General features: G+C 36.5%; 20 protein-coding genes, 1 long non-coding RNA gene, 2 other non-coding genes and 4 pseudogenes across 28 annotated transcripts; 18 read left to right on the top strand and 9 right to left on the bottom strand.

Annotated features, from left to right (window-relative positions):
• The first annotated feature begins 12338 nt into the window (after positions 1-12338).
• Positions 12339-16479, top strand: LOC146140443 (uncharacterized). The gene is made up of 2 exons (XM_083392217.1): positions 12339-12477; positions 15307-16479. Exon 2 carries the CDS (start codon positions 15322-15324, stop codon positions 16342-16344), a length of 1023 nt encoding a protein of 340 aa, XP_083248343.1. The 5' UTR covers positions 12339-12477; positions 15307-15321; the 3' UTR covers positions 16345-16479.
• A 1335-nt stretch (positions 16480-17814) lies between these two features.
• LOC146140442 (uncharacterized) lies at positions 17815-26216 on the top strand. Its single transcript, XM_083392030.1, has 8 exons — positions 17815-18903; positions 19773-19959; positions 21505-21615; positions 21981-22065; positions 22166-22331; positions 23513-23717; positions 25052-25194; positions 25446-26216. The coding sequence occupies exons 1-8, from the start codon at positions 18467-18469 to the stop codon at positions 25573-25575; spliced, it is 1464 nt and encodes a 487-aa protein (XP_083248156.1). The 5' UTR covers positions 17815-18466; the 3' UTR covers positions 25576-26216.
• A 5779-nt stretch (positions 26217-31995) lies between these two features.
• Positions 31996-40376, top strand: LOC146140441 (uncharacterized). Its single transcript, XM_083392035.1, has 8 exons — positions 31996-33215; positions 33927-34110; positions 34288-34407; positions 34604-34688; positions 38537-38702; positions 38857-39049; positions 39293-39435; positions 39672-40376. Exons 1-8 carry the CDS (start codon positions 32116-32118, stop codon positions 39805-39807), a joined length of 2127 nt encoding a protein of 708 aa, XP_083248161.1. The 5' UTR covers positions 31996-32115; the 3' UTR covers positions 39808-40376.
• Positions 40377-45238: 4862 nt separating this feature from the next.
• LOC146140440 (uncharacterized) lies at positions 45239-47007 on the top strand. Its single transcript, XM_083392100.1, has 5 exons — positions 45239-45354; positions 45547-45890; positions 46211-46403; positions 46524-46666; positions 46780-47007. The coding sequence occupies exons 2-5, from the start codon at positions 45802-45804 to the stop codon at positions 46916-46918; spliced, it is 564 nt and encodes a 187-aa protein (XP_083248226.1). The 5' UTR covers positions 45239-45354; positions 45547-45801; the 3' UTR covers positions 46919-47007.
• Positions 47008-53094: 6087 nt separating this feature from the next.
• On the top strand, positions 53095-61186 carry LOC146140439 (uncharacterized). Its single transcript, XM_083391355.1, has 8 exons — positions 53095-53721; positions 54106-54307; positions 56355-56462; positions 57078-57156; positions 58120-58285; positions 59219-59420; positions 59826-59968; positions 60140-61186. Exons 1-8 carry the CDS (start codon positions 53243-53245, stop codon positions 60264-60266), a joined length of 1506 nt encoding a protein of 501 aa, XP_083247481.1. The 5' UTR covers positions 53095-53242; the 3' UTR covers positions 60267-61186.
• Positions 56654-62691, bottom strand: LOC146140438 (haloacid dehalogenase-like hydrolase domain-containing protein 2). Of its 2 annotated transcripts, XM_083391357.1 has the most exons (4): positions 62249-62691; positions 61948-62085; positions 61042-61229; positions 56654-56676 (listed from the first exon to the last, which is right to left on the bottom strand). In XM_083391357.1, the coding sequence occupies exons 1-4, from the start codon at positions 62689-62691 to the stop codon at positions 56654-56656; spliced, it is 792 nt and encodes a 263-aa protein (XP_083247483.1). The 2 variants fall into 2 exon arrangements, with proteins under 2 accessions (XP_083247483.1, XP_083247482.1); XM_083391356.1 differs by lacking the exon at positions 56654-56676 and having other exon boundaries at positions 60646-61229.
• A 4279-nt stretch (positions 62692-66970) lies between these two features.
• On the top strand, positions 66971-70960 carry LOC146140437 (uncharacterized). 2 transcript variants are annotated; one of them, XM_083392270.1, is made up of 8 exons: positions 67446-67578; positions 67831-67979; positions 68045-68134; positions 69078-69162; positions 69246-69411; positions 69927-70128; positions 70356-70498; positions 70774-70960. In XM_083392270.1, exons 2-8 carry the CDS (start codon positions 67926-67928, stop codon positions 70889-70891), a joined length of 858 nt encoding a protein of 285 aa, XP_083248396.1. In that variant the 5' UTR covers positions 67446-67578; positions 67831-67925; the 3' UTR covers positions 70892-70960. The 2 variants fall into 2 exon arrangements, with proteins under 2 accessions (XP_083248395.1, XP_083248396.1); XM_083392269.1 differs by having other exon boundaries at positions 66971-67578; positions 67831-68134.
• A 2018-nt stretch (positions 70961-72978) lies between these two features.
• Positions 72979-81150, top strand: LOC146140436 (RNA polymerase II-associated factor 1 homolog). Its single transcript, XM_083391452.1, has 12 exons — positions 72979-73126; positions 74223-74339; positions 75288-75396; positions 75915-75994; positions 76058-76159; positions 76770-76944; positions 77271-77374; positions 77697-77825; positions 77914-78027; positions 78720-78954; positions 79082-79190; positions 80485-81150. The coding sequence occupies exons 1-12, from the start codon at positions 73074-73076 to the stop codon at positions 80724-80726; spliced, it is 1569 nt and encodes a 522-aa protein (XP_083247578.1). The 5' UTR covers positions 72979-73073; the 3' UTR covers positions 80727-81150.
• Positions 81151-81980: 830 nt separating this feature from the next.
• On the bottom strand, positions 81981-95719 carry LOC146140435 (Na(+)/citrate cotransporter-like). Its single transcript, XM_083391584.1, has 17 exons — positions 95223-95719; positions 95030-95158; positions 94816-94952; positions 92237-92360; positions 91929-91998; positions 89345-89480; positions 88462-88489; positions 87347-87406; positions 87020-87183; positions 86702-86821; positions 86317-86424; positions 85711-85821; positions 85196-85293; positions 84911-85029; positions 84484-84645; positions 84226-84363; positions 81981-83877 (listed from the first exon to the last, which is right to left on the bottom strand). The coding sequence occupies exons 1-17, from the start codon at positions 95328-95330 to the stop codon at positions 83692-83694; spliced, it is 1998 nt and encodes a 665-aa protein (XP_083247710.1). The 5' UTR covers positions 95331-95719; the 3' UTR covers positions 81981-83691.
• Positions 95720-97875: 2156 nt separating this feature from the next.
• On the bottom strand, positions 97876-106677 carry LOC146140434 (ATP-dependent RNA helicase DDX1-like). Its single transcript, XM_083391583.1, has 13 exons — positions 106272-106677; positions 105981-106142; positions 105633-105825; positions 105193-105434; positions 104629-104874; positions 104435-104539; positions 104139-104255; positions 103079-103253; positions 100800-101014; positions 100138-100320; positions 99611-99693; positions 98940-99045; positions 97876-98700 (listed from the first exon to the last, which is right to left on the bottom strand). Exons 1-13 carry the CDS (start codon positions 106503-106505, stop codon positions 98533-98535), a joined length of 2229 nt encoding a protein of 742 aa, XP_083247709.1. The 5' UTR covers positions 106506-106677; the 3' UTR covers positions 97876-98532.
• Positions 106678-111724: 5047 nt separating this feature from the next.
• On the top strand, positions 111725-118138 carry LOC146140433 (uncharacterized). Of its 2 annotated transcripts, none has more exons than XM_083391112.1 (11): positions 111725-111983; positions 112273-112474; positions 113325-113406; positions 114069-114208; positions 115150-115200; positions 115279-115328; positions 115635-115864; positions 116145-116320; positions 116837-116945; positions 117184-117285; positions 117695-118138. In XM_083391112.1, the coding sequence occupies exons 1-11, from the start codon at positions 111765-111767 to the stop codon at positions 117861-117863; spliced, it is 1530 nt and encodes a 509-aa protein (XP_083247238.1). In that variant the 5' UTR covers positions 111725-111764; the 3' UTR covers positions 117864-118138. The 2 variants fall into 2 exon arrangements, with proteins under 2 accessions (XP_083247238.1, XP_083247237.1); XM_083391111.1 differs by having other exon boundaries at positions 115279-115337.
• A 163-nt stretch (positions 118139-118301) lies between these two features.
• LOC146140432 (uncharacterized) lies at positions 118302-129105 on the bottom strand (annotated as a pseudogene). The gene is made up of 11 exons (XR_014501278.1): positions 129019-129105; positions 128788-128957; positions 127925-128041; positions 127753-127820; positions 126109-126186; positions 125864-125992; positions 125380-125583; positions 124045-124206; positions 122939-123033; positions 120898-121052; positions 118302-120032 (listed from the first exon to the last, which is right to left on the bottom strand). The product of XR_014501278.1 is annotated as an uncharacterized LOC146140432 (transcript).
• Positions 129106-142371: 13266 nt separating this feature from the next.
• On the top strand, positions 142372-150956 carry LOC146140429 (zinc finger protein-like 1). 2 transcript variants are annotated; one of them, XM_083391420.1, is made up of 7 exons: positions 142372-142545; positions 143238-143349; positions 146322-146515; positions 147072-147308; positions 147724-147971; positions 149944-150210; positions 150255-150956. In XM_083391420.1, exons 1-6 carry the CDS (start codon positions 142444-142446, stop codon positions 150203-150205), a joined length of 1155 nt encoding a protein of 384 aa, XP_083247546.1. In that variant the 5' UTR covers positions 142372-142443; the 3' UTR covers positions 150206-150210; positions 150255-150956. The 2 variants fall into 2 exon arrangements, with proteins under 2 accessions (XP_083247546.1, XP_083247545.1); XM_083391419.1 differs by having other exon boundaries at positions 149944-150956.
• Trnaa-ggc (transfer RNA alanine (anticodon GGC)) lies at positions 145605-145679 on the top strand. Its single transcript has one exon. It is a non-coding gene; the product is annotated as a tRNA-Ala (tRNA).
• Trnaq-uug (transfer RNA glutamine (anticodon UUG)) lies at positions 145959-146032 on the top strand. The gene has a single exon. It is a non-coding gene; the product is annotated as a tRNA-Gln (tRNA).
• A 2754-nt stretch (positions 150957-153710) lies between the features above and the next one.
• LOC146140428 (uncharacterized) lies at positions 153711-160215 on the bottom strand. Its single transcript, XM_083391487.1, has 12 exons — positions 160104-160215; positions 159815-159904; positions 159243-159596; positions 159063-159152; positions 158838-158992; positions 158439-158682; positions 155955-156068; positions 155778-155867; positions 155389-155522; positions 154787-154979; positions 153976-154157; positions 153711-153815 (listed from the first exon to the last, which is right to left on the bottom strand). The coding sequence occupies exons 1-12, from the start codon at positions 160213-160215 to the stop codon at positions 153711-153713; spliced, it is 1863 nt and encodes a 620-aa protein (XP_083247613.1).
• A 5509-nt stretch (positions 160216-165724) lies between these two features.
• LOC146140427 (uncharacterized) lies at positions 165725-171009 on the top strand. The gene is made up of 11 exons (XM_083392628.1): positions 165725-165802; positions 165955-166073; positions 166394-166491; positions 166725-166857; positions 166938-167031; positions 167378-167511; positions 168326-169197; positions 169337-169531; positions 169729-169787; positions 169999-170165; positions 170523-171009. The coding sequence occupies exons 1-11, from the start codon at positions 165796-165798 to the stop codon at positions 170688-170690; spliced, it is 2046 nt and encodes a 681-aa protein (XP_083248754.1). The 5' UTR covers positions 165725-165795; the 3' UTR covers positions 170691-171009.
• A 541-nt stretch (positions 171010-171550) lies between these two features.
• On the bottom strand, positions 171551-176416 carry LOC146140426 (uncharacterized). Its single transcript, XM_083392627.1, has 6 exons — positions 176138-176416; positions 174855-174943; positions 174402-174662; positions 173814-173947; positions 172299-172421; positions 171551-171687 (listed from the first exon to the last, which is right to left on the bottom strand). The coding sequence occupies exons 1-6, from the start codon at positions 176414-176416 to the stop codon at positions 171551-171553; spliced, it is 1023 nt and encodes a 340-aa protein (XP_083248753.1).
• A 9260-nt stretch (positions 176417-185676) lies between these two features.
• On the top strand, positions 185677-186103 carry LOC146140425 (uncharacterized). Its single transcript, XR_014501376.1, has 3 exons — positions 185677-185717; positions 185786-185844; positions 185908-186103. It is a non-coding gene; the product is annotated as an uncharacterized LOC146140425 (long non-coding RNA).
• Positions 186104-186176: 73 nt separating this feature from the next.
• On the top strand, positions 186177-190697 carry LOC146140424 (uncharacterized). The gene is made up of 3 exons (XM_083392625.1): positions 186177-188893; positions 188988-189414; positions 189471-190697. The coding sequence occupies exons 1-3, from the start codon at positions 186177-186179 to the stop codon at positions 190695-190697; spliced, it is 4371 nt and encodes a 1456-aa protein (XP_083248751.1).
• Positions 190698-190701: 4 nt separating this feature from the next.
• LOC146140423 (uncharacterized) lies at positions 190702-192013 on the top strand (annotated as a pseudogene).
• A 16108-nt stretch (positions 192014-208121) lies between these two features.
• Positions 208122-208972, top strand: LOC146140422 (oxidized purine nucleoside triphosphate hydrolase-like). The gene has a single exon (XM_083391239.1). It carries the CDS (start codon positions 208277-208279, stop codon positions 208808-208810), a length of 534 nt encoding a protein of 177 aa, XP_083247365.1. The 5' UTR covers positions 208122-208276; the 3' UTR covers positions 208811-208972.
• On the bottom strand, positions 208515-220616 carry LOC146140421 (uncharacterized). The gene is made up of 9 exons (XM_083391238.1): positions 220383-220616; positions 217873-218103; positions 216778-217010; positions 216422-216496; positions 216100-216280; positions 213541-213632; positions 212199-212301; positions 210555-210697; positions 208515-209421 (listed from the first exon to the last, which is right to left on the bottom strand). Exons 1-9 carry the CDS (start codon positions 220435-220437, stop codon positions 209209-209211), a joined length of 1326 nt encoding a protein of 441 aa, XP_083247364.1. The 5' UTR covers positions 220438-220616; the 3' UTR covers positions 208515-209208.
• A 14914-nt stretch (positions 220617-235530) lies between these two features.
• Positions 235531-236275, bottom strand: LOC146140420 (uncharacterized; annotated as a pseudogene).
• A 157-nt stretch (positions 236276-236432) lies between these two features.
• On the bottom strand, positions 236433-240203 carry LOC146140419 (uncharacterized; annotated as a pseudogene).
• A 9155-nt stretch (positions 240204-249358) lies between these two features.
• On the top strand, positions 249359-254687 carry LOC146140418 (NXPE family member 4-like). The gene is made up of 3 exons (XM_083391865.1): positions 249359-249849; positions 252150-252410; positions 252897-254687. The coding sequence occupies exons 1-3, from the start codon at positions 249389-249391 to the stop codon at positions 253870-253872; spliced, it is 1698 nt and encodes a 565-aa protein (XP_083247991.1). The 5' UTR covers positions 249359-249388; the 3' UTR covers positions 253873-254687.
• A 3719-nt stretch (positions 254688-258406) lies between these two features.
• LOC146140417 (aminopeptidase Ey-like) lies at positions 258407-282323 on the top strand. The gene is made up of 23 exons (XM_083392624.1): positions 258407-258485; positions 258876-259009; positions 262532-262707; positions 263048-263278; positions 263557-263713; positions 263932-264063; positions 265408-265534; positions 265763-265917; positions 266420-266533; positions 266894-267007; positions 267133-267198; positions 267276-267341; positions 267677-267870; positions 268241-268329; positions 269744-269868; positions 270657-270712; positions 277931-278078; positions 278361-278449; positions 278986-279093; positions 279377-279502; positions 280716-280901; positions 281123-281192; positions 282081-282323. The coding sequence occupies exons 1-23, from the start codon at positions 258407-258409 to the stop codon at positions 282321-282323; spliced, it is 2985 nt and encodes a 994-aa protein (XP_083248750.1).
• The last annotated feature ends 3228 nt before the right edge of the window (positions 282324-285551 follow it).

Here is a 285551-nt window from a genome sequence, read left to right as displayed (position 1 = left end):
ATGATGAAAGGGAGTAAAGACAGCAGACCAAAAGATTAACAAACACTCATTGAATTAAATACAAAACTAATTTGCTTCTGTTTTACTGACAATAAAGCCATACACAGCAGGATCCACAAACGCCTAAGAAGACGCATTGAGGCTGTATATTTTGTGAGCTTTGCCTAAATTCACAGGTGTTTAGGCTTAAAAATGTATCCGAACCATTCTCTCTTATCTTACAATAGCCGCACAGCCTTTCTCTCCGCTTGAAATGATGGTGGATAGAAGTTAACGATATCTATACTTAGGTAGGCTTGTAGGGTTTATACTTAACAACCTTCGGATAAATTCTTTAGAAAGGACGCCTCAACGAACAGTCAACAACAGTGGCCTAAACTTTGTTGACTTGCGGCACGATAAAAAACTCAAAATATATTCGCTGCACGCTTTATACAAACCAAAATTTTATAACTTGGCAGTTACCAGAAATATATGGAAACGCAATACGCAAATGTTGCTAGTGGACAGTGTGTATTCTAGTCTTATACACATGTAAGTTTATTCTTTGCATGTTTCTAATACAAATCAAATAGGCTACCGTAACAATAAAATGTTACGCTGTACACTTGAGAATCTCTTGAGGCAAACGAGTGTGCTTCGGCATACAGTTTGAGAAACACTGGTACAATGCATACACCACATATTAAAGTCTATCAAAAATATATACCCTTTTAGAGCCAATATTGGTTTTAAAGTTCAAGCTAACAATCGCCGGCTTTTCTCAAGTTGCCAAAGACGATTGCTTGCAATGTTAATCGCAACATACCTTGCCTTAGTTCACTCGTGACCTACTTTCACGGTCTGCTTTGGAATAGCACTGAAACTACAAAACAAGACTACAGAGAATTTAAGTCAAAGACTTAGGCAAGTGTATCAAATTTCACAGATTACAGTCAACAGCGAGCAGAACAGTGACGCATTCTGTCGCGGACCAAATACACTGAAAACTTTAGTTCTTGCAAAAGGTGAATACGACTTTCTGCTTTATTCCCCTCGTTAGTCTGTTGTATTCATCTATTCGCGATAATTAGTTTTATGTTTATGACAAGGGGTGTAACTTTCCATTTACATGTTACATTTTATTTAAACCAAATTACCAATATTAAGTAAACTGGGAACATAAAAGAGCTAGACTTAAAACCAGCAAAATCAAGGTAAACGTGAAAGTTAGATTTCTTTCCCAACAGACAAAAGTTACACTCGCATGACAGATTAAATCACCTACACAAATATCTGTGCCACTTCGTTTCGATTCCTGGCACTAAAATCCAACAAATCGATGCATAATTGAACACCATGACTTAGACATCGATTCACCACATTGTAAACGCAACCGCATCGCAAATGGAATTGTTGTCCAGATTTTCTACTGTTATTACGCCTGCGCCACTACTATACTGAATGCATTCATTCGTAACGCCGGGCTACGCAGCAGAAAATCGCCAGTTGACATTCCACCTCGCAAACTGACTCGTGTAGTTATATGCATATCATGAGGAAGTTCCGGGCCAAATGTGTGATATTACTCATTTGTCAGCTGACGTACAACAAAGCATTCCAGTCGCTTTATTTACCAGACTAAATTCATTGAATCATGAAGAGTAATTGGTATAGCCACTTTTGTTTTATCAGAAGAATTGTCTTACAGGCAACCTTATAAAGTTTTTTTTATTAAAACGACACACCCGTTTACAATGCAGAAAATAGTAAACAAGTGTGAAAATCAATAAACAATTGTTGATTTAAGCAACCTGCCTTTCTTCCAAACTATATAAGCCTACGCTTTTTTTATTTTTGGAATGCATAAAAATATTTTTTTGGTTCAAATTGTACCAATCAATTGTTGTCGTTTATAAACGCCTTGTTGATGGCGGATAGAAGGATATTTTTAGCGACACACAATATTTAATGTAGAAGACTTATTTGAAGAGTCAGATTTAATGGTACCGGTATGGTGAAGAATGTTCAGGTTTGTAGGCTACAATCTGTTTTAGCGTGATCAAGTTACGTTTCCATCAACTGTTAACAAAATACCTTTCAAGGTATAAATAATTGCGCTGGATCGAAAATTACGGCTGAAATTCTTATCGATTGCCATCGGGTATCGGCTCCGATCCGATATTATGGAACACCCCTAGATGCAACAACGAATGACTGTATTCGAACTATGTAAAGGATTTTGCAAAATAAAATAACGAAGAATTATACGCCCTAAGACAGTGATTCTCAACCTTTTATGGCTTACGGTACCACTCAAAAATAATAAATAGATAGGCGGCACCCCGAATGGAATTTATTTTACTGAAATGGGACTTGAACAACACAATCAACTTAAAACATGTAGGAAAATGACATTTGATATAACGGTCTCTAAACGTACACAAATAGTTGTATCAAGAAGCTTACCAATTGAGCAAAAATCAGATTCTTAAAAATTCTCAAATACCTATCGACACCCTTGAGCACTAGAAATGGCACACCAGGGCGCTGCGGTACCCCGTTTGACAACCACTGCCCCCTCTCCCTTGCGAGAAATGCCATCTGACACCAATAACAGATTGTTTTAAATAAAAACATTAAATATTATTTTTTGTTGATGAAAAAAAAACCCAAAGACAATTGTATTTACATATTCTTAGTAATCGTTATATTATATTTATAGTTTGACTTTTTTATATTTCGCATTGCTTTTAAATATTCGATTTTAGTTGTAATAATACATATATACAATATTTTTGGTCAATTTAATCAAAATGTTATTCTTATATGTTTTTCACTTTGGGTGGTAACACAACGTGCACCTTGCTTTGACACACCGATTTGACAAGGTTTGATGCTGATTGTACAAAAGCGTCATGTTAATGCTATTTTATTGTCTGTGAAATTTATCCTAGTCTAAAAATATGTTTATATCACAGTTTTATATGCAAATAAAGTCTATACAAAACTCTTTAGCTCAGTGTTTCTCAACCTTTCTTAGCGGCGACCCAAAAACTAAAGCGAAAAAGAATAAACAAAGTACAACAGCGAAGCTTTGGCGACCCGATATACTGTTAACTGAACTTTATGTAGGCAATCAAAACATTAGAAATTAGCAGTAATCAGTGCGAATACAGTTAATATAAGCATTGTCTTCGTATTGCTTTCGCAATATTGTCCAATTTTAGATATATCTTTCTTAGAACTAGTTTAATAATTCTACCATATATACCGGTAGCCTAACTATACTGTAGTCTGGGACCCAACCAAGTTAAACGGCGACTCAATGTTAAGAAACACTGCTTTAGCCATAAAAACACACTAATTTTTAACCTCCCGTCGAGCTGCCACGCATTAGGCTGCATAAGTTGGTTTAAATGCAGTAAAACAACTGTACGTCACAATCACATCTGTCTGAAAGCTAAGGTAAAACCTGTTTAATTAGCTTGTATATCGAAATCGTTTTTTTTGACGCTCTATGATAGCACAGCTAACGCTTTTAATGTACGGCTAAAATAAAAATAAAATAACGCCCAATAAAAATGACGAATATTTGCTAAACCTTGATCTTGCTGTGCCAGTGAAACGTGGCTATCAATCTATAATATGAAAAGACCTAACTAAACAAATGAAATTATTTAGGAAAATTATATATATATACATTATTCGGCAATGTTGTTATTTTAAAACAACAACAAGACAATATAGAAAAGTAAAACCAACAGTGCAAAGAGTGTACAATTCCGCCAACAACAATCCATCCTAAAATCTGATTGTACGAAAGGCTTGACCGCTAGCACTGCCCACAAGCGAAAACCAGGCCAGACAAGCGTTGACTTTTCTGATTAGCGTTGCCCGCACAAAGGCGCGCAGGTTCTTTTCTGATAAGGGATTGTAAATGACAATTAAACAACCCCAGAAGATAACATAACAATTAATGCTGAAGAAAATAAAACTAAATAAGAAAATAAAGGCGTAGACAACAAACATTTGATGATATATTTTCTATGTTTTTGTACCATGCGCTTTAAAATACTAATATTTATTTTTTTGAATAATTGGAACTTTCATAATTTGCACCCTTATTCGTTAACGAGTTTTAAATTTAATTTGTTTTTGTTTCGTAAATATAGCTTGTAAGCAACTGAAGAATTCAGTACTCATTTATCACCTTGTTAATTAGCGTTGCTGAAGCTATAAAGGTTAAATTACTGAAGATATCAAGGTTAAATTCTATCTGAGATTTCAGAGAGATCGGACGTTTCTATGTTAGCCAATAAGCACAGCTACCGTGCGTTAAAAATCGTTTTTTTTTTGCTATAGTTCTACGCGCTATTTGGTATACAATATACACGTGGCCACATGTACTGAATACTTACTGCATTTTTTTTATGAAAAACCCGTTTATGTCATAACGATGATTTTCAATAACTACTAAAGAAAGAAAGGTAAGAGTTTAGAACGTTAAAAATAAATGACCTTACACACCACGTAATTTGCTTAACCGGCTATCATGAACTGTACCTTTTTATACAGAGGTTAACACAATACGGTAGCATCTATTTCAGGGGTTCCCAACCTTTTTTGCAGCAAACTATGGTTGGATTATACTCAAGGCAACACGTAAAAAATCAATCGTTCCCCAAGGGGTGCGGGTTCCCCCAGTTATGAACTCCTGATCTATTTAAATCTTGGTAAGCCATAATACTAGCACCAATTAATCATCATGATTCAACGGTAAAGAAATATCATAGAAAATAAACTGGCATATTTTGCCAATGTTGTTAAAGCAAGAGATTGGTCGCATTTTTATTAACTCTAATCCTTGACACGGCGACACGATCAGAGGAGAGACTGCAGTGGTTTCGAGGCTTCCGAACTCGCGGTAAATGTGGCTTGTTACAACAGTTTAGCGTTGACGCTGGGCTGTTGTAGCATTAGAGCGCAATACCTTTCCACTAAACATTTAAACACTGCATTTCAATAATAACAAAGTGTGACAAGTTTTTAATTGTGTAATAGACAAATCCAGTCCAAGAAAACACTAAATGAACAAAAAGCTTGCTTTGCCACTAAGTCGTGCTCACCGGCCACTATGGTGAGCGTTTGATCTTTCTTAAACAGGTTCCCTGATTTTGCTAATAGGGCCCAAAATACATCAATGTACAAAAAACAACTTGAAGTCACCCACAAGTTATATAAGTGAAACAGAACAAGCTTTGTGACAATTTTTGTCATGTTTTTATCAGTTTACTTTTACCTTTGTCTTTGCTTTAAGTGTTTTACTCTTCTCTTATTTGCTTGTTTAATTACATAATCTTGTCAAAAAAAATGTTGTTTTTGAAGATTTTCACGGGAACTACCTCAACATTCATCGGGTTTTAAAGTGACGTCACTGTACATCACAAACCACTATATAAATCCACTGCTTAGGCAACGTAAAAGCGTAAATGCGTTTTTTACAAAATTGTTTTCGACTTCGCAAAAACTAACAAGATACCTGTTTCTACAGCTACAGTATTCAGGCAGTTTATAGGCAGCGAGCATAAAGTCTATAAACACGTCCACCAGCAGCACCCAACACGTAACAAGCGACCGTCATATATCCTCTTGCATGCACGATTTGACAGGAAATGCAGTATACGCCCACTCGTGTATAACGTAGTTACTTGGACAATAACACTCGCCAAAGTTAGCGATACTTTTTGAACGCCTCGTTTTCGACAACCTTTACGAAAGTTATTTTAGAAACTTATTCTGGAGAATCAGGGTTGGTGCTAAAAAAGATTGTTAGAAATTGATTAAAAAACTCATAGATCAAAGGTTTTAGAGCTTTAAATTATTGAAACATATTACTGAAATACATTATTCTGTGAAGTCGTACATCTAGGTACATAAAGATACCCGCTGTACTGAGTTGATCTCATAGCCCTTCTCGCGATTGTTTTTTTAAGCACATCAGGTTCATTACTTGTTTTGCGAACAACGCAAAATCACAAAACGTATTAAATATACCTGTAATTTGAAACAGGCCGTTGTTCTTCATACTACGATTGTATTTTAAGGAAGTGGAAGATTAGCGTGAAACCCATTTGACTTTATTTAGATTAAAATTGGATAACTTTCATTTCGAGGGTGTGGAAAGGAATATTTTTTACGCAGATCTAAACAATTTTATATTTAAATATTTAACATTATCAAACAATGGTTTAAAATACATCACAACTTTTCCTTATAAGTTAAAATGGTAAAGCTGTCATGTATGAAAGGTGATAAACGGGATAGATTAATACAAAGCCTACTGAGAAAATTTAAGATAACAGTGGCATAGCCATTCGGCTCATTTAAAAATCTTTTTCGTCTTCATCACAGCCCTCCCAGACTAACTTGTTTGCGAGTTCAACCATCTCATAAAACCACACAAAAAGGGCTTTTTTTTTGCAAACTTTCTTAACTAGCATTTTTCCACTAGGATGAAATGTTTTTGTAACCGAAATTTAAATAGCATTCCGAAACAGGGGTTGAAGGTTTGTCATATTGTATGTAAAACACATAAACACGGATACTTAAAACCAAACAAACCTAATTCGTTTAGGGACTACAGGCGACATAGAAGAATCGAACATCGTCCACTCTAATGCTTTTATCACCAAATGTCGCGGTTGCCAAAAGAAGCACTTGACGTGAGGATGCTGTAGAGCTATTATATCACCACGTTGCGCGATATTCTATTTCCCCAAAGACACGTTTTAGACATCTCGTTTATTGCTTGAACGGTTTTGAGTGGCGAGCTGAAATGGCCCATTCCGCGACACGTGCCTTTTTGATAACAAAAATACAAATAGCAAATATAGGCAGGCTACAGTAATTTTAGACAAGCATTTTATCTGCATACAGTAGTTATATGATGCATCGAACGTCACTTGCCTTTCTGACTTCTATCCGTAAACATTTTTGTGAAGAACAAGTCATTTAAGCGTTTTACTTGCGTCTCCGAATAAGCAACGGACTCATTTACCGGTCTGTATTTTAGCCCAGTCAGATCCAGAGTATCAACATTTAATTAAGGATTTTCTGTAAGTGTTACGTAAGAATTGTTTAAAAGTGAAACTATTTCAATATCTTATATTTCGCATCATAAACCTGAAAACTTATCAGTCCTGAAATATTTAGTAATAGTAGGGCTAAACTGTTTAACTGCACCAACATTTTAGGAGATATTGCAAATTAATTAATTGCATGGTACGCTTATTGGGATATGACGGTTTGTCACCTAACTAACTAATTTTGAAATAATTATTTTTTTGGTTGTTCTGCGCGTCACTTCCTAAATATATCGCAGATTTTGCTTTCAAAATTGACAGTCTCAATTCGTCTATTTCACGAGGGTTGGCGTGCCAAAAATGCTACGATAGACAAGCCTTTTTGGATGAGTTGTTCATTTTAACTTTTACGATAGCCAACTGAAAATACGCTTAATGACATAAGAAGGCATCACATAAACTTCCTCAACATACTTTAAATACAACAATAAAACATCTATGATTATTGCGAAACATATCTTAATTAACAATAATAAAACGTCTTATACATCCAGGACAAATGTAAAGGCCTTACTTCGGGGATATTCTCGATAATATTCAAACCTGTTTTAACCTACTTTGGATTAAGGTCGAGCTGATCGGGCTGCAGCCCCAGGCCCACCCAAAATATAGGCCCACTGCGATCTTTGTAAAAAAAAAACAGTGTACAATTTAGGATATGATGGACTAGTGTGAGACCATTTGAGTGTTGTTTTAATTCCATCGCGTTTATTTTCAGCAAACCAGATTGCCGTCTTTTGCTGTCAGTCAATGTGCGTCACTTGACAGCAATGCAAAGACAATGCCCAAACATTGAAACCTTTCTAAGAAAAAGGTTGCCAACTTCTGGTCAGCGCTGCCGCTGTGTAGAATTATGAACTCCCTACAAATGCAAGTTCTGACAAATTATCTAGTTTATACTGTTTGCACAAATTTACAAGGTCTTTACAAAATGGACAATGCATCGTGGGTAATACATATTAAATTTTATTTTAAGCATGATAAATGTAAAATATAATTTTCTGCGTTTCGTGCGTTTTTTTTGCTAATCGTTTTATGTACCCAATCGGTGAAGTGTTCTTTTGTAAGGTAAAGGTGTTTGCCGCCTGTAATCAAACTAATACGAATTATTTTGCGCGAAAAGACTTACGGCTGCATAATTGCATACCGCAGATCGTTCGATAACGCAAGCTTTTTAGGACGTAACTTGTGTCTTATAGCTGAATTGTTTCAATGTTTTTTTTAATAGCAAATTAATAGGCCTCACATTATAGCATAGCCCTATATCTGCCAAAACCTCAATCTGACCCTATATCCAAACCGTTAACTAAACCATTGTCTAGTCTTTATCATTCCAGTTCGGTTAAAAAATAATGTATGGCAGTGTTTCTTCAACAGATGAATGGTTCACCATAGGGTGAATAAATTTTTTGCAGGGGTGAACCAACCAAAAGGTGTAAATAAGGGTGAACCGTCAGAAATGGATGTTAGTTCTGCAGTAAATCGACTACTGAACTGTTGTTTTTTGGTGTGTTTTTTGCTTTTTGTAATAGTGAAGTTGGTTTGCACTGAGTTTATAAGTACAAAAATTTGGTGACTGTTTTGTGCCTTTGTAGCTTTATGTTTTTGGATTTGAAAAATCGTAGATTTGCAATGGTAAAACTTAGCTTGAGTTGATCTAAACAAAAATCGAAACAACCTAAGTAATTTGTGCTGTTATATATAGACGAGATAGTTTTATGATATCATGAGACAAGGGTGAATGAAATCTGGAGATAGATGTTAGGGGTGAACAAGAGTGAAAAGGTTTAAGAAGCATTGGTGTATGGTACCTCATCATACCTTTGGCTAAATTTTTACCACTGTGCGTAGCTTTTCAAGTAAGAAATTTAATTTTGTGATTTCGTTATTATGTAAAATATCAAACTAAATTCATCAATATAGTTAAAGCGGGATATTTATATTGCTTGGCTGACGCAGGTTTTATATTGAAATTTTGGGCTCACTTACTGCTGACAAGATATCATTGGTGTCCTTAAAAAAAACCTGTTGTTGTTTGGGATTTAAGTGTAAGCATTATAGGACGGAACACCGAAAAACATTTAACTGTAATGGACATAACCTTAACAGTGTCAATTTTTATGATGAAGCTTATATTTATAATATAAGAAAATAAAACTAATTTTGCTGAAGCTTTCTTTTTTACCAAACGCAACTAAGCTCTCAAGGCAGTTCAATTTAATCGTATCATTTGTATTACACTTCATATTAATTAATCAATATGAAGTACTCTTATGGTGTTAAACGAAAGCTATAATCCGACGTTTCGCACAAAACCGAAGGATTATTATCACTATTAAGCGTTAAGTGTCTGTTGGTAAACCAACACTCTGATGTAAAGAGTTTCCTTTTCTTAAATTTATTAGGATTTTGTTGTTGTAGTTTTACTGAGGTAACTATATGTACATTTTAAAGTGCGTTAAACATTTTCGAATGAAAATTTTCTAATATTTTCCGAAAATATTTTTTTTTTCGATTAAACTAAACCGTTCACCTATAGAAATATGAAATGATTACTTTTATGTCCAGGAAAGGTTTAGGAAATAGTAAATGGCTTTAATCATTCTTACATGCTTATCAAGTTTACAACTTAAAATCATTTTTTTTAATATTGCCTAAAATTAACCCAATTCTGCAAAGAAACTATTCCATTATATATGAGTAATCCTATTTAGGCAGTTTGACCTAAAGCCTTCAGAAACATTCACTCTAAAAGAAATAAATGTCCATTATAGTGTCACCTTGCGCGACATTTGATTTTTTTAAATGTCTTCGAGCGACTCACTTATTGCGCAAACCCCTTAGGGTTCGGTGTGCAAAAAATGCCAAGCGATTCAATGCTCTTTGGGTACGTTGCTAATTGCAGTTTTCACTTTGAAATTTAAAATACGCTAAGCAAACACTGGAAAAGGTTATAAATATCTAATGATGTGAGATTAAGTCATAGCGACACAACGTAAAGGCAACGAAGTTAGTTTATAAATAATAATTTGCATCAAGAGCTAATTTAGGGTGTGAACCTTATTTAAACTCATTTGAAAACAATTATTAATTTATAAGTTGTACGAATTACCTACGTTATATTCGACCGGCTATAATTTTAATACCACGCGAGTCAAATTGTATTGTTAATAATAACAAAGGTTGCCACAGCTTTAGCCTGGTCCAGTTGTGGTGAGATTAGAAAGAGTATTTTAGGTCCTCAAATTAAGTAACATCCTTTGATATATTTTATTGCAGGCTTCGATTGCTTGGATCCAATATTGTATTTTAGAGAAAATTTAACTTGTATTTTAGAACGCTTGATGTATGTGGACTCGAGTTAAGTTACGCATTGATGTACCAGTTTAACTGGGCACAGCCGCGTTATTTATATGTTTGAAAATAAAAAAAATAGTGGTGTTGTTTTTGGTAAAAAAGTGGTATTTTTTGTCACACAAACGGCTGATTTTTGGATGCATGCAAAATAATTACACGAGTAATGGAAAACCCGGTATATGTAGCCATTATGGGCGTATTTTAATCACGGACCAACCGCTGTGTAGTATAACGGCAAATTTAAATGGCGTAATCCTACTGTGCAAAAATAAACCTCAATAATCGATCTTGGTTAAGGCTTCCGATCACTACAAATCACATCAAATCCTAGATATGCAATTTGAAAGATCCCCTGATTGCGTTAAAAATAAGGTTACTTCTTCAGTGCACTTTAGAATGACCCGGGGTCATACGTCAAATTATCCTGATGGATTTTGTTTAACTGAGTCGTATTTAGTGACGTATAGAAATCAAGCACTTTTTCGCAGGAAGAAGTTTTCTGTCCACAGGCAGACAATGATCGAACTGCGAAAAAGTGCGACCATGACATGTCCAAAATTACACTTCAGTAATCAGTATCTAAGTGCATCAAGGACGTGCGGCCTTTGCCTTTTAGTTTTGTCAGCGCCTTCTGTCACCGTTGAATGATTAGTCAATGCAGCCAGGCGCGATGCAATTAACCTCCGCGCAATGCCCGGAAATTCTTTGCTGACTGTGACATCACAAGGGACCTACTGAAATGCGTAATCGCTTAGCGTAAGACGTATTTGCAAACGTGAGTGGCGACAGAACTACGATCAACTGTTTGTTGAAAAAACGCCTATACAAATTGCGCGTTTCTATGTTGTCGTAAATTGTGCGCGAATATTATGAATACCACGGGAACCCTATTTGATTACAGGATACTTTAGTTGCCTACCTAGAATGGAACAATTTGCTAGATGTTATTTTAATTGAAAAGTTGACAGAACGATTGCGAATCAGATCAACAGCCTGGTCGTTTAATTGTGGAAAAGATGAAAATAACTTTATTTGGGTGGTAAAGTTACAATCAGTGGTTACTTAAAAATACCTTCCGCAGGAGAAACGAGTTTTCAGTGGGCTACGCGAAAAGAATGCAAAAAGGCATTTTTGAGGTCAAATCAAACAAATCAATTGCGTAAAGGCTTCGTAGTATAAAAACGGACTGTGAAAATATCGATTTCTTCTGCAATACCGCGTAACGTGACTTTTGCAATATTTATTTGCCTCGAAATCGATATTTACATTGGCATGGTAAAACCGGTTATGGTTGACGCACCAAAGTCAACGTGATAGGTATTGCTAGAGAACAAGTCAATAATTAGCTCTGTTGGATTGTTAGGAATTGTCACGTTAGCGTGTTTAACTTAACACGAATTTGTTCAGTACTATTTAAAAAAAGTACGCGTATACATTTTCGACAAAATTATATATTGTTTTTGCACTGGTTTTACTCCAGGAAAAACGAACTTTTTAATAGCGTGGGTCACGAACAAGACCTATATCCATAAAAGGGACTTTGTGACTCGCGGGCCAAAGGTTCGCCAACCCTGCTATACACGAGTCGAATAACCGTACTTTCTTGCTGCAATTATATTTGTTTTGCTATCTATTTTGTTCGTGTTTTACGCACAGCAGTTAACTTATCTTAGGAGGAAAATCTGCAGCTCAGATACCGTTGCATATTGTCGTTGTTTTATATCATTACTTGGCAAATTTCCAAAACCTGACATTTTATTGCCATCAAAAAATAAGTTTAGTTACGTTAAGTTGTTAACCCTACTATTTTTGATGCATTTCAAGGAAAAATTACTGTGTTTAACCGTAAATGTTGACTAAAATTTCTCTATAAATTTGTTTATCGGATGCCGAGCACCGCCCTAGTTTCGTACGAGTAACGGTACTGCCATCAAGTATCGGCTCCGATACGATAATATTGGACATTCCTAATTGGGCGCTAAGCTCCAAGACCCAGGTGATAGGTTGGATAAGAGTTTTACTTAGTCTTTGGTTTTTCATTAAGAAATTCACATTAAATAGTATGTGGTTTGTATTGTTGTACGTTATGTCACATGGAATTTCAGCTTGTTGGGAAATGACACCACTCTAATCTGGTATTTTTATTGAACTATGAGACTATCAAGCGTCCTGGCCATAAAATTGGATAAACCTATATTTATATTAGCTTTCATGAGTTCTGATATATATAAAAAAAAAGAAGTAAAATATAATAATATTTTGTCAGTTACATGGCTGGTTTGACGACATACACCGAAAAAGACAACAACAGAAAATAGAAACGGTTGGTGGTTACGCAAAAAAATTAAAAATAATATTTAAGAACAAGGAAACAGAAAGTTAAGAAGGTTCGCAGCCCTATAGCCTATCATGCTTTGCCTTCGACCCTCGTTAAACAAACGTGTATCGTAAACCAGCCGTATATTGCTCGTAAAACCGGCAGGTGTCAATTCTTGTCAAAACAATTATAAAGATGACGTTACCGTGAGGCCAATTACGCCGCTTTATGATTAGCGTCACTTCCTTTTTACAACCTGAAAAAACCTATTTAATCAGCAATCGCAAACGTGTTTTTGTTAAAAGAAAGAAGATAATTTTTTTTACTATAAAGCCAGCATACAAAGCTTACGCCGTTTGGTTACAAAAATAGTTTAGAAAACTCTCAAGAGAGTTAAAACTACCATGTTATGCAAACTGTGTTTAATAAAAAAACGTAAAAGGTAAACATTTAGCAACTTTAAGTACGATGGAATAAGAGATTATTTGCTCAAACCCGCAACACAAAGGCGGTGTTAAAAATGTTGACTGTAATGCCGTTGCAAAATTTTTTGCACCCCTAATCCAAGCTCTATATAAAATAAAAAGCTTTATATAGAATTTATATAAATTCTTTAGCATATCATTTACTGCTGCAAGCTTTGTCGTAATACCTAAACAGCTCTTACTTTTGTACTCGGTATAACTTCCTATAATTGACAGTTTAAAGTCTTAATCCATGTAGAACTCTTTTTGGAACAAGTATAGCTTATAGCAGGCCTATAGTGTGAATGCACCACAATTTACTAGAAATTTCAGGAACTTATCTTTCGCAAAATGTTAGTGGATGTGTTGTAATAAAAATTATTTGCTTTCCAATGTCAGTAAATTATATCAAAGTCTGTCAAAAGGAAGGAAGACGAATATTAATACGTCAAATGATTCAAAATACATATGGTTAAGAAAATATGGTTGTTAGATAAATATAATAACTTTGGCCCCTCGAATGATCATTCAATATGTTTTTACCTAGTTACGCCTAAGCAAGTAAACGTCGGGGATTTGCAAACCATTGTTGACATATATCAGGCACACAGCCGTGAAGCCTCAACTGATAGATGTTACCAATACTGGTCTCATGGGAGATTCGCGAGGCGCTTTGAAAAGCTTCGCCTTTATGAATAGGTTACTGGTCATTTAAAGCACAAGGCGGGTTGCTTTCGTCGGGTAGAAAATTAGGTCGTTAACGAATTCACTGTGCTAAATAAAGAAACAATTTAAAATCTAGATCGCGCCTAATGAACTCGTTTGCACCGTATTTGGTCACACCTTCTGTGACGTTTCCAAACCCCAAATAATGCTATTGCGTAAGGCCAAAGCATCGCAATATATTCAGTCATACGACAAAGAGCTGTCACTAGCAATATAACAGCCTCTGACTAATTTAAACGTACGCACATTTATCACTTACCTACCGCAATCATCTCATGAAATTTTAAATTAAACCAAACCGTTTGCTTCAAAAACGTTCATGCTCGAAATGTTTTAGCATTATAAAATGTGTTCGGTCCATGCAAGTAGTTTGCGAGATGACAGTATAATATATCAATTACTGAAGAGTCGATCAAAACGCAGATAATTTTGAAGTTACCTAAACCTGTAGCAGGGTACTTTAGGTAGTCTTATAACTTATAGGTATAGTTTCAGATATTTTAAAACTTAGTTAGAGATTAACAAATGATAAAACAGCATTAGGAGAAATCTTTTCTTGTATTTTTTAACTTAAAGTCTTATTTAATAATTGTAAACTGTGCTTGTTAAACATGAGGAAGTTTACATCAAGACTTAAATTACCAAAATTAGTTGGCATAACTTTTACTGTTTTATTATGAGTGTATGACCATTGACCAAGCAAGTAACGGAATTTGTAGTCATTATTTCTTGCTTTCGGTAGAATTGTGCTTTTGAACACCTTATATGTTATAGAACATACTGTATTATACAGACTGTTGGTACGATTATGCGCACCAATTTTCTCTTCATTAAATCAATTTAAGATTATACGCCACTTGTGAAAATATGATAATATTGGTCGGTTAAGATTTAAAGTAAAGCAAATTAGTTGTATGATACAATAAAGGAGATTTAATAGCGAATGCTTTGGAAAAAAATAAATAGTTCTTCTTTGCCTGTATGGATGCGTTTAAGCTGGAAGCATACCAAACGGCCGAAATAAATCTGATGTAATCTGACACTGAATGGTGTGCCGTCGTTGCGATCTCACTTTATAGTTGATCGTTTCTTATGACCTCACTGGAGTGAACTAAAGCCAATTTATGGCAATCATAGGGAACAGAGGGGATTTCGAACTTCGACCGTTTTGGCGTGGATGCTTGTTTCACGCTTGTTGTTTAACCTTAAGTAAAGCAAAACGCTAAAAATGATTGAGTGCTTGTGCATGCCTGGTTTTGTAATTCCTGGCATTACAGTGTTTTTTGCAACTGACACTCTGCATTTATTATAATTACAGGTAAAATAGATACCCATGAACAGCTCTAAAAGCGATTGTTTATATTTGGGCTTGAACAATGGAACAATCCCGAAGGAGTACGCGGATGCCAAGTATTTCGGTGTTGCCCTTACGACGGCGTCGCTGTACATGACGATCTCCCTCCTGGCGTACGAGTTTCGACGGAAGAGCCGAAAAAGAGCCATTGTGAACCACCTTGTAACAGTCGCTGTCGTGGCGCAACTTTTGTACAGCTTGCGAATTGTCAGCGATTTGTTCAACTGGATTCCAATCCCTGACGCGTGCGAGTTGTACAGGTGGGCGGGTACGATTTTGTACCCACTTGGCATCAGCATTGTGTACACCATACTGTGGGCGCGGCAACGGAAGTTTTATGCCGACCCTTTACTGGGACGATCGGTAAATAAATGCGTGCGATGGCTGAGCTCAGCTGTGATAATAGCGATCTATATCACAGCGGCAGGGGCACCATTTGGAGTAATGCGATCCTACTGCTACTACAAGACCGACGAAGGCTGCTTAATAGTTTGGAACAACGAAATGATAGAGCCATTGGTTCCGTTTGTGGTCGCCTCGTCAACCATCTGCTTTGTGTGCCAATTGGTCTTGTTCGGCCTCATCACTCAGCCTCTGCTTTCGCTGGAGCGCCAGATGACGTCCAGCTGTCGTTGCGTACATTTCGACCTGCACACCGACATCCACAACATGATCAAGCGACTCGCGTTCTGCACCAGCGCATGCGTGCTGACGTCAATGTTGATGCACGTCATCGTGTTTTTGGACGCTCTGGGGCTGATCCATGTTTACTGGATGAATTTCATGGCATTCGATTTGCTCTTTAGTAACCTGGCAGTGATTTACACGTTTGCAGACTGGCGCCAGAGAGTGTGGCCCTTCGCAAAGACGCCGGAAGATCACGATGGGATGGTGGCGGGTGTAGAATCGCCAGAAGTGCGAAGATCGGTGGTCGCATTTGGAAGTCAAATTGAATCTCTTAGCACTCGTAAAGGTGATCAACGAAAGACGTTAAATACTTGAACTTCAGCAATATCACCTATTGTCACATATTAGCAAATGTGCTAAGGTTTCGTAAACGTGCATAGGCGCAAATGCAGTTGACGATTTTCCAATGCTTATGGCCAAACTATACATAACATTGCTTATGGCCAAACTATACATAACATTGCTTATGGCCAAACTATACATAACATTGATTAGGCAAAGAAAACTGCCTTAATCGGGAACACACAGGACCTATAAAGCACCAATATCTGAAGCGGAATTACCTATAATACATTATAGGATTATGAGCAACAACACAATAAAATCAAATAAGCAATAAAAATCTACGACGCAATAATTCCTCAACTCGTCCAAATAAGACCTAATTAGTGATTAAATAATGAGTGGGGTTTATGGTTAAGTAAAAGGTTGATCAAAAGAGTTCTGGCAATTGAAGTCCTATTATAATAGTTTTATGTCTTATTTCGAATTATGTTTAAGTTGATGCCCCGCCCCTCACAATCACATGCATGTTAGATTGTTGGTACAATTTGTTTGGTTGCGCTCTCTTCAAATATTTTATATAATTAGATGTAACCAGGAGGAAGTATATACATTGTCCTCTTTTGGGCTGTTTTTTAATTCTGAAGTTGTAATAAAGTTATACTTTTTGTTTTAAATGTGTTGGTCGTAATTTAAAGCTTTAAAGTTTAAATCATCTATTGGGTGTTGTTCGCGTTTTTCTTGCTCGTAAATATGCCACTGTAATCGTTATTGACTAAACGTACAACCTCTTCAAAATCATATTTTTGTTTATTACAAAGCTGTTGAGTAACAAATGTACAACTGTTACCTAATCTGGAAGGCAGAAATTATTTTTATTGGAAAGATGAGTTCTAGAAAGGTATTTGGGGAAGTTTTTACACAAGAGACTGATCAATTTGTTTGTATTTTTTAAACAGTCACTTTGACGTAAGTGACTAACAACTAGTTACTTTGACGTAAGAGGTGAGCCAAATCAACACACTATAGGTAAAATTATTATCGAATTCACGGGGAGCAGTTGCTTTGCAAAACAAAACACGTTACATAGTAGCAGACCAACTCTGTTGAAGAAAATATAGCATAACAACTATAGTATTATTGTTTAAGGTTGTGGGTATTATGGAAGATAACCTCTTGTAAATGTTGACTCGCTGTTGCTGATCACAAAAAAGATGTGTGTCAAGTAAAGGTAAGCAACGTGTTTTTTTAATACCCACAACCTTAAACCTGGTATATCGAGTAACAAATCTAAATTCACCATTGCATATGTTGTTCTAATATTTCTCGGCAATCTAGTATAAGCAAGTCGGTTATAAAGACAGAAAATGTGACAAGTGTGATATGATGTTGTTTTATTTGAACTATAGCAAATGAACGCCCCCGGCGACAAACGTCTGATTACTCCACGTTCTCGACGCTCTTCTGGGCGAAAGTAATAACGACACAGCTCAGTAAGCCGGTTTGTCGACTATAAACGGTGCCACTTTCGGAATTCAATTCTAGTTAGCCTTAGAGACAGATTTGTATTAGCTTACAGTGGAAATAAAAAAAAAAACAATAGATTAATAAACTACGATAACAAAGAATATTTATACTATTCAAAATAGTTAGAAAACTTCCTAAGTTTGACAACAGCTAGACTCAATATAAGTTTTGAGAATTAGTTGGTGCTGATGCAATATATAATTTTAATATCGAGCAGACTGCAGCGTCCGACGTTATTATTTATGAATGAAAATGTGATATAGATTATTATTATTATAATACTATTAAGATTTATAACCCAACATGGCCTTTATAATATTACAAAAGTAATGTGTAACTTAATAAATATAAATCGTTTTACGTTTTGCGGCAAATTTAATTTATTGGTTTTATATTGAACATCGAGTTATGCGATATTATTAATCCTAACCTTTAACAATAGCCAAAACCTATAAGTGAGTTAAAAACAGGAACACGTCCAAGTGTATTACTTTTCTTTTTTGTTTCTTTCGCTATTGCACTTGTAGAGAGGTTGGTATTAAACCACACGTTGTAAACGTGTTTCTGATACAACCTGGTATGCCGCTGGCCAAGCCTTAAAGGTAGCGACTGTGAAGTGTCCAGAGGCATGTTCACCAGCAAGATGCGCATTACTTTAAATCGCCTTCTGTATGTCGCATCAGCGATAGTACTTTTCCTTATAGTTTCAATTGTGCGAAGGGGGCACGTCGTACATGAAACGGTTATTTACAAGTTCGAAGAAATCCCAGAAGTCCATTCAGAAAATCAACTTGAGCTGCCAAAAAAAATTCAAGTTCTCCAAACCTTTGCAAGTACAACAGTAAACGAAGCGATTGTGGCGCCCACATGCCCTATTAAGGTCCGAAAGACCTATTTAAAGAACGTTCGTCCGCTAATAAACTTAAATCGAGATAGGTTTATGCTACCGGTTTTGATAAACGGACCAAATAATCAGTTGGTTGGTTTTCGAAAGTCGATCTACATTGCTATTTACCTCAACAGGACTATCGTTGTACCCCGGTTCTTCACGCATGGTGCGCAATCGTAAGTTGATTCCCAAATTGTAGTACAAAATTAAAAAGCGTTGTGCCCGTAGGCTACTTTATTATGAATGTCGTGTCGGCAAATATTTCAATTTTTTAGTAAAAAACACTACAAAACAAGTCTGTATACCTCTCACGCCATGTATACTGCTTTTGATGCTCATTCTTAGTTTTACTTTTAATTTCTACCAACCTGTTAATGTGTTTGGATGAATTGTTTTGTTTTTTGTTTTTTTCGAGACACTGAAATTTATTTCTCTTATAAATGACTAGCCTTGATTAAGACGGGAAGGCTAAAGAATATTTGTCTGTTTACCGAACTTTATATTTGTCTACCCTGAAATGTCTACCCTGTATAAAAAAGGTTCCAAACTCTTTTGACTTCGCGATCCAATTTTTACATTCCAACATTGGAATTACAAAAATACCAGCATATATTTTTTGCATCTTATTCAAAGCATGGTCCAAGCTAGAAAAAATGAATGCTATAAAATATAATATAATCTGTTCGCGCCTAAAGTGTCACAAAGAAATGAGGCAACATTTTGAAGACAGCGAATTCGTTCGCGGTTTAAGTTTTATACTAAAGCTGTTGCAGACTGTGGCAAAACTGGTCTTTAATGCTGCAACGCGACTACTCGATTGCTTTATAGAGGGAACGTCAAACATACGGAGAAGTTGATTTTACTGACGAGTATTTAGCTTCCTGCGAATTTTTTTTGTTTCGTTTGGTTTTCTTTTCGTGAAAAGTATGTTGGCCGGGAATCACTATAGTATGATGCTGGACATAATTCTTGGTTTTCTAATTTCCCTTATAACTTTATAAAAAATATTGTACATCATCGTAAAAAAGCTCTCATTTTATTCTAGAAACACGGTGGATTCATGGCACCGTGTTGACCTGACGTCGCTCCAAAAGCTGATCCCAATTGTGACGCTTGATCAGTTCCGAGAACGTTGTAATGAGAATGTCGAGGTCGTTCTCCGACTGGAAGAAATAACACTTGCGAAATATCGAAGGATGCAACTTCAGACTGGAATGAACATCGTCACAAATGTAATTTAGTAAATCGTTCACATAATTATGGTATTTGTTTAGGAAATCGAAGAAATTCAAAAGTTCCGATTTAGATCCGATTTGCAGTAACTATCCTAAACCGTTTTGTGAAGTTTCGTTTTGAGGCCTACCTTAAAGCCAAATTTGTTTTATAGTCTATGAACGTATAGGGCGATTGTCAGGGATTGTCAAACTGTGTGCCTCGACACACTATAGCAGGGCTACTCAACTATTATTAACAAAGGTCCAATCACAAAAATTTAAAATCTGCTTAGGTCTGTTATAACTCTTATGAAATAATTTACAGTCATACAAAATGTAATACGGCATAAGTCCTTCGCTTCAACTGAGAATTCTGTCGTGCCGTTAATATAGAAAGGGGTTTTCAATGAACAGCAGCAATTGTTTGCCAAGAAAAAAATAATCAAATCGCTTTGCTAAATAAATAATGAGACAGATAAGGTCCGGATTCGACATTGAAAAGGTCCGCATTCGGACCGCGGTCCGCCAATTGAGTAGCCCTGCACTATAGCATGGGCGCCCGCACGGGGGGGAAAGGGGGGGGGGGGCACTTGCCCCCCCCTGGAATTTCAACATGCGATTATTACAATTATTTATAAGTGTAATATGTATATGAAGGTTAAAAATATTATACTTTATCCATTGCCCCCAGGGGCGTATCCAGGGGGGCGGGAGTTCTTACCCTCTTTTTGTAAGTTATATTATCGTTTTTTGTTCGTTTTTGTCATGTTTTAAAAAATTGTTCGAAGCGGCGTGCTTTTAAAGTAATTGGGTCACGCGTCTTAATCTAATGCAAAACCAAAATCGAGTGCAAAACGCCGTTTTTCGTCGACCGTAAACGCTGGAAAGTTGTTCTTTTTCGTTATTTATTTAGGTTGACTGATTAGCAAGTGTGTATTCTACAATTTGTTTTTTTTTTGCCTGAAGTTACCGTGTTTTGCAGCTGGCGCCTGACAGGATTGTTGACGACGCACGTGGTCGCTTTTGCTGGACGTATTTGGCTGTTTCTGATTATTTTTTTTATCACGTCTTGCAATCACCATTCTATGACGTTATACTGTCACTGTTTTATGACGTCATTATTCATTAAGTCAGACGAAAAATAGGGGAATTCCCTAAGTTGAAAATTCAGGACCCCCTTTTCGATTTTCCCCTGATTGCCCCCAACTGGAAAATTTTTTGCGGGCGCCCCTGCTTCCTAGTATAACTTTTTTCGTTAATTTAGAAAATCACCTATAAGGCCTATGTAGAAACACACATGCAAGCAAGCATGGAAAACCTAAATGCACACTATCATTTTGGAGAGGCATTTGCCTATTATTGAATGTCTTTTCACTTAAAGGAAATTTCTTAAGTTATCAAATTGTTGTTTTGTAAAAAGAGTGACGCAAATATTTTGTTAATTTTTTGCTGTGTCGCAAGCTAAAAAAGTTTGAGAATCCTAGTATTGAGTAATCAAACAGTAGTGTAACTACAAATCAAATGTAATATAATCCAAAAAAGCTGTTCCTTTTTTAATCATAGAAATCTGTACCACTCATTGAGCTTCCAAAAGAACTAAAACCTATTGTTGGCAAGCCCTTTATAGAAATCGAAAAATCGAAAGCGGCAATCAAGCAGCTGTACGACCATGCGGTATGTTGTTCGGATATGATTTTGTAAAAAATATATAACAATAGACTGTTGCTAATGATGTCATGAACTAAAGGTTACCGAGTAACTGCCGATGAACAAGTTTGGGTTCTACCCGCAGTACGCCATAGATTGCATGGTTGCAAGTAACTCAACAATATAAGTGACATTGACTGGCTTTTTCGACGTAACGTCTATTTTGGAATATTATTTATTGAACGCCTAAGGCCTATACAAACATAATAGCAAAACTTGTCTGGGACATATTTATACAAAAATAGAACCAACTTGTATAAAACACATAAATTACTTTAGTAACTAACATCGTTTTGTTACTATTTATTACGTAATTTATTTGGTATTTAAAGGCGCGGTGCGCTGTTCATCCGTTTCATTTCTCCCATCTAAAAGTTCGAGAAATTCGACCGAAAGATTCGAGACCGCAACATATTGGTGAGTATACTGAGTAAATTACAAATTTTAGGCAAGTCTTATTTTAAATGCTACAGAAAGGAGTAGCGTAAAGTTTTTTATTGTAATTATCTTACTTTAGATCTTCGAGCTACCAACGATGAAGACCTTTACAGTGAGGTGGTTCGATTCACGCCCGTACCGAAGCACATTGTAACTTTGGCTACCACTTTTATCGATGAGGTCATGAAACGTCGACCCTTCATAAGTGTACATTGGCGATACGACAAGGATGATTGGATGTCACGGCAAGATTAATTACGATTCTTTGGTTAACGTTTTAACGCCATTTTTTTTTTAAATGTTTGCGACTTGCACAAGTAATGTTTTTTAATCGTCACTTTCTACGCACAAACCATAAAAGTAACTTAAAATTCGATTAATGTTGGCTTGGCTATATGAAAGCTTAACTTTCTTCCTAATCAATAATTTTATTATTGTTATTATGACTTCACATTAATAGATATTATTCCAATCATTTAATAGAAAATGAGTATAGTTTACATTTACAAGAATAGACCAAGGTAAATCATGCTGGGATAAAGCACGGAGTCGAACCCTTAAACTTTTCCGGTTCAGGTTCAAAGATTTTTTCGGAATTCGATTCAGTTCCGGTTTCGATTCGAACAAATTTAAAAGTTACAATTTAGCTGTGGTTGACCCATTATATTTTTAAAACCGGTTAATAAAGTTCCGGTTCGGATAAAATATGAGATGCGTTACATCTAAATATGTGATTCAATAAATGTAGAGAATAATTATTAAATTGTAACTTGTCTGTAACCTAAGTTTCGTGACATTAAAGAAACAAGAAGTTCATCATTCAAATACTAAAAATCAACGTTTTGCAAATTCATTTTTTCTTAAAATTTCGAACATGACATAACTTCTGTATATTTAAAATTAGAGGTCATGCGGAAGTATACCGCTTTCTTCACAAGTTTGGGTTCGCTTAAGGTTAAAATTCATTTAAAATATTCGGTTCCGTTCCGGTTCAGCTAATTAAAATCTTACAAAAAACGGTCCAGGTTCGATTAAAACTGGCCCAAAACCGGTTCATAAAGTTCCGGTTCGACTTCCTGGGTTAAAGTTGATGGGTAAGGATAAGGATAAGGTTAGGACTGAGGTCAGGGTTTAGAACTTGTTCCAGCCATTTATTCTTATGGACATAAGTCTTATTCCGATTGATACCCTATTTCGACCATTAGGTTGTCGGCCTATCTGGGTCTTGTTCCAAATTTTATGTTTTATTCCGACAATGGCCTTGTTTAAATTTCGTTGTTTTTATTTTTTCATACTTTTGGGTCTTTTAACGGCCAAAAATCCCAAATCAATGTTGAAGTACACCCATAAAAGAGTCAAATTACGCCTTAGGCGGTAATAACCCACAGGTTTACAACCGCCGTACTAATCAAATCTGCTTGCACAGGTGTTCTCGACCAGGAGCGAGCGTTAAAAAAGAGTTTATGGATATGTGCAAAACCATCGACACTTTTCAAGCAAAAGACATAGCGGCGGCAGTGCACGAGAAAATACGGAGCAGCGCTCAGGCAATTAGTGACGTGTACATTGCCTCACCTCCAATGGAAGCAAAGTTGATTTTGGAAGTTGGTGCAATTCTTAAAGAACAGTATGTAAGTATTTCGTTATACATGTGTTGGTGACTACTTTAGGTATTAACTTCGTAAAATATTTTGTTGCTATAAACCAAGGGTATTCAAATTTGTTCTCCAATTTACACCCTCGTAGGATTAAAAGATAAAATCTGCCCTTATGTTTTAACATGTTAATTTTGTAAAATTGGTTTAAAAGCAAAGACAGGTTTTGGCCACTTGTAAAAATGTGAAATAATACTGCAGCGAAGCACTTAAATCGTGTATAAAATCAGTTATTGAAATCCGATGACTTTGTGGTTGCTTTGCAACAGTAAAAAGATTAACATGATTTATTTAGTGCTTTTTGGGAAATATGAAACAGGAGACGTGGCGTTTTTTGCACAATGTGCGCAAAAATGTGAACACGAAATGTGCCTTCATTTTAAAATGCCTTAAAAATGTGCGCCATTTTTACAGAAGGTGCGCAAATTTTATACTTTAAAAAAGTGCGCACTTTTTTCAAAATGTTAATTCAGACATTCTGGAAAAGTGTGCACATTTATCAAGGCATTTGCCACGTACCCTGTTGCCAACGGAAAGTAAATTAACCTCTTTGGAATAAATTTTTACTTTAAATAATAACTAGTTTTTATTTTCGAGAGAATGGAAAGAGTTGAAAAGAGTCAGTGTTGGAGGAATTAGAGTTATATTTAGAGTGGGAGTTTGGAGGAAGGTCGGGAGTCAGGGTGGGTGAAAGAGTTTGAGGAATAGTTAAAGGAAGAGTTGGAGGAGGATTAGAGGCATAGTTGGAGGTAGATTCAAAGAATAAGTCAAAGAAAGAGAGCCCGACGCAGAGTCCAGAAAGAATTAAGAAAACGTTCGAGGAGGAGTTGGAAGAATATTTAAAAAATAATTCAAAGGAAGAACTTAATGGAAAAGTCGAGAAAAATCGTTGGAGGCGGGAAGAGTTAGAGAAGAAGATTTAGCGACCAAAAATAAGACGAGAACAATTGATGGAGAATAAGAGAAAAACAGTAAAATATGCATTAAATTATGCCCGCATTACCTATCTCAAAATGTATTAAATAAGATTCTAAAAGAATAAAATAAAAAATAAGATTCTGAAAAAATTGCGCACATTTTTTGCACATTTTTGCGAACATTGTGCGAAAAACGTTCGCATGCCCGTCTCCCGGCTGGGAGCCCTGTGTTGATCAATTGCACCAAAGGGTAATTTGGTTTTGTAGCCTACGACTCCTATAAATGTGAACGCAACTTAAATTGAAAACCACTAATTATAAAACAATTTGTAAAAACGAAACAGGAGCCAATTATATTCTCGAGACGTAGTTATGGTAATTTACTTTTTATAGAGTGTAACCCTTTTCACTGCCGATGACGTCATAACGTTCTGGAAGAGTCGCTACAAGTCATGTGGTTGGATATGGAAGGATGTTGGTGAATTTGTATCATCCGCAGAGATGGCCATATGCACAAGAGGTCTAATATTTTTAAGGTAGGTAAATTGTTCGACTACAGTGTGAACCAAAGTTTTGTTAATGGCAGGAAACAGAAAGTATTTGTTTTGTTAAGTAGTGCAAACCTCTGCAGTAACCCCAATATCTTTCCGATATATTCCCTGTAAAGCTTTTTGTGTCTTGTAATAAAAAATAACGCCACTTTTTTAATCACACTGGAATCCTGTAAAACATCAACTGAAATATATAACAGTAATTTGTTTACACCGAAGTATGTTTTACATTCTAGATCTGGTGCTTCGAGTTGGTCAAACAACGTGATTCTGGAGCGCACCGAACAAATAGTTCCTCCTAAATATACTTTGTTGGATGAAGCAATTTTTGATTTAGTCCAAGCTCAAGTGTCAGCAAGAAGTTGATAAATGTATTTTTCTTAATATTAAGGTCACTGCAATTAATCTAGACACGGTCCGAATTATAAATTTATTTGGAAATATTTAAATTTTGAAAGAACAACTTTGAAAAGTTTGTCAAAAATATTTGTCAGTTTTTCAAAGTTTGGATTTTATGGAAAATTGGAAGATTTTAAATGATCTATGTTGGTAGGTTAAAGGAGAATATTGGTATGACATTTAAGAGAAACGTAGGATGTACAACCAAAAAAGGTTATTGTTCTCGGGATATACGAGTGTATGGTAACGAGTTGTAAAATAAATTGTGTCTGTCTCCACAATAATTGTTATTTATCTTTCTTGCTGTAGTGGCACGCAATATTCGTTTTGTTAATCCCTGCCAAATACTTCAACATGTTTTAACATTATTGTTTCCCCTCACGTACAGTTTATAGTTTATGTAAAATGTCTGGACCACTTCCTTCTCTGCCAGCGACACTAACTTTGAGAACAACTAGTTTAACAAAAAAGCTGCTCGATTCAGAATACTTTAATTGTTGGTAAATACGAAACCCTCTCACCATTGGCAGTCGACGTCTGATTTAGTAAAAACACATTTGCAGGGATTGAGAAGCACATAAAGGAATTTCGCTTTTGTATTATCGCCACTGCTTGAATAAAAAAACATTCAAATAAAAAAACAACAATATAAATACAGTATTTGTATTAGTTTAACGTGCTAAAAAGTCGTTTTGAAACGACGCAAGTCCCAGCCAGGTTATTTGCAAGTTAATTGGATTCAAATTCAAATCATTCTAAAGAAATAGCAAGTCAAGTCCGAGTTATTACTTGCGATCAGGGCTGCGGAGTCGGTTAAAAATAACCCAAGTCCGAATCCCTAATCCGACTCTACAGCCCTGCTTGTGGTACGCATTTCTTTTCAAATTCTCTCTCTAACGCAGAGATGATCAATCTTATAGCAGAATGGGCCGCCAAACCCATTAAATCAAAGAGGTGACGTCATAGGTTACGTTATATACTGACGTCATAAAACATATTAACTTATAAAGACCCGCACTTCCAGAGTGATCTCGTGCGCAAATATGAAAGTCAATCTCAGCCTTATCGCGCGAAAAATTGAGTTTACATGCCGTATCATGCAAGGGTACGACCAGTTTTTTTTTAAGGTTTGGTTTGGGTGACCGCTAAGTAGTTTTAAGAGACCGCAAGTGTTTCATTTAAATACCAAAAAATAGCCATATTTGCTTAAACGAATTATTTATTACGCTACTGGCAGTGCACAATCACAAAACAAATTTTTCAGGTTCTATCTCATGCAACAAAACAGATTCGCAATCCCGTTCCCATCCGCCAGCTTCCATTTCTTTGTTGTTTGCATATTCCAACGCCTTCAATGCTCGCACTGTCACTGTTCGTCGGTCCTTTGTTTTTTGCCACTTCTCAGCTATCTTTTGTGTATCCTCGTCAGTGACGAGCTGCTCCGGACCGTTCATCGAAATGTTGATTAGAGCATTCAGGGTGATATTTAGTAGCCTATTTCGTTGCTTGGTTTTAACACGACATAGAGTCGAAAATCCTCACTCTGGCCAGGCGGTTGCTAGAGGAATTGACAATGCAATGCAGCAAAGTCGATGCAGCAGTGGAAACATTTGCTGGAATACGTTGTCTCGAGCAATTTTGCTGCAGACATCACCGGGATCTTGGCAGAACTCAAATTCTGGCATTGTCATTCTACCTTTCAACGTTTGATAGTCATTTAGTACTTTCAAGGTTTGTTCAGCAAGAACAATGTCAAATCTTCTGATAAGCAGCGAGAGATCATCATTCCCATAAAGCTGGCGCTGAGGGGTATCAAGAGGAATCTCAATAGCATAAAAGATTCGAAAAGCAGAGAGTACCTCAGGCTCAGGGAAACGTTCTTCGAGATTACAGAGCAGTGCCTCACATGTAGTATGTTTCTGTGGTCAATCGCAGCAGTTTAAAATCATCTTCAAGAAGTGTATTTTGAGATCTTGTTAAAATTTTTGAAATCTTCTCCCAGTCAAGTTTTAGGCTGTTTAAAACCTGATCTGAATTGGCAATGCTCTTAATCTCTTTTTTGCATATTGAAAGAGCCGACTGCATGTGAGAAAAGTGAAAACTACCCTTTTGAAACAGCAATGATAACTTGTTGAGATGGACTAAAGCAGCATTCAGCAAGTAAAGGGAGAAAAGAAAGCGTTTGGAGCAAATTAAATGAAGAATACCAACTGCTGTGCAATCTTTCTTCTCAGTAGCAAAATATTGGAGCGTAGCGTGTACAGCAGGTAGTTCTGCTTTTATTGCGATTACAGCCTGACCATGAGATAGCCAGCTAGTACGGCAGGCTTTAACTAGTTTTCGCGCAGACGAATCAACATCAACAGTTTGCATTTCTTGTAGTTTTGCGGTCTTGAGCGGCGAAATTGAAAAGTACTTCGACGTCTGGAATAAGCCACTTTACCGTGTCCGTACATGCCAAGGCTAAGCGATGCGCATGGCAATGCACTGTGTAGGTAATCGGATTTTGTGCAGTGAATTTCTGTGAGAGGAAATTTCGGCGGCCTATCATTGCAGCAGCTCCATCGCGTGCAATAGCGACATGTTTACCCAAATCAAGACTGTAGTCAGCAGCGACCTCTTTCCAGAGTCGGAATAGGTTGGCAGCAATTGCCCAGAGAGCGTCTATCCGACGGATATTCAAAAATTCAGTTGCCTGGCGTCCCTTTTTATTGACGTACTGAACAAATGTAATATATTGCTGCAAAGTAGCAATATCGGTTGTCTCATCGACCATGGTAGCCCAGCATAGGCTTTGCTTGACATCAGCAACGATGCGATCAATCAGATGGTCGGAGATGAGCAAAATAAACTCCGTCACTGCTGTTGAACTGGTATGTCGCAGGTCACGAAGCCGGTCATTGTGACCAATGCGGTCAACCAGTGTTTGCAAGGAAGCAACTTTTCGATTCACTACTTCCTCTTTCAGTACCCAGTAAATTAGGTGTACTCTCTCAGCCACTGTTGTTATTTAATACACGATCTTGATACTTTGTGTGAAATAGCGAGACACGTTGGTTCTGTTCCAGTTTAACTGCTTGCTGGTGTTGCTCCGAGCTCAGATGCATATCCAGACGAGAGGGGCGCTGAGGTCTGGCGGGTACGCAGGTGTAAACTTCAGCAAACTTGCCTCGGCCAGTGATAGCTACTGGATGCTTAGAGCAAAGCAAACATATTATGCCTCCGTCAGCATGGAGGGTGAACACGTTCATTCGTAGAGCATCATCAAAACCTTTCAGTTTAATCCACGATTGAAATATTTTGTTGGATGGTGCAGCTGAAACAGTCGTCGACGATGCAACAGGAAAGTCGACTGCTCTTGAACATTTTCAGCAGAATTGCGGTCATTCAGTAAAACACAATCAGAACTTGTGGTGCTGTTGGCAGATGCGGTTTCGGGGGTTAGAGCAGCAGTTCGTGTTTTCGGTTTACCAGAAAAGAACTGCTTTATACTTCGATTGTTGGGTTTATCAGAGGATAAGCGTTTACGCTGCGACATTTTCACCTGAAATAACTCACAAAAACTTAAAAGTTTTAAGTTAAAAAATAGAAAGAGTATTTAAGAAATAGCCTATTCTAAATTTTATCGCAAAAACAATCTTTCTATCTCAAAAATGCTCAAGATAGCGACTGTCACGTCTTCCTTTTCTTTTACTAGGAAAGAGATCGCTGATCAATTAACGACTGAATAGTTCTACTTCTGAGATCGCTAATCAAAATCTTCAGAGAACTGGCAAAAAGGGCGATGTAATCTACAATAGCACTTGCAAATAACGCATTAAAACTTGATAGCAACTGTCAGCACTTCAACGTATTTCTTAATTTCTGTCCTTCCTCTCTTTTACACTCAAAATATGCCGCCTTATACAATGCCAAAAATATTCTCCCACCTACGAGAAGCTTCGGTTAAGTTACGTCACAAACAATTGTTAAAACTAAACTTCAGGTTGAGTAAATACGTTTATGACATCATAAGCTTCATAATATTCAGTTTAAGTCAGAGAAGAGTCTAGAAGGAATAGAACTAACTCGAATCTAGGTTTCGCAAGAAAAGCAATTATTACGTTATTTCTGATTTCAAAGGTTACTTTAGGACAAACATTAATCTCTAAAGATGCGGTACAAACCTAAGCATTTAAACTACATACAATCAACGCAACATAAAATGAATTATTCGACAAGGCACAGCTTAAATGATTGTGACAGCGACAAAACAGCCTGCCCAACACGGCCGCCAAACACGTTTGCTGCATAATCAAACAAAGTGTGCTTGTTGGCTTCTGCTTGTTATGTTTCCACACGTAAAAACTGATCATTATGCGCCATAAATCAGAAATAAACATTGACGAGTATCGAAGGTGCACTTCTTTTGTGAATAACTCTCTGATTCAGCTGTTAGCTGTACCTCCACTCCACTTATTCTTTTTTCCGGACGTGAACTATTGATCGTAGGCTGTATTCGTATTATCGACAAGACATAGCGAGAAACAACCATTACTTTTCTACTGTAGTTGCAAGTCCAAATTTTAGGGAAACCGCTGGAGAAATTTGAAAAAAAAACACCTTAAAAAAACACTGGGTACGACAACTTTGAGCTCATATATTTTCTTAACACGGTCTGCAAAAAATACACATTTTGCCTAACATTGATGGGCACAACCAATCGATGCCTGTAAACGCGACATTAGACAAAAGTATGGTATCAAAAAAAATTGAGATTAGGTGTACATCAAATTCTGCACGAGTGCGCGTCCTACACGTTTTGGTGACAGTCGAAACAATTGTTTCAAATAAAGGCTTCTGAAAGAGGTAATTAGTGGTGGGCCGCTCGTAAACATCAGACGGGTTAAAATAAAAATAAAATACAACAAGTTTGCTTTCCCTGGTGGCATTGAAATTGCCACGCAGTACATTTTAAAAATAATAAAAAATCAAACATGTTTAAAAAACTTTATTCGTTATAGGTGGTGAAAGTAAGCCGGGATATTCTGGAACGGCCTTTGCGGTAAAACAATACTGCCGGAACAAACCAAGAAAAAATTATGTTGCCGAAAGGGTATGATAGTGAAAGTTTATTTGTTTTTCAAGAAGCCACAACCCCAAATTAGATTTTTCTACATTAATTGCAAATATCGTTGACGTTTATTTTCTTCAAGCGAACTTCGGTTTGTCTTTTCAAGTTTTTAGCCTCAAAAACTAATAATTTGAACGTCCGTGCGTATCATGCTAAAATGATAGTTTTGTAAATGTACTTTTTTGAACGTTTTTTTTTGAAATTTTTTTAAGGTCTCGTCTATATGCAGTTAAATCAACGTAGTGCGAAATGCAACGAAAGTAACAGAAAGTTTAAGATATAGTCAGCTTTAGAGGGTATTTGTCTCAGTTTAAGTAGTGATTCGCTATTTTCAGTAAACTAGACATTTAGTAGGTCCACGTGTCTTGAGGTGTTTTATGACGACACGTTGTGGCATACAAAAAGTAAAAAAAGTAAAAAATATATTGCGTTTTTTGAAAAAAACGAGATATTCGTTTTCGTTACTTATGAATACCGCGTGATATATTATATATATTTCGTTTGCGTTTCTAAAAGCTTTGTATTTATTTACAATGTCAGACTGCCCGTTGTACAGAATGTATTACAAAACACTTGGCTTCCGAGCATGGTTATTTTTTATATCGCTGGTATTTAAACACCTTACATTTTTTGTCACACCATGATAAATGTCGCCTACCGCCTGAAGCAATTTGCAATGCAGGGAAAAACATTTTGCTGATCGCATGATTAATAAGAACAGTCCAACACAGTTACAACAATTCATAGGTTATGGTCCCCAATGACAAACCTGTTATCCACCGCTGGTTGAAAAGTAGATCAGTAATATCGGAGCAGCATAATCACGATATGAGCTTGTAATATTCCTATAGGCATCTAATATAGTTCAAATCACTGGTATAATCATTAAATAAACAAATAAAGTGTATTTTACGCTTAAAACAAATCCGCATACGGATAGAAGTTTACTAAACTAAAAAGAAGTGTTTTTGTATTAAATTTGATTGCCAATACTCACACAAGGCATTGTCCATCTTAACAGTAGTCAACGCTGTTGTTTCATAATTTACTACAAAATCCTGAAAGCGTTTGTCATGGCAGTTTTATTTGCCCGACTTTACTTTGCTCCTTAGAAATTGCCTCAGGCAAGTGTAGAAAGAGTTTACATTTCAACTATGTGGCAGATTGAACAGCTAACTGCTAGTAAGTTTTAGGCCAAAGTTTTAACATTTTATTGGCTACCAAGGAGTTGAATTTACGTTTTTTTACCTTCGTTTATTTTGTTTGGTAGCTCAGGTGGAATTTAGATAACATTAAAAGTTCTATTAAACTGATGTTAGTGTATTGAAAGAAGAATAAGACGACTGGGGATTCATAAATCGCCCTAAAATGTGGCAGATCCAGGAACAACTAGAATGACATTTGCGAAGACTTTCTGGGGAAAAATTCTTCCAGTATTCTGTTTGGTCACAATCTTTACATTTTTATATTACACGAAACTTTCTCACAGCACACAAGGTGAACGACAGTGGAATATCTATGTGCCAAAACACTCGAAAGGAAATACATTGAAACCGTCTTTTAAGCAATGGAATTACTTGACTCCAAAACTCGAAGGTAGTATAACAAAACAAGTGACGCAAAAAGATGATTCGGCTATGAAACCAGAACGGATTAATAGCAAAAAAGATTCAGCGAAACACTTCGAAACGAAGAAAGTTAAGACAACAAACAACGCGTCTAATACTAAAAATAAACCGAAGCAAAAACTGTTTGATAAAGAAACGAAGTTACTTGTTCAGAAACCAACCAAGAAAAAATCAGAGTACAGTGGCAAAAAAGAATTCTTACAACCGACAACAGCAAATAAGTTACCTGTTCAGAAACCAACCAAGAAACAATCAGAGCACAGTGGCAAAAAAAAATTCATACAACCGACAACAACAACTAAGTTACCTGTTCAGAAACCAACCAAGAAACAATCAGAGCACAGTGGCAAAAAAGAATTCATACAACCGACAACAACAACTAAGTTACCTGTTCAGAAACCAACCAAGAAACAATCAGAGCACAGTGGCAAAAAAGAATTCATACAACCGACAACAGCAAATAAGTTACCTGTTCAGAAACCAACCAAGAAACAATCAGAGCACAGTGGCAAAAAAGAATTCATACAACCGACAACAACAACTAAGTTACCTGTTCAGAAACCAACCAAGAAACAATCAGAGTACAGTGACAAAAAAGAATTAACACAACCGACAACAACAAATAATTATGTAACTAACGAAAAGGCTAAATCTGGAAAATCCAATAAATGCCCAGTAAAGTGGAATACTGAACTAAATCAAAATCTCACGCCTTTGTTAAATATAGACCGTGAAAAGTTCCTCCTTCCTACTCTAATAAACGGCCCAAATAATCAACTCGTGGGGTTTAGGAAAGCGATTTATATTGCAATTGAACTTAACCGAACGATAGTTGTCCCAAGATTCTTCAAACATAGAATCGGAAGGTAAGTTTGGAACATATGCTGCAAAGCGGTGCTTGTTTTAACATTTTTGTCACGTCCTACAGGAGGACTCCGAAATCTTATATGTTATTTTAATATTTATTTATCACGCGAACTAATTAAAGTGTATATGTCGTGATTTTAATTAACAAGGAAAAAATCATTTGACAGAATTCAGATCAACCCATTTAAAATTCAGATTCGGTAAACTGAACACTCTTTTATACTACAGTGTAACTGCTGCAGAGCAATTTTTTATAGGTTGATTGCACCTATGGTTTACTTATTACAAATATTTTAAACATCTAAAATGTGATAATACATGTTTGCTTACCCTGACGAAGGCGATTTGCATAGGTTGCCGAAAAGTTTGTATAGAATTACAATTACCAGAAGAGCTATGTTTGGATTAATAGCGTATTACTATTCCTGGTGGCAACAGTTTATATATGTTTGTTTCCTGTCAGCTGTCTATCATTTAATATATAAAACATGTAACCTCGTAAAGTTATAACATTTGCCGGTATCCAAATTAAACCCTGAGATGGTAAATAGGGATAGATTTAAACGTACTGTACCATTCTGGGACAAAAACAAATAAAAAGTTAAATTTAAACCAATGGAGAAGTAACAATAAACAAAATAGCAGTAACCTTTGCTGGTTAACCCACTGATTATAATATTAAACAAAAGTATCTTAATTTGTTGTTTCAGCGACATAAGTGCTTGGCATCGGGTTGACCTCAATCAACTGGCTCACTTACTCCCTATAATCAGCATGGAGGAATACAGAAAGAAATGCGCAAACACAGCAGATGCTATCTTGCTAACAAGAATAATGTCTTATCGTGCATATAAGAGAGTTGAACAGGAAATAAAAATAACTTTAGTGGATGAAGTAAGACCAATTCAAACAGTCTACATTTAAGAATTTGTTTTGTTGAATAAGTACATCAACCTCAGGCAGTTCGGAAAATTGTTTTATGTATAATACCCTTGTCCTAACGTTTTTTTTAAACCTCGTTAAAAACGTTTTCGAATTTCTTCTGTTCATTAAAAATGTTCATCATTACAGTCGACAGGAGATCTGTTCGATAATATCATTGAATATCCGATAGACAAAACACAACACAAACAAGGGAATGGAATGCTTATATTTGATTCAGCAGCCATACTGGAAATGTACAGCACAAACGTAATTAATCTGCAAAGATATTTTATTGATATATTAACCTAAATATAAGTTTCTACCAAGTAACTAACATCGTATCGAAACGTCTTAATCAAGATGCTGTCGATCTACTCGACCTTTTTGGCTTTGAAATTTATTATCAAGTAACTAATAATTTATCACATTATAAGGGCAATTTAAATATATTCGTTTATTTCAGAAAAGATGTGCGGTCCATCCTTTTCACTTCACAAACCTACGGATACGTGCCAAAAAACCTATAGGGAGGACTCCTTCGTCAATAGGTATACAGTTTTTTTGTTTTTGCAAAGTGTAATTAATGACCTTCTTTTTATTTATCCAGTGGCATGAGCAAGACGGTCATTAGTATGATTATACTTTTCTAATAACAAACAATGTTTTACTGCAATTAAATATTCATTACAAGAAAGCATGACGTTTGAAGTTGTGACGCAATAGTTTTATCTCCTAGTGAAGTCAATGAAAAGCTTCCCATTGTTTTTATTCATGCACCTAAAAACTTGTTATAATAAGGTGCTTTTTTGCTCTGACTTAAATATTGCAATGGCGCGTATAATTCGGAAGTGTTAATTTATGCTCGCATTGATAAGGACCCTAAGAATGATTAAAAACAAATTAGCTACAAAATTAGCTATCAAAATTTGATTATTGAAAAAACTTGTGTCTTTGGTTGTTAAGGGGCATACAGTACTATAATAGACTATAGACCAGTGGTTCTTATACTTTTTGAGACACGCCCCCTTTTTACAATTTTAACCAAACTCGCGCCCCACCTTGTTTCAAAATCAAAAAACATTAAGCGTAACAGCAACTTATTTCTAGGCAAGTTCATTAATACAAAGGATGTAACTGTTTTTAACCCAGCCTAACCTAGGGTTGCCATATTTTGAAACGCGGAATTTCTGACAAATTTACCGCGGTTTCAGTGGCCAATTCCAGATCAGGGACCTTAAAAACACTCAAAAATGACGTCAAAAATCTCTAAAAATGGGGTGGAGTATGGATTTGGGGGCTTTAAGAATACATTTTAAATTATATAAAACTGGAAAATAGATTAGTAATGCTTTCTTGACATTGTTTAATATAAAAATTACAAGGCTTCTGTGTTTGTAAAGAAAAACGTACAGTATCGTATTAAGGGAAGTCCCAGATTTTAGCAATTTCAGTGCTGTAATTTTCGAGTGTCTGCGGAGCCCCTAAATCTTGTCCAATTGTTTTGTAAACTTATGAAACTGATTTTTATGTAACACATATGGGAAATCAAGCCGAAAACATAATTTTTCAAAAAAAAGTTCATTCTTAACAACCCTAATGCTGGGTAAAAGTTTTTAACTGAGCCTTATAAAACAGAACTCAACACGCAAAAACTCTTCAAAAGCGAAAACAAAATGATTAAAAAGCCTTCAACCTGGTAGTGTTTGACGTAACAATGAACAGTATTTTCAAACAATTAACAGTATTAGCACTTTCTCTTTTATTAAACCAGTGTTTCTCAACCTTTTTCACCCCAGGGCGCACTTGTAAACCTTTCAAAACTTGGCGGCGCACCTGACGAGCGAGTCGACTGCTAACTTTGTTTGGATACTTTGTTTTTTGCTGGCAGTTTTTATTACATCAGGCTCCCAATTCTATTATCTATAAAGCAGCTTGCGGAGTCGGATAAAAATAACCCGACTCCAACTCCAGAGTCAGATTCCGGCCAAATGTGTGATTTCGTCAAATTCCAAGTCCGTCTGCAACCCTACAGCATTTATTTTTCCCATTTACGTAACTAAATTAAGGTGGATTTTCAACAATCCCCTCATAGGGGTGTCATATATTTCATCCAACCACAATACATTGCTGGAAAATATCCACCATATGCTATTTCGCCTTTTTAACTTGCATTTTGGCGGCATTATGGTACTGTGCACGTCGAACTCGGGACTCCATCAGTTCGATTTCAGCAAAACAAATCGATTACGGTACGTCGAGTCCCAAATATGACTCCCGACTCCACAGCCCTGCTATAAAATACGATGTGCTCAATAAGACATGCCTAAAGAGAAAGAAAATAAATGAAATAGGCCTTTCATGTTGTAAATTATGAAATCACACGGTATGTTAGTTAAAGTTCGATGGAAACACAGAATAAGCCCCAAAAGCAACAACGTCTAACTCGGAATAAATCCAAAATGTAACGGAAAAAACCTAAATAGACAAAATAACGCCCAAAACTGTAAAAAAACAGGGTATGGGACGATTAAAGGACATATTCTTGGCATCGTCCGTTTTGGTGTCGACGTTTGGGTGCCGGTTTGGGGTTAAGTAAAAGGTAGCAAAGGCCTTATTTCGATTTTAACGCTATTACGAGTATTAGGTATTAGTCCTATTTTGGTCTTACTCCGAACTGTTTTTTATGCCGAAGTTGCTGTTGTTTTAATTGCGGTCTAATGGCGGAAGCCCCGCTAGATATGTTGCAATAGTTCCTGTTTCTTTGTTAGCGAAGAGCCAACATCAACCATTGGGACTTCGATAAGGGCTACGAATCCAGTCATATTGCTCAGTGTTTATTCACAGAAAATAGTGACTAGAGTTTATTCTAAAATTATTCGCAAATTCTACAAATAATACAGAATTTTTGTAACATTTTCCCCCCATTTTCTCGCGGCGCACCTGGCCACCTTCCACGGCGCACCGGTTGAGAAACGCTGTATTAAACATTACGAAAAATTAAACAAATTTTGGTATTAACAAATATCGTTTTTAATCGCATGCGTGCGTGCGTGCGGCACACACCATGTTTTCCTCGAATGGCCGATCAGAGCGGGTAACTTAATCACGTGATTATTGCGTTAGCCTAAAGTTTTTGTGGAATCATCTCCTCACAAAACGAAAATTCTAACCTTAAAATCAACAGGAATATTCTTCAGGACAGAAAAAACTAATGTGTGATAACTCGATGTTGTCCATTTCAATGATCACCATAAAGATTAGTCATAACTAATACAGATTTTGTCAATTTTCGCGCCCCCCTTGTAAACCTCGCGCGCCCCCCAGTTTAAGAACCACTGCTATAAACTAAAGTTTACGTGAGATTTTTAAATATCAATGGTATCAATTACGTACATTAATTAAACCAGGGGTCGGTAACCCCTGGCACGCGAGATGATTTTTCAGGGCACGCCAAATGATCCGGCAGTGTTCGTGTCACAAACTAGTGTCTTAGCTGTTGTATTTAACATTATTTTTGTGGACGTTAAACTTGTTGTTTACGACTAACTGTTTGTATTACGTCACAATTCCCTAAAGTTAGAGTGGTGTTTACTGCGTTAAAGCAGGGCATTCTACAAAAAGTAAGCACGTGTGTTTTTGTGCGACTGAGAAACCCAGCTAAAAGCGAAACTGATAGTTAAGACTTCTAGGTATTGACTGAAAATCGTCAAAGTATATTCCAAAATAGCGGGCACAATTCTGTTCGTAATAGTTCTTTTTTTTCAGCAGGTTACGATATCTTTACAGAATATAACTTATGAAGTTGGGTTTACTCTTTTTACCCGACGTGTACGTAGTACCAAATTTGGAAATTGATAAAGCCGATAACTGTAAATTGTTAAGGTGGAATAGCATATGGTGTTTGAAACAGGACTGCGGAGTCGGTTAAAAACAACCCGAGTCCGACTCTAGCCAAATGTAAGATTTTGTCGAGTCCCGAGTCCAGCTCTGACTCTACAGCCTGTATTAAACCCATTTACTCAACTCAGTTAAAGTGGATTTTCTGCAATCCACTCATATTGGTGTCATAATTGATCCACCCGCATTAAACGATTTAAAAATATTTCACATTTACTAGATTACACTTTTACAACTTACATTTTGCCGCCTTAACAGTTTTAAAATTAGATACTGCGCATGCGCACGTCGGACTCGGGACTCAGGTAGTTTTACGCGGTCTTACTCGAGTCCCGAGTCCGACTCCAACTACGCAGCCCTAGTTTGAAACGACATATGTTTGTTTCATATTTTCCATGACCCCTATGAGTGGATTGCTGAATACCCATCTTATTTTAGTAACTTAAAAAGACCAAACTGGTTTAAGACATTACCAATAAACATTTTTTTCTTTTGATAGACTTTTTTAGAATTAGCGATGTTGATCTTTATTCGGAAATTATTCGGTTCACTCCTTTTCCCAATCACATCAAGTATATGGCGAGCGAATTTTTAAAAAGAGTACTGGGGAACAGGAAATATTTAGGTGTTCATTGGAGATATAACAAAGAGGACTGGATGTTAAGGTACAATACCTTTCGGTGTCAATACACAAAAATTTAAGCTTTTGTACAGAATTTTAAACAGTAGATAGCAATCACAGCGAGATTATTTCATAGCAAGTATTTTACAAAGCTGGGATATTCTGGTGCTAACAAATTAATGATTTTCGTTATTTAGCTGCACACAAAACAGGGCGCCGCAAGCAAGAATGGAAATGTGTGCCAACATTTTGAAGATAGATGCATCTCAGATTGCTGAAGGACTCGCCAGCAAAATGACAGTTGTAGGCGTCACTGACGTTTATGTTGCGTCTCCACCATCTCAACAAAATGTTTTAAAAAAAGTCAAAAAACACCTTAAAGACAAATATGTTAGTGTTTTTTTATCTTTAGTAATATATAAAATAAATTGAAGTTTGTTACGTGCACAACAAATAAATTGTAACACTAATGCAAGCGCCGGAGTAGAAAAATGTATTATACTTGTGTTTCACATTAAACATTTCAATTTAATTTATATTTAAATGGTAATACGACTATACTTGTAACTGTATTGCAACAAATCACTGAGCGAAATAGAATTAATTTCCAATTGGGTTATTATCTTTTTGCAGAATTTTAAAATGTATTACACAAGTGACGTAATGGAGGTATGGAAAAAGAAATACGAGTCATGTGATTGGTTATGGAGTGACGTCAATGATCTTCTTTCTTCAACAGAAATGGAAATTTGTTCACGAGCTCTAGTTTTTCTGAGGTTAGCAAAATTACGCTAAACAAAATTTATATGTTAATAAAATAGCAATACAAAAAAGGTAAAAAGCTAACTCCGGTAAAATACCAATACAGAAAACTGTGAGAAAAATATAAAAGCTTCTATAGTTAGACTTATCGACCGAAAACTAAATAGTTTGCTTTCACTTCAAAATGCGGAAACGTATCTTGTACTTATTAAATTACTCATTTTTGTTTATTAAATGACGTGCTATTCAGGTCAGCCGCATCCACATGGTCGAACAACGTACACCTTGCCCGCTCCGAAAACAACACACTTGTTAAGTTGGACGGTGGAGTTTATGAAATCGTCATGAAAGCAAAAGAGAAAAATGCTAATAGCGGAGCTCATTGAAAGTGTTGTTCACAAGCGATATGTCATCGTATTCGTACACCATTGTTTGTTTTGAAAACCTTACTATTTTGAAAACCGTCGAAGACTTGAAATTTACGTCTTGCGTGGATTTCACGATAAATTGAACAAAGGTATACCAACATGCAAGGGTAGTTTTTTAATCAAGTTTTGTTTTTCTAAACAATAAATTTGAAACAATTTATTCTTTGGAATACCTTTTAAAATTACGCGCAGATTAGCACTGTATAACATAATGTTTTGTAAATAAATCACGTGGCACTGTATAAAGACAAATTGTATTGAATAATGTTTATTATATATTTTAGAGTTTTTAGATGTTTTTAATTACCTATTTGTTTCAATTTTATTATTAATTATATCATACTAAAATTAAATCTCAAAAGAGTTAAACGAACAACACTTTTAGTATTTGATGATGTTATTCTTCCGAAATAGTGGCTCAAAACCCCGTATTTTGTGTGGTACAATATTGTGCGCTCGTAATAAAACACATAAGTTTCCGTTCTTCTATGGTGCGCGTTGCATTTGCAGGAGTTTTTATCGTTCTTGTTGGCACAGTTATTACAATGAAACGTCAATTTGAAACTTGTCCCAAACTAGTGTTGCTTGCAAAAAGTCTTAGTCAGCCAACTAATTGGGTAGATTAAAATATCCGGTGTTCTATTAATACAGAGCTATTTAGACACCTGTACATAAAAGAGCTAAGTTAATTAAAACCAGTATAGGAATTAGAAAAGCATACATTTGTCGCCGTTTAGTGTCCCAGTGGTTTTAGTAAAAAAATATGAGCCATTCCACGAGAACGAAAAAAAAATCGGGATCGGTTAAAAAGGCCGTTCGAGGAATTTTTTATAATTATTTTGCGTAAGTGTTTCATGTTGTTAAATAAAAATCTTGGTGACTAGATATTTTAATTGCAATAGCATCGCTAAATATATTTGGCTTCGTTTGTCCACCGGACGATGTTCGTTTCAAGAGAGAGACGTAAATTGCGCAATAAGCAACTATCTTTAGGCAGAGTTTGCAAAATATTGCGTTAATTGCAGTTTAACAGTAAGCAATTTTTATTATCAAGGGGGATTTTTTTACGCTTGCCGCAATGTATAGCAGCGGGATTACGTATTTGCTTGGATATGACACTATCATGCAAGTTTAAACAATTCTTCTGCAACCTAAAGTTTTACGCCTGAAAGTTATTCCCGATCGATAAATGTAAATTATCACAATCTTTTTTCATCATCAGCTGTATCATTTGGCTTCAAACTTTTGTATCACGCAACTCTATTAGATGACGCTTCCACACAGCTGATATCTTTATAAGGGGATAGTTAACCCATTTCAGACACAATTAGCGGCAAACAGTCGAGAGACGATTAGCGCCTTTGCTGTTTTATAATAGGCTATACGTAAACGAAAAAAACTCATAACATGTAATGTAATTTATATTAACCGAGCGTGTAGGCTACTAGTGCAACGCTAAAGATTAAGACCCTTAGGTCTAAATGGTTCTTGTCGTGTGTGTTTAATCGCGTTACAACAGCAAACAACTTTTTTATTTTAAACTGGTTACGGATTTTTCTGACGTTAGGCGCAGCTTTTTCGTGACCATAAAAATCCAATTAGTCATCGCTTTTGCGGAGCTTAACAAAGGGGTTATAATGCGCCGCTGTAGAAAACTTTGTCTGGAATCATGTTAAATTTCCTTTACCGAAAGTATATCGCTATGCACTGCAAATTTAAGGGCGATATATGTTAAAGGCCGTTTGCGTTAATGGCTCATTATTAAACCTAACCGAGAATAACATTATATGCAACAGTAATGAAGTGCCCACAGCATAATTGGTTGTTTTACTTTGTTTAACCACGCAAAATACAGGTTTACTGGTTTTAAGTATCGTGCGTATAGCAGGTGTAATTTACATCCATACACTACATTAGTCCTTTTCAGTTAGAAAATCTATTTAAACTGGTGAACGCTGGTTATTTGATCTAGTATTTTATATATGATAAGAGGTTAGCGCCGAGTGGACTCTTTTTTGCGTGAGTCTATATGGTTTTTGCAATTTGGCTATTGCATTGTCTGTCGTCAAACCTTTTCAAACACGATTAATGCAATGTTTAACTTTTGAGCTTCGGGCGATGTTTTACGTGGTGTCTAGACAGCCTTACAACTATATGGCAATGGCCTTACATCATATTTGTCAAAATTAGCTGGATAAAAGTATATTCAGCAACAGCAAATTTTAGTGCGTCTCCAATGCGTCATGTCTCTTAAAGAAAAGTTAGCCAATTCAAAGAAATAAACTAAAGAGTACTGTTTTCAAGTTGTTTCAATGATATTTAGTCGAAAACTACTGAATTGTCAGGATGCTTATGTAGCCTAATATCTGAGGGGGGCGCAAGCCACAGAACAATTGTCAAAAGGGATAAAAAAACAGGTTAAGAACCACTGATCTAAGGCAAAACGAAACATATGCGATAGAAACCAAACGCGATAAACCAGTGTCACCAAACTTCAAACTAAATTTGGATAAAATTTGAACGACAGTTCAATTAGAGTTTTTATTAAGTATTTATTTATATTTCTCTCGTTTAACGATATAAATCTAATTAATCAAGTTCGACAGTTTTTTATATCCAGCTCGGGATAGTCAATCGTTACGGTTATCCGACCAAATATTAAAAAATGTGGTGACCATAGACTATTTGCGTCACTACACCACGCACCATTTTTTTCGCTATATTTTTCGAGAAACTTATTTGTTTTAGCATATTGTATTCCTTTGCGCTTATTTTGTGAGTTAAGGTAAGCGTCATTGATAGCCAACGGCGTTAAACGCATGGAATTGGCGGCAATTCTACAGCCTTCTGAACCACAGCTGTTTGTCTACTTTATAGGCAAAGGTTGTAATGTGTGGATTCTAGCGGAAGGTTGAAATCTAAAATAAATGTACAATAGTTAATTATGTAGGTCTATGACCCAAAGGTTGGGTTTGAACATTGATGGACAAAGGTTTGTCTTTATTCAAGTATTTAGAAATTGACAAAGTAGTCCATTAGTCAACATGTTTCAGGATATTATGATAGCTATACGGGTAAATCGATAAAAAAGCTACGCATGACAAATTTAGAAACGCTACGCATGACAAATTTGGAAAACATATGCGATCGAATTATAGGCACAATAAATGTTTAGAACTTGCATCAATTACAGTCACGCAACAAACATGATTCATTATTGGGTCAACGAAGTAAAAAAGGTAACATAAATGTAGTAAAATAAAAAATCTTTTGTAGTTTTTCATGTTTTTTATGTTATCTAATTATATTGCCAAACTGTGTTTTGTGATCGAACTGAACGTTTATTACAATAAGGAAATAGAGTGCTCCCATGTATAGTTGAAAAACGAGACAGTTCTATTTTTGAAATTCAATGAATTAAAACAAATGCTAATTATAATTATAATCTAATTTGGTATTTGATTGTGTGTTTTATTTCGAGCTTTAAACCTTTTCGGATATTACCAAAAGTGCTATCTTGTCCATCAGCAATTTTAGTCTCTATACGACAAAACAAAGAATTTGAATTAATACCTTTGGTCGGAGTGATTTGAAGGTGATTTTTATAGCCCGAAGAGCATAGCGGCTATCTCAAAACGTATAAAAATTATAGCACACCAATATTTACCATTCATATTCGTATGGCAATAGCGATATAAACTAAATTAATTTAAATGATTAAATGTAGAAATCGGTAGTTCTATAGTTATAATTAAATTTAAAAAATAAAATAAAATGTCAAATTCTAATTTCGAAGTTTCTACTCACGATTTCAGCCCTAAAGTTAAAAGTAAAAATAAGTTTCGAAACAACCATTTTGTGTCGCACCATGACAAGTCACTGAAAATTATTACACAAGTGTCCTTGTGTATTACACAAACTAAAGGTGTATAGCCTGTGAGTTTTATAAATTGAAAAACAATTTGATTATTCTCATGCGTTGCGTTAGAACGTTTCTAAATAAGCCCCATACATTTTTATAACATAGTATCTGTGGCTTCTAGCTTTTCCTATAGAGGCGTGTTTAACTTTTTGGCCCAGGTATCTCTAGACGCGAACCTTCACGTATGCTAGTAAATATTCATGTGTTAGAAAAGTTTGATAACGGCAGGTATATTGCAAACTTAGTATAGTTGTTTTCAATATTTTCCTAATATAAAAACATTATTTCAATATAAAACATTTTTTGTATCATTTGATAAGGTTCCAAGTGCAACAATCCCATATAAAATAGATAAACTCTTATTTACTTCTAGCCTCCTAAAATATTACAATGTGAGTTAAGGATTCTGACAAAAATGAGGCTTAAAACTGCCAAAATAAGAGTGTTGCCTATTTTTTATATGTTAGCAATTACCTCTGTGGTGATCTTCTTCGTTAAAAAGAAGGAAGACAAAGCAGTGTATTTCAAAAGAAAAAGCCCAAAAGCTGCAATCAAAGTTTCTATGACCCAACATGCTGGCGAAAATCGATGCCCAGTAATATGGGAGAAAACAATAAAACCAAACATTAAACCGCTGCTAAGCTTGCACAGAGGCAAGTTTTTGTTACCGGTTTTAATAAACGGCCCCAACAACCAACTTGTCGGATTCAGAAAATCAATTTTTATTGCTATAAAACTAAACCGAACAATTGCCATACCAAGGTTTTTTAAACACAAAACCGGCGAGTAAGTTATAGAATCAATTTTCAGCATATTTAGTTTGTTTGTAGACTAAAATTTGTTATTTATAGAATGAAATTATTGTTTTTTGACCATATTTTACAATGAATAGGGACCTAAAAATCGTACAAATATAAATCAAATTAATAAAAATTATTGTTATGATTTGCCACCGCGTTTTGTTAACGGAAAACTGTACAAAAAGATCACTAGGATTTTCATAACTTGATAAATTCAATAGGCTATTAAGAAAAAGCGAATTTTTTTATTTGTTACACAATTTTCCAGCAAATTTATTAAAAGTAAAAAAATACCACTTTAACTTCCTTATATTAAACAATTCTGCAGGGAAATTAATGCTTGGCATCGAGTGGATCAAAACCAATTAAGCCAATTGCTTCCTACCATTAATATTGACGAATATAGAAAAAAATGCTCTAACACAGCAGATTCTATATTTCGGACCAGAATTATGTCCAAGCGGGCTTATCAAAGGATCGAGCGTGAAACCAACATCACCCTGATAAGCAAGGTAAACAGCAAACGTGTTTTTGTATTTGGATTAATTCTATTGCGGTGAAGTTTACTTTGCACATTCATCATTTGATACACTGAAATTGCCATTACACTAATTTACGTATAATTAAAAAACGTGAGCATCAAATAGTTAAAAAACTTTACTGTCACAGATAACTCGACAGCTCAACGAAAACGTCGCTGAATATCCAATCACTTTCCCAAGATCAAATTCTGATGCAATACAACTTCGTTCGCAAGATGTAACGTCGGCTTATGACAGTAACGTAAGTATTCGAAACAAATCTGTATTCAGTGCTGTACACCAAAACGGAAATGCCAATATTTTTTACAATTTGGTGTAGCTCTAAGTTTTATTTAACTTGAATTACCCATCAATTATACTAACATACTTGTGTCCCAATAACTTTTTTAACATGTCAAAAGTAACATATACTTTGATTTTATCGAATCTACAGGGAAATTGTGCAGTTCACCCTTTTCAGTTCACCAGTTTACGTATTAGGGAAATAATGCCAAACGAAAATAAGCCAAACGCTCAAGGTGAATGTGATTAGTTAGTATACAACATTATTTAGTTCCTTTATGTATTATTATCGTTGTGTCACTTTATATAATTGCATCGTGTATTGATAGAATTACCGTCATTGAGCGATACCAAACTGTTCTCCGAAATCATTCGATACACTGGTTTTCCTAATCACATAAAATTTATGGCGAGCGAATTCCTGCAAAGGTTTCTCAACAATCATAAATACTTGAGTGTGCATTGGAGGTTTAATAAAGAGGATTGGATGAAAAGGTACGACAATTTGTCTTTTGCGTATTTTTTACATATTACAATTACATTATTTTTCCGAACCCTGAAAATATGTTCCATTATAGTTCTAATTGTGGCAGTGCTTGTCGAACATGTGAAATGTTACATATCGCACTTGTATAGCTAGCGGCTTACAAATTATATATAATTCAACCCTTAAATTGTTGTGGTCACGCTACGATTAAAATTAACAGTACACCACCGATGTCACAGTTGTTATAAAAAATGCATTTTATTAATTTATCAAATACCAAGCTGCTTAACTTTTTCGGGTTGCATGTTTTTCATTCTTCAAATTGCAGTTGCACCAACGAGAATGCCCCAAAGGTGCGTATGGAAATGTGCGACAACGTCCAGCATTTAAAGCCATCCCATATTGCTGACGGAATAGCCACAAAGATGAAAGGCGTTGAAGTGAACGACGTGTACGTTGCGTCGCCTCCCTCGCAAAAAGAACTTCTACACCAAGTCAAACAACACCTTATACTGAAACACGTAACTTAACATTTTTTTTCTCTATATTACCAATACGTATGTATATAGTCATCACACTGATGTCGTGTAGTTCCCTTGAAGTGTACATAATATTTAAAGCCACAGTTATTTTATTCGCAGAATATAAAAATGTATTACACGTGTGACTTAATGGAGTTGTGGAACGAAAGATACGAGTCATGTGATTGGTTATGGAGTGACGTTAATGATCTTCTTTCTTCAACTGAAATGGAAATTTGTTCACGTGCACTAGTCTTTCTAAGGTTGCTCCATTGTTTCATCTCGGTGTATTTTAATTACTTTATTACCGTTGTTTTAATTTCTAACTGTTAGTCCTACTTTTATTTTGCGTCTATTTTAAGATCGTTATTTTAAGATCCCCGGCATCGACATGGTCGAACAACGTCGCTCTTTCGCGTTACCATCCCGGATCTCATGTATCCTTGGATGAAGGTATTTACGAACTTGTCATGGAAGCAAAAGCTGAAAGTGAAAAACAAACAGATTCCGAATGAACAAGCAGAAAATCCCGCATTTTTTCCGTTGCCTAATATGCAGTATATCAAAATATAAATCTGGTAAATAAAATAACTGCCTGGTAAACCAACACAACTATATATCAAACGATATCTGATTATTATCTTCATTATCAAATTATGTGGAATTTCCATGAAAGATAATAATGTATGAAGTTTTATTGTTTTCTTAATTGCTATATAATCCTACCCTAGACCAAAAGACTAGTATGTTTAACTAGCTAGAACGTTTTGTAAAAGAATCGTTACTTAGTGTTAGTATATGGTATGCGCTTACAATATATTTATTGTGTTTTGTGATATATATTCTGCTACATTTATCCCAAAGTATAAAGCTCATTGCTGCCGAAAAAGTGTGTCACAAGAGAGCGCTATGTGTATAACAATGTAGTTGAAAAAATAGTTCAATCAGCTCAATCACACTAATACTAAGGCAAGCCTATTACACTTATGTTTATCCAGGTAGGACAAACTTTTATCTATGAGCATTTTATCTAGCATTTCATGGTCTCGATACTAGTTCACACTGTTTAAAGGTTAAAGCACTATAGAAACGTATCTCAATCGTTAGAACAGCTTCTGCAACATTCATACAGTATACACATTGTGTATAATGTGTGATCTTTCCAAAGGCATCGGGTGTTTTGAAAAAGCTTGTAACGCAGTAGCGATCAAGCCTGGCGTTTGACCCGTTCTATGAACGAAAATACCTCTCAGCATCAAAGTTGCAGGTAACGACATAATGATCTATATTCTATACCCTCGGTTAATGTTTAGCCCTCTAACGAAGCTTCTGCAAAGATTTGTAATTGACATTACGGTTCAAATAACATTTCCACAGGATTATTTCGCTACTTATGCAAAGAGAAATCAAAAGAATACAAGCAATGTTTCCAGAGTTATTAGAAATTTTTTCTTGTGAAAAATGTAAGTTTAAAATTACCGGACTCTGAACTCATTGGAAAACGCTCAATTCTCGGAGATATCTGTCACAATTTTTCTTTACAAATTAACTAATTTAAGGGTATTTTCGTTTCAACGCAGACTACTAAAATCTATTGTTTTTTGATATACCCAAGTTATAAAGTTTCGTTTTTATTTGGGCATGGAGAAGGGCACCCAGACCATAACGTCAAAACGTCCGCAGACACAACAAAACTGGGATTATAATTCATCAAGTTCGGGTGAACTAGATACATTCTTAATTTAGAAGAAGGCGTCTTCATGTATCTCCCATCCCACTTTTGTTACTTGCTTAACAGGTCCCGTAGTTGTTGAGTTATACTTGTAATAATCGCGGGCATGCAGAAATTGAACCTATACTCTATATTGGATGTAATTTAAGCCATTTTGAAAAATTGGTCTTATTCCGTCAAACATATTTGGTTTAATATAATGTCTTAGTCTTAATACAAAGGAATTATCAATAAATTCCTCTTTAAATATTGTTAGGCTATAGTAAAATCTGGGTAAAAAAGACCTCAACCTCGAACTGATTGTAACAAGAGTTTTTTGTTTATTGATTCATTACACAAAACGTGCCAGATACTCTCAAAAAAACAAACCTAAAAATATTGTGTTTAAGACGCATGTTAAAGTACCGTACACTGAGTGTAAGAGTGTAAGAGTGTAACAAAAATCTATTAGACCAAAACAGTAAATCGAATGGATGACACCAGTAACTAAAACACTATAATGACGTCAATTTTGTCAAAAACTTGTGAGATCAAGCCACCGAAATTTGCGGAAAACAGTTATAAAGTGTCTTGTAAAATAGTTGTTTGTTTTATCTATTTTTTGGTTGGATCTTCGTTTTGGGCACATAAGTACGAAACTTTAATTTTGCAGGACACGCTTTACCTGTCAATGCCGCCAAAAAACAAACCCTTGTATATAAACGGCTGCATTAAACAATTTTAAGCTTTCATAAAGCGATATTGTCGTGGTCATGCAACAACAATAGTGAGCAACCATTAAAATACATTGCATCTGGTTATAGGTTTAAAACCCGTTTTAAGGCACAGTATGACTGAATTTTAATATCGATACATCTGAATATGAATAGTTTAATAGAAATGATAACAGATAATCTTAGTTCTTACTCGAGTTATGGGGCCTTTGCATATCATTCCATATTGAAATACATGACGTTTATGAATGTTTGAATGAATTTTGATACCATACTCCAGAATAACTGGCGGTCGAGTCATGGCTGTTTTTGAATCGTAGACTCGTAGGTTTTACCCTATGTGATTCACTTTCTGCACGCCTAGTTTTCAAGGCCGAATATGACTAATACCGGTATATTTATAATTTAATTTATAATATTTTAAAAGTATTATTTTATTAAAGTCTAATTGCTGGCTAAGTTAGGATTACTTTGAGTAATCAGTAAAATATTCTGATCGATCGATCGATATCTTTTGTCATTCTTGAGAAACTACACAGTGAAATTTCGAGCCGCGTGCTTCCCTTTGTTACTCGCAAGGCACATGTAGTTTAGTACAACTTGCCCAAGTCGTCGCAATTTTGTTATGTGTGGCTCTTGGCCGTTAACAAAGTAAGTTTAATTAGGAAATAGACTTACTTTGTCCGTTATACGCGATATCCGTTATATAAGAGGTATTTCGCATTTTTTTCTCTAAGAAACTGAACTATTAATTCCTATATACGGTTAGCCGTTATGTACGTGTGCGTTATATGTGAGTTCTACTGTAACTATATTGTTGAATCGACTACTTTGATATGGAACAATGTAAGTTGCAGTATATTTCCCCAATCCGCTTAACTATGTAAAAATACGCGCAGTAGTATGAAATTCGTAGTTTCCCTAGATGTCCAAGGTAAAGCGAAATGACATGTACATGAAACTGCAGAAAATAAGAGCTTCCCCTAATAAAAAAATTATCAAAAAACCAAGGTACTTTTCGAACCATTAGGCCTAATATAAACTCTGACGTTAAAAAGAGGCAGAAATACGAATTCCGCCCTTAAAACTTCAAAATCCAAACCCTAAGAAAATCCACGATTTAACTAAATTGAATGTGAAAATTTAAAAGTAGTTTTGTAAGAATTCAGTATTTCTAATTCTAATCCAATATATTTGAATGCTAAAATAAATCTAATTGTTTTAGTCTGAGTGGAACCCTGTTAAAAATCCCGTAACTTATTTTTCTGTTTTCAACACTTATCAAAATTGTATTCACAACCATTACTCGATCTGAAACGATAAAATAACTGATTTAGTTGTGGTTGGATGGCGGTGGAAACAATTCGTTGAACATTGAAACAAAAGGTGGGGATCTACTAATTCTTCTTGGATCTGGATCGCATATTTCTTCGCTTACGCTTTAATCTACGCAGGCGTTTCCTCCTTCACTTTTCGCGCATCGCTTCGGTTTAGAAACGACGCAGGATTTAAGCGATTAATGTCGATACTCTTGCGACCACCGTTATGCTTATTCCATCTAAGAAAATCCCGTAACTTAAAGCCTGTTATTACGGGGAATCGGCACTAAACTCTCTTGCGGATATGCGACGAAAATACACAACGTCGCGCACAACTGGAAAAGGAAGGTGTGCAAAGCATGTTTTGCACTTTGTAGTATAGTATTTCATGCGGTCAATGCAAAGGTAGTTTTTGAATTAATTTGTGAGTTGCCGTAATGTTTACTTTTCAAAGTGAATATAAGCATTCATTGTATTTACTTCATTTTAGGTAGGCCTATATAAAATTGTGTCCTCCAAAACGACATGCATGGTATCATTAAAATACAATATATTGTTTCTTGCTTTTGTGAGTTTAGCTAACATAATGCGACCACTTTTAAGTCATACGCAAAAATGCAAGTTTTACGTCATTTGTATGATTTTTTATTTATTTTTAGCTGAACTGCAATGTGTTAAAGCTATACTGTGCTTATTACATACAGTTGTTGATATTTCCTTCGTTTAACGATGATCAAGTTAATACAGTTAGTCAAGAAAAGTATGTCCGGCCTGCGATTGTCAATCCTTACAGTTGTCTGGCCCACAATTGTTAGGCCTAACAGTATTTCGATTCTCCATAAAAAACGTTTGATGACCCCTGGTTTAGTATATTGGGTGAAACATTTACCTGTTGCGAGGTGACAATACACAATGTGCCTATCAAGCAGCAAGGCATATTAATATTCCAGGAGTCTACCACGAATAGCAATAATTATTATTCTTTATAGTAAATTACCAAGTTATATTGTAACTTAAGACGTGCCAACTATATCGTATTTTATGTATTGTGCAGTGTGCACTTAAGACGTAACATTTAAAATTGTGCCGTAAACTCGTAAAGTAACTTGAACACAACAATAATGGTTGATTTACAAGTTAAGTTTAAAACTAAAGTTATCACTAAAGTGATCTTTTTAAAACTAAGGTAAACATAGATTAAACAATTATTTTATGGCAGTATTTTTCATGTATGTTCTTAACTTATTTTTCTCTGCAGGTTTCCAGTGGGAAAAAAGTGTTGTTACAGAAAATTGGGGTTACATAGAGTTTAATTAGGTGTCGTAAAAAAGGGTCTTTGGCAGGGAGGCGAACTGTTTAACTTTTTCCGTTCAGGTTCGGTTTAGGTTCAAGGAATTTTTCGGAACCGGTTCAGTTCCGGTTTCGGTTTCGAGCATTTTAAAAGGTTCAGCTCCTGTTCGACCAAATTTATTTTCAAAACCGGTTTATAAGTTTCCGGTTCTGACACAATAGGAGAGCGTTTTACCTACAATGTGGGTCTCAATAAATGTAGAGAATTAATGAATTGTAACTCGTATTTAAAGTTAGGTGACGTATTAAAAAACCAAGCAACTCATTATTACAATATCTAAAAAATGAAAAAACAGCATTTTATTTAATCACTATTCATTTGTTTTTATGAAATTTCGAACATGGCATATAATTTGACTCTGAAAAAAAGGAGATGTGACGTCATGCTGAAATGAACCGCTTTTTTGACTAGTTCGGGATCGGATAAGATTCAGGTTCTTTCAAACTATTCGGTTCAGTTCCTGTTCGGCTCCTTAAAATCTTACAAAAATCGATTCAGGTTCGGTTACGGTTCGTAAAAATTTGTCCCATAGTCGGTTCATCAAGTTCCGGTTCGGCTCCGATTCGACTTCCTTCTGGTCTTCGGTGATGAAGTAGTTTACGTTAGACAAGGCTGGAGCTATATGCTTCGGCCATTGATTGAAACCAAAAGTATTGGTGACATCATACACATGACTGGTTCACTTCTTTTTTCATTGTTCCACGTCTTAAAGGCACAATGCATTCTTCTTCTGAACTATGGGATAAAAAGTCATTCTGATGCAAAAACCTTAAACCGTAACTTTAGTTAATTATACTGCATTTGGGGTAAATCAGGACTTTCTGACCAAATTTTTAAACAATCTTTCTAGATTTGTAAATACTTTGCCAGATTGCGTATGATTGGATTATGTTTATCTTTAGTAGGCTACACCAAGATTGCGGGTCGCGTAGGTTTTCCAAAACTGGAAAGCAAAGATTGGAACAACTGTTTTAAGATTAATTATATCAAAAGTCGTTAATGTGCAATAAATTAAATCAAGCACGCTAATAAAACCACGGGTGGTTATCTAATCTAAGACGGATATAAACATTTTTGTTTTGTTTACCATTTTACTATGTACGTCACAGTTTTGTCAAAAAACATCTGTTTTTGTTACTGAACAACAATGTCATGTCATCAATTTCGAAAGCGACCGCAAGCTTGTACTTGCCGTGACTAGTGTAGGCTTTCCATAAGGTTGCTGTTAGATCAGTTTATATACGTGATCGCCTCGGGCAGTTGAAACGTCTCAACTCTATTTGAAAGCCGGTTAAATGGATTAGATAAATATGTTAAAAACAATTTCTATACGTGGATAACAGCTTACACATCGTATAATTGACTTCGAGTCTTTGTAAAATGTGGAGCGACAAATCAGGCAGAGATCAAGCCTGTTTAGTTTAAATATCTGACGACGAAGGGCTGTTGCTTTTAGTTGTGTGTGAGTAAAACGCTTTATGCTTTAAATTCTTTTTTTAATAAATCTATAAATTAACCCTAAAGAGTCTTAAAAGCACTACTAACCACATCACAAACCTGTTTATTCAGCTTTATAGACTATAGCTTAAACGGTGTGGTATATATTATCACACGTGCCATATGTTCTCAAATAGTCTATCGCTATATGCAACGAAGACAGATTGAGAGAAGATTCAAAGTTGCTGTAACAGAGTCTTCCATAGTCGACCTATAATCCGCAGAAGATGAGCTTTAAAAAGGCAGCTTCCTCGAAATTATTCCGAAGATTTTTTTCTGGAAAAAGATTACAAAACCTAGCAAAGGTAGCCGCACTTTTTCTGGGACTGTACGTCGTTTTCATGAAAAGGAACACGAGACGCAGTGAAAGGCGAGTAGAAATCTTGGTTTCTGGCATAACGAGCGAACAGTCGAATCGTCAACCTGGCGTTGTTTCAACCATCAACAAGTCGGCGGCGGTGCCAAAATCTCGACGGCGAAATTTCACAGTATGGGCTAAAAAACAAAAGGCGTGTCCGATATCTGTTTCGAGCTTTAAAACCGGAATAAAACCTATGATAAATTTGAACAGAGACAGATTTTTACTGCCCATTCTAATCAACGGACCCAACAACCAGCTGGTTGGACTTCGGAAGTCTATCTTGATCGCAATTCGACTAAATCGGACAATCGTCATTCCGAAGTTCTTCAAGCACAGAGTGCACGAGTAAGGCGACCGAATTAGTGTCTACACACGGGATAACGTACGCCCGAAAACGTTTTTACAATGCAGTTAGATATTAGCTGTGAAGTTAAATAACTGTTTATTGTTTAGGGTCTGTTTGTTTTCCTCTAATTTAAAACATTTTAGAACCTAACGCTCCTAGAATTGGTGATGCCTTTATCAGAGAATGCAACAATCTAGCTTCGTTTCATACTATACCGGGTAGAAGCAGTTGGCATTTTTATACAATCATGAAATTTTATACCTTTTTATTTGGAGGGAATTCAACTATCAAAAAATAAATTAGGCGTAGCATCACATTTAGAAACATTTTTCGACAAGTTTGGTAAACGGCATTCATCAAGTTAGTATTATTTTTTTCAACAGTCAATCTGAAGGAGACTCGGTGTCTTCACAACACAGAATCGACTTAAACTATTTGCAACACCTTATTCCCGTTGTGACGCAACAAAAATTTCGCCAAAGCTGTAATGGTAAGTTGGACGCCGTCTTCCGCGTGAAAGAAATGACGAGAACACAGTACAGGAACATTGAGCGCGACACAGAAATGGAAATATTTCCAAACAAGGTAACTTATGGAAAAATGTACTAGCTTCGGAAAATAAATGTTCGTTAAAAAGGTTATACTGTAGGAGACAAAATAGTTCGATAGAATTTGGCAAGACACCAAAGTTTATGCTATTGTAAAGAATAATTTGTTTATCAGGCCGCCTTGCGTGCGCTGTCGGGCCTGGCACTGATAGCATTATGAGGCACCTTCGAATATTTTTTCCTGATACTAACAAGGACAAACATTTTTACTAACGTGTGTTAAAACTGATTGCGCCAAAGGTGCAAGCTGCACGTGGTCAAACTGTAAGGGCTGTATGTAAAGCAATTTCCAATCAGACTTTGATTTCGCTCGCTTGAGCTAAATAAAAATAAAATAGTTTGTTGCTAAAAAGTTGTGCCACTTCTTGATCTGAATGTTCTTCAGTTCAACATTTGCCTTGTTTTTGGACTCAAAGCGCAGGAAGGGACCAGTCCATATGTGGGTAAAAATAACAAAAAGTTATAATTTGTTTTGTAATGACAATAACAAGTTTATTTGTAATATCAATACAAACATAAATTCCGAACATTGCGTAAAATATATATATATATTTTTTTTTTCAAACGTTTCGGCAACAACATAATTTTCAGTATGAAATTGGGATTATAAAAAAACGAAAAAATTGCATTAAGAAAAGAGTTAAGAAGTAGTATTTTCATGCTTGCATAGGCCTACAAAAAAAGGCTAATAAGAAGTCAATTTTAAAATATTATAGGTTAAATGTTAAAACGCAAGCATTAAACAACGTGATATGGAGTGTGTATAAGGTATATCGCCAGTTTGTATAGCCTACATAAAAAATGTGAAACACAAATCGCACTTGTGTTGGTCGAATTTTGCTGTTTTATCTGAACTGTAAAATTTTTGCGGTACCCCTTTACGTTGTCGTTGGTATAGCACTACAGCTAAATGATAGTCGCTGAAGATGCCCGTAATATTGAAAAATGATACCATCAAACCCATTATCCTGTAACATAGGACAAAAAATCTGAAGCTCATAACCCAGGGGTCGGCAACCTTTTTCCAGTCGCGGGCCAAAACCAAACTCAGAAAGGTCCCTGCGGGCCGCACAAAGTGTATACTAAGAATTGTGTTATTAAAATGTTAGAACAAATGTAAATCAGGCGGGCCTCGAGCCTTTTTTGAACTTAAAAACGTGTATAATTATATATAAGGAGGTACTAAAGTGTTGACGCAAAGCGCATAAAAAAGCGTTTGTTTGGTTTGAAATTCGAGTTTACACGTTGTCAAAGTGTAATAAAACTACTTTGAGGGAACGCCATAACATTTCAAGTTAATCTAGCTTAGTGTGTGTAACGTTTTTAAACGAGGGGCACACGATTTATTTTTGGTGTAGCGGCATTTCTTTCAATTCTTTTAAAATTCTTGCAAGTTTTCATTACATTGCCGAAAATATACAAATATATATTTAAAAAATATTTGTGAATAAGTTTTCGTTTGTCCCTTTTTTTAAACTTAAGTAGTTAAAATGTATGTGAAATTGATTGATTTGTGTAAAATGCCTCAAAGAGGCGGCGGGCCGGATGAAGGGCTTGCCGACCCCTACTGTCACCGATTAGACCTTTTTGCATTTATTTTGCGGTCTTATCGATTTCCGAGTAGTATAAGTGATCGTAACAGTAGGCCCGTGTTTCCAACCTTTTTTCGCGTCGATCCAAATAATATGCTTAAGTATAACAGAGAAGCTTTGATGACTAAATTATTTTTTCAATGAACTTTTGGTAAGTGAACAAAACTTAAGACATCATTCTTGTTAGTGCGAATTTAATTAATATGAGACATGGCTTTATATTTCACCCACAGTTTGGTAAAATATTGGAGTCAAATGCAGTCGGCGATCCAGCAACCAAATATAATATATATATATATATATATATATATATATTAATCGATAACAAGTAGTTAGATTGTTAGAAGTGCAGTGGATGAGTCTCTATCTGCAATTCCGGCAAATCTTTGAAACTTTTGATTAAGACCTACAATGCAGTAAATATTTTTACAGAACAACATACCCGATGTAATCGAATACCCACGTCACCTATCTTTAAACCCCAAACACAACTTCGTAGAGTTCGGTCCCGAAAATATACACGAACTCTACAACAGTGAGGTGAGAAATACTTTTGCTTTGTGGTCTAAAATAGTTTTTACACTAGTATACATCTAAAGTTAAAGTGTGTCGTTTGAAGTAGCTGCTACTCACACCACATTCCATTTTTTCAGAAGGATATTTGGATGACAGATCAGTTTTAGACGTACGGAAACCAATAATGTAATTTTGAGATTAATAGATTCTAATTTTCATGAGCAAAGTTGAACACTGCAAGACAAAATATTTTTACGTTCAATGGCATCTTGCATTAACGCGAGCCATAAGTGATAGTATATCATAGGGCTGCAGTAAGATAAACGAATGCTCGTCCGAGGACACTATGCATTTTGCGTTTTGTTGTTTATCATTTTAACAAATATATGCTAATGTGTGACATTTCGGCATAAAGCCTATTAAATCAAAAATAGCATCTTCTTGTGTAATTATTTTCATTAATTTTTTTTTATGTCAGGATATGCCTGAGATTGTTCTAAAAGAGGTGATGAAATCATTATATGCTAAAAAAATTTCACTGTAATTTTAGGGCAAAGTTTTGTCCTGTTTTGGGGAAAAATTAGACTGTGGTAGCCCTAAAATTTCAGCACAATAACATTAGTGTCATTATTTTTGAAGGAAAGATGCGCGATTCATCCGTACGAATTCTCCAACTTGAAAATAGGATCAAAAACTCCGAATTCTAAATTTCCTAAAAGTATTGGTAAGTACAGATAGCTACCAATGTTTCGGTTATTACTTATAAGTAACAGTGTACATTGGTCTTATTTTGTGATATCCGCCGAATTTGCTACCTGTGAATAGTCATGACTGCGACTATTATATTTGATGGATTGGCGGCAATAACCAATAAACCAATGCGAGGGTAGACGTAGCCTATGCGAGCACATATATATGTGTAGAAGAACATAAAATAACAAGTGAAGTACGGTACGGCCAACCTTAAAAGCCGTTCTACAAAGCACAACTTGCAAAGCTAATTGGCAAACTCTTTCATTTTTGTTTGTTCGTTCATTTGTTCATACAACATATTACCCTTATAAATTGCTGAATGCCCTACATGTTTACTGGAAAATAATGTTTATTGTGAGCTCTGCGCACGCTAAGGCAGGGTCAAGTCCAAAGTTTTAACTTCACTGCGACGTGCACCAGCCACAACAACACATTGTTTTCGTATAGGTAGTGCAAATACAAGTTTTACAGAACGGTGTCATGTAAAATGAACTATGTAATTAATATGTATTCCTGTAATTCATATGTATTCCTTTGTGTGCTGTAGGCCTACACATTTTACTCGATCTTATAGTATTTTTTAGCCGAAGAGACTCCTCTAAGTTTGAAATACTTTTTGCAATGCTGTTTTATTGGGCAACATATTTCTTTCTGGGCCTCTGACAAGCAATGCGTAAATTACTGAGCTATATGCCAACAGCCAAAAGTTAGATTAATGTTTTTACAGTATGTTTGCTTGAAAATGTAAACTAGTATATTAATTTTCTTCGGTCTTCAACAATTGACAAAAAATTAAGCATTTAAATGAGTAGGCTACGATAAGTTTGTAAAATAAAATGTAACTATTTTAGCGAATCGAACAATTAAATTGACCCGTAAAATGTTTACAGGAATACAAAGGGTAGGCTTTTTGTCTTGTTGTACGCAGACCCAAAAAAGATTAACGACCTCCAGCTCTACAGCGAGGTGATTCGTTTCACAACAACGCCAAATCATATCCGCAATATGGTTGAAGAATTTGTCCGGACAGTTATCGGGGGGAGACCATACTTAAGTGTTCATTGGAGGTTCGACAAGAAAGATTGGATGAGGAGGTGGTACAAAAAGTTATGCGTTTTAAATCTAAAAATATTCCCTTTTACAGATGTTAAACATCTTAATATTTTATACAAATATATAAAACAAATAGTTAGTTGGACCACTAAAATAGAAACATACTTAGGCTCCTTTTGTTTGAAGAAATTTCTGGAGCCCCACGAAAAGATAAAAAATGGAGACTCTTCCCTGGCCGTATACAATGTACTGATCTTAGGATGATATGTTTTGTCAATGAAGGCCTAAATCGCAGAAAACAATAAAAAGTGACTATAACGCAGTCTAATTTTAAATAATGCGTAACTATAGTGGCCTTTCCAACTTTGTCATAATATGTCAACAGTAAAAGCATCCTTGTGCAACAGGGCTCGGCAGCTTACAGCTTGCGGGCCGGATCCAATAAATATCATCCGATCCGCTCTGAGCACTAGGCCGTTCCCCATATTTTGTATGAATATTTTTATTATAGCCTATACGTAAACGCCTTTTTCGCGCATTCGAACGATATATAGCCTACATGCTTGTGTTTTGAGGGAATCTTTCCAGCTAAAGCCTCAGTAGATACAGTTGAGTAAAGAAAGTTGGTTTCAACAATGGAAATTTCCTCAAATACTTTTATTACAGCTTTTCTTTGTGATTATGGATGACGACCCAAATTTTAAAATTAACAAACCCAAGATTCACTCCCTTCTTAAATGCAATAGACCCATTTTCAATTGCAAAAAAAAACAATTAGGTGTACTTGACAGTTGTTAAAACATAGAAGGCCTAAACTGCACGTTTTACCTAAAAATGTGTTAGCAAAATGTATTAAGGCCAGCCGAAACCTTTCTAAATTTAGCTTTGGCCCTCGACTATAAAAATCCCTGTTGCAGACAGATAGAACAGGGTGAAATGTTTAACACGTAAAAATGCAAAACTATATTTTCAAGATGCTTGGCCGAACAGCCCTGGGGCTCTAAAGGAAGGCTAGAAATGTGTAATGTCATACTCAAGTTAACTCCAGAAGATATCGCTCAAGCCATCGCTAGTAAAAATGGCGACAGCTGCAAATTGGGTGACATATATTTTGCGTCACCAACTAACGACGGGAATCTTACGATCGACGTAATTTCAATTCTGAAGAAAAAATACGTAAGAAATATGTTTACTTTCAGGTATATAGCTTAATTAAAAAAATGGCTCTCAAACATCAAGATAGGTTTTTTTAAAACATTTGTTACAAATCACAGCTTGCTTAGCAAAAAAAGCAAGGCTATTTTAATAGGGCAGCCTCAGTGTATCCAAAAGTATTTAACAAACCCCCCAAAAAATGTGTAGGCCTATTGATAGGTACAATAAAAAATACATATTTCCACACATCATGGCATTACAGTATCACGTAACACGTCAAACTTGTGAAAGCATTTATTAACCTGGAAACTTAAATTATAATAGGACGTTTAGTAGAAAAACAATTATACTCGAAGGTTAGTATAAAAACTGATGAAAAGAACGTGCTCGGCCTTCAGAGTTTGTATTGATTTCAATATTTTTCAGAAATTGAGAGGTTTTACCTTTCAAGACGTCGCAAATTTCTGGAATGCAACTTACGAGACTTGTGATTGGCTGTGGCGTGATGACAATGACATTCTATCTTCTACGGAGATGGAAATTTGCAGACGAGGCGCGGTATTTTTGCGGTAAATCAACTGCTAACCTACTTTGTGTACTACGTTTGTACAGTATAGCCAGCCTGGGCCAGCGCGCAAAAGGTAGCAACAAAACAGCGAATTTATTTTCCAATACAACAGGAGAAAAATTACGCCCTTCTTATTTTGTATTGTTCATTAAAACTTTCCACCTGATTTTAGGTCAGGTTCCTCTACTTGGTCGAAAAACGTGCAACTTGCAAGGATCGATGACAAGATGAAATTTATGAAGTATGATGACAAAATCCTTCGGCTTGTCAAAGAAGCGCACAAACTTCGCGTGACTTGAAGTACAACTTAGTCTCGAAGCATTCCCTTCGCTGCTTGTTTGATTGACGTAGTCAAACGATTTAATAGGGTTATCGGACGTTGTATTACAGCAATATTTTCAAACTACTGTACTGTTGCCTGATCACGAATCAACTGACACCATTCCTATTATCAAATAAGAAAAGGGTTGAATATTTTAGTAGAAAACCCGTGTTAAAAATAAACTATTGGCAAAATCCTACTACAATTTAATAATAATTGATCGGCAGCACACATGTCCCATGCATCCAACGAGTACCAATGCGATCTTCTGGGTAATGGCTCTGGTTTATCCAAACATATTTGTTTAACTCAAGTAGTATACTTCCTGACAATTGCCTTGGTACATAACATTTAAACAACGCCTGCATTACAACACATGTTCCGTATGCTGAGCGACGATAAAACACAATGAAATCTGTATTTAGTTTTTTTTTTAATTTGAACAACAAATTTTGGAGTGTAATTTTAATATTTGTGTCCTAACGTTTAACAAACAATCACCTAAGCTCATTATTTCGGAGATTAAGGAAAAACGTTTTGGTATTATTAGTTGTTAGTCTAATATTATTCCAAAACAGATGCACTGTGCACAGCATGCCACACATGTTAAAATGTTTTTTAAATCGATTGAACTTGTATGTATATACTACAAATTGGTAATGTTTAAACTTGTGTTACACTGTGTTTATAACTGTATTATTCAGATAATTTATCAATGATGCTTTAATATAAGTTTGTATGTTATTTTCCAGTCAAAATCAGATTTACTGCTTCCACAAAGTCAGTAGCCACAAAGTCTGAGTTGAGGCCTACTAGGTGTTCATCCCCACTACGGTATTTTCCAGTTTTAACCAAAATACCAAGCATTCCAGTGTTTATGGCACCGCCAACATCATCCCTTGCATCATCCCCAATCATAACACACTCAGCAGGATTAAACCTGAAATATGGCACAAAATTAATAAATCATTCAGAGTCATAACTCTAAATGTTCAAATTGGAATATAAAAACTTGAATCCTGCAGTTTTCAAATCTAATTATATTGTTTATATTAAGTATTGTGACTTCTACAATTACTTTTAAGTTATTTAACAAATTACTTTACCAATTACTTGCCTACAATCTTTACCTAATCATTATTAAGAGTCAGAAAAATGTTATCGGACCAGCAGCTAATGTGTAATGCGAGATGCAGAAATGATAAACAGTACTGCGTTGGACAAAATACACATTATTGCTAGTATTAATTTTGTATTCTTTGAAGCATGACAGTAAAAAAGTAAAATTAAAACACAACAATGTTATATAAAAAAGACAGAATTTCATTGTGTTGTATGGCACTCATTTTTTTATAGATCGAAAAAAATTTATTTGTTTGTGATTAATTTATTTATTTTTTCACTAAACAATACGTTTTGTTAATTACCATCTTAAAGTTTAATAAGTAAATAAAAATATACTAAATTTTAGTATTCTGGATTCGGTATTCTACCTTTTAAACACACTGTTCTAGAGGAGTAGGTATTTTACTTTGAACATTTGTAGTCATAACTAGTGAAAATATTTATATGACATAACATTTAAGCAACACAAAACATTTAAAATGTATAAACAAAGTATAGACCAATTAATAAGTTATATAAACCGTAATACTTACCCCCACTCCTTAATAGCTTCAAGAAAAAACTCTTTTTCAGGCTTTCCAACTACTATTGCTCTTCTATCGGTTGCATATTCAAGTGCAGCAACAAAAGCCCCAGTACCAAGTGCTAAATCAAGAGGCCGCTTGAAATATCTGTAACAAATATATACATATGATTGTTTAAAGAAACTACACTTGCAAAGACTCATTAATTGGTACTAATGTTTTTGAAATTGTTGGTTTCCAACATTAATTTGTTACTAATGCAATAGCTGTTTAATAATATTGTTTTGCTGGTTCATTTGAATAAACTAACCTTGCTTTATTAATTGCAATCAGACTACACCCATTGAGTACAAGATTCATGGCTACATTCATGTTTTCATAATTAAAATGTTCAGGTGATAAGCCAACCACTACTCCACTTGGATCATCAGTGCATATACCATGAAAATCTTTTTTAGCATTTTCAGTTAGCATTAAATAAGGCCGAACATTTTTTCTTTGTATGAGATTCCTTGCGGCAACTAAAGAGGTGAATATTTCGTTGATTTCAATTTCAAAATCCAAAGATTTCAAACGTCTATAAAGAGAAGAAAGATCTTCTTTTGTTGTGTTCGTCACAAATTTTACTTTTAACCCACTTTCCCTTAATCTTTGTAACGCCGTTTGTGCACCATGAATTGCTTGCTTGTCTATGTGCAATGTGCCACTTAAATCAATTAAAACGGCTTTAACGTGTTGAAAAACTTTACTCATTTCAACGTCTTTTCAATGATTTCTGAATAAAGAGTGTAAAAATTATTACATTTTACTGATAAAACTTATTTTTAATAGCGGATCTATCTCTGCTTACCAAGCAAAAATTGTACAAAAACCCCCTGTTTGGAAACAGAATCACTGTTCAGTGATGCGAATAATATCAAAACTATTATTAGAGTTTATTCAACAACATATAATTTTTTTTTTCGTTCAGTAAACATTAACAAACAGATTATGATTTATGAAAAGGGTGCACAACCTGCGGCCGTTAGTTTTAACTTTTGCGGCCGTACGTTGATACAAACTTGTGTCCAGATAAGGCGGAAATTATTCAAAGTTTTTATGTAATAGGCCAGGTAGACATGAGTTATAATTGTTGGTAATTTAGATGGGTCGTGACTTTTTATTGACACGTCAGTGACACCAAATCATTTATGTCTGTTGTAGAGGACCCAGCATCTGTATTTGTTATTTACTGTGTTAGGGTCTGTTGTAGAGGTCCCACGTCTATATTGGTTATTTACTGTGTTCGTTGTGCGTGTGCTAAATGCCTGGTTAGGTCGTTCTGGTATATTTCCTTTCCCTGCATCCTGCTCGTTAACTGGCCAGTTTTAATCCTCAACGCATTCGCTTTTACTGCAACGTTAGTCGTATCCGAATTTCTAAAAATCAGTCAACGATGCAATCCTTACCTGGCAACACATGTTTTTACTACGCTGTAAGCTATATTTTTGAAAGCGAAATTATGTGAAAGTACAATAAATCTATAAGCGACCTGACAGTGTGCACTTTGAAATGCAATGACAGTTTGTTTCGTTTAGATATAGTGGAGTTAAGATAGTACGGTGGTCACGTCTCCCTGTAGAAATATACACTGTCAACAATTTTGTGTCACCCTGTCACCGATTTAGTGACACCCTGTATCGATTTACTGACACCCTGTCACTGATTTGTTGACACCCTGTAAGCAATATGGGTGTCACCCTGACGCTTGTGCCACATGTTTTTTTACCAACATGGGACGTTATATTCACAAAATATACACTGCACTTTCAACAAATACCTCCAGAATGCAGCATGTCCAACAAATAAGATCGATCTGTATTATTTCGATAAGATCAATCTGTAATATTTAAAGATTGTGCTTGGATTTAACTCGCAAGGAAATTTTCGTTCGTTAATAGGAAAGAAAAAACAGTTTTTGAGCAAAGCCTATTGTAGTCATATGCTTAGGTAAGACTAGAAGTAAGGAAAAGGATATTTCATAATAAAACTTACTTTGAATTAAAGAATATCGTGGTATTTAGGCTTGTACAATTTGTCTTGTACCGCTGCCATCTTATTTTTCGTTCAGAATTTCTAGAAGTTGCACGAAACACTTTCAAGCAGGGAGTCGAACCGTTTGACTTTTCCGCTTCAGGGTCAGTTCAAGGATTTTTTCGGAATACGGTTCAGTTCCGGTTTCGGTTCGGAGCAATTTAAAAGTTCCGGTTCGACCATCGTTATTTCAAAACCGGTTCATAAAGTTCTGGTTCGGATATAATATAAGTTGCGTTAAATCTAAAATGTGGGTCAACAAATTTAGAGAATAATTTGAATAGTAAGTCATTTAATTAAAGTTACGTGACGTATTAAAAAAACAGCAACTCATTATTGAAATATCTTAAAAATAAAAAAAATAAAAGTTTATCAATCAATATTCAAATTTGTTCATAAAATTTTAAACATGGCATAACTTGAGTCTTTAAAATACAAGTTATGATGTCATGCTGGAGCGAACCGCTTTTATTAACAGGTTCGGGTTCGGTTAAGGTTCAGTTCTTTCAAATTATGCGGTTCAGTTCCGGTTCGGATCCTTAAAATCGTACAAAAAACATTCAGGTTCGGTTACGGTTCGAAAAAAAATGACCCAAAACCGGTTCATAAAGTTCCGGTTCGGTTCCGGTTCAGTTCCGATTCGGTTCCGGTTCCGGTTCCGGTTCCGGTTCCGGTTCGGTTCCGGTTCGACTCACTGCTTTCAAGTGATAGTTACCTACGATCACCCTAACGTTTGGACGCCACCCCAAACTGTGGTTACATCAATTTAATTTGTATGATGGATGTGTTGCAAGTTCTTAACTTTGAGCAACTTGCAGCATCTCCGCCAGCCTTATTATTTCTGAAAGTGACTCTCCCCGACCAAACGTGAAATCACGTGATTTGTGCTGGTGTCGCTAGTCGCTACCACGGTTGGTGACACCAGAGGTAATTGTTCATAGCATAACTATGGCAATATTTTTTACTGCCGGTAAAAAAACGAGATATATATGTGCTGCAGCGGTTTGCGATCCATATTGTTACCGGGTTGAAACTCCGGTCGTTCAATTGAAACTCCGGTCGTTCAATTGAAACATTCTGTTGGATTGTGACGTCGTCACACCAGCATGTGTGCATTCAGCAAACTATCAACATATTGCTATACTCGTGTTTCGTAAATTGCTTAGAATTTCTTGTTTTTATTTGCGTGGCAGAACCGTATTGTTATGAAATTTAATTAACGCCATCTGGTATAAAGTATATAGGGGTTTCATTTTATACCAAAAACGAGCAATCTTACTGTTTATTGTGGAGTTCTGATCGCGTACACGGAGGTAAATTGATGTATCGTAAGTTACCTGTAAGTACTGTTTAACCGTTGTCGCAATAAAGATTCTTTCATTGTGGTCAAAACCAACATATGAAATCATTTGTGAATTTTTTTTGTATTGTTTTTTGTAATTTTGTATAACTTTCCAGAGTTATCGTTTCATTGCCAAATATATCATCCATCATTGATAAAATACTTTATCCTTTAAGGTTTCCTGCAGCAATTTATGTTTCAGCAAGACTTCTAACAGCCTTTAACTTTTTTATTGCTTTACTCCTCCTTATTAAAGGTCATCAGTTCACCAGTTATCTTCTATTGGTTCTTCAGTGTTTTTTAAAAGGCTACATAAAAGTAATTGTCATCATTTAACAACTATGGTAAGTAACTAATCAATTGCTTATAAGTTTACTAGGGCAATTGTACTACCGCTACGGTTGGCAACTGTGCTATACTCATTTGTAATTATACCTGTAGGCTATTTAATTGTGCTGAACTGCTATACTACAAGTTTATTATCAATAAACCGACAAAGAGGTGAAATTGTTGTACTATTGGTGTACATTTTTTTCATAGAATTATAAGATATCCTTGTTTTTTGGTACATTCCGGCTTCCAAGGTTTCATTTTAGTGGGCTTATTTCCTATCCTACTACCTATGAGCCTATGTCAGCTTCCTCCTATGTCAAAAACTATTAGGTAGGTAAAGCCCCCTGTGTCTTCAGAGAGTTAACATCCAAACTGTGAAGAACGAGATAAGGTTAATAAGATGATCGTGGTTTAAAAAAACATATTTTACCTCAAAGCAAGACATACGCTTCACTCATTCAAACTCGTGCTTTAAGTGTCGCACTTTTTTCCCTTTTTTTAAAACTCGGTGACAGGGTGACACTAAATACGTAACAGAGTGTCAACAATTTGCTGACAGAGTGTCAGTAAATCGGTGTCAGTTTGTCACTAATTGGTGACAGAATGCCAACAAATGGGTTGGGGTGTCAACAATTTGCTGGCAGGGTGTCGGTAAATCGGTGTCAGGGTGTCAGTGAATCGGGCCAGGGTATCACAAATGGACAGGTGTCAGAGATTCCATGACACTGAAAGGATGTCAATAAAAAGTCAGCCGCTGTTGCATTATATTGGCTAAGAGCATTATGAGCAGGAGCGGACACCCTCCTGACCATGTCAGTCCAGAAAAACACACTGATGCTTGTTCCTTTTATACTGTTTCGCAATTTATGTGTATATCAGCCAAACTGGTATATCTGATCTCGACAACGGGATAAAAGCCGCACAAAAAAGGTTTTACGCCACAATCGCCACATGGTTGGCTCGAAGAACTGTTTTGTTAAAAAAAATTGCGCCACTGTATAACAAAGTTTTGGAACATAAGTAGTAGAGTGGACAGTGGGAATGGACAGCCCAGTTAATTTGGCAAAACCATTTTTTAGAGAATGTTACCTTTTTTTACTTAGGATATATGTGCTATAGCCTACTTACTGACTTTAGCGTGTATTATTTTGTCTAACACTCATGGTTCTAACTGCTGATAAAGATTTTACGTTTATGTGCCTGAGGCAATGCACTCGAACTAGAATTCAAACAGGTGTAGTATTAGAAGGTTTGTGACTCCGCATGTTTTTAACGTGAATGATGAAGGCGCTCTTGCCGCTCTTGTCTATAGATTTGTGAGCCTGTTAGTTGTTTTACGTATTTGAGTGTATGCCTACAAACACTTGTTTTATAGGCTTATAACAGCATAATACGTCACTTTTTTGTAACACTTTACAGACTATAGATATATTGCGTAAGACGTTGTCAAGGCACCCGTAAACCTAAAGGTATGACGAAAACCAGGTCAGCTTACAACTAATGGCAGCACTAGTAACAGGATTTCGATGCGCGCTTATTGTATTAGTTGCCTTCCTGGTTTTGCTGTGTTCATTTACGAAAAAAGACAAAAAGCCTTGGAGACCTGCAAACTTTGTGAAGTATGTCAATGTAAAGAAAAACAACTGGACAAAAAAGCCGAACACTAATCTTTCGAGCGGCACCTGTCATGAAGCATGGAAAGAATCTAGGGATTTCAACGAATTTAATTCACATAAACCGCTAATTTATTTAGACAGAACAAAGTTCATACTGCCCTACTTGCGAAATGGTCCAAACAATCAATTGATTGGTTTAAGGGATTCCATTTACTTGGCTATTAGACTGAACCGCACAATAGTAATTCCGACATTCTTCAAACACCGTTCTGACAGGTAATTTCTTACAATAGCATTGTTAAGGTGGCCATCGTACGTGTAATGCTTTATGTATACCAAGTTATCAAAAAAACTATTTCGATAACTTTACCTCGCACCACCAAATTGAAAAAATAATCACTTATCTTTGAAAAATTTGTCTTACAAGAAAAGTTTAATGATCACACAAGATCGTACCTATATAATACCTTCAATAGGCCAATCTAAATAGGCACACGAAATCAAAGGGCTCCCTGGTTTTGTTTCCAGTAACCGTCAGATGTCGAAAACTATCACGGCCGAACATCGTGTTGATCTTTCGCACATCGGAAAACTTATTCCGTTTGTTACGTATCGGAAATTTAATGAAAGCTGTCAGGGGAAAATGGACGCTATTTTTCGAACTCGAGTTATGTCAGGTAGGAAGTTGTCGTCACTGGCCACGGAAATGGGACTAAAAGTAAACGTGTCATCGGTTCTACAGTATCCCCTCAACGAAGAACCTGATAACGCAAAGAAATTTTTCACGTACGACGCGTCTGCTAAAACTATTAACAAGATGTTTGATTCTAAGGTGAGAAAACTGTGTAGTATAAGAAAGGGTGTACTTATCACTTTTAAATTGATTTTAGTTTAACATGAACAGACATGTAAAACCAGGTATGTCTGTTGTAAGTTGGTTAAAGAAGAGTAAGCCCAAATGAGGCAAATGATCATATTTTTATGAAATGATAGACCGGTAAAGTACACGCTTATCCAAATAAAAATCTTGATTCTTGTACCGGTATAGAAAAAGACATCAAGCGTTAACAGGTATAGGCAAAAACGGCTTGTTAACTCAATCGATAAAACAGTAAGCAATACGGAAAGAACGATTCGTTAGATTTGTTATTTAGTTTGTTAGAAACATTTCAAACGATTTTTGGTCGTTTATTTTCAAGCCAAATATTGCTATTTTCTTGAAGAAAGAGTAGGCCTATAGCGGCTAAAAATATAAAGCAATATATTTTTATAACGCCTCTGTAGCATCGATAAAAACGCTTAACTAACTTGCGTGTTTCAATTTAATTTATATGAATCCTACTTAGGCTACCCAAATTATGTTCAGACAACGAGTAGTACTATATGTCGCTTAAAACGAGGTGAGTGCAATATCCTGTGGGCCGAGTACAGCCCGCCATAGTTATTTGCCCCACACTGACATCATTTGGATTTTCGATAACTTTTAATGAAAAAACACCAAACAAGATAAAAATCCATACCTAATTAGGCAACCGCAGCCTGTCACGATATATTGGTGGACGTTACAACTATCGTAATAAGTGTACCGGAAATGTTATGTGCCAGACAACATCTTGGAAACATATCGCTTTCCCGTATTTCGCGTTTTTTGCCGAGTTGGGTTTAATAGTGAACCTACAAATTTTAGTGTTAGTAGGCCTATGCTTAAAGCTCCCATATTTCGCGATTTACAATGTATTTTGCCTAGGTAAATTCTATAAAGTATGCATTTTCAGGCTCGATGTGCGTTTCATCCATATCCTTTTAAGAACATGCGAATGAGGGAAAGAAAACCAACGGGAAAAGCGCCATTAGCAATAGGTATAGTATAGTGTAGTGTAAATTGCCCTATAGGCATTTTTAATCCATCAATGATAAAATTGTTTGTTTTCGTTTTATGACAGAGCTATCAAAAATGAGCGATGAAGGGTTGTACACCGAAATCATCCGATTTACTCGCCTTCCTGTCCACATAAAACATATATCGTCTGAATTTGTGAAAGAAGTGATGAAAGGTCGCCCATATTTAAGCTTACACTGGAGATTTGACAAGGACGATTGGATGCGAAGGTAAAACGAAAAAAAGTAGCTTATATGTCGTATTGTTTAGTAGCCTATCGGTAAACCACAATATTGCTGTTGAACTGCAATGTGCGCGAAACTGCACAAACATTCCGCAGTTTAGACTGCTGGCGACAAAATCGTTATAGTTAGTTGGACCCTGTAATGCTGTCGACGTGTGAACCATGGTGATCGATATGACTTTGCGTTTTCTAAAAATATTGTAGTACTGTACTGTATTACCTTTAGAAACACCAAAGAAGATAATTTAATTGACCTAATAAACAGGTAAACTTTTTAAAGCTTTAAAAGACTTTTATCTAAAAAGAGTGAAATTTATAAGTGTACCGGTAGTGCAAAAAAAAAACACTACAAAAACATTAAAGACTACCCTAGGCTATAGATAACACGCTTATATAGTTACATATAAACGTTAGTAGTTTTATGTATAGAATTTAAATTTATATTGATGTTATATTGGCAAATAATATAAATGGTTGTACTACAGAAACTGTTTGTTGTAGATGCAACATCGGGGGCAACATACCCGAGCGTAGACAACACAGTTGCGATGTAGTCAAAAACCTCTCACCTGCAAATCTTTCAGACGCGATTTCTGCCAAATTAAAGCAAGTTGATGGCAACATTCGTGACGTATACGTTGCGTCACCGCTGGTGGTAAAACCGTTTATAAGCAAAGTGAAATCTTTGTTGGCGACGAAAGCGGTAGGAAGTTTGTAACATTTTTACTATTTTTTATAGTTTTATTTATAAAATCTGCATTGACAGGTTGACGAGTGTATATATCTGATAAGCCATGAAAGCCCCTCCTTTATTAATGATTTCAAAATAAAAAAAGACGAGGAAAATGAGATATAGCATTTTAACAAAAATTGCCACATTAGACGGGTACCTTGTAAATCAAACCCTTGCGATGCTTTTCTTCTTTACAGAATGTTAGAGTGTTTACCTCGGACAATTTAATGGGGTTTTGGAGAAAACGTTACAAAACGTGCAAGTGGCTTTGGTACGATTCCTATGATATACTATCAACAATGGAAATGGAGATTTGCTCACGAGGAAATATCTTTCTTAGGTTCGTTATCACTAAATCATGTTTGAACAATGTTATACGAGAGTTTTCATCTTTGGGAAAATATTTAAAGTTTATAACAATCTGGAGCGTATGTTTTAATTTGACAAATCATCGTTAATTTGTAAGTTTTTTTCGTATAATTTAAATACGTAAATTAAGTTAGTCTGCATGCCCTTAATATTGTTCTCCGTATTTGGAATCCCCATGTTAATTGTAGGTCTTGCCCTTCGATATTAGGCCTACCCAACTAATAAACTATGATATGTTGGTTTTAGAGCGGCTTCGTCGTCGTGGTCGGGAAACGTCGACCTTATGAGAACCCAAGATGTGACAGCGTCAACTAAAAATGATGTTGAAATTTTAAAATGGATTTTCGAGTTTAGGCAAACCTAAGCCAATTTACACAAATCGTTGCTTTTCGTTTTATTGATTACGGTATATGAAATATCGGTTGAAAACCAGTGGCACATAGTTTTTCGATTTGTTTGACTGTCTTATCAAAATAACTTAGGCTAATTAGTTTTGATTGAATCATTAGATTAGACAGTTATAGTTAGACAAAAGATTGTTAAAGGCAGCAGAAACAATGCTGTATAGCAGGGGCGGATCAAAATGTGGCACATGACCATGGCCCCCCCCAGTTTTGTGTTTGTGACATGTCTAAGACATTTTATGAAATCGTTTAAGACCAAAGGGGTTATAAGTGTCTCATCCGATTTAAAGTCATTTTTTATCTAAAGTAACACTTCTCTAACCATGTTCTTAAGGCTACTCTTTCATGATGTAACATTAAGAAGTAACTTTGTGACGTCACGTTTTGACGTAAGTAACGTCACGTATGAAAAAAATTCTCCCCAAACAAAAATCATAGATCCGCGTCTGCTGTAGCATGTATATGAAGCACGCGTGTTAATTACAAATTAGTGTCTTTGCCTCATGAATTAACTTCACTTGTTCAAGGTAGATAATGCATTCACATAGAATTGTTCATATTCTGCTTCGTATTAAGCCTTAGCTCAGAAAACAAAACCACACAGTTTGGCTGGTGTTTAGCAAGCCAGCCAGAAGCCGGCAAGCAACACAACCTTTCAAGTTATTTAGCCTATTTAAAAAAATTAGGTCAATTTAATTTTTTTTCCTAAAATAATTTAGGTCGATTTAAATTATAAAAGACTGACTCAAAATGGGTGTTCATTAAATTTTTAAGGAATAACATCACAAATCTTTAGTAAAATACAACCTTAGCCTATATTGAAAGGACGTCAAACATACTGAGAATTATTTTAATCAGGTTCTAAAATATATAAAAAAAACGACGATACAAACCAGAAATCTATTTTTTTACAAAAGGTCTGATTCACTCCAATAATAGATACAATATAATAACCATGTGGATTGTGGATGTGTTGTTAAAAAAATACCTTAAAATATTTTTGTGTTAATTTTTTGGCCATTGCCCCACACAAACTGTATTTTTCCTATTTTAATTAAGTAAATTGCAAATTTTTTTTAAATTAGGTTTCCGGAATGTCTAGGCCATTTTATTTCTATAGTATGAAGTCTATGATAATATCAACAAAAATAAAATCGTTTGTAGTGCTATTCCACCTTGACAAATTAATGTTTGTGGCATCGTCGGTCTCGGGACGTCCTATATACGTACTTACTCGAGTCCCTGTTTTGACTCAAGAAAAATTATGACTCCGGCTCGTCCAAGACTCGTGTCTCTTTGATTTTCTGAAAACCTTTCAGCCAGCAAGAAGCATCTGGTGGCAACAGTAAAGTAAATAAAGTCTAGCAGCTTGAAAATCTGCATGACTTAAAACCAAAATGTACACATTGTGCGCACAATGTGCACTTGCGGTACGGGTATGTGCACTGTTTAGGATTGGGGTGACGGTTAGTGTTTGGGTGAGGATGGGCCAAGTAATATTATATTTATTTTTAAATAATATTTCTATAATAAAATTGCCTTCCAAAACCCTATAATAATCTACCCGAACCCAAACGCTAATATAATATCTACCCGAACCCAAACGCCATAATAATCTACCCGAACCCAAACGCGCGATATTCACATTTGTTGCTGCAATTCAATCGTGCACTCTGTTCACTTGATATTATTATTGTCAATCCATAGAATACTAATCAAACTACGAAACAAAAATAGTTATTGGTCGTAGCAAAGAGACTTTAACAAGGTTTAAATCTCTTTGGTCGTAGTGAGCTTAAAGAAATTGACGGTTGGGTAATAATTTTTTTAAATGAAGGCTGCATCTGTATACGACACAATTTTATCCGTATTTTATTTTCATTCGGGCAGTATGCCACGGCCCATTGTGTGTCAACACTGATGGCCGCAAAGCAAAGAGGTTATAATCTCTTTGCCGCAAAGTGATGATTCCCTGGTTTCAACATAGAAAGTTAGTATATATTTTAGTATTCTATGTTTCAATGTGTTATTGGTAAAAAATAAAAATTGTAAGATTTTTTATAACGGGCGCAGTTTTGCGTTTTATTGCTCGTTACTTGTTGGTCGTTGTGGTTTGTAGCCTCTTATGCAACCGAAGCAACCATGGCACCAACTGTGCAAAAGCCAGGGCAACAATCTGATGACAAAAAACGCAGGTATGCTGGCCCGTTAGATGTGTTAACAAATAGTGACAAAAGCAGATTTCGGCGCTGGCCTAGAATCCTGCAACATTTTCGGGCGCTCTTTTAATATCAACTTGACCCACCCTCAACCAAACGCTAACCCGCACCCTAACCCAAACAATATGTGTTGTGGTATGCGGCATTTGAAGAAATTTTTTTTTTTATTAAGTTTTACGTACAATAGTGAAAGAGCGCCCATTTTCGTCCTGAAATTTATATTTCTAGCAATTCTTGGATCCAGTGATAGGTGAACACCCGATATTTTTTCTAATGCAATTTGTGTGCACATTTTGATTTGGTATATTGGACCCTTGAACTTAGAAAAAAAGGTAAATTATGGTAGGATTTCCAACCTAAGGTGTACATGCAAAAATCATGATTGCACACCTCAAAATTTGGTGTTACACCATCCACACCCTACATAGATATCGGTGTGAAGTGCAGACTGGACTTGGGATAGAGTGCGAGTTAGCGTTTATGTTTGGGTGGATTAAGTATTATTATTATTTCTATTCTCCCATATTTATTTTTTCCTTGCATGTTCAATTTTGACAACTCAGTTTTTGTTAAGTAAAAAGGGAAGTGGCTATTTCACCGGATCCCTCTTTTACGTTTGCACTAATATGTGATTATTTATTAATTTGGTTAATGTTTCTGTTTGGGTGATGGTAGTATTATATACCATTTTCTTAATTTGCATAATTTTAATGATTTTTTCAAAAGTTGGTTTACTTTGTTAGTCGGGTAAATAGCCTCAGGAGGTTCCTATAGCCTGTTTGACTGGATTGGTCTTGTATACACTTGCACCCGTGTAGATTTGAACTACTTGTCCGTGTGAATAGCCTCTTCAAAAAAAGAAACTTGGTAATATTCTAGACCAGCTCCCATATTTTTTCTTTCTTGTTGTTGCAATTTTATTTTGTCATTTATTTTTGGTTCTATGTATTTTATATTAAAACTGTATACAGAAGAATTAAGCATTTAAGGTCATATATTTATTTACAAAGTATAAATACAGAAAAAACAACATGGTTGTACATATTGCTAATTGTTGTGTTTGGTATGTTAGATCACGAAGTACTGTAGAAAGGTCTAGTGGCTTGGTTACAAGAGTAAAGTATTGCAACACCCTTCCGGACATTCCATTTGATCCAAAGTTTATTCGATATCCGTTTGATGCAAACAGGTAAGATTAATTAATTTTATTTACAAAATAAAACCTATGTGGTCATAAGAGTCACATTTTGTGGCCTGTCTGTAAAGCTGTCCTAGAATGAATAAAGTATTTTTTTAAGTTATATACTCTATTTGTTTTTTAATTGCAACAAATTGTGGTCCATGATAATTTTAATAGTGATCACTATTCTCTTTATGCAACTTGGTAAGGTTTTAAATCAATTTTATAGCGCTTTTTCTGCTTCTAATAAATGCTCAGTTATTAGCATCCTTGAACACTGCAGATCTGCTTTCTGGCCATTCCACATAACATCTGTCATTCCTTTGACATTATGAGAATTATGGGAATTTATCTTTTTGTTTGTACGTAGCTTTAAATAAAAATAATTTGGCATTTTTAACATTTCTTACTTGAGTAAAACTCATTTGGGAACTTTTTTTAAACTTAGATAAAGGAAACATAATGTACATACTTAGGTATTATATTTATTAATCCCTACAAAATAGTGATCATGTTGATTCCAGGAGATGGAAAATTATTTTTTGTAAAAAAAAAACTTTTTATTTTTGATTTTTAGTTGCGCCCTTCTGTGAAAAGAAGTGCTAAAAATTTTATTGGAAACACAAAAAATTGCACTAAAAGTGGGTTGCTAACTAAAAAACATCAGGAAGCATTGGATAACAGCATAAAAAACTATATTCCCTTGAGTAGACTTAAGCATGATTAGCGACTTTTTTATTTATTTTTTTTATTTCCTATGTTGTACAATATAACAACAGCAAAGAAGGTGTTGCCACATGTTCAAAACTTGCTATATTTGTGACCTATCACTTGTAAATTTATGTGGCTTGCAGTACGAAGTTGATTTCCCACCCCTTTCCTGTATCCTTCAGTGCTTGATAAATTTTATATATTTATATTGTATAATTTTCATCCAATTTTTGTATACATTTTTAGATTTGTAGAGTACAAACCTACTTCACTTGAAAAACTCCACAAAACAGAACTTCACACTGACCACGATCTTGGTGTGGTAATTGACCTCATCAATCCCGACACTTATAAGGTGAAATTTGTTAACTGACTTGCATTTTAACAAAAAAACCTCGAAGTCATCTTATCATTAAATGAAAACAAAATTGTTCAAATTATTTATGCCTTTCATTTTACTCTCCTTATTATGTGGTAAGGAAAAATAAGTCAGAAAATAACCAACTAAAAAACGAATTTAAAAAAATTTCTCATGTGTGGCCTTTCTAATTGTGGTTTGCAAGATATTGTTTATTTACTGATAACGTAATTTTTCTATTCATATAACTTATGGGGTAAAGCAAAAAAACAATAATAAAAAGTGAGAAAGTTTAACCAATATTGAACAATTTTTAGCACGCAGTTGAAAAATATTTGTTCAATTTGCTTCCCTAACCAAAAGTGGCCTTTAAAGCCATTTCATTACTACCAAAATAATTGTGTAACATGTGACAGCACATTAATTTTGCATGTTATGTGATCAATGTAGTTTTTTTTTGTCAGTTTTGTTTTATTAAAAACTAATTACAAAGTATAAAAAAAAAACTTGTTTAGGTTGATCGCAAAACTTGGCTTGACCCTGCTGATGAAGCTTTATTAGAAGAAGATCTTCCTGCCCCACAAGATTCAAAAAGGTAGATCATAAAACAATGATTAGTTTCTGTGCTACCAGAATGTTCATTTCAAATGCATTTTAGGTCAAAGCAGCACAGCCTCAATGTTTCCTGGTTGAGGAGAAGCGAGTACATATCCCAGGAGTTCAACAGATATGGTGTATCTGCTGTTAATATTGAAACAAGGTTTGTAGTAGGTCCAGCACTGTGTTCCAAATTGTCTCTGGTCAACTCGTGTTGTTTACCAAATAGGTCTATTTATATACAGCACACACCTGATAATGTATATCATGTGTTGTTGATCATTAGTATTTAGTGTAATACAATTTTAAAGTAAATATAGCTTTGTTTAAAAAAATGTGAATATAATATCTTTTTATTAAGTAAATATTACATGTACCAACCAGTAAGTCTGATGAATAATTTTAAACTATTTAGTCTTGCATCGCATTATCTCCGAAACAATTATAAATATTTTAGAGAAATACATACATTGGTATTTCAATCAAACTTTTGGTATCCACCACCAAAATATAATATAGGGAGACATAACATAATATGTTGATCCATGCTTAGTTGTTTGTCATCCTTCAATTTTAAAACATGATGACTTTTGCTAGATTGTGGTATCACACCTATGACAGGTTGGTAGTACTTTGCTGTGTAAATGTGTGACTTGTGCACATCCCTTACAATGAATCTAACAGTTATTTGATTGGCTATATCAAACCCTATTTATGGCATGGACAAATTTCTTTTAATGTGTCTGTTCACTTTACTAACATGTAAAAAAAAGGATTGGTGGAGGGGTAAAAGACTTGTTCAAACAAGATGAAATGTATAAGGATCGTGATGGACAGATTACTGCCATACAAAAAACGTTCGAAGAAGCCAAGCAGGAGATCACCAAGCATTACAGCAAACCAAATGTATATCCTGTTGACATTCTGCCTATTTACCCTGATACAAAGGTATATAAAGTTGTTGTATATAACACAATTGGATTTGTTTTATTTTGTTGTTATGAATGGGGGCAGGTATTACATGTTGGGTAATGAAATAGTTATTGAACAATTTAGACCAATGTAGTTTTAGAAAAATGGGTAATTTACACTATCAACAAAAAATATTTTTTATAGTAAACTGTTCTCTTTAACAAACAATGCTTATATTCTTGCAAAGTTTGGTTTGTAAAAAAGCTAATACAGCTATAACTCTTTTTCGACATGCATAAATAAATGTTTATTTACTAGTTGCTACACTCTTACACATTACAAAATATCTCTCCAAATTTTAGATGTGGCAACATCCAAGTGCCCAAGTCATATTTGACACTGACCCGGCAATTCCTGGCAAAAGCACTCAAGAACAATTGGATGAAATGTCGCAGGCAATGATCAGGTATAAACTAATACTGTCAAATGGTTTCCTAAACAATCACACCCACAAGTTGTTCACAGGATTGTGAAAAAAAGTTGCTCAAAAAAGTACATTCAGTTTACCCCACAAAGGTTAAACTGGAACTGTTGAAGTCTAACTTTAATCTATTTCATTTCACCTTAAACTCCAAATTACTTCTAAAGGAGCCAAGCATCATCCCTTTTGAAAAACACTACCTTTGGAATGATTGACTCGTTTGAAGTCCAATTGTTATTGGTTCCAATTACCCAAACTAAATGGTGAACATACCTATTTACATAACACATATGTTGTAACTCTGCAGAGGTATGGTTGATGAGGAGGGTGACCAGTTCGTTGCTTATTTTCTTCCAACTACCGATACTAGACAAAAGAGAAAGCGTGACCAAGAGGAAGAAATGGACTATGACCCTGAATCCACTTATGACTACAGGTTTGGTCGCATTTTAACAGACGAATAGTGCGTTTTGTATATAAATCAAATAATAAATGATTAAATAACGAAAGTATTTTTGTAACAGACTAGCTAGAGAATACAACTGGAATGTTAAGAACAAGGCATCTAAAGGCTACGAGGAAAACTTTTACTTCGTTTTCCGGGAGGATGGTGTGTTCTATAATGAACTAGAAACCAGGTAAGATCAGCAATAAGCAAACCTTCTTTATGTATGTGAATGTGATATAACTTAACCCTGATTGCATCAAGCATTATTGCACTAACTTTCCGGGTAGTTTTAACCACCAGTAAAAAGTTTCCAATAAAAGTCAATATCTTACAAATGTTTGCAGATCTACCAATCTTAAGGTTTGAGGGAGTTTGTTTGCTTAAATATGTGTTCTTCCACGAACTGTACATTTTGGTCTTAAAAATAATCCTTGTTTTGTTATCATAGTGTTTTGTGTTAAAATGTTTCTTGATTGTTAAAACTGGCCAATCGATCGTAAATAAATTACGTATTAAAAAAAAAACTCTGTTGTAATAAACATTTTTGTTTTTGTATTTTATCTAAACGATATGTTGACATTAAAATATTAAAATAGTCACCTTAGAAAGAAGTGCAATATTCTGATTGCAATTAGAAAAATCAAATTACTTAAAAAACGTACGTTAAGAAGTTTTTTTGCCACTGTAAGGCTGTAACAGCCGTTTTCATGTCCGATAAATTAAATGCACATCTCAACTACAAAAACAAGCTACGCATTTGTCCGCCGTTAGAATGAGTCTGTCAAAAAAAACAGTAAACTATTAACAAAAAAGTTCTTTAGCTTGAAATGTAGACGCGGCCAATTAGTCCCCATTTTCACACAACCAGTTTATTTCGAACAGAGTGCGCTTGAGCAAGCGACGCGCACGAGGCGGCGGAGGTGTGCAGTCGGCCACCAATGCAGTGCTCGCCGTTAAGCATCGCGAGCTCAATGACCAGGAAGTCGCCGCCCAGGAGATGAGAAGGATCCAGCTGGAGCCTCTTGAGCCGGACGATGATGAAGAGGAAGGGGATAAAGAAGAAGAGGAGGGGGAGGAGGACCAGGGCGAAGATCAGGACGAAGAGAAAGGCCAGGAGGTAACATGACCGAAACAAAATCAAACAAGATTGTTCAACACATTAACTTGCGTATTTCAGTCTTTGTTGAGGACCGACCATGTGCAACTCTAGCAATATTTTAATTTGTTTATTGATTTGTGTTTAGGATACAGAGGGCGCTGATAAAAGCGAAACAGAAGAACAATCGGACGTGGAAGGTGCTGAAGCTGACGAGGAAAAAGAAGAGGCAGAAGTTGATGCGTCATCCTCTGCTGGTAGGTGGAATCTAATGATTGTTTTGCAAAAGAAAAAATCAATTTCGGCCGATTGAGTTCTCACATTTTAAGCGTTTCAGGGCTGCGGAGTTGGTTAAAACAACCAAAGTCTCAGCCCCGAGTCCGGCTCAGAAAGGAAATTGGATATTTCAGCAATTAATTCATTGGTTTGTCTTTTGTGTCATATTTTCATCCCCACATTACGTGGTTGGCATATATTCTACTACATGCTATTCCATCTTTACAATCTACATTTTTCGGCATTGTGTGTTTTGAAATTTGGTAATCCAGCATATCGGGTTCTGGACTCTGGAGTGCCAAGTTGGCCTCAAGCAAATTAAACGAACTCCGCCGAGTCGCGATTCGTCGGACTCGGGACTCGAGTAAGACCACGTAAAACTACCCGAGTCTACGGTCCGACATGCGCATGCACAGTACCATATTTTAAAACAGATATGGCCGCCAACTGGAAATTGTAAAGTTGGAATAGCATATGGGTGAATATTTTCCAACCATGTAGTGTGAGTGAATGAAGATGGCACCCCTATAAGTGGATTGCTGAATATCCACGTTATATTAGTTACGTAAATTTGCGGAATACAGGCTGTAGAGCAGGGGTTCTTAAATTGGGGTCCGTCATCTAGTTTTAGGGGGTCCATGAAGGCCTAATTGAAATATTAGTGTATATGTAAGAAGTAATCAATTTATCAAACACAACAGTTTAATTAAAAATAAAACGGCATTGCACTGAATGCATTAAACTCTGTTACCCCTTCACATTTTTGAACCGAAATCAGCAGACTTATGAAGTCTATTTGTGTTGTGACGTAAATTCATGACGTCATTTTAATTTTTTTTTGCCTATTGTGGTCCACGCGAGACCAAAAAAAATGTTAGGGGTCTGCGGTAAAAAAAGTTTAAGAATCCCTGGTATAGACTCCATTTAACTTTCACATTTTTCGGACCGAAATAACAGAGTCATGAAGTCTATTTATTTTGTGACGTTAATTTATGACGTCATTTTGGAGCATTTCTTGTCTACCGGGGTCCATGCAAAGCAAAAAAAAATTTAGGGGTACGCGGTAAAAAAAGTTTAAGAACCCCTGCTGTAAAGTCAGGGCCGGACCCGGGACTCGACGAAATTGCACATTTGACTGGAGTCGAACTCGGGTTTATTTATTTGGCCGAAGTCGGACTCGGGTTATATTTAACCGACTCCGCAGCCCTGGTATTTTTATATTGATGATTAGCAACAAAGAGATACAAGCTGTTTGAATTGTGTTGCCCTATTTAGAAAGTGAAGGCGAAACTCAGAGTGATAAGGACGAATATGCAAATGAGGAAAAGGATGTGGGCGAAGCAGCGTCCGCGGACGACTCGGAGGAAGAGACGGAGATTCAACAAGGGGATGCGTCATCAGCCGCTGAGTCCTCCGCGGAAGAGGATCAAGAGGAGAGCGACAATGAAGAGGCAGGCCATGCAGACGAGAACGAGATCTTCGGAAGCGCGAGTGATGCTTCTTCCGACTCGGATTGAATAGATGAAAGACCAGTGAAAAATTTTCATGTTGCGTCTTAGGAAATTTGTAAAAGATAGATCGCCGCCTAAACGCGAGGTCAGCCAACGGGGCTCTATGTGTCCTGTCTACGCTTCCTTGGTGCCAACACACAATGTCTCGAAAAGACGGAGTATAAGGACGGAATTAAGAGAGACTATATAGAGATTAATAATATGGCAATCGCTGACCTGTACGATGCGAAGAATCTATAATAAATGGTAGCGATGTGCAACTTTTTGTACAGTTAACTTTGTTGTACAGTACTGTATTAATTATAAAATGCGTTGTATAGGTTTCAAAAGTATTACATTTTCTTATGTAACGCAGGGAGTAAACAAATTTGCTATTGTATTCATTACGCAGAAACGGGAAAGACCAGAAGCGTGAATTAAACTGGAACACTATAAGACCTATAAAGAAACAATTCCTAAAGCAGATTGATCTATAATACCATAGCATCAAGATCAATGCGTAATAAGGCCAAATTCGCAGTAATATCCACGACAGAATATCTGAATTGTTTGAATAAAACCTAAACATGCCGGAATAAGTTCTAAGTTCATCGAAATAAAGGCCTAAATGTTCAAAATAACGCCTGACACTGCAAGGAGAGGGAATGGGACGATCGGGGACAGTCCGTCTGACATCGGCTGTTTTCGTGTTGACGTTTGGACGCCTTAATTTGAATGGCGCCGCTGTTTAGGCACCGTATTGTTTGCCCCTGTTTGGGTTTGGTGGGGGTAATGGTTGTGGTTACCAGTGTTTTTTTAAGGTGTTTTAGACTTGAAACACTTGCGGTCTCTTAAAACTACTTAGCGGTCACCAAAACCAAACCTTAAACAAAAACCCGGGTTACAGTTAAAACTATTGTTTGTGTAGAAGGTTGTATAGTCCTGATTGTGACCATTTTAGGTCTCATTCCGAGTGACTTTGGAAAACATGATTGAACTAAGTTCGGTCAACTGGTATGAGTTCAACAATAATGCGTTCTTGCTATGGGACACTGATCAATAGTTGATTACTTTTTATCTTGCTGGTTAGTTTTGGATTAAATGTGAATAGCTCAAAGTGCTCAAAGACAGAAAAAGCAATAAACCTTAGGCCGGCTACATGTCCGGTAGCTGGCAAAAGCCCGGTAGCTAAATACAACAGAACCAACGCGAAAAAAATGTTCCGAAGTTCTCACTGCGCGGTATCGTCAGATAATTTTCTAAAAAAAAACAAGAATCAACTGAAGGAACACCACAAGCTTTTATTCGGCAGTGTGTGTGTGCACTACACTCAAGTTTTCATGAGTTTGGCCAAGCGCGCGGACAAAATTATATAATTCACTTATAAATAACACAAAAAAGAAATTCAAAACGAGCATTGGCGCCTATCACAGCCCCTAAAAGCGAAAAAAATTAAATATTTACATACTAGGATCGCGACCGAAGTATTAAATGAACCTAGTATGTACGAAATGATACAACGTGGTAAAACAAGTTTAAAAAAACGCGAAGGTGAACTGAAATACGATACACTTGTGTATGCTTAAAATGAAATCACAGGGAACATACCGTCAAGTTCATTAAATTCTGCAGTTCAGAAAACGTCTCTCGTCTTATTGTTTTACTGCAGATATATAACGGTTAACCAAACGTCTCATTCGACAAACTACCTTCAAGCTAAATCGTTTACCTTTGCCTTTACGAAGTGCGTGCTATATATATTACAGTTGTGTATTGTTGTGAGCACAATAGAAAGTATAAAAAGGTAAAACGAATTGGAACCCTTTTTTCATAAAAATGCAGAATAAATACCCTTATTAAATACTATTGAGCGACTTCGTTGCATATTACATTGTCGTTTAGCGCATGTAACAAAGTTCTACATTTGTTTAGACAAAATTGTTACTTGAAGCAAATGGCACCCGTATCAACATCGTTCACAGTTAAAGCAAACGAAACACAAGTAATGTCTATCATTGGAAGTTTGGCGCAAAACACAGTCTGTAACGCTGTAAAAATAGTACAGAACGATATATTTTTTATGCCTTTTACGAGTTACACGGAACAAGTGCAAGTGATTGTACAAAAAGTTAGAACACTATTATATACGCATCTAAATACATACGTATACGTGCGACCCTTGTTTTTATGAATGTTTTCGTTTTTAGTTATAATTTCAGCGATTAACGGTGACGAAATATATAGCGACGTGTGTACACTTAAAATGTATGGCGATGTGCATCAAAGCAGTAGTGGCCCCAGTGCATTGTACCAATTTTATTAAAAAAAAACGGCTACTTGTACATCGAAGAAGTTTGATGACACCATATTTCCACCAAATTATTTACAAATTCAGCTATGACAACAGAAGTAATTTTTGTTATAAAGTATTTGATATGTGTCAACTGGGGATGGAACAGTGACGTCTTCAAGGGGCCTATAACATCCCAAAGTCGCCACATTTGATCGGCGAAAATACAAGTTGATAGTTTATGGTGATATATAACAGGTAAAGACACAACGATTTGTATGGGAAAAGCTTTGTTCGACGAAGTGTGCGCTTTCATTTGTGAAAAATGCACTTATTTTGAACAAAGAAAAAATAAGAAAAACAGTTCTGCTTCACTAAGTGTAACTTTAAAAACATATACCCACCAGATTTGTGTGGAGCAACGACTTATTTAGTTTGTTAAAAACTATAAATGGTCGTTCTAACAAGTTTGATTTTGAATATGCAGATTTACCTTATACGATAAGCCTGCAATATTTTAGGTTTTACTTTAAATAGAACTCAAATTGTAACACCGAAATGGGTACAATTGACCTGAAATATAATTTTATCGACTGTAATACAGCACTGGCTCTTTTTCAACAGACTAATCGCCCGGCGAAATGTGGCACCTGTGTGCAGAGAGTACAGAGCTGGAATTTCTTCCGCATGTCTGTGATAGTGCTAGAACGCTGTTGAATTAAGAAGAGGAGGTAGCGTTGAGTTGACAGCTTGTAGTTCGAAACAAGTGCCGTTGTGCAGCCACGTAGGACAATTGTCAAACACGTCGAAGGCGATACTGCCGAAAACGTGCACCGAAAACATTGCGATACATATTCCGACCAGGTTCATCATTGCGCCGGCTTTTACCTTTAGAAGCAAACACATAATTAAACTTCAATGATGCAACACTTTCTTGTTTAGTTTTGTTTTTCCGGCGGAACTTGTTATCATATAGGGTAGGCCTGGTATGCAAAGAGTGGTAAAATTGTCTGTTCAAGTACCTAATATGACATTTGATTTTTGATGCATAATAAAGTATACGTTTACAATGATAAGAACCTTTTATCATGATAAGCAAAAAATAGTACGACTTTTGTAAAAATACCTCTAAATATCACCAAAGACGATTTACGACGAACTAAGTCTTAAAGGAAACATACAATTTATTACTGAGTTACACAATACTTAAGGGCGACAATGTGAAAATGCACGTACCATGTCCATCATAGACAAATGTCCGTAGGAATACGCGATCGCATTAGGCGGTGTTGATACTGGAAGCATGAAGGCATAGGAAGTAATCACAGTCGAGGGTAGCATGAGGTATAACGGATTAACTCCCAGCACTTCGCCCTAAGTTCAGAAAGTTTAGGTAGTTGTAAAATTTGCTCTACGAATAATTATACTTGCCATTTTAAAATTTTAATAAACTTCTACAACAATACTGACATTCATTCCTTCAAATTTACTTACCAATTCCGCCAGAATAGGTAAAAAGACAGTCGCCGTGGCAGTATTGCTCGTGCATTGGGTGAGCGCGCATACTACCAGGCAGCAAATAAAATTGGCCAGTACTGGATTAACAGCTTTTAGTGGTGTCATTTGTAGGCCGATCCAGGCTGAAAGTCCTGATTCCTGTCAAGAAAGAAAAATGATACCGATGGGTATTACTATTTCTGGCTTAATGTTATGATTAAATCCGAAACTCCACTTAAAAATGCTTCCAAAATTAAGTGCTGTGCTGATGTTTAAATCTAAATTAAAGTAACTTTCAGCCAATATTTTAGAGGGATTAAAGGATTCCTTAGAAGTGCAAACATGATTTATTAAACTGTAGCAGTGCTACGCTTCTCTTTTATACTCTAATTGGATTAAACTATTAATGTGAAACTTCCCGAACCTTAGCACCTAGAGCCATGGCGAAGCTCCCCCCAAGTAATAGGATGACGTTCCACGCCATTTTTGTATGTACAACCTTCCACGTTAAAAGTGCTGGAACTGGACCGGTTGGAGTGTCATCTAAAATAAAAGTTGTATTCCGGGTTTACGAAATTCAAATTTCCCGAGTATTTACCTTTCTTGTTAAGAGATTAGCTTTATGGGTAAAAACGCTCTCGTCAATAACTATGCTTCATAGTTTTATGTATTTTAAAATTATGTTTTAAAAGAAAACACAAATACACACCTTCAGCTGCCTTGCAACAAAAGAAGTTCGGTCGTCGGGATGGAAAAACAAACAGAATAAATGTAATCAACATTGCAACTGATGCGTCAGTCACGTATCTATAAAAACACAATGACGTTGTGAGTCATAATAAAATGTTTGCTCAAATCAAGAGCGAAAAACACCGCGTTGTAAAAATAGATTCATTGATTTATGTGATAAAGCATAGTCATCGAACTTTGCATCGGCACTCTCAAGATGATAACGTTATACAAAACAAACATTCAATCGAGTTTAGTCACGATACTTTGTATTAGAGGCGTTGCCTAGGTAAAAAGGGGGTGTGTCGGTTACTCCCCTTTTGGATTGAATACAGGTAAAAGGTCACAAAAGCAACATTAACGTTATTTTCTGGTGTATTACGCGCCTCTCGATTCTTTAGTATTTGAATGCTCAAATAGCTTACAGCTTTTAGTGTGGTTTCACGATGCCACAATTTATTATAATATGTTACATTTATTTATGTTGTGGCTCACCCTTTTTTGAAAATTGACAGCGATCCCCAACCTGGCATAAAACCTGGATCTCTGCTTAGCCACAAAAGCGCCAAAAGAACAAACCAAAAGAGGACTGCAATCTCAGCGAAACTGCAAATTAAAAAAAAAAGGTTAATTGATACTTACTTGTAATATGTTTAAAAGTATGTTCGCGTAGTGTTCAATGTGAACACCGGCGACAGATTTACTTTTTTGAAAAGTACAAAAAACAACATTTTTTTCTCATTTTGTTGGTAGTAATATATACGTCAATACAATACTTGAAAATGTTGCTTAAGGTAAGATTATAACCTTTATATATTGAATTGCAATTTCATGGCTATATTTTTCAACAAACATAGGCACTTGACAAACACAAATACCAAAACACGTTTCGTTATGTTGCGTACGTAGAAAAACATTTTAGTGAAAAACTTTCGTTTTAAAAATGTATATTAGGTAAATACAGTAGAACAACATATAGGTTTATTTTTTACATTGGCCAAGAAAATTAACCAGCGACTTTATCTTTCCCTAGCGCATCGAGCAACTTAGGTTTAATCCATGATCCAATTAGCCGCAAACCGGTTTAAAACGTATACGAACCTCATTGGCCCGAGATCTGAGTATTGCCGTTTGATTGCTCGTTCCGCGACTAGCTCCTCTTCTGATTTTCTGCTATTTCTCGTAAAGCAAGGAAAAATTTCTTTCCATCTGCAACAATATTTGTCATACATGATATGGATATATTTGTAATATGTGGAAAAGTAATAAAACAATCTAAGATTCCAGTCAAATGTATTGTATCCAGTTGTATAACTCAACATAAAACAAGTGTACACAAAAAATGTTTTTTAACTAAACGAAATAAAATATAAAATAAAAATGTTCCTATTACAAAAATAGGGCCCCAATTATACAATTACTAAGTTATACAGGAACCAGAATGAAAACTTATTATAAACTAATGGAAGAAGTGTACATTTCATACTTGATATCTAAGAAGAGGTACTGAAGCCACAGCCACGCAATAGCCAGGTAAATCACCATTCCGGGAAAGGCAAAACAGACCCACGATCCAAAGTCGATCTCAGGGGCAGCCGGATAAGTCCTGCATACCAAACAGATGTTAAACCATATATGACCTGGGTCAACAACATGACGTTTAAGGCTTGGGTAATTAAACGGTTTATGCTTTGTGTTTTACCACATGGCGCGTATTACCCTCCTACTAACAATTTACTTTAAAACAGAAATTTAAAAACATTATAAATTAAAAAAAATCTAGAGTGCTACTAAAATTATTTACGTTTTAAACTGGCCAGCCATGATAAGGTTGGGTCCTGTTCCGGTCAACGTTGCCGTCCCACCGATATTTGCAGAATAGCACACGCATATTGTCAGGGCTTTGGCAAGTCTCTTGTTTCTGTTTTCCCTCTCAATTCGTTGATTGAATGTGTCGGGTTTAAATTCCTAAAAAGCAATTCTGTTTAGTAGTGATATGATGCTTATTTAGCGAAGAGTCATGTTGCAATGCATTTTCAAGTTCTTTTAAACACATGTAAAACTACGTTTAGAGCTTGTTTAGTTTATTTTCTAGAACACTACAACAGTTCAGTACAAAGCAACAACAAACCTCTTGTGGATTAATGAGCATTGATGTGGAGGCAACTGGGTCATCATCACCGGGTAATGCCTTCAAATTACGAAAAAAACGAATATGTAAATACCTAAGAGTAGGGATGTTCAAAGTAGAATACCAAGGTATTCTAGAATAATAGGTTTCGAATCTAGAATAACGAATCCAGAATATCGAATCCTAGTATAATTTTATTAAATTATTTAACCTCAATTTTGTTTGGGGAAGGGATTTTTTGCTAACATGTGTACATTATAATAAAAAAAATCTCCCATGTGTTAAACATTCTTAACAACTGTCATTTGAAGCAATTCTGTAAACTGTAATATGTCCACTGCCCAAGTTGTTGCCAAAACTTATATTTTTGCCAATAGTAAGTACAATGCAGCACCGAACACAGAGCTCTTTAGCAATTCGGCCCTGTTTTTAAAGCATTGTTGGGTTTTTGTGCTTCTTTTTTTGACTAAAATGATCTATTATGCAGTCAAATAATGTACTGCAAAGAATAAGTTACTATTGACATAACGAATACTTGACAATTACGCTGTGCATTACTGTATAACCTTTCTGAATATTGGCCTAAAGTTGACCTTAAGTAACCCTATAGCGCATTTGGTCGACATCCAGCACCTCTTACAACGTAATGTTACGTTTGCAACTTAACGCATTTAGGGAAATTGGGAACTCCCCACCTGAAATTACACGTTAGTCGCTCGCCCAATGATGCTTGATTGACACCTAATTATTAGACGAACGAGACGCGGTAATTGGTCGCCCGAAAAAACGCTGACACTGCACTACCAGGTTACATTTAAAGCAATCCCTCTAAATTGGTCGCCGCAGCGACAGGCCAACTTACCACACGCGTTTGTACAATTAGGCGCGACAATCCGCGTTAAAACATTAAATTATATCGGTTCCAATTACCCGAAATAAGCGGCAGAATTGGATTCGAATCTCATCTGGATTCGAATCCAAGGATTCGATATTCTACTTTGAACATCCCTACCTAAGAGTCTGTTTTTTATTATATTATTTGACATATGACTTATATGATTAAGTATATATATTATTTTATGATAACCAAAATAATTTATTTGTAGGATACTTACAAGTATATTGCGGCTTTCCTCTGTCGGGCTACAAATACAGGATTATAGTTATCAGCTATACGAAGAGTAAATAAAATTACAAAAAGTCAAAAAAAACTTTATCAATAAGTTGATGAGCTCAATATTTTTATAGCGACGAGATTGTACAATTTACTATAGAGCAGTGGTTCTCGACCCTTTTATCTTACGGACCGGTAAAATTTCAAAACAAATTTTGCGGACCGGACGACCGGTGGACCTTCAAAAATCAAAATCAACCCAAAATGCAAATATGACAAAAGTCTGCAACTTGAAAGCAAAGAAATGGAAACGTGTTATACGTGGTTCTATTAAAGTTTTTCACATACAAATCGTCCTAAAATTTAAGACTTAAACAAGCTGTAGCCTGCTAAACAGTTGGGCACAACGCTTGTAGCATTGTGACGTACGATAAAGTCCAAAGTAGACCATTAACTCTATGTTACGTCACAATGTTGCATATTGCGAAGCTGGCGAAGTTTCAAATTTGATGGACAAGCCTTCAGCATCTTGCATTTTGTAGTTCAGATTTATGATTGTAATATATTTGGCGGACCGGCACCGGTCCGCGGACCGGCGGTTGAGAATCACTGCGATAGAGTGTAATGCTTGTTTGGTGTCTTGTATGTTGATTTTGTTAAGGTAAAAAATATATATACTGTTTAATGGCAGTAGCCTATATATTATTCTAACACACCAAATGTGTCAATACAAAGCATGTTATTAATTAAAAATGGGTAAAAACAGGTTTAGGATCAAATTTCATATTCATGGTCCTTTATTTGTAATCCAAACAATTGTCAAAAAATATCACGATTTCGGTGGGCCATCATTGTTTTTTTTGCCTTTGTGTGAATTATCTCACCTAGAGCCTGCGGATCCATTGCCATTTTTCTCTCCCAGAATAGAGGTGTAGTAGCCACCATTTACACTTGCAGTTGGTGAGCGATTGAGTTTTTTATGTTCGGGAGTGGTGTGATCCACATCAGTACGATTGTTTCCTAGACACAAAATTTTCGTTTTTATTATCTATATTGAGTTATTAACGTAACGTAAATTTCGCCAAGTGGTAAATTACTTAACTTCGCACATTGTCGTAAATTGAAATGTTAAATCAAGTCAAATTAACTTTTTGGAAGTAACTTTTTGGACGGTTAGAAATAATTAAAAAAAGTATTTTAATATTGGACTTGCGTTACTTGCTTGCAACCTTGCACAAAACGTCAAACAGATATTAAAAAAAAACATAAAATAAACTTTGGTGCATAGGCGTAGCCAGGGGGGGGGGCCTGAGGGGCCATGCCCCCCCCCCAAATTTATAAATATTTTACTCTTAATAATTTGTTTTTTAGCATTTGTGAGTAGTATCACAACAATCGATCACAGGCATGCCAAACCTTCAATTGTTACGTCACAAACGATGTAGTTTATATAACGTTTGCTATACAGTGATGTAGTTTTACTACTTAGACAGTTTTTGCTCTTTCACTGTTTTTTTAGTATTGCGTTAACACTCAGTCAGTTGCTGCTCGAAATGGTTTGCTAGCATTGTTATATGTGTTCGTTACGGCAGTTAATACAATTACAAATGCTAAACAAAAAAATCCAACATTTTGGCCCTCCCCAAAATTTTCGGCTGGCTACGCCACTGCTTGGGTGACTCTTGCTCATATAGTAGGCTACAGACCGAGTATTGTGCGAATACAAAACATAAACACCGAAATATCTACATAAGACAAAGGAGATACACCCCCAAACAAAGGCCGAAACGTTTCGGATAGCATGCTATTTGACCTGCCAGACAGACGTACATTCTATAAGTAGTCCGCGCCTGGGCCAAATGTTTTGGATTCTGTTTCATAGAACAAAGCGCCACGTTGGTAAAGGCGCTTGGCATGTGGTGCTCCACCTGCATGTCACGCGTCCAGTACATGCTTTGCGCTCCACGTGCTACGCTCAAGTGTTTTTTTAACAACCAACTATTGCCACAATAAGCAACACGATTGTTTTTTATGATTCTTAACACACTTTGAGCAGAGTACCTGTACGCGGTTAGTTTGTTGCAACGCACGGCGAAGCGGTTTCATGTGAAAAAGATAGGCTTTTATTTCGTAGTTTGGTCGGAAAGGGGAATCTGGAACCTTGGGACAAAGTGGCAAGGGGGTCACATATATTGTTATTTTTTGTAAATAAACTAAACTCCAATTCAAATTTCCTGGGTTAATTTCGACGAAGACACATGATAAACAAGTTAATTTAGGTTTACTTCTTCAAGTTTTGCCGGGTTTGGGCTCTTATGAAAAAGGTCCTTACAATTCCCTTTTTTATTGCAACTATTAGAACAGTATATGAATGTTACTAGGGATATTTTCTATTCGAAAACCTACAGTTTAGCGTTGTTATAATCACTTAACTTGACTTGACTTAAGTCATTTGGACAAATGACTTGGGTTAAAATAAATTGTTTTAATTAAGCAATTATTTGTAAAATTGCGTTATTTATCCCAATATTTTTATGCACATAAAATAATTTGCTTGTAATATGTTGCTTTTATGTTATTTTTTACTTGAGTTGCTTCTAATAATCGGAGGAGTTTGCCGGATTTCATAATTTAAAGTTTTATTTTTTTGACAAGGGCTGGACTTGGAGTTGACTTGCTCTAACTATGACTTGACTTGGGCAACCGATGACTTGGACTGGAACTTGACTTGTTATTTATTCAAAAATACTTCACTTGGACTTAAGTTATTTTACGAATGACTTGACTGGGACTTAAGTCATTTCCAAATGACTTGTTTACAACACTGCAGTTTAGTAACAATAGGTAGCCTAGTTTTTATTGGTATAAATTGTTCAAATACGAAGCAAAACATTTAAGACATTGAAAAACAATTCAAATACAGAAGGATTTATCGTTATAAAATGTATGCAAGTTGTGTTAGTGTAAACCCACATCGTTGTCAAAAAACGTGCATCCTTTCGATTTAGATTGCGACTACAACCTCATGCGAATCGTGTTTACGTTATAGAAACTGCACTGCAACATTTGTCGAGAGAAACTGTGATCGTTGACTTTCGGCATACAACAATATTGATTGAGGTATATTCAAATATAGTGTGAAGTTAACATACGCCTTTGTGTGTGTGTGTGTGTTTCTGCTTACACCCCTTTGGATGGCAAAGCCTAGAGGTCGAGGAAGGGGGTAATTGGTACACATTTTATATGTAAGGGGGGAATAAAAAGGCACTTAGAACTTTAAATAGTAAACTTTTAGGAGCTATTTTTGAATCAAGGAACTTTGATAATAATGTATTTTAAACATAGCCTACAAGCGTTTCATTTTCAAAAATCGAAAACTGTTCTTAAAATACCTTTGCGATAAAAATGGCCATAGAGGCCAAGGAACTCGGGTAGTTTTTCCATTTCAGATTGATTGGTTAACCTTACCTTCATAGTCTTTTCCGGTTATGGGTTTTTCATTTATTTCCTCCAGGCTGGTTTCAGATTTTTGCGTTTTCTGTAGGTGATAACAAAACGTGCTCTAATTTTTACTCCAAACAGCTGGCCTAGTTTGGTTCTGGTAGTAGTGACTTGGTTATAGATTCAAAAAGTTCACCATAAAACTTAAAAGTGGGTAAAACAATAAATTTATGTATTTCATACGTAGGTCAGTTTTTACTGGTTATTTTATTTTAAATTTGAGAGGGAAACAAGATTTTCCATTTAATAAATATTGGCATAGCAAAATCACATACTGTGTTATCTGCCGTCAATTCCAAAAGTACAGCTTGCGCAATTGGAATCATCATAGCCGTTGTTGCCACATTACTGATCCACATGGACAAAAAGGCTGTTGTTGTCATAAAGCCAAACAGAAGCCTACAAAAATAACAAATGCTTTCATTATATGGTTTAAATCTGGACGCGTAATGCATAAATTGTGTATTGGGAATATAATACATATGGCAGGGTTTTGACCAGTGCACGGTAAGTCGGTGGACCACACTGTGCTTAAACCGAGCTAAAGGTTGTTGTAGACAAATAAGTAAAACCATTCACGTAAAAGTGGGTGTGTCGGGGGCGTTACGTGACGAGCCACCGTATAAGTACAGGAAATCGATAATGATCACGTGAACAACATCACCCGAGGGCTGCCTTTTAATGATAATCCAAGGACGACTTGTGTCTCCAAAACAGGAAGACCATAATATTTGACTAATGATTACCGGGAATTGTGTATCCGGCTAGCGTGCTTAAAATTATTTTACATAACTCCGGACATTAAACTAGTTCACTAGCTATTTCATACTGGCCTTAAGCGTACCGGTTTTACTAGTTGTACGCCTACTACAGTTGGCAGAACCGCAAATTAAGGACGTTAAAAGATCCGCCCCTTGAGTGAGCCAATGGAAGGCTTGAAGCATTCGCCGAAATAACCGGTTTACAAATATATTTTATCGGACGTTTAAGGCGATGACTAAGAGCAGCAAACAGGCTACGTGCACACTTACCCGGCCACCTTAGGACTTATCGCGAATGCACGTTTTGTCCTAGCTAAATCTTATGTTAAACTCTTATCCGTTAAAAGGCACACTAAGCCATGACGTCGCAGAATACCAACGCTATGTTGACATTCTTTACTACAGTAGACATAATCGTGAGTAAACAAAGGCGCCGGCAGCGTTTTTTCGTTCTCCAAGTGGAATATTCCCATCTGTGTTACGTCAGACTGACGCACATGTTGTAAAGCGAATAACGGAGGGAACTTATCGATCGCATAGTAGATCGCTGTAATATAAGAAACATTTCAACGGTCCGCAAACAGAGAAAAGAGAAGGTGATAAAAGGCTTTCGTAAGGGAAAGGGTGTTCAGTACAAAGAGAAAAAAATCTAGTAAGTTATATAGTAACTTTCATAGAGTACCCAATATAAAACTCAATGATATGTCACAATTTAATTTACATTTCTAACTATAGAACTCTCCACAATCAAACATTGGCGAACCGTTTGCTTTCATTCTATTTCGATATTAGCGTTGATCAAAATACCCTAATCGCCCTTCAAACGCCCTTTCGACCGTCTACATTCTCAGACGTTCTGTGTCGTTCTCGCAATAGTGCCCTGATTGGTTAAAAAATGGGGCATTACCAAGGCGGAACATGAAACACATTTTATGTCAAACGAAACACCATAACAATGGAAAGATGGCAACACCCATTATCGTTGTAGGCTGCCAAACAAATAAGACCGAAAGTCAATGACTGTGCGGATTTATCTAAAACATTTTTAGTAGTCAGCTGCCTCGCGGTCACAATTGTTGTTATACTGTGATTGGGGAACACTGATCACACCTTTCAGTTTGGTACAAGTTTAAACGAAAGTGCGTGTGTTAAAAAGCGTCGTTCGTTGGAATTAGTGGCTGGCAATTCTTATCACAGCTTTCTGGGAAATTTAACAGTTTACCGCAGATTAAAACCAATTCACCTGCTTTATCTAAATTGACACTATAAACCCAAAGCAACGTAAGGCGTAACGTATATGTATAGTTGTATACCTATTTCTAAACCTATCATATGTCACCAATGTATATCACAATAGAGGCGTTTACCCTTATCCATTCAGTGACCCATGACGGTTAGTGTGTAGGTCACTTTACGCTTGACAATACGTGTAGTGTATTTTATTTCAGAACTAATTAATATGTCTGATATATCGCAGTGAAGCTTTTTTATAGTTTCCCTACGAATTTTTTGTCGGTAACTAATAATTTCTAATGCCAATTTAGAAAGATCCTCGTCTTCTTTCAAGTTTAAATTAGCAAACATTCAAATTAATGGAAACTGGAACGGGAAATCGCATACCACCCCTAGATGCGGAAATGTGTGTGTTGCCGTGCAACATAACGTGGCGGTTGGATTTTTGTTCGACACTTATATTTCATAACTAATGTTACCAAAGGTTTTGCTAAAATGTAAATACCGTGTAGAATCAAGTACTTTTGCCCAAAATAACTAGTTGCGCTGTTGTTACACAAGAACGATATCTTTAAGATTTGCTCTGATATCACTATAATGTCAGGCTAACTACAAACGGCCAAGTTACAAGTACAAATGAGCATGACATTTATAAAAAATAAATATTTTTGAACGGTGTTTAATTCGAAACTGGGATCATTATTATTTAAGAAATAAATATAGCTTTTTCCTTAAACGCTTTTAAGAACTAGCTGTGACAAATGGTATAGCTAAAGACGCATGCCTCACAGGACATATGTTATCATTATCAACAATACAATAGTTTGGTGTGAAGGCTGATTTTTAACTGAGAAACTTACCATCTTGGCTTCGCCCCAACAAATGTCAATACTTTGAGGGCGATTCGTTTATGTAAATTCCACTGCTCCACAGCAACTGCGACCGCCAGTCCTCCCAGAAAGAGAACATTGACATCTTTAAGGTATTGTACGCTTGTCTAAGCACAAAACAAATTTAGCAAGCCAAGAAATTTGAAAGACAAAAATGATGGTGTTAAATAAAAAAACACTTTACTTCTTTGGCTTTCACTACTCCAAGAAAAGGGTAAAGTACCAGGGGCAAAAGGGCTGTGACTGCCAATGGTACAACTTCACTTATCCAATAAGTCGCCATCAACAGAATCGTGTAGGCACACGCCATTTGCTGCACATAAAAAAAACATTTTTAAATAACACATTATCCCGTTTTAATGGTTAGGTTTGCCTACCAGTTCCAAATCTTTCGGTGGAAATAGAAGAAGGGGCAGAAGAAAAATTGGAGCAAATATTAACACTAGCGTCCGTCGAAACTTTTTTAATTCGCGCCATGTCGACATACTTAACAAAGTATTAGCACTGATAAGAAAAGCTACAACCAGAAAATCAGTAAGACAGTCGTGGTTACGAAATATACGTTCAAGATATTAGCAAAGTTGTCTATTGTCTTTGACTGATTCAAGGACTAATGTAGCTTTAGGCTACTACTGAAGGCATCAAGGTGCCTGTCACAACACTTCACAGCTATTTCCAATCTGTAACTAACAGCAGCTGTCAGCTCCTAGCGTCAGACATCATCGCGTCGCCACACTAGACCTAATAAAAACAGTTGCCTGTCGCATAACAAACTGCCATTTACACCAAAACCGATTCGGTTAAACCTTGTCAAACTAACTTACATTACTAAGCGACTAATAGCTATGCACTAAAATGCTTTAAGCATCGCCACGTGAACCTAAACGCGAATGGCTGCTCGCTTTGCTGCTCATCGATTTTTTCCCCTTTCCGCTCTATCGCTACTTTTGTGAACCATATACCGTGGTCCGTAATAGTACGCAAAGCGACAAAAGGGAATTTCTCCACACCTACGAACGTGCGTTGCAGTAAGACGTGGATATTCGGCTTCGCAACGACGCTAAGTCGCTCACACAAAGCCTTTTACGTAGCTAATAAGTTGTTCACAGTTTGCCCAGAGGCACTAAAACTGGAATTTATTTTGACGCGCGAAACGTACGCCAAAGACGAGCTTTGTCGCAACGTAAAAGGCATTGAAATTGGGCAATTACTGAATTACTGTGTTTTTTGAATTACTGTGTTTTTTTTTTTTGAGAACATTCACCGACCTTGCAAAACATGGACGTATTACTTGGGACAAACGACCGATTTTTGAATACTATACCCGCGTTTGATTTGCAATTACTTTTCTACAGTTTCTTCTTAAATTCTTCAAGCACTACCGAAAAACTAGGCAATGATTTATGAAACAGAAACCCTTGGAAGTTATAAAAAGTCAACAAAAAAGTTATCAATTGAATGGGTGGGCCTCTTAGTTGCCTAGTGACCTGGCCTTTTAAATATATAACTTTACACTTGATTTTGGAATGACTCATTGGCTTTCAGCAGCAGCAGTAATTGATTGATGATGGCAGCACAAAGAAGCGATATCAGCAAACTTTTCAGTAGGGATGTTGGGTGGTGCGTTCAAAGGCCTACAACAACTTTGTAGAGCATAATCATCAATTATTAAAACACAACATGTTCGCACAATTCGTTAGCAGTTTATGGGAAGATGTTGTTCAACAATAAAAAATATATTTGGTTTGCGAAGAAAGCACTAAACAACGCTAAACTTAAACGTAAAACGAACACCAAACCCATACACAAATAAGCAGCTTTGATATTCGTTCTACGTAAATTACAACCTCCAGACATAATGCTCCGAACGTTGATTTGTAACGGACGATGACAGCTCTTTATGTAATTATAGGGACATCAAAAAGACCGAAAATGGAATAACGTGTAGGTTGGAACAAACAAAATTCGGAATAAGACGGAAATATACGACTGGTAGTTGGAATAAGACATAGACCGTCAGAATTGGACCCAAATCGCCTAAACAATATTTGAACAATCCCTTACTCATACCCCCCAAAACCACAGCCATAATTACATCACTAACTTAACCAATAATACCAACCCTAACCAAAATTCTACCACCATATACCCGTCCTTAACTCCAAACAGTGGCGCACAAACGGGTCGTTCAGGTTACTATGACCAAAAACGTCGATGCCAGAATGGCGGCGCCTAACCATCCCATACCTTCTCTGAACATAGTTTAAGGGACTTATTGTGTGTTTGCTGGATTCTAATGTTCTTTTATTTCGACTACCTTTTTTGCTGTGTCGGTCTGGTTAATCCAATCGGCAACTAACCAGCCTATTTATTTTTCGCGCAGTCACTTTTTTTTTTTTTATTTAGCAATATACAAGATGAACACAAATCGAGGTTTGCTTAGTTTAAATTTAATGGGCCCGAGTAGCCTAGTTTAGTCAAATAAATTGAAATAGAAGCTTAACAATCGTCTTTTTTCAAAAGTACATAAACAGGCCCAAAACGTGTATTTAAAAGAAAATTTATATGTAGCCCAACTCATCATCACCAATAACAAAAAATTGATATGCTTTGTTAGCTTGTATGTCAAAGGAAAGGGAAATTAATGATAGTAAATGTACGTTCAGTTTCCTATTTTCAACTTATTCGGGGCTCCACATTTTGTAGATACGTTTTACAATCGACAGAAATGATTTTCTGCGAAATTCCCGAACCATGTGAAATGTTTTGAAAGTCATTATCACGTTAGTTTTGAACAACAAGGAATGAAGAAATATTATATTTTTGGAAACCTTTTAAAACATAATTGTTATTAAGTTCGTAAATCCGGTTTAAAAACTGTTATTCATTTCTATATAACTAACGTCTCAAAAGTATTATTATTCACTGAATTTCACGCTCTTAAGCCCACAACTGGATTTGCTCATCTGTAGTGTTAATAAAACTAATCGTCAATTAGCGCACCCTATGTTTTGAAAGGTGCGCTTGCTGACATTTTAGATCGTTACAAAGACAAGATGTTTAAGCGTAGCAAAACATATTTTTACAAAAAGTTTCGATTTACATTCTGTTAACGGTAAGGAATTCGGTTAAGGATTTAGTAGTGCGAGCAAAATATTTGTATTGCAGTATTTGCTTCAAAAGCGCATTGAAACTTACGAAATCGAACACCAGCACCATACACCCAATTGCAACGTGAAAACATTTTGTATCTATAGCATTCAAAACCATCGACAGCTGATGCAAATAAAAAAAAACTACAATTCTTTTAGGATACTAATGGTAGACCTATTCAAAATAAGAAAAGTATTATAATAAGGGTAATCAGGTGACACTATATAATAACAAATTTTATTGATTCTCTACAAGCTTTCGCACAACCGTGATTCATTAGGTCAAAGTAAAATGCTGATGAAGCACGGTTGTGAGAAAGCTTGTGAAGAATCAATACAATTTTTCTTTATATAGTGCCACCTGATTACCACATTAAGATAAGACAAGTACGGCCATTTACAAAGAATTTTCTAATAAGGATTCTATGTATTGTGAAGAGTTACTCGAAACATGTTTCAAGTATTCTTAGGACCTTACACGCGATCCCAAAACTAAAAAACTATCACGTCGCTAGTAGGTCAAACAAAGAATACGTCACGTTCTGCCCCCCAAAACATTGGCCGTTTTCATTGCGAGATTTAGAAATGACGTTTGCGCAATTCGTTCTAGATCCTGGAGTTCCTGGACGGTCGGCGCTAAAATGTCCGCATGACCCTTGTAGTTACCGCCTCCTGTGGAAGACTTTTTGGACCCGTAAACAACCTGGAACAATAAACTGGTATAAAAAAATATGCAAAAGGAAAAATCTTTCGTTTTAATAAACTGCGGGGATGCCGAAAACGTACTTTTTTATTTAAAAAAAAATTAATATACTGTTTTTTATAGCTTAAGAACTGAGATGTAGATATAAATTAAAGCCCATACTAACCTGTAAAACCTTTTAAACAGTACTATTCAGTATCCATTTTAGTAAGGTTTGGTTTATTCCGCATATAACTTACCTTTCCGTCGAATTCGTTTACGGGGATCTCCATATTGCTCGCGGTTTGTTCAATTGTAATCTTCAGGTGACCTTCAATTTCGCCCAACAAGCCCTTTTCGTTGTACCTGCAGGAAAAAAGTAGAAAAATATTGTTGCAATAGCATTTACTCTCTTTGATACAATGGCATGGAATTCAACGCTAATTGTGTCGCGCAATCCTTTGAGAATACTTAGGGCGAGTAAATTTTATGAAAAATAAAAAACAGCAAAGGCTGATTGGATTGGTTTTAAAAGTCAAAGTTTATATAGTATGACATAATGGATTTCACTTTGGATTAAGATATTCTAAACAAAAAGTTTTGATGGTGACTACATGTTATGATGGCGTGTTTGTCGTCTTGAATAGGATCTAGAAACAGGATACGCGACCAGCAAAACAAAACAATCAAGCGTCGCTGCAGTGGTTTAAACGAAAGACAAGCAATCAATTTAGGATCAAATGTGACAGAGACTTCCGCCTCACTAGTAGTAACAATTAAGTCGAAATCGCAGTGGATGTGTTGTGGTGGGCTTAATACGAAGTACGGAATTTAATGTGAAGAAAGGTCGAAGTAAGTCATAAGTTGGCGCAAAACCCACGGTGCATAGCCTTTGCGTTAAGATTTAACCGCTGTAATTTTTCAACCTTACCATATGCAACATCCACCGTGATCGGTGAGGTTTGTGTTGTAGCAACCGCGTCCTCTATTGTTACAATTGCTGTGATACCAGACCTAAGCCATAAAGAGAAAAGTATTAGGTTAAAAAAATCCATATCGCTTTGCAATATTACATAGTGGCACTAAAGCTGAATTTGTAGAAAGCGGCAAATGAAAATTTACAAGTTATATTTTGTTAGTTTCATACAATTTTTAAATCAATGCCCATATTGTAAAATTGCATTGTGTTAAGTTTCAGTTTAAACTTGAAACAGCAACCTTTAAAAAGCGATTAAAATTCGTATTACAAAACTTCGTGTTGCTCTGGGTAATGCTGAAGGTTATTGAAAGGTGACATACTTTTACTCCCTTTGTTTCGCGATGTGCCTTTATGGGTGCGAGAATGAATTTTACGTGAAATTGGCAAAAAAGGTTCTAGATCATCCAGTTTTATACAGCAAATTAAACTATAACAAGTTAATAAGTAGGACCAAAGTATCAACTACTTAAATCCCACACCTTTTCCTTGTGCTTCGTGGCGACTAATGAAATGGCCAATCCCATTCTCTCAGCGCGACCAACTCGCCCGATCCGATGTACGTAGTTTTGCTTGTCGTCAGGCAATGTCACGTTTATGACAAATGGGACTCCCCTCACGTCTATTCCGCGCGCCGCTACGTCGGTGCAGATTAAATGACGAACCTGAGATGTTTTTCAATGTTGCCAGGGTTCACAAACGTTAAGATAGAAATGTTCTGAATAAGACAGTTTTTCGGCTCGACACGCCTGTCTGTTATTGAGCGATACGCACAATTATTTTCGGGTACACTAAAATAAACAAGAAAACAAAACAATTTTATCACTTCAAGTAAGTTTTTATATAGCATTTTTTCGTTGCATTTTTTTATAGCATTTTTCGTTGCATGTTTTAGATGATGGATATGTTGCATTAAAAAGAAATGGTGTTTGATTGTGAAGTGATATTACATGGCAAGGAAGAATAGCTAGAATGCATTTTCACGCACAACTTTTGTAAGCCTCTTTCAACTACTAACGGACTAGCAAAAGTGAGGCAAAGCTCATATAGTTAAATTTACTTTATTGATTTGCAATATCGTTAAACTGTAATAACAACTCCAATCCAAAATATACAGTGGAAGGCTTAATGCGACATGGCTCACCAATTTGTTCTTGAACGATTCTAGGTTACTGCGTCGCTCTGGTGGCTTGCGGTCGCTGTGAAGACACACGCACGAGAACTCGTGCCCTGGTTTATGCGGCCCACCGCCAAGCGACTTAAAGTACTGCTCCATATTGTCACAGTCGAGTTTGGTGCGACAGAACACGATGCATTGGTCCATCTTGTGGTCGCGGATCGCTTTCACGCAGTACTCGCCTTGTCCGGCAAAAAGAAACAAAGTTGATTAGTTCTCAAACCCTTTTATGTTGATTGGTTCTTAAACCGTTTTATGTTGATTGGTTCTTAAACCGTTTTAGTTATGTTTTCCCAAGCAAAGCTGGATATGTGGCGCAGCCTTTATGAAAAACATAAAAAAAAAAAAAAAAAAAACATACACACAAACCAATCGCAACAATGTTACCGGTGAGTAGGGATGTTCAAAGTAGAATCCCAAGGTATTCTAGAATAATAGGTTTCGAATCTAGAATAACGAATCCAGAATAGCGAATCCTAGTATATTTTTATTAAATTATTTAACCTCGATTTTGTTTGGGGAAGGGATTAATCTTAATCTATCCTACAGGGCCCAGAATCACAGCAATAAATCGCCCAAACAATTTGCTAACATGTGTACATTATAATAAAAAATCTCCCATATGTTAAACATTCTTAACAACTGTCATTTGAAGCCGTTCTGTAAACTGTAATATGTCAACTGTCCAGGTTGTTGCCAAAACTTATATTTATGCCAATAGTGAGTACAATGCAACACTGCACACAGAAGTCTTAAGCAATTCGGTCCTGTTTTTTTAAGCATTGTTGGGTGTTAGTGCTTCTTTTTTGACTAACATGATCTGTTATGCAGTCAAATAATGTACTGCAAAGAATACAAAGTTACTATTGACATAACAAATTCTTGACAATTACGCTGCGCATAACTGCATAACCTCTCTGAATATTGGCCTAAAGTTGACCTTAAGTAACCCCATAGCGCATTTTGTGGACGGCCAGCACATTTTGCAACGCTATGTTACTTTTGCAACTTAACGCATTTAGGGAATTTGCCAACTCCACACCAGACATTACACGTTAGTCGCTCGCCCAATAACGCTTGATTGACACTTAATTATTAGACTCACGTTATCACGAGACGCGGTAATTGATCGCCCGAAAAAACGCTGACACTGAACTACCAGGCAGACTTGGACAACTAGATAATTCTAGTTTTCTAATTCATTGAATTAAAGCAAAATGCGGCTAATTCTAATTCTAATCTATGAATTGCCTGTGTGCTCTAATTCTAGTTCTAATCTAATTCGGATTTTACCAAAAATGTTACTTTGTCCAACGGCATTTTTAGTGACTCGGTTAAAACACAGAATTTTAATTAAAACTCTTTGGTTGGAACGACTTGTATGTAATTTTTACAGTCTAAAAAGCATAAAAAGGCATCAAAATTAGCACACACATATTTACTCTTCGCATTCTTATAAGAATACTTTGCGATTAAATTAAATTGGTTGTAAATAATTAAATGTGATTCTAGTTGAAATTCTAGTTAAAATTTGTTTTTTTAGGAATTCGGTAATTCTAAATCTAATCTAATTTAAAAAAACTTGAAACAATTTAATTCTAATTCCAATCTAATTAAGAAAATCTAAAATGCTCTAATTTTAATTCTAATCTAATTTTAAAAAGCTAAAATAAATCTAGTTGTCCAAGTCTGCTACCAGGTTACATTTAAAGCAAGCACTATAAATGTGTTGCCGCAGCGACAGGCCAACTTACCACACGCGTTTGTACAATTAGGCGCGACGGTCGGCGGTAAAACATTAAATTATATCGGTTCCAATTACCCGAAATAAACGGCAGAATTGGATTCGATATTCTACTTTGAACATCCCTACCGGTGAGATTAGAATAAATAACATTTGTTAACTTTATTGATAAGTATCGATTCTTTAGCAGCAAAACATCGGTGATACAAAGGTACATAAGATTGTTTTGACTTTTTATATTCAAAGCTAGGGAGATATTCATTCTTGGTAAAAAATAAACGGGTTTATTTATAACAATCTATGCAAAAAAATACAGCCCGGCATTCAATAACAATTAACCAATCTAAATGCAAGTTTTTTGCAGATCCACTTTAAAAACAGTTTGTCATATTTCTTTACAATTGGGACGCAAACAAGCTTGTATGGAAACTACACAACGAGACAAAAGAAAGGCGGGCATAAACGACTGACAAATGTATTCCAGAATCCCCAGCTCACCTACCTTTGAGTATTTTTACAGCCTCAGACCACTTTTCGGCTGAATCGCCCCTCGTGCTGTCCTTAAGGTGGACCCCGTCCGTTTTGACGTGGTTCTTTAATCCCATCCAGCTTGGATCCTTTACTGGGTCCACGGGCACCACCACGTGGTGAACAGTTTCGGGAACTGAATCTTCGCCCTACACACAAAGCATGATAAACTGGTCACAGCAAAGACTATAAATAAGGCAATCACAGCGAAGTAGAATATCGAATAACGACTCGCAATCTGTTGAGCTTCATGGTTAGATATGTATCGTCCCGAACCTATAAAGCTAGCTCGAATCAAAGCATTAAATAACGCAGTTAAGAATTGGGTGTAATCTAAACTAATATTACAGTAAACATACTATAGGCTTAAACTGCTAATAACGTTAGAATGAGAAATGTATAACCAGCTAACGAAACTAGCTTTTATTTATTGAGAAAGATTCTTAACATTCTAAAGCCATATCCAAAACTTGTATCCTACGGGAAAATCTCTTTCTGGCGATTCAGTGGTTACCGTTGCCCTCGATCTTATCTGGAAAACCTTCAACGTTACGTGTTTGTTGTGCCGTTAACAGGAAAGCATTAACCACAAAACACGAGTAAGCTATCACCGAAGTTGTTGTGGCTATCTAACTATATAGTCGTACTCGTTTTACAAAGCTGGATTCCATCTATAGCTGTTTTTTCGTTGCGATTTCGCAGTCCGTTTATTAGCAAAGATCGATATGAGTTTTTAAGGGGTTGAACAATATTTATCAAAGCCTATTTGGACATAAATTAAGTATACTACTTTTTTAAAGTCTTCTCACTAGTGTCCTTGAAATAAAATCCCAAATATATAAACTGAATGATAATTTTAACGTTGTCAACTCTTTATTCAAACGTTTGGCTTAGTTTTAAAAGACATTCCTTTCAATTCAAACGTTTGACGTAGTTTACATGTATCTATATATAGGATAATCGAAGTTGTAAAAACATTGCTGAAGTATTACACAAAACAAATTGACACAGAAACTCAGCACAGCAAAGCTTACCTTTAAATCAACCCAAGTCGGAAAGTGCATTATTTTTTCGGCCAGCTTCTTTACGTCGAAACTGTGCAGAGTTGCCGAGCATACAATCACTTGAACCCTTTTGCCTTCTGCACTCACCTAAAAACATGTTAAAGGTTCCAGTTGGGGTGAAAAGAAAGTTTTGAAACTCATAATCCAGCGCAACGCGTTTTCAAGTTAGAATTCTGTACGTGATTTGTAATGACTATGTTTGTTAAAATAAGCCCAACAAGGCCTAGAGAATTTAACTTTGGTCAAATGAGCGAAACAGTACAAACCTGTGGTATTTTTGCGTGCATTCGCTTTATGAAATCACCGTTGCCCGCCGAAAGCAAACCGTCGCATTCGTCCAGCACCAAGAATCGAACATGGCTCATGTCGACCTGCGCAAAAACGATTGGCAAGTTGGTCATATGGAGGTATAGACGGGAAAGGCAATCAGCTGTGCTACATCTCAACATGTTTTATCTACCTTTCGTGTAGAAATGAAGTCATCCACGCGGCCGGGCGTTCCGATCAGAATGTCGACCCCACGTTCGATTTGTTTCAACTGCTCCCCTGCCGGGACACCGCCCACAATGAGAACCTCGGAAAGCTTGGGGTTTGTGATGTTCTTCTTTAGTTTCGCAATGATGTTGGCTGTCTGTTCGGCAAGCTCGCGGGAAGGCTCGATTACGATTGCGTAAGGCGCGTTATTCTCCTTTATGCTGGATGATTTCTATTCGAATTGCATATGGAGTTATTGAATTTGCTTTAATAATCTTTTGAATCCTGGAGCTATTGTTTGTTTCATAAGAAATACTAATATACTAGAATATAACATGATGTATATCTGGGGCAGTGATGCACAATGTGGCCCAGCTGGACAATAAATGGTTCACAATGTTTATTGACCAACCAATTGTTATAGTGTTTAAAAGCATGCAAAAAAATTTCCAAATTATTATTTTAATCTTGTTTAAACAAAGGGGCCTACAAATATAGGTGCCTCGTATAATACTAAATGCAGTTTTCTTTGAAAATTACAATTAGCAACCTGGTCTTGTTGTTTATTAACTCCTCCTGAGGTATTTCCTTCTACAAAGCAATTAACAGGAGCTTTGTCCAAAGCCTTGAACCCGTCAGTTGGAGGAAACTTGAAGGCTTCTGAGCCAAAGTTAACCTTTATTTCAGCATTCTTTAATACAGCAGCAGCAAACATAGGTTTCTTGCGAAGATGTGCAGGTATGTCAAAAGCATGTCCAAGCTCAACGCCATTTTTTGAAAATTTTATGATGCCTTTAAAAAACATAAATATATATTTGTGACAGTTATATATTTTGATCAGTTGTTATTGCAACAATATGGTATTTTCTGCCAATGTTTAGCTTAAAACCATTTTTAAGAAATACCTTCCAATTGCTAAAATCATTTTTTAAAGTGATAGTACTTTTTGTTAGAGTCATTTTAATGTTAATGTTATGTGGTCCTACTTACCATTATCAATGTCTAGATAACAGCCAATAACATCATGCATCGTAAATGGTTCGCCATATGTGTCAAACTGACGATTGTTAGACTTTTTTCCTGTTCCACCAAAGCCATAACCCTCACGGTCAGTGCCCAGGTTCAGATCGGCTGAAGCAGTTGACCAACCAATTCTATTCAAGCCCTCATCTTTACAATGTGCCTAAAAATATAGGGAAAATGTTAACACTACCATGGTATGTTTCAGTCTGCTTAAATTAATTATGAAAGGTGGATGTAGTTGTGTTTGTAAAAATCTATGGATGAGAAATTAATTGTTTTATACTTTTCCAATAATTTAAACAACAAAGTTCTTACTTCATAGTAATATTTTCCCTTTGTTACACCTCGAGTTGATCGACAGCCATGCCAATCTCTGAACTCACGACACTGACAAAGCAATCCATCTGCCGCAATAGCAAACGACGATCCCCTGTCAAAGGGATTCATTTGCCATTTGCATAACGCACTATTGGAAGTCTGTAGAAAACATAATATAGAAATCAAACACAGCTACAATCTTTATCAAATAAAAAATATGTTTGGTGTTGATTTCAGTTAAATGCAAAAAAAACATATTTAATAAACAAAAAATTAGTATAAACAAACCTTTGCTTGTCTTGTTTTTCCCTTCTTTAAATAAGATTCGTGTACAATTTGGATAATAGGAATGCTAAAAGCAGCTGTTTTCCCAGATCCAGTTTCTGCAGCCATTAAAACATCTCCACCTCCCAAAATCAATGGAATCGACTCTGACTGAATATCAGTAGGGAGTTGCCATCCTAACTCAGTAACCACTTGACCAATTTCTGGCATAACACCCAAATTTTCAAACGCAGTCATTTTTAAATCGGTAAAGAGAAAAGCCCGATCCTAGATCTAATTAGAAAAGACGATGTACAAGATAAACCTTAAAACAGTGAAGAGCAGCATAAAACAGACAAAAGTCAATAAAAGCACAATTTGAAAAATAAGGTTGCAATTCAGGCTTAAGAACAGTATTAAAAGCTAAAAAGAAAAATTGACAGTTGTCACATTGTTTGAGTACTTTGATGGTCAGAGGCAATGCCCTTTGCAAATTCCAAATATAATTGGGAGTCAAGAGAAATGCTATTCTTGTTATCATATAAGGTGTGCTTTTGAGAAAAATGATCAAACTGCATTAAGCCTTGGGAATCAGCAACAAATCGCATTGTCATGTCATAGTGGTTACTTGAAGTACTCAGAGATTCATTCATTAACAAAGTTTTTGATGCGACTGTTTTAGAATTTTCTTTATCAGAGCTTTTGGCATCAATGTTCAACCATTGGGTTTCATTTTTATTGGCAAGAGTTTGAATTTCCTCTATGGGTTCAGTTAAATGTTTTATCTCAGCATTTTTTTGTGAATCCAAACAGTGTGTTGTATGAGCAGCTTGAATTTTGTTTGATATCATGTCAGATGATACTGTTTGTTTTTTACTTTGTTGTTCCTTAAATTTGCACCTCGAACTAATACAGTCAGTGTCCTGATGGAGGAGTTTCGCTTGTTTTAAATTGGCATCTATATTCTTGTATTTCGGCAGTGAGTTGACTTTTTCGAACTTTTTGATAACTGAAATTGGAGCTTTTACATTTTTCGATGGTTTCACGCTTTTCTGTTTGACAAAATCAAACAGGTTAGTTTGCTTAAATGAAGTTTCAGCAGGCAATTGAAGTGTTTTAAGTGCCCCATATCTTGTGCTTGAAATCTTTGGAGGTTTGTTCATCTAAAGAAAAAATGTTTTAAAATATGCTACAGTATTGATTGTAACAATTTTTATGCAAATATAAAACCAACTGTGAATAATATAGTTTCTTTTATTTTTTATTATTTTAGAAATATCTAGTTAATGACAACCTAAATTTATAACCAGGGCTACATAGTCAGGAGTCTGACGTGGGACTTAAACGAGTCTGTTTAGTTTGCTGTTGATTTGAACTTTTACTTTGCCGTTGATTTGAAGTAGACTACCAACACCCCACACTATGAAGTAAAAAGGTGGAATAATTATCCTGATAATGTTCTTTGATGAGTTATATGACAAACATGCAAGTGGATGAATGTATATGCAACCCCCTGAGAGTAACTTGGTTATCTACCTAATACCTTATTTGGTTATTGGTTATTTGTTTATATATCAGTCTTTAAGTTGGACCAGACTTTATTTTCCAACTTATCAAGTTGTTGACCTTATTATAATTTGAAAAATTCTGTTCAATTAGCTGGATCTGACTATGGACTTGGAATAAAGGTGCAATGTTCTTTAGACTGTATTGTGTTTAGATGAGTTATATAACACTTGGGAGTGGATTGCCATAAGTCCACCCTATTTTAGATCTGCAAACAGATGGAATATAGGCTATAAAGAAAGAGCTGGACATAATTCGTTTTTCAGTAGGATCTGTGGCTTAGATTTTGTTTGGTTTTCAACTGACTCAGTAGTCCTGCTTCTAACACAGCATATCTTAATTATATATTGCGTGTTTTGTTTCGATATTTACAATGGATTCTTGCATGTACATGTTACATGTATACAGCAAACTAGACAAACTAAATTAGCTAGTTTCAACATTGTCACATCACAAATAAGCAAATGACCAGTCCAGTATATTTTATCATAGATGAATTTACATCCACATTATTTTATTTAAAAACCAACATTTTCGAGTAGGCAACTTACTATTTTCCAGTAGAGTTCGTTCAATAACTAGGCATTAAATACTACTTCTACGCTATAGCGGGTATAGTTATAACCCAAAAAGCTAAATCTTACATAACGTTATCATAACGTAACGTTGTTGTGCTTTTGGAAAATTATTTTGGTTTGAATGTTGATGTTCGACATTCAGACAGATAAGCAAAAAGCACAGTATGGCTAAATATACCTTGGAGATTGTTTTGAGGCTTTTAAAAGACGATTTTGACAACCACGGTGTTTTATTTTCCATTGTTGGCGCTGGTTGTAATATATCAGCAAATCAAATTAAAATCTCTTAACAAGTTAACCAGGGTTGCCAGACTATGAAAAGGTTTTAAGGCCAAAATAATACAAAAAAAGGCCAAATGAATATTTACCCATTTGTATTCAACATAAAGGGGTAAAATATAATAATAAGTAAATATAGTACACTGACACCAGCTACAAATTTAAATTACTGTCAATTTCTAGTTTTTGTGCAAGCTTGAAGTCAACTAGAATAACCACAATAATAAAAATTGTGCTTTTTAAATGTAGCCTATATATTAAATAGGTTAGGTTAAAATAATAGAACTAGATAACTAAACCTGCATCTACATAGTTCTAATATTTATTATTATGGTTGTTATCCTAGTTAAATTACAAAAAAAAGGAAAATAAAAAAATGCGGTGGGAATTATCTTAGTAGGCAATATCTTAGCAAGGTCCAACAGGAAAGAGTCCTTGTGTTGAACAGAGCTGAACACTTTTATAAGAACGCCAAATATGAAAGCAATCGATATTAAAATCTCATCAATGAATCAAGCTAAGTTCATCATTGTATTTAGGACTATGTGAATAGCCTATTACCACCCTTAATTAATATACTTGTTACAAACGAGATTCTTTTGTGAAAAACCAAAAAGGATTTCTCGCACTGTTGGTGTGTCCAAGAAGATGATACGGACACTGCTAGCCAACAAAAGATTATTTTGTAACAAGTCTATGATCTTTAATGTTATTTACTCATTACAAAGCATCACAATAACGGCAATTTAAAAGGTATTGCTCAGCAACTAAATTTTTAAAAGCGTATAGATTAAAAAGTGAAGACGTTGCGTTTCTGTATACCAAGTTTTGAGAGTTGACACTATAATTCTAAAATGATGTCTATAATATTCATATTTATCGATATTTTATTACTTTTAGTGGATTTAAAATTAAAAACAGCCAAATTTAAGGCCAAATCTAGAAAACGGCCAAATGAGTAATTTCTAAGGCCAACCGACTCTAAAAAAAACAAAAAAGGCCAATCTGGCAACCCTGAAGTTAACTCAGGTGTTTATGTCATGCATGAATAAACGCTAAAATTTTTCATGCGTATCACGATAGTTTATTGCAATTTGCAAATAACTATCAGCTAAGTTGGCCGTCACAAACACGTTAGAACTTAGATGTGTTACTAAAAAAAGAGTCACCCGATCCGTTAGAAATCAGTGCATTTCTAAGCAAAAAGGTCTACGACAATCAGGGCATCCAATGGCAGAAAAGTCTAGACTTTTAGACCTTGAGGTCCTGGCAATGCACTGATTTGGACCTTTAGGTAAACTCCCGGCGTAGATTAATTAAAAATATTCATTAAAAGTTCAGAAAAGATAACAAAAAGTATGAGATAGGATTAATAACACTTGACCCACCTAAACCCTAACGCTAACCCGAATCCTAACCCAAATAATGTGCGTTATTTTAATAATTCTTTAAATGCTGGGGAAAAAAGCCCAAACTCGGATGGGCATAAGATTGTTTCTCGTCAATTGCATTTAAGATTATTACGTCACAAATTGAGGTATTGGGGCCTGAAGCGTTATAATTATTAAATTATCGCACATTATTTGGGTTAGGGCGCTGGTTAGCGTTTGGGTTTGGTTGGGTCAAGTATTGTTAAACTTAATCTTCTTATGCACATTTGTTAATGCAAATTAGTGCATTGTCCAAGACCTAAAAGTCGGACTTTTTGATCCTTTGAATGCACTGATTGTCGTATACCTTTTTGCTTAGAACTGCACTGATTTCTGACGGATCGGGTGAACGCTTACAAACCAAATCTGCATAGGGCTCACAATCAGTGCATTGTCCAAGACCTCAAGGTCTAAAAGTCTAGACTTTTCTGCCTTAGGATGCGCTGATTGTCATAGACCTTTTTGCTTAGATATGCACTGATTTCTGACGGATCGGGTGAAAGAGTTGTATTCATCTTAGCTACTGTTTCATGAATTCATAATATTAAATCAATAACTCACTTTGCATTGATGTGTATTGCAGATTATATTTGACCAAACCCCTCAGTTTTGAATGACTCAAGTTAGTTTATTTATTCAGTTATACTGGAATAAAAAAAAAAAAAAATCGCAGTATGTAATAAATAAGTAACAACTGCCTATAAATCTAGTTGATAATTGATTTGTTTATGTTTTTTAAACCTTTATAGGCAATTTAGTATGGACCTGTCTGGATAGTATGCAAGATCTCAAGGGTGCACCTGGGGTGCCTTCGATTTCTAGGGTGCAGATATGTTCTGCTAAAGAAAATAGCTGGTTCTCACTTCTCTTGACATACTTTACATAATTGTTTTGCATGGTGTGCATACCTTTGAAGTATTGTACACAGTTGGAAAGTAAGGTCGAGGGGGATAAATCCCCTGTGCAGTTTCGGGCTCAGCGGCGGTCATAGCCACGTATTTCGTGTAAAATGCGGTCAGCCGCGAAAAATTGCTTAAACCCACAAAAAAAAATACATCAGATTACCAAGTTAGAAATTTGTGTTGTATATATATCTTATCCAATATAATTCATATTAAATTATAATTTTCCAGCCTTAATCTAGAACAAGGGTCAGCAACCTACGGCCCGCCGGCCTGCCAGTGAAATTCATCCGGCCCGCCGCCTCTTTGGAAAACTAGATACGAGTCCATTTCATATACTTTTTGACAATTTTAACTACATTAGTGCGCTTCGCACGAATGATCCTTATACTTCCCGTTTGTTTAGTTTTGATGCTGTCTTTTAAACTATAGGTTAACGCTTCTTTACAGTTGCGGCGTGAAAGCCTGACAGACAAGGACGGCGCGGACAAACGGAAAACGTATTCAAAAATATTGCACATATATTTTTTTACATTTTACTTTTGTCAGCAATGTAATAAAAACATGTAAGAAATTTAAAGGAAATGCCAGTATACTAAAAATTCACAGTGGATTTTGTGCGGCCCGCAAAGACCTTCTGAGGTTGTTTTTGGCCCGCGACTAGAAAAAGGTTATCGACCCCTGACCTCGAAGTTGTGATGTCAATGTTGCAGAAACTCTTTTAAAATCAATTTTTCAAGTTAAATTAATTTTATTCGACAAATGGCTGCTGAGGTGGAGGTTGTAGAAGTTGCTGCGGCCAATGCATTCCTGCCCAACCTCACTATTAGTGTAGAGAAGGATGAAGATGATCTGAAAGAAGTCAAGGATGACGAAATGGAAGAGGAGGAGTCAGAAAAGACAGAAGGCAACTTGGGAAGTGATGGCGAGTGTGGAAGCAAGTCAGAAGTTAAAGTCAAACTGGATAAGTTTCCAAGAAAAGTACATATTGTTTGTTAAAATATATTGTTTACTTAAAAGTTAAAAATTTTCAATGCAGAATTGGGAAGTCAAATAAAATTAATCAATAAACATAATTTAGGAAATTAATTTTAATATTTTTAATTCTTGGTTTTCCTTATACTATTTGATCATTGCAAATGGTTGGTGACTGGTTTACAACTATACTGCATCTTTTGTAATTGGCAAAGCTCATAAGATAGTTAATCTATTTTCTTGCTATCTCTTCTTTAGTAAATGTACCAAATAGGGTTTTTACAACTATTTTTAGAAACTGTATGAAAACAAGAAACTTGCTGGCCTAGGCCTATCCTTCGAAGAAGCTAAAAAGAAGCGAAATGAGCGAGCCAAGAGGTTTCAGTCTCCACTTGTCCAGGATAACGACCAAGAAGAAGAAGAGGACCTAACTCTTCTAACAGAACAAGCTGAGCATCTTCTGTGTGAAATTGAGGAATACAATAAAAATATGCCTGGTAAGTTAAAACTCTTAAAGTTATAGTCAGGGTTGCAATCGACATGGACCCAAAAATAAGGACAACCGAAAAATTAGATTAGCATTTAAAAACTTTTAACTTTTTTGGACATGCAAGTTTATCAAGGTTTGTTGTTTGTTTTTCCGTCTAATCCTGTTTATGTTGCTTAAAGAACGCTATTTTAAAAGTCCGACACATAACGCGGCGAAATGTGGCGATGAAAAAGTGGATCGCGATTAAAGTGTTGGTCACCGCAGCTTATAGCTTTACTTATTTAATCGAAGTGTTGACTGCAATGCACCCATTTCCCCATTACCAACCACTTTGCAATAAACGCTACCCGTGCCGCTAATCTTCTGTAGCCTACACAGCAGTAACCTTGTTCGGCTGTTTACTGCACCCATGTCGTCAGCTGCTGTATCCTGGTAGAGCACCAAAACTGCTGTACCACTGCCCTACTTATCTCACCACTTAGAAGTACCTTTTTATTTGTGATGTCATAAAATCTCGGCGCAAAAGCATAATTTTAGAATATTATTCAAACCGGTTACCACAGGAAACGATCGAAGTTCTGTAGTTGTTGAAAATAAGACAAAATAAGGACCTAAGTCGAAAATAAGGACATTTCTTATAAATAAGGACATTCAAGTTTTCTAAGACCTGGCCCTTCAAAATAAGGACAAATCTTATAAATAAGGACGGTATGGCAACCCTGGTTATAGTTATTATCTATTGCCACCTAGTTGAATGGAAATATTTTTAATTTTGTTTCCTGTTATCATGCATTACACATAATTATATATATATGTAGAATGTTATCTTACTTGAATTACTCTGGTTTGAATTGCAGATGACAAAAGTGATGAAAAAATAAGAAAAGATTGCTTGCATTTGTTCGGAGTAAACAGCATGAGTACTGATGAAATATTTACGTAAGATTTCTTCAAAGTTAATATGTTTAATATGTAACATATAAGTCTAAAAATTCAGGTACTTGTATGACACATTCATTATTGTGTCATGTTTTAAACAACATTTATTAAACATACAGTATCAGTTTGTCTAAAAAGTCCAGACTCATAAAAGTATTAACGATGCCAATACAGGGTTGCGAGTGCAAATCGCTCTGGGTGAGTTTGATTGATACCCACTAGCCCTACCGGTGAGCTTTGGCCAGAAATTTAATTTTTTCATGTAGGACAACTTTTGTTACGTTTTGTATTGTATTTAAAAATATTTTAACTGTTTTTTATCTTCATTTAAAGGTTATTACATGGGAGTCATGCGCGTCTTGTTTTTACTAAAAAAACATTTTCATAGCTGTTTGTCTCTGACTTGATAAAGTTTTGAATTGAGCCAAAAAAATAACAAATTGGCTTTTCCCGGGTATTTAGCAAAACACCAAAATAGGTCGTAACATGACATGGAGACACAAATGCAGGTTTAAATAAAACAATGGGTTGTTCAAATCAACCTTATCCTAGACATGTCAAAATTTGACAAAAAGCAGGTTTTAAAATACAGCTTTTATTTTTTTTATGTCAAACCTAAGGTTAAAAAAAATCATCCCAATAATTACCATTTACTAATGTAGGTACTTTGGTAAGATGGATCCAACACACATAGAGTGGATTAATGATGAATCATGCAATGTTGTTTGGAAAGAAGATAAACTTGCAGCACTTGCACTATTGCAAATTTCAGAACCAGTAAAACCAGTGCTGCCAACAAAGGGTATTTTTTTATTTTCTGCCTCTATGTCCAACACTGTTTTTTTGTAAATAAGATTGTGCATCCAGATATGGCAAAAGTACTTTGCCAAGCCAGGTAGCCACAAAGTCTTACAATCTTTCGTTGTCCTTGAATTGATTTCTAGATTAGAGAGTCCTTAAAAATCCCTTATGTTTTTGTCTCATTATGTTTTCAGTCTTTAAATAGTCTTTAAATTTATTTTATGTTAAATTGAAGTTATGTGTTTTTAAAGTTCAGTTTACCAGCAAAATTGTATTCATAACACTTCAGGTGATTAAACTTTGGGTTGCTGAAAAACCCTAATTGTTTTTTTCCAATGTTTATTTTCGTTTTTTCCAAACGTTTTTCATAAAAATGTTTGGCAACCCTATACAACAGTTAATAAACATGTTTGTTAAACAGCATTTTGTGTTGCAAACTTAATACCATGGCATATAAAAGTGCAAATAGTTCTATTTATTGCTCTGTAAACAAATAACTGTAAAACAAGTAACTTTAGAAAATATTCTGTGTCCATTTAAAACTGCATGACTGTACAGCTGTACTCTCGCCGGATATTGTTTCTTTCACCTAAACATAGCTTTTATATTAATTAGGTCGGTAAAATTTTCTTTTTTGGGTAAGATTCACATTTATAATCTTCGCCATAAGTTAAGAGACTGAGCCATTTGTAGTAAGTACTACTTACTTACTAAGTAGTATTGCATATAAGTGCTATAACAACACGGTGCAGTTAACCCATGTATGATAATTGTACCGCCAAAACACAATTAAAGTGATATACAGATTTGTGTATTGTGTATTTTACAAGATGTTATACCATTATGTTATACTGCAATAAATCTATGGGAATGTGACACACAGTAGTGTTTTGTTTTTTATAATTTGTTTGTTCAACATACTATTTGTTTTGTGCTATTTAGATAACGTACAAGAGAACGAAACTTCAGATTTGAATGATGATTTGGATTTAGGTAACATTTTTTTATTTGCTTTCATATCACTCTTTGAATTGTTATCCAGCAGCTAATTATGCAACTTGTACTTTAAAGACATCAATATGGACATTGAGGAGGAAGAGAAACAGGAAACCATGGATCAGGCAGAAATTGTTTGTTGCTAAATTGATTTAATATAAGTCATTTATATATTATGTAAATACCTATAGCTACTTCCTTGCATTTAACTTTAAGAATAAACCAAAAGTCCTTAATGTTTATTTTGTAAAAGTCTGCAAATAAAGAACCCTTTGTTTTAAAACCGTACTTATTACATCATTACCATAATATGTTATATACCTAATGTAATAACAATGATACCAATAAAGAATAAAAAATCTTATTTTGGATTCATTTATTTTACTTTTCCTTAAATTTTCATATCTGTCATAAGTTGAATCTCATTGCAGAAGAAAAGCACTTCACAACTGACATCTGATGATAAAGGGTGTAATCCTCTTCGCCAGTGCATAGAACCATTTATGATTGCTGAAAAGAAGCAATTTTTGCAAGTTCGATATGCTCGTATTAATGACCGAAAAGTACTTGGTGCAGCTCGAAAGAGCAAGTATTACATGAAATATGGCAACCCACATTATGGAGGCAATAAAGGTTTATTTAGTGGATCATACAGAAAACGGTAAGTTGCCTGGGAGAAAGAAGATATGGGTAAAAGTAAAAATAAGTATAATAGTTTGTTTTGGCACCAGTTGAAAACAGGGTGTCCTAATTAGACAATTTATCTGTCTGGCCCTCATTTTCTGCTACTCTGTAGAAGTTTTGGCACTTGCATTGCGTACTGCGTATAAAAATATAAAAGGTATATTTAATAACGAGCCAGGCTACTAATGTTCACCATTTATCGGGTCTGCAATATTTTTCATTTAACCGAAAGTGCATATCTTAACGTATTTGCAAAGGTACCAAATGCGCAAAGCAATGACTGAGCTAAAAGAAATGAATGTATGGACATCGTATGGCGAAGAGAATAAAAGTGGCAGCAATGACACCAAGACTATTGAGGGAAGACACCACAAAACCAAAATGCAGAAGTCCGAGATTGAAAAAGACGATGAAACGTTGATGAAATCGTCAGGTAAATGTCGTTTTAGTATAGACCGGCTGTAGTTCTATTCCCGGATTGTTTGTTTGCCCCTGTTTAGGGTTGGCGCTTGGCAATTGGTTGGATTAGAAATAGGGGTAGGGTTCGGGGAGTTAGTGATGATTTTGGTGTGGTCTTTGGGGCTAGATAAAAGGTTGTATGGGTCTATCTGGCCAAGTCTTATTGGACGGGGTTGGGACTTATTCCGATTTTTACGTTATGTAACGACTATTTGGTATTCCGACATTGACGTTGTTCGAATTTCGGTCTTGTAGAAGGATAAATCATTATGGAGTTATTTATTCTCATAATAAAAGGGTTAGGAAGACATTTTGACTTTTGCTCTATGTATAATTTTTTAATTCCGTCATACTATATGTATGTAGCAATCTTGAAGCATCGAGAAAATACACTTTTTAAAATATTTTTGTTTGGCGCTGAAGTAATTTACTAATCTGCATATTTCGAAGTAGTTGTTTCTCTGCAAAACGTGTCGTGTCTATATCGCAGCTAAAGACTTGGATGGTGCAATACCAGCATATTCGTCAGATGAGGACACAGAACGGGAATATAACTCGATGGCTGCTGACAAAATTTCCAAGGAACTAAAATCTATCAGGTGACAATTTCGCTTTCTACTTTATTATTAAATTTAAAATTGCAGTTAATTTTTGTTTGAAACCTTAATATTTTACGATTTTGATTTTACGCGTCACATTACTTGTTGTGTTACAGTTAACCTTAAAGTATCGGATCAGGCAATTCCAGAATGCGTACAACCGATAGGATATGTAGTACCAATTAAGGACAGCGGGTTCATTTAATTTAATGTTGCTACTTACGCCTTTCTTTTGCAGGTCAATGAGCCACAACAGGCCTGGCGACGTGACCGTTACCACCATGATAAGTGACGTGAGAAAACGACTGGGCAAACGAAAATACGACCGAAACAACGACAGGTGAGGCAAGGAAAACAAAATAGAGGTTGTGGACTGTGCAATGTAAGATCGTTTTTTAGACTCTACAAGTAGGCCTCTAACAAATAGTTTGGAATGGCAAATCCCAATAAAAGAGCAACAAAGCCTGAAACTGTTAAAATTGCTAGTAAGTGAGCGAATAATTATTGTGACTATTGGCTTGCCTTCTTAGGTGTTGCCTAAACAGTTTTCTTGGTGTTATATTTAAACTATTTCGTTTCATATTGTTCTATTAATAACATAGTATTTACGGACAGCGTTAGTGGTCAATGCACAAATATCATGTTCAGTTCAAAGCATTAATACAAAAAATCTACACGGACATTTATTAATCGCATCTGTTATTAATTATGTTCTTCTTTATTTACAAAAACGTTTTTTTTTTTCGAAGATCGGGTGGAAGGGATGTACTGGAAAAACTTCCCACGGACCTCCGGAACCGGCTCGGACGCAAGAGGGGAGAAAATAAATCGTCACGTGACGAAGACAGCAACCGCTCCCCGTTGATAACGTCATCATCGCGCAAAATTGCCCGCTACAGTCCCCCGCCGTGGGAATGAAACCGAAAGTTCAATTTCAACTCTTTAGTTGCGTTTTTGGATAATTGCGATTTTTATGTGCTGTGAATCGCGAGTGGGTCTGTCATGGATTGGGGTCACTGGAAGTAAAATGTTTAGAATTTTCCGTTGCAAAGCGCTTAAACTGCCTATCTGTCTTTAAAAATGCGCTGATTGAGCAATACGGGAAGCGCTATGCAAAACACGAAGAATCCTTTAAAACCCTCATTGTTATATTTTAGACGTTTTTACTTTTTAATAAATTTCTCCGTAAGTCGTTTCTGGGTGGCTGTTAAGACAATAGAATAAGTATCCTGCACGAAGAAGCAATATACCTACACATAAGCAATGTTGTTTGAACTCTTTTATTAACTTTAAACAAATGAAATTTCGTTGATAAAAGTAGTAAATTATAATGATTTAAAAGAAAATTGTTTTACAACCACACGATAATAGTAAATGTTACCTTTTCTGTTTTATTTATCAAGAAATGTGATAAACGTACGATTAACGACAAATAATAAAATAACGTATAACGTTTATCATATTAAGATAACCTATAGAAAACAAATAGTAAAAATTTGTAATGCACTATCCCAAGTAAAAATGTCAATTTAGAGCAAGCGAATGGCAATCTTACACTACAGCTTTTAATGAAATATCAAATACTACTAATAAACGATCATGTCAATTGTACATGGTAGAGTCCTAGATATTACCTCAACAAAAATTACCTAAACAAGCACACACTTTGAACAACATACTTCATTTTTTTGGTAAAAATAGCACACATTGTAAAAAAAGTGGTACAGCAAACCACTATACTAAATAAATTCATTAATATTTAATTTCGTTTTTTACCATTTATAGGGATTTTGTTGCTTTGTTCTTAGCCTTAATTTTCTTACTTTAAAGTTTTATTTTTGGTTTAGATCAGTCATTTAGTGTTATTGTTTTACGGTACGTACAGCATATGAGGCAAAATATATAGATATTTTTTATTTCGGTTCGACACAAAATCGTCAGATAATATATTGCAGAAATTTTTTACCACATGTTTTTCTAAATGGTTGAACTGTACAGATACACTATGCGTTTTTTCACAATGTAATGTTCGATACAACAAAAATGACAAAATAGTCGAATTCTCTGCAAAACCACAAAACTACACTCGTTTAGGCGTCAAATTATATGATACGCAACAATTCAAAAAATAAGTGCAAGACAACAAAATATTTCGACCAATTTAAACTTGACAGTAAACAAAGCAAAAAATCGAGGCTATAATAAGAAAAATGTAATGTGAGTATAATAATTAAACCAGTCTGCGACATTTTTTATGAAGCTTCATCAAAAGTCAAATATATACATTGCAGTGAATTCTTTTTATTCCTACAAGAAACTCGGATTGGCACCGTAAGGTAAAAATGTAAAACAAAAATGTCAATAGATTACACTGTAAAGCTGATTGTTTTGTGATTTTTGCTAGTGCATGAAAAATGAAAAAAAGTAAATGACCGTTACAGATGCCACAGTTCAAAAGGTGAAAGGACCGGCACGCGAAAAAGCAAAGGGTACAAAAGTTTGTTCGTTACGATCTTGCATTAAACGGGTGGATGAGTAGCTTCACTTGATTTTGCAATAAACTGCGTAAATTATGCGACGGTTGTTACAACTGCATTGGGATTGTACAGGAAAGCAGCGGATTATCCAGCAGCTGGTATATAACACTATACGAGTGGTACCTAAAGAAAAAAACAAAAACTACGGCAGATATGCTGATCTTCAGCAACATGTGTCTCCAAACTGCGTTTGACGGGAAAATAGGTTTAAAAAAATACTGTCAATATTTGCGTAATAAGGCGATCACAAAAACCAAAAAAATATTTGTTAGGATACTAAACATTCAGCTTACAAAAAATCAGTTAGTTAACCAGAAGTTAATTTGATAATTCAGATTTACCACATAAGGGGTTAACTACTAACCAATATTGTTAAAGCAAAAGTAGAAATAATGTGCAACCTAACAGTGACGAGTGATTTTGCCAAAGTTTTAAATTTCGTCATCCGAAGCATCTTCGTCTTCAATAAGGGTATAGTGGTTACCCTTCACATTGGAAGTATTTTCACGCAAATTTCCCTTGAATAGGTTAGGAAACTTGCGCACCAGGACTATATGTAAAAAACAAACTATTTTTTAAAAAAGAAAAGGCAATACCGTTTAGTAAAGACCTATTAATTATATTTAGCGGTAATCGACAAACTCAAACAAACAAATCATTAAAATGTTAGGCCTGGAGAGAGGTGTTTTTGTTCGGCACACATTTAGGCTATAAAACTTTTTTAAATTCAGTGTTATTAAAACATATTCTAAAACGTTTCGATTGGAGTTTTAAACAACCTCAATTTAAATCTTAGCGGATTTGTGTTTTAAAGTTTTCGAAAAACTTTACACAACAATAAATTCCCTAAACTTTTGTGCGTTCAGCTTTACACAGTCGAAGCAAAAGTTGGGTGTCTGTGTTAGTAAACGTTTTAGAAACCCTGCGTGACTTAAAACTAACTTTAAAAGACATTGGGTATAAGAAAGAATGTAATGATCAAAATAACTAACCAATAACAATAAATATATTTGATATCAGTAAACCTATAAAGACACGGCCATGTTGTTTCTTTTACTGGTTTTACGTATTCACAAAGAAAATCTCGACATACGACAAAGAGAGTAATAAAATTAGGCGCATCCGGGCTACTTTATTGTCGAAGATATCAAAATCGTTATTTTTGTGGCGCAGTTGTTATTGTGACACGCGAATGTAACATTAATGAAGAAGAGCGAAACTTTTCGATAAACAGCGTAGGCATTTCTTTTAGAGTTGATTTTCGTGAATGCCAAGAAATTTAAAGAACACCGTAGCTATTTCATCTTATTATGTAAAACAACACTGGTTGCCTCAGCACACTACACGCATGTTTTTAACAGAGGCCGTTTCAGTCCCTTCAAACACTTTAAAACACAGTGATTGCAGGCACTAACCTTTCACGCTGGTCGTGCCGTGAGCCTCTCCGTCGTGCCACAGCTTGGCTGACTCGCTTTTAGGCTTGCGCCAAAGTTTGGTGTAACATACGGCGGCCAAAAGGACTGCAAAAAGAAACGCAAGGGAACCGACCGCCCAAAACACCTCGTTCGTTCTGCGTGATAAGGTTGTTTTGAAAAGGTAATAATTATACAATTGATTGGATTTTGCAAAATAAGTGAGTTGGTCGGAATCCCTTTGGAAGACAATGCAGGTGTTACAAATATACTAAAATATTACCTAAAAAATTAAAACCGTAAAACCTACAGATCGAATTCCTGTACAAACGCTTGCCTAAATCAGTCAGTCTACGAAAGATTTTCGTTTCAAGCATGGTAAGGCTAAAAATGTACAATGCGACGAGGTTCGAACTCACGGCCTCGGGGATAAACGAGCCGTCGCCTTTCCACGGAGTATAAATGGTCCTAGAATGGCCCACCTCATAGGTTTGAACCTTAGCGCAGTGTTGATTCTTTAGCCTTGTCATATTTTTGTGAAAAAATTCTTGGTAGCGCGACGGATTTCCGTAGGCCTGTCCATAGGAATCCCTGTGACTATTATTACTTTTACCTATATGCTAAATCAGTCTCATAAGAGATAACAGTGGCGCAACCAGAAATAATTAAACGGTTTTGCCAAGGAACCAGAAAGCGCGCGTCTATTTTTCAGAGGTGACGTCACGAAATTGCTTCATAAAACCATAAAACAGGTAACCAGATCCTGCCAATACATCCAAACTAGGAGGACAATTTATCTAGGAGCATATAGGTATACTCCGATACGCGATATTTGAGGCAAAAAATCCTGCGGTCCCATCCGATGTTAAATTACGTCATTATTATATCAAAACAACCAAACTTGACCAAAATAAATAGCACAATTGATATCATTTTTGGGCTGTTAGGCCAAAGTGTCTTATTGCGTAGGAAATTCTCTTTGTCTTTAACGTTTTATGTACTATCATTTTTAAGCAATGGCCTTAGAACAGGGTTTCCCAAACTGTGGTCCGCGACGACTGCAGAGGTGATCCGTGGCGATAAGACAAGCAATTAAAAAGTCACACATATACGTTGTGCAGTACGTACCCTTTCAAAGATAATTGCTGCAGTTATTCACAACCTTATGATTTCGAAAGCTTTTGCTATCCAGTATCGTAAATGTTACTTGTTGTACCATCGTTGTAGTCAAAAAGTTGCTTCTAGTATTCTTCGTCTATGACGTAATAATATATTCTAATCGCCATTCGGAATTTGCCTTTTTTTTGAGATTATTCCAACCGTTTGCTTACGCAAAAGTTAGTGAAACGAAGATAAGTGAGTAAAAAGTTTGTTGCTGAGATGAGAAACGAAGTTGAGTTATAGGATAATTTAGTTGTGTGATTAGTTGTTAAGTGCAGTAACTTAACTTTAATTGTATTGCGGTCCGCGAAAACACAGAATTACAAATAGTGGTCCGTGGTTCAAAAAAGTTTGGGAAACCCTGCCTTAGAACACTATGTTGCATCTCGAAAAACGGTAATGCCCAAAATCAGAGGCACCGATCTGATCTTATCGCAAGATTCCAGTTTGTTTAATCTATCGAAATTTTAGTTTACATGTTTCTATTTAGTTTACAGCAATGTTTTATTATTTCCAATGGCAATATTATATAGTCAAAGTAGTAAGGGTGGTACAACAATATTTTTTTTTTTAAGCGGAATAAATAAATAAGGTTAACAAAACGTGACAAAAGCATTGGTTTTCGCACGTTAAACCAGCTAACAATTGTTGCGCACCTGGGTAGTGTGATGCATGCACAATTGCACATGCATATGACCAATAGTTACCATTACCAACTGGACCAAAAGAAACTTTAATAATCGGTGTAACTATATTTACAAGAGATAAGCGGATTACAATAATTTTATTACCTTTTAAATGCCTTTTAGTTTTTGTGTTTTGAATTGCAAACTATATTATTATTCAAAAGATTTAGGTGGCAAGCAATTTTGTAATGTGTTACCTTGGTGTGGCAGTGGGTTTTGTGTGAGCTTTTGTGGACTTGGTTGTCGTGGGGTGTTGAAACAAATCTGGAGACTTCGATCCGCTACTAACATCCTGTAGAAACGTTGTATTAGTTACCAACTTACACCAAATAGCACCATACGTAATAGATGGTAATTGGTCAATTACATATTGTTCATGCTGCATTAAAACGAATTCCAGTTTCATTTAACAAGCTTGTTGCACAAGTATTGGTCCTGTGGAGTATACGAATGTCGTAAAACTTTTGTAATATGTGAATGTCATACAATCTATACAACAAATAGAACTTTTGTTCAAAAAAAAACATTTAAAAACAATCAGAATAATACAGTTGCTAGAACACCAACAGTACACCAACACATCCACATGCATTGCATAATCATAATTAAGCACCATAATGAAACAAAACTATGTTATTACGAAGTGTGTAGTAGAAACAAATTATGAAAAGCTTGTGTGCCTTACATTTTACAAAGAAACCTTGTTTATTTTGATCACTTTGTTTTAACAAAAAATAATTGTTTAGTAAGGTATCTGGATTAAAGGAAAGCAAAAATCTACTTATCTTGCAAAAGTACAACAATGTTACTCAAGATGTGAAATTAATGCAGGTCGTTAATGTTTAAAAGTGTAACTGCAGCTTTATTATGCATAGATATATTAGATTGATTATTATTTTGTTAAATCACTAGTGTTTTTAGAAAAATAAATTTAGTACATTGGCTGCAGAACATGTTTGTGTCACAGTTGTTCCCTAACATTTCTTGGAAGTCGGACAGTGGGGTCTATGAATTTAAGGGTTTTTAAAAACAGTATACATTTCATCAGGTCGAATAAAAAAGATTTTAGTGTTTCAGGCAGGAAGAACAGAGTCTTGCTCTAAATATATATTGTACACACAAAGTAAAACTAAAAACAAGAATAAAATATATTACAATTTTCCTCAATAAAATAAGCAACTCTGTATGCAAGTTTAGACTGGTGAGTTTGGACTGATAAGCTCAATAAAAAATAGGGAAACTATAAGAACAAAAATCATGATTTGGGTAGCATATGCTTGCCCCATGCGCATAGCGCACTTACTGCAGCTTTTGGATTGTACTTTGACTGCTCTTCTGTTGTTACTGTTTTTAAAACAGAATTATCCGCAACCGTGGTGGTGGTGCTTTGAACTGTGATGCCCGTTGTGGTATTAACAGGTGTGGCAACAGTTGTAATGGATACTGTTGTTGTAGTTGTACTGGTCTACATGATAAGCTAATGAACCATACAATCTCCAAAATCACATTTCATTTGATCACGTTTAAAGTATTTCTGATAATACTACCCTAAACCGTGGGTAAACCTAATATGGTTGCTACCAACTTTACAAGGAATATAAAACGTTTTGTATATTATGACCATAGGCGCCGAACGTGGGTGTGCAGGGCGTTTTCAGACGCCCTAGATTTCTCGTAGAGCGTCAAAACGCCCTGGAATTCAACCAAGTTTTCAATAAATGTGCAAATTAATTTCTTTAGAACAGTCTTAGTTAACCAAGAACAGTCTTAGTTAAAGTTATTCAAATTTTCCCGTATTACCACAAATAGACACAAGGCCATACAATCTCCCAAACTATGTTTTTATGTTTTAAGCAAATTTTTTTCCAAATTATTGTTACGATTTGCCCATTTCAAAGAAACTTTGCACTGTCTAGAAAATAACGCCCTAAAATTTTGAAAGTTCGGCGCCTATGATTATGACGCAAATATTTTTTAGTGATGACAAATTATATTTTATCTGAAGTTACCGCTTACGTACATCCAAACCAAATGTTATTTTTGAGCATCATTTAAATCAACCTTGCTTGTTTTTAACTATCACTGAAGCACATGATTTCCAGTGCAAGTCAAATTAATCTAATAAAATAGAACACAATAAATATCACTTTTTGGGACTGATATCAATTTCTAATTTTTTTTATATAATATATATAATAATAACTAAAATATGGTCAAAATTGTAATTAATTAATAATTAAATTCAAATTACTCTTCAGTTTATCTACCTATATTTGTTAAACACTTACTTTAAATTTTAACCTGGCATGATGCTAAACCAAACTTTTGTTTTGCAACAAAAATAAAAAATTGGTTTATTTTTCAGGAAAACCTGGATGATATTTTTTGAACGGCGGAAACCACGGCCAAAATTTAGCTATACCAATATATTAGTAGAAGCATATATCTCTACTGGTAAATATAGGTATAACTATTCTAGTAAAGTTTGAATTTTTTTGCAAGTTGTACATATTGGCAAGTTGTACATACCCGACTTCTAAGGCTACAAAAAAAACATGGTTCAACTTAAAAAAAAGCTGTATAATTCACACCGAAGTACCAGATTTTAACAGAAGAAATCAACCTATAAATCTATTACCTCATCAATGTCTGGACAAAATTGAGATTGGCCTTCTCTTGGTCTTTCTGAAATTTTCAAGAGACTGTGATTGTAATGTCCTTGTCCATAAACAGATACCTCAGGGCTCTTATTAAGGTTTTTACGGATCCAGGCCCTTATTTCATTTCCATCAATTTTAGATGACATCTTGTACACACATCCATAGGTGATGACAGCAAAAGGCTGTAAAGAAAATAGAGATGTGAAATTCAGGTGACTCTATTTTTAAAAACATACAGTTTCTCGGATAATTAATTAATAAATTATACTAAACTAGATTTGGTAGTAACCTTAGTGATTTAGTCGAACAAATTCTGCATTGAAAATGTCTTTCTTTAATTTTAATTTGTAAAAAAACAGTGAAAACACAACCTTAAGTAATAAAAACTTAAATTAGAAAACGTAAAGTATCTCAAGTTTACTGCAATGAAATGATATGTTTTAAAGCTAATGGTGTACATACATATTCTTTAGTAAGATGTGGGTATGCAGTAAGAAGATATTTCCAAGTGCAGCTTACTGCCAGTTGTCTTAGTTGTTCCACAAGATCATTTGGTGCACATGGATGATACATAAATACAACTCCACCATGCTACCATCAAAGTAAATCATTAGTGCTCATGGGGCAATACTTTTTATCCAGTTAACTAAATGTTGAGATATATAGTTGCTGAAAAACATTGTTTTAATAAATTTGACAAATACTACCTCAAGGTTATGCACATAACGGCCAGGTGGAACATAAGGTATTCGCCATATGCTGCCCAAACAGTCCGATGAGGTCCGCTACAACAAAGAAATGTTTCATTAATTTTTCTTATCAACAATATAGCATGTGTGAAATTTACATTCACATATATATCTTGATTTATAACTGTATATTGCTGCTGATGAGGTTTAACACAACTGTGCTGCTTTAGACCAGAGTAACAGGGTTCAGCATGTTGTGCGAAGTGGCATATCCAGTGGGGAAGGGGTCTAAATCAAACACTGACCAAAACGCAGGAGTTTTTTTCTGTTTGGGATTTCTTTATTCGCTCAAGCTAGCTGATCGGTAAGTTTGTATTCAACACATTGACAACACTAAATCAACCAGCCTTGCAACAAATGTTGAGTTACATGCAGTTAATTGTGTCCCTGCCTGTTCGCTGTCTGCACTAGTATCCAGTGGTGGTGTAACAACGGTAATTTTTACCTAACACAGATTCTTTTAAAAAGTGGTCTAACTGTGAATGTCACACAGAATTTAAAGTTGGGGTTCCCAACCTTTTTACGATCGCGTACCACTTGGACGCTTTGTACTGCCACGCGTACCACTTCTTGCAGAACAACTAATTTGACCCAAGCATATTTTTACCTTACAACTAGCATTTTGTAGATTTAGCTATAAAACAGTAGTTCATCAATCAAGAACAATCATTTGACATAATTAACGCCCACTGTCCCACAGCGTTGCAGCCTACAGCTTTTCAAAACAACTGTGCTTCTTGTTGACAATTCACTTGACCTGTGTTTTGAAGATCGCAATAATACGAAACAACAGGGATGGTTACGTAACAATGAATAGGCTTCCGGAGATATTTTTGCAAACAAAAGCAGATAAACAAAATACAAATTGTGAATTCAGGTTTTTGTGAAAAAAGGAAGCTACTCGCGTACCACTTGAAAACCCTTCACTAGTGGTACGCGTACCACAGCTTGGGAACCCCTGATTTAGAGTATCCATTGTTGGGTAATGGTAGATATCTCAAAATTATTCTCAACAAGCATATTTTATAACCACTTGATAAGTGTGCATTGACGCAATCTATTTTTCCTCAACAGCATCTTGGATTTTAGCGGTGGCACACAGCTTTGCGCACATGTTGCAATAATCATGGCATACTAACAATCAGAAAAATATGTTTGTTTTGTATTGCCAAGTGGCTAAAGGCGTGTTTGTAATTTAGCATATATATTCCCTAATAGTGGAATTATGAGTGCACTACAATAAATCACACATATTTCACGTTCTTGGTTTAGGTTTCCAACTAAAGTTAACGATTGCACGATAAGCTGGCACTTGGCGTTATTACCATCATACTAAAAATAGGGGAGTTCCCCTAAAAAAATCAGGACCACCCATTTTGGATTTCTGGATACGCCACTGGTGTGTGAAAGCTTGTGAAATGGGAGTTAACAGTGTCCCTTGATTTTTATTAATGTGTGTGAACTATTACTAACACTAGATCGGAAGTAATTTCATATTTCAACACAATGGTACATCAATAAAATCAACACAAATTAAAAAATAATACAAATTACCTTAAATTGCTACTAAATAGTATTAAAATAATTTTAACCTTTACCAACCTGTTAGGTATAATACCTTCTGTATAAAATTGGTCGATTTCATCGTTAATACACTGATGAAATGTCTGCTCAAATGTAAAACATATTAAGTTTCATACACAGTTCTACGAGGTTTATAAATATTTAATAAGCAAAGTTTGAAAAGTAATGAAAGAAATAATGTAATTACCACAAGAGGTGGTAGACATTGTTTGGTTGGTGTAATTTCCAAAATGTCACTTATATTCCATTTTCTAGTTTCCATACATTTCCAGTCACTCTCACCATGTAGATCAATTTCTATGCCAGTCTATTGTGGAGAAAATAAATTGTATTTCTGTTCTCGGTACCCCGTCAAATTAAACAAAAACCATGGCTGCCGAGTTTGGGGCGCTTAGGGTGCTCCAAGAACCCCTAAAAAAACTTAAATTTTGAAGTGCAAGACTAGTAATTAAGCAAAATATGTGCCTAGCAAAGTGGGTTAATAAAAACGTTTATAGTTATATATATCATATAAAGAATGTTATTCGTTGAACAAAACCGATTCCCTAAAATGCGATCACAACTTGTTTTCGTATTTATCAAGCAATGTATTAAATACGAAAAGTTGAATATATCTTACTCCGCATATGTGTGTCTATGACTACAACAGCGTCTATAACTTCAATTTGCTCAAATTTAAGGTTTGAAGAGTGTTACATGTATTTTTGCTTGTTCAAACATTTCTGACCCCGTTTTCAAGTTCTCAAATATGTTTGCACTGGGCCATTTAGCAAGTATAAAGTAAACCATCGGAAAGTACAACGATTCATAAAACAATAGTCAAATGCATTACACGAAACTTAGGCTAGTGAGGGTTTTGCTTTGGTATATTTTAATAATAATTGGATAATCTGTAGAAAGCAAAATAATAATTCAATTGTCTGTAGAAACGTATTGGGGTTTAAGTGCACTTAGGTCAAGTCATTGACTTTTAAAGTAATTTCAACACTTTAGTTTTGTGTAGTGATCTTGCCAACACTAACGACATAAAACATTCAAATCAGTTAACAGTACCTTGCCATCATCACATATAGGTCGTGGAGTATTGTTTGGCGGCAAGGTTGGTTTATCTTCATCCAAACCATTCGGGGATTCCTCATGTCGCTTTGTTATGCTTGACGTCGACAAATGGGCGATGAACAATGTTATAATTAACGATTTAAACAAGAACATAATTCCTTGTGCTGTGGAACAAATAAAACCTTTAACAAAATACCTTATGACAGTGTTATTTGGGATACTTACCCCTTGTTCTTGGTCTTTCCTTCGTCCACCTAACCAAGTAACAAGTCTAACTTATTAGTGGCCTTTCTGCAAAATAGTCCATAAAATGATAAATGACGTCTAATTTACGTCACTGATGATTACTCATGCATGACTGCTATAAAAATGAGCACTGGGTAAACTACTGATTAAGTTTTGTGAATCAGGCAGTCGATCAAAAAAAACTCGTTTATAAGAGAGTACAAGATTATCAAAGTCAGTTATTTAAATTTTTCGCTGTGAATTCAAATTTAAATTGAGGTCGTATCGTATCATCGTCAGATCAAATACAGTTCTGAATAAGTTAAAAATAGGACCAACATCTAAATTATTTTTAAAACTTTATTCCACTTTCCCCTAATCTATAGCTGTATTATTTTCCTATTCAACTAAACTATAGCCATATTAGATTTCTTAACTTCGCGGCCAAGCAGCAATAAATATTGGTAGGGAGAGCTATTAGTGCGCAATCATTTTAAGACTATTGGAGGTTGCTAGAAGTCAACAATGCTCCTTCGAACTGTTTTTTGGATTTCCATAAGACTGCAGTGTCTTTAAAGAACTGAGTTAACACATTATAGCAGTTGCGTAAAAAAGGACTTTTTTAACGTCATTTTTGATCTATGGTCCGAGAGTAGAGCCCCGTTATTGCACGCAGCCCGAAATATTGGACGCCATGTTCACAAAGGCAGTGTACTGGCTGATTCTTTAGCGTCGCACTCCAAGCGAACTATTTTTTAGCCATTTTGAAAATGTTACCAATAAAATAATTTATTCATCCAATCAAAATCTCCTGAAAAAGACCTTGCGTTCAACAATCGGTGAAACTAGATTGAATGGATCTGCCTCGTTTACTTTTTCCCCGCGACTTTTTTAAATTAAATTACCGCACAACAAAAAATAGACAAATAAACATCATGTGGTGGACTACGTAGGCGTATTTTTTATTGCCATTTCCCCCCTACAAACGACCCCAGATGCATCACTTTCCGAACCCTAACTTAGTTGATTGCATCATTAGATTCGGTGAGTCTGCAATGGCTTTTCGGTGTACAAAGCATTTAATTGAGTACCTATGGTGCTACATAGAGTTTAATCAAGTGTCGCGAAACTGGTCTTTGGTGGTCAATTCAACGTACCGGTTTATATTAGACAATAATAGTCCATTTTGACTGGTGGTGTGCTTCAGCCATTGATTGAAACAGAGTACTGTAGCCTAATAGTGATGACATAAACACGACTTCTGCGTCACACGTAAGAAAAAAACCCTTTGAAAATATGAAATGATTTTATCCGTGACCGGTTTGCGACGGCGTTTGCTTAAGATGTGCGACTTTCCCACATAGAAAGAGACTAATTTTTTCTGTCTGGGAGTTTTTTCTGTCTATACGACTTTTTCTGTCTATATTCGATTTTATCATCTTCTCGCTGTATGGGAGCAGTGAGGTCGACGTTGCTCTGTCTGTCTCTTTAAGACCACATGTCACAACGACCGACGAACGTAAGCCGGCGAAAATAAACCGGCTGACAAACTTTGCTATTTTATCATAAGTCCCGTGGCGCAATATGCCATAGTAGGCGTAGAGCCTTTGGGGTTAATTGATTTCTTAAAACGTATAAAAACATACTGGTATTAAAATGGATTATTTAATTAAAGTGATAAAACTTTGCGGAAAAAAATTACATTTACATATTTAAACTTGGCGAAAAGTATAATTTGTGAGGGCGTAGCCAGATGATCCGATGATGCACCAATAAGCCAAAATAATACTTGTATACGGCACTGATCTCTATGAAACCTGGATAGCGCAACTAACGGCACGCGTGAGCGATTTTTGAAGCCAATTAGAAAGCTTCTCCGCCATCTTGAAAGGGTCCAAAAGTGCGCAAAATTTGCATTACGGCTTATCATAGAGGTATCGCAAAACTGTCTTTATGGCAACATTTTGTCATTATTTTACCGAATTTTAAAGGATTAGTGACGTATTCGTATGCTTTGTACTATACACATTACTATTTAGGCAGAATAATTTGATTTTAGGCCTATTTGATAAAAATATACTTCGTTTAACTGGCAGCAGAAAATAATATTTCTTATTGCAACAAGGCAAAGTCAAGTTAGTCAAAATCAGCTATATGAAGCACAAATCTTTGGAATGGCTTTTTTGATCAGTCTAGTTAATGTATTTAATATGTACATTTAACTATGCTGGTTGGTAACGCTGTTCTGACAACAACATTTTTTAGAGATTTTTGTTAAACCGTTGAGTTAAAAAAATCTAGATGTTTCCCTGCAATCCAAATTATTTGACTAATCCTATGAAGAGTAACATTTCAGACAAAACCACCGTAAGCTTTATCTATCACCAGTAATAAACTAAATCTATCATCATTAGTCTTTATATATATAAAAGAGAAGATTTGTGAAATGTGTGTGTGTGTGTGTGTGTGTGTAAATATGTTCGCCCGGTCCGTCACTGGCAGAGCAACGTCGTCGTCGACTAACTAAAGGACCGGCGACTCCCCGTCGTGTGCTCGCCTCTCACAGGGCGCGCGCGACATATCATAAACCTCTTAACATAACCGCGCAAAACTTTTTTTTCAAGCGCAATTACCTGCGTTGACATAAAAAAATCAAATTAGGTATATTGCCCCAATAAAGAATAAATTTTAACGTTTTCAACTTGAAAGATGTTTGACGTGCTTTGCCGTTGGCTATTTAGTCCTTGCAGCGGTTTTAATAGTAACCAATTTTTCAAGTGAGATTTTACTTACGTTCGAAGAAGTATGGTACCGGGATTACGTAAAAATCACATCACGTGTTATAATTCATGTTAACGAACGTTTGCAACGTTCCAAGTAAAGACTTAAGTTTAACAATGCCAAATTTAGGCATTTGAAGTAAAATATCTCGTTTGTTGTCGCAGTTTTAACAGTAAGCAATTTATATTTTTTAACGGGTTACAGGTTTGTCTGACGTTGGACTCAGCTTAGTTTCGCGTTTAGAGCAAAGGTTTAGCAATTTTCACTTTTTCTAAACATACTTTGAATAAACATCAGGAAACCTACGCAGATATCGTACAACAAACCTTCCCAACAATATTGTGATAGTGATTGAGCTGAATCGCTTCTTACAATGCGTTTATCTACACAATACTTGGTAGATTTCGCAAAATATTGCGTTTTTTGCAGCAGTTTAACAGTAAGCATTTTTTTACTTTCAATGGGGATTTTCTCACGTTTGACGCAGTTTAGCACCGGGATTACGTATTTGTCTAAATATCACGCTCAGGTCTAAACAATTGCTGCTACAACCTAAAGTTTTTCGTCTGAGAGTTATTCCCAATTGGCAAATGTTACGGAGTTTAGTTACTTAAAAGATGTGTGACATGCTTACCCAAAAGTGACGTGTGATATAGTCGATTATTTAGTCGTACTATTTTAAAAACATTAAGCAGCATTGTACTTTGTTTGCATGTTAAATCTAAAGGTCGCGCGTGCGACTTCTCGCAGACCTCTTGACGTATAAGGGTAAAACGTTTTCAAACATTTATAGGGCAATAACCTGTGTGACCGTAAAAATCAAGTCAAGTACATTGCCTTGGTAAAAAAAAATTCATGTGGCAAAATTTCTACTTATGTTTAATAGCTTTTTGCAGTTTGTTTAGCGACGTAAATGGGGCCTAAGTTCACAAAATATTGCGTTTATTGCAGCGTTTTCCCTAACATTCTTTCATGAGGTATATATTAAGAAATTTACACAGACAACGTACAGCAACCCTAACCGAGTATAAGCGCAACATTTGGACTGAGTTTGCATAATATCGCGTTTATTGCAGGGGTTTAAACACTAAGCAAAATTACATTTCAAACGGGAGTTTTTTTCGTTGGATGCAGTATAGGGATTACGTATTTGCTTGAATTTCGCGCAATTTGAACAATTGGTGCTACGATTTTTTTACGTTTGTCAGTAATTTTTAATCGACATCACGGGTTTTTGTTACGTAAAATATGCGAGGCGTTTTAGCAAAGGTTGTGTGTTTAGTAACTCCATTTTCAAAAAACACACAACGTTGCAATTTTGTTTAATGTTAAATATATTTTTTGTTAATTATCGGCTATAACATGCGCCTTCAGGAAGGTTATACAATGCTGGTAACACATATAATTAGTGATTAAATAGTCAGAGCGCGTTCGCGTCTTTCCTTTAGTGACCTATTTCAGACACAAAACTGCTTTTTATACGTTAATTTTTCATTTTTACTCTGTTTTACCCAAATGCAAAAAGTTATGGTAATTTACCGAGACCAAGAATTAGACGAGCCACGCAAATAAGTCACATAATCAAACAAGCCATTACTTTAGAGCCGCTTTCACACAGGCTGTTGGGTGTTTCTCTGTTGTGGTGGAGCATTAGGTTTACTTTTTTTTAGACACACGATATGACATGATTTGAAACACATTACATGATTTGAAATTTCTATTTAATGACAGGCAGAGCAAACGTTCAAGCATAAGCAAATTTGTTATGACATTACAAAAATATGTTTGCATTATTTATGCCTCTTACGAAGTTCTTCGCTATCCGTAACATTACTTTTTGGGTATATTCTCATTACCACATTTATCTTCCATAATCATGAGCTATAAAATGTGGCCAGCAGTTTAACATGTAACAACGTAACGTGCAATAGTGACAAAGAGCCCACAATATGTTGGATTGTTTCATTTTGTTTAACCAGAAAAAAATCAGGTGGACTTACATTATGGTGATTATCGTGGTGAAATTAACTTTTAACCAGTTTAAATAACTGGTAAATATTCTATTTAACCTGCTGGGCAACGCCAGGTATTTCGTCTAGTAAACCATAAAAAGCCACCAAAATTCTGCAGCCAGGCTCCTTCCAAAAAGAAAAAAAAATGACAGAAAACGGCCAATCTAATCACCTTGTGCCATAACTCACGTTTTAATAAAATCGTGGTCGGTAGGTTAACTATAATATTCAGGGTTCTACCTGCAGTTTTTCAATCAAAAACAACGCATTATGTCCTTAAAATGCAGATTGTTGCGCTAATTAGACAGGAAGATTTCTATTCCAAATAATTAGATTATGATTGGCTACCGCCAAGTCCATCAATTTTAAGTAATAAATGTTCATAAATAGTCGGGAAACGCTGTCACCTTCCTCCATAAGGCGTAATGCAAATTTTGCGCATTTTCCAACGAAAAGAGCTTAAAGGCCCACAGCGGCGGCCGACAGTTCGGTGACCACTGATGTACTGTATTGTTTTACAAATCGTTGTCAGGGCTCTCACGAATGAAAACCAGAAAATCCCTAAAGCTATGTTAAAAATTCTCTAGATGGCATGAAAAATCCCTAAAACATAATTAGCGCGTTATGCTATGTGATCACATTACCTCAAAGATGGCTAAGGGGATATGTATATATCCAAATGAGAAACAAATTAACCTTGTTTACATGCTAAAAGCGTTCTGTAGATTTTCCCTTATTTTTTAAATAACTGCATTGTGTAGCCCAGCGTGGTCCAAGTTTAACAGCAATGTGGGCCACAATATTTCTTGCATATTCTTTGCGGGCCACATAAAGTGCTACATGCGTGCCAGTGGCGGGTCAATAATTTTCGTTTGGTCGGGGCATAAAATGGTTAAAATGACGTCACAAAGCATCGTCAAATACATATAAGCTCCAGAAACTTGCTACTATCGTCGAACTTGTGCGCAAATGAAATCGAGTGTTATAAGACTGAGAGAATTGGTACGCGCAAAGCGCGAAAAATTTGCGTATTTGAGAAAACTTTTAATTTAGACGACTGCGTTTTATAAGCGTAGAATATTTGCGGAAACCATGCGTATACCTTACTAAAGTGAGGTGTTGCAAACTACACAATCGCCAAATTTGTATCGCGTAAAAACTGGTTTATAACCGGAAAAATGTAATTATGCTGAAACAATTGCAGTACGCTTGCTGTCCGTTGGTCGCTCAGAGTTCTTTGATTCAACTCTCAACGGTGCGCATGCAATAATTACTTCAGCCTTGCTTCGCGGCCACGAATGATGTTGCGGGCCTGGACTTTGTGCTAAATACAACTGTCAATAAAACAGAAAAAAAAACAAGAAAATAAACGAAAACTTGTTTGAAGTTTTTTAAGTTGGGCAAAAACCAGAGTTTCTACAGGCGTAATAGTGGTGCCCAACCCAATTGCACAACTATACCGTATAATTGTTCCGACTAAACAAAGCCCTAATCGGTCGTAAAAGTAGCAATTATAGTCCAGCAACTGAAAAACTATTAAACATTAGTAGCAAAGATCGCAAATCGCAAATCCATGAACTATGTCTTCAGTCAACTATACACGTGTAATTTTAATGTAAAGTATAGAACATCATAAAAATCAGAATAAACACGAAACTGAACCATTAAAATCACTATAAAAACCAAGACTCATTTCGTGATGGTTTAAGCCAAGCTGCTGTATAACAGGCCAAAACTAAACACTCGATCTGGGGATTGAGGTGGACAAAAGAATCAGGCGACGTAAGAGAATACCTGGAGAACTGGCAAGAGATGCAGTGGACTTTCATCATAAGAAGAAATTGTGCGCGTTATAAAGAATGTATTTTATCGGCTTCAGCATGAGATGTCAACACGTTTTTCCACGAGTAAAAGACCTGAAAATTAAATTTGGATATTTGCTGGACGTTAAAGACTCTTCTATCTGACACAGATGAGGATGCAACGCGTCAAAATTGTGCAGATTTTGCAAATTTCTACGACGCGGACATCAATGGCAACGATTTTTTCATTGAAATTGGTGATTGCCGAATGCTTCTCAGTAACTGAACTGAAGCGCTACCAAAAACTCCTTTGGAGTTTTTTGGTTTTATTGTGTTTTATGGAGATGACGTATTTCCGAATCTGCGAATTCCGCTACAAATTATGTTAACAGCAGTTTCAATTGCAAACTGTGAGCGGTCGTTCAGCAAATTGAAACTTATTTTGTCTTATCTGCGTGCATCAATGGGACAGGATCGTCTCAGTAATCTCGCTATTCTTAGCGTTGAACGAGAAACATTGGAAACAGCAGATTTCGATGACGTGATTAACCAGTTTGCGACAGTGAAATCAAGAAAAATAATCTATAGCTGTATTTCATTCATGTTTGACAGTGACAAAGTAAGTCATGGGCTACGTGTAGTTTGTATAACCAAAACGCTTCTTCTTTAAATTCATTGTTCTACTAAAATTACTGTTTTCCGTAAAATTAAGCACGGTATATTATGTTAATTCAATAAAAATGTGATTAAACATGGAAGAGGCGGCGCCAAATTTATAGTTTGACCTCGGGCGCAAAATACCCTCGCTACGCCTCTGTCCTACTATTGTCCATTATGTCCAGCTACTCATTTGAGCAGCAATGTGTTTACATACTTCACTTTCACCTGACCACATTAGGAAAAACTTAGCTAAGCTATAGTAGATAATGCAACAGAAACAAAGTAGGCTAGCATATTCTGAACCTGTTTTTTTTTCAAAACTGCAATTCGGTAAACATTTACTAGTTAACAAATTATACAATACAATTTGCAAAAATATGCGAAAAATCCCCCCAAAATCCCAAGATCAGTGGTTCTCAACCTGGGGGTCGCAAATGGCTGTCTGGGGGGTCGGGGGGGGGGGGTCGCCATGTACAATTTCATTAAGGAAATAATCATAAGAATTAGGCAATATGAACTAACAGTTTAACAGTATAGAAGGAGCAAAAGAACCGCCGGTCTAACATTTGTCTTTGTGTGGCTTTTGCTGCAGTGAACCTGTCGCGTTTATGAGTCACCATTACACTTCTCAATTAGTGAATCAAGCCTAGCTTCAGTCAAACGATGTCTAATAAAAATGAATGGACGCTCAAACCAGGATTGCCAGAAGGCCTAAAATTTGAACCAAAAACACTAAATTGTTCTAATTTAACTGCTGTGTCCGACGGTTTGCAAATCATTAGGACAGTAAGCTTTCTGTCCTAATTTGACTGAATTGATTTGCAACATTGTGGGATGAAGTAAAACCACGGGCTCACCAGGCCTACAAACTTTGTTTATACCAACTTTAACAACGTTAATTGAAAAATTATTCGCGATTATTATGCGTATTTCTGCAATAATTTTCTGCAGTACTAAAGCGTCAGGTGTAGTATAGGGCGCTTTAGTTCCAAATTGAAATTTAGGCCAAGTACCAATAAAATTTGTGCTAGATTTACAATAGGTTACAGGCAAAGTATTTATACTTTTCAGCGGTATCATAAGATTTTAAATAGCCTTTTCCAAAACATTCACAGAATACCGGTGTAGCGTTTGCGCTCCATATTGTTACCGGCTTGAAACCCCAGCCAACCAAATGAAGCAGGCTGGCCGGTTGTGACGTCGTCACACCAGCCTCTGTGAATTCATCCAAGTGACAGTTTATTGCCTGATCGTGTTTTCGTCGATTGTCCGAGTTTCCTCTTTTTCGATGCGTCGCCGAACCGCATTGTCACGATATTTAATTACCGCTAGCTGGAATGCTGTATATAAGGGATTTCATTTTATACCTTAAATAACAGTCTTGCATACTGTTCATTGTGGAGTCCAGATCGCGTACGTTATACGGAGGTAATTTATTGTATGTATCGTAAGTACCTGTGTAAGTACTGATTGTCGTCGTTTGTATATTTGCAATAAATATCCTTTCATTGTGCTTAAAACCCACAAATTGGAGACGCACCTGACGTGATATTGAACACGCATTAATTCCTTCTGATTAACTAATATTCTAAAATAATTAATATTAACCTATTGTGTTGATTTAAATCTATTTGTAACCTACGTTTTTGTACCTATTTTTAGTCTTATTTACCGTGTGCTATTCTTAAAATCGTTATGTCGAAGAATAACTTTTCCGTTTTGTTTTCAAAGGTTTCAAGCAAATTTAAAGCTTGCAACGCCAAAACTTCAACGCGTATAGCTGCCATGCTATGTAATATAAGGGAAGGTAATGTTTTTCCGAAACCTAAGGGAATTAAATCGAACTTTTCCATTTCTAAGCTATACCTCATACGAAAATAGGCTCTTTTTCTAAACCTATTTCTCCTTTCTCTAAAAAGAAATTTACAGAAAATGATGTTCTAATGCCATCGGTTCAAGTTGTTCCACCGATTGCACTGCCATTCTCGTCTACTGATTCAGTTTTGCAACCTGCAGCTGCTTCTTCAGCTGAGCCGCAGATGAACAACGACTTACCAAATTCAACTTTCGAAGCCGCTCCATCGTCGTTTTGCAACATGGCAAAACCTTCAAATGTTCCGGAAAAATCTTTGCAGCCTGTTGCAGCAACGCCCAGCAGCAAACTTTCAACTGGAGATGCGACGCCTCGTCAACCACGCGAGTTTATTGCATCTACTACGTACGAAACACCTATGACATTATGCAACTCTACGTCAAACTCTATTCGAAAGGTACTTTTAACCTATCTTTTTCACCTTTCTCTTTACCTAATCTTATCAGACAGGAATTCTTGTCGATCGATTGATGATTTTAAGTATCTCGATGACTGGTATCGTCCGCCTGACCTAACAGCTTGCAAGCACATCTTGCGGATCTGTTGCGAAGGAAACAGCACTTTCCTACGACGTTTACACCTGATGATAACATAGTAAGCTTTCATAACTTTACTTTACCTTATCTATCTACGGCCTCTTACTATTCTAACCTTGACTATTCTAATCTTCTCTTCCTCTTATCCTCAGCTTTTTGCTAGTTTTCTTGATAGACGTTTTGTTAACGTTTTTGGGTAATTTTTAGCACCTATGGCTTAAGGTTATCGCTAACGCAGGGATGGGCCTTGCGTAATCAAATTGAATTTCACTAATACGCTCAAGTAGGATGGCAGCTATAGTTTATTCGTAATTTTTGTGCGCGCTATGCATTGTCAGTTATTGATACATGCCTTGTTTACCTTTTTACGCACCACGCCTGTTTTTCTCTCTAAGCCGCCGCCATTGTAAGTATGTTGTTGCTAAATTTTGAGCACGTTTTAATGTTGTCATATCGGTCGATCAATGCAGATTTAAAACCGCTTTTGAGCTAACTAAATTTACGGCATAGCTGTTCAGTCATTTGCAAAATTACGTCTCTTTTTATTAAGTTAAAGGTGAAACTTTACGTAAGAGAATATTCTTCTCTCGTAAACTATCTCTAAGCCTATAAACAGATATATTTATCTCTCACACTTACAGAAGTTGTGCCTTCTAAAGTGCCATTTCCGTTTGCAGCTAACCTGCAGTCTGGTCCTATATGGTTTACGGTGTTTGATCAGAGATATCACACCTAAAATAACCTGACCTTTTTGTTTGTATTCCGGGCATAGTTCCCGATGTTTTCAAGGCCACGTGATGCCGTGAAGCCTTCTTACCTTACTGACGGCTGAGGTACCGTCGCATGTCCATTTGAGTTACAGGCTTGCATAGTGTAACTTTTTAGTTTAACCTTTACGCCAAGGTTAAAATGTCTGTCATTTAGGGATTACTTTTAAATGGACATGGCGTTTATTTTGTTTTCGAGTTTCAGAGATTAGCACCGTTTAACTTTCTTTATTTCGGTATTCTAGAACGATAGATTCTAGGCATTTGACTGACGGTTTTTGTCTTTCTACATTAAAATTACGATTTTTACGGCTCTATTTCTGCATTGTAGGCTGTGCATTTCTTGTATTCGCATGTTGTTAAACGCCGGTGTAAGTATTTTTACACAGATCGTTCAGAAACAAAGTACCAGCTCGATTACGGAGGGATTCTCGAACACTAGAAGGAGCAGTTCAGTTTCAGCTCTTTGACTACCAACGTGCTTTGTACGAAGCGAGCTTTTTCATCGTTGGACAACAGTCATTTATGTTTCGGAGGTCGCCACCGTTCCTGACTTGTTCTACAAAGAGCCGATCGACAAGGAGGACATGATCATCCCATGAACAATGTTTGACTTCCTGGAGGAAGAAGTCCAACATGGAGTCTCTCCGGACCTATTGCTTCAAAGACAAGGGGAGTGATGTAGCGTTTGCGCTCCATATTGTTACCGGCTTGAAACCCCAGCCAACCAAATGAAGCAGGCTGGCCGGTTGTGACGTCGTCACACCAGCCTCTGTGAATTCATCAAAGTGACAGTTTATTGCCTGATCGTGTTTTCGTCGATTGTCCGAGTTTCCTCTTTTTCGATGCGTCGCCGAACCGCATTGTCACGATATTTAATTACCGCCAGCTGGAATGCTGTATATAAGGGATTTCATTTTATACCTAAAATAACAGTCTTGCATACTGTTCATTGTGGAGTCCAGGATCGCGTACGTTATACGGAGGTAATTTATTGTATGTATCGTAAGTACCTGTGCAAGTACTGATTGTCGTCGTTTGTATATTTGCAATAAATATCCTTTCATTGTGCTTAAAACCCACACCGGTAATAAAATGTTGGTCTTGCCGTTTTGGCAAAGAGAAATAGAATTTGCACTGCTGTTAACGACTAACCGTTTTGTAAATTTGTAAAGGCTGCTCACCAAGAACAGTTACCTCCATTGATTACCTTTAGTCTCGCACTAGGTTCATGCTAAATATTATTTGACCTAAAATGTCAACCTCTGGCAACCCTGGCTCAAACCGTAACTTTAGCTTGTTGTGCATAGCACATTTTAGCCAAATTTTGATACAATCCTAAACTAGATTTTTTCCGTTTTGAATTTTGCCAATTTTAATATGTGTTTTTTATTTACTCAGGTTTATTTATCATACACTATAATTGGGGGGTCGCGCAAGTTATCGAAAACTTAAAGGGGGTCGCGAGAACAAAAAGGTTGAAAACCACTGCCCTAGATCATCAAAATCCCCAGATTTGTCCCTAAAGGGCGTTTAAAGTTCCAATTTGGAACTAAATCCCTAAAAGTGAGAGCACTGATCGTTGTACGTTTCCGATTGTTTACGTTTTACTTGCTGACTGGTCCAGTAAAACGTACTTGTGAACTTTGCTATTTACATTTATTTGTCAGGATCTCTCTGTTCAACGTTTACAAATACGTGATTTGTTTATTGATTTGGATTTGGGTTAGCGTTTGGTGTTGGCTGGTGCCTGGTGGTAGTATTAGATTTACTTTTCCGAGGTTTGCATAATTTTAAGGATTTTTTCGGAAATCGATTTAAATTACTTTGTTAGCTGGGTAAATAGTTGGCGCTCTTTCACTTATGTACGTGAAACAATATGCGTTGTGGTATGCGGTATTATTTTGTTTTTTGCATAACTTTTCACGTACATAAGTGAAAGAGCGCCAAATAGTCTCATGAGGTGCCTAGGATGTCTGACCGGATCTTTTTTTTTATGCTGGCACCCCTTAGTGATTATATGTCGATTTAACCTACTTTGGTTTGGTGTTTATAATAGGTAATTGAGGTGAAAATAAAGCCTAGCTTTCTTTATGAAAGCCGTCTCAGATAATCTCTTGTATTGGATTTTTAGCCAAGATAGCGGTCAATTAGGGCCACATTTTCTGGTTTGCAAGTGTGCATATAAGCGGTTCTACCACTATAAATTTACCAAGTATAAATTTTCAAAATTCAGTTTTTTTACCACTATATAAAGTTTTCAAAAAATTCAATTTACTTATCTTGGTGCACTGCTGGAAAGTATGGCAGATCTCGACAAATCTCTCGGGTGCCTGGCCGAAAAACTCCGGGTGACTGGGTGCAACAAAGGTCAAAAAAGGGCGCACTTTATGATTTTTCAATGCATTCTGTATTGCATACATTGCACTGTAAACCTATTCCACACAAGCATTTTACATATTTCGGGTGTAGTTAAGATTTTTTGGGGGTGCCCTTTTGAAAGGTTGAAAAAATCTCGCGGGGGCACATGCCATACTTTCCACAGTGGTCTCGGTGTCGTCTGGAATGTGTTGCAGATCTCGACAAGATCTCACTGGTGTCAGGGTCACGGTGTGCATGTTTATTTCTTTTTATTTTGACATTTAAATTATTTGCCAAAAATTATCCATTGAATAGCCTTTGGTGTAGGGTTAGTTAAAAAAAAACATATGTGCACTTACCATACTTTTCACAGACTCGAGTGGCTGGTGTGTACACAAATTGCTTAAAATTATTATTGTTAGATGTTGACTATCCACAGAATAGGCAGACTGACCTTTGAGTTTGTTTTTCTTAAAGGAAAATATTTAAAGTAAGAATTATGTGAATGTAAACAAGAGTTCATTGCTGAATGTGGAATACCACCATTTAGACATTTGACAATTTTTAGTAAGCCTCATTTTATTTCAGCTAGCCAATAAACCAAAGATAAATCTTGTATATAGTTATACTAAAATGGGTTTATGCAAATGTCCAAAACGGAAAGTTACAAATCTCTTTTGTTTTGAACACCGCGTGAATGTCTGTGAACATTGCCTTACAGAGAACCATTCAAGGGTAAGTAAAGTTTAATTCTCGAATTAGACATAACAGATTTGTTTGGATTGTAAAATTTACTTAAGTTTTCTGTCTTAAGAACAATATTTCAGCTATGCCATTGTAAAAAATATTTCTCTTGATTTTCCAATTAAAATAACACTTTTCCTTAATTTTGTTAGGTAAAAAAGTAGTGAAAACTATTCTTTGAACCAAGTCTGTATTTGCCTGAAGTCGGACATGCATGGTAGCCAGTTCAGACTAGAAAGGCAGCACACTGCAAATTTTAAATATGAAATAAGATTTTCAACACTCATTAGGATCTTCTTTGATTAAATTGCTGTATAACCAACCTATTTTGGTTCTGGAATGCAGGGCTATGTAGTCAGAGTGAGAAAAAATTAGCTGAAGTTGGACATACACTCATTTTTTTGCTTGGAATTGGACTTAGCAATTAGACTCCGGTTGTTTCAAACTTATTCTGGGATTATGATTGGAGCCCTTAAAACCTTACAAATTTATATATTTGTTACTGATAGGGTTTCCCATGTTATTGGATTGGCATGTAGTCCAATTTCCAAGTGATATTATCATACTCATCCGACTTTTGGGATCTGTCAGTGCTGATCAAATAGCAAATTAATTCATGCATTATATCCATAATTTGTGATCCAACATAGACTAGTGATTTTATTTTCACAATTATTTTACAGTGTGTAGTACAGTCCTACCTAAATTGGTTGAAAGACAGTGACTACAGCCCAAGTTGTTCACTTTGCAATCTGTCATTGTTAGAAGGCGATGCTGTCCGTCTCATGTGCTATGGTAAATTTGTTTTGTGAATGAATGTTGTACTTGAAATTTATTTAGCATAGCCTTTTAAATGTATATAAAACTTAATTTATTTCAACATGGTAATTCACAAGGTATTCATTTGCCTTTGTTAATTTGTGATGATAACAAACACTTAAGAATGTGTTGTTTAGAGCAGTGGTTCTCAACCGGGGGTCCACGGACCCCTGGGGGTCTGCAAGACATTTTTTGGGGATCCGCAAAAACTTCTAAATATACCTTAATTAAATTAATTAACGCTGGGAAATCATGCTTTTTGCTTAATCACAATCGTGGTAAGTGATAAAACCACATTGTTGCATGTTGTAAATCGCATTGAGTGTCACGTAACACTTCCATTGTGATGTAACACAAATATATTGTAAAATGGAAGGCAGCATTACAACAGTTCACATGTACTGAATTTTGGTTTATGCTATCGCAAGCAAAAATTACATGCGCTAGACGTTTTTGACCAGTCTAGCATTGTCAAAAATACAAACACGCATTTCAGACTTGCTTTGGAGATGCAGCAGCAGAAATCACATCAAAATAAGCAGGTCTAATTTGGTGTTGTCTGTTACTTTACTCAACACAAGGGTGCACTAGGCAGATACACTTAATTATTAAAAAGAACTAACTGCAGATATTACACCAGAAATATGTAAGGGGTCCACGGCTATCTGAAAATATCAAAAAGGGTCCACGGGTACAAAAAGGTTGAGAACCTCTGGTTTAGGGCAGGGGTCCGCAAATACGGGGTCGCGACCCCAATTTGGGTCGCGGGACCATTCAGTTTGGGTCGCGAAAGCCATATTAATAGAAGCCTATATTTTGTGCTTGTTAATAGGCCTATATTTTAAGTTTTCTAATTGTTTCCATTAGTACACTGAATTGTATACAAGATAGCCGTCTTACTTTGAGCGCGACTAAAATTGTCACGCGAAATATATACACCAAGCCCCGTAAAAAGTCCTGAGTGTTCGTTTGATCCAGGTGATGGCAAAGAGCGCTTGCAATCCAACACTATTTTGGCCATTACCACACCAAACTGATCTGCTTACCGCAATCTGGGTTTACTTCTTGGTATATATTTTTTAAAAAACTCTCTTTCATTTTTTATCTCGTTTCTGTTACCAAAGCGTCATAAGCACGTTGTTCTCTTCGTTACATCGTGTTTTAAAACAGGGGTCGGCAACCTTTGGCCCGCAGGCAGTGAAAATCATCCTGCCCGCAAACTCTTTCACAAACTGTACACAAGGCCAGCATGTTCAATATTTTTAACTGTTTTAATTATACGAAATTGCACAACATTTTTTTTTTATTGGCGTTTAGATGTAGTCTTCTCAGACCAAAGGTGACGTGAGCATGACAACTATAAGTAGGATTTTTTCCTAGCATGAAACCCTCTAAAATCAATTTTTTCCAAATTAATTCGCTGATGTATTATTTAATGATAAACATTAACAAAAAGAGCATAAGAAATATGTTCGTATTTTATTTTGTGTGTGGAAAATGCGTCACGTCTCCTTGTAAATTTAAAGGTTTGCCAATTTAAAAATTTTTTTGCGCTACGCCCGTTGCTTCCTTGTTGTAGTGTAACTAGACTCATTTTCACTGCGTCAAACATTTAGGTTTGTCCCTGATTAAGAGTTATTATGTTAAAGTGCTTAGAGGCCACACGTTTTTATAAAAAAATTGTTAGCGGAAATTTAATACGGCCCGCCGCGAACTTGCTGAGTTTGTTCTGGTCCGCGACTTGGTAAAGGTTGTCGACCTCTGTCTTAAAATTTATATTGCCCTCTGAAAAATCCTTAGATGCCAGCCATATAATTTTGAGTTTCCTAAAACGATTGCGATGAGACGTCGGGCATTTTTAGTGATTCGCGCCAAAAAATCATTACACACCTTGCCAGTAATTATTGCACTAAGAAAGCGCAATAGCGGACGCATGTTAAAGGGGTTATGGCGGGGAATTGGTGGGGCTGCAAGCCTGCAACCCATATTGGTTGCTAAATCATATTTGTCATCCGAATGACACATCAAAAGTAGTAAAACTCAAGGCTTCTTTTCAGTTGTGTTACAGAGCCCTTTCACTTTAAAAACGCATAACATATAGATTGAAACATATGTACACACATATATGTGTGCTTACAACTGAGATCTAGCCCTTCTGAAGCTGCTTTTTGACCAACGATAACGGCTTACGTATTATTAGTACACACTTTTCTCGACACGTTCCCTTCTGAGCCTGCATAGCTCAGTTGGTAGAGCGACGGTCCCGGCTTGACCGGAGGTCGTGAGTTCGAACCTCACTGCAGGCTAGTTGTTTTTCTAGTCTGCTCTGCTTGCATCATTGATCGACAGATTCGGTGAGTCTGCAATGGCTTTTCGGTGTACTAATAATACGTAAGCCGTTATCGTTGGTCAAAAAGCAGCTTCAGAAGGGCTAGATCTCAGTTGTAAGCACACATATATGTGTGTACATATGTTTCATTGTATTATGATATGATACTGGCGATCCCCTTCGTTATGAAGCTGCTTGTACTAACAGATTGAGCAAGCATTGGCGTATGGTTGTTTTCCGACTCGTTCCCTTCTGAGCCTGCATAGCTCAGTTGGTAGAGCGACGGTCCGGCTTGACCGGAGGTCGTGAGTTCGAACCTCACTGCAGGCTAGTTGTTTTTCTAGTCTGCTCTGCTTGCATCATTGATCGACAGATTCGGTGAGTCTGCAATGGCTTTTCGGTGTATAACATATAGATCTGTCTTAATGCATAGAAACACAATAAATTACTGTGTTTTTTTAGCAAAGCTATTTTAATAAAAAAATTCGAAGTATTTGGGTCGAGACCTCAGTACTAGCAATTTTGGGTCGCGCCAATAAGTATTTGCGGACCCCTGGTTTAGGGTGTCCAATAATTGTGTAAAAATATTTATATTTATTTTAAAAAATAAATTTTTTAGATATTTTCCATACTGACTGCCTGGAGAAACATTACAGTTCGATGCCTTCAAACACAGCTCCTGCTGGGTACAAATGTTATACTTGTGACTCTCCCATATTTCCTGCCCTCAATCAAGCTGGCAGAGTTGTGGATGTGCTTAGAGAGACTCTGGCAAAATACAGTTGGGCAAGAGTGGGTCTTGGATTACCACTGGTAATTTTATATTGATCGAAAGTGTTCATGTCAGTCTAACATGTTGCAAGTAACATAGTTATATACCAAGACATACTCTTTGACAACCTTGGCAAGAAAAAATATTAGACAATATTCCTACTGTGCCACAATAGACCTTCCTTCTACAAATTGTACGAAATTGAAAATGTTAAATGCTTTCTTTATTCTTGAACATTGTACTTTAATCATAACAATTAGATAAAATATGTAAACAGGTGGAACGTGAAAATGTTAAATGTTTTCCTCATTATTGAACCTTGTACTTTAATCATAAAAATGTTAAATGTTTTCCTCATTCTTAAACATTGTACTTTAATCATAACAATTAGATAAAATATGTAAACAACGCGGCACGTTAGGTTGGCCCTAAAACAAACATAAACTGGGTACAATGCATAAAAAATAGAAAAGCTAGTTTTCTTTCAGTAAACCTGTGTTATTTCTGCACATTCTCTGAGTATATATGTCAAACAAATTAACAATAAATTTGTGTTAAGATATTGGCGGAATATCAGCTTTCTGTTTTTAATGCTAGATTGATGAACCAAAGACAACCACAAAGTTTGAAAAAAGCTTTGACTCCAACCCACTTATAGAAGATCTTGACGATGAAAGTTTGCATGGGTCAATTGTTCCCTCTCCAACTCCCCCAATAAGTGAGCAGCAGTATAGCACTCCAGATGTTACACTGAACAAACCCACCAAAAGCAGTAAAACTTTAAGTAATTCATACCAGTCAGAGATGCCTCCTTGGAAAGGAAACAACGAAGAGGTAATTAATATAGGAGTGGCATTACCATACCATGAATTATTTGTTTTGAATCCTAAAGTACCTAGAAATGGAAATTTAAATCTCTCAACATTTAAAACAAAATCAAAGTCGCAATACATTCTTGAGACAACATTGAAACGACTTTTAAAGACACACAGAACTTATTTGGCCTAATGTAATTCCAAAAAGGTTCTGGAACGACTAGGTTGTTGTAAATGCCCACAAACATTCCGCGTTATTTTAACTGCTATTTCCGACACATAGGTTCTATTTTTGCGGTATAACGAAATGTTTTTAAAAAATTGAATACTTGTTTCAAAGTTATACACTTACATTCCTTAAAACGTGGGTCCATTGCAGTGTGGATCGGTATTGCAGGGCTTCGATAAAGAAATGCCCCTGACTTTTTACCCAGACTAGCAGAGTGCCACTGCGGCACCACCAAGCGCAAACCCACTCGACACCGAGCAAGCAACGGGACTTCATGGTGCCGATGGACGGTGGACTGCAGAGCAGTGAGCCCGACCTCGACCTCGGCACTTTTTCGAGGAAAGTATTCGCCGGAAGTTCGACGTTTAAGAGGATCACGTTGGGAGAAGATGACCCTGATGCAAACAAATACAAAAGAAGGTCCGCGCTGTCCTGGTTAAAGAGATGGCTCAAGTAAGGGAAAATTGGCTTTGTTTATAATTACTTTTTACACGGAAAGTTGTTGGTTGAAGAACAGTATTTTATATAGTTTTTAGTATACCCGTAGGAAAACAGATTAGCTCTTTTGCAGCTGATTTTAATTTCCAATTTAGACATGGTGTGATAGCTAAGCGAAAGTAAAAAAGGTTTGTTGCAAACGGCCATATCAGAGATAGCGTTCGTGTTTTAGAACTATGAAGCATTTCCGTCTAAAGCAAATAAACATCGTAGCAATTTAAAATGTTAATATTCCAAGGATGAATTACAAGAAGAGCATGAGACTTTCTAACCAAGCTGCCATATACGACGACATAACAATACACGAGTTTCTTTAGTTATTTTAATAAAAAAAACATTACATTCGATAAAATCGACATTTTGCTGCCACAAACGTTTCGGCATTACCTCATGCCATCATCAGTGTAAAAATACAAGTGAAGATAAAAACGTTAAACTTAAAACACGAACGAAAGAAAAGACGACAAAAATAAGACGAACTGTTCTACTTACTTACCTATACATCGCCTTCTTTTCGTGTTATGTTTTCCTTTTTTGTGTGTTTTAACGTTTTTATTTTCACTTGTATTTTTACACTGATGATGGCATGAGGTATTGCCGAAACGTTTGTAACAGCAAAATGTCGATTATCGAATATAATGGCTTTAATCTTTTTATTGAAATCCCTACAAGTTACAAGAAACATTTCTCATGGCAAAGTGTGCAGTTCATTGAAATCAGTTTGGACTCTAAACTTTAGAGCAGTGTTTCCCAACCTTTTTCACATTAGTGCCCCCTTAAGCTCAATATTATTTTATATCGCCCCCCTCATCTTGCTCTACAGCGAAGTATCATATTAATCGTTGTCTAACATCATATTGTCTGCACTTTTGTTTCGATAAGCTGTCCGTAATATTTTAGGTTGTTTAACATACATTCACTATGGGAATTTATAGATACATTATTTCACCAGGTTATGCCATTACCAGGAAAAAATCAACTTTCTGCATCAGACTTTAAATCAGGGGTCGGCAATTATTTCTAGTCGCGGGCGCCAACCAGACTAAAAAAGGTCTCTGCGGGCCGCACAAAATGTTAACTAAGAATTGTGCTATTAAAATATTAGAACAAATGTGAATCAGGCGGGCCTCGTACTTATGAAAAGTGTAATAAAGCCACTTTGAGGAAACGCAATAAGCTTAATAGATAGTGTAAATCAGTGTCTGCTAATGTTTTTAAGTCCGGGCGCACCTGGCGAGCGAATCGAGCGCGATTTTTTATCGGGGTTAAAAAAACATCAAAACATATATGTCTAATATTTTTGAATATGTGTAATATTTTTTGCACTTGGCAGCCTTCTACGGCGCAATGGTAAAGAAGCGCTGATCTAGTCCAAAGATAGCATTAAAACGTAAACAAACTAGACGTAGAAAGATCATTCGCGCGAAGCGCGAAAATGTTTTGCCCGTACTAAGTTAAAATTGTCAGAAAGTATTTGAAATGGACTCGTGTCTAGTTGTCAAAAAGGCTTTGGCCCGTGGGCCTTAGGTTGGCGAACCCTGCTTTAAATATACAAACATTTTGCCGCATATAAAACGGTGAAACGCAACCGCAACCAAGAACTTTACATAAGAAAGCCAATTATTACGTAAATGGTCGGGAAACTACTACAAGTTCGCAGTACGGAAGTTGCCATTTAAGGTTAAATGTTTCATAATAGTATTACAGAGCTGTTTGTTACTATTTTTATGTGAACTTTTTATAAATTTTTGCCATAAGTACTTTCCTGTAACGCCCCCTGATTTGCGTTCAGCGACCCCCAAATGAGACAAAGACCCAAAATGCCCCCTTGTAACTCGCCAACGCCCACAAGGGGGCGGTACCGCCCACGTTGGAAACCTTTGCTTTAGAGGTTGCTCCTAAACAAACGGCTTACTCTCACGTGCAGATCGCGGATGTTGAGAGGTCGTCACGACGCCGGGATTCTTCCTCGTCGCGCCACAATCATCCTCCTCCTTGCTCTTATCGCGCTGCTCACCTTCATTGTGTTTGCCACGAAAGCGGGAAGGTCGAACAACGACCCCGGCTTTGACCCACTTAATAACCCCAACGTTCACGTTGCCCAGCAGCACGGGAAGTTGCTTAATCGGCCACGAATGGAGATTGTGGATCCGCTCGAAGCGCTGCAACCGGACGAAGTCGGCATTTGAGACAAATTTACGAAATTCTTGCCCTTAATCTTTATTCCTTGGTATATACGTGATTTCAGGAAACCCTTGCAAATTAACAACCGCGACCAGTTGACTTGCCATTTTGAGAAATTTGACAGGTCCTGTTAATCTGAAACTAAATGGTATGCTACACGTGCAATCCAACACCTTCATTCAGCTTTAAATATAAACAACGCTTTCGGCGTAATAGTTTATGCTATAACAACTAAGAAGCCTGAAACAAACTAAAAATAGAAAGATCTAACCCCCACAATAGTACTACGGGTTACCTTTCAGTTTATTTGCGATTTATTTGAAAAAAAACATAAAACTTGTTATAGTTATTATAACGAATGCTTAGACATTATAACCTAAACCTAAATTAAATGTGTATAATGTCCAAACTGTTTCTTATAGTGTTTAATTTGAAGCGACTTTTTTAGTTTTGAAGCTGTGTATTCGTTTCACTCGTGTTTTATTGCATTTGTAAGAAAGTATATATTCGCGCGATATAAATTGTGTTTTATATTATAGTTATTGTTTTTCGTGCGCCTGCCACCGATGGCAGATACCGTAGACCAGTGGTTCTCTCAACCTTTTTATCTCGTGGATCCATTAGGTGCTATTCAACAATTAATTCCTTAAAGAAGCGTCATAATTTATCGGGAAACAAAAGTAAGTTTTTTGGGGATTGCTTGCTTTTGTGCACTGTTGCCTAAATCGCACACTTATAAATGCAAACAAACAATTATGCAACATAAAAATAAAATATTAAGTGAAAATATATTTTAACTACAGTGACGAGTTGTCCGCCTCCAGGCCTCGGAATTGCATAGAATTTTTGAGGTGATGTGAAAATGTTGAGTCATAACGTGAAGTCACAAACCACTAATCTTAAAAAACTGTTGTTCTCAAACAAACTCATGCTTAAATATGCAACTCAAGTTTTATCCAATGACGCGAGGCAAGAAAATATCATTTAATTTGTTGTAACTCATTGGACAGATAAAGTGGCTCGCATAAAACTCTCTAAACTCACATTTAATAATGCTGCATACGGCGCAACATACCATGCATATTGTGCACAGCGCTTAGGCTGATATATTTCCTTAAACGCACAAAAATGTAAAAAAGTTTGCAAAATGGCGTAAAAAAATCGTTAGTATAGTAAAAGTTGTCCAATGAAATCCAAATTTATATCACGGGGAGACTAAAATTAAGCGATTGACGTAAAATAAATGTGTTATTAACGGCAAAAAGTAAGTTTAAGAAAGATGTTCGTTATTTTAAAACTTCGTGATCAATGAATTAAAAAATAGTTCTCATTAAGGGCTTCGCACCCCCTTGTTATGCAAGCAAAATCTTTTACGTGCAGAACGTAAGATAAAAACTCAATTTTAGAATAAAAAATGCTTAGGCTAAATTATAATAAGTCAAGTAGATTTTTTCATGTTTTTGTTAAACTGGCACTTTTAAGACTAGAAACTAGAGCAGGGGTTCTTAAACTGGGTTTTTGGGGGTCCATGAAGGCCTGTTGGCATTTGTGTGCATTTAAGAATTAATCAATATATCAAAGATATAGTTTAATAAAAAATAAAAGGTTTTTCACTGAATGTATTTACGCTCCATTTCACTTTCACATTTCTTGGACCGAAATCAGCAGATTTAGGAAGTATATTTGTATTGTTATGTCGGTTTATGCGGCACATTTGTATTTTTTGGCTACCGTGGTCCACGCGAATCCCGAAAAAAAATTTAGGGGTCCGCGGTAAAAAAACATTTAAGAACCCCTGAACTTGAGGCTGGTCTGTTTTCAAAAATATCCGACTGGACAAATTTCGACTATAATCTGTGTGAAGGTGTTTTTTCCATCACTCAGAATAATCATAAAGGCACACCAGATGTTTGCATTGCTGGAAATATAATAGTAAACAAAAATTTGCGACACGCACTTGGCGATGACGTCAGTAAACAAAGAACATTAAGTCAGAAACGAGCCTTCACGCGACACACTCCTATTGTACACAAGCAGTAATACAAGCAAAAAACGAAAAAAGGTCACTGCGTGCGATAGATAACACTCAAGTAATGAACGAACAACACCAGAGGCATCTAAAGGTAGGAAAAGCACCGAAACAGCGAAACCGGTGGCAGGTAATGTTTTTAAGAAAACCCGAACGACCGAAATAAAATAGTTGCGACCCAGCCACATTTTCTAGTTCCCACAGTCCCATTCGCGCCCTCCTACGGGCCGCCACAGTTTGGTTAAGAAATCAAGCATTTCCTATTACGCAACATTGGTTATATAGAATGTCATCTTCCTAAAATCCGGGAAGAAATAGTTTATACAAACAAGTCTAAAAATCGGGCGAATAAGACAATCAGGTTTTTTCGCCAGCTAAAAACAATCAAGGCTAATAGAAGTTAAATGCAAATATTCAAGCGTCCTCGTTACAAATTATTTTTTAGTTTTAAATGTTAAAAAATACCTAAAAACTAAAGGTCTTTAGACTCTCAGGGTGGAGTCGCAGTGATTTCATTAAAATAAATCTTCTGAAAACCCATTTTCAGTGGAAGCAAATCAGAATCTCACACTAAAATCTAATCAAAACGTAGCTAGAATAATAAGACAAGTATATATCGAAAACAAAGATAAACGACCCTAGTAGTCGTCTTGCGGAAAAAAAGGGGAATTAAAATAGTAGCCAGCGATATTTGCAGCCATTCTCTGATAAAATTACACCACAGGGCGTCGCCAAACAGCACGATGCTTTGCTAGAAGCAAACTTTGGGCGATATTTTGTGGAAACCAGAAGATGCGACCAGGTCGCCTCATTTCTAAAAAGTTATTGAAATGTTTCCCTATAAAGAGTGTCAAACTGACAAAGAATCGTGCTTTTGCCGACACAAAAATTAACGAAAGACTTTCAAACAAATTGCACCACGTTAACAAAACTTAACTTACGCAAACAAACCCTGAAAACAAATAAAGCTTTGTCGAAAAATCACAAAAGCCAAATATCGCGACAAAAACGAATATGCTACATTGAGCATAACTGGATGTTGCAAATAAATGGTTGTAAAACAAAAACCGCTGGACTATAAATCGTTCGCCAGCTAAAAAGGATTACCCATTTTAATTGAAAACTGAAAAAACAGAAATCTAGGTCTGTCACATAAAACGAAAAATGTAAAAAATCAAAAACTGAGTTAAGAACATAGTAAATATTTTTTTCTTTTTGATATTTGTTTCATTCTAAAAATCACTTTTTATAGCCTTAACTATCATCATGTAATCACTGTGTCTGTTAGCATATGTAGCCTAAACAATAAAGACAAAAATATAATATTATAATAAAAAAAATAATAATATTTCTAATGTAGATGGAACTGAACAGATAAATCTAGCGGCACGTTATGATATCATAGATTTAACAGCAACACGCCGAATATTAGCAATTTAAATATGGTGCGGCAGTGTCATTTATGTGATTGGATGTCAAAATCAAAATCGTCGACGTTGGTTGCGCATTAGCGGGCGGTGGTTGCGATATTCACCGACGGAATGTTGCCATTCCCAGCATTGACGACAATAGTACTTGAAACAGTCCTACACACATCGCAAGTGAAAAAATGTCAATCAATTAAAAAATTGGATGTGAGACTACAGTTACAGATCGGTATGTCAAGTACAGAAGATCTAGGCGTGTAGTTAGTTTAGGTTAGTGAAACCATGTCACTGCATGGTTTTGTCACCTACAATGACTTACCGGAAGTTCACGACAGAAGTAGGGGCCCTGTTGCACCTGGCACATGTTGCACAAGGCCGAGTCCTCCAGATAAGGGTCGATCTGCACCTTCTTGGTAAACTTGGGCGTCCGAATCTCGACGAAGGCTGCTCGAACCCCCTTCATATAGCTGCTGTGTGTGCTAAAAGTCACTCGGCCGGAACCTGTATTAAAATAGTTTCCACCTTTTACTAGTTTTTTTTATAGTATACTAGATAAAATACCGGTTGCTCAGGTCAAATAGAGTATTTACCACGCAGTTTAAGTATACTGTTGAATTTTAACGTTTACTGTTACCGCCGATTGTGTCCTGAAAGGGTTTAACGAAGTGCTTTCCCACAATAATACTATCGCCTTAAGGACACGACCGCTGTGGAAGCGGCATCTATTTGACTGGCGTGGTAGTATAAAGGTTTGCTGAAGTCGCACCGATAGTTTAAAACGGCGACTGGCGGACAAAACGGGTTGCCGAATCAAATTGGACAATCAATGGAATATTTAACTTTAGGCAAAAAGGTATTTTACATTCAGCAAAAAATTCCTGATGAAAACGCTATTCAAAACTATGTGTATAGCACTGAACAGTAACATATTAAAAGCGCCTTTTGTTTTAAGACAGCGAGGGGCACTTATCCATAATTGCAATTAGGTATAAACCAGAATGCCACCGTTCACGAGTGCAATGCATTCAAGCAAATAAAATCGGTTGTAATTACCAAATATAAACAATTTGAATTGAATCTTACGATTACAAACCTAAGCAACAACAAAACACAAATATGGCTATATTCACCAATGGGGTACTTGTACTTGTCCGTGTCGATGCCAGAATAAACCACGTTATCAAAGAGGTCGTTCATAACTTTAGCAAGTCCCTCTGCAGTGAGCATTCCATGTAATGCACCGACGAAGATTGTTTTGTTGGCGTCCAACCTCGCAGACGGAACACGCATAAAGTTGCTGTCCGAAACTACCCATGGGATTATCTGTGTGTAAGGTTTGGGGTTACACAGTTGCCCGTAGAACTGGATGCAGTACCAACGTCAAATCGACTTCCATGCCATCGCCATGTATGCAATGCGAACGAATCTAATCTTTAGACAGAGGAATATGGGGGTATAACCACCGATTGCTGGCGCGCTTAAAATTTAGGGCCAGCCAACTTAAGGTTACGTGTGTAAACAAAATTATGTTCTGCATTGGTTTATCGGAACACGTACAGTTAATTGCGCTACAGCACGCTTGGATGCTGTCAACCTGCGGGGATTGCAAATTTACCGAATTAGTGGTAAACATATTGTTTAAAATATGTGTTAGGAAAATACAGATACTGTTGTTGATTTCTCGCTATAAAATCTAGTAAATGACATCTAGAGTAAAACTAAGAGAAGCTACCTGTACTTCTTTACTACGCATTCTCCGACTTGACAAACGGAAAAAGCATTCATTTGTAGTAACATCATGGGTGCAGTTGAGCAATAGACTTTTGATTGATTTGTCACTCTCAAACAGCAAGTACACATATCCGGCTAAAAAAATTACATTTACAAATAAAGCAAGAGTTGTTAACGATTTTGTGTAATGGCACCACAATCATTCGCGGGCGACATCGGTTCGATTTTCTTATAACTTAAGTAATAAAAACCGGCAGGGCTCTCCCGGTTTCCGATATCATAAAGCCTATTTCCAACGATAAGAGGTAATTTTAGTGGGTTACTTTTGCCAGCCAGTCAGACTTCAGTAGAGCAGACAGGACAGTCCGACAATCTACCGTTTATATGTACCTCGCAGTGGATATCTGGGTCCTTTCATATCCTTTCCTGGCCACTCGACACGCACTAAACCATATGGCTTGAAGGTCATGTGAAGGGCAGCTGCAAAAAGGGCAAAATTATGTACCTACTTAAATTATTATATTGTTGCCAGTATCAACATTAGTATGCATGGCAGGAATAACATACCCTCGGTAATGTCCCAGGGTACTCCTCCAACAAAGACCTTCGGCGAATAAGTTGGGTTTGGGTGATGTCGTATCGGCAAGTGGCCACTCCATGTACACGTCGCTTCGCAAGTAGCTGGAATAAAATATGGTTAAAGTGGCTAAATCAGTAATGTCTCCCAACCGGGGTGCCGCGGTACCCTTGGTCACGTTTACAATGCTCAAAAGGTGGCAATAAACATATTTAGTTTGGAATTTCAGATAGCGCAGTCGAACGCAAAACGTCAAGAAATGGTATTTATATTCTGCAGATTTATATTTGTGACAATACATTAAACCACTAAACGAACTGCTACTAAGAATGTTGCTATTTATTTTTCCGTTCTGTTTCCATCGAAAGCGAAGATTTCACTGGGCTACATTATATAGATTTTCTGGGTTATTTGCGGGGACATTCTCAGCCCAAAGGCGCCACGCATACCATGGCACTTTCAGCAATGAACGTTTTCACCAACCTAGTATTTAAATATTTTGTTTTCCCGCTTTGCATGAATGCTCCTCGGGTTTTAAGTCTGACATAACATCACGAGTATATCGGCCCTTTTAAAATCACACAAAAAAATAGACACGCTTCCTGTAAATTATTATATTACAGCCTTCTGTCCTCGTAAATAAGCAGTTCTGCCAAATTATAGAATATATATATTAGGGCTACCACATATTCAGCACCCGAAAAGAGGACATTTTTTTGCCGGCAAGTAAAACGAAAATAGAAATTTTACGTTTAAGTTTAATGATGTTTTATGCTGATTTTCGGGATGTTTGGTTGTTTTGGGATTCTCGGATTAATTTTCAAAATGAAACTTGGTGTTGCTGGCCGATTCGAGCGCAAATATTAATCTATTTGTTGCGAGCACGATGGTTTTGCTGTTGGAGGCATCCTATGTTTTAAAATGAATAATCACACACCTAAATGTTTCTTTATTAATAGGCATATTTACATGTGAGGTTGCATTTTTTCTGCCGCAATGTTTGCAATAACAAACAAGAAGGTAGGGCTGGTAGGGCAATTTGTTGGAAAACCTTTTTTAAACCAGCAATTCAGCATGTTTCATGCTACAGACGTTTTTTGGAAATAAATACAATGTCTCGCCTAAAAGTCTTGTTGAAAGTATAAGCAACTAAATCGAAATGCGAAAAAAGAGGACATTTCAGCATTTTTGAGCGTACTCGGAGGACTATTCACTTTTCTTGAGAAAAGAGGACAAATCTTCCTAAAAGAGGACATATGGTAGGCCTAATATATATATATATATATATATATGCAATTTAAATGTATTTTACAATGTAATCAAGGTAACAGAAAGGAACACCTCCCAAGGGAACATAAAACAAGACCTATGCAAAGCAACACTATTTAGAGCACAATAATATATAATACCATAGAGCAGTGGTCTCCAACCTGTGGGTCGCGCCCTCAAGTGGGGTCGCCTAAAATTATTGTGGGGATTACTCACCATATTCCTGCTGTTTTAGTAGGAATTATTTATTTCGTTTTTTTTTATAACGTCACACCATTAAACGTAACTCAGTGCATTTTCTACATAAAACTGTTTTTTAAGCTCGTAAAAGCCGCTAAATCACTTCAGGTAATATTCAACAAAAACTAGATTTCTTTTATTTAGCCCAGCGAATATCGAACTTTCTGAAATTGTTTTATTCGGACATACTTTCAATGCGTTTAAAAGGGTTAATTTTTCAAAAAGTCAAATTTTGTTATTAGACGTAACGAACGTGGTTTGCCGATATGACAATTAGGCTTTGTATTCATTTTGATGCCCATGCGTAGCCACTGCTCTCTGGAATTATGCATAATTTACGCACAATCCCTCGTGTTACTTTGTTCCAGTATTATTTGCGTACTTTTATTTATATCTGAAAACAAAATGGGGTCGCAATATAAAATCTCATTTCATTTTACTAAAATTGGGGGCGTTTATCAAAAAAGGTTGGAGACCACTGCCATAGAGAGACTCCATAATATTAAGACCAACCACATAAAGCCAACTTAAGTCTTAAATGCATGGAAACAAGGCCTAGAATGGACAAACTAACGCTTAAAACTGTAGTGAAGGGTTTGTGGACACCTGTCTGGCATCTGCCGATATGGTAACGACGTTGAGCACAGTAGTTTGAAGGGCGTCTTGTTTAGGAAATATAGCTGGGTATCTTGGATAAGTCCCGGATTGCGAGGTATTTTATCATACTGGTTAAAAAACATATGTTCTAACAAAATTAATATTAGATATTTAGTACGGCCCGCCGAGACCGGAGTTTGGGTTTTGGCTCGCGACTATAGGAAAAGGTTGTCCACCGCAGCTAAAGCTTCGACGCGAAAAAGGGTTGAAAAGCGCTTATAACACTCCAACAAAACAAACTTAAAATGGAAAAAAAGATGTGAAATCTCCACAACGTATATACAGTCTTAAACAAAGCAGAAACACACCTGCCGCAGACCGATGAAGACGAGCGTCGTATTCCATTTTATCAGAGACTCCATACAAGGCGGCCACATCTAAAAGCTGATCGGCGAAAGGGCTCACTGGTGGAATTACAGTGGGGACAAAAGAAGCGGCAAAATTGTCCCTAGGTGTGGAAGCATCAATAACAGCTTGGTTGTTGCGGACCACGTCGTTCACGTTGGGAAATGCATCTGGGTTGGTGCTGAAGTGAAGCCCTTGTAACCCGCTCTAAATTCACGTGTAAGTTGGAAAGTAGCGAATTACCTTTAAGATGGCCTATAGATTTGCCCAAATTTTAAGGTATTGTTCCTTATTTACAGGTTTACCAATGTTTTTAAAAATTAAATAAAATCCTAGTAAACCTCCAACATTACGTTACCTACCACTAATTCGGTGATGGAAACCGGTTCGGATCCTGACGAACTAAGATAGCTGCTGTTGTTGTTGCTAAGCGATGACAAATCGGCAGGGTCGGGAGACGACTGACTGCTCCTGCCGTCGCTTCGTCCCGAATGTAAACTGCCTTCAAGTGAGATACCTGAATACACAAGGTGGAAGCAACAAGTTGAAAATTACGGCATGTTGTCATTTATTTCATTCTAATTTACCCCTCAAAGCATCTTTAAATACAGCGGGATAGGCCTCCGATGAGAAACTTCGCCTTGGACCTTGCAGTTGCTCCAGTAAGGCTTGAAAATCTATACGGAAGCGAAATAAGTATATAAAAATCGGGTAAATATTTTCAACTTTAGTCCCATTTTGTCACTGTTTGTTAATGCCCGACTAACCTGATCGATATCCTGGATGTCCTGCAAGTTGCCTTATCTTGGCATCGAATTCCAGTTTTGCTTGTTCCGCGTAATAATCATTTAGTGCTTGCAAGTCAGACTGTGTGTATTCTTTCTGTAGCAACTGAGTGGCGCTGTCAGCCGACATCGTTCTTCGCAAGCTAAGAGCTGGATTTTGCAGATTCTTCAGGCGCTGTTGTATTTCCGCGTTAGCCTTATGGCCAGCAATTTTAACTGTAGAACCCTCACCACTTTGCTGTTTCATGAGCTTTGAAAGAGAATTGTGGCCAGTTTCCTTGGTTTCACTGATTTCTACAAACTTGTTTAATAAACTGTTCAGATCTTTCGCAGATTCTGTAAAAGAGAAAAACAATCGATTGTAAGGCAAGGTGAATAAAAGGTCAAGTGTGGTGAACTGGAACATCCAAAATAATGCTATATTAGGAATCAATCGATAAAAAATAACCAATATAAATTGTATTTTATTACAGTGTCTAAAGATGCAATAGCATATTCGCACTGTTTATAAACTTTCCTCTAATTTGAAAATCAGTTTGCTGTTATACTGTTACCGTTCTCTGATGGTTTTGACAATTCCTGCTTTCCTGGTGAACCTGCTTGAACAGACCAAGTCGTATAAGGGCCAGAGCACTGAAGAATTTCTGTCAAATCAAGAAAACACTCAGCACACTTCGCACAACAAATCCACTCCAAATACTCGCGTAGCAATCGGTGTAACGGTTAATCATCAGTTCGCTGATTTACATTACTCAAAACATTTTTTGTGGGGAAAATGAATGCACATCAGCTTCGCTATTACGTAAAACTGCTATAACAACATCTGCATAGTTTAGTTTTTACCGGTAGCATTTGATGTCGAAATAGCACTGTCGATGCCGCGCAGATCAAGCGTGTTTCCCAACAAGTTGTTCATGTTGCGAAACAAATCCCCGTTTGAGCCGACTGTACTCATTGTGCCTAGAGATGTGTTGGTGTTGCTTGGCTGGCGCGTGTACAGCGTGATCTCAATTCTGAACTGTGTTGAGAAGCACAGGTTTTTCCAGGCCAAGGCGATGGGTTGCAATGGTCGCTGCTTTTAAGCTGCCGAGGTGTCGAATAGTTCTACTTGTTTTTGAGGCGGGAAAACAAGCCTAATGCAATTGGTCAACACGAAGGCGTGGTGCCGTTTACGGCATCACTGAATTAAAGCCGGAAGGAGTTCTTGATTTACAATTGATTGGCTTGGTTTTGCAGAGGTTTAAAACTTTGTGGGGAGCTATAAATAAAAATAATAATTAATTACTTGATTGACAGTACAAGCAAAGCAATGCATTGCTTCGGGTGCCTATTCCTGAATTGAAAATCACGTATTTTACTTTCATCAAATTAAAGATAAAGAACAATCGCATTTGGTGGGTAAAACTCATGCTGAGTGGCACGAGTCAACTAACAATAGAAGTCGGAAGGCGAGACGGAAAAGCGGATTCACTGGCTCATAATTGCCGCATACATTCTAAGACATCCAGTTGTGCTTCACAAAATATTTTTTTCTTCACCTGTCTCGTAACTTGGTATAAAACCTCGAAAAATTTGTAGACTGGTATCTTTATTCTTGTAGCCTTTTAATCTTAACAGTAAAGTATTTCAAACGGTGTTCTACGTTATGCACTTAAAAATGAATTTATATAGCATGATATTACTTACGTTGGAATAGGTAACCGACACGTCAAAAAAAAATAGGTACCAGAAGAACTTTTTTCAGTATCACTTACGTTTGTTTTACATATGTTTTGCTCTTTGTTTACTCTTCGCGACGAAAAGATCAATGGTTTTCACCAGATACACTGCCATTCGCATTTCAGGCGGTACGCATACAGCTTTCAGGATTTATGCAAGCATTAGAAAAATTAACCCAAGTTCAATAATACTGCGTCTGGCGTAAGTTCTCTATCTTTTATATTACAATGGCCTATAATCTAAAATTTGTGGATAACGGTGGAGCATTTGTTGGCTTTGGTCAACATAAGTCAATTTCAGCAAAATTGTTTCTTTGAAAACGCAGAGTAAATAAAAATCCACTATGTGTTACCCGCCCAGAAAAGGTTGATAGCTGTATACTGATATAGATAGATAAATAGGTAAATTTACTCGTAGCGTGAAACATTGTATTATCTGTGGAAACCGTCGCTGAGACGATTTAATTCCATTGATTGGTCAGTGTAAGATCCTAGAAGGATTAGCGAATCTTTAGGTGAATAGCACCTGGTGGTTAAACAACACACAAAAGAAAATGCCAACATTCTAAAAAAGAGTTATGCTGTGTGTATTTAGTATTGAGTTTTAAAACCACCTGACAAGATATAATTTTTCATTGTTACTGTGGCGTTATTTTTTATTATATGATTTAGTTCAGGCTTTTGCTGAGAAATTCCTTTTTTATGCCGTGTTGCAGCTTAAAAGATTTTTCTATCAATCTATATTATAAAATTTATGTAATTGTTTATGTACGTATCTGTAACAGTATGGAAAAAAAAGTTTATTTGTAAAAAACTAGGTAAAATTCAAAATCAATATGTGTATTTATACTATTAAGTTCGAGCTGCTGCTGGACGATGCGATTTAAAATTATTGAGTTTTTATCTAATCTAAATTAAACAAAGTAAAGCTGGTTAGTATTTGCTGCTAAAGTTTGTTTTGCCTAAAAGCTAAAAGTTAAAAGTCTAAAGCTAAAGTTTGTTTTGCCTAAACTATTTAGTTGAACATGTTTTATTGTATTCGGAGAAATAACATAAAACAACATTATTTGTAAGCAGTGAACTATAGATAATTCAAAAAGGCAATGTGTGGTTCTCACACGGATGATTCGGAACATTTGGTTGCCGCTCTTATTCCTACTACTAGAAGACTACGAAACATACAAGAAGCATCCCATATTCAGGTGGCGGACCGTCTTGTTGCCCCTTTTGGTTGGGCCGCTGAAAGGCGCCAAAGTGTACGAGGGTACAATTCACGCGTGGAAGAAGAAAACATTCAATGGGGTGTTATTAGTCCCAAGTTTGAAAGAGGTAATGTATAATGTTGGCGACCTTTCTTAAACTAACTGCCTGATTTTTATAGTAAATTTATTTGGTTTTTAAGAAACATAAGGCCACTGGTAAACTAAATTATTTGAGAAAAATCATATTACTTAAAAAATGTTGATTAAAGTGTCAGGATGGATAACACCTGCAAAAATTTACACAAACAACCAACAGAATTTTTTTTTATATTATTTTGTTTGTCATAACGCAAAAATGATATTTTTCATAGTTGAGTTTAGCCCTGCCAGAATCCTTTTTGACATTTGACAAACCAATTTTAAACAAATGTAATGATTTTTGTTAGAATAAATACATAAACAAGGCTTATCACAGAGATTATTATTTGTATTTTTCGTCACCACGAATTTTAATAGTTGACAAAATGAATAGACTTCTTCCATATTTCAACATTACCTACAATGAATCCTATAAAATAAATTTACGCAATATCGTTATTACCTAATTTAGTAGCATTGGTGTATACTTTAAATAGCCATAGCCATTCGTCGTAATATAGCCATAGCCATTCGTCGTTAAATAATACATTGCAATTCTTGCATTTTGTGTTTCACCGACATCTGAATATTAGTTAACCTATTGCATTTCCTTTCCTCCCTAAAATATCACAAAAATACTGAGAGTTCAGAAATGTCGTTGTGTCAACTGGTGACTTTACCCATGGCAAGCGTTGAAAATCTGTCTGCTTGCGACGCTACTGGTTGTCTTTGTTGCCATTTGTCACTCGGCTTGACGCCATATTGACGCTAAACGTTGTGACCTGGATGTGTGGTGAAGCGCGTTTCTGTTCGCCTGCAAGTAATCGCGTCGCCAAATGTCGCCTTTTCCTTTGCTGCGTGGTGCTTTCTGAAATAACACAAGTTGTTTCGATTTTTAAATGTTTGGTTTTGAGGGAAAGTATACATCAAATGTTGAAAGTAGAGAATTCTTTTTAAAATTTAATTGTACCATTAAAATGACAATTATTTTTGTGCGTAACAATGATAGTTGAGGAGTTATTTCCAGTAATGTCCGATACTTACATATATAATTATATATGTTTAGGGAGAGCTCGCAAAATTGTATTGGTCTTATCGTCGATTTAAAACCTTATAACTTTCTGCAAATAGTGAGTATTGAATACCGGACAGCAATAAACCAAAGCATTTGTATTAAATACCGGCAACTACAATATTGCGGCGTGATTGAATTAACCTATTAAAACGATGTGTTTTTGCTTTGATTTGAAACGAACTTGTTACTCTCCTACGCAATTAATATAAAGCGAATTCTAAATAGAATCATTCATATTAGAATATTTTAAAGTTGTATGCTTGTTTTAAGAAAAAAGTCACTTCTTACCATCTGCAAAGGGCGCGGGTTTCACCTAGATGTATAATTTGATTGCGCTAAATACCCCTTGAAAAGGTCTAAGTTCCGTGGAAACTTTTCTCATCATAATGAAGTCATCGATTCACACAAACTTTCAAAGAAGTCGAAAGTCACTCCAGACAATGACTTTCAATAGAGTTGGTCGCGCTTAAGTGGATTGCATGCGTCGACCCCCTGACGTGTTTGCCTTTCACAAAGCGAAATCCGATTAGACGAGGATTATTAGATTTTATGGCAATTTAAGCCTCCCAAATTGGCCTCGCCAACTTTCGGCAAACTACTGACATAGTTTGAGCCGCAAATTGAATATGTCGAGAAAAAGTTTCTGACCCTTATATATCAGTCAGAGTACGCCGTATTGCTGTAGTTATTCTGGTTTTAGGGTACGACGCAACGACAGATATGTAGGACTATACTATCTATGCCTTTACTTGAAACTTAAATGCAATTATTTAGAAGGTAAAAGTTTGTTTGTAGATTGTTCACCAGAGAGGCCCATAAATATTCCCGCACAATGCTAGGATGGGTGTTAATATCGTTGTGAACGATTATTTTTTTAGTATTTTGTTCCGGAATCAACAAATGCTTCGGGCGTAACGTAAATAAACAACTTGGTTCGCGCCACTGTCAGAAATCAGAGAGGAATCGATTTGTAAATTGCGTCGCAGCGAAAGTGTTTCTAAAGTGTTTCACTAGTGGCACTCCGTCCCCCCTTCGACCCCTTATAATACGCTCCAGGGAAAAACGAAGCCTTTTACCTCGCTATATGAGTCACTGGAAATTTGCCTCTTTGTCGCTACTTGACGACTCGCTGCCTTTCAATAGATGGAGCCTTATTGCCGCAAAAGCGCGAATATTTAAATGACGCAAATTTCGCTGAGCGTTGTGTTTTTGGTTGGGCCTCGTTGCTGTTGGTTTCTCGAGAACAGCCGCTTAGTTTATTTAGTAGCGTTGTGCTTTCTATGGAAGCAAGTTGTATGATATGTTGTTTTCTCTAGTAAATGAATAAAGCTGTGCTAACTAGTTGTTTTAGAACAATGTTTTTTTTAATAATTTTCAGCTTTCTTAGGGGATCAGGGCATTTTGTGGTGCTGTCTATTTTTCAGCAAAAAAATATAAAAACGTTCATAAAAAACGCTGTTTTGGCTTTTAGCGCGCATCGCTCGTTGAAGACTGTTGATGCAACTTCCAAAATTTGTGTTTACTTTTAATGCTTTCATTGGTTAAATTCTGAGAAACGTTAGTACATTTGCATAAAGATTAAAATTTCGTAGGGTTTTCTGTTTGTTGTTGTTTCAGTGGCATAATTTTAAGAACATTTTGTGCTATGGAAAAGACAAGCCTTTAATTTCACGCCAAACCGTCAAATCGCACTTAATGCGGATGTAGGGAGTTGGCTTTTGCGCCGTCGCCTTTGCTCGCAGAAGTCTTGGTTCCACAAGCATCGCAGCCCATTTTCGTCTGCGAAGGCGTTCCAGTTTTAAAACAATGGCGCAGACGTTTATCGCGAGGCCCACAATTAGCGGCCGCCGCTGGGTTATTATACAGCCTTGTTTTGTGTTGAACATTTTCACGCAGAAAGCAGCGATTGACTTTCCACAATTCTGTGCGATCAGTGGCGGCGGTTGGCGGTCATTGTTGTTTGGAATAGCTGCTTGTGATCACTAGACGGCCCATAGAAAATCGTAAACAACAAGTCAGTTCAATGCAACGAGTAATAGTTTAAGCGAAGCAGTGTTTAAAATTGCAGCTTGTTATCCAGACATCTAAAAAGCGACTGTACCAACTAAAACGTTTCTCTAAATATATTGAGTGAATCTCGACAGTTACAACAGTTGTAGGAAAAGATTAATACTTCTTACACCGTATTTTGTAGTTGTAGTATTGACTTTTAGTTAATCTCGAAGTATAGAGCTCAATAGTGATGATCAGTTTTTATATTTATGTAAGTATTGTAATTGTGAACGATAGTTAGCAAATTCAAGTGGCATAACTGTTTGGTGTTTTGTTACAGAAAGTGTTAGGTTTACTTAATTAAACAATTAGGTACAATTCCGTTAACTGTTTACTTGCTGTCCGAAAACATGAGAGGTAAGTTAACCGTCGATGTAGTAGCGGGAGATACAACGAGTTATCTTCTTAAATCACTTCAAAGTTATTGCAAACATATTGTTAATATAACAATTGGACCTATACGGTGGCTGATTTGCAGTTTTCTTAACTGTTTGTTTTCTTTGTTCCAGGACAGCTAAAGTTGGTGCTGTGTGGCTCATCTTCACGCTTAACCGTAACAATTTTGGGACTCCGATCGCTGCATCCGGGGTGTTTTTTGTCTAACCAACCAACCTTCTTGTATCTAAAGGTAACGTTAAAGTTTATTAACTTTTAATATTGATAGTCTTGTTTGCTTTTCTGAAGTAATATAGAAACCGCAAAATATTGGTTAAACAGCCAGAAAGATAATTTTTAATAAGATTGTATCATGGTTCAAATTTTCACCGCACCTAAATGGCATTTCAATAAGCATGTTGATCAGCTTTTAATCCCAAACCACATGTTGCGTGTTAGTTTGCTGGTTAAATCAAATGAATCTTTCCAGCTATAAAATGGAACTAGCAATTTTAAAGTGCACTTTATATTTTTTATAATCTATAAATAATAATTTTGTGTACATTTTTTCAGGTTTCCCTGTCACCCGACAATGAGAACAGAATTCGCCACAAAACCCAGCCAGCATTTGTGGAAAACGGTGGCGTTAACATCCACGACAGCTTTTCTTTGTAAGTCCACATGTTAAGCTCCTATCCATTTGTTTACATTAAGATAACTCAAGTGAACAATCGAGATTATGACAAGCTGCCATAATTAGGTCACATATGAGATCGTAATGTAAACCAATACACCATATTTTTGAATACCACTTTAAAATATGTTATAAACCTTTATTTAAAACTTTGTTTCAAGCTTTGTTTTATTGACAAAATGTTAACAATCATTGAAATTAAAATTCTAGCAACATTGGTCATAAGGAGAGCGGGCGACGATTGCTAATTTCTGCCTGGAGCAAAACAAATGATCCAGCTTTGGCTCCATCGTTCATTGGCTGCATGAGTTTCGGGGTCAGAAAGGTTGTCACGAGACAAGAGGTTGGTCTAATTCCGTTATTTTTGTAATAATTTTTGTTGCAAACTTATCAGAGATAAAAAACTTTTATTTGCTTACACAGGTAATCCAGGGCTGGTTTTATTTTCTCAGCGAAGCGTTGGGACGGAAGAAGCACCTTACGGCCAAATTTGTGACTGATTCAGGTAAGAATAATTGTTACAAATAAAATGATCCATAAAGATTTACTATCTTTGATTTTACTAGTGTGGTATTATAGTTCAAAGTTTTGCCAACAAAAAAATGTTTGTTCACATAACAAATGGTTAAATTTTACTTCAAAATTAAAGCAGAATTCTAACATTTGGAGATATTTACGTTGTACTGTTGTATTATTAAAAACAACTTATAAAACGATAGAAAAATTAGGGAAGTCGCCACCTAGGTTGCCCTTTATCGTTTCTTTCCGAAAGCACTTATTTTGCCAACGACCACAAACTATAGTATTAGAACAGTTATAAAATACTAACTTTGATACAGATAACAGCGCACCATGGTACGAAGCACCGTTGAAGAGTTCAACTCTCCGCGTTCGTACGATTGCTGTCCATCCCAACAACGAACTTCAGTCGCACGGCGCAAAAAGTCACAATAACGTGCCGCATCACCGACACAACGGTGTCATCGAAAAAAACAAGGTTAGTTAACAGGCATGTACTCTATTTTCGATAAATGCGTGGTAAAGATGATGCTTAGGTGAAAGGTTTCATTAAACAAAATTATGTAATAATCCCCCGCCAGGCGATTAGAAAATTTACTTGCTGGTCGAAAGCGCTTTCCAAGGTGTGAAAGGACCTCTTTGCTCTCGCCCTAATCCAGTTTACAACCGATAACGAGCGCGATTAATCGGCGAAACGGTCGGCATCCTTTCAAGGAACGACTAATCTCCCTCACAAACCACTGCGCTCCGTTACTCCCCTCTTGCCAATGCAAAGAAGCGCGGTCTCACACTTTCTAAAAAGCAAACTGCTGGATCGTTTTTGAATCGTACGTGCAACGGGGCCTTTGAAGAGACCGAGATGGGCCACTTACGATTAAGAACACATATCTAAGTCTTATTACGGGTCGTAAAGTGTCTGACTTGTTATGATTTTTTATGTACATCGTTATACTGACACAGTTTTTACTGCTTGGTCATAAACTATCTAATCAAGCAAAAAATAAATAAATAAACAAAAGATTGCGTTGAATTATGGTTTATTCTCAATTTAAATATTATTTCACTGATTTAGGAGAAATCAACAATCCCTTGGTTGGATTGTTCATATAGTCATCGGTTGATCAAGTATATTTTTTAATAACACACGTCTTTTTTAAAAAAGTGAAAAACTGTTTACGAATTATCGGGTTTATCCTACTAACTATAACTAGAGTATGCTATTATTCAAATTTGACTAGGGAACGTAAGGCAACTTAGCCAACAACCTTTTGTTTATTGCTTTTTTGCTACAGGTCGCTGAGCAACAAAGCAAAAAACGTCCCTCTGGAGAATTCACGACGTGTTCGAAGCGTCGTAAGGTGGCGCGAGACGGTGCGGAGTTTATGTGCACCAGTGGCGCTAAAGAGCAGGGCCAGAAAATACATCAAGACATTGCAGTTGCTATGGCGATCAATAAGCTATCCTGTGAAGTCAACAACAAAACCTCGAAACAAACCCGAACGCCGACCGGGCGACGCCACGTGCGGCGCAAGAGCTACTCTACATGTGACGTCATGTCGTTGCACGCTGAGTTCCTAAAGGAAAGGTCTGCAATTATGAAGGAGAATCGAGGCCCGATGGTGAACTCCTCCCTCGCTTGTTCCCCTAGATTAAGCGTGGACAAGTTACACGTCAACAGCAATTCTGTAAAGTCAAAGCACGGGCAGATAATCGAGAGCGACCCGGCAAGGGACGCGACCTTCGTTGGTTCCTCTGTGAAGCAACAACCCACCCCAAACGTTGTGCGGCGCTACAAACCCGCCGAAGCTACGCTGGCCAGGCAACGTAACTGTGCAAGCGTCTACAAAACTGAGAACAGTCAATCCGAGAACTTGTCGCATAAGGTCGCCCGCAACCTCAGTGGAGTACCCAAGAGCACTAAACGCTCGAATTACACGTTAGAATACGTTGACAGAGGGTACCACAGCGAGTCCACTTCGTCCACGTCCGACGATTCAGATACGACGTCTTCCGATGACGAAGACGATGACGACATGTTTTTCTTTAGTCAGATGCAAAAAGCTTGTGAAAAAAATGCAGTGAACGTGACCATTGCGAACAACGGAAAAGACCGTAAGGATCTTTCACTGAACCGGAAAGCGCAAGCCTATAAAATTGGGGCGATGTAAGCATGTTTTATACTTGTTACACGCTTTTAAATCCTAAATTTAACAACTTTTCTAATAAATGTTTAGAATATTACGGTAAATTTTAAATATTGATGAAAACAAGAAATAAGAGAAACCTTTCGTTTTCGTATGTAGACACCAGTTGAAAACGTGGTTCAACAGAAAACCAGAACTTCTGGTAGAAAGTGCACCGCAAAGACCCAAGGGCAGAAAGGCAACCCCGACAAAATCCTTGTCGTCAGGGTGGCTTTATCGCTACAAGTCAGCAGCTGATAGCGCTATCTCGCAGAAACTTAAACGTACCAACAGCCTTCGCGAGGCGGTAAAAAAGTAAGTAAAGCTAGGTTTGGATTGTTGAAATTATGGTTTACTTCTGTTGTTTACATATTTATTGTTTAACATTTTGTTGGTATTTTACTATTTACCCTCGATTAGCAATAAAGTTGCACGTCAACCAAAACCAGGAACATACCCATTTTGTTTTATTAAACGTAAACATTGATTAGTAATATTATTTATTTTAATAGATCCTGTGAGTGCTGTTTATTCTCGATGCAATCTTTACAAGAAGTTTTAAAGAGCAAAGGTACAAGAGCTTTAATTAAATAACTATTTTATGATCTGAATTGAATTGCATTGTAATTAATTTCCATAGCTTGTTGCTGTTTCAGTCATACAGATCGTGTATATTTTTAACTGCAAACTTATCGTACATGCAACAGTAGTTGCAGCTGGTATGTCCAATAACTTAAGTTTTAATGTTGTATCATACGTTAACCCCAACGTTAATGTTACAGGAGGATTGATGGCATTTAAAACCTTTCTTAAAGGCGAGTTCAGCGACGAAAACCTCAATTTTTGGTTGGATTGCGAAGTTTACCGACATGTCAAGGGACAGAGTCGCCGCTACAAGATGGCGCAAAAGATCTACTCGCAGTACATAGAGCAAGAATCACCAGAAGAGGTTATTACGCTTTCGATAAATATTACTTATATACACAACATTTGTGATTATTTGTAGCCAATAAAATATTAATAACTTAAAGTGGGTCAAGTTAAATATTAGTACGGTTTTTAATGGGTGACATGCGGCACGCGTGTCGAAACAAATGTTTTTTATGTGTAAATAAACGTTTTTATTATTTAAAAAAGCGCTTTTAATTTTAGAAAGAATTAGTTACTAAACTGGGCTCAGGAAAACGTTATAAGATAAAAATTGCCACGTCGACGTGTTTGACTTTGACACCCCTGCTCTACGCTAAGTTTTTATTGTAGTTCTAGTTATTTGCATTCTACTTAACGGTAAATGTTATTTACGCAGGTTAATATTGATGACGAAACACGACGCACAACGTCACAATCCCTTTCCAAGCCCGACAGCGACACTTTCGTTGCAGCGCAACAACGCATTTTTGACTTGATGTCGCGCGACAGCTTTCGACGATTTCAGATGTCGCAACTCTCGCAATGCCGCTGCAAGTCAAATTAATTTTTCTTAACTTGTCCCTGTTGTCACTCAATTTTTTAACATACGAAACAGGATTGCGCTGTCACCATATAGTGTTGAAACTAAAGACAAATGGCACTTTTTGTAGGTGGGATGAAACAGAGATTCTTAGCATCACTTTAGTTTTATGGCAATAGAGCTAGAATACTTTATCTTTGGCATAGTAAGCTTCTAAAATAAAACTTTTAACTTTACCAAACCATGGTATGTCATAATTGTAAACTAATCACGTGTTACAATGGTGATGACTGAGTTAATTACTGTTCTATCATGTAGAGTTGAATGCGTTTAAATACGCTTATTAAAAAGTTCCAAAATTGTTTGTACATTGCTCTATTCGCTGTGGTGTTGTCACTGAACTTTCCTTTATTAGTTTTAATAAACAACGAAGAGTAATAGATTGTCTTTTCCTTCTTTTTTAATAGGTGTTACTGGTGTGTTGTACCTAAACTTGTTTCCACTTTACTAAAATAGTTATCACAAGGTGAAAGCATGATACATATATATACATATAAGGGCTATAGGCATACGAGGTATGAAAAATGCAGTTTTACATAAAAACAAATGACATGTTTAAAAATAAAATAGCCTTAAAGGCAAGTCGATAAAGAGAATTGATTTTTATTAGCGTTTATGTCAGTGATTCAATTTTTTTTGTTTATTACCAACCTTGTTTTATGAATATTGCAAAAATGAGGTCTAGTGACATTTGCGTATCAAACCCTTTAAAATCATACGGGATAAAAGATAACTGGAACTGAAAAAAAAATGAAATGTATAGGTTTAAAAATATTTAAACGTGAACATATTTGAGTAAAATAGATAAAATATTAAGTGCTTGTTTAGTCGGATATATTCTCCAATTTATTCCCTTCGCCAGGTTTTCCCTTCTTTTGCTTTTTTCTTTTGAAAAATGTATTTGTCTTCGAACCAAAGTTGATGTCAATATTGAAGAGCGAGCTGTCATTCACGTTGATTTCTAAGCATATAATAAGGCTAAGGTTAAACACCGTTTTATGAATTGCACATAAAAATGTAAAATAAACGTCCGTTTAGTTCAGATAAATAGTAATGTTTAGACTGCGATTGGTTAACCCGGCACGGAGTGGTCTTCGGGTAACACTCGCAGTCGAGAAAATAATATTGTTAATATTTTAATTATTCACAAGTAAAACGCAACTCTGTGGTTTAATTTTCTGGAAATTGAGAAGGGTCTACAAATTGTAATTATAAGGAGGACGAAATAATTAGCACCTTCATGTGATGAATAAATAAATCCAGCTTATAGGTGGTTTAAAAACTATGTTTTTTTATTCCAATATCTAACTACAGTGTTTTTTGCACAAAAACGACTGCACTTCAAATACATTTTATCCATTAAACAACCAAAAGTTACAAAATATACCTAAGTAATTTCTGCTTAAGGAATTTCAAAGTTTTTTTGAACTCAAATTGGGGGTAATTACGCTTCACATGCAGTCTACCAACAAAAATGCACAGCCAAAAAGTGTTTTGTTTTAAACACACGCTTTCGCTAAAGTGAACTTACAGTGTAGGGAAAGCATTCTAAAGAAAAATGCTTTTACTAACCTTCAGGTTTTAAGGTCAACATATATTTGTGCAATTTTCCTGGGTTAGTCAAAGCTTCATGTATGGGAACGATCTCTTCTTGTGTAGGAATTCGGTGGCTGTTCTCGCCTTGTTTGATGAAAGCTTAAAGTAAGTTTGTATATATTATTTTGTATACGTAATGGTAGCGAAGTAAATTGATTTATTTTACCTTTGTAAAAGTCAATTTAAAAAATCGAAAATACTAAACATTAGTGGTTTCACTTTTAGTTCAATCTTTGATTTCCAAAACGAGAAAATTTAAAAAATGTTGATAAATGGTTCAAGAAATAAAGCCTTGTAGTTGTTCTTTAAACTGTGTGTTTGTTGCATTTTCGTAAAATATTTTTGGTGTTGCAAAGAGGCATGAAGGCAAGTATATTTGTTATAAGATTAATGATAGTAAGATTTAACAATTTCCTAGCGGTGTTTTTTCAAACATAAGTTAATGGTCAACATTTTTGTTACTGCCTCGTTTTTTAGTTTTTAGGTCCATGAAACTGGATTAAACAAGAAATATCTTTTTAAAGTAAAAATTATTAGTTTTTAATTTAGTGCTACATTATCTCGAAGCCGAAACAGAACTTTATAAATCGGGTTATAACTTTGGCTGAAACCGGAAACCGTCTATAAATATAGGACGAGTATGTATAGACAGTGATGGCAATTAGTTGTAGTTTAATTTTATTTGAACGTTTTTCAATTGTGGTAGACCACATGAGTATGTTTAGTTAAAACATAATTTAGCCGTCAAAATTTTAAAACCTATGGTCCCAAGAAGATCTGTATTTTTAAGTATGGTATACATTTTGTTAAAAAATAGGAAATCCCTATGCACAGAACTAAATGCATTAGTTGTAAGAAACGATTAAAGTAGGAATTCTAAAACTTGGTAGGCCCATAGTCGCAGAGCCTAAATTCATTTTTCGAAGGAAAAAAAAAATTTCCAATAGTACCTATTGTTGTAATGATTCAATTCGATGACTTGGGCCTATGTGCACTTTAGTCACGTTTTGGCCTGATGTAAGCCATTGCTGAGTAAAATGCCTGGGGTTAAAATTAGGTGTTTTCGTTTAACATTTTCTTACAAAACTGGGCTATTTATAAGTTTTACTCGTAAAAAATGACTTACAAAACTGATGACTTGGGCCGGAGTTTGACTTATTATTTTTTGAGAAAGACTTTACTTGGACTTCAGTTGTTTCATAAATGACTTAACTGGAACTTAGGTCATTTTTAAATGACTTGTTTACAACACTTGTATGGCCTTATTCAACCAACTTTTAAATGCTAAATTTCATGCATATTTATTTACGGTGTTTTAGTTTCACAGGTTTAGTTTTAAAATTATTACAAGTTTTATTTACGCTCCACAGGACAAAAGAGTTTACGACTCATGAAATATTTAGGTATATATATATGGTTAACCTATGTAAACAAAATATAGGCCTATATTTACAATGCCTAATTTTATTGATACGAAATCCAGATACCTACCGTTTTTTCCGCTAATCACAACTTGACCAAGACAAATTTTACTCGAATGGTTACGACCAAACACAGTAAGTACAATGTGGCGTTGCTGAATTTGTATAGGCCGAAATCCGGAAAAAATGAAATCGTGATACCACCTGAAACAAGGGGAACATTTTGCGTGAATCAAACGACAATTTCTGTTACCAAAAGTAACTTTTAGTTGATTAAAGGTGAGAGGATCATCAGTTAGCACTTAGGCTGTACAGTAAACTGCAATTATTATAGCTGTCGTTGCGCTAAATATTTTGCTATAAAACATTTTTAGCATGACTGGAAAATTAAATGCGAAGCAACAATGGCGACAGTAAAATTCGAAATATGACAGCAAAATACTAATTGGAAGCAATTGTATTGATCAGTAACCTTTTGGAGTGACAATGTTATGCCGGTTGGTATGGTGATTGGCTGTACGATACTCACGCACAATAACATATTGGGCAATTGTGTGGCTTATGTGCATGAATGATTAAAAATTTTCACAAAACTAACCCCTTGATACCCGGCCAGTTTTGCATTATATCGACTAACGTGTAGGAACTGTAGGCCTACCGTGTACTTCCGAATGAAGCAATGTATCTGTACTCCGTTTCCATGTCTTGGCTGTGTTCAGTGCAGTCGGGAAAAAGATGTGCCTTTACTCGACACTTTTCTGACCGTTCATCCATGTCATCGATACCGTTGTGCAAGTACTGGCAGCCTTCGACCGTCACGCGAAGTTCGGGCCCCGAATCGACATCGTCGTGAGTCACCACGTGTTTCAACGAGTCGATTAAACCGCTGGCAGGCTTCTCTGCTTTCGAATGGTAAACGCTTCAGCGAAAATAACAAAAAAGGTTAATTACGTTGTCACCGTTGCTTTCTAAATAAATGCCTATTCTCATAGCAGCGATGTTTATTTATTGATTAGTGGACGCATTGGTTGTTTAACATACACTGCTCTTGAACTATTTTTGTTCTCCGTTAGCATTCGATTAGTCATTCCTGAAAATAGTTATGGTCTACCTGTAGTGTTTGGGGGATCCATTTTCTTCTTTTTTGTGCAATGTTTTAGGCGTCGTTGAATACAAAACACAGATTTTTATCCGCCGCGGCTAAAAAAACATGCCAAGCATTAATACGTATTTTTGTTTCTCTGTTTCCAATATCTATTAACATAGAGTTGAAAGTGTATACTTGTGTGCGATTTCTTGGTTTATCAGCTCTTTTGGAAGTACCTATTTCTGTAATTATTTAAGTTCAATGTCCATCTTAACAAAATCGTATATAGGCCTAGCCCTTTATGATAGTGTATCCAAAGATTTGTCTCTAGGTTGATTGGATAATAGCCGAAAAAACAGTGGGATGAGTCGCGCATACTTGTATAATGTAATCCAACTTTAAACTAGTCGGGGGTGCGGTTGTTATATATTTTATCGGGGGTATATTTTCAGGGTTTACTCATTAGTGTATATTTTTAATTTTAATTTTTTTTTTTTGGGGGGGGGGGGGGGGAGTTTCCTTAACTTGTTTCTGCAAGCAAAAGCCGAAAATCTCCAGCTTTCAGCCGTTTTGCAATCAAAATATTTTATTCATTTATTTGTTTTTATTTTTGCTGCTTCCAAACAAAAAATTCCATCTCCAGAGACAGTGACAAACAGGCACTTGACGCCTAAAAGCTTTACCTTCGAGAAAACTTTCGGGTGTTTTGGTTAATACTCCAATCTGGCGACATAGTTCACCAACGTTTTATAAATGAAGTTTTTCGCAATGCCTCCCTGTGTTCTACGATGAGTGAAACTTTATTTCCTGGCCTTGTCTCTTTATGTAATACCGCGATAAAAAGATATTTGTGGAATGATCGAAAATATATTTGATAAATAGAATTTACGTAAATAATGCGTACGGCCATGTTATTTAATTTGGGCCAGGGCCCTTTTTTCAGAGTATGTTCAAATTTTAAAATGGTTTTAAAAAGTGCGCACATTTTGAACTGCCCTTAAAAATGTGCGCACATTTTGAGTTACAATAAGAGTAAGAGATAATAAGAGCTGGAGTTAGAATTACATTCTGGAAAAAAATGCGCACATTTTTCAACATATTTTAAAATTTGCCGACATTTTTTTCACATTGTGCAAAAAATAGCCGCATCCCCGTCTCTTTAAATGGCCGCACAATATGTTCTGACGGTCCGCGTGTTTGAGACCCTTGATCTAGATATTCGCTTTTTCATGATAATTCTATCGACGAAACTTACCACGAATACGATGTTATTTTTATCTTAGCTTTTATCCATGATCCTGGCCTACCATGTGCCGTTTTATATCTTGTTGTTTCTGACGTGCCTCAATCTTTGCGGATTGTTCGGCGTATAAAGATTTTATGAAGGGTGACATCCTGAAAATACCAATTGCCTCTTCGTCCCTTTTTTTTAGTTCTTCTTGGCGCTTTTCCCATTTTTCAGGAAACTGGGTTCGAAACATTTTCGACTGTTTTAAAAGAGTCCCTTTCCCTTTCCTTGATTTGTCGTTCTCTGACGAGCTTGGTGCAAAAGCTAGCAGTTTAGAAATTGCTTTAAAATTTGACATTACTTGATGGCGTCTTTGCCAATCTCTTAAAAGTGGTGTCCTATGTCTAAACTCCAAAAAAAAAACACATCTATAACGTATCGTCCTTAAATAATTTTGAACGTTAAACAGCCTTTATTACGATATAGCTCGGCTAAAAAGACTATATTTATAAAATAAAAGAGGACATAATAACGCTATCGCTAGTTTAAACAATTACTATCTAATTCATTGTTGAATGAACCATGCGTTCGCATGCGATGTAGCCTATATAAAGCTAAGACCGCTACATAAATACAAGCGGGCTGTCATCGACTCATCCGAACAATACTACAATTGCATTATTTTCGGGACAGCGATGAGACCGATTCGGCGAAACATAGAATTTATACACGAACAATATAGAACAATTAAAAAGCCGGCGCAAATGAATATCTGCTTGGCTTGCCTATATACAAAATTATACATGTGCAATTGTGCACTGTTTACCACATGGGCGTCCAACAGCATCAGCGGCAGGCCAAATTCGAAAATAAAATGCCACATTGGCTTCTGAAGAAAACGACTTTGGCGACAATCCCTGATAAATGCATAATTTATGACAAGTATGAATAGGGTCACCATATCTTTGTACTTTAAAAGCGTGACGCTTTCATACAATCACCAGATCAAGCACTTTTTGTGGTCGTTTCAGTAAGACGTCATAATAATACGTCTATATGGCATGACGTCATCAAACATGTAAGTTTAAGCCCTCTTGTTGCCAGTCGAATACTGGCGTAAATGTGCAATTGAATGCAAATCAAATGTATTCCGGTTGTTGACGAAGTATTAAGAAGTCAATTAGTTCGCGCGAGAAAAGCCGCCTTTATTAATTTTATTTTTATTCGGCTTTGTTGAAGGAAAACAGGCGCATTGTTGCGTCATAACAATACACATAAAAATTCAAAAAGTTTTTCGCTTTAACACTCACAATTCAACTCCTAATTGGGATTCCAAAAAAATCGAACAAAATCACGAAGTAAACATATGCTAGTATCCAGTTGAAGAAAAATTCTATCAGAACTTTTTTGATTTTTTTTAGCTTTGCATTTTGAATAACCAGACAGGGCCGGATTAACCACTAGGCTAATAAGGCTATAGCCTTAGGCTGATAGTGATACAGATCCACAGTACCAGTGCAGTACAGATTTTGCTTGAAAGTAAATGACTGAGTCGAATGTGTGTGAGTAGAAAAATCGTTTCATTTATGCTGCAAACGAGTTAGGAAGTATTTACGTTCTGCGCTACCACTTTTAAGGGGAACACACAATAAAACCTAAAAATCAACAATACCTAAAGCAGAAAAAACTATAAACCCATAGTATTAAGACCAACGACATAATAAAGCCAAATGCGCAGATTACTTTCCAGTACAGAATAAGATCGAAATCGTCTGAATAAGCCCAAATCTGTCGAAATACGTCCTAAATTTATTTTTATTACGCCTTTTTATTGTGATTATGGATGACGCTGTGCTGACTTGAACTTTAAACCAAACAACACATATTGTTCTTCAAATGTAAGCTAATTTAACTTTTTTCAAATGCAAAACATTTTAGGTTCGATCCTGATTAACTGTAAGTGAACGTTTTAACAAAAGTATAAGTTAATTTTTTTACGCCCCGAGACCCTTTTTTCTGATTTGGGCCAGGCTTGCAACCAGGAATAGATTGCCTACCCCGGCCTTATTTGATCACAAAGAGCTAAATAAATGCTGTGACGCAACAATGAACAATAAAGCCACTAATTACATTTCAAACAACCACATAAGCTGTGATGGTATTTTGGTTACTATGTACGAGGACTGTGCGGACCACACAAATAGGTGTCGCGGGCCACACAAAAGGCATATACGGTGGACATACAGATGTCAGTTTTACTTTCAGTGTGACTGTTTTTTTTATCCCTAAGTCATTTTTTTTCAAGTTTAGGGAAGACATGATATCCTAAACTGTGTGTAATCAGTCTGTATTTGTGGCTATAACCAATATATAATCACTTTACTGAACTGCTAATATTTATTTATGAACTTTCACTTTGAGTTTGTAGCTATGCCCAAAGTAGACTTAAAACATAACAATCGTCTTATCTGCACCGGAAAAGAACGCATGAAAATACCAATCGCAATTTCCTATTGCGTGACAAGCTTTTTGATTTGGTGTTTTGAATACATTAAAAACGTTATTCCAACTGTAAGCATAATACGCCTATATTCACTGAGATGTAATCGAAATGCGTGCATAAAGAAACAATTTGCGCTTCGCCCAACAAAATACTTCGGTTAATCGACAAACATCTCATTTGGGTTTTAAAATTGGAGACGCAAAGTATTTTATCTTTTTATTTATAATTTCAATCTACCCAGCTGACAGAAAATCAACCCTATAAAAAAAGAATCGACAAAATTAAAAATAAGTTGTAAAACAAATAGACACATGCAAATAGACACATCTGCGCTAAAAGCCAAGACTTGTTACAAAATTTAAATGCGCTAATTTTTTTGAAAGTTGAGTTTGTTTCACAATACCAATCATAATATTCAAAAAGCTTTTTATTGCATAGTAATTAAGTAGCATATTTTTTATCCTTTTTTCCTGCCCATTTCCGCCCTGACACAAATTTCCTACCCAAATTAAAAAATTTCTTTCTTTGAGAACCACTGGTGGTCTACCTTTAGGCTATTTAATCTTAAGCAGCGTGCTCGAACAAACGGGTTTGCAATTGCATCTGAAGAAAGTTATTCGCGCGAAGCGTGAAACAAAATGGTTTCAAAATGACAAGAGATTTCTTGAAATGTGACTTGATGCATTAGGCGCAGGAAAAGATTAACACTGTTGACAGCACAACTGAATTGCCTCACCGAAATCCCGTAAAAGTTCGCACGAATCGAAATGGGCGTATATTGTTTTTGGTATGTTTTAGAATTTAGATATAGGTGCTACTTGTGATATAAGTATAGCATGGCAAATACGTTATAACTTTGCACAAACAGCAAACAATGGGTGTAAATTGATACTTTGGGAAAACTTGTATTTTGCCGGAAATCCACCCAGCGCTAGGCCTTGGACACAAAGAAGACGTGAAAACCTTAAATGGGCAAAACATACTGCATAATCAATCCCCAAGTGGGGTCGCCTAAAAATTTTCTGGGGTTGCCATAACTCACCATATTTCTGCTGTGTAAACGTGACTGAGTACATAGAAAAGATAAGCTTATCAAATAGGTGTTTTTAGCTCGTAAGAGCTGAAATAGGTTACAAAGATTTCAGCAAATAAATATTTACTTTTGGACTTCAATACAATTAACTTACCCGACTCTGCCTAATTTTGTGAGTTAACTTACTTTTTCCGTTTAAAAAAAAATGGCTTTGCTTAACGAAATTCAGCACAATGAACATATAAAGCATCGTAAATCGCTTGTAGAACATTACATATGCATAGTGGAGCCGCGTTTTCCAAAACTGGTGGACACTATATATGCAGGGCGCAGGCGCAACCATTACACTAAATGCAATTTAGTATTGAAACAAATTGAAATTTTTGTTCGTTCGTGTGCTAAATTCAAATTCATAATTTAAATGAAACTTTCTAGAATAAAAAATAGTTCTCTGGAAATGTGTATAATTTACGCATATTTTCTCGTGTTACTTAGTTCCGGCAGTATTAAATATGAAAACAAAAATGGGGTCGCAATGTTAATTCTGATTTCAATTTAATTAAATTGGGGTCGGTTATTAAAAAGGTTGGAGACCACTGGGCCCTAACATATGGTTTGGGGTAATTGCCTTGGGGCCCTGGATTCGCGAGATCGCAGTATACTTTCTGTTTACAATATGTCTATCGAAAAAAGAAATTAAAATATCGCACAACCCTATAGCCGCCCGTAAGTTATTACACATTTTTTATATTGTTGATTAAAATAAATTATGTCTATATCCGTACATCTGTTCTTACCTAAGTAAATTTGTTTTGTATATTGCTCGCCTATTCTCGTAAAACACTGCCACTTTCCACAAAAGCTGTTCATTGTTGTTTTTTTACACTATTAGTTGCATTTGGAGACCTAGACAAGACAGCTGTGATATTCGTTCGTTAGCTGCCTTCTTATTCAAACCAAGGCTCCCCATTAATCAATTCGTTACAATGTGGCAAGCAAAACACGTTTGCCCACATATGCCCTAACGCGTTTTGCATGACTTCTCCACACTGGTGTTAGCTAACCGGAAGACCGGTAACTGGAGGCATAAGTCTGTCTGGCCTATACCATAAAAAAACGCTATACTTTTAGACGAGTTTCAGAATCCTAATTTTCATACAAAGTGGACAAATGTTTGTAACAGCGCACGGTTGCCAACTCTTGTATTTTCTTAAACATTCGAACGGCCACAGGTTGTACACCTGTGTTAAAACATCACGCCCAAGCGACATGCATTTGATAGTTGCACATGGTTACCGTTCCTTGCTTACTTCTAAGAATTTTGCTTATTTTCAAGTACAGTGTCTTACAGTGTAAAAATACTATGTGGTTATTTTTAAGAACAGTGGGTATTTTTTAGTTGAGTACTTAGTTTGCCTTAGTTTCATATCTAAGAATGTTTTTCGTCAATTCAAAAACTTTGTCTGATGAGTTAAAAACATCATCAAGTAGGATTCAACATTCATTAGATTATAATCTTATCGATTTCTGACCTTTTACGTAATAGCAATGGGGTTGATTGTTCTAATTCAGGGGTTCCCAACCTGTGGTACGCGTACCACTAGTGGTACGCGAAGGTTTTTTAGGTGGTACGCTAGTAGAAAAAAAAGTTGTTCTACATCCAGTGGTTTTCAGCGGGGGGCCCCCCCTAGAGGGAGGCCAAGCAATTCTTAGGTGATGGGCGCAAGCTCTACTCAAATAGTCAACTTTTTATAATGATTTTATCAGTTCCATGTTGCGTTAGTTATTAAATCTGATTGTATGCTGCCCTATATTTTTGCGATTTTTCATAATTTGCGATTTGCGAACTTTGAGGCTACTTATGTTTTAATAAAGTTTCTCGAATTTTGGGACAATATTTGCTACTTATCAGGGCCAATTGGGACTGTGTTTAGTCACAACAGTAATATATGGTTGAAAAAGATCTAAGTTGTGCACCATGCCACCCTCTCCACAAACTGTGTTTTGTCAATTTTAAAAACAAAACTACAAAAAACTACGAACTGCTGTTTTTTGCGGATCACTATTTGGAGGGAACTCGAGACTTTATTGCGCCAATTTGTATTGTTATTTGCAATAAATAGACTTTGCATTGTGTGTAATCACACTTTTTATAACACTATTACCGCAATGTTTTATGTTTTCACAACATGTATGTCAAAATCAGCTCGATGTAAACCAATATATCGAGCACGAGCAACTTTTTTGTGTCTCCCAAATTAAAGTTTTTCTTTAACCAATGCAAACAAAATAAAACCATTTTTTTCGCGCTTTGCGCCACGAGGAGTTAGCTTTTCTATTTTCAGGCTGACTGATTGATATTTATTTGAAAAACACAGAATTTCTTTTAAATTTATGTTTAATATCTAAGGGGGGCGCAAGGCACAGGACAATTACCGAAGGGGGTGCGGTAGAAAAAAGGTTCAAAACCACTGTTCTAAACGAAGTGGTACGCATGGCAGTACAGAACGTCCAAGTGGTACGAGAATGTACAAAAATTGGGAACCCCTGTTCTAATTGTAAAAAAGTACATCGTAGCATACACAGTGCTAGCTTGTGCCTTATTGCCACCAAGTTAACGTCTCAGTTTGAAGTACGTCTAGGGCCCTAAGCTAACAACTGTAGGCTACGCTTGTATGTTCATGCCAGGACTGATTGTAGATTTGAACAAACGGTTGTCATTACAAAAAAAAACATAATTTTGAGAATTAGGAAGCGTAAGTAAGTTTTTCGCGATGAATGAAAAATGAATTTGCCAATCTCAAATTAAAGTTAAAACTAACAAGTTCTTGGTAGGTTAGCTTTTTCTTTGTTTACACCAACTTATACTTATCTCGATGGTGAATGCTAAGCATAAACCAGCCCTTGCTATTATTACATATAAGCTTGCATTAGACAGTTAGTGGTGGTAAACTACAAGCCGTCATCACAGACCAGCGTGCTTATTTTTAAGTCTTGGCAGATGGCAACCCTTGTTATAGGGTACAAATTTGAAAAACTTATGTAGCCTACTTATGTAACGTAGTAATGGTGCCAAGAGATTTCTTTTTTTCGAGTCACGTGTCAAGTTGATTTAGATACGGAATTACCTTCTCGTACAAGATGTTTTCATAATTTTACCTTTAAAGAAACTCTCTGTAATACACTAATAAGATGAGTGGGTTGACTTTTAATAATGTTGCAAAAATGCGTCTCTTTATTTCTATTTCAATGCACTTATCTTAATGAATAAACTCTTGTCCAAGGATGAGTAAAGTACGGCAACAAAAATCAACACACAAAAGTAAAATACACACCAACTATAGGCTACAATCTGTCCAAGCCTAACCAAGAAACGCGTTGGTTTTCGTACAATAAAATAAGTTGCAAAACGCTGCAATCAAACTGACTGTAGTAAGCAATAAGCCATACTGATGCACTATATAGCAGCATTACACGACTAGCGATTATGTAAAACCATAGAATACTAGCATAAACATCATTTTAAATTACGTCAATGTTCTTAGCGGCTTTCCGACATATTTCTGTGGCTCATTTGTCTAACAAAAGTGTCCACATTTATAGAGAGGCCATACCTTATTAAAAAACGGTATTGACGACTTTATTTCATTTACCAATACTTCCGCTTTTAAGAGCGTGATGAGAAGAACGGTTTAGGTCGAAAAGTGTAAATCAAAGCGACATACTAGAAAGATAAAGTAGGCACTTTTTTTTGCAGTTACTTAGTTAAAATATGCTAAAACTAGACGGGGTTGCGGTTGTTCTATATTTTGTCAGGGGTAATTTTTCAGGGACTTATTTTTATGGGTGGTTTAATAATTGGGTCATTATAAATAAGGTTATTTACCAGGTTAATTTTTGTAATATTGTATATTACACTTTGGTTTATTCATTTTACGGTTTATATTATGTTGTAGGCTACTTTCTCTTGACTTGTTTCTGCAAGAAAAAACAAATATGGGCCGAAAAATTTCTTGCGACTTTACAGATGCATAAGAACTTTTGATGGACATATACAAATCCCAAAACGTTTCCTTGACTTGTTTCTGCAAGTAAACAGATATGGGCCGAAAATTCTCTGCCATCCCTTCCGACGTAAATGCAAATATTTTTTCCACAAAAAAACGTTTTTTGTTTTAACCCTCTCTCCTCCTTGCCCTCAAACCAAATAAAAAAAAAACAATTTATTTTCCCCAATTAATGAAAAACCTACAATCAATTAAAAAACTATATATAGAGTTAGCTCCACCAGGCAACATATCAATAACTATAAATCGCTCTTCTGGTATAAACGAAGTATAAACCGACGTTTCGGCAGCAGATACCAGCTGACCAGGGTTAATAATTAAAACGAGAGTGCGTTAGCCATCTTATATACTGAGAAGTAAAAAATTGAAAAAACGTAGATTAAAATTAATAATTCTAGACGTCGCTGAAGTATGCGATAAGCTGTGACGCGCCGGAGTCATCCGGTGCAGAACTGCGCCGTCGAACAACGGGCGTTTATCAGCTATTGCGTATAGCTACAACGATGGTCGTTGTAGCTATACGCAATAGCTGATAAACGTATCTGCTGCCGAAACGCCGGTTTATACTTCGTTTACACCAGAAGAGCGATTTATAGTTATAAAAAACTATATGTTTGATGACCCTGAAACAATAAACCAGGGGTCGGCAACCCCCGGCACGCGTGCCACTTGTGGCACGCAAGATGATTTTGCATGGCACGTTATATTACCTTAAGAAAGTGCAACCATTACATCACTACCGCATCATTACCATTACTATTACATCACTAACACTAGCACTAACTAAATGGTTGCACACATTGCTAGTTCGTGTCACAAATAAGTGTCTTAACTGTGTTGTATTTAATATTATTTTTTGTGAGCGTCAACCTTGTTAACCGTTCGTATTACGTCACTAAGGCCCAAATTTGGCGTAACGTTTAGGCCTATACTACGTTAAAGCAGGGCTTTCTACATCAGTGGTTCTCAACCGCCGGTCCGCGTCAACTTTCCTTTCGGTCCGCCCAAAATATTACAAATTTATATCTCAAATGCAAAAAGCAAGATGTTGAAGGAGGCTTGTCCATAAAATTTAGCACTTAGCCAGTTCCGTAATTTGCAGCATTGTGACGTAACATAGAGTTAACGGTCTACTTTGGACTTCATCTTAACTATTTAAAAGTAGGCTACAACTCTAAATCCTAAACTTTAAGACCAGTCCGTGAAAAACTTCAATAGAACCACGTAGAACACGTATGATATCAAAAAGACAGCAGCAAATTTTTCATTACATAGAAGTTTTCGTTATTTGCTTTTAAGTTGCATAATTGTGTCATATTTACATTTTGGGTAGATTTTAATTTTTGAAGGTCCACCGGTTCGCAAAAATTGTTTTAAAATTCTAGCGGTCCGTAAGCTAAAATTTTAGCGGTCTGTTCTACATTAAAAGTAAGCACGTGTGTTTTTGTGCGACTGAGAAACCAACAAAAAGCGAAACTAATAGTTAACACTTCTGGGTATCGGCTTAAAAGCATCGAAGTATATTTCAAATAATATACGTAAAATAGAAGTCAGATCACAGCAGGCCTGCTGAGTCGGACTCGAGAGTCGAGTAAGACCAGATAAAACTACCCGAGTCCGACGTGTGCGGCATGCCCAGTGTTACATCGTATTTGCCAGTAATTACCGATTTCTATGAGACATTGGTGCTGTACCGTTGTGAGCTTACTTTCCGATACATGCGGTTTTTCTTTTTCGCCTGACTGTCGTGGTGAAAGTTGTTTGCTGCTGTTTTGTGTAAAATGAAGTATTTGTTACTCGAAAGATTATTCTTGGTGAGTTGCGTTGTTTATAATGTGGTTTTGCAACCCCGGTAATATGTCAATATGTAAAGTAACATTTGCTAAATTTACTATACCACAAGTAGTCAGTTCGCCTAGAAATATGGCTTCGTGTATATGATAACGTCATTAATGTAGTATTTACACTGCTCTTGTTTTGCAGTGCCTTTTCTTGTGAACTTTATCAGAGTGAAATCTCACTCTTTCTTGACTACATAAATTTGCTTTAAGTCTTGGTAAGTTTATGTTTATGTGTGTGACGTCATAATGAGGCCTTGTTTGCTAAATTGCTTGTTTTATTTAGGCGTTTGATAAGTTAGTGACGCTGATTGCTTCGAATTCTCCCGGTTGCCCAAATAGTTGGTGAGCATAATATTTGAAATTGTACTACGAGTTAATTGGTTTTGACACGTTGCCTTTGTGTAGAAACCGTCTCCTTCCCGTATTGTGCCAGCTTCGTTGATTCTTTCTTCAGTTCAACAACAAGTTTCAAATTCAAACTGTGTGTGGTTGTTTAAGAGGCTGAAATAGGAGACGCGTTTCCCTACAAGAATTTAGCCTCATATAGCGTTCTGCGCATAGACCGGGGCGCATATAACGAACGTTATATAAAGTTTCAACTGTTGGTCGAAAAGGTTTAGCTCTGGCTAAATCCCAATAAATATTCCTGGTTGAAAGAAGTCCAACACTTTACTATGGATAATTCAAAATTGTCCAAACTAAACATTCGTGATGTGGTCGCCGACTGTCGACAACGACTAAGTAGTCAATACCTAGTCGCAGAGTGCTTAATGAAGGATAGCCGCAACAAGGATGCTCTTGAGGTTGCGTTGGTTACTTTAGAGCAGCTCTTTGCGGACACGGTAAAGGCCTACGAACCCTATCCTCAACTTTCAGACGATTTAGCAAGCATAAAGGAAAATAAAAATGAATTTGACGACCGAGTTTCTACCTGGGTTCGTCGCATTAGCTTGCAGCCGAATGTTGCTTTACCTTGGCAGACAACCAGCCCTGAAGCCCCCGATGAAACCCAAAGCGGGGTTCTAAAGGAAAACAGATCAGTTTGTGGTCTTAGCGTGCGCTCTAGCTCGTCGCATTGTCGTAGTGTGCGCTCTAGTTCTACTACTAGCAGTAGAGTCCGGGTTAAAGCGACAACACGACTTGCGCGTCTTGCAATTCAGCAAACTGCACAACGACAAGAACTGGAGCAGCAGCACAAAAAGGTAGAGAGGCGCCGCGCTGAAGAAGAAAGGCGTCGCGTTGAAGAAGAAAAGCGTCGCGTTGAAGAGGAACGGCGTCGGGCTGAAGACGAGCAGAAGCGACAAAAGGACGCGATGGAGATGTTGGAACTACAACATCAACTACAGGCAGCTGAGGTGGAGGAGAAAGTCTGGGACGAGGTGTCAGGAAATACAGAGTACATGACGGTGAAGGAAGGTTCTGAAGGAACGCCTACGTCATTACGAGAGCAGCCGCTCGAGGAGCAGCGTCGCGTCATGTTCACGTCACCACCTGTCACGTCCAGGAGAAGCCCCTCGGATCAACGGTATGTGGTTGACAGTGTAGCTTTATCTGATCCCCCGTCGCGATATTTCCCTAACGCAACGCCCTCCTTTGACGATCGAGATTACCTAACATCAGAAACCCCAAAAGTTTTACCCGTTTGTGAAAATAGAACGGTCAAGCAACAAACCACGCATGAAAGTGAACTCGCCTCGCTCGTGAAGCATATAAACAGACCCAAGCCCGAGGTAATTATATTCGATGGTAACCCAGTGGACTATTGGAGATTTAGTCGCAATTTCGATTCTCGTATCGACGACAAGGTCGATGACGAAGGAGCCAAATTATCGTATTTGGTCCAGCACTGTGAGGGCAAGGCCCGAAGGTTGATCGAATATTGCTACAGACTGAGGGACAATGGTTATCGACAAGCAAGACAACTGCTATATGACCAATACGGCAAGTCGCATATTATTGCGCATGCATGCGTAAGGTGCGTAGTTGATGGTCCGGAGTTACGTCCGAATGATGTCGCTGGACTAAGCGAATTAGCGCAATCGCTGCGCGACTGTTTACTCACTCTTTCAGACATTGATGAGCACTCAGAAATGAACAACTATCCAACACTGATTGCTGTTGCAAGCCGCCTCCCGTTTAAGATGCAGGAAGCTTGGAAGCGTCGGGTTGACGAGATTGTCAAAAAAACTGGTCGTGAGCCTCTGTTCCAGCATCTCGTTGACTTTGTGGAAACTGAAGACCGAATCGCGAACTCACTCTTTAGTCGGATGCTGGACGAGCATCGGAGTGAAGCCAAAAAGGTCAAAGCTAAAGGTAATAATGTAAGGGCCTCAAGTCACGCTATTTGGACGGAGGGAGAGCCCGAAGCCCAGGCTCGCCCTGGATCCTCCAAACTTCCCACGAACCGACTGTGCCCCTGCTGTTCAGAAAATCATTGTCTCACAGAGTGCAAAGAATTCAAAGCCCGGTCGTACAGTGACCGCGTGCGCGTTGTCCGACGCAGCAGGTTGTGCGACAACTGCTTTCGATACGGACATTTCGCTGTAAGGTGTTATAGCCCAAAGGCATGTTCCGTGAAGGACTGTAATGGAGCTCATCACGACCTGATGCACCCTCCGGAGAAGAAAGAAGAGGACCTCTCCCCTACCAAAGGTCCAGCTCCGGAACGTACAGTATGCTCGGTCGTGTCGGCGAGAGAGGAAGATTGTCATGCTTCATCTGGTCGCCAGGCCGTAAATTTGATGATGGTTGCGGTGCGGGTCAGTGTCAATGGCAAAGCTGTGAACACATATGCCCTTTTGGATACTGGCTCTGGTGTCACTTTGTGTGACAAGAAGCTGACGGATAAGCTCGGATTACAAGGAGAACCTAGCAGTGTGACGATTAAGACGGTAAATGGAGACAGCCGCCGGAGAGACGGCAAAATGGTGAGTTTTTCCGTTGCCTCGCTTGACGGTGCTGCGACGGTGGAACTTCCCGAAGTGATTGCTGTTGACTGTCTGCCAATCACGGCTAACAGATTTCCAAGAAGAGCAGAGTTGGACAGACTGCCACACATCAAGGATTTGTCATTCCCACGTGTTGACTGCAGTGAAGCTCTACTGCTTATTGGACTGGATGTTCCAGAGGCCTTTATCGTGGAAGACGTACGGAAGGGCAAACCAAAGCAACCCATTGCGTTCAAGGTTCCGCTGAGATGGGCATTGGCAGGTCCTATCGGAACACGATCTAATGATTCGTTCTCTGTTAACTTCACTCGTGTGGCTGACGACTCGCTGCAGGAGAAGTTGGAACAACTCTGGAAGACCGACTTCCATGCCACCAATTGCACCGAGATGCCGATGTCACGGGAGGATCGCTATGTTTTGGATCAAATGAAGAGAGAAGTAAAGTTCGAACAAGGACATTACGTGCTGCCGTTGCCGTGGCGCCCAAATGAACAGCCGTTGCGTATACAACCGTGCCATGGCTCTTAATCGTTTGAGCTCGTTGGAACGCCGCTTTGTTCGTGATGACGTGCTGCGCCGCGCTTACACCGATACCGTTGAGGGCTACATAGCTAAAGGCTATGCCGAGGCGATCCCTGAAGAGGAACCCGATGAAGACGTGGTGTGGTACTTACCATATCACCCTGTTACAAATCCACACAAGCCTGGTAAAATACGTGTGGTATTCGACTGTGCCGCCAAGTATCGTGGACAGTCGCTGAACGAAGCTTTACTCCAAGGACCTGACCTAACTAACTCGTTAGTTGGTGTTCTTTCTAGATTCCGGATGGAACGGATTGCTCTTGTGGCGGACGTTGAGGCTATGTTCCATCAGATACGCGTGAAACCGACAGATTGCGACGCACTTCGATTTTTATGGTGGCCGGGGGGTGACGTTTCGAAGAAGCCTACTGCTCACAGGATGGTAGTACACTTGTTTGGGCTGCTTCCTCACCCTCGTGCGCGAGCTTTTGCTTGAAGCAAGCCGCCGAGGACCTGCAAAATGAATTTCCGAAAGAAACTGTCGAAACAGTAAAGAAGAATTTCTATGTCGACAACTGTCTAAAGTCCGTGCCAACAGAAGCGGAGGCTGTTCTGCTGGTCCAAAGCATCCGCACACTTCTCGAGAAGAAGGGTTTTCGATTGACGAAATGGCTAAGTAACAGCCGGCAAGTACTCGCGTCCATCGATGAAAGTGAACGAGCAAAATCCGCAAAGGAGCTAAACCTGGATGGTTCGTGCGAAAGAGTCCTCGGAGTCCGTTGGAACGTTAGCTCCGACGAGTTCGGTTTCAATGTCGATGTGAAGCAACCGAAGTCGTTCACTCGAAGAGCAATCCTTTCTGTGGTAAGTTCGTTGTATGACCCTTTTGGCTTTGCCGCTCCCGTGCTTGTGGTGGCAAAGATCATGCAGAGGGATCTATGCAGGAAACAGCTTGGATGGGACGACGTGCTTTCCAAAGAAGACACCGAAATGTGGAAGAGGTGGCTGGATCAATTGCCGCGCCTGGAAGGTTTCACTCTTCCTAGATGTGTGCTGCCACGCGTTTTCGGCAAGGTGCGAAACACAGAATTGCACCACTTTGCAGATGCATCATCTGCGGCCTACGGTGCGGTGACATATCTGAGGCTGGAAGACGACCGAGGACTAATTCACTGTTCGTTTGTGATGGGTAAAGCACGTGTTGCTCCCCTAAAGACATGTTCGATTCCGCGCTTGGAGTTAACTGCAGCCGTTCTCGCGGTCAAATTGGACCAACTTGTGAGGAGGGAATTGGATTTGGGCGAGTGCCGATCGGTATTCTGGACGGATTCGACGGCGGTTTTGCAAAGCATTCGCAACTGCAAGAAGCGATTTCCTGTGTTCGTGGCCAATCGCCTGGCCAAAATTGAAGATGTTTCTAGTCCAAGTCAATGGAGGCACGTAAACACGAACGTAAATCCAGCCGACGAGGCATCACGTGGATTAAACGTCAAAAAATACCTGAAATCAAGTCGATGGCTCACTGGCCCAAAGTTTCTTTGGGAAAGCGAGGATACCTGGGCCTCCCCACCGGACTTGTCCCCGTTGCCATTCCAGTTTTTGAATGAAAGGAAGGAGGATCAAACGGTCTGCTTGATTGCCAATGAGTCTTCCACTGATCGCTTAATCGCTAAATACTCCTCCTGGAATCGCCTGAAGAGTGCTGCTGGCTGGTTACTTCGATAAGTTGATGTTGCTGTCAAAGCTGTTCCCGTCAAAATATCAAGCTGCGACGGGTCGCCTGACTGTTGTCGAACTCAGAGCTGCTGAGCGCGAAATAGTGAAATACGTGCAGCAAACCAGTTTCTGCGAAGAAATCGCTGCGGTGTCTAAGACAAAGGACAAAGCTGTTTGCCTACAAAGGAAGACTGGGCCCCTGAGAAAGCTAAGTCCAATTGTGGTGGACGGAATTTTGAGAGTTGGAGGAAGACTCGAACGAGCGATGATCGACTTTGATGTAAAGCATCCAATCATCCTTCCATATAACCACCGAGTTACGGACCTGGTGATCATGCAACAGCATGATGAAGTCGGACATGCTGGGATGGGGCACACGTGGTCGTCCCTCAGGCAACGCTACTGGATCATTAAAGGTGAAACGGTTCCTTGGGAAAGCAGATGATGGCGGACCTCCCTGCTGCAAGGCTACAGGCCAAAGGACCACCGTTCTCAGCGGTTGGTGTCGACTACTTCGGACCCTTTCTTGTAAAACAAGGGCGCAGCGAGGTAAGAGGTACGGGTGTATCTTTACTTGTTTTTCCACCAGGGCTGTTCACATCGAGATATCACATTCCTTATCGACGGACTCGTTCATTGGAGCTCTACGACGTTTCATCGGTCGTCGCGGACGTCCGGACGAAATCTTCAGTGACAACGGCACCAACTTCGTTGGTGGTGAACGCATACTGCGCGAAGAGCTAAAGAAGTGGAATCAACATCAGATTTACACATATTTACAGCAACGTGAAATTGCGTGGAACTTCAACCCCCTCACTGCCAGCCACATGGGTGGCGTTTTGGAGCGCATGATACGCTCCGTGCGCAAAATTCTCAATGCAATTCTTGCGGAGCAGATCTTAACAGATGAAAGGCTGAACACTCTGATGGTGGAGGTCGAGGCGATCCTGAACTCTCGTCCCTTGGTCCCTGTGACGTTCGATCCCAGGGATGAAGGGCCCCTAACACCTAACCACCTACTGCTGCAACGTGCAGCGCCGAACATGCCCCCCGGGCTGTTTACGGAAAAGGACTGTTACCATCGCAACCGCTGGCGGCAGGTGCAATACCTAGCTGACCAGTTTTGGAGGCGATGGTCTCGGGAGTACCTGCCGACGCTCATGACCAGATCCAAATGGACGAAAGGACATACTAATTTCGAAGCCGGCGACGTCGTGCTGGTGGCAGATGACAACCAGCCTAGGAGCAAATGGCTTCTGGGTCGCGTGATCGATGTTCTTCCTGATCGAAAGGCGTCAAGTGATCGTCAAGACTCGTGCTGGTGAATTGAGACGCCCGATCGCAAAATTGTGTTGGTTACTTCGTGATGACACGAAGCGTGATTAATCGTATATGCTGTATTCGCAATTACTGTCCGATGTTTGTGTTTGTTGTGAATGTACTCCTCGGATTCGTACATTGTTGGGGGGTATGTTACATCGTATTTGCCAGTAATTACCGATTTCTATGAGACATTGGTGCTGTACTGTTGTGAGCTTACTTTCCGATACATGCGGTTTTTCTTTTTCGCCTGACTGTCGTGGTGAAAGTTGTTTGCTGCTGTTTTGTGTAAAATGAAGTATTTGTTACTCGAAAGATTATTCTTGGTGAGTTGCGTTGTGTATAATGTGGTTTTGCAACCCTGGTAATATGTCAATATGTAATGTAACATTTGCTAAATTTACTATACCACAAGTAGTCAGTTCGCCTAGAAATATGGCTTCGTGTATATGATAACGTCATTAATGTAGTATTTACACTGCTCTTGTTTTGCAGTGCCTTTTCTTGTGAACTTTATCAGAGTGAAATCTCACTCTTTCTTGACTACATAAATTTGCTTTAAGTCTTGGTAAGTTTATGTTTATGTGTGTGACGTCATAATGAGGCCTTGTTTGCTAAATTGCTTGTTTTATTTAGGCGTTTGATAAGTTAGTGACGCTGATTGCTTCGAATTCTCCCGGTTGCCCAAATAGTTGGTGAGCATAATATTTGAAATTGTACTACGAGTTAATTGGTTTTGACACGTTGCCTTTGTGTAGAAACCGTCTCCTTCCCGGATTGTGCCAGCTTCGTTGATTCTTTCTTCAGTTCAACAACAAGTTTCAAATTCAAACTGTGTGTGGTTGTTTAAGAGGCTGAAATAGGAGACGCGTTTCCCTACAAGAATTTAGCCTCATATAGCGTTCTGCGCATAGACCGGGGCGCATATAACGAACGTTATACCCAGTACCAAATTTCGAAACTGATAAGGCAGCTTACTGTAAATGGTTAAGGTGGAATAGCATATGCTCGTGGCATATTTTCCATAACCCTAGAGTGGATTGCGGAATATCCACCTTAATTTAGTTACGTAAATTGGTGAAATACGGAGGCTGAGTTGGACTCGGGGCGTGATGAAATCTGATATTTAGCCGGAGTCGGACTCGGGTTGGTTTTACCCAACTCTGCTGCCCTGATTGCCAGTGCGAAACCAAACATAGAAAACTGTTTGGCACGCGAGTTGATGATATTTTGACATTATTCATAAACTGGCACACTGCGTACGAAAGGTTGCCGACCCCTGCAATAAACAGTATCCATCCGGGAGTAAATATTTCATTAACAAAAACAGTATTTTTAATTTTTTGTTTTCAAACCTTCTTCAAAAAAATACACCCCAAACCCTTGGGCCCAAACCACAAAAATCTACAAGCTTTTTGATCATTTTTTGGTCTAGATTCGACTTAAGAATGTAGCGAACCAGCGTCTGTATTTGTTATTTACCATACTGTGTTTGTTGTGCGTGTGCTAAAAGTCTGCTAAAGTCTTTATGGCGTATTTCCTGTTCCCTGCATCCCGCTCGTTAACTGGCTAGTTTTAATCCCCAACGCATTCTCTTTTACTGCAACGTTAGTTGTATCCGAATTCTACAAAACGACAGTCAACGATGCACTCCTTACTGGCAACACGTGTTTTTACTGCGCTGTAAGCTATTTTATTGAAAGCGAGCTATACTGAATTATGTGAAGGTACAATCAATCTTTAAGCGACCTGACAGTATGCAATTTGAAATGCTACGACAGTTTGTTTAGTTTCGATTTAGAGTTCAGATAGTACGGTGGTCATGTCGTCCCTGTTGAAATATACAAGAACAACCAACAGTTTTTCTTATCAATGAACATTTTGTATTACTTTGCCATAAAACCACCCGATTGTTGGGTTGTTAACCAATGACAAGGGGTTCGTAGTATCATTTTTATGGTTTACTAGCGATTTGATTTACATAAATAGCATATTGGCGAACACTACAAAAGGGAGATATATTGCTAGATATTACTGTCGCTAGGTAGGCGTAGAGAGCTTCAAATAACTTAACGTCACACTTTTTTTATAGCGAAAAAATAGGACCCGCTCATAATTTTGAACCTATAAACCCAATTAACATAATAAACATAAATTTTCAAGACGAAAGCCGAATATGTTAAGTTTTAAACCTTAACTTTATGAGTACCAGGTTATAGAATATAGACCCTCAAAACTATTTGAGGCGCAATTAACAAAATCCGTTTTTCAAATAGGAACAATGAACAGGGTATAACCAAAAAACATTGTCGCACTTCACTTAACTTAAGCTGCTTGTTTGCGCACTGTTATGCGTGACAACAGCAAGGAACTTAAAAATGTAAAACGTTATGACGTTTCCAGGATTTTTATGCCCCTTAAACCATCATGTTGTTTATCACAGATTATGTAAAAAATACGGCAACCCTAATAAATAGTATTCCATTTTATGGCTATCGAAATTATAGTCCAAACAGCTGTACCAAATATTAAAGTTGTACCACACTTATATTGGATCTTGTCCAATATTCGACTTTTAACATAACTTATGCCAGCCTTTGCGTTTTAAATGATAATCCTGGTAATGGAGATTGTAATGTTTCTTTGAAGTGTGTGTTTTGGCTAAAAGTGAAAATATTTTGCTCTGTACATTTATAAAACAGTTAGTGCATGTTCCACTTAATAGATTGCGGCAAACTCGTTTAATTCTTTTAAAACCGGAAACGAAATTTCCAAGACCACAAAAAATTTGTGGCGTTATATTCAAAGACGGATTTCGTTTTATAATTGCCCATTGTATTCTACCATTGCAAGGGGAAATTTTGCAGTTTTTGTGTAATTAATTTTTCCAGTTAAAATTCAAAATTGTAATTCTTCCTAATCCTTGCGAATAATTATATTTTCACGGTAGTGAAGCAATAAATAAACGTTGTTGGGTAATCGCAAGCGCGTAAAAGGTTCCGGTTCTGATTAAGCGTAGCCTAATTCGGTGTGATTATTATGTTTTGCTATTCATTACGTATTTTCGTTCCCATGATGTGCATTGGAGGTCACTAGAACCACATCACTGCAGTTTGTACGCGACAATAAAGAGAAATTATATTGCGTTACGCGGTGTCTGTTTAGTGCGGCCAGGCATCAGTTTCAAGATAATGCAGCCAACCAAAGATAATTTCACAACAGAGCAGTAGAAACTCACCCAGACTGCAGCTGCGAAAAAGACGTCAATCGTTTGTGTGCCCAACCGTGACATAATAGATGGAAGACGCTGTTTAAAACTCTGGACAAAAAACGGTCTGAAACAGACCAAAACAACCATAAAAGAATTCGAGCAAAAACAAGATATGTCCCGAAAATAAATTTTCGGCCCATATACTACAATTTTATGCCACGTGGACCTTTCTATCCTCCTCTGTTCGAACTGCGAAGGATATCTGATATTTAGGAACAAGTACCGCTGATCATCGCCATATCCCAAAGCAAATACTGTTGTACAGTATAACTAGCAAACTGGCGAAAATTTATCTTACAAAGTTAGGTGAATCTGCGCTGGTATTTGTCGAGTTCCGATACTACATGCTATAGTGTGAGGTATATATCGGGCGTCCCTGATTTATTTTTGTCACAGTAATATAGGATAACCTTATGATTAAAACAGAAAATGTAGTGGATAGAACAAATCAATAAATGTTCATTTAGATTTTGTCCTCTTTGGTCTTCTTTTTATCAACGTCTTTTTTCTTCTTAAATTTGGCTCTTTTAAACAGAGGGCTATGTTTCAGATCCATTTTGATGTCAATGTTTATGCGGGTATTATCAGGCAGATGGATATCTGTTGAAATAAAAAAAAACTGCTTAGTGTGAAAAAAATTTGTTAACATTTTACGATAAATACTCTTTTAAACAGAGGGCTATGTTTCAGATCCATTTTGATGTCAATGTTTATGAGGGTATTATCAGGCAGATGGATATCTGTTGAAATAAAAAAAAACTGCTTAGTGTGAAAAAAATTTGTTAACATTTTACGATAAATACTCAATTTATTTATATAAAGGGATGAACAGAGGCTGTTGGAGAGCCACGCGGCTCTTAAGTTTAGGTTGTATTTGAGATTTTTAGGATGTCCAGTGTCAATTTTCGTCTACTTATGTTGCTTTCTATTTGATATATTTAGTGCAAAAAAACTTTCGCGCGAAAATCTCAGAACTTTCCAATACTTTTTTTGAGAAATATTGTTAGAATGACAACGCCGTGCCTTCTTAAAGCTGCTTGCTAAATTCTACGGGGTGAAAGCGTTTGTCGCCTTAACCTTAAATGTACTTATACCGCATTTTCGTTGTATAGGCCTATTTCCGTTCAAGACTTATCTCATGGCGCCATGTTTTACCGTAGCCCCAACACAAAATTAAGGGATCCATCACTGCTTGTTCCTATTTCTTTTTGTCAAAGTAAGTCAACATTTAAGAGACAGCCTGATCGTATTCATTTAATAAGTCTTCAGTTTAAATACAGATCGTTTAATACATATAGCCTACGCTATATTGTTAGTGTGCGACATTTATAATAAATCTATAAATGAACAAATGCATACCAAAGCACCAAAATATATCATATTCGTACCTAAATGCTATTGATGTTAAGAAAGAACGATCATAACATTACAACATCAAACATTAAATGGTTTTAGTAAAGTAAATGATTTATCCACACCCACCAAAAAAAATCATGACTTTTTATTATAAACCTGGGTCGAACTTACGAGACGGTTTGAGATTCAACATGTGGGTGTATATATTTCCTGGATTTTCAACTGCTTTCTGTAGTGGCAGAATCTCATCTGAAGTTGGAGTTCTATGATGCCCTTCGCCAGATTTTATGAATGCTATAGAAAAAGTTTATTGGAATTGTGATTTATAACTGACATTACTCAATAGTTGCACATATTTTTTAGTATTAGTAAAAGGCGAATATAGCTTGATAATAAATTGCAAAGCCCAAAAGGTCGAGTAGATCGACAGCATCTTGATTAAGACGTTTCGATACGAGCTTGTATCATCTTGAGTATCATTTATAAGAGATGGGACGCATTGTTATCAGTCTGAGTTTCGAAAGTTAGGCCATTATTTAGCACCTTCAGGTGTTAAACAGGTACAGCGGTGTTGATAAGGTGTCAACGTTCAGTTCGGGGCTGCAGTCTTGGACAGATAGCGACTCGAGTAGCCGCAATCTAAAAACGACTGAATCGTCTGAAGCCCAACCGAGAACTTCGGGTTTGCCAAAATCAACCTTGTGATCGGAATTTTGAAGAAGACTATGATGCTTAATGTGCTTCTCAGTCACATCAACTGAAGATGATACAAGCTCGTATCGAAACGTCTTAATCAAGATGCTGTCGATCTACTCGACCTTTTTGGCTTTGCAATTTATTATCAAGCTACATTATAGATCCGTGCATAGTGTACCCAAATAAAAGGCTAATGATTAGACGATATGAAATGAAATCATTTGTATTTAGTTAGTGACACATAATTGTTACTTTCACTGTTCCGTCTTTAATTTGAACGATATAGTGAAACATTGTTTCGTGTTTTAGCGGTTGTACATGTCTCCATACAGATAAAAAGAAGAGATTTAAGTTTATACAGTCTGGGACTTACCATTTTTCCCACTAATGACAACTTGACCGAGACACATTTTGTTTGAATGTTTACGACCGGACACAGTCAGTACAATATGTCGTTGATGGTATTGGACAGGCACGAATCCGGAAAATATGAAATTGTGATGCCACCTGAAGTTAACGACAAGTTAACGACAAGTTAACCAAAAGTCAGCACATTTATTGTTTTTAAAAATGTCGTACTGTTTTAAGGCCTAATATAACATACGGGGGCACATTTAAGTTATAGCATGGCGTTGTTTTGTTAGGTGTCCGAACTAATGTGTGCCTAATTGATAGGCTAAAAAAGTGCACGCTATCATAACAAATCTCTAATTCTAAAAGACTGCTACTATTGGTAATCCAATTATCCATTTATATATGGTATAACCATTCGTACCATTTTTAATACAGCATACCTCCCAATTTGAATTACATCAGTGCTTGGGATTTCCTACCTTGTCATTCCACACGGAGCAATGTATCTGTGATCCGTTTCCATGTTGTGGCTGTGTTCCATGCAGTCGGGGAAAATATGTGCCTTTACTCGACACTTTTCTGACCGTTCATCCATGTCATCGATACCGTTGTGCAAGTACTGGCAGCCTTCGACCGTCACGCGAAGTTCGGGCCCCGAATCGACATCGTCGTGAGTCACCACGTGTTTCAACGAGTCGAATAAACCGCTATCATGCTTCTCTGCTTTCGAACGGTAAACGCTGCCATTAAACGTTTGGAATTTAAAGGTCGTTGTAGAACTTTTAATAGTCAAGTGAAGTGCAACGGCTGAGGCAGGGGCGGATCCAGTAAATTTTGTTAGTAGATTAAAATACGATTAGTTAAGATAACGTCACAGACGTATAAAAAAAAAACATGTACAAATATATAAACAAATTTAAACGGAAAGTCGCGTGGAGATATAAGCCTGTGTTTTTTCGACTTCTGGATCCGCTTCTGCACTGAGAGCAACCAATCGTTTTAGGCTCCCAACGAGGTTATTTTTAAAGTAGACGAGGTTATTTTTAAAGCATAAAAACAACAAGTTATATTATATTCTACCTATAGTGCTTTTGAGACTTGTTTTCTTCTTTGTCTTTTTTTGATGGAGTTAATGAATATTGGATAGAGATTTTGATCCTACGAGGCTGAAAACCGATGGCATGTTTGGTTTATTGTTATTAGAATATAAGACTTAACACAATAATATTTCATTTATCCTTTGTTAAATAAAATGTTTAGTCATTGTTAATGAATAAATTGACATAACAAAACATATAACTTGAACATGGAAAAATAAAAACAACAGATTAATAAAAGTTTGAATATAGTTATCAAGCGTGAAAGCTCACCAACATGATATATGACCCCATAAAAATGGTTACACTTATAGCATGCCAATTAAAGAAAAAAAAAGGTTTTTCTTAATTTTGTTAAGCCGATAGCCTAGGACAGTGGTCGGCATACTGTGGGCCACGAGTTACTTTTGAATAGTTTAGTGTTATCATGTAGTTGTGGGCCGCGTGATAGCCGTACATTCATTGCACTTTATTTTAAAAGTTGGTAAGAAATCTTTATATGTATCAGCGTGGTTCAGACGCACGTGCCAAATGTGGTCCTGAGAGCCTGTCTAACTATATTTTTTGACCAAGTTTAACTTTATGTTAGCGCAAAATTTTTCGCGCTTAGCCCGCATAATCTTTGTTTTATAGTATGTTTTACATTATGGCATGGAAGTGTTTTGGGCATCAAGACGCCGTGTAATTAAAAACAAATATCCCGAATCCGCCACTCTTTTCGTAGTTGTTTTACAAGAGTACTTTGGCCCGTGGCAAAAAATTTTCGCCGGCCACTGGCCTAGGACGTATAATCATGACCTGAATAACAGAATTTCTAAGCTTTTTTGTAGGCCATTGTGTCGTTGTATTACTGATTATGACTATATGGCCTACCATATTTTTCTTCATTTCGTTTTGCCTGTGCCGTTCGGCAATCTGTGCGGATTGTTCAGCATACAGAGATTTTATGAAGGGTGAAACTCTGAAAATGCCGACTGCCTCTTCGTTCCTTATTTTAATTTTCTCTTGGCGCTTTTCCCATTTTTCAGGAAACTGGGTTCGAAACAATTGTGACTTTTTCAAAAGGGTTGCTTCGTTTTTTCTTGCTTTGAAGTTTTCCGCCGAGCTTGTCGCGAAAGCTAGTACTTTAGAAAACGTTTGGAAATTAGACATAACTTTTTTCTATTTCACGTTACCTAGAACGATCTTTAAAAGTGGTTCCCTTTACAAAAACGTAACATCAAAGTTTACTCATCTGTAAAACAATATATACTGTGACGCAAAGATCTGAAATAAATTTTATCGTAAACCTCCAATATTTCATTTGCGTTGTACAAATTTTGTTAACTCCACATTTAACGATTTTTTATTAGTTGGAGCAGGCTTCCACTGTTTTAATAAATAATTTAGTCCAAGTTCAGCCATTTAAACGATAACTCACGTCAAATCTTTTGCAAAAAAAACAAAACAAGTCAAGTCCCTGTAAAGTCATTGGCATAAAAATAAAACGTTAATTTATGAAAATTGAAAATACAAAGAACTCACAAGTGGTTCTTCCATTTTAATAATGCTATTGCCCACTGGAATTAAACTGATAAAATATTGTAGGACATTTATACATGAAAACAGAGTCTGAAAACACAAGCCATGTAAACACGCTAAGTAAGTTTAGCAATGTATTCGCGTTCATATTTCAACATATTTTTCGATCGTTTACCAACTAACCCTAGCCACAGCAACAACGCTTAAAAACAAGTTTGTCACTAATAACAAAAATTGTCGTAAGCCCAAAAATGACATTGTTTTTTTAATTTTTACCAATGGAATTGTTGCGCGTTTTTTTGCGAATAGTGTCCTGTCTCTAGTTTCTTTAGTTCGCGAGATATGAATTTCTTAAAACTGTGGTAGATGCAATTGTTTCCTCTAAATTTGCTTAGAAGTGTTGTGTGTGTCCATTTACGACGGTTTTAGGATTTTGTGTTCCTTTTTTTGTAAAGTGATGACTTGAAACGAGCTAAGCATTTCGAAAGTTAAACCGCCCCGATTTAAAAAAAATAGTTAAAATGATTGGTTGGAAAATGTCGTAACTTCTTCTAAACAGAATGATTCAATTATAAAAAAACTGTCGTAACTCTATTCAGTACTACTTTAATATAGAATAATTAACGAATGCCTAAAACAAGCAATGAGAAATTTAACTGTTACGGCTTATTTTAGTGTGTAGTACTTAATATTATATATTGAAATTGTCTTTTTTTTTGTCAACAAAAGCAAAAGGTGTTAACAAAAATTAAAAATATTAAAAAAAAAACATTAAATTGCGTTTTTTTCTCAAAACCATAAGTTTGTACTTACGACAGTTTTATTTATTAGCGACGTGTTGCACTTTACAAGTGTTGCTGATGGTAGGCTGTTTGCTAAGTTTTTGGAACGGACAGTAACACCATGTAGATTGTATAGAGAAACAAAAATTGCTGAAAATAATCTGTTTGCTGCTTATACGATCAACATTGTTATTTCAAAACGGATTACGATTTTGCTCTAATGACAGAGTTGAAAAGTTTAATCAAATGTAGGCTACTTATGTTACGAATGTCGCATTCCGTCAACACTTATAACTATAAAAACATTCTCTTCAGATTGCAATAGGAAACGGAATAGCAGTTGACAGAAGGCCTATTACCTTTTTGATTCCTATATTACAGTGGTTCTCAACCTTTTTGTTCTCGCGACCCCTGTTAAGTTTTCGATAACATGCGCGACCCCCCAATTATATTGCATGATTCATAAACCTGTGTAAATAAAAATTACATTTTAAAATTGGCAAAATTCATATAATGAAAAAATCCAGTCTAGGATAGTATCAAAATTTGGCTAAAATGTGCTATGCACAACAAGCTAAAGTTACGGTTTGAGCCAGGATTGCCAGAGATTTACATTTTAGGTCAAATAATATTTAGCATAAACCTAGTGCGAGACCAAAGGGAATCAATGGAGGTAAGCAGCCAATATTCCTTACAAATTTACAAAAACGGTTAGTCGTTAACTGCAGTGCAATGATAAAGCTTTCTGTAAATTCTATTTCCTTTTGCCAAAACGGCAACACCAAAATTTTTATTGCCGGTATTCTGTCAGTGTTTTGGAAAAGGCTACGTCAAAAGTTATGATACCGCTGAAAAGTAGAAATACTTTACCTGTGTAACCTATTGTAAACCTAGCACAAATTTTATTGTTACTTGGCCTAAATTTCAATTTGTAACTAAAGCGTCCTATACTATACCTGTAGAAACACGCATCATATTCGAATTTACCTTGGTACAGTTGGTATAACAAAGTTTGTAGGCCTCGTGAGCCCGTGGTTTTACTTCATCCCAAAATGTTTCAAATAAATTCGGCCAAATTAGGACAGAAAGCTTACTGTCCTAATGATTTGCAAACATTCAGACACAGCAGTTAAATTAGGACAATTTATCGTTTTTGGTCAGAATTTTAGGCCTTCTGGGAACCCTGGTTTGAGCGTCCAATTATTTTTGATTAGACATTGTTTGACTGAAGCTAGGCTTGATTCATTAATTGAAAAGTGTAATGGTTACGTCATAAACGCAACAGGTTCACTGCAGCAAACGCCACACAAATATTAGACTGGCGGTTGCTTTTGCTCCTTCTATACTGCTAAACTTTTAGTTCATATTGCCTAATTCTTATGATTATATTCTTAATGAAATTCTACATGGCGACCCCCCAGACAACCCCTTGCGACCCCCAGGTGGAGAACCACTGCTATATTACTTTGGATAATTCTCATCTCGTACCTTCATAATAGGGTTTATAATATATTTAAATCAAGTGCCTATAAAATACAAGAAAGTTGATGTCGATTTTATAAAAACAACTTTAATTGCCTTTCTGGTTTTCTACCTGTAAAAACGTTTACAATAAACGCGTAGGTATTATTTTTCTACAATCAGATAGGCTATCTTACGTTTATACCCGGATAATACTTTTAAATTTTTATCCAACTTTACCGTTAGCCTACTTCAAGTTGCAGCAAGTATGTTCGCTAAAACATTAAAGCAAATCGTGTTCGTTGCGCCGGAAATAAGTTCAATTAACTGCAGTCTCATGAGTTGCATACTTTGCCAATGTTGTTTGTTGGAAAATATTTCGCAAGAGAAATTTGACGGTTTTCATGCACAATTGAAAAATTTTACAGACAAATATGTCCTATAGGCCACCCAGCTTTTCAGCGAACGGCACCCTACAGAAAATAATAATTGGTTCTGCCACTATTAGCAGAAATTTCGTTAAAAAACAAAATACGACCCATTAACTGTACACAAGGTAGAAAAATATTTTTGAATGAGAACATACACTAAAACCTACAAAGCAACAAAAAAGCTGCAAAGAGAAAATATGTGGGGCGATTGGTGAAAACCTGAATGGCATGTCGCCTCTTTTGGTGTCGACGTTTGGGTGCCCTATAGTTTAATCAACGCAATTGAGGCGCCGCTGTTTTAGCACCGGATTGTTTGCCCTTGTTGGTGGTTAATTATTGCCGACTAATTGGTGGAATTAGATATTGGCTTTGGCTTAAAATTATTAGATAAGTTAATGATGAAGTTAGGGTGGGGTTTGGGGCTAGGTAACACACATAAATGTAAACCTAGGTCTTTTTTGCATATACTTAGGTAAGGGTCCAATGTAGAATAAATACAGGAACGATATGCAAAATTTCGAAATTAAGCCATGAAAACTCACGTCCAAAACAGGAAATCTGAGGTTATCGTTCGATGGTTTGCCCATATGGCACTGAAATCTTAATTTAAATACGTTTAGGCCTAATTAGAAGATGGCGTGATTGCCAGAAAAAATATCATTTTTTACCCATACGGCAAACTTTATATATTTACAGAACCATAAATTATACAGGAACACCGTTCTGACTGTTCCGGGCCGTCCCAGTTTACTTCACCAATGATAGACCAGGGGTAACCAAAATGGTCTGCATAAACGGCTGGGTGAGTGTATCATAAAGGCCTGGCCATCGTGCGTTGGACAACTGTCAGAAATCGATATCGAATATAAAATATTTATCGAAATTTAGCCTAATCGTTGTAGACCTACAAAGAAAAATATAAATACATATATGTAGGCCTAATAAAAACTGTAGAGAATTAAAAAAAATATATTTTTAATTGCATTAAAATATGCGCATATATGACTCGGCGGGCTGAATCTGGCCTGGGCCCCAGTTTGATGACCCTTGATTTATACTGGAGTCTCTTTCTTTAGACCAGTGTTCTCAACCGGGGTGCCGCGTCACTCAGGGTGCATTTTTAACGCAAAAGTGTGCCGAGAGATTATTCAAATTATTTAGGATTCCAATTTTTGCTCTGTTGATAAGTTTTTTTTGATACAATTTTTGTGTACCGGTACGATAAAAGTACAAAAAATTAAAAACTTTTTTCAACCTTGTTGCACATGTATATTTCAACAGGTTAGACATGACCACCGTGCTATCTGAACTCCACTAAATCGAAACTAAACAAACTGTCATAGCATTTCAAAGTGCATACTGTCAGGTCGCTAATAGATTTATTGTACATTCACATAATTTAGCATAGCTCGCTTTTAATAAAAGAGCTTACAGCGCAGTAAAAACGGGTCTCGCAAGTAAGGCATGCATCAGTTGACTGTAGTGTTTAATCCAACAGCAGCGTGACACTATATAGCACAAGAGCGACTGCGATGGAGATTAGCTGAGTCGAATGTCGGCTAGATTTGCCAGAACGGCCACGAAAGGAAATGAGTATCTAGGTGAAATATTTAACACTTTACCAGGCGAACACGCTATAATTACAAGCACAAACAGACATGCGTCGTTTCTTTACATCATTTCCTTTCTCCCTGGAAAACGAAAAAGGTCTCGAGCAGTTCGTTGGGCCGTGCTTCTTCTTTAAAATGTTCCCAGGATCCGATTACAAGTCGACCAGCAAACGCAGAATGTTTGACATTTGTATAATATCGATCCAGCACGTATTGGAAATCGTGGTGTTCAATAGAGTGAAAAATGTTCATGAATTCCTTATCTTGGCGGCAAACGGACAATTCCAGGGGTAGCTGATCGTACGACACGATGCAAGTCTGAAATGGTACTTAAAACGACACGATGCAAGTCTGAAATCGTACGACACGATGCAAGTCTGAAATGGTACTACCTAAAAACACTTTTGAATAGCCTATAATGCAGAAAATTATCGTCTTAAAACGCAGTTCGAATTTCAAATCGCAAAACTGAAGTTAGTTGCTTAGAGTCTTTTGCTCTAGAATACCAATTAAAAGGGGGTAAGGTGCTAATCTCAAAAACGCGAAAACAAATTACATCGCCTAGTCCACATTAGATGGGTTCCCTAAAGCAGACATAATAACCTTGGCGCAAATGGTTATTCTAGAAAGTTACTTTCTGCATGTTAGTAACTTCATGTGGGCTACATGACGGTTATCTCACACCGTCTGAAAGGTAAATGAGGCATCAAAGGCCTTACAAATCATGGGTTTATAATACCCAGAGCATGCTCGCTTGCAGTCACAAATGAGATAAAACTCGTCGTTATGTTGGGAATTGTCAACAAGGTTTGGCCTTCTGCTCTGTTTTCCTTCTATAAATCATAACGGTTAAGTGACGCAGGAATTTCAGACAAAGTGATCAGGTTATTTTGGGTGAGATATAAAACATCAATCACCATAACACGTGACCAGAGACAGTAGCCCCAGTGGCTTTGACACTTTAGAGGTAACGACTTCTGTAAGTGCTGGTTGAGATAGAATCTATCCGTTTACTGGTTTTGAGATTAGATATCACGAGATGTGTTCGCAGTCAACCTCGATCGTAATATTTTCACCTTAAAAACTTTACCAAAAAAAAGGGCCATAATTTCGCAACAATAACTATAACAGTCTTGCGTAACCACTAATTTAAAGCGTCAAACGATTTTTCTCTGCATTACGGCTAATCAAATATCAATTTAACAAGCACTAACGCTGGCATATGCTTGTTAACAAACGTTTCAACAAATCATAACTGATTGGCGTAACTTAAAAATACTTACAAACGAGAAAACTGCGCTAGCAAACCAAAATAATTCATACTATCTCTGCAACCTGACAGTATGCATAAAATTTAAATCAGAAGGGTTTAATTGCGTGTTCATATCTCAGTCGGGGTCTCCAATGTATATTTCAACAGGTTAGACATGACCACCGTGCTATCTGAACTCCACTAAATCGAAACTAAACAAACTGTCATAGCATTTCAAAGTGCATACTGTCAGGTCGCTAATAGATTTATTGTACATTCACATAATTTAGCATAGCTCGCTTTCAATAAAAGAGCTTACAGCGCAGTAAAAACGGGTCTCGCAAGTAAGGCATGCATCAGTTGACTGTAGTGTTTAATCCAACAGCAGCGTGACACTATATAGCACAAGAGCGACTGCGATGGAGATTAGCTGAGTCGAATGTCGGCTAGATTTGCCAGAACGGCCACGAAAGGAAATGAGTATCTAGGTGAAATATTTAACACTTTACCAGGCGAACACGCTATAATTACACAAACAGACATGCGTCGTATCTTTACACACAGTTAACGTGCTGTTTCAAATAATTTTTTCAGAAATACAAGCAAGGGTGCCGCGAACTATTTATATAAAAAGGCCTGAGAAGATGAAAGCCAAAAAGGTTGCGAATCACTGGTTTCGACCAAACATCACGTGCATATTTGTTATTTGCGCATGAATTCAACCGAACAGTTTCTTTTTTAGATTACTTGTATCAGTGTATATAGGCACCGCTTGTATCATGGCATTATAATGTAACGCCATCTTTGAATATTGCATGTAACTCCTAATAAGTTTATTCTAAATCCGCCCTTGAACATCTTAATACTGAAATCAAGCGCTTGTACTGCGCACTACTAGATATTTCTTAAAGTTGTAATTTGTGTCAATTTTTTTATGTAAAATAAATTACACAATCTGGTGATTTGCTTAAGGAAATGTCGAGGCTGTTTGTTCAAATCAGACCAACGCCTATCTATAACACGCTTGGACACGACAATTGTCTCCTATACGTTAGATATGTCACGTGACAAATAGCCCTTGCAGCTTCACGCTTGGTCGCATTATCTAGTATCGTCAATGAATGGCGGAAAAGGGGATAAGCAAATACGTTTTAGAGGGCAAAATTTAGGTGTTTGTTAAATTTTAGTCGCTAAGACAAAGACTTAGGTGGCAACATGTATAAATGAGTTGTTTTCACATCTTCAAAACTGTTTATTACTATTGATAGAACTAATCATTTGTATTATAGCAGGGTATGTTTTTTAGTCACTGACAGTCTGATACTCGGCGGAATTTTAAAATGTTTTGATAATAAATTCTGCTGTTGACAATTTTAGGCGCTGGTCTAGAATCGTACCACAGCGCACATTATTTGGGTTTGGGTGGGTCAAGTATTATTATTAAACATTAAATATAATAATACTTGACACAGCCACAACCGAACGCTAACTCGCACCCTAATCCAAATATTGTAGGTTGATTTAATAATTGTGGTGGGATTCCAGACTATAGCGCCCAATTTTATAACTGACGGTCGTACCATAGATTTTCATAATATGTCATGTCTTTATATTGCAGAACGTTGTAAATTTGTCAGTTTGTTGACGAATAGTTTCCTAAAAAAATGTCGAAAATTTGCTGCATTCCTGGTTGCCCAAGCAAACGCCCAACCCCACTATACAAGGTTCCTGCGAAGAAATTGCAGTGGGCTGATAACCTGAAATGTATTATTTTGGGCTTGCGTGCTGATCCCTCTATTCATGGCTTATTTAAACCTGATTTAGTGAAAATCTGTGGTACACACTTTAAAGAGAGTGATTTTACTACTTCATGTAAGTATGTATGTAGCCTACCATCTTGTGACACAATAACAGTAGTCAAATAATGTTTACCATATGTTTGAACAGCTGCTAATCAGCTTTGTTTGAGAGTTGGTGCACTGTCCAGTCTCAACATGCCAAAGTTAACTACAACAAAAGTTCCGCGAAAGGCTCCAACTCCTCGTATTTTCACTCAACAAGCGAAGCATGCCACATATATAGGCGATAGGCGTTGATCAGACCAAAGAGATTGTTCAAGTCTCTTTGATCAGACTGAGTTAATCGGTGTTCAACGTACCGTAACGGGTAAATTTAGGTTAGGGAAAATACCCATTGGCGACAGGCTTGCTAACAATGATGCAACATCTGCAAATATGTTGCACAGCTTTGTTCAGAAAAGGCCTACATAAATGATCGCGCTATAATATTTTCTTCACTTAGGTGGCCATTTGGTACGAATACCGTATTATGTGATACCTGGTCGAGCGTACATTTAATACTTTTTATACATTAAAGAACTAAAAAGTTATTTTATTTCCGAAATATTCGTTTTTTGAGACTGTCTATCAGCCACGATATGCGATTTTTACGCTGCACTTTGGTTCATATATTAAGTGGAAATAACATTTTGCTTGGCCTCAAAAAGCGTGGCTTTGGTGCTGGAAAATGGAATGGATTTGGAGGAAAAATCGAGAAAGGAGAAACCATTAAAGTGACGGCAGTACGCGAAGTGAAAGAGGAATGTGGGTTGGTCATTAAAGAAACTGACCTTACGGATGTCGGGGTGATTCTGTTTGACTTTGTTGGTGAAAACTTTGTTCTAGAAATAAACATTTTCAAAGCCACTTTATTTACAGGAAATGTAACTGAATCAGATGAAATGAAACCAATGTGGTTTACACGTGAAAATATTCCGTTTAAAAAAATGTGGGTTGATGATATTCAGTGGTTCCCTTGGATGTTTGAAGACAATTTGTTTTATGATTTCATGAAGTGTGAAGGTCATGACAAGATACTGTATCAAGAATTAAGTGTAGTTGAAACACTTAAGGAAATTGCCACCCTAAATCAAAGAAAGCTGAAGAAATATGGTTTAGAAAATGGTCACTGATTACGTTGTTTCTGACATATTTGATACATTTACGTGATTTTTACTTGAAATTTTTGGTATTTTTAACTATATTTTTTATATTTTTGTGCTGCCATATAAAAATATTTAGAAATTTGTTGCAATGCTGAATCCCACAGACCAAAAAAACACAACCCAAAATAAATGGACAACTGATGTGGTATTTTCAGTGTGAATTTATGAAGGGAAGTTGAACACAATTGTAACATAGAATAAAAAGTACACAATATTAACAGCAAACTGGTGTATAATATTTTCACCACTTCAGAATCAAAATTATAATTGAAAGTACAAAATCATCAACTTTAAAACAACACATTTAAGTTTAAAACAATTTAAAATTTTACGAAAAAAAAAAAAAAAAATATGTTTATAAAATGTCATATATCAGCCTCGGTTACACCCTGTGCTTTTAATTCATCAATAACATTGGGGAAAAATCCAGGATCCGGAAACCCATGAGAACCAGAAAACTTATTTGTTTTATGATGAATTTCATTCCAAGTAACAGCGTTAGCCATGCCACTGGTGACAGATTGCCCAATGGTGAATATAAGTTTCCGAGCCCAGGCTACCTTCAATAACTTTAGGACCTACGAAAAACAAATACATTTTATATTATTGATGTAATGTAGACACTGCAGATATTTTATTAATATGGCTTTGCAGGTTAACTTTTGGTAATCTACGACAAGCAAGGCTGCGGAGTCGGACTCGGGACTCAACGGAGTCGGTTTGTTTTGCCGGAGTCAGACTCGGGACTCGAGTAAGACCACATAAAACTACCCGAGTACCGAGTCCGATGTGCGCATGCGCAGTATCAAATTTTAAAACTGTTAAGGCGGCAAAATGTAAGTAGTAAGAGTGTAATAGCAAATGGTGAAAATAAACCATTTAATGCGGGTGGATCAATTATGAAACCAATATGAGTGGATTACAGAAAATCCACCTTAATTTGGTGGCGTAAATGGGCAAAATAAAGTCTGTAAAGTCACAGCTGAACTCGGGACTCGACAAAATCTTACATTTGGCCGGAGTCTGACTCCGGTTGTTTTTAACCGACTCCGCAGCCCTGACGAAAAGTATGTATGAAATACTATAAAAGGTCACTACTACTTTCTGCTGATACAGGAAAACTGTGGCACACAAAGATAATTTACCTATGATGCTTGTTTTTTGTGCAAAATCAAAAAATATATATATATCATAAAACAGCCCTGCTAACAAGAATGGAATACATGATTTACCTGTGGTTCCCAACCTTTTTTTAATCGCACTTAAAAATTGAACAACATACCAATCTGTTTACATCTGTAGTGTAGATATTTAAAAAAATTCAACCACATTTAATTAAATTTAAGGAATATGTAAGTGCATTCTAATGGGAAAATACGTGCCTTTATGTTTAAGTTTTAGAACTAGTTGTCATAATGCCATTGACAGGGTCAGTTTATGCTCCAGGCCAACCTCATAAAAACTGGCCATATGTGCGACTCAAGATGTCTAACTTGAAGAAAGGCATTGCGTTTACAATGATCTGAATGCCTATAATAATTTGTCATGCTAACATGCCAAACGAGACACCTAGTAAAATAACAAGATGTCTAGTAAAAATAAAATTGTAGACACCAAAACTGTAGTATACTGCAGTTTGAGTCAAATTGGTAAATTTGGCTTGTCAAAGGAATTAAGTTTTAGTTAAGTAAAAGTTATATAACAGTGTGACCTTTTTCCCATCTTTGTTGTTTGGCAAATATGCTTCCCTTGGAAATCCAATAGCATGAAAGGGTTGTCCTGGATTTGGATGCTCTTTTCCTTGAGTCCCAGACCTAATGTCATACCTGATTTGAATTGTGTCACAGTCAAATCCTAGAGTAAAAAGCAAGTATATGTTAGAAAGAATGGGAAAATATTTTATCTCTTTTCAAAGACTTTAAATTTGAAATGCCCTATATTTAAAACTTTTTGCCAACTATGTTATAACCTCCAATGTTCAAAAGTATTCATTCTTGTAGTTTTACTTAAAAATTGTAAGTATTTATACAATAAACCTAGTTTAGACAAAATTAGGTAATAATCTCCCCTGGTGAAACTATGGACATGAAAGATTCATTGATTCTTAGCTTCAAAGATGATATGACTATTAAAACAAGGGTATTGGTCAATATAAAGACTAATTTGTATTGCTGAAGAGCAATTTTTATTTAGAAATTCCTCTTATTTGCATACATAGACCCATTGTTTACTACAATCCTAGATTTAGATTATAAAAATCATTGGGTAAGAAACGATTCCTAATCTAGTTAATTTGCCAAAAATAGTCAATGACCAGGAAATTTTTGTTACAGTAAAAATACAAGTTTAATAAAAAAAGATGGCTTTATTTTACTTGCTGAAGGGACAAATGGTCCTAATTTGCTAACAAAAGCAATAGGTATGAAAATTGATTGATGCAGCTGTCACTTGTAAGTTTAACTGCAAACCTCCCTCAAAAAATTAAATAATATTGTTTATTTACAGATTTTAACTTCAAATTGTCTCCTGTAGCATACACCATCAATATTTTACAAGGACATTTAAATATAACACCTTTAGTACTCAACTTTTAGTTTACCAAAGTTTTATAATTTATTTTTTTTAAAGTCTGCTAAAATAAGTTTTATTCAAGCTATGCTGAAATGAAGTGTAAAAACTATATTTGAAAAAAAAGCCAATAAAAAGTGCTTAAAGTATACTTTTATTTGTGCATAAAATAGGACTTTTGCAGAGTCAATTTAGGTATTTCTATGTTAAATAATTATGGGCACTTTCCACACTGATATGAGGTTATGTACAAAATTTTGGGCACCTTCACACAGGATTGTAGACAAGTAAAGTCTTTTTGAATAAATAACAAGGTAAGTCACAGTCAAGTCATAATTAACGTAAGTCAATTCCAAGTCAAGCCCTTGTCATAAATTACACCTTAAGCTATTAAAATTAGGTAAACTCGCCCGATTATGAGCAATGCCTTAACTAAAAAAATACCAAAAAGGCAAAAAAGGGCAAGCAAATTGTTATACATGCAAAAGTTACAATAAATAACCCAATTTTACGAAAAAATGCTTAATGAAAACACTTACTTTATACCTAAGTCATTTGTCTAAAGCACTCAACTCCAGTCAAGGCATTTGTCCAAAAGCCTTAAGTCAAGTCAAGTCAAGTCATTGACTTAAGTCATTACAACACTGCCTCTGCATATGGTTAAAAATTATAGGGAACAGTAAAAACTGTAATGCCAGGTTACTTATATCTAACCTTAAATAAAGAGGCATATTAAACTTTAATATAAAAATTACTGTTTAAACAAAATATTGTAATTTGGAATCACCTGGTAAATGGTGGCTAATTACCCTGTCGGACATTACACCATCTGGCTGAAAACCAGTTTTAGTTCCATAAATCTTCTTGCAATAGGGGCACATTACTCCATTCTGAATTGAACATTTACCACAGATTAGAAGAATGCCACCTCATTTCTTTTAAAAATGTAATAATATTGGCAAGTAAAATTAAATAAAGATTACAATACAGTATTAGTGATTTAATTCAATTTGAATTTGGAATAGCACTTTTATAGCACAGATGTGCAGGGTTGAAAAATATTTTCTTTAATTAGCTGTAATTTCTCGACACTGTCCTTGCAACCGGCCATAACAACACAAACCATATAAGTTGCAAAATTTTTTTGTTTATCGCTGCGCACAATCTGCAGAATGGTTCACACTGCATAAACAGCCTATGCAGTGTGACAGGGCGAGGGAATTAGATAAATAACAGAGACAAATACTGGAGGAACTAGGCTATGTTGTTTTGAAACCTGGACCTTTTATACCAGTGATTCTAAACTTTTTCTAAAAAAATGCAGTGTGTGCCATAAACATTTTAGATGATTCATGGTGTATTTTAAATGAAGCGTAATTAACCTTTATTTAATTCAACACATTAAGGCTATTTCTGTAGATAAGTGACATTCATTTTTATCAAGAAATATGTTTTTAGCAGTTTTCCCTTTAAGAGCCACCTCACGTTTTTGATTTCATTCCACTACAGGTGGAGTTAAAATTCCTTAACCAAAGCTTATTTATTTGTTTATTTCGCAAAATCAAAATCAATTGCTGCAATTTTTTCATAATATTAAGTTAGAATGCATATATCAGGCGACATAAATATCTTCAAGAATTTTATTATCCAGTTCAGTTTGCATACAAAAGAAATTCTTTGTGATGTACTTGGAAAAATTAACTGATGTACCAGGGCACCACAATGCACAATTTTGTTCTGATTACCTAATTTTACCCCTAAAGATAAATAGGTTGTTTTTTAAATAAATGCTGAATTCGCTTGGCGACTGTGCATGTTGACTTATACAGCAGAATCTGGATAATTATGCACTTTCATATTGTAATAGAAAAAATGTTTTTATTGCAACACAAAGTTGCCTAACAACCACAAAAAAATTAAGGGCACATCTGGGTTTACATGGTTCCTATTATTTAAACTTGTCCAGCCTGTTACAACAGTTCAGATGTTGAACTTTTTATACATTTTTTTGGTTTGTTTTTATGTTTTTTTCCATTACGATGTCACTGACTCTCCTTAAATCTTTTATCAATTTGCTAAATGAGTAGCATAGTGAATCATATATATATGCATATAAATGTATAACTTACGCTTGGATCATTTTTAAATGCAGCCATCATACATTGGGCATGAAACTTATGTTTACAATCAACCAGTTCCACGACGTCACACATAGGTGGCCCTAAAGTAATGTTTTAGTTATATTAAACATATTTACAATATAAAAATTATTACATATCAAAAATGGACTACTACTAAACTAAAGTTTATTATCTAGATACTGCTGTACGTAAAGTTTTTCATCAAGATACTGCTGTATGTTAATTTTAAATAGGGAAGTAAGTAATATGTGTGTCTAATTATATGGGCCGAAAATTTATTTTCGGGACATATCTTGTTCTTTTTTGGTTTCCTATGGTATGTTTCAGACCGATTTTTGTCCGAAGCTTTATAGAAAAAGTAGACATCGTAGAACCTTCAAATTTTCAGACATGGCGTAGAGTGGTATGTAGGTGCTTTGTAAAAGTTTATGAGGCTGCACCCCCAGGGGCCTTTGCTTGGGGGGTAAAAACCTGAAATATTGCGTTTTAGCACTTTGTAGCTAGCGACTGCCATCTAGCAGCAGAAAAACTTTCATACAGAATTCGTTCATATTCGCTTGCTTTGTCCAGCTTGTGAATTGCTGAAGCGACTGACCGCCTGCTGTGCTTTATTGTCCCGCGCGTGAGACTTTCATTGTGCGAAGTGGCACATCCTAAACTGGGCTCGTGCGACTTGCATTTTAAAACGAGGCTTCTCTTTAGTAAAATTACTTAATGCTGTTAAGAAACAACTTATTTTACCGCCGCAAATTTAAATGCGAAATCTGGTGGCAACTCTAATCCAACATATTAACACCAGGCCTACACAACTTAAAATTGTGTGTTGATATGTTGGATTGGAGTAACATACTATACAGGTGCAAATAGCAAATACTCTCCAAATACGAATAGCAAATACTCTCCAAATAAGCATTGTGAGTAGAGATGTTCAAAGCAGAATATCGGCGACTCATTTATAATGCTTGCTTTCAATGCGGCGTTAGTTTTTTTTCAGTTTTCTTTCGGGCGACCAATTACTTCTTAATCTTCGCCTAATAATTAAGTGTCAATAGGGTGTATTTACCGCCGCAAGCTTAAATGCGAAATCTTAAGGCAGTCTACGCCTCTCTGTTAGCACCTGTCATGCATCTTGCTCCAACCAGCATCCTACCAACATCAGGCCTAAACATCTAGCAAAACTTTCGATTTAATAGTTTGCGTATTGAGAACATAATAGTGTTTTTCATATTGTTTAAAACTACAGATTTAAAGCCTGTTTTAACAGTGATTGCTCGGCCCAAGCCATGGTAAAAAATTACCGAGTAAAAGTTTGCAAAAGTATAGAAAACCATAGGCGTTAAACCATTTTTAGTCTTTAAGAGAATAATAATATTTGCTTTTCAAACGCGTAAGCTGGTCAAAATTTAATAAAATGACCATACGCATTATCTACGTAAATTCTATTTATCAAATATATGTTTCGACCATTCCCCAAATTCTACGCCATATTTGAACCCCTTTCGCATCAAGCCATATTTTAAGTGGGGAAGTTTTCGGCCCATATTTGTTTTTGCTTGCAGAAACAAGTTAAGGAAAATAAAAAACAAAATATATAATATAAAGTACACAATACAAAATATTAAAAAAAAAAATAAAAAAAATAAAGTATTTTTTTTAGCATGTTTTAAATACTAAAATGGAAATTATTTTCGCGCTTTGCTTGAATCCCTTTTGTCTTTCTCGTAAGTGCCACGATTTTTTGGCATCTTTACAGACATAAAGCATCCTCTGCATTATGGTGCTCCCGACTCTCTCCCCAACGAAAGTTTAACAAACTTATCCTAATATTTATATATTTTTTGCGCTGCGGTCGAATGTATTCTGTCTTTAAATTATGAACTAAATACCTGCTGTTAAAAAACATACCGATTTTACATGTTGTCAATCTAATTTAGTTGAAGAAGCCGATTTATACTGTCTTTGCAATATGGCCGTTGTTCCTCAAGTAACACATCGGTAACTTAAAGGCGCAAAAAGCAAAAACATTGTAAGTTTTTTGTGAAAATTTTTTACGTGTTTTAATCTTATCTTTTGGGTCAACGAGCCCCACAACTTGATAAATGTCAATATATCAACAATATATATAGTATATATTTTTTATATGTGGTCAATGCGTCATGTAGCCCTATAAATCTAAATTAAAGTTGGCATTTTAAAATAAATATAGTCGCGATTATTTTGCGCTTCGCTCGACGTCTTCTTTAAATTAGATTTAAATTGCAAATTTTAGCACAACTACAAATGTAATAACAAATTCGTTCGCATGCTTGTTTTATCCCATCAGAGTATGACATCATATTGTGTGTATTTGAGATTTTATTTTTGACCTGGCCTGCCACAGCATTAAAAGTTTCTTATGCGGCCCGCGGTTAGAAATAATTTCCCACCCCTGCTCTAAGCGATTTATATCCCTATTTTCAATTTAGAAATACATATCATTCTATTGCTATATTTAGCAACAGATTTAAAGCTAATAACAAAAATATTTTTAAAATATCCTATGCAAACCTTTTTCCTTGTAGTCTGACTCTTCACACAATTTCCCCATACATATGCTGCAATCCTCATCAGGAATATCTGTTACAGCTCCAGCAAATTGTTTTAACACTTGTGGAACATCAGTAACTTTATTGCTTTTTGTTGTTATTTTAGATGTGCTTGGTTGATGTAAGGATTTAGATTGTGTTTTCTAAAAGAATGATATATTGCATATATATTCTTAAAATGAAATTGTTTTACACTACTGACTAATAAAATATGAATAAGTTGTTTAAAGATTAACTGTAAAAATTTATTTTGCTTTTATTCTAAAACACTTAAGGTATCAAACCTTTGATTTTTTTGGGTATGGATATTTTAAATTGGATTTTCTAATACTTCTTTGGTTTTTTGTTTGATTATTTATCTGTAAAAGAAGATGGAAAATTATAACATTAAATAGGACGTTTTGTAACCATAATTTTATTCAAACTGGATTAATTCAGACTCAACATTTAATATTAACTGATATTACTTTATAATTTGTTTTTCTAAATTTACTATTAGAAAATTAAAAACTGCAGAGAACAAACAGTTAAAAGTGTTGGGTCCCCACTTATTTTATTGTACTGTATTTAGGTTTCAAAACTTTTCATGTAAACGTTAAACAAGGTAACAAAATAATCTTATTTGAATTGTTTACTGTACCTGCATTGATTTAGAAAAGTCAATTGTGTAATCCAAATCAAATTTTGAAAAGTCTTGTGACAAGTCTATAGTTGACATGTGCTTTGTACAGCACTCATATAAATAGTTGATGACTTCTGCAGAGTATGGTTTCCAATCATCAGTTGGTAAATCAGCTTTCCATTCCCAAATGATATTTTGTGCTATTGCACAGTCTTTTTCCAGAATAAGGCGGCGAATTGGATACTCTTTGCCTTAATTTAGTATAAGAAATGTATTCATATTGTACATAAATACAAAAAAGAAATCTTGGCATTGTATAGAAAAACATCAAATGTTTTATATCACAATGTATTGTATAATATATGTTTTTTTAAAGCAACTACCTTTTTTGTTTTTAAAGCAATAAATGTTGATGTAGGCTATATTGGTTTTGTAAGGAACATACTTCGTTAAAATTACTCATAAATGTTCAATTTTTGGGTAGCAAAAAAATATGAAGGGAGTAGTAGATAAGATTAAACCTAATATTATGTCAAGAAGGAATTATTACTATATTTGTATTGGCGTGCCAATGATTTCATTGAAAAAAACAACAATGTACATGACTACTTTCTTAGGCTGTCCTGAAAAATAGGTGTCCACAGCTGAACACAGGCTTGTGAGCCATGAGCTGCATGCATCTAATTTAAAGGCTATACAATAATAATATAATTATGTGGTTTGATTATTATCCGCTGGCTTTAAAAATATGTTATTATTATTAATTTTTTTTTTAATTTGATGTACGTTAAGTTTTATGAAAGTCAAATCAAATTTGTTTTTATAAAATTAATTATGCTTGTGCCTTTTTGGGATTGCAATAATTATCTGAATTGGCACATGAATTATTTAGGGTTAGAATATATTTATAGTTTTTATGCAATCATTTATATTTTGGAAATACCCTATGTATTATAGGCCATTTTGGGTTGAACTCCCTAACATAAGTAGAGTTACATGTATATAGGCTAGTAAACTTAAGATAATTTAAAATACACACTCAACAACTGGCGTTCAATATGACCAACTCAATGAAATACTAAGTTGTAAGTCAATAAATTCATGGAAACATACCTGTTGTTCTGTCAATCTCAATCATATCCTTCATATCAAAAACCCGATTTTGGGTAATGCTTGCATATCTATATCGGGAAGGGTTTGTTTCATATTTATCATATCGCTTTTCCAACTTGTGGCAAAATTCAGCAGTGTACATCTGCCATCCAACAAACAACTCATTTTGGACTTCCCAGACAATGGTATCAGTGTTTGTATTATTGGCCATTTTGGGAAAACGAAACTGGCCTGCATAAAACCAAATTAAATTTGATTACCAAGTGACAATGTGCACTGAGAATTCAGTAACTAACGAGTGCAGCTTGTTTATGAAAATGGAATTATGGTATAATTCAATTAACAACTTAGATTAGTGGTTCTTCACCTAGGGGGGTTCACAACAGTTCTAAGGGGCAGGAGCTTTACTGAATTAATAGGCTTTTGTAAAGTATTTTTAATGGTTTCATGTAACATGTGGTGTTAATTGTGTTTTTATACTGTTCTTTGCTTAACATGTAAATTACACATGTGTTGACAAGAGATTTGGGCAATTTTTATTCAAAATAATTTTGTTCATAGGATGGCTTTAGAAGGTTTTTCGAATGTTTGACCTACTCTAACAAACTTTTTTTTGTTACCTTTACTGCAAATAGTTTTGGCCTTTGTGACCCTTCAATTTTCTAGTTTTGTTATTACCGTCTTGCAGACCTATAGTTGCATAAAGTCTTTTTGTATACCAAATTTACACAATATCGAAAATATAACAGCCCTATTTATAGTACAATTTGGGTCAATAATATAATCAACAAAATTTGTACTGCTTTCACAAAAGTTTTTTTTTTACAAGCTTTATGTGACCACAAGCTAGCATCAGCAGAAGGCTTTTTTACCTTTTGCACAAATCTATAATGGTTTTGCAATATGGCCAATGGGGTTAACATTCCGTGCATATTTCGAAGATTTGTGCTTATTTTCAGTAAAGTGTTATACAATATTATTGTGCCTAATTCTAAAAACCATGGTTATTTTGAATCTTAGTCAGTCTTAATCTATTTCTCTACTTATGCAAAATGCTAGGCATAACAAAGTTATTAAAACTGATGTTATTTTTTTTTAAGTATCACATAAAAACAGGCATTAAAGAATTGTTAGTGGTAAACCACTAAAGCATCATAGAGCAGTGTGAGGATGGAACCAGGATTTTTTTGTGGGATTAGTTTTGAAGATTAGGTTACAAAGTTCAAACACATCATGTTTTAATATATAGATGGAACCCTTGTACATTAAGCACACATAAAAATTCACTCATTGCTTGACGTAATGTGCATTTTTAAGATATTGCATTTGGAAGATTGCTATTAATCGACGTACAAATTCAAGTATATATAATGGTGAAATTAATTAACTAAACAGATGTAAATAAGCTACATGGTGAGCATGTAAAGAGTTCATGCAAAACAAATCAAAATGGGCCCAAACAGCTAAAATTAAAACTCAGGATTCATAAATTTTGAACATTTCACCCCTTCCCTGGTTAAGAACCATTTGATCTAATATGTGATAAATATTGGAAAAATTAATTAAAATTTTGAGAGTGCAGGAAAAATTTGAGGTGATTGGGTGCAAGTAATGTCAAAAGTGTACCCCGCCACTATAACATATAAAAAAAAAATTGGTTACATATTCATTATTGGGGGTGCAGGTTTCGTCTCGGGTAAAAAAAATGGGGGTGCACTTCAAAAATACTTTTCATAGTGGGCTAGAACTAAGTTTTAAAATTTTCACTTCAACAGTACAAAAATCCCTAGGTTATAAAGTTGCTATTTAAATGATTTCCAAAAACTGTTATTAGGATTTGTTGTTCATGTGTCAAGTTTCCTTTTGAATTTGTATTGACAACCTTTGATAATATGAATAGGAAAATACAAAAACCAAGAAAAATTGTTGTTGGTATACCAACTAGCCTAACCTTATGCCTAATTATGGTGCTGTTTGAGCCCATCTGACCAGAATGCTTAATGAGTTAAGTCAATGCTTCTCAACCTTTTTTTGCGGCGACCCAATTGTTTTTTCTTGTAAGTGAACAAAAATAGGCATTGGCATAAAGAATTTTGAATTTTAATAATTATTATAAGACATTATTTGTATTGCTTCCTTAATTTTCTTAATTGAGAAATCTTTATCAGAACCAATCTCAATTAGTATAAGCATGTGAGCTACTGCGGTCGGCAACCCAACCCAATCCAAAAGCGACTCAATTTCAGGTCGCGACTCATAGGTTGAGAAGCACTGAGAAAAGTGAATGATTTTCGTTAAGTGCATTCAAGTCACTGAATTAAATGAATAGTTTGACAGAAGTTGTTAGGTTAAACAATTCAATATAAACTAAGTTCATTGAAGCAAATGACTAGGTATATTTTATAAATATATTTTTACTTAAGTTGCTAGTTTTTAGAATTTTGGTAATGGAAAGCAATTTATTTTTAATTGATGATAACTATTTTAAGTTATGATGCAAACGAAATTACTTGTCATTTTAGTGACTGGGTCTTGGATTGCTATTTGTTGAAAACGAATAGACATGGAAATTTTTATGTAAGAGGCTATTTTCCCTGCTTGGCCGTTTACGGAACTTCAAAATTCACACTACTGTAACCGAATCTGCAAATTTACACCATTAAACTTGCCCTTAACTATATTGTTTCTATATACACGGTGGTTGACACAATTTGTTAAGTTAATGTTTTGCTTGCGTTTAGTATTTAAAAATTTATGAAGAAAAAAATGACTTTAACAATTATTGTTTGTTTCCTATAACGTAAATCTAGTTCGTTGATCTGGGGTTTCCCTAACAAGATAACATTTAAAAATTATTTATATAAACCAGAGGTTCTTTAAATTTTGAAACACTCCAGCTTTCACACAATTATCCAAACTTGTGCCGCTCTACAACTGAAGCTTAATAGCAACAAATTTATACTGTTACTTTAATATGGTGATATATATTATACAGGCTTTGCTTTCCTATTAATAGAAAAGCAGCACATAAATTTCACTGAAATGTTAAACTAGAAAAATGCAGATTTTTGTTTGATATCTGTATTTTAGAGCTAAACGTTACTTTGATAATGTAATTAGGCTACGTACATTAGATTCTATACACATTAAAATTCGCGCTCGCAAGGTGCGCCCAAATTTGGTGGAAGAAAAAAAACTTTCAATTGTTGTACTTAAAACAGGTTAAAAATAGAAAGCCATGTGGTTGAAAATGGAATGAGTAGGCTTAGTTCAATGCCGGTACCATATTTAAGCAGAGTCGGGTACGTTGATATTGCATCGAAGTCCAAAAGTAAATATTTGCTAAAATCTTTGTTTTTTTACTTTAAACGAATTACACGAAAAGCGTTTTGCTGCATTCTCTGTCATAATTGGGAATATAAAGCCTAATTGTTTAATCTGCAAACCACTTTCGTTACGCTTAATAACAAAATTTGACTTTTTGAAAAATTAACCCTTTTATAACGCATTGAAAGTATATGTCCCAATAAAACAATTTGCGAAAGTTCGATATTCGCTGGGCTAAATCAAAGAAGTCTAATTTTTGTTAAATGTCACCTTAACTGATTTAGCGGCTTTTACGAGCTTAAAAAGCAATTTTATGTAGAAGATGCACTCAGTTACGTTTAATAGTGTGACGTCATAAAGAAAACGAAATTAATAATTCGTACTAAAACAGCAGGAATATAGTGAGGTATGGCGACCCCACGAAAATTTCAGGCGACCCCGCTTGGGGTCGCGACCCAGGTTAAAGACCACTGGTGTAAATTACGCTACAATTAAACATCGAGCTGGAAGTGAATCGTCGCCTAACAAAAGGAACGGCCTCCTCATCATGCGCCGGTTTCTCCACGTGCGCGGGCGCGCCATATCGTAAAACTCTTAACGTAATCGCGCAAAACTTTTTTTCAAGCGCAATTACCTGCGTAGACATAAAAAATTAAATCAAGTATATTGCTTTATTAAAAATAAATTTGAATGTTTTCAACTTAAGATGTTTGGCGTGTTTATAGCCATTGGGTATTTGTTCTTCCAGCGGTTTTAATAGCAACCAATTTGGCAAAGTTTATAGTTTTATGTTTAATAGCTTTTTGCAGTTTGTTTAACCACGTAAAACATAGTCTAAGTTCGAAAAGTATTTCGTTTGTTGCAGCGTTTTCCTTAACATTATGCCATTGACATCAAGATGCTTACACAGACAACATGAATTGGTAACAACTTCCGCGGTGTGTATGTCACAATTTAAACACGCCACGAAACGACTTTAACTCAATGGTTCTCATCCTTTTTTATATCGACCCTTTAACCTCTATATAGCCTACTCCACTCTGGCGTGGCAACAATTATTCAAACGTTAAACCACTCTATGCGTCTCTTTATTAAACTACTGATTTTAAAATGGGACTCGCGGGCTGAAGAGTTTGCTCGTCGATTAGTCTTTCACTGACTAAACTATTGTACGCACAGTCACTTATTACCTATCAAACACCGGGTATTTTGTCTTGTCAATTTTCACAGGTATTCAAAAATGATATTTCAGTCTTCGAGTCTATAACCATTAATAGAATCTTTATTTGTTACCACCAAAACGAAAAAAACGATAAATAAAAATGAAGTTTGCATTTACTCGGTCCGCACTTTGATCGATTGTGTAACATTATGTCAGAGGATTACCACTTCGACTGGAAAGATGGATCAGTTTAGCCAAAACTAGAATCAATGCCGCAGAAACAACAAGAGTTCCTGAGCCAAGATAAAAAACGACTTTAATGTGACCAACAGCATCGATAGCACTTCCTGCAAATATAAGTTGGTTGTAAACAAAAGTATATTGTAGAATGTTATTTAAGCTGTAAAAGCTATTTGTGGCCCAGTACTATTAAATATCTATCTCATTGCTTATTTAGAAAATTAATATACTATACCAAATTGCAACGTGTATATTCGTATGGATAACTCTGACCCATGATAACAGTGACGATGCAGCCCAGTATAAATGAAATCAGACTGCTGTAAGCATATGCAGCTTCGAACTGTTTTCTACCAAATATCTCGCCAGTAAGTACCGCGTAGGTTGCATCCATGCCACCCCCTCCCAAACCAATAAGACAGCAGAGAATAATGACTGGGACGAAACCTCCGTAACATACAGGAATCGCAACAAATAGTGCCGACATAAACACATTGATCAGAGCCTGAAACAACATCATGTCGATACATCAAACAGCAATTTTATTCAAGATGACGGTTAACGCAACTTCGCAAGGATTGTAAGCGAATAGAATGCTTGGATGATAAATAAATCATTTATAAATACTTTACTATACTTTTATTAATAAAACATAATAATTTGCTTTATTGTAAACAAAAACGAACAATTTGGGTAAATCAGGTAGTAAAACCGTTGGACTTATTCGATTCAGGTTTCCGTTCGGGCCTAATTTTTTTATCAAAATCCGGTACAGTGTCGTCTTGGAACAACCTATAAATTTTGGTTAATTTCGGTTACTTACTTTTCCGTTTGTTGTATTCTTTACCTGCACGTGACAGAATGCGATACACCAGTGGTCGGCAAACTGTGGACCGCGGCCAAAATGTGGGCCGCACAGCCATTCTCAGTAGGCCGCGAGTTATTGTTTAAATAGTTTAGTGTTATCATGTAGTTATGGGCTATTTTTTGCCAATTATATGTAATTGAAAAATTTTTCGCGTAAATTATTTCGTTTTATATTTTTTCGCGTAAATTATTCGTTTTATAGTATGTTTTAAATCATTGGTTCTCATCCTTTTTAGGTAGCGCCCGGTAAAGTTTCAAAACAAAATTTTGCGGACCGGTGAACCTTTAAAAACTAACATCACCCCCAAAATGTAATTACGACAAAAGTATTCAACTTAAAAGCAAATAATGGAAACTTCAATTTAATGAGCAATTTGCTGCTGTCTTTTTAATAACATATGTGGTATACATGGTTCAATTGAACATATGTGATATACGTGATTCAACTTTTTTAACTCGTCTTAGTAAAGTTGTATACTTACTTTTAAACAGTTGGCCATAAGCTTACAGCCTTGTAATGTGGTATGCACTCCAAAGTAGACCATTAACTCTATGTTACATCACAATGCTGCAAATAACGGAACTGGCGAAGTTCTACATTTGGTAAACAAGCCTTTAACAACTTGCATTTTCGATTTCAGATATAAAATTGTAAAATATTTCGCGGACCGGTGGCTGAGAACCACTGTTTTAAATCATAGTGTTGCAGTGTTTTGGGCATTAAGGCGCCGTGAAATATTTCACCTTAAAATCAAATATCCCTAAATCCACCACTGTTTTCGTAGTGGTTTTACGTAGTGGACTTTCAACAGCTCTGAAAAGACTACTTTGGGCCGCGACAAAAAAGTTTGCCGACCACTGCCATACACAATTGTTGTATTCTTAGAAAACTCATTAACAACAGTGTACATTGCGTTTAAATTGACCATAATGTTTACCTCATTGTGAAGGTTTTAAATTGTGAGATGCTAGGACCGTAGGCGTAGCCAGGGGGGCCTGAGGGGCCATGCCACCCACAAAATTTATAAATATTTTACTCTTAATAACTTGTTTTTTAACATTTATGAGCAGTACCACAACAGTCGATTACAGGCATGCCATACCTTCAATTATCCATACATTGTTACGTCACAAACGATCTAGTTCATATTACGTTTGCTGTACATTAGTGTAGTTTTACTACTTTTAGACAGTTTTTGCTCTTTAAATGTTTTTTGGGTGTTACGTTAACACTCGGTTAGTTGCTGCTCGAAACGGTTTGCTAACATTGTTATTTGTGTTCGTTACGGCAGTTAATACAATGACAAAAGCTGAACAAAAATGTTCAAACTAAAACTTTTTTTTCACCCCCAAAAAAATTTCGGCTGGCTAAGACCAGTGAGAGTGGCTTAATCACAGAAACGCCTTAGGCTCGGGCACTTTTTTCTTTGTTTCAAGATTTTTGTACAGCCCGAATAATGTTAAAAACTGATGAGTTAATTAGATGTGCTAATATTGCGTGTTAAATTGATACAATTTATTAAAACTCAAAAATGTTTTGTATTTACGCGATAAAGTGCATGGTGCCTTTTGGTTAAAAATATTAATTAATCGAGAGAAAAGACGTAGTACAATGTAAAAAAGTGTGCTCAAAGCGCCCCCAAAAATTGTTATTAAGTTAAAAAAAAAATAGTTTGGAGGACATATGACCTGGTGCAAATAATGTGGTTCAATTACGGCAAAAATAGGCTAGTTTTAAAAAGGTATCCGTGTTGGAAAAACTTGGCAAAAATTTGATGTTAACCTCAAGTATGAGAGTATTTTCAGTTGTTTTGTATTCATCCCAAGTATTCGACTGCAACTTATCTTTATAAAAATGGTAATTGTGACATCACATGTAGAGCCAAAGTGATTACTTTGGTAGCGTATATCCCATGTAGTGCTTCTTAAACCGTGTCGACACGCAAAAGTAGGCAGCTGTTTGAATAAATTTGTTTGCTGGCTGCGATATATATTTCACTTGGTTAGATTTATGGAGATTAAAATCTTTCTACAAATTTTGAGAAAATTGCGAAAGCATTGCAAACACTTATCTATGCCATAGTGTTCTGTTTTGTTTACTTACCAAGTTTAAGTGAACCGCACCGGGCTTCTCTGACATTCTTACGCTTGGCACTTGAATGGGAAAAAAGTAAGGAAACTAAACATATAAATTACTATCAGGTATAATTGGACAGTTTTACTAATTGGACAGGGTGCGCTCGTAAAAAGTTCAGGAACGCCTATTTTGAATACACATAACTTGAAGAAGTTAATGTAACCTATTGACTTACTACTGTCAACATGCGGTGTACGGTATTCAGCCGATCGAAGAAAAACGCGTATATACAGCGAGACCCAATTTCTCCAAAAGAAACTGCTGAAACAAGAGTCGTGGCGTAGAATTTCGATATTTTCATTTCTGTAAATTATATTGTTGTCATATATTTAGCATGAAACAAAAATTTAACTTTTTTTTTTTACAATAGAATAAGTCGAACCTTCATATCCAAACGGAATGAGATAGGTAAGTGAAGAATAGTAAGCGGCCGCGAACATAATCCATGCCCAGGTGAAGGCGTGAAACTGAAAAGCAGCCATTACCTTCAGACCGCTATTGTGGTAGAAATCAATAAGATTGTCTTTGAGCGAACGCAAAGTTGGCTGATTTTTCCTTTCTAATTTATCTTAAAAAAACGTCTTGTTGGTCAGAATTACATTGGGTGTTGGATTGTTTTACCACTAGTCATATCCTTACCGTGAGATTTGGTTAAGTCGTGAGGACTTACTGTTGAATCGCGGTTGATAGGACGAAGCAATGCCCCCACAACTGCGATGTTGAGGTAAAATCCAGAGACAATCTAAAAATCATTAAAAAGATATACAATTACTATGTGCATGACTAGAAGCTATTTTATTGATTCATGACGAGACAGGTCCAAGTAACTCCCCAAAAGTCCCAAAACAAAATATGAAGAGATCTCGAGTGTCCATTCTAATTTTGAATTTTTGAGCCAGTGACGGATGACGTTCTATCTGAGACATCATCCGTCACTGACTCGAAAATTCAAAATTAGAATGGACACTCGAGATCTCTTCATATTTTTTAATATACTAAGGGTAACAAAATATAGCCAATTCGAACTAATCGTTTAGTTAAAGGTATAGCTAGCGTCACTCATGTCTTTAACAAGAAATTGTTATAAATGACGTAAAGGGAACAAAACATTGATTTCTAACTGGATGGTACAGGAAAATGTCATTAGATCGTATAGAGTAAATAAAATAAAGTAAATAAAATCATCAATTGCCACTGCTTATATTCAAAGTTGAAAGTAAACATTACGGCAGCTGGTAACTACAATATTATTATCTGTGTCACTAAGAGTATAGTCTAACCTTTCGTCTTGGACAACAACACTTGCATTTTTTATGCGCTTACATTGTACAGTTGTATGTGTCGGTGTGCAGTTACGTTGTTTTACCGCAAGAATGTTTAGTGGAGATACGAATTGTCATCGTCAATTGGATGTAAGTCACAATATAAAATATTAACATATTCTTTACTTATCTTTTATTAACATATTCTTGACTTATCAACTGTATATCGGCGTTATGTTTTACCCAACAGCCTCTTTACTTATGCTGCTGTGCTAATCTTAAATTAACCCAGTGGTTCTCTGAAAATAATTCCTATTTGTCTTGCAGGACTATGTAATGCTTCAATGTTATGGTCAACATTATAGAACCATTTGAAAAACTATCTATAGGTAGTTATTTACAATGTGCACAAGTATAATTTTTCTCCAAACCTAACATTTAATTACCAACCAAAAAATCCCAAGTTATATTATTAAGTCTGTCAGAAACGGAGACCCAAATTAAAGGTAAAACTATAGTCTAGGTAACACTGATTCCGTTTTACCTAATTTAATATCACAATCATCAGTGTCTTTTTAAGTGTTTTAATCCTACATCCCCGAAATACAGTATAATTCAGGTGTATGCAAAAATCAAAAAAATTCCGGGAGGTTTTGTCTGAAGTCAATGATTAAAGACGTCATAAAATAATGATTTTAATGACGTCATCAATAGGAAAAAAACTAATCGGAAAGAGCCAATTAATGTCCAGCAAAAGCGAATCGTAAAACGCAAGGCAAACATGTGCGTCGTCGATACTCTTGCCAGGTGACAGTTAGACCTTTTTTCAGACCGTGACAGTTAGAATCTGCTTTAGTTAATAAAATTCCATTGCATCGAATATTTGCGCAGAGAGCGAAAAGCGAGGAACATTAGCTGCGCCCAACTCAACGTTTTTAGAGAGAGAAAAATGAAGAAGGTTTCACTTTGCCTTGTCAATTGTCCTTAAATACTCATTTACTAATCACTAAATCAGCCGACCTAAACGAATGACGAAAAGAAAAAATATACTGGATTTACGGTCGACCTTTGTGCAAATAAGAGACGAAAAACAGCGTGGTGTTTCGTTTGATTGTGGTTTCGCATCAGCTTAAGACGCGTGACCCAATTACATTAAACACATTGCAGATGCGGCCAGTAAGTTTAACCCTTAACAAGAACGATAATATCAATTGCAAAAAGGTGAGGGGACCGAACAAATTCCAACACAAACGTTTCGCAACCGTAATCGCTGCGCGCAAATCCGGTACAAAATATCTGCCTTTTAGAGAATGTTTTCGACTAGGACTAAGTACATCAGTTTTAGTTAAGTTACTTTGTATCGCTTAGGCAGAATTTCGTCTTTTACCAGAAAAAATATAAGAACAACGCCTGTCAAGTTGTACCACAACTGGATATTCTATATCAGTTTTCCCAACATGCGGAGCGTGATTCGAAGTTGGGTCGTCGAAGAATTTCTCCGGGTCGCTTGTTTATTATTTCCAGACCGAGTAAATCAAAATAGAAAAAAATCCATAAAGATGGACAAGGCACAAAATTGTAAATCAAAATACAAAGAATTATTATTATTCAGAAAGCTTGGAAAATTCACGCTCGCTTTTCTCGCGATATTCCCTCATTATATATATAGTTACACTATGTTTATCATACCTTGTGGTTACACCTTTTTAAGGGGTCAAGACTGGAGAAAATTTCATTTTGGGAATTAAAACTAAGACAAACTATAACTTGAACTGTAACACTTCCAAATGTATCACCGTTTCACCAACCTGTAAAGCTCCTCTCCACGAATAGGCGTCGACAAGGATCTGGTATATCGGACAATAAGCGAACGCTCCTAATGAGCCGCCGGCACATAGCACTTGCATGGCGGTGTTCTTTCGCTTGGTAAAGTGCTTATGGATGGATCCGTACATGCCAACGGTAGTCACTGCAGTACACATGCCTAACAACACAAACAAGAAATCCTTTCTTCCAAGGTTAGAAAAGCGTGTAAACAAACTTGTTAATAAGAAACGCTGAAAGAGCTAGCTATAGTTCTCATTGAGAACATAAGTGATTCTTGCGTGTCATCCCCTATTTTAGAACATATTTCCCATCCCTGTTAGATTCTGACATGTTTACCTGGAATGAGGCTGACGAAACATACGCAAGTCACGAGTGATTGCGAGAACGAAGAAATGAACACCGACAAGCAGGAAATAATTCCTCCAGTCATCACTCCACTCCTGTAGCTGATCTGTTGATATAATATGGGAACAACTAAGCCTTTTAAACAGTAAAACATAAAGACATTGAATGTTCTTAATGCGTTTGGTTTGTATACGTATTGATGCTGCCTTTTCAACTAGATCAGCGATTCTTTACCGTTGCGCCGTAAAATACTGTGCGCCGCGGAACAAATGGAAAACGTATTCAAAATTATTGGACATATATCTTTTAACATTTTTTTATTTTCGGCAATGGAATAAAAACTTGCAAAAAATTAAAAGAAATATCTGTATACCCGGTACGCATTTTGAATTGCAAGAAATACAGCAAGTGTACACAGTACAATAAAATAGTTTGGTTTGAAAGTGCACCATTAGTGACAAGAAAAACAATAAAGGATACAAACATGATGCAGATTTACATTTTATTGTTTAATTTTCTTCATATAGAAGCGAGTTCTGATGTTAAAACTGACTTTTACTGGTTAACTAAAGTTCATTTAGTATAATATACTAGAAGTTAATTTAGCATAATTTAGAAGAGACGCCTGACTGAAATATACGACTTTGAATGGTTGTGTGGCACAAAGCCTTGATCTATTGGTTTAATTATATACTTCTTTCAAAGAAGCTAAAATAAGTTAAAAACAAAATTAGGAATTTGTTTTATATATAGTTAGTGTTATTATATACTGAATGCATGGTAAACGAATTGTAAACTAACATTTTTTTAGAAATACGCGGAAACAAGACCATTGAGATAAAAAAATATGCACCCGGTACCCCCAAAAAATCACAAACACTGAGTTAGTTTAACTTTAAATGTTATCACGTTCCCTTAAAGTAGTTTTATTACACTTTTCATTAGTAGTACGGATGACGACGTGTGAACTTGAATTTTTAACCAAACGAACGCTTTATTTTCGCGCTTTGCGTCAACACTTTATTGCCTCTGTAAATGTAGTTAAAACGTTTTTTAAGGGCAAAAAATATCCGAGGCCCGCCTGATTGACAGTTGCTCTAACATTTTAATAACACAATCCTTAGTTAACATTTGTGCGGCCCGCAGAGACCTTTCTTATAGTTTGGTTATACATAAAAGGTAACCTTACTTGCAAAGCCGTAGCCGCCTAAGTAGACGCCACTAAGCCAAGCCACCTGGCTGTATTTGACATCGAATTCGTCCATAAGTGGTCCGAAGAAGGCAGAGAAACATCTCTGAGCTCCAGCATACAAAGATGGTACTATCATTCCGACGAACGCTATTACCCAGCCCCAACTTGTGTCGGATTCATAGTTCATTTTAATCTATAAATTACCCGCTAGTTGTAGATAAAATATTTTCCTAAAATGAATAACGAGACTTTTATATAACTTACATGACAATAAAAACCAAACATAAAATCCATTTCGGGTTGAACTCAAAACCCTTAACCGGGCAGTGCAATACATTTACGGAGATAGCTGGTAAATCATTACTGTAGAGAATTAAAATCTTTAGATGTTTAAACAAATCCTAGCAACTGTTACACTAACTCGGAATTACGTAAATGCTGAAAAGAAATGTACGGCGAAGCGAAACAGTCGTTTAAAGCCTGTGGCGCGGTCATTGCGGGAAGTAATGTCACTGGCTCGTAAAGCACTAGACACGCTGGGCCGCTCTACCGTCTTGTCAGTTCTTTTCTAGAAAGCGCTGTATCACGCCCCGTCGCTTGTCGGAAAAACGTTGTTATAGAAACTGACCAGCTTAAGTTTTCACGACAAGCAAACTAAAAAACAAGATCGTCTTATGTATTAAAAAAGAGTGAAGTACGTTCGGTATTATAAATTGTTAGCCAATCGCACACTGTGAGTAGAGGCCAGAGGGGTTAACTACAGATCACAAGCTGTGAAATATGCCACTACCTATTAAATCTAATACAACCTACTATACTTTCATAATTGACACACCATGTTGCTTGTGGCGGTATTACGTCATTATGGAAGTTAAACCAGTGCTCCGCAACCGGTGTGCCGCGAGACCATGCCAGGTGTGCCGCGGTGAAGCCAGAGCTTTTATTTTCAAGTTAAAAGGAAAAAAATATTAGATATATTTGGCCAAGGAAGTCATAAGCTACAGATAATAAGCTGTGAAATATGCCACTACCTATTAAATCTAATACAACCGACTATACTTTCATAATTGACACACCGCATGTTGCTTGTGGCGGTAGTACGTCATTATGAAAGTTAATTGCACGCGTATTTTTTATTACTACTGCTGGGCAAAGCTGTAAATTTATATTGAGGTCTTTGATTTGTTTGTGAAAGGCGAACGTTTATATTTATACTCACTTTTAAAATTTGTCAGCGATATCATTTTTGTCAAACAAACTTAAAAAATGGATAGGTTTCTGAAAAGATCAATTAAAGCAGTTTATAACAAAGACAATGAGAATGTGCCCAGTACAAGCAGCGTTGTAAAAAAACGAAGGTTATTGTAAGACAATATTGCGAAGATTATATGCGATATGAATTTTTAAAATGTGGCAATGAAAAGGAACCCAAACCACTATGTGTGATTTGTGGCGAACAGCTAGCCAATGAAGCAATGGTTCCAAGTAAGCTCAACCGACACTTAAAAACTAAACATGCCAGTCTTGCCAGCAAACGTAAAGAATGCTTTCAGAGAATTTGTAGTAAAAATACAAAGCAAAAGGAAATTTTGAAGTCGTCTTGCACAGTCTCAGAAAAGGCATTGAAAGCTAGTTATCACGTTGCGCGATTAGTTGTATACGCCAGGAAAAAACGCATACTATTGGTGAAACACTATTAAAACCGGCTGTTTTGGAAGTTATCCGAATAATGCTTGGATCAAGCGAACTTACCGAGGTCAGTAAAGTTCCTTTGTCTGCCGATACCATTAAAAGACGTATGGGATCAGGACACCAATCACTTCTATTTTACACTGCTGTGCGTTGGCTGTCGCGGGGTAAAGTCTTGGCAAGGTTATTTGAACTTCGTCACGAAATAGCCAAATTAAAAAAAATAAAAACAAGCATGAACAACTTAAAAATCTTGAAGATAGTATTTGGATTACTAAACTGGCATATATGGCGGACATTTTCGAGCACATGAATGAACTTAAATAAAACTCCAAGGTAAAAATGAAAACATATTGTCATATTCTGATAAGTTGAATGCGTTTAGGCAGAAAATTCAGCTCTGGCAAAATGAATTAAGGCAAGGGTCGATAGAAATGTTTCCAAGACTGCGTTAAAATCTCAAAATAATTAAAAAATATTTTGTAATAGATTCGGCCATACAACGCTTAACATTGTTACAGAAGAAGTACGACAACTACTTTTTCACTGTCGATTGAAAACAATACGATTGGATCAGAAATCCGTTCGCATCAAACGCTGAAGCCAAAGAGCAATGACAGGAGTCTGAGATTAAAACATAGCGAAGTTCCACTAGCCGTGTTTTGGGTTTCCATCAAAGAAGAATATAAGCAAATTTCTGAGGCCGCAGTTAGCATTCTTATCCAGTTTTGCACAACGTATTTATATGAACAAAGTTTTTCTTCTTTAGTGTTAATTGAAAACCACAAAAGATCATGCTTAAAAGATGTGGACAGCGATCTACGACTTGCTCTTTTAAATATCGAGCCAGATATATCTCGGCTGTTCTCTTCAAAACAAGCACAAATATCGCACTAAATAACATTTTAAATGATACAAAATCGTCGGTGAATAGACATTATGAATAGGAATTTTTAGATAATATTTTAGTCAACAGGTGTGCCGCCAAATTTGTAAAACCCGACAGGTGTGCCGCGGGTAAAAAAAGGTTGCGGAGCACTGCTCTAAACACCCACAACAGCTTGAATTTGTAGCTTGTTGTTGAAAATGAAAAACGAATCAAAGAAACTGGCGCAAAACAGGAAGGAGACGGTTTATACACAAAAGGCAATGTGTCAAAGACAATTAACTCGTGGTACGAATTCAAATATTATGCTTACCAATTATTTGGGGGAACCGGGAGAATGTGAAGTAATTGGCGTCAGTTACATAACATTTCAAACGCCTAAGTGAAACAAGCAATTTAACAAACAAGGCCTCATTATGACGTCACACGCATAAACATAAACTTACCAAGAGATTAGGCAAATGTGGTCGAGAAAGAGCGAAATTTACACTCTCAAAAGGTTCACAAGAAAAGGCACTGCAAAACAAGAGCAGTGTAAATACTACATAAAGGACGTTATCGTATACACAAAGCCGTAATGCTGGGCGAACTGACTAGTTGTGTAATCGTAGAAAATTTAGCAAAGGTTACATTTACATATTGACATATTACCAGGGCTGCAAACCCATATTATACACAACCAGGGCCGGATTAAGGGTACTGTGGGCCTAAGGCTAATTACCAGGGAAGGGCCTAATTTTGCAAACGAGGCTGCAAAAAGTAGTAAAAATACATACATGAAAAATTAAAATTATTTAGGCTACTGCAAAATAACACAAACATAATATAAAAACATGTAATAAATGTAATTAAGTGTCATAGACTCATTGTAGAGGAGCTATGGGACCAGTGGGTCACTTTTGACGTTTTTGCATCTGCAGGTTTTTATTTACCTCGTAAAAAAGGACTTTGAGGTCGTAACGTGAAGTTTAATCTACCCTTCAACATACAACAGCATTTAACTCAAAATGTAAGAAGAGAAAAGTTGAATAAGTGCACCTACTTTCTAATTATTTAACAAATCAGTCGTTTCAAAATTAAACTAACTTAGTTAGTCATTGCAAAGCTTGTTTTTGACTCCGCCGAGGTATTTTTTTATATTCGACTAATGTTTTGTCACTACATTCGCCGAGATTATTCCTAGATTTTTATTTTAATAATGCGTTACTATTGTTTGGCAAATACGCAGTGCATAAGCTAGCTCAGGGGCACAACCTATTTCTAGTCGCGGGCCAAAACCAAACTAAGAAAGTCCTCCGCGGGCCGCACAAAATGTTAATTAAGAATTGTGTTTTTAAAATGTTAGAACAACTGTGAATCAGGCGGGTCTCCGATCTTTTGCACCTAAAGATGTGTTTAATTACGTTTACGGAGGAAGTAAAGTGTTGACGCAAATTAAAATTCGAGTCCACACCTCGTCATCCATACTACTTATAAAAAATGTGATAAAACTACTTTGAGGAAAGGCAATAACCTTAGTAGTTAATCTATTCAGCGTTTGTTAACCTTTTTAAGTCCGGGTGCACCCGGCGAGCGAAGCAAGCGCGATTTTTTTGGTACCGGCATTTCTTTTAAACTTCTTGCTGTTTTTTATTACATTGCCGAAAATAAAAGATAAAAAAATGTTAAAATTTAAATCATTAATATTTTGTGACATACGTTTTCGGTTTGTCTGCGACGGTAAAAAAGCGCAGATCTACTTGGAAAGACAGTATCAAAACGTAAACAAACTGGACGTATAACGAACATTCGCGCGAAGCGCGAAAATTTTTCGCACTTACGTATAGTTAAAAAGTCAAAAATTAGGCCTATTTGAAATGGACTCGCGTCTAGTTTGTCGAAGAGGCAATCGGCGGGCCGGATGAACTACATTGGCGGGCCGTAGGTTGCCGACCCATGACCTAGCTGAATATTGGCCTAAAAGTTGACCTTGAGTTAACCCGTAGCATACCCTTGCGCGTTTCACGATGGAGTGTTCTTTTGCAAACTCTTTAGGGAAATTGGGAAATCTCTGCACCTGGCATTACAAGTTAGTTGCTTGCCCAACAGCATTTGACGGAAACTTAAAGATTAGGCGAAGGTTATCGTCAAGTAATTTGCTTTCCGAAAAAACGCTGACGCCGCACCACATGGCTACATATAAAGCAACACAGTAATAGACAGACCTTTCTCTCCCAATCTTTCCACTCGCAAACGTACGATTAGGCGTAAAACTTCGCGAAACGTAATAAAAAGATACAATATTCTACTTTGAACATCCCTAGTTGCGAGTAAATCAAAGAACGTGTCAGAAAAATGAGTTACAATACGTTACAAGAAAGGACATAATTAAAATCACAAATTTAAGTTAACAAGCAAATTTTATAAATAAATACACTTGTGTAGTCGGGTTTTGCAAACTTCGACCTAGCTAGAGAGTTATAAAAAAAAAAAAAAATCCAGTGCAAAAACAGCGGCGCCCAAATGGCGCCGGTCAAACTAGGGCGTCCGAACGTCGACACCAAAACGGTCCATGCCAGACCTAGCACAGCGCCCGATCGACCCATACCATCTCTCTTCCGTTTCAGGGGCTATTATGCCCATTTAGGGCAATATAACGATGAATTTAGGACGTATTTTGACAGATTTAGGTCTTATTCAGACGATTTTGATCTCATTCTGTACTGGGTAAGCTGCGTATTTAATTTATGCTTTATGCCATTGGTCTTTGAAGATTTCGTCCGGACATCCGCGACGACCGATGAAACGTCGTAGAGCTCCAATGAACGAGTCCGTCGATAAGGAATGTGATATCATGATGTGAACGGCCCTGGTGGAAAAACAAGTAAAGATACACCCGTACCTCTTTACCTCGCTGCGTCCTTGTTTCACAAGAAAGGGTCCGAAGTAGTCGACACCAATCGTTGAGAACGGTGGCCCTTTGGCCTGTAGCCTTGCAGCAGGGAGGTCCGCCATCATCTGCTTTCCCAAGGAACCGTTTCGTTGTCGGCAAGAGACGTACTTGCCCAGAACACGTCGCACCGCTACACCAGCACCTTTAATGATCAAGTAGCGTTGCCTGAGGACGACCACGTGTGCCCCATCTCAGCATGTCCGACTTCATCATGCTGTTGCATGATCACCAGGTCAGTCACTCGGTGGTTATATGGAAGGATGATTGGATGCTTTACATCAAAGTCGATCCTCGCTCGTTCGAGTCTTCCTCCAACTCTCAAAATTCCGTCCACCAAAATTGGACTAAGCTTTCTCAGGGGCCCAGTCTTCCTTTGTAGGCAAACAGGTTTGTCTTTTGTCTTAGACACCGCAGCGATTTCTTCGCCGAAACTGCTTTGCTGCACGTATTTCACTATTTCGAGCTCAGCAGTTCGACAACACTCAGGCGACCCGTCGTAGCTTGATATTTTGACGGGAACAGCTTTGACAGCAGCATTAACTTGTATCGAAGTAACCAGCCAGCAGCCCTTTTCAGGCGATTCCAGGATCAGTATTTGGCGATTAGACGATCAGTGGAAGACTCATTGGCAATCAAATAGACCGTTTGATCCTCCTTCTTTTCATTCAAAAACTGGAATGGCAACGGCGACAAATCAGGTGGGTAGGCCCAGGTATCCTCCCTTTCCCAAAGGAACAATGGCCCGGTGAGCCATCGACTTGATTTCAGGTATTTTTTGACGTTTACGTGATGCCTCGTCGGCCGGATTTACGTTCGTGCTTAGGTGCCTCCATTGACTTGGACTAGAAACATCTTCAATTTTAGCCAGGCGATTGGCCACAAACACGGGGAAGCGCTTCTTGCAGTTGCGAATGCTTTGCAAAACCGCCGTTGAATCCGTCCAGAATACCGATCTGCACTCGCCCAAATCCAATTCCCTTCTCACAAGTTGGTCCAATTTGACTGTGAGAACGGCCGCAGTTAACTCCTAGCGCGAAAATGAACATGTAATTATGGGAGCAACCCGTGACCCATCACAAATGAACAGTGAATTAGCCCTCGATCGTCTACGAATCTCAGGTATGTCACCGCACCGTAAGGTGCAGACGATGCATCTGCAAAGTTGTGTAATTCCGCACCTTGCCGAAAACGTGTGGCAGCACGCATATAGGAAGAGAAACATCTTCCAGGCACGGCAATTGATCCAGCCACTTCTTTCACGTTTCGGTGTCTTCTTCGGAAAGCACGTCCCATCCAAGCTGTTCCCTGCACAGATCCCTCTGCATGATCTTTGCCACCACAAGCACGGGCGCTGCAAAGCCAAGGGGATCATATAACGAACTTACCACTGACAGGATTGCTCTTCTAGTGAACGCCTTCGATTGCTTCCACCGAGATTTAAATCGAACTCGTCGGAGCTAACGTTCGAACGGACCCCGAGGACTCTTTCGCACGAACCATCCAGGTTCAGCTCCTTCGCAGATTTCGCTCGTTCCCTTTTTTTTAATAGACGCGAGGACTTGACGACTGTTACTAAGCCAATTCGTCAATCGAAACCCCTTCTTCTCGTGAAGTGTGAGGATGCTTTGGACCAGCAGAATAGCTTCTGCTTCTGTTGGCACGGACTTTAACCAGTCGTCGACATAGAAATTCTTCTTTACTGTTTCGCCAACTTCTTTCGGAAATTCATTTCGCAGGTCCTTGGCGGCTTGCTTCAAGCAAAAGCTCGCGCACGAGGGTGGGGAAGCAGCCCCAAGCAAGTGTACTACCATCCTGTGAGCAGTAGGCCTTTTCGAAATGTCACCGCCCGGCCACCATAAAAACCGCAGTGCGTCGCAATCTGTCGGTTTCACGCGTATCTGATGGAACATAGCCTCAACGTCCGCCACGAGAGCGACCCGTTCCATCCGAAATCTTAATAGAACGCCGACTAACGAGTTGGTTAGGTCAGGTCCTTGGAGTAGAGCTTCGTTCAGCGACTGTCCACGATACTTGGAGGCACAATCGAATACCGCACGTACTTTACCAGGTTTTTGTGGATTTGTAACAGGGTGATGCGGTAAGTACCACACTACGTCTTCAGAGTGTTCCTCTTCAGGTATCGCCTCGGCATAGCCTTTAGCTATGTAGCCCTCAACGGTATCGGTGTAAGCGCGGCGCAACGCATCATCACGAACAAAGCGGCGTTCCAATGAGCTCAAACGATTAAGAGCCGTGACACGGTTGTACGCAACGGCTGTTCATTTGGGCTCCACGGCAACTGCAGCACGTAATGTCCTTCTTCGAACTTTACTTCTCTCTTCATTTGATCCAAAACATAGCGATCCTCCCGTGATATTGGTATCTCGGGGCAATTGGTGTCATGGAAGTCGGTCTTCCAGAGTTGTTTCAAATTTTCCTGCAGCAAGTCATCAGCCACACGAGTGAAGTTAACATAGAACGAATCACTAGATCGTATTCCGATAGGTCCTGCCAATGCCCATCCCAGCGGAACTTTAAACGCAATGGATTGCTTCGGTTTGCCCTTCCGCACGTCTTCTACGATAAAGGCCTCTGGAACATCCAGTCCAAGAAGCAGTAAAGCTTCACTCCAGTCAACATGTGGGAATGACAGATTCTTGATGTGTGGCAGTCTGTCCAACTCTGCTCTTCTTGGAAATCTGTTAGCCGTGATTGGCAGACAGTCAACAGCAAACATTTCGGGAAGTTCCACCGCCGTGGCACCGTCAAGCGAGGCTGCGGACAAGCTCACCTTTTTACTGTCTCTCCGGCGGCTCCGTTTACCGTTTTAATCGTCACACTGCTAGGCTCTCCTTGTAATCCAAGCTTATCCGTCAGCTTCTTGTCACACAAAGTGACACCAAAGCCGGTATCCAAAAGGGCATATGTGTTCACAGCTTTGCCATTGACACTGACCCGCACCGCAACCATCATCAAATTTACGGCCTGACCACCAGATGAAGCATGACAATCTTCTTCTCTCGCCGACACGACCGAGCATACTGTACGTTCCGGCGCTGAACCTTTAGTAGGCGGGAGGTCCTCATCTCTCTTCTCTGGAGGGTGCAGCAGGTCGTGATGAGCTCTGTTACAATCCTACACGGAACATGCCTTTGGGCTATAACACTTAACAGCGATATGTCCGTATCGAAAGCAGTTGTCGCACAACCTGCTGCGTCGGACAACGCGCACGCGGTCACTGTACGACCGGGCTTTGAATTCGCACTCTGTAAGACTATGATTTTCTGAGCAGCAGGGGCACAGTCGGTTCGTGGGAAGCTTGGAGGATCCAGCGCGAGCCTGGGCTACGGGCTCTCCCTCCGTCACAATAGCATGACTTGAGGCCCTTACATTATTACCTTTACCTGACTTTCTTGGCTTCACTCCGATGCTCGTCCAGCATTCGGTTAAACAAGGAGTTCGCGATTCGGTCTTCAGTTTCCACAAAGTCAACGAGATGCTGGAACAAAGGCTCACGACCAGTTTTCTTGACAATGTTGTCAACGCGGCGAAGCTTCCTGCATCTTGAACGGGAGACGGCTTGCAGCAGCAATCAGTGTAGGATAGTTGTTCATTTCTGAGTGCTCATCAATATCCGAAAGAGTGAGTAAACAGTCGCGCTAATTTGCTAAATCCAGCGACATCATTCAGACGTAACTCCGGTCCGTCAACTACGCGCCTTACACATGCATGCGCAATAATATGCGGCTTGCCGTATTGATCATATAGCAGTTATTTTGCTTGTCGATAACCATTGTCCCTCAGTCTGTAGCAATATTCAATCAACCTTCGGGCCTTACCCTCACAGTACTGGACCAAATACGATAATTTGGCACCTTCGTCAACGACCTTGTCGTCCATACGACAATAAAAATTGCGAATAAATCTCCAATAATCCATTGAAATATAATTACTTCGGGCTTTGGTCTGTTCATATGCTTCACGATCGAGGCGAGTTCGTTATCATGCATGGTTTGTGGTTTGACCGTTCTATTTGTACAAACGGGTAGAACTTTCGGGTTTTCTGACGTAGTGTAACCTCGTTCGTCAAAGGAGGGCCCTGTGTTAGGGATATATCGCGAAGGGGGATCACATAAAGTAACACGGTCAACTACATACCGTTGATCCGAGGTGCTTCTCCTGGACGTGACAGGTGATGACGTAAACATGACGCGACGCTGCTCCTCAAGCGGCTGCTCTCGTACTGACGTAGGCGTTCCTTCAGAATCTTCCTTTACCGTCACGTACTCTGTGTTTCCTGACACCTCGTCCCAGACTTTCTCCTCCACCTCAGCTTTTCTTTTACGATTGCTAAATTATCAGAAAGTTCAGGATAGGGTTCATACGCTTCTACCGTGGCCACAAAGAGCTGCTCCAGAGTAACTAACGCAACCTCAAGAGCGTCCTTGTTGCGGCTATCCTTCATTAAGCACTCTGCGACTAGGTATTGACTATTTAGTCGTTGTCGACAGTCGGCGACAACGTCAGGAATTGTCAGTTTGGACAGTTTTGAATTATCCCTAGTAAGGTGTTGGACTTCTCTCAACCAGAATGTTTACTGGGATTTAGCCAGAGCTAAACCTTTTCGACCAATATGTTGAAACTTTTTATAACGTTCGTTGTGTGCGCCCCGGTTTGTGCGCAGAACGATATTAAGTCTAAATTCTTGTAGCGAAACGCGTCTCCTATTTCAGCCTCTAAACAACCACACACAGCTTGAATTTGTAGCTTGTTGTTGAGAATGAAAAACGAATCAAAGAAACTGGCGCAAAACAGGAAGGAGACGGTTTCTACACAAAAGGCAATGTGTCAAACAAAATTGACTCGTGGTATACCTAAAGCGTGCTTTATTTTTTCTTCTATTTCTGTTGTGTTATTCATATCAAGCGTTCGCGCGGTCAAAATCATTGAAATACGCAAAGTGAGGCAGCTCCAAGCCGTGCCTCTCTTCAGATAACAGAAGTGCCATACACCAGGGTTGCCAGATAAAAATTTTGAAAAAAGCCAAACCGTGAATGAAAAATAGCCAGAAAAAGCCAAACGTTAATTAAATAGGTTCAAAACCCATAAAAGGCTATTAAATAACACTATAAGTTGATTTGTATGAAAATAAATAACCTTTAAGGTTGAAACTTGTGTGGTATGGCAACATGACAAACATAAATCTTCATAACATACCAACCAAAATAAAAATTTTTATCTTTTGAAAAGCTCAGTTTTCCTACGATCTTTAGGCTGAAAATGTAATATTTTCGTCAAGCTTCATCCTAAAGCGCGTTTTTCTAAACCTTTTTGAGATGCCTGCCAAAAGTTATAAAGCGGGGCTTTTTAATCCACTTCCCTGAACTGTTTAAGCGACCAATGCTTTACGTAAAAATTCAAATTTTAAGTATGAGCTATTGGCGCTGGTCTAGAAAATCCTACCACAGCGTTGCAACAATTTAGCAACACGCAATATTAAGGTTAAGGTGTCGGGTGGTGTTTGGGCGAGGGTGGGCCAAATATAATAGGCCTAATTTAAAAACATTGCCTAAACCTACCTAAACCCGAACGCTAACCAGCACACTAACCCAAATAATGTGCGTTGATTTAATAATTGTGGTAGGATTCTAGAACAGCGCCGAGCTATTTTATTTGTATTGCTTTCCATTTTCCAAGTGTGTAAAATATTTTGCTTAGAAGTTTAGAACTAATGCCAATCTGAAAAAATCTAAACGCGAACCAACCAAATTCAACGGGTTGGCGACCCATGGGCTAAAAAACACTGCGGCCTGGAGAGTGGAGACCTACAGTAGCGATTTTATTATATAAAAAATCAGGAAAGATAGGGCCTATACAGATCTTAAAACGAATGTTTTCAAAAGAAAAACGTATAAACCTATGCCATTTGGTTTTAGCAAGCTTTTGCAAAAAAGCCAGAAAAAAAAGCCAAAAAGATAACCGAATTTTCTGACGCCAACCATGTTTAAAAAGAGCCAAATTTGTATAATTTGGCGTCAAAAAAGCCAATCTGGCAACCCTGCCATACACTGCATTATGCGTGGCTTTTTCTTTCGCTAATTCTCTCAGAAAACATGATGAACGATTTAGCTATGATTTGAGGCATGCTTCAATTATGACGTTGACGCTATGAAACCTTTCTTCGTCCAGCTTGAATGCCCACATAGTACGTGTAAAGTACATTGACTTCTTGTAGTGTAAAGCTCAAAGGCAGACCTGTTGCAAATTTAAAACTTTTGCATCAGACGACTGGACAAAAAAAAAAATAACACGCAACGTTCAAAGGGATTGGTTAAAATGGAGTAGATGTGTAGCTGTCATAGGCGTAGCCAGGGAGGCCATGGCCACCCAAAAATTTCTAAATATTGTACTCCTAATAACAATTTGTTTTGTAGCTTTTATGAGCAGTAACCTACCACAACAGTCGATTTCAGGCATGCCACACCTTCAATTGTCATGCACTGTTACGTCATAAACGACGTAGTCATTAATACATTTGTTATATTAATGTAGTTTTACTACTTTTTAGTCGTTTTGGTTTTGATCTATGAATGGTTTTTGAGTTTATTTATTTTTTTTAGTACTATGCCGTTTTTGTGGCTGTTAAAGAAAAACGTGACTCGAAAAAATTTGTGCCCCACCATCTAGGAACCTCACCGCACGTCACTGCCTGTTACACGAAAAACAGCAACACAAACTTGCGCCACGACAGTCAGGCGAAAAAAAGACCGCATGTATCAGAAAGTTAGTTTACAATGGTACAGCACCAATGTCTCATAGAAATCGGTAATTACTAGCAAATACGATGTAACAGTTATAAAGCGTAAGAAATCGCATTCTCTAGGTTTTTCGGTTAATCTTTGAACACCTAAATTTGGCGACAGTAAATTTTAACAAAGTGAAAAACTTATATTTAGTCTGGACAAATTAGTTTTCAGACCATCGTTTTAACCTTAAACCCTTAAAAAAGAGTACGGTTACGACGTTGTGTTTTTGTGATGCCAAGGCACACTTAACCCACGGCGTGCGCAATTTTGTGTCACACTAACTGCACCACATTTGCCGTTTTAACTGTTATACAGGTTTGTCCTGGTCACGTAATTGATTAATGTTCTTACTCTGCAGTGTTAGTTCGTGATCACTGTTCTTAAACTGCAGCGTTAGTCGTTTTATACCTTGAGCTACAGTGTTGCTGTAGAAATGACTCCGCCACTTGCAAGTTGACATCAATCGCAGCTAAATCGTTTAGCTTTGTTTAGAGGCTATGTAAAAACACAACTGTTATCAGCTTTAACAACAATTGTCGTCAACTTTTTTTTTTTTTTTGATAAAACCTGTTCAGAAAACATGGTTAGTATAAACAGTTTAAACTGTAAAACAGAAGTTTACAAACCAGAAATTACACAGCCAACTCTATCCCATGACATAGCAAAAGCAGGAAGTAATAAACACACTAACAAGAGCTGTTGAAATTGTTACTAGCCAAAGAAGAGCTATTTGTGGAAAAGAAAATGATTCAGAATCCACATCTGATGATTCGTTCTCAAGTGACTCCTTTTCAAGTGTGTCTAAACCAGCTTATGGAAATTGCTCACAATGACAATTGTCTTCAATCTCTCTTCTGCTGTAGATGATGGCATTTCACTTTTAAGTTTTCCCAGTGAACGCATTGAACCTTCTCTTGTTTCACCAATAAGTAATCGTACATCATCATTAATAGTTGACATTCAGAGAGTCTGTTTTTTAGTTGAAAACACACCTCAAAAAGAGTTTGTACCAACTCCTGGTAATCTCTTCTCACGTCATCACAAATTTCTTGATCCATAATAAGGCTCTGCTGTCTCATTTCAGTTATTTTCGAGCGGAGTGCAGTTATTTCAAGGATTAATCATGGCTTCGGTCAGCTAATTGAAATTGTGACATAATTGTCGTCAATTTTTTTTTTTTTTTTTTTTCTTTTTTCAAAGTAACCTTTTAAATTTGTAGGAACTTTAAAGTCAGTGGCCGTAAATAAAAATAAAAATTGAGTGACTTTTGTGGGGCGCAGCCACAATGGAATAATATTTATTGCAATAGAAACGACAAACAGTACTTACAGGCAGGGCCGGATTTTGACCATTCGAGGCCCTAGGCTATTCCATTTGTGTGGCCCCCCCCTAATTTTAAGCTCATAATTTCTCTCTGAACAACATCACATGTCGTTGCTTAATGTTAAAAATATGAGTGCATTAACTCTTCGTTCTTTTCATTTTCCACATTCCTTGGTGCAAATTTTTAATTTAAAGAAGATTATTGGTTGATCTAAACCAGAGGTTCCCAAAATGGGCGTTGGAGAGTTACAAGGGGTGTTTTGGGTCTTTTTATGATTTTGGGGGCGCTGAACGGGCATATGAGGGCGTTACATAAAGGTATTTTTCGCAAAAAATGTACAAACATCATTGTAAAATGTCACATTAAAGCTTAAATCACAACTTTAGTAATGCGAACTTGTAGTAGTTTCTGGCGTAATAACGGGCTTTCGTTTTTAAGGGTGTTGGATGTTGTTGCGTTTCACTGTTTTATTATACGCGGCCAAATGTTTGTATATTAATGGGCGACCTACGGCGGACCGCATCCGCCAATGAACTTTATCCGGCTTGCCGCCTCTTTGACAAACTAGACAATTTTATTCCATTGCAAATACTTTTTGATTACTTTAGCTTTTCGCGCGAATGATATTTCTACGTCCGGTTTGTTTACGTTTTGATGCTGTATTTTTTCTTTGCCGTTGCGCCGTAGTGCGTCGCGAACTAACGGAAAACGTATTCAAAATATTAGGCATTCGGGCAAAAATCGGGCTAGCTTCGATCGCCAGCTGCGCCCTCCTTACTTAAAGATATTAACATTCACTAGTAGTATGGATGACGATGCGTGGACTCGAATTTTAAACCAAACAAACGCTTTTTTTCGCGCTTTGCGCCAACACTTGACTGCCTCCTTAAATGTAACTAAACGCGTTTATAAATGTTAAAAAGGTCCGAGGCCCGCCTGATTCACAGTTGTTCTAACATATTTTTAACACAATTGTTGGTTAACCTTTTGTGTGGCCCGAAGAGAGCTTTCTGAGGTTGGTTTTGGCCGCGACTAGAAAAAGATTGCCTGATTTCTTTTCTGGTAATTACATATAACCTTGTTAAATAATGTATGCATATTAGTAATTAATCTTTTTTGTTGAGCTAACTCCAAAAACTGGATTGCTGTGAAACTATATATGTTGAATAGTCAGCCATTTTAACTGCGGTAGCGCAAAGTAGTTTGCACCAGTGTGTTTAAACCCAAGCACAATTATTTTGTAAGCAAATTATATGTCCGGTTACCTGGATACCCTAATTTTTAAATTTATGCTCCTACGTCGTTAATTTAGTTTAATTTACACACATGCTCACGTAAATTTCTATAGTGAATGTATGTTATTTTTATTATGATGCAAACGACGTAATAATGACTTTTTACAACTTGGTTGAAACTTGTGTATACAAATTTCTACTCTTGAATATATATATATATATATATATACTTTAGGTAGGGTTTAAACTTGTCAAGTTTTTAAAAGAATTACAAGTTCGAAACCAAATTTTGAGGCCCCTTGACGTTGAGGCCCTAGGCTTCAGCCTGCCAAGCCTATTGGTAAATCCGGCCCTGCTTACAGGTACTTGCGATATACGTACAATAATTACCTCCAACGTACGCGATTTAGACTCCAGAAGTGAACAGTTTGAGACTGCTGGTTTTTGGTATAAAATAAAATCCCTTATATACATTATGCCAGATGGCGTTAATTTTAAATTTCATAACAATGCGGTTCTGCCACGCAAAGAAAATCAGGTAATTCTAAGCAATTTACGAAACACGAGTATAGCAATATGTTGACAGTGTGATGAATTCACACAGACTGGTGTGACAACGTCACAATCCAACAGATTGTTTCAATTGAATGACCGGAGTTTCAACCCGGTAACAAAATGGAGCGCAAACCGCTACACCTTTAAATCAGTGACCTCAAATCAAAATCCTATCTTTAAAATCAAACGTGGCATTAAAAGCCAAGGCGAAATAAAAAACTATGCAAAACATTTTGGGTGAATAAAATGTATAAGCCATTACATTGCATAAATGTATTTTTTAATATTTTAACGCTGTAACGAATATGATCTAACATCATAAGCCACTACTTTTTGCAGGGTAAGGAATATCAAAAGATCCAGAACAATTCAGCACCTATTCTGGAGGGACGGACCGCCAAACTCCATTATAGCCTGTTTTAAAGATTAAAATGGAAATCGCCCGAGCACTGTGACACTCTTTCAAACGAAAGTTTGTCAACATTAGCCTAATATTTGTAAATGGATTTTTGCGCTTTGATCAAAAGTGTTTTGTCTTAAAAATTTGAACAAAATTAGTGTGACATCCGTTCCCAACCTCTAAAACAGGGGTCGGCAACCTTTTTCTAGTCGCGGGCCAAAACCAAACTCAGAAAGGTCTCTGCGGGCCGCACAAAATTTTAACTAATAACTGTGTTATTAACATGTTAGAAAAGTGAATCAGGCGGGCCTCGGATCGTTTTTGCACTTAAAAACTTGTTTAATTACATTTGAGGAGGCAGTAAAGTGTTGACGCCAAAAAAAGGGTTTGTTTGGTTTAAAATTAGAGTTCACACTTCGTCATCCGTGCAACGAATGAAAAGTGTAATAAAACTACTTCGATGGAGCGCGATAACATTTTAAGGTAATGTATAGCTCATTGTTTGTTAACCCTTTAAGGCAAGGGTCTCAAACACGCGGCCCGCGAGAACGTTTTGTGTGGCCCGTGTAGAAATTTTAGATTTCCCTGCCACATATCTTTTTTTATCAGATTTGAAAATTAAAATTCATTCTAAACTTGCTTCAAAAAACTGAAACTATACTCACCAAACTTCACTGTCACATCACTTTCAAACGCTACCATTTATGCGGTAAAAGATCTACTATTATGTCACATTGCCTATTCAACTCTGTACAGTTGTCACAATAACGCTGGAAAGTGCGTCAGTCAGGCGTTAGTGTAATTGGTCATCTCATAATGTATAAATTAATTGTCGAGTTGTAGGATTTGATTGTTCTAGCTTAGTATTGAAATAAATTTCTAAAGCTTAAAAAGCTAAATTACACTTGTCTTTTGCTTCAAAAATGAGAATAATTACAGACGAACGAAAAGTTTTTCAAGATAAGTGGGAGGAGTTATATTTTGTCACCGCGGTCAGAGGTACTAGTTATTGCCTTATTTGCCGGCAGAAGATCGCTGTTATGAAGAAGTATAACAAGGGTTTGCACTTCGAAACAATGCACCGCGGTGAATAATATGCTTACCAGGGCAAACTAAAAAAAATAAAAAGTTAAACCAGCATTTTGCAAACAAAGAATTTTCTTTGTCAATATTAGGCAGTCCATGTCTGCAAGCAACTCTAAGATTTGTTTCTGCTGACAATTTGAAGCCTAATATCGAGATCCTTGTCCTTGATAAACGCTGCCAGTAAAGCAGCCAGAACAAATAACTGTAGCCTAAAATCAGCCTACATGTGTTTATATTTTGTTGTGTTCTTATTTATTGTGAATTGCGGCCCTTAGGCATTTGACACGTCCTCATTTGGCCCTCAGAGCAATTTGAGTTTGAGACCCTTGCTTTAAGGTAAGGTAAAGGTATACACCTGGCGAGCGAAGCGAGCGCAATTTTTTTTTTTTTTGTATACGGGCATTTCTTTTAAATTTCTTGCAAGTTTTTATTACATTGACGAAAATAAAAACTAAATAAAATGTTAAAAAGTATATGTCCAATATTTTACAATAAGTACGTTTTTTGTTTTTCCGCGACGCACTTGGCAACCTTCCAAGGCGCAACGGTAATAAAGAGCTAATCTAGTTCAAAAGTCAGCATCAAAACGTAAACAAACCGGACGCAGAATGGTCATTAGCGCGAAGCGCGAAAATTTTTCGCACTTACGTAGTTAAAATAGTCAAAAAGTTTGTGAAATGGCCTCGTTTCTAAGTTATCAAAGAGGCGGCGGGCCGTAGGTTGCCGACCCCTGCTCTAAAACATACCGATTAACATTTTGTCAAATTAATTTGCTTAATGCCATGTTTGTGTTTCTTCCGACCGTGGCAATATGTCCATTGTAGAGCAATAGACGGTAAAATTAATTTTAAGATGTTGCAAGTTTTACGATCATGATAATCCTTAAAAACAAAACTAGAGGTATTGATATGCGTCACATTAAATCTCTTTAGTGGTTTTAAGAAATGGTGGCTATAGGTTCCAAACTTTGGTGTAAGTGAGGTTTCCTCTCAGTCCAGATCGTTGGTTCTGAAACTTTTCAGATAGCGTTACACAAGAAAATAAAAAATTGTCGCGGAATATAATGACAATATGCCAATTCTATAATAACAATCAGTTTAGAAAGGCGATAATACAGTATCAATTATGCATATAATATTGCTCATTAGAGTCACGCACGGATTCTTGTCGGAGTGCACATTGCTACAGAAAATTTGTTTTTTATACTTGAAAATCTCTCGAAGCACACTGGTGTTGTGTAATTGACCGTTTTGCTCTACTATAGCCACTACCCAATTTAGTGAATAAAGCGTAGTCAACCGTTAAATGTAATTAGATATCTTTGCGATGTCAGTGTAAGGAAACGCCGCGTCGGATAAGGGTAGTATTTCGGACCGTACATTATTTGTTGTCGCACATGAGAAATTACAGTAACTTTTTTTTAAGGATGACTATTTAGGACTTGATTTTAACGTTTTGTTAATATTGTCAGAACAGACGCAGATTCAAGAGTTATGATTGGTCAGGGAATGAAAATGTTCAAGGTGAACGTAACTAAGTTGTAGCAAGATGCGACGGCACAAAACTACACCAAAACGTAAATTAATTCAAAATTTACTAACGAAGAGTTAGCCTTTGTCACATATCTTTCGGAACGCGCCATATATTTTATCGCTCATCTAGTAATCTGACAAAAGTTGTAGTTAAAATGCGCATATATTGATATTAAAAAGTTGGGAAAAATATTATGCCTAGTCGGTGAAGTTGGTTAAGCTGTAAAGTTAAGGGAGCGTTAAGCTAAGCCCTAGGACATATCCCAACTTTCCCCACCAAAAAAAAAGCTTAGGGGAGCTTTTTTAGAAAGATGGCACTTCACCGCATAAGGGGACGTCATAAAACAAGTAACCTTAAGAATCATCCTGTTCTCGGTTAAACTCATGGGCTAATGTGGTCATGTTAAGAGTCTGAATACATTTAAGGAGAATAGGCGTTTGCGTGAAACGTTGAAATTGTAGTAAAAGATTAGCATCAAACGAACGCGCTTTAATTAGAAACAGAAACACCAAACAGTTTGATATGCAGCATCGTTAAAACATTGTTAATCACGGTTTACGATCAACTGATCTTAAAAATTGGCGCTACACATTTAAAACAGGTTGGAAAATCGCCTTTTCTGTGATATAATAGCCGTGTGATATTTTAACATCGCGTTTGACTTTCTTTTCAGTTTGTTAAACAAGTTTGTTGTATAGCGGGCAGCTGAAAATGGTTGCTTGCAAACAAAAACTAAAATTTACTGCTTTTTTCGTTATTGTTGCCGTTTTTGTATTACTTATGCGGTCTCAGTGGACCTCAATTGGGCTGAATACAATAAACAACTTATTTGCAACAAATATAAGTTATTTCGGTTCACAACATGAACAGCAGGTGAATGAAAAAAACAGTGTGTTTAGTGCCCCGGCTTTTCCACTGGAAGATGTCGATAAAAAATTTGGCTCAACATTTTGGCGCGGGCTTTTCCCAGATCTTAAGGAGCTGCTAGAAAAAATCGAAAACAGTCAAATCGAATGGCCGTTGCCGGTGTCCAACACAACCGACCCGAAGTCTACGACGCTGACAATACAATTGGCGAAGTACAAACGCGGAGACGAAGTGCGCGGATTTATTCAGGCCAGAAGTTTCACCGGAAAAAATAAAACGTACGGCGGCGACCACTTTCGGGCGAGGTAGTGGTGGCTTTGAACCGCGAATGCATTTGCGAGTTGCGTGTGTTAGGCTACTATTTATTGTAAGTTTTGCTGTTTAGGCTCCGTTTAATATGTATTTCCTACTTGTAACCTTTAATATAAGCTACGATTAGTCAGATAAAATTGGCGCACAGATGTAAACTTATGTTGTTAAAAAAAGGAAACATCCGGAAGGTTGGTGCCAGGTAGTGCCCTAAAACTATATGTTTAACGTTCGCAATGTAATAGCAAAAATGGAATTTTTAAATGTGTTATATTTTAGCTCATTTGTTTTTTTATCTTGGTCATAACACATGTTTTCAAGGGTATAACGGCCCTATTCCAAATAAAAAATTCTGCTTCTCGAAAGTTTTTTCTTAAATCTTATGACAATACGTTAACGTTTTGGACAGGGCTTAACACAACTTATCTAAACTTGTGCCTCCGATTCTGGCTAAAAAGCTCCATATTTTGTTTCTTACCGAATTCTGATGCCGTTTCGTCTATAGACTCATCGGAAACATCTAGAAACTTGCACCGAAGAAAATTATCAATTTCGCTAAAAGAAAGATTTGACGCTCAAATGAAAATCGAGATTTTAACGGTTCAAAATTCGATTCTGCCAAAAAAGCTAACTTTTTCGTACAGCGCGATTAGGTGATTTAATAGAACTAGCTCGCAAATAAGCTTGCTGCTTGATATCTGTGATCTATAAATGGTCTAGAAACGTTAGTTTAGGCCAGTGGTTCACAAATTCGTATGCACTGTCGCCGCTCACAACAATTTCTAGACTAGACAAAGTCATTTCACTCAGTTGATATTGCTCGTTGAGCATATATTCAAATATCTCAGTACACACGACAAAATAACACGGTGATTCAAGCCGCTAGTCTATAAGACGTTTCAAGTAGAATGAAACGCGAAATACCCAAAAGCACTCGGTGCGGCGGGTCACGTCTTAGTGGTCACCGGTAACGTGCATAGTATCGTCAAATTGAGCAAGCAGTGTAATGATGCTTGATAAAGCCTGAAGTAAGGGGTGGCAAAGTCGCGAACCGCAAGCCGCATGTATAGCTGTATAACCAGTTTTATGCATCCGGTCAGGTTATGTTTCAGTTTTTTTCGATGTTGTGCAAAAAACGTCACGTTCCCTGCTGAAAAATTAGGCCCACGGAAATGAAATCACTTAATCTATTCCCCTTAGTGCGGGGGTTCCTAATTTTTTTTATAGCGGACCCCTAAAAAACGATTTGCTTCGCATGGACCAGTGTCGGCAAAAGATTTTTAGAGATAACGTCATAAATTTACGTCATAGTACAGATGGACTTCAAAATTCTGCTGTTTCCGGTCAAAAAAGTGAAAGTGGAATGGAGTCTTAATTCATTCACTGCGAAAACGTTTTGATTTTAATCAAACTATTTTGCTGTGTCAAATCACACTTTCTGGCATGACAAAGAATTTAGACCTGGCAATCCATAACTCAGCTTTATATACACTTCGTAATTTTCACGTAATAGACAACTTGAACAAAAAGAGATACCGTAAAAAAAACAACAACATGATGTTCGATGTTGACTTTCATAATTAAACTGACGTTTAACTAAATAAAACTACAGGTATCAAATTACCTTCGCATAAATTTGCAGGTTTTACATTTAAGCGCCTCTTTGCACTAGTTGTGCCATATTTCTATTTATCTGAAAACACTGCCTGTATAATGTTAATTATATTGTGAATATGTGAAGCAAATTATTCGCATACAGTGGCGCTAGTATCGATAAATTGTGTCAAGGGGGGGGGGGGGGGGGGTTAAAATGTGCACGCCAAAATGTTAAAAAATGTGCACGCCAAAGCAATGTGCGCACATTGTTAAAAAATGTGCTCACATTTATTAAGGCAGTTCAAAATGTGCGCACATTGTTAAAAGAGTGCCAACATTTTTGAATATATTTTAAAATGTGCGCACATTGTTTGCACATTTTGGCGTGCACATTGTGCAAAAAATGTTCGTATACCTGTCTCATCTGCTGGGCTCCACTCGCCGGCGTTCCAAATTATGATAAACTTTTTCATGTGCTGTAGAAAGCACAACACATGGTTTAGAATTAATTTCTCAATTTTAAATCGGCAAACGGACCAAGTTTGTAAATGACAAACAAAAAAGTTTCGTTTGGACAGAAGGTGCAAATAATTTAGGCACTTGCCGAAGCTGCACAAAACAGCCCAGTGAAAATGTTTGACATCGCTGATGATTTATTTATCTATGAATATATGCCTATTTATTTCATTATACCCGCCAGGTTGATACGACTGGACGGCAGTGGAAAAGAAACCTCCGATTCCGTATCTTGCATCATCGTCTACAATAAGGAAACGAATTTATACGAGCTTCGAACGATTGTTCCGTGGATTGGTAAAAGCAAATTTGTCATCGAACTTGTGCACTCGAGTGAGGCTATCGTTGACTTGGTTGAGAGAGTGGCTACTCTATCGAACAAGATTAATGTTGCACAATACAAGTCTGCAAATGGAGATCGACACGACTGTGATGTAAAACTTAGGTAAAGTTTTGACGAAAACAAAGTTTAGTTTAAAGCTCTGAGTAATCGAATAGTAATAATGATATTTGGGTACACTATGCACGGATCTGTAATGTAGCTTAATAATAAATTACGTTTCGATACGAACTTGTATCATCTTCAGTTAGTGTGACTGAAAAGCAAATCAAAGCTTCACTTATAAAAGGCAGGACGAAAGTTCGTATCGAAACGTCCTTTTTGACTTTGAAATTTATTAATAATGATATTGATCGTTAATTTACTAAACAATTTTAATTAGCATGGGTTTTCGCGCGTAGCGCAATTTGGACTAAATTTTAATTCCATAGTTGCGCACAAGTTAATTAGAACAGCATTTTTTTATATCTGGTTTATGGCTTCATGTTATGTGGCGACTTTCTAACTCCATCTCTATACACTTTCATAATCTTTCCAAAGCAAAAACAGTAGACCCTCATAATTTATATGTTCTATATATTATTTTTGCAGGGATTACGAAGGACCTGTTTGCAATTACTCGAGCCGAGAAAATGGCGTCTCGTGGTATTGCGCCAATCCAAAAAACGCCACGTGCCCTAATGATGTCATCAATGTTGGGCGACGAAGAACATCCTCGTTTACTCTTGGAAAACATCCTCTTTTCCGAAGCGGTGTCAACTGGTTTGTGGAAATTAAAGGCTCTGGCACTGTTATTGTTTCATCCGAAGACATTAATTCAAACGCCGAGTTGCCAAAATGCAAAGATGCGATATCAGGAAGACAACATTTACCCACTGGGTTTTACAGTGAAAACAAATGGACGTCTCTGATGTGTGACAACGCCATTAAGGACTTATCAAAAGCTAAAAAGTGTTTAGTTGACAAGACTGTGCACCTGTTTGGTGACTCTACCATGCGACAATGGTATGTTGATGCACTTGTTAAGCCGCTTGGCCTGACTGATGTCTTCTCGCCCCTCGCTAAAACCTCATGGTCAATGCCCAGATTCGGCAAAGATATAACCGGAACGACCAAGCTTTACTTTAAAGCCCATGCTAACAACCTTAATAACCCTGGTCCTCCTGAGAGCCATCCGTCAATAGTGGAAAGCCTGAACAACATCAGCACTACAAACACTATAGTAGTGTTTAACTTCGGTGCCCATTTTCTCATCTACGACCCGTTATGTATGCTGCAACGGGCAACAGCTGTCAAAGCAGCAGTGAAACGTTTAAAACTCCGCCTGCCCGATGTTCAAATCTTCCTTCGTGGTAATAGTAGGTTCAGCAAATCTTGGCCCGGAGTACTTACAGAATGGTACTATTTACGCGCAGATTTGATTCTTCGTCGCGTGTTCCAAGACCTGTCTTACGTCAGAGTAATTGACAGTTGGGAAATGACAACCTGCCATCCTCAAAATGATCTTCACCCTAATGTTCGTACAGTGGCTGATATTGTTTCTTACTTTCTGTCTAATATTTGTTAGCAGATGTGATAAGGTTGAAAACACTTTTTATTTACAGATAGCTCATTTAGCAGATGGATTAAGTGGCTAATTATGGTTAGTTCGTATAAAATATTTTGTGCGCTAACGTTTATTACATGTTGAGGTTTACTAATTCCTGTTTAAGAAAATCCATTTTATGTACAGTACATTTTTCCATGATTTGAACGGTCAACATATCAGGGTTGATCTCGATAATAAACTGATCCCAATAAATGCACTAAGGTAACCTATACCTTTGCGTGGCAGAATATTTTCTTCGCGATTTCTCGGCGGTCTTCTTGCTTCAGGCATTGTGATTCCTATCATTATAGTTGTTCTTTTTTTACCTTTTTTACTTCAGCGTCGGTTTACACCTGGACTGTACTGTTTAGTAATTATGGTCTTGGCATTGTATACTATACTTGTGAATAGTTTTATTTATATATTTTTTGTGTTTTGTTGTGTTTACAGATTCTAACAGAACTGATGAAGCTAATTTGCGTTAGTATAATATTATTCTGCTCTTGTTGAATAAAGTTGTCGTGGATCTTTTTTATAACCATTGTGGTTTTGTTTGGATCTTACGATATGAAGATCAGAGTAACAACCAGAAGAAGAACAGGCTTATATCCTGATATTCGGAACAGGCTTAAATCCGGAACAGGACTAAAAGCCTGATATTACAAAAAAATAATAATAAAAATATTATTATTTTATCAACGACAAGGAATGCTATGAAATATTTGATTTACATTATTTCGTTGTGTTTCTTTCAACAAGACGTGAACGTAATTAACTCTATCTCGATAGACATTTAGCCCAATGCTCTAATTAAAAAAAACATCTATTTACGAAATTTTGAGCTAACACTATTTTTGCACTGTTATTAGAGGTCGAAGTTTTTTTTTTTGTATGACGTTATTTTCAACATAATAAACAGATAAACAATAATTCTTTTTATATTTCTATAGAATGAGGTGGGTCGAGTTGAAAATAGAAAATCACAAATGTCCATTTTATCATGCATTTAGCGATTGCTTGCTATAGGTGCGTTTCATGAGTTTCATACAAAAAATATAGTTTAATTGGGATACATGCAGTCAGGCACAGTATAATATTGCGTCTAATTAGGACTACAACACATATGGAATAAACCTTTAAATTTAACAGTTTTTATTGACATTAACTCAATTCAAAACGAGTGTTGCTACATAATATAGGGTATTCAACTTGTCTGTTTTTATATTGAACTGTTGCTCGGTCCCAAGCCACACCATAAGTATCGGGCGACTAGACGCAAGGCGAAAGAATTACAACTAAGGCCTGGTTTATCGCATTAGATAAGTTTGAACTTCGTTTTTGCTTCGTAGAGTTTTGTGACTTCGATTTGGACAAATGGATTGAACAGGATTTTCTGTGTTTAGTGGTGATTAACTATTTTGATAATACGTGTTTTGGGTTAGGGGCGTGTAATATTAGGAGAGGTATTGATATGGATGGGGTTGAGGTTAGATAAAAGATTACATAGGCCTTATTTTGGCCATTTACGTCTTATTTCGATTTCGTCGTTATTACTGCTATAAAAATTATGTATTAGTCCTATTTACGCCTTATTCCTAGCTATATTTTATCCCCAACGGGATGTTGTTACAACTGCGGTCTTAAAGCTGAAGTCCCTTTCAAGATATGCAACTATGAAACTATGTAATAAAAATTGCAAGCAATTGAGGAAAACCCTGGTATACCTAAAAAGTTCGCGCTAGTTAGGTGCGCCGCCACGTTTTCGATGTCTCTAGGTGCGCCCGGAAGTTCAAAAGGTTAAGAAACACTGTGCTAGCTGTTTATTGATTTTATTGGAATTATTTTTACGTCAACTAAACCGTTTATTGATATCCCGAAAATATAAACTAAGGATTTTACGAAAAAAAACTAATTTGTATCCCACTGGTCGTAAAAATTTGTGTCCCACTGGAAGTAAATCGTCAAAAACGAGTAAATGACCACGCCGACACAAATAGTATTACATCATACAATTTTTTAGGTGAAAATTTGTAAATTTTTATTACATAGGTCACAATTGATCAAAAAAATAATCGTCTACAGCAGTGCTCCGTGACCGGTGTGCCGCGGAAAAGTAGTTTCATAGACACCATACGAATATTTTTTCATTGTCCTATTTGTTTTAGGCGCAGTTGACGAACTCTTTTTAGTCATGGCGTCCTACATATCATCAAATGTATAACGACACTATTCAAATTATTTTTCTTTTCTTTTGCAATATGCTCGTTGCACTTAAGAAATACTTTTCCACTCAAGATAAATGAATTGTTTATTTTATGGCAGTTCGCGAGAAACCACGTGTTTCCAAAATCATCTTGACAGAAGCCATTGTATAGAGGTTTTGTACTTTGACCTGATAAAGCACGGTTGTGCGAAATCTTATTCAATTCCTACAATTTGTCTTTATAGTGCCACCTGGTTACGCTAATTGGAATTAGACACATACGACCATTTACAAGGTATATGGAACATTGTTTCTAAACATTTTTGAGGAATATGACATCCTTTATAAAATAGAAATAGTGCGAGGCAACCCTACTAGAATTTTACGTTTAATGCAATGTCTTTATAGAATAACGTTTGACAACACATTAAGTTAGGCAAGTAGAAAACATATTCTTGATTTGTTGTACTCTAAAGCAGCGGTTCCAAAACATTTGTAAAGATTTTGCCTGGTGGAGCGGTTGCAACTATTTTGATATTTCACGGCCCTATAAAAATTCAAGGGTCAGTTGACCATGTTAATTTCTTCTAGTTCACTAGGGCAGTCACAATTCTCTATCTAATGTAACAACTCTCTAACTAATGCGGACGATTCGCTGATAGCACGTAGTACAGCATAATAGATGTTTTATAATGTCACAAGGTACATTATAAAACACGCTATATTATCGAATATGAAAGTATAAATAAAGACTAATATTAATGACAGATAATGTTTAAAACGTAGACTAATGTTTAACAACATTCGCTAAAACCTAATTCTAATTGCGGACCCTCTGAAACTGCTGCACGGACCTCATTTGATCAGCGGACCCTAGTTTGGGAACCGCTGCTCTAAAGGTTCAAAATATTGTATCAGAAAGCTCTTTCTTCACATAGTTGCATAACTTATTAGAGCGCAAAATGGAATTCAAAATATTTTGAAATACTTCTCTGCAACTTTAAGCGTGGGTGCCAGTATTTTTAACAATATGCGATTCTTTTTATGTGTTTAAGCCCATTTCGTTTGAATTGTAAAAAGTTTTTTGCCAATTTAAACCGAATAAACGCATGTGTTGGAAGTACATTCATGTCTTTGTTTCATTTAGCTTTAGTTTACACGAAAACAAAAAAATAATTGAATTGTATTAAAGTCAAAGCAAATAAGGGAAATCAGATTCCCCGCCTATTGTTCATTTATTTAAATTGCTTTAAAAACATTTCAAATACGTTTATTCATTTCAATAATTTACAATCCAGAATATTGGCTACTTTACATTATTGCTTTACTGATATCCGATATATTGAACAAGGGCATAAATAATAAAACAGAAACATTCAAAAGATTTTTCGTTTAATAGATTGCTTTAGGTTTTGGATGATTTGAGCACATAATTTGAAAACTATAATTGATAGCAATCTTGCCCTTTTAAGAACACTTTTCGACAAAATCCTTTAAGATCTCAAAAAGGACGACTCACCCTCGCTAATATTTTGTGTGTTGCGACCAAATTCCGTTACTCGTTGTTTGCTTGGTTTATCACAACTGATTAATGGGTGTCTGGCTTACAAAGCAAATATGCGAAAGTACGTCAACTTACGTTTGTTTGCCAGCCTGTTCGTCAAATGCTTGACCCTGTTATCTTTGTTTATCATTAACCAGAAATTTCGTTTTGGAATTTCTTTAAAAGCCGAGTCGAATCGATTCACGGACTAAAACAGGTTTGCATTCGTGTTTTTGCTGGCACTGTATTTTAAAATTTCAAACTTAACTATGCATAATTTTCGGAAGATTCGTTACGTTCATACATAGAAAATAAAAAAGCCCAGAGATTTTAGCATTATTTTGAGTTATACTAAAAATCATTTTTATTAGTTAGACTAGTTCAGATAAACTTATTAGTCAGGGTTTCTCAAAACTTATAGGTTTAACCGTTTTAAAGTATGGAATATTCCTTCTCTTGTATAAAACCTTGTTTAAATAACCACACCGCCGCAAATTCAAATTATTCCCAATCTATATTACAGTTTTTCCAGAAGCCCTTGCAAATTTAACACGTTTAAATTAAAAAAAACAACCAATTAATTTTCAGCCTGGCCATATTTGTAAAACAGAGCCTTTGGCAGAAATTTACGAATGTTTTCGGGAGTGAAGAAAACTTTTGATTTTTGGGTAACAAAAAACACAAAATCAAAGTTGGTTGAAATGTCTACTTACAATGTTTAATCAATTTGAAGGTTTTTTTTATTAACAATCGGCAAAATCTTAAATATGGGCAAAGGTTTCGCCGTGTCCACAACAGCGGCTGTTATATTTGGAGTCGTTGTTGTGTGTCTCTTTATTGCAGAAGGTAATTTTTATGCATATTATTAGTGTTTTTAACATGAGTGATATATTACTATTTTTATCTCAACAGCCTTTTGTGTTATTTTTCATTCGAAATTACAAATTGTATAGTATATTTTTCAATTTCTTTTATAGCATAAAGTTCTGTATTGTTAATTATAAATAAGTGCATTATGTATGACTATTTTTATTCTTTATATAAATAAAATTTCCTTGCTTCGAGAGAAATATGAAAAGAAAAAATGCTTGTAATTAAAACTGTTAGCATCTTTTAACTCTGAAATAGACCTACAGTCCTACATGCAATGATTTTATTTTCCGGGTAATTTCATGTAGGCTGTATGTGTGGAAAGTGACTATGCAAGAATGTTTAACCAGACATTGCACGTTTTAGGTTTACTTATTGGACTGTTGGGACGACCTACGTGTGACACTGTTGACCCTGGTCCTATCACCGATAAACCGACAGACAAACCAGCAACCAGCACTGCAGGGCCTATTACTAGCAGCCCTCTTACGACTAATGCGGTAAGTATATGCCTATGTACGCCTGAGGAGATTTTCTAAACACGTTTCAACCTTCAATAAATTCGTTGTTTGCCGTAGTTGGGTGTTTAAATCTGTTTTTGTATGCTAAAAAATATTTCCTCTTATATCCATACCCTATATTTGGGATGAACAATAAGGCCGTCTGATAAATAAATTAGGGTACACACAAAACGAGCTAGAGCAGAAAAAACTACAAAACTATAGTATTATAAGTAATACCACATGAGACCAACGACTTAAAGCCAAAGAAGAAGTTATATTAACGACAGGATAGAAACTTATCGTCTGAATCAACCCAAGTCGTTGGAATAAGTCCTAAATTCACCGAAAAGCCTAAATGGCCGAAATAGCGCCTACAACTGTAGAGAGACGGTATGGGAAAATTGTTTATATTGTTCTTCTCTCAGTCTTATGGCTGTAGTCCTAAATTAAGTCATGATAAAATAATCAAATTGATAGTCATTGCGTATGAAGATAATGCTTTCAGGTCATTAAGCCAAAATGTGCATTAAATACCAAACACTTTTATTTAAAACTCAATACACATGGAAAGAGAAACTCCACTGCTTTTAAAATAGCATGGTAATGAAAATCTTTTTAACGTAGCTTCCATCGCTATTTTTTTTATTTAGCTTCAATTAATTTTCAACGACGGTATTCATCTTACAAATAGTGTCACGTGTTCGTTGCCATAACACATTATGATTAACGCCTCTTGCCGAATTACGACTTTGCTTTCAAAGGTAAGCAAACGCTTGTGGAAAAGGTTTCATCCAAGTTGCCTGACACGCAAACTGTGGCCGAGAAATGTTAGTAGGCCTATATAATTAAAATTCATTAAGTTGTGAATTTCGATGATTATTACACTTTTTTATCTAATGAATAGATGTACTGCAAATAAATAACTTGCGAATCGTCAGACAAACTCTTGGCTTTTAGTTGTATTAACATCGCAAACAACAACAACAAGCATGTGGAAAGTAAGATCACTTTTAAATTTAAACCCCCAAACACCAACGTAATACAATACTGCCATCACGTATTTCGACAAGGGTCCGTGCTGAAACAAACACATCAAAAGCACCAAATGATATTAAAAAATCGGCAAACTTTCTCATACTGAAGAACCGACTTAAATATTATAAATATGCTAGACGTAATATTAATATATTAAACGAATATATATAAGCTTTATTATCATTGTTCAACTGATTTATTATTATTATTGACTTTATCTATCGTAAATCATCAAGGGGACCAAGATGGACTTTAATCGGATGAAATATTAATTTGTCTTTTACCTTCGATTTTAAAAACTGCTTTCACTAAAATGTTGACTCGTTTTAATTAACACCAAAGTTTTATAAATGATTCAATATAAGGGTGGTTTAGCGACCTAGATTTATTGCGTTCTATACATACACACATGTTTCACTTCAAAAAAGGCAGATTGCCCATTTCCTTCCCACCACTCCAACGAATGGTGGACTTTGATTTTATTTCAACTATGACACAACATAAATTTTGGTCAACAACGTTTTTAAATTATGTAATTCGGCGAATCAATATTTATCATACCGGTGCCTGTTGCTTACAATTTCTCGTACAATGATTAACAGTAAAAAGTTTTTTTCCCTAGTATAGGACATTTTACTTACGCCAGGCAAATGACTCAGTCTAAAATGCTCCTGCTGGCAGTTTAGCCGGTTTAATGTTTAGTTTGGATGAAATCATTTGACCTGTTTGGAAATTTCGCCCTTTGACCTGCTTGGAAATTTGAAAAACTGGAAAATAAAGCAATTAACCGTTTCCCTGTAAATGTGTGTACCCAATAAATTCTAAAACCAAGCACTTAACCTTTAACAAAACATATACGTAAAATATAATAAGAATTCCTTTCTAGTAAACCTATAGTTAACACGTAACATATGCATAGCGTAACACAGGGGTCTATAGTCGCGGGCGAGGACCAAACTCAGAAAGGTCTCTGCGCCCTGCGGGCCGCACAAACGTTAACTAAGAATTGTGTCATTAAAATGTTAGAACAACTGCGAATCAGGCGACCCTCGGATCTTATTTTGCACTTAAAAACGTGTTTAATTACATTTAAGTATACAGTAAAGTATTGGCGCAAAGCCCGAAAGCGTTTGTTTGGTTTAAAAATCGAGTTCACACGTCATCATTCATACTACAAATTAAAATGGTAATAAAACTACTTTGAGGAAACGCGTTAACCTTAATAGATAATTTAGTTCAGTATATACTAACCTATTTATGTCCGGGGGCACCTGGCGAGCGAAGCGATCGCGATTTTTGTTTGGGTATACTGGCATTTGTTTTTAATTACTTGCAAGTTTTAATTACATTGCCAAAAAAAAAAAATTAAAAAAAAAGACATGCCCAATGCTTTTTAATAAGTTTTCCCTTGCCCGTGACGCACTTGGCAGCCATCCACGGCGCAACGGTAAAGAAGCGCTGATCTAGTTAACCACTTCCGTAGTTAAAATATTCAAAAAGTATTTCAAATGGACTCGTGTCCATAGTTTGTCAAAGAAGCGCGGGCCGTAGGTTGCCGACCCCTGGCCTAACATATGTTAATAAATTTTACATTCGTATGATATGTGTGCTCACATCATTTGACCCAATTCAGTTTATTTTTTCTGTTTGAAGATGTACATTTGAAACTGTACGTCTAGTGTTTCATCGCCAACTCTTCAGTTAAGTTTTGACTTGTCAAAACAAGGGACTTTTGAGTCAGCTATTAGTTTATAAAAATAAAAATGAACAAACTTGTGTTTATATGTTGCATTTTTCAAATACAATTTTTAAATGGAAACGCATTCAGTAAAAGAGTCGCACACATGGTAAGTGAGCATTCAACACCAGTCACGAGACGAAATAAAACTTTGGCTTTACCACACGGGCATCGAAGAGTTGTTTGCCGAAACAACATTGAACGGTATTGTGATATACAGCAGTAGTGAGATAAGCAAACAGATTTTTGTCAGAATAATAAATTACCTTCTGGAGCTAAATTTGCAAAATTAGCGATGCACTTTCGTGGTTATCAGTGCTTTGAGAGAAATCGGGCTGCTGGGTTCGCTATTATAAGGGTTTAATTGCTGTTAACGGACAAACCCGCGCCCTTGAAATTTTATGTGTGTATTAAAACCCTAATAAAAGTAAAATTACGATAACGCATTTAACAGTTCAATTTATGCCAATTAAACGGCTGCTTTATGCGAGTGCCAACAATTAGGTATAAGTGGATTTCCTTTTTACTTATTTATAGATTAACACTAGGTTTAAAAACGTTAACAACTTTAACCTGGTTTGATAAAATTTTATATAAATTCGGTTTTCTGGGTCACTGCTGTTTTAGGCTAGCGACTACAATACTTTTTTTAACGGTTTGAATGTGCATCGTTGCAAAGTGTCGTGTTTGCAACTAAAATTCTTTGGATGCAGAAATAAAAAATGTTTACTTTCACTTATGTTCAGCCGGAACTATGGAAAGATGAACGGCTACCGACTTCACTCAAGCCAACCAATTACCAACTAAGTCTTCGTCCAGATTTTGACATCTTCCTGGCTCCAGACACCAACATTTTTTACGGCTCTTCTTCTGTTACGTACATGTGCAACAATGCTACCGACTACTTGATCCTTCACTCCGTGTAAGTAAAAAAGAACATGCTTATCAGTTTTTCTATTAGGTTTAATCCCATAATGGTTTGACAGCATTTTTAAGGTGCCCAAGTGGCCTGAGTCAAACACTGCATGTCGTACTTTTGGTAAGATACCACTTTAGCTTTCTGTGTTTGTTAAGAAAAACAACTTTCATACGTTAAAAAAAGGGTTTTACTGGTTTACCAACTTCTGTTAATGGTTTCACAAATTTTCTGTCATTAAATAAGCCTAACGAACAGCGTTTTAAAGTGAAATTTAATCTTTATAAAAGTACTTTAAATGTAGAAATGAATGACAAAACAAAACTTCACCTGTATTTTGCTTTAGTGATTTGAACTACACCGATGCCTTCACGATAACCACCGAAAGTGGGGAGGGTTTTCCGATTGCCGAATTTTTCTTTTATGCCCCCAACGCATACTTGGTGATCAGGACAGCGTCGATGTGTGAAGAGGGAGTGATGTATACTTTTCATGCTCCAGCATTTTGGGGTCCACTTGGCACAGACCTCTATGGATTATATAGGAGCACATACGTCAATGAGTCTGGAGATACAAGGTTAATTGTTTAACCGTGTGAACTGTTTGAAACTATTTGTGTTAAATTACGATGGTATAGGCCTATACATTTGTTCTTCGAGTGGTTAAAAAGATACAATGTGAACTTTTTAAATGAGTGTCAAAATACGCATCAAAACGGCTAGATTCAATTACAAGATTAAGATAAAGAAGTGTAACTTGCTGGTGTTAGCAACTTAGGTTGAAACTTTTAGGGCGGGAATGCTAGTTTTGCAAAAAAGGGCCTTTAACAACTGAAATGTGTATTGGTTCTTCTAGAATTATAGCGGTTACTCAGATGGAAACTAGGGGATCCCGTCACGCCTTTCCATGCTTCGACGAACCGAGCATGAAAGCTACATTCGACACAACTTTATATCACAGAAGCGATCAGGGTTACTTTGGAATCACAAACATGCCAGCTGTTTCAAATGGGGTAAGTACTAACACGATCATTTTTAAGCTTGAACCAATATAAACATTCCTTTTTAAGCAAAAGTTTAATGTTTGTTTTTATAAACATGTTTAAATTCTATAGTTTCTGTTTCTACCATAGTAACGATGAGATGTGAAATTTTATTCTTCTCGGTCTGATTTGTTACAAGTTATTTATATTTACTAAACTATTTACCGGACATCTTGCTATTTCTGCAGACAGAAGTTATTGACGGAAATACTTGGGATGCAACTGTATTTAACACAACCCTCGTGATGCCAACCTACCTTCTTGCGTTTGTAGTGTGTGACTTTGATTTCAACCAAACCTTCACAAAAGATGGTGTACAGGTAGATTTAAAGGCTTAATCACCCATTAATTTGGGGTGCAGCTGTGCAGTGAAACAATTGAAATATAGTTATATAGGCTACATATTAAACCACTTTCGACTAAAGTATATTAGCAAATAAATTTTTCTACACATTTTATTTGTAACTTGATACATTATTTTTAACATGACATATCACACCAATTGTAAATTTGGGGATGCTGTTTTTAAGGGTCAGATTTACAGGATAAATTTAGTAAACTCATATCTGACGTTCTCATTTATATATTTTATGTACTGCGCCACTTATAGGAAAATACACTAATGTTTACAGATGTTGGTTAGCCTTAATTCAGGTTGTGAACTTTAAGTAGTCGTAAGCTTATTATTTTCAACCTTTTTCTAGTGACTGGCTAAAGCTAAACTTAGAAAAGTCTCGGCGGGCCAAAAATAGTAAATTTTAACTCATAATGTTTTCGTTAAAATGTGAGTCAACCCAAAAGTACTTTTTGCAATTCATAATGGTTTTTGCTACATTTAAGAAGAAGCCAACAAAGGGCTGGAATACAATTCCTTAGTTAGGTTTAAATTTTTAGTTCACACTGCGCCATCCATAATCACAATTAAAAGGTGTAAAAAATATACTATAGGTCAGTGGTTCTTAACCTTTTTTTTCAGCCGCGCCCACTTTGGTATTTTTCCTATGCTTCAAATAAAATTGTCAAGCGCAAAAAATAAACATTGCGTTATCGTGCTTTCAAAAGACGCGACGACACATATATAACAGCAATATTGCATAAACATTATAGATATAGATTCGTGCAAAAAAGGTTGAGTCCCCTGTTGCTAGCCTGTTATCATTTATAAAATATGGATAAAGAATAGTTCGAAATGGGGATAACTTTTATCGTTTATCTACAAATTAGCAAAATTGTAATTAAATTGAGCAGTTATAATATCGATGATATGAAAACATGCAATGGCACTCAAAAAGACTTTTTGTTAAAAAAGTCAACAAAAGTACAAAATCGCGCGGAGCGCGAAAATTGTCTGCAGTTGTATTGTCGAAGTTGGCAAAAGAACAGAGGTTGTTCAACTGTAGGATTAATGGTTAATCGAGTTTATGATGTAATAGGACCTGATGAAAACAATCTTTTTTCATAGTTCCAGCTTATGTACATTGTGCCTCGTGGGGGTGAAAGATTCTTTCAAAACGCAAACATGCTAAACGTATAAATGATAAATGTTGTATATTGCGAATCTTGCTGCCATCCTGGATAGAATTCCCTGACACATCGACTCATTCAGTTAAACGCGATGACCCAAAACTGTAAAATGTTGTTGATTTATATATTGCTTTTCAAAGACAAGGATTTATGCAAGGCCTGCATCTATTAAAAACAAAGAGGCAACATACGCGGCTGACATTACACCAAGATATCTGGACTACTTTGGCGACTACTACGACATACCATACAGTTTCCCTAAATCAGGTAGGACATTAAAATAAAACCAATACGAAGTCTTTTGATAACAATATTTTAGAGATTTCAGAATTTTAATGTGTAAAAAAATTTGGTCGTTCAAAATAATTTGTTGCCATTCTATAGGCGAGATGCACTTTTTAGACGTTTAAAAAATAGATTTTGTTAAAATAAACAAAGGAAAAATACAACTTGTAAAAAAAAAACAATCACACATGTAACTAAACTGTGTCCCAGATCAAATCGGAGTAAACGATTTCGGAGCCGGAGCGATGGAGAATTGGGGATTGGTGATATATAGACACGAGTATTTGTTGTACGAAGAAGGTGTTTCTTCCATTACAAGCAAATACTTTATCACTTATATCATCGCTCACGAACTTGCTCACCAGGTTATACTTTACACTAACCTTATAGCTTACCTTGTTGATATGATTTTAGTTAAACTTGCTAAAGTATAGTGAAGTGAAATTAAAATTCGCTGCTTTAAGATATATGCAAGTTTTCTTAGTCTTTCTAAAACAGCACTTTTTAACCGGTGAGCCACGAAAGGTTACAGGTACGCCGCAGTTCTAAAATATAAACACCTATTTTTGATATATTTTTCTCTTACGGATTATCTTATTGAACTTGAGACAATGCAATTATAGAGCCAATTTGAAACAAACCTACCAGCAATTAGAGAAAAATTGAGGTGTATATTCTATGAATAATCGCAATTTTTTTGCATGCCAGGTGCACCTTGGATGCCAGGGGCATCTTGGCGTAAAACTGGTTAAGAAACGCTGTTATAGATTGATACGAGATTTTAACTTCTACGAAAAACCACACTTGGGTACAGGTATTTTTTAAAACAAAGAAAGGTTTAACTTCGGCATGTATGTTAACTTACAGTGGTTTGGCAACCTAGTGTCCTGTGCGTGGTGGAACGAAATATGGCTCAATGAAGGTTTTGCGACCTATGTATCTTTTCTTGGAATGGAACATATTCAACCAACATGGAAAAATGTAAGCCATTTAAAAAATTACATAACTCACAAGCGATGAACTAGTTGGGAAAATTGATTTTTCTTCTACATTTCGAAAAGATGCAGCAATATATGTGTTAATATAGGGAAAACAACATGCACGTTAATAACTATCATAAATGTAATCACTTGCTACGTATTTATCATATATATCGGCTTATTTTAATATAATATAATAAGTTGTAAGAATGGGCAAATTCGGAAAAAATGATGGTCCATTTTACAAAATTAAAGCAGAACTTTAATAGGTTTCAAAATTTATCTTTTTGTTATAGTTATATACATCTTATTAAATGTCAATGCATTTACACGTATCGTATGTAATTTCCCATAACAAAAGGACGAGATGTTCATTCTGGAAGAACTTCAGGGAGCTTTGACGGTTGATTCATATTCTACTTCACATCCTCTCGTACACCCGGAAGGATACTTTTCGACAATAACATATTCCAAAGTATTTTTTATTTGCGTATCTCCTTAGGAATTTACTGATTTCATTACTGTTTGCCACTACTTTGAAATACATGCTCAATCTTTTGATTTGTTTGCCATTTTTTACCCGAGATTGCTTTTATACAGGGTGCATCCGTTATCCGCATGTTCAACGAAATCCTGGGAGAACCTACTTTTACCAACGGGTTGAAGGTACTTAATCAAAGTTTTTTGAAGTTTTAAAGACTATATGACATTAGACATATTTGCTTTGTTTTGCTGTTTTGTAGAACTATTTGAATGAATTCGCTTACGGAAACGCAGTACACGATGATTTGTTCAAGCACTGGATTGACGTAAGACTATAAATATCGTATACATTGTGTTATGCCAACGTCACTTAAAGTTGAACGTGACTTTCACATATGACTTCAGCAGGTTTTACAGAGAATGGCTAAACTTAACTATTAACAATCTGCCTTGCATTTGACTTAGAATGGTTCATATTATAGTACCAAATTGACATACATAAAACCTTGTGTCCTGCAATAAAACAATATCAATCCTCAAATAGGCGGCACTAATTTTTCTATGGTGACCAGGAAATTTAATTAATCCAATAAGTAGCCAACAATCAAACTATACGACAAAAGTTTCATGTAGAATAACCAAAAAGAAACATAAATTTTAGGAAGCAGAAAAGAACGGGTTGAGATTTGACGCCGACTTGCAATTGATTCTTGAAAGCTGGACGCTGCAAATGGGCTACCCGCTCCTCACAGTAAGTCGGGGTGCAGGTGCAGAAGATTACGTCGTCAGCCAGAAGTACTTCCTTGTGGACCCCGAAGATACTCCTGTAAGCACTCCGGGAAGCGAAACCTACAAGTGAGTCCTCTTTACATTAAAATGTTTCGGTTTTTTCGAAAACAATAAAATATAAGATGTTGTGCCATCAGACCCTAGCAGAGCTAAAAAAATATTCGAAATACGCACAAAATATTCCTAAAACGACAATATAAGATAGATACATGGGCAGGTCGGCCCTGATTAATAGTTTTTACAAAAAAAAACAAAAAAAAACACCCGCTTAAAACAAAATTGTTGGTAAAATTGATTACGGTCCAATAGACCTTTGTGAGTTTTGATGAATAGGTTGCCCAAGGTAAAATCATAAGTTTACACCTGGATTCGGAGCCTGAATTCAAACCATTATACCTTTATGGATTTGTTAAGTGACGCTTTTTATTGTTTTCAGTTATGAGTGGTATGTTTACTTCGGCTACAAAGAAAAAACAACTGCAGCTTTTGTTACGGCGTACAGGTGGCTCCTGCCAGGAACTGATCGTAAGACGTCACATGTTACATCTAAACTATAATTAGTACTTCAATTTTTGTTAAAGCAATTTAAACTGGGGATATGTACTGGTTATCTGTCTACTACGGGAAAATTGGTCATCTACTTTATTGGCTAATTTATAACAAGTTTTGTGAACAAAATATTGGGCCCCTTTCGAAAAAAATAATTCGCCTAAACTTTTGCATCCGGTTTAGCTTAAATCGGAGTGTAATTTTGTCCGATTTAAATTCCATAGGACAACAGCTAGATGACAAATTAACTTTTTGATTTAAGTTACCTTTAACACCAGTGGTTTGTAGAGCGTATTAAAATTAGTCAAATTTAATTTCTGCCTTAAGCTAAAATCAAACTGGTTTGTGTTTAGGTGTGTGTTTCCTGTCCAATAGAACATTGACTTTATCACGCTAAATTTCCGCTTTTTGCCTTGTTAAGCTGTTCAAAATACAAACTGTTATTCAAACTGGAGGCCTAACATTTTGATAAAGAGTGTTCTTGTGATTTTTTAGACCTTAGGTTATCTCCTCAACAATACGAAACGTCGAGATATATTTCAATAAACCGTATTATACTATAGGTTTTAAACATACTAGAAGTCATGTGGTAAGAAATATTACTTTCTTGGCCCAATAAATCCATTACATTTTGTAGTGAACTTGTTATGTAACCTAAACTGTTCTGTGGTCACACGACGCCAGCGCCATTTTTGTTTTTCTAAAAATAAGCAATAGGGCTTTTTGAATATAAAAATGCTTTTCATTGTTTTTGGGATTTAAATCAAAATTCTTTAGGTAGAATTTCAATGGGTAACTTTAGTTTCTGGTGGAAAGCTGTGACTGATGACTTTTATGTTCGATATTTTCTTGCCATCATTAGGGTAAAAAAGATTTTCTTACCCAGATTTGAGTTATTTCTTGCTCTGATATTTGCTGAATTGGTAGCATGATCACATGTAGCGCGCCACACATATCTATTTTGTTTCAAATTAGTTTGGTTATCGAAAAGTAGAAAAAATCTTCAGCAAGAATCATGTGCCTCTAAAAACACAAAATAGATTGGATATAGACATAACAAGAAATCGACTAATATTGATACGTCCTATAAAAAAACACTGGCGTTAAAATCGGAATGTATTTCTTTCCGATTTAATTCAGACGGACAAATAACTTTCCGATTTAATTTAAAGAGATTAATTATTTTCTGATTTAACCTAAATCAGACAGCATAAATTTCCAATTTAAATACGTCTTGATTTAACTTAAATCGGAACTGAATGTTGTGGTTAAATCGGACGAAAAGTTCATTTGTCCGACAAAAATTACACTCAGATTTAAGCTAAATGATGTCCGAAAATTTATTTTTCAAAAGGGCGCACCATAACAAAATGCCATGGTATATTCGCAGTAAACTTTCGGGCTGATCCCGAATTCATCATTGGAAACCACCATGCCAATGGTTTCTATCGCGTCAAGTACGATAGGGACATTTTGGACAAAATATTGGAGATGCTCGAAGGCCCAAACTATGTGGTGGGTTCATTGTTTTATGAAGTTAAAAAACAGTTTACAAAAAATAAAATAGTTGCAACATAATAGACTGGTGGTTTTGTTTTTAAAAACAAATTATAATTACGTGCGAGCCACGTTTGTGTAAATTTAGTGTTAACTATTACGTTCATTTTGTCTACAATCTAAGTTAGTAACTATTAAACTATGTTTAAAATGGTTTTAGGTATTTTTGATCACTATTTGTCTTAATTGATATTATATAAGAAGTAATGGTGGATACAAATAATTTTTATGTTTAAAAAATTGTTTCTCATTAAGAGTTAAAACAGACTTTATAAAGAATCGCTTTTAAATACTGAGCACAACATTATCTGCTTAACTATAAATAATTAAGAGTTATCATATTATATGCAGCCAGTATTCTTGAACATCATAAGTCACAAAATACGACAGCAAATATTACATTGGTTCCATTTTGATTCATACCTCGACTAAGTCACTAATTAATATACCAAACAAGGTGAATCGTTTTATGTGATTCAATTTAACACCTCGGCTATATTTCTGTTCAGTATACGGCAACAAAAATTGTCGTGAACAAACTAATGATTTCTGTTTCTTTACTTAAGGTTTGCTAGATAAAGTAAACAATATTGAACAACCTTAACTATAATTAGCAAAAAGCGCGTACAAAACACACTGCACAACAGCGTGCTTGTGTTTTGTTTACAGTTTAATTGCAGAGTAAAACTGTTAATTTATTTGTCTTGTTTTCCTAATCGATTGTAAAATGTAATGTTCGTTTTTAGGATATTTCTCCTCAAAACAGAGCTCAGCTGATAGACGACGCTTTCAACCTTGTTAGGTAAGACCTTGTTTTGAAGTAGATTATTATGAAGTATGAAACGGCCCGAAAGTCTTTTTAGCGTTTGACATAGTGTGATGTTTATCCAATGTTTGTTATTTTAGTAAAATATTCGTTCGAGCAATGCAACATAGCGTGTTTCGCGCACATTGTTTACCATATTTTATTATAACACAAACTATGCAATGATTGTCTCGTGCACAAAAATAGTTGCTGTTAAAACTAACCATTAAATAGTTTTTCATGTGATTGCTCAATGCACCTTCTTACCCAGTGGTGGGATTCAGCCGGTTCGCACCGGTTCTCTAAAACCGTCTCGCGGAATTTTATGCGATCAGCGAACCGGTTAGCATGACTGGTTAATGGTATTTGTATCTTATTCCATACATTAATTTTGGGATCCAAGTAGCTCACGTGTTTGTTTTTTTTCAAAACGTGCAATGTTTGCACGTATAGCAATTATACAAGTTTTAATTTTTATAATTGTAGTATTCCCTTTTGTGATTGTTTTTCTGAAAAATTAATTGTTGCGTCATAAGTACAAATCATGAGCCGACTGCTGCTGGTGTGGCTGTTAGCAGTGATAGGATTCAGCCGGTTCGCAGTTCGCAATATTTGCTGGAACCTGGGATTGCATCATGTTTTTGCAACTACTTTAATTATTTCCCCTAAAATATGACTTTTTGTAACAGAACCGGCTGAAATATATGACTTTTGTGATAGAACCGGCTGACAAAAAATATGAATCCCACCACTGTTCTTACCGTTACCGTCGATTGCTTCCAAAAATTAAACTGCTTTATAAATACCACAACGTTGGGTAATATCATCCCCAAGTAACTGCAAACTGCACTACAGCCCACATACAGGGGCGCCCGCAGAAAATTTTCCAGGGAGGGCAATCAGGGGCGTAACCAGAAAATCAAAAAAGGGGTCCTGAATTTTCAACTTAGGGAATTCCCTATTTTTCTTCTGACGTTAATGAATAATGACGTCATAAAACAGTCACAGTGTGACGTCATAAAATGGTGATTGCAAGACGTGATAAAAAAACTAATCAGAAACAGCCAAATACGTCCAGCAAAAGCGACCACGTGCGTCGTCGACAATCCTGTCAGGCGCCAGCTGCGAAATCACGGTGTGCAATCGTTAACTTCACGCAAAAAAACAACCAAGACCGTGAAATTTGTGTGATTAATTGTGGTAGAATCACACATAATTCGACTATCAGCAGCGAAGGTTTCAAGTTCCATGAACGGAACGAGCGCTAAATTACAAGCACGTCTTTCACCACCTGCAATACTAAACGAAGATCGTTTTTCCGGGTGTTATTACGCCACGATTAGCGCAACATCTGCGCCGAGCTGTGTGCCAAGTCAGCTAAATTACAAGCTGCGGTTGAGGGGAAATAAGTTGTGTCCATTGCACACTTAGCACGTGGTCTAAGAGTATGCTTAAAGAGCATAATTTTGCGTTAAGCATCATTACTTAAAAATGGAGACTTTGAAACGCGCACGACAGTCACCATTATACCTCCTTTTAAGAATCTGCTTCAGTTAAACAAATGTCGATGTTACACCAACATCGGATATTAGCGCAGAGACCGAACAGCGAGGAACATACTGCGTATAACTCGTTTTTTAGCGAGAAAAAAAAAAGTAGGTTTGACCTAGCGTTGTCAATTGTCGAATACACACTTGCAAATCAGTCAACCTAAACAAATAATGAAAGAGAAAAACTTCCAGCGTTTACGGTCTATCAAACAAAAGACGAAAAACGGCGTTTTGCGCTCGATTTTGGTTTCGCATTAGATTAAGACGCGTGACCCAATTACTTAAAAAGCACGCCGCTTCGAACAGTTTGTTAAACCATGACAAAAACGAACAAAAAACGATGATATCACTTACAAAAAGGGGGTAAGAACTCCCACCCCCTGGATATGCAACTGGGGGCGATGGATAATGTATAATATTTTTAACCTTCATAAGTAATACATATTACACTTATAAATAATACTAATAATCGCATTTTGAAATTCCAGGGGGTTGACAAGTGCCATGCCCACATATACTCAAATGATTGTGACACTGTTATTCACGTCAATCTTTCTACACTAAATTATAATCTCGTATGATACCAGCATACATGTAGCAAAGCATGCGTAAAAACGCTTCCCCACCTGACAAAAGACACGGTTAAATTTAGACTAAATGAAACAGGTATTGTTTAATGCAGGGTTTCCCAAACTTTTTTGGACCACGGACCACTATTTGTAAATCTGTTTTTTAGCGGACCGCTATACAAAGCAAAAACTAAATAAAGCCAAATTTTATATATTTATGAAACTGACAAAATCAATGGGACGAATGGGATTGCTTCCCTCTGCTTAAACCATCAATTCATCATAAATTCAATGCGCACCAAGTAAGTTTTACCATACTGGATAGCAAAAGCTTTCGAAATCAATAAGTTGTGAATAACTGCAGCAATTTAATTATCTTTGGAAGAGATACACATACTATACAACAGGGGTCGGCAACCTTTTTCTAGTCGCGGGTTGAAACCAAACTCAGAAAGGTCTCTGCGGGCCGCACAAAATGTTAATTAAGAATTATGTTATTAAAATGTTAGAACAACTGTAAATCAGGCGGGATCGGATGTGTTTTTGCAGTTAAAAACGTGTTTAGTTACTTTCAAGGAGGCAGTAAGTATTGGCGCAAAGCGGGACAAAAACCGTTTGCTTGGTCTAAAATTCGAGTCCACACGTCGTCATTTATATTGGAAAGTGTAATAAAACAACTTTGAGAAAACGCGTTACCTTAATGGTTAATCTAGTTCAGTGTTTGTTAATATATTTAAGACCGGGCGCACCTGGCGAGCGAAGCGAGCGCGATTTTCTTTTGGGGGGTATACCGGCATTTCTTTCAAATTTCTTGCAAGTTTGTATTACATATCAAAACTAAAAACTAAAAATGTATGTCCAATATTTTTGAATACGTTTTCCGTTTGTACGCGACGCATTTTGGCACTTGGCAGTCAGTCTTCCACAGCGTAAGAAGCGCTAATCTAGTTCAAATGACAGCATCAAAACGTAAACAAATCTGACGTATAAAGATCGTTAACGCAAAGCTTCGCACTTACATATAGTTAAAATAGTCAAAAAGTATGAGAAAATGAACTCGTGAGTTTGTCAAAGAGGCTGCGGGTCGGATAAATTGCTTTAGCAGGCCGGATCCGGCCCGCGGGCCGTAGATTGTCGACCCCTGCTGTGCAACGTATATGCGTAACTTTTTAATTTATTTTCATATCTCCACGGACCACCTGTGCAGTCGTCGCGGACCACCAATGGTCCGCGGACTACAGTTTGGGAAACCCTGGTTTAATGTACTCGTGCAATACCTCAAGAGATGCGTATCCTTTTACCCAGAGCCGTATCTTCGCTAGTTGGTGCCCTTGTAGGGCATCTTGTATTGTATATTGCCGACCACTAAGAGGATGGCGAACCTTTTTTTCGCGCGGGTCACAAACACGACCTTAATCCTTACAAAATGCTCAAATGTGTCATTTATTTAATTATTTGCTAATTTGCTGCAAGGTCGTTTCAAGTATCATTGTCTGGGTTGGTAATTTTTGTATGATTTCCAAATTTGGATTACCACAAATTTAAGAAGCTAAATAGGTTAGTAATGCAGCAGCATTTTTTATGGGAATACAGGAGATCAGCAGAAAGCTTTTCTGCATTGTTTATTGGTTTAACCAGGGTTTTCAGAATTTTTTGTCTGCGAACTCTTAATTTCCCAGGATTGCGACCCTTTACGTTTTACAGCGATAGAAAAATGCTTTCAGTTGTCTGCTTTTCTGCACGCATTTGTTGAAGTGCAGTTAATGTAGGCAAAATCGTCACCCTAAAACAGTTTTGCACGACCCACAGATGGGCAGCCCTGATTTAAACAGTATAGTGCTATCTAACGAAGAACTGTTTTTTTTGCATTTATCCTTTTGATGAAAATGATTGATAACATTTCGGTATTTCTAGAGAGGCAAGTGGGTCATTAAAAATCTTTGGTGACAGTGGTTCGCCATCCCTGCCATAGCATAAGGTCGCAGAGTAGGAGGTAAGCAAGGCCCCAGAGAAGGTTTTTCTGGCCTGGCTGTGAGTCAAATAAGAACTCTGACAAAGACAGTAGATGCAGAGTATATAAGCAGACACGAGAGGAGGGCGGTAAATAGAATAACGCATATCGTTTGGCAGAAGTAGTTGCCGCGAGACAGTGGTACAGGTACATAGTTGCTACACGTGCAAAGTCCATACGGAGCATTCGTTTTTTCAATCAACTTACTTTTCCTACCTCAAAAACAATGTTCTAACATTAACAAAGTTTTAGCATAATGCGTAGAATGATTGTTTATCGGCTTTCCCAATTAGAATTAAAGTGTCGTGTTATTCAACCGGTAAAGCCCAAACTATTAAAATGCATGTAGACTTTACTTGCGACTAGTTAGAGCAGGGGTTCCTAACTTTTTTACACCGTGGCCCCTTTGAAAATTTTGAGAAATCAATGCCCCCTCCTAATTTTTTAAACCTTTACAAAAAAAAATGAAGAAACGTCATTTTAATTAAAAGAAATGGTTTATACAGTAACCGGCAGTTGAAAGGATAAAGAAATATAAATACAACACACAATAAACATGATAGTACATTAATTAGTTATTACATATTCGGTTAATGCAGGGGCCGGCAACCTTTTTCTAGTCGCGGGCCAAAACCAAACCCAGAAAGGTCTCTGCGGGCCGCACAAAATGATAACTTAGAATTGTGTTATTTTCATGTTAGAACAATTGTGAATCAGGCGGGCTTCGGATCGTTTTTGCACTTGAAAATGTGTTTAATTACATTTAAGGAGGCAGTAAAGTGTTGGGGAAAAGAGCGAAAAAAAGCGTTTGTTTAGTTTAAACTTCGAGTTGACACGTCGTCATCCATACTGCTAATGAAAAGTGTAAACTACTTGGAGGAAACGCGATAACATTTAAGGTTTATCTAGCTGAGTGTTTCCTAACCTTTTAAAGCGAAGGCGCACCTGGCGAGCGAAGCGAGCGCGATTTTTTTGGGGGGGGTGATATAGGCCTACCTGCATTTTTTAAATTTCTTGTAGATTTAAAAAACTTGTAGATTTTAAAAGATTTAAAATATATATGTCCAACATTTTGAATACGTTCTCCGTCTCTCCGTGACGCACTTGGCTTCCTTCTACGTGGCAACGGTAAAGAAGCGCTAATGTAAGTGAAAAGACAGCGTCAAAACGTAAACAAACCTGACAGGAGATGACGATTAGCACTTACGTAGTTAAAATAGTCAAAAAGTAAGTGAAATTGACTCGTGTCTAATTTGTCAAAGAGGCGGCGGGCCGGATGAATTACATCGGATCCGGCCCGCGGGCCGTAGGTTGCCGACCCCTGGGTTAATGTGATGGTTGAGCTTTTTTTGCTCTGACAATGTCTTAATTGCTGGTTTGGTGGTGGAAAGAGTCAGCCGCATGTCACATTGAATATCTGACTAAGACACTGCGCTGCTTTGTATTCAGAAGTAACAAGTTGAAAACCCACATTAACAAAGATATGTTGATTGGAGAGGCAACAGCAATGACATGACAATTTCATTAAGCTTAGGGTACGATTGAACAGTTTTGCCCTTTTGTTATAGTGAGTAGATTTAGAGATGATAAATTAAAATCTTTGTTATTTTTCAAATTGTTTCATGGCCCACTTGAAAGGCTCATGAACCACTAAGGGGCCATAGTCCCCCGGTTGGGATCCCCCGAGTTGAGGTACCTTGCTTTTCCACTAACCAACTCCTTTAAATTTTTCTGCGAATACAGTGACAAACCCTCTCTTATAGCATAAGGAAACTTAAGGTTTTTTGTCTGTTTATGTTCACAGTAGCGAAACAGTAGAATATAATTTCAAAGTAAACATAGTTTTTCTGTGCTGCCGGCTGCCGACGAACTTCATTCTTCGTTGACTAAATATATAGTAGACTATTATGGTTTTACTTTTCTGTAAAACTCGTAATCATTCGTGGCCAAGTTCCACGAAATATAGTTCCAAGAGTGTTTTCTAAACTACCTCTCGGCTTTCTACAATACTTTGCTATATGCTTTAAGCCAGTGTAAAAATATCTTGCTAATCACTATTACCATAATACTGTTTTTAATGGATATTGGTATGCCTAAATCAGCGTTGTTCAACTATATTTTGTCGCGGGCCAACAGAAGCAATTCGTTACATATGTCGGGCCAAAGATGTAATGGCGTATCTGTATTTGAGTTGGCGGGGGAAATATAACGTCACAATTACGTCATAATTCATGTATTCTTTAGAAACGTCCCGTTTTTAAACAACTCATGTGCAATTACACAACAGAAGTAAATCCATCGCGCTAAGCACGAAAAAATGCTTTTCTTTCAGTTTGGCCTTCATGCATTGGAATGACATAATTCAAAACATACTAAGTTATAGCGCGAAGCGAGATAATATTTGCGTTTATTTATTTCAAAAAATATAAGTTTGGCCGTCAGGTAAAGCAAAGGGAGCAAGTGCATCTATGTGTGGCCCGGCGACTCGCCTGGGAGTAAATAAAAAATATTGTTTTGATTTCATTACTGGCCTAAAAAAATAAGATCACAGGTCAATAAAAAGAGTCCGCGGGTCACTTCTGGCCTGTGGCCGTGGGCCTAAATAAAATAAAAGGATTACGATGCAGAAAAAAATTGGTTTTAGTGGACTGATATCTGACAACCGGGTTTCCGATCCTCTTCGTTTCCAAACGTAATTGTCTCGGAGTGAGCGATGTTCTAAAAAAGGTTTACCTATATATCATTCCCCTGTATATCAGGGGTACCCAACACGTCCGGTCGATCGCCATATTCCACCTGGTCGATCACTTCAAATATGTGTTACGTCATTACTGTAGCTGTCGCACACAAGCGGAACATTAAAATGACCAATTATTGCCTCGACAAGCCTAATAAATCGTTCTTTGACGTAGCAAATTAACCTCCATCGCTGCCTTGAAATGCAATTATCGCTCAAAATATGTAATAATTTTTCTTTTGACTTTTTTACCGAACCAGTCGATCGCGAGTCTCTAAAAAATATTTCAGTCGATCGCAATCAAACATAAGTTGGCTACACCCGCTGTATATAATTTGTACTGTTCAGGGCAAACGAAGTACATGTGAGTTACGCTCTTGACACAACACGGTTCCTGATACAAGACACTGATTACATCCCCTGGGAGACCTTTACTGATGAGATGGTGTATTTTGATTACATGCTTTCTGCGTCACCGTTGTATGGCGACTTCAAGGTAATAAATTGGTTTGTTAATTGTAGTATACCACTCGAAATTCAGTCTAACTTTATAAATACAAAAATATATATTAAACGCAGATTTTACTCAGGTTGCATATTTGCCACGTTAAGATTATATAATAAATTTAAGTCATATTTTTGTATACAAAACTATTTGATTTGGTCTGCTATTTTACTGCTCTTAAAATCCCAATAAAAAATTACTTAATTTCATACGGTTTTTGAAGATAGCCATACTATATACAGGCTTATGGCAAAAATTTGTGTTGTGTTCCAGAAATTCGTCGTCGATTTGGTAGAACCGTCGATATACGAACATTTCGGCTGGGACGACTCTAATAAATCTGATTCCGAATTTATCGCACGGTATGTAACGGTATTTAGTTTAAAGTCGACTGCTTTGTATTTTGTAAATTTTTGTTTTAACGTTTTGCAAACTTTGTGGTTTATCTTACCATATTCTATGTCAAGAGCAGACCTATAGGCAGAATACGGCACATTACGTGCACATTACATGTTTCCTTAATACAAATTTGTTTTCTCATTAATTCTTGATGACGCATCATTATATTTCCTGCGATGCTTTTTACCACGTCTTGCCTATTTAAGCTAAGTAAATTATTAAACATAAAAAAAAAAAATTTGAATGTATTTCGTCTTAAATTAACCTATACCTTTAAAAAGTATATCCGCCCTGTCTTAAATTTGTTATACCGTCCCTATTCACACTGATTAAATAACCATTATAAAACCAAACCGGCAAGTCACTCCCTCCAAAGTAGACCATGAAAAATAGCCCAACTAATAAACTGCCCCCCCCCCCCCCCCTGATGAACTCTACAACACGCATACTTTTGTCTAGTCTTGTCTAGTGGGTATTTGTTATTGTTGCAAATATACAGAATGACGCGGGCTGAAGCAATAGACGCAGCTTGTTACTATGGAAGCCAGAACTGTACTTCAGAGGCTTTGGTTCTGTTTGAAAGCTGGAAACTCAACCCTAACGTCAGGTTAGAGATCCATTTGAATTATTCTTTACCGAAAGTTATTTAACAAACTCAAGACTTTCAACGGCTATACTTATTGGTCAAATCCAATAAAATATTTGTATCCCATCCAAATTAACTTTGTCAAACTCATTAAAAATAAAACGTTGTAATCCATTCCAATACTTATTCCATGACTGTGCAAGATATATTATTTATTAGCCTATATATCATTGCGTATCCAAACACAAAACTTACACGAAACTTTTGTACAACGTGTTACATGTTTTTTTCAAAATTCATTCAGCCTTAATACGCTTTACCGTACTGATGTCTACTGCACCGCCATCAAGGAAGGCACTGTGGAAGATTGGGATTTCATGTGGAACGTCCTCCCTTCTATCACTGATATTGATTATCAAAGAAGTCTTAGGTAATACTACGCATATGCATTGTATATCAATAAATGATTGTCTTGCATTTAATATTTCCAGGAATTAGATTTATGTAGGACTAGGCGAAATACCCGGCGTTGCCCAGGTTAAATAGGGTATTTACTTGTAACGATAATATGTTGCCTTATGCAATAAGCGTGATATATTATGTGCATTACGGCAATGCCCCGATTTGGCGTGATTAAAACCGTATAAAGACATCAAGCTGTTGATTGTTGATCACCACCGCATAGTAAGGTGTACCATTTCCGTGTAAGTGTAAATAAAAGTGTAGTCACATGCACCCGAAAGTAATGTTACGTAATGTGAATAAAATGGGTCGGGTAAATACTCTTTCACAATTAAAGTAGAATGCAGCCCTTGTAAAAGCAGCAACAATATTAGGCCCAACATATTGGCAAAGGCTCTGTGTACATAACAAATGGGTATCCTCGGGTCAAACCATTCTCGAGTATAGGTTAAACAAATGGTAAGATTCAATCAGGCATCTTACTAAAAAGTAATTTTAAGGATAGCGTAATATTCTGGGGGCGGGGGGCGAAGGACTCGCTAGGAAACAATTTTCTCCTTTTTATTACCTTTTTGGCCATGTTCGAAGTTTACAACTAAGAATCTGTCGAAGAGGTGGCGCAAGTTTTGATAAATGGTGTCACGTGGGTTGCAGCTCAAAACGTTTAGGAACCCCTTCTATACATAGCAGTAAAATAATACTGCAAATTTTTTTACTCATAATTGAAACCACGTTGCAATTACGGCAAATGTTTATACACACACTGCAGCAACGTTTAAATAACGCGACTATAACAAATATTGGCTTTTGATTTATTATAAGCCACCTTTTTTGAAGATGAATAAAACTAAAATGGTAAGCAGTTTGTTAAATATAGGACTAGTATGTAGGCGCATGGTTTTCTTAGGTGGGACAGTGTTGACAATCCATAAGGTACGCCGTTTGTCTTATTTTTTCTTATTTTGTTCAATTTATTTTTTAAATATATTTTTTTAATTAAAAATTAAATTTAAAATATTTTCAATTAAGAAAATAGAAAAAAAAAATTAAGGGTGGCAGCCATTGGCTAACACAGGTCATTTGTAGAAAAAAAGTTTTTTCTCATTGATTCAAAAAGTTTTATTTATTCCAATAGCTCTTTATAAACAAGACTAGTATTTTACTTTATTTCAATTTTTCAGATACGCACTCTCGTGTAGCAAAGAACTATGGATCATTAATCGTTATCTCGACTATTGCTTCAATGATGAAGTCAGAGTGCCCAAGTCTGAACTTTCTCGAACCCTGTCTTACATTGCCGGACACGAACATGGAAAATACCCAGCCTTTTCATACCTCTACGACAACTGGGATGACGTTACTGCGGGGTAAGTAAAAACATTGATTGACAATAGCTGCCGTTCGTTTTGTTTAAATTTCTCAATGAGTTAATCGTTAATTTACTTATATTAAGTGAGCTGTTATCTGCTTATATTAGGTTAATTGATTATTTGCTTATATTAAGTTAACTGTTGTATCTGCTTATATTGGGTTAATTGTTTATTTGCTAATATTAAATGAACTGTTTATTTCTTATATTAAGTGGAAGTACAAGCGCAGCAAACAACATCATCAACGCCGCTGTGAGGCGATTTTCAACGGACTTTGACATTGCACTGGTAGGGATGTGGCATGTGACATGTCTAAAAACAGATAAATTAATATAAACGGAAGTTTGAAATGCGTTTAGGAGTGTACTGAAATTTTTGCTTATCAAACTACGTAAAATGTTTCGAAATAAATATATGTTTCTATAATATAGCTTAGCCTGTTTTGATAAAATGTTTTAGCCACCACACGTCTCACCCCTGACTCGAATGAGCGTTATGACAACTCTACCGATATAAATACATTATTTAACGCTGCACGAAAATGTTTTCTATTGATGTAATACAACAATAAATGGTAATAATTTGAACTACAAATTTGAAATAAAAGCCCTTTTAAAACTATACTTTTTGCCACTTTAAATTAAAAGGTATTTTAAAATGCATAATACCCCTAAACTTATCCTGGTAAGACGACGTGTCTTGCCTTGCGCAAATTGATAACACTTTTACATCTTTGTAATATAGCTTTTGTATTGCAAGTAAAACCTTACAGTTCAAACCATTATAAAAATAAAATATTTGCAGCTTTAGCGAGGGTTGATGCTTCAGGTAAGTATAAGGCGGTAGACGGTAGCAAGTCGGAGACCGACGGCTGCCCAAGTCTCTCACACGTTTCTTGTACATATCTTACTCCAAACCAAGCAACAGGGCGCTAAAACTACGTGTTCTTAACTTCTTGAACGAGAAAAAGGCTCTACACTCATTTGATATTGCTCGTTGAGTATATTCACAATCAAATCGCAGTACACACGATAAGTGACGCGATGATCCAAGCAAATGGCGAAACTGCTTTTTTCCATTCCCATTCAAATAAAAACCGTGGTCCGCTTCTGCCATTGGCTCTTTTTTGAAAGTTCGTTGATGTATGTATTGGATAACGTGTTTCTTTATGTCCAGCTGGAGTCGTTGAAGTTGGTTGCAAATTCTGCCTCGTGGACCTCAACCCTTAACTCTTACATCAGTGATGTGCAAACGAACATCTTGTGGAGAAGTCAGCATGAAGCAGATATCGGGGCGTGGTTGGGAAGCTCTGTCAAAGTTTTCCCTCCCACTCCAAAGAAGAGAATGTACAAGCGTAACAGATTGCCTGATTTTGATTTCGCTTTCAAGAAGGATCTTCTCACAATGAAGCCCTACTAGAATTTTTTCTTTCTTCTTAAGAACGCGACTACAAAACTGCAATGCTGTGTGTTTAACCGCCAACCTAATATAGGCAAAAAAGTAGAAATCAGACAATTCTACAATAATTAATAAAATAACGAATCATCAATAAGAAACTTGTTTCCTAATAAAAGCTGAATGTATCGAAATATGTGTTTGATGGTGTTTTTTCCTAATTTTTAATAAAATCGTGCTTTGCCGTCCACGTGCACGCTCGGGACTGTTTTTTTTACCTTTTTAGGAACCTAAAGAAGAATATAATTTACTATTTTTTTTAAAAACAACAATTATTATTAATCATATGTTATTTCGTTAAAAAAGTATGAAATCAACCCTCATGGAATGATCTTTGACGTAGGCCTAGACCTGGCCGTGCCACAATGTGTTCGGAAAATCCACCACTATTTCAATCAGTGTTTTAATCGGGAATGTTGTTGACATAAAAACCAAAAACCATAAGTTTTGGTCGGGCAAACGAGAGGGTTGTAAACAACGCAGAAAATAATAAATAAGGCAAAAGAAGGAAGAGAATTCGTTGACAGAAAATAAGTCAAATCAAGTGTATTTCAGGAAATAGTAAGGTATTTACCCACTGTTAAAAAAAATATATACTTATCTCGTTTATTCTGAACAATATTTCACAAAATAATTAGAATCAATTCAACAGATATATTATATTTCGGCATAGCCTACGATTAAAATATATATCAGAACTCTTCAAAAAACTATTAGCTACAAACAGCCAAGTCATTGAAAGAACTGAGTTCCAAACTAAAATTGCAAAGTTGTAGCACTCACCTTTTATTTGAGCTATATACATAAAGTTAATTTTGTCATTTTTAGCTTATCTTTTGTAGACAGTTTAAAATAGTATAAACGCGCGACACAATTCTCGTTAAATTAAATTTTTACAAATGTAATATAGTTGTACTCTTTCGAGTGGTTTTTCTCTATTAGAAACAACGGCTCTTTGAAACAGACAATGGCTTACTTCAATCAGGTCAAAGGTTTAGAACAGGGGTCGGCAACCTACGGCCCGCGGGCCGGATCCGGCCCGCCGATGAAATTCATCCGGCCCGCCGCCTATTTGACAAACTAGGCACGATTCCATTTCAAATACTTTTTAATTATTTTAACTACGTAAAGGCGAAAACTTTTCGCGCTTCGCGCGAGTGATCCTTCTCCATTCGGTTTGTTTACGTTTTGACGCTGCCTTTTGAAACATAGATCAGCGCTACTTTACCGTTGTGCCGTGGAAGGCTGCCAAGTGCCTCGCGGACAAACAGAAAACGTATTCACAAATATTGGACATATATATTTTAGCATTTTGTTTATTTTTTATTGTCGACAATGTAGGCTAATGAAAACTTGTAAGAAATGGCGTTATACCAAAATAAAATCGCGCTCGCTTCGCTCGCCAGGTGTGCCCGCACTTTAAAAGGTCGACAAACACTCAGCTAGATTAACTAATGTTACAGCGTTTTCCAAGTAGTTTTGTTACACTTTTCATTAGTACTATGGATGACGATGTGTGGACTCGGATTTTAAACAAAACAAACGCATTTTATTCGCGCTTTGCGCCAATACTTTATTCCTGCCTCCTTAAATGTAATTAAACACGGTTTTAGGCGCAAAAAAGGTCCGAGGTCCGCCTGATTTACGGTAGTTTTAACAGTTTGATAACATATTTCTTAGTTAACATTTTGTGCGGCCCGCAGAGACCTTTCTGAGGTTGGTTTTGGCCCGCGACTACAAAAAGGTTGCCGACCCCTGGTTTAGAATAATTTAACCTTTTTAAAATTATATTGGACCTCAAGTTATAGATTTTCAGTTGTTGCATATTTGACTAGAATTAAAATTGCCTATTTAACAAAAATAAAATATTAAACCAATATTCTAAACAGGAATAACCTTTACCCAGTTTACAATTAATTAAGATCCAGTCGTAATACTTTTTTCATACTAATGCCAATGATAAAGATTTATAACCTACTTGAATGCTCGAAAAGTTGTTCCAATACTCAAAAACTAAAAAAAACGTTAAACAAATAATTATTTTAGATAGGCGACTAGGCGTATTACTATTTTAGGTATAGGCATATAACAAGTCTGATTGCACAAGTCTGATTTGTTACATGCTGGCAACGGTTATGAAATGAAAAAATACACGTTAGATTGGTGTGTGTGTGTTTGCAACCTTTGTTCACAACCTGTCAAAGCTTGCCTTAAATTACAACTCTGTATATCATTAACCAGATTATTTTTCCAATTTCGGCGGCTTTAAATCTTAGTAAGCTAGTGACAGTTTTGCATTCGTATTTTATGCGCAGCGTTTCAAAGTTGGCCATCGGGTAATTTCATCAAATAGTGTTTAGGCTTGCCTCTGCTAAAAGCTAAACAATTTGTAAACATGTATGGCGTGGGTTTCTTTAAAACGCTATAATTTTAGAACGCCAAAGTTTTAGTTACTTATGGTTAAACTTTTGAAAAACAGGATCTTGGTGAGATAAGTCAGGGTTAAAGTGGTTGTCATAGGCAAGTTAATACAGTGTCAAAGAACGGGACAATAAGCCTAAAATTAAAGGAATGCGAGAAAAAAAATATAACTGTGACTTTGCTTCACGAACGCATCGCTTAGCTAATTGTTTGTCGAAACTTCACAAACATGGTATGACGTAACTCCCAAAATGAAATAAAGCAAAACTGATTTTATCGCCTACTAACCATAAATGTGAGAATGATAATTGCCTTGTAAATCAGGGCTGATCGAAACTATTTGCTGAATTGCACGAAAATTATATTGCTACATAATATGCGCCGTACAAACTTTTTCTTGTTTTAAGTACATAACATAGAAGCCTGCGTAACAACAAAAATAAAAAAAATCAATTTTATTTATTTTAGTTAAATTCCTATTTTTTCTTTTTCTAGAAATCGGATATTTATTTATTTCGATGAGGCATATACTCTTTATTGTTTTGTTTGTTGTATACAGTGTCCCATGTTGCAATCGTCCAATGCTCCATGTTAGAGCTAATGACAGTTTGCATTCGAAGTTAAAATGCCGGCTTTCCCTTTTGGCGAAAGGGTTAATTGTTCTCTTATATTGGATATGTTTACCGGTGTTTTACTCATAACTTAAGAATACGGTTGCAAAACCTCAATTTCTTTACAGCATTAAACATTGCACTACCATGTAAGCAATTT

This window comes from Ascidiella aspersa, chromosome 6 (assembly GCF_963924565.1).
Source record: "Ascidiella aspersa chromosome 6, kaAscAspe10.2, whole genome shotgun sequence".
NCBI classification, from domain to species: domain Eukaryota; kingdom Metazoa; phylum Chordata; class Ascidiacea; order Phlebobranchia; family Ascidiidae; genus Ascidiella; species Ascidiella aspersa.
Note: the sequence above shows the minus strand (reverse complement) of the source record. Positions and strands in the feature narration are given on the sequence as shown.

What these genes read in the sequence shown, in the direction of transcription:
- LOC146140443 (XM_083392217.1), top strand. Translation starts at nt 15,322, where the DNA reads ATGAACAGCTCTAAAAGCGATTGTTTATATTTGGGCTTGAACAATGGA.
- LOC146140442 (XM_083392030.1), top strand. Translation starts at nt 18,467, where the DNA reads ATGTTCACCAGCAAGATGCGCATTACTTTAAATCGCCTTCTGTATGTC. An exon ending in AAGGATGATTGGATGTCACG is followed by an intron (nt 22,332 to 23,512) that starts GCAAGATTAATT and finishes CTGCTTGCACAG; the next exon opens with GTGTTCTCGACCAGGAGCGA. An exon ending in AGAGGTCTAATATTTTTAAG is followed by an intron (nt 25,195 to 25,445) that starts GTAGGTAAATTG and finishes TTTACATTCTAG; the next exon opens with ATCTGGTGCTTCGAGTTGGT.
- LOC146140441 (XM_083392035.1), top strand. Translation starts at nt 32,116, where the DNA reads ATGACATTTGCGAAGACTTTCTGGGGAAAAATTCTTCCAGTATTCTGT. An exon ending in GAGGACTCCTTCGTCAATAG is followed by an intron (nt 34,689 to 38,536) that starts GTATACAGTTTT and finishes TTCTTTTGATAG; the next exon opens with ACTTTTTTAGAATTAGCGAT. An exon ending in AACACCTTAAAGACAAATAT is followed by an intron (nt 39,050 to 39,292) that starts GTTAGTGTTTTT and finishes ATCTTTTTGCAG; the next exon opens with AATTTTAAAATGTATTACAC.
- LOC146140440 (XM_083392100.1), top strand. Translation starts at nt 45,802, where the DNA reads ATGGCGAGCGAATTCCTGCAAAGGTTTCTCAACAATCATAAATACTTG. An exon ending in AAAGAGGATTGGATGAAAAG is followed by an intron (nt 45,891 to 46,210) that starts GTACGACAATTT and finishes TTCAAATTGCAG; the next exon opens with TTGCACCAACGAGAATGCCC. An exon ending in AACACCTTATACTGAAACAC is followed by an intron (nt 46,404 to 46,523) that starts GTAACTTAACAT and finishes TTTTATTCGCAG; the next exon opens with AATATAAAAATGTATTACAC.
- LOC146140439 (XM_083391355.1), top strand. Translation starts at nt 53,243, where the DNA reads ATGAGCTTTAAAAAGGCAGCTTCCTCGAAATTATTCCGAAGATTTTTT. An exon ending in ACGAACTCTACAACAGTGAG is followed by an intron (nt 56,463 to 57,077) that starts GTGAGAAATACT and finishes TTATTTTTGAAG; the next exon opens with GAAAGATGCGCGATTCATCC. An exon ending in GAATTCTAAATTTCCTAAAA is followed by an intron (nt 57,157 to 58,119) that starts GTATTGGTAAGT and finishes TGTTGTACGCAG; the next exon opens with ACCCAAAAAAGATTAACGAC.
- LOC146140438 (XM_083391357.1), bottom strand. Translation starts at nt 62,691, where the DNA reads ATGAGTAAAGTTTTTCAACACGTTAAAGCCGTTTTAATTGATTTAAGT. An exon ending in ATTGCAATTAATAAAGCAAG is followed by an intron (nt 62,086 to 62,248) that starts GTTAGTTTATTC and finishes TATTTGTTACAG; the next exon opens with ATATTTCAAGCGGCCTCTTG. An exon ending in GAAGCTATTAAGGAGTGGGG is followed by an intron (nt 61,230 to 61,947) that starts GTAAGTATTACG and finishes GCCATATTTCAG; the next exon opens with GTTTAATCCTGCTGAGTGTG.
- LOC146140437 (XM_083392269.1), top strand. Translation starts at nt 67,187, where the DNA reads ATGGCAGCACTAGTAACAGGATTTCGATGCGCGCTTATTGTATTAGTT. An exon ending in AAAAGCGCCATTAGCAATAG is followed by an intron (nt 69,163 to 69,245) that starts GTATAGTATAGT and finishes GTTTTATGACAG; the next exon opens with AGCTATCAAAAATGAGCGAT. An exon ending in AAGGACGATTGGATGCGAAG is followed by an intron (nt 69,412 to 69,926) that starts GTAAAACGAAAA and finishes TGTTTGTTGTAG; the next exon opens with ATGCAACATCGGGGGCAACA.
- LOC146140436 (XM_083391452.1), top strand. Translation starts at nt 73,074, where the DNA reads ATGGCACCAACTGTGCAAAAGCCAGGGCAACAATCTGATGACAAAAAA. An exon ending in TCAATCCCGACACTTATAAG is followed by an intron (nt 75,397 to 75,914) that starts GTGAAATTTGTT and finishes AAACTTGTTTAG; the next exon opens with GTTGATCGCAAAACTTGGCT. An exon ending in TATAATGAACTAGAAACCAG is followed by an intron (nt 78,028 to 78,719) that starts GTAAGATCAGCA and finishes TATTTCGAACAG; the next exon opens with AGTGCGCTTGAGCAAGCGAC.
- LOC146140435 (XM_083391584.1), bottom strand. Translation starts at nt 95,330, where the DNA reads ATGTCGACATGGCGCGAATTAAAAAAGTTTCGACGGACGCTAGTGTTA. An exon ending in AATGGATCCGCAGGCTCTAG is followed by an intron (nt 88,490 to 89,344) that starts GTGAGATAATTC and finishes CTGTATTTGTAG; the next exon opens with CCCGACAGAGGAAAGCCGCA. An exon ending in ATGGCTGGCCAGTTTAAAAC is followed by an intron (nt 86,822 to 87,019) that starts GTAAATAATTTT and finishes TTTGGTATGCAG; the next exon opens with GACTTATCCGGCTGCCCCTG.
- LOC146140434 (XM_083391583.1), bottom strand. Translation starts at nt 106,505, where the DNA reads ATGACTGCGTTTGAAAATTTGGGTGTTATGCCAGAAATTGGTCAAGTG. An exon ending in AGGGAAAATATTACTATGAA is followed by an intron (nt 105,826 to 105,980) that starts GTAAGAACTTTG and finishes CTATATTTTTAG; the next exon opens with GCACATTGTAAAGATGAGGG. An exon ending in ACTTCATTTCTACACGAAAG is followed by an intron (nt 104,540 to 104,628) that starts GTAGATAAAACA and finishes GTTTTTGCGCAG; the next exon opens with GTCGACATGAGCCATGTTCG.
- LOC146140433 (XM_083391111.1), top strand. Translation starts at nt 111,765, where the DNA reads ATGGCTGCTGAGGTGGAGGTTGTAGAAGTTGCTGCGGCCAATGCATTC. An exon ending in ATACAATAAAAATATGCCTG is followed by an intron (nt 112,475 to 113,324) that starts GTAAGTTAAAAC and finishes TTTGAATTGCAG; the next exon opens with ATGACAAAAGTGATGAAAAA. An exon ending in TACGACCGAAACAACGACAG is followed by an intron (nt 117,286 to 117,694) that starts GTGAGGCAAGGA and finishes TTTTTTTCGAAG; the next exon opens with ATCGGGTGGAAGGGATGTAC.
- LOC146140429 (XM_083391420.1), top strand. Translation starts at nt 142,444, where the DNA reads ATGGGTTTATGCAAATGTCCAAAACGGAAAGTTACAAATCTCTTTTGT. An exon ending in TTACAGAGAACCATTCAAGG is followed by an intron (nt 142,546 to 143,237) that starts GTAAGTAAAGTT and finishes ATTATTTTACAG; the next exon opens with TGTGTAGTACAGTCCTACCT. An exon ending in TGTCCGTCTCATGTGCTATG is followed by an intron (nt 143,350 to 146,321) that starts GTAAATTTGTTT and finishes TAAATTTTTTAG; the next exon opens with ATATTTTCCATACTGACTGC.
- LOC146140428 (XM_083391487.1), bottom strand. Translation starts at nt 160,215, where the DNA reads ATGAGTACAGTCGGCTCAAACGGGGATTTGTTTCGCAACATGAACAAC. An exon ending in TTCGACATCAAATGCTACCG is followed by an intron (nt 159,905 to 160,103) that starts GTAAAAACTAAA and finishes TTGATTTGACAG; the next exon opens with AAATTCTTCAGTGCTCTGGC. An exon ending in ATTTAAAGATGCTTTGAGGG is followed by an intron (nt 158,993 to 159,062) that starts GTAAATTAGAAT and finishes TTGTGTATTCAG; the next exon opens with GTATCTCACTTGAAGGCAGT.
- LOC146140427 (XM_083392628.1), top strand. An exon ending in GCCTATAAAATTGGGGCGAT is followed by an intron (nt 169,198 to 169,336) that starts GTAAGCATGTTT and finishes TTTCGTATGTAG; the next exon opens with ACACCAGTTGAAAACGTGGT. An exon ending in CTTCGCGAGGCGGTAAAAAA is followed by an intron (nt 169,532 to 169,728) that starts GTAAGTAAAGCT and finishes TTATTTTAATAG; the next exon opens with ATCCTGTGAGTGCTGTTTAT.
- LOC146140426 (XM_083392627.1), bottom strand. Translation starts at nt 176,416, where the DNA reads ATGTCAAATTTTAAAGCAATTTCTAAACTGCTAGCTTTTGCACCAAGC. An exon ending in GCTTCATTCGGAAGTACACG is followed by an intron (nt 173,948 to 174,401) that starts GTAGGCCTACAG and finishes CCCTTGTTTCAG; the next exon opens with GTGGTATCACGATTTCATTT. An exon ending in GTTGACCTTAAAACCTGAAG is followed by an intron (nt 171,688 to 172,298) that starts GTTAGTAAAAGC and finishes TTATATGCTTAG; the next exon opens with AAATCAACGTGAATGACAGC.
- LOC146140424 (XM_083392625.1), top strand. Translation starts at nt 186,177, where the DNA reads ATGGATAATTCAAAATTGTCCAAACTAAACATTCGTGATGTGGTCGCC. An exon ending in CAAATGAAGAGAGAAGTAAA is followed by an intron (nt 188,894 to 188,987) that starts GTTCGAACAAGG and finishes TAATCGTTTGAG; the next exon opens with CTCGTTGGAACGCCGCTTTG. An exon ending in AGCCTACTGCTCACAGGATG is followed by an intron (nt 189,415 to 189,470) that starts GTAGTACACTTG and finishes TTTTGCTTGAAG; the next exon opens with CAAGCCGCCGAGGACCTGCA.
- LOC146140422 (XM_083391239.1), top strand. Translation starts at nt 208,277, where the DNA reads ATGCGATTTTTACGCTGCACTTTGGTTCATATATTAAGTGGAAATAAC.
- LOC146140421 (XM_083391238.1), bottom strand. Translation starts at nt 220,437, where the DNA reads ATGTCTATTCGTTTTCAACAAATAGCAATCCAAGACCCAGTCACTAAA. An exon ending in TGAGATTGACAGAACAACAG is followed by an intron (nt 217,011 to 217,872) that starts GTATGTTTCCAT and finishes TACTAAATTAAG; the next exon opens with GCAAAGAGTATCCAATTCGC. An exon ending in CATACCCAAAAAAATCAAAG is followed by an intron (nt 216,281 to 216,421) that starts GTTTGATACCTT and finishes TCATTCTTTTAG; the next exon opens with AAAACACAATCTAAATCCTT.
- LOC146140418 (XM_083391865.1), top strand. Translation starts at nt 249,389, where the DNA reads ATGGTTGCTTGCAAACAAAAACTAAAATTTACTGCTTTTTTCGTTATT. An exon ending in GGCGACCACTTTCGGGCGAG is followed by an intron (nt 249,850 to 252,149) that starts GTAGTGGTGGCT and finishes TATACCCGCCAG; the next exon opens with GTTGATACGACTGGACGGCA. An exon ending in GACTGTGATGTAAAACTTAG is followed by an intron (nt 252,411 to 252,896) that starts GTAAAGTTTTGA and finishes TTATTTTTGCAG; the next exon opens with GGATTACGAAGGACCTGTTT.
- LOC146140417 (XM_083392624.1), top strand. Translation starts at nt 258,407, where the DNA reads ATGGGCAAAGGTTTCGCCGTGTCCACAACAGCGGCTGTTATATTTGGA. An exon ending in AAACTCAACCCTAACGTCAG is followed by an intron (nt 279,094 to 279,376) that starts GTTAGAGATCCA and finishes AAATTCATTCAG; the next exon opens with CCTTAATACGCTTTACCGTA. An exon ending in GATTATCAAAGAAGTCTTAG is followed by an intron (nt 279,503 to 280,715) that starts GTAATACTACGC and finishes TCAATTTTTCAG; the next exon opens with ATACGCACTCTCGTGTAGCA.